A 288,358-nucleotide genomic window follows, 5' to 3' on the forward strand; every position below is an offset into this window, starting at 1 on the left:
TTGGTGTCTTGTTCACAAGTGAGGGGAGAATGGAGCGGGAGATCAACGGACAGATCAGTGCGGCTGCCCAGTAAAGGGGACGCTGTGCCTGTCCGTTGTGGTGAAGAGAGAGCTGAGCCAAAAAGCGAAGCTCTTGATTTACCGGTCGGTCTACGTTCCTACCCTCACCTATAGCCATGAACTTTGGGTCATGACTGAAAGAACAAGATCCCGGATACAAGTAGCTAAAATGAGCTTCATCCGTAGGGTTGCCAGGCACTCCCTTAGAGATAGGGTGAGGAGCTCAGCCATCCGGGAGGGGCTCGGAGTAGAGCCGCTGACATCTGGGTGTCTCCTCTGAGTCTGCTGCCCCCGTGACCGGGTCCCAGATGAAGCAGAAGATGACAAGACGTACGAGTACAAGTAAAAATTCAAGGCTAAAGGTGATCCAGTGTGACCTTTTTTTTTTGGGTGGTGACTTCTTTTTTGCCAGGCTGTGTATTTAATAAAGGACTTGGATACTGGAAAATATTAAATACTAGTTGCTGCTCAGTTGACACAATGAGGCCTGAGGGGAAATGTTATGCAATATGTGGTATTTTCAGGGTGCCTGAGGCCTTTAAAACTTCGAAAAATTGTAAATGGTAGGTTATAGCTATGAAGCAGAATGTACATTTTGTTCACTCTGACACGCTGAATCAAGTTATGATTTTAATGAACGGGTGTATGTTAGCATGGTAAACAATCAGTTCCACAGTGTTTTTGAACATATTTATAAATATCTTACAGAAGCAGATACACTGGCCCCTTATATATATATTAGAACTGGCAAATTGTTGGTTGTTGTCAGAGTTAAGCTGTGGTTTCTATTGTTATTTGAAGAAAGAGACAATGCCTTTGGCTCTGCATCAATAATGGCTCTGACGTGGGAGTATGCTTTACAGATTATCCACCATAGTGACAAGCATTTCATCCAGTACTTTAGCTTTCATCATTCCTCTCTTTTTTGAGTAAGTAATGGGTCGAAGGGGATAAAACTGTTTTCTTCCTCTTTTCTGATAGATGCTAATGCACAGTCTGTCAGTACAGAGGTGGCAAAGCCCTCAGGGAGGGTTTGCACTGAACTATTTCTTGTCTGTAAAAAGATCAGGGAGGGTAATCTCTGTCTCTGCTATCCAAGACTGCTCTTCTGTGTAAATTCACTCTTTATCCTAAATCCAGAGAGAGGAAGAGAGAGAGACAGAATAAATAGATCTCTAAGGTGAAATAAAACAGAAGTGTGTTTGCACATGGTTGGAAAATACCAAGGGTTTTGACAAAAATAATGTTTTTCAGGTGTATACTATATACTACAGTATATATATATACTATATATTTCACAGAAAATTAACCTAAATATAAATTTCATATCCTACTGAAAGTGAAGTGGAATCTTTGCAGTCATGCATGCCACTCTAGGTTAGTATATCTTTATTAGACCTGTAATGAATTAGAATTATATACACACATACGGCAACAGACACACTTTATTTATGTCTTATTATACAGCACTGGGTTAAACCCATTTAATTGCTCAACCCTTATGGGAGAGAAAATTGAAAACCAAGGTTTAATTTCGTTGGTCTCTATTTTCAGGGGATTTTGTTTCACCGTCTCTAAAGCCCTTGCACTATTACTTGTCATGTAAAAAGCAATTACAATCCTTGCAAAGATGAAATGTGTCATCAGAGAATCCATTAACAATGTCCTCAGACCTCAATATTTACAGTCACCACCCTACTTTCTGTGGCATCAGTGAGTTTTGAAGGACAATTAGAAGACATTGGACTTAACAAATCTATTGTTGTAATATAGTTCAGTTAAGATTTTTTTTATAAAGCACTGAAAAAACCATCTTGTTATTGTGTTAAAACCTGATCTCAAGAGTTTCAGATAAAAGTTGAGCTGTGGAAGAAGACAAGCTTTCTTTTTTCACTAAAGAAACTACATAGTGCTTTACTGAAGGAGAAGAGGAAGAGGCTGTTTAGTAAATCTGGAGCGCTCGTGGAAAAAACACAACAAAAAAAGGCATAAGCTTGGAGATCAAGTAGTTTTTGTACCTGCATATTACTTAAAGTATATATTTATTGTACTTTTTGTTTGCTTTTACTTATCAACCTAAATGCTTTTCAGTCGTTCTGATTAAACAAAAGTGGACTGTAATAATGGGAAACAAACCAAAGTAAATAATGTTGATAATAAAGAGAGACTTGTTCTCAGCATCATTTATAGTAAATATATCAGTTTTTCTGATAACTGGATACTATAAGATCAAAGAATAATAAAACTTCAATCAAATCTGAACTAAGTTGTTCTAGACTTTGTTATCATCTTCTATGTTATATTTATCAGCTGGTCAGTCCAGTTTTGCTTCTCTCTGCTCTACTCTACTCTCTTATTTTCTTTGTACACTGACTCAGCACTCAGAGCCCACATCTTAAATCGTAAATATTTTGCCACATCTTCAAGACAGCTGCTAGGAAAAATCAGTTCTACTATTTTTTCAAAACCCTTTTGTTTACCCTTCCAGAGCAGGCTGTTGCAGAGATATCAGTGCCTTGAAGCAGTGGGCTCAAATCTAAGACAGGTACTGATTCTTAGCAGGTGAAAATAAATATTTACAATTTACTGAGATTTACCTTTAAATATAATTATTTGACACATATTAGCATGCATTTAGCTTTTATAAAATACTTAAGCTGTGATGTCTTAATGCTTTAATAGTTATAAACATTGCATTTGGATAATCTCTGGACCACAGTCTGGAATTAGATGTTAAACTGGAATACCAATACCAATACAAAGAGTGTACTAATTTGAAAAGCATGAGTGGACTTTATAAACTTGAAAATTAATAAAGTTTATGTTAGAATTTGAAAATCATGTTCATTTTTCCGATCGGATTAATCACATTCAGATATTTTCATTTGCAAAGCTAGCTGAGAAATACACCTGTGATCTTTATATCAACTTTGGATAAGTGTGTTAATTTTGATGCAAACTGCACAAATCTTAATCATCAGCCATGCTTATAATTTGGACCAGTGTATTTCTAAATAGGAAATAATATAGTGCTACAATAAAATGAGTGTAATTTTTATTTATGACAACATGGTAACACTGTGAATATGTACTTCAAATTTCTTCGCAGTCACAGTTTCACAGTGTCATTAAACCTCATGTGTACTTTAGGATAGTAGCAAAATGCTGCTGGAATATTATTACAACATGTAAAAAGGTTCAGTTTTACTGTGCCATATACCCTCCTAGGACTTCTAAATGCTCTAAATGCCCCAGTGATTTAGTATTTTGGGGTAATCTCATAGGACCTAATTTTATTTTCTGTCAAAACAACCCAAATGCCTTTTTTCCACTGCATTTACATTACATTTTTGGTTAACACTGATGTTACCAGTTCTAAAATATATCATTCACTTTTTTTTTGTAAGTTGCTGAAATGTGTTTAGGTTTCTCACAATGCATTGCTGTGAATTGTGTTTAAACTTGGTCACGTTTGTATCTTCTCTCCAAAGAATATCATTTCATATGTGTTATGGTTTGCATAGAAGCCACATTTTAAAAGTAAGATGAGCTGCCTTCTTTATTTCTCGGAGGAAAACAGGGCTTGCCCCTAGCAGCCCTTGCAGATAAGCTAATTGTTCAGTCTAACATTCAATATGCAGAGTTCTAAAGAATTTGCAAGGTAGCTCTTGGGTTTAAAAAAGAATTCTGAGGATTGCTGCCTTTGACCTCTATGTGACCTTGCAGGGTAGTCTTTTTAAGAGAAAATGGGTCGTTGTATACTATAAAATGTCCTTTATTCACATCCAACGGCAATGATGTCATGTAGAAGCACACAATTTTGTGTAACCTTTCGATTAGAAACATCTTCTAATGTGTCGTTTTTATTTCAGTTTCTGATTTAAGTCATATTTAAACTCGGCTAGACTAGCCAAGACACCCCACCTGTCTGTATGAGTTAGTGCATACTAAATCAGGCAGAAATAGATTTCTCAGTGCCAGGGACCATGGCAGATGGGTCAGTCTGTTTTCTTGAAAAGCATATGAAGAACATGCCAAGTTATGTCACTTGTCATTACAGCATATTGTGGATTTTTCAGGTGTCTCTTCATGCCATTGTGGAAGCATGACACCTTGCAGCCGGATATCTTGAAATAAGTGTAGTTATGACAGGCACAGTCATGATACGTTGAAACTACAAATCAGTTTGTCAGCATTTCATTGTCATTCAAAACAGTCTTTTGTAACAGGAAGAAATCCTGCTCCCTCTTTTGCATCAGCACTAAATACATGCATGTCTTTTAACAGTATGCAGTGTGACAAGATAAAACCCTAATTGCACTTTTATCCTACCAGTAATAAACGATTATGAGAAGAATCGATGATATCGCAATCATTGTAATCAAGACTTCAATTCAATTCAATTGAATTCAGTTTATTTATATAGCGCCAATTCACAACACATGTTGTCTCAAGGCACTTCACAAAAGTCAGGTACATACATTCCAATTAATTCTAACCATTGAACAGTGCAGTCAGAGTTAGTTATTTATTCAAATTGGATAAAAAGTTTTTCTATCTAAGGAAACTGACTTAACCTTTACTCTACAAACTACTACAGATACAGGGAACATTTCCTCATGACTTCGAACTGAATAATTAAATCATTATCTAAGCTGTTTAAAACTTTGAAATATATTATGAGTGGGAGTGTGGCAGAGGCGCTGGGATAAAGCGTGCAAACCGTGCACGGAGGCTGCAGTCCTTGACAGAGGAGTCACAGCCCGTTGACCTTTGCTGCATGTCTTCCCCTCTCTCCACCCCATTTCCTGTCAGTCAACTTACAAAATAAAGGCCCCTAGTACCAACAGAATAAAAGAAAATGTATTATGAGTTTATCATTCCCTCAAAGGCCTACATACAGGGGATTTACTTTCTAATTCTAAATTATATTCCCTACTTTAAATTAGTAAGTAAATAGGAGGGGAAACCAAGATTATGAACCAGTCTTGATCTGTCAGCTTTTAGCACCAGAACTACAAAGTGTGCCATTCTAGCTAACTTTCAAAGAAATAGCTTGTATTTCTTTCAGGCCTTTCCCACCTACGTCTTTCTCGAATTTAGAAGTTGTTGGGTTCAGCACTAGCAATTCTGTCTACCAAAGGGTAATCTGAGATGGTCAGGCTGTACTGGTCTCTTAAGGCACATGCTTCTGAATGTCTGGGGTTCCCCACTTTGGATCGACTGTACGAAGGGAAATGCTTCTGAAGAAAATGTATGCTGAGCACACATCCAAGTGCAATCAGAGAAAAACCTGAAGCTTACACAGCTTTGCACAATCAAGTAGAACATGATGGCAATAATAAAATAGAAGGAACACAACAAGACTCTGAAAATCAGTCCTCTCTGAAAATAGAAGGGTCTTGTTCTCAATGGTCCCCCAGCTCAACTCAGCTCCGTGGCAGCATGCACCTTTAGTACCATAAAATAATTAGTATTTTCATGAACCAACAATTTCAGGGCTTTTGAGTTAAGGGGTAAATATCAGTTTCTAGCATGTACTGTATTAGAACCAAGCAGAAAACGTTTTTGTGTTTAAATAAATGGAGTAAAACTATGAAACGGTCTGAATGTTGAACTAAATCAATATCCAAACATACAACAGTTCAAATCAAATTATACAAGAATGTGGTCATAATGGGATAAAATATGTAATACTTGTCCTTATTTTATTAGTACTATTAGTATAGGTAGTAAAAGTATTATCATTGTTTCTTAGATAATCAATTTGATTATAATACAAGGAAGCATTGTTATTGCTGCAGTAGCTATTGTACGTGTCATACGAAATGTATAAGATTGACACATTTCTAAATATTCTTTGTATATATAATGTAGCATGCTAACATTAATCAATGAGCTATAAAAATTAGAACATAAAGGCGTGATAACGGTGATCCATGGAGGAGAAGGATTAAATATATTTATACTTCCCCCTACTCCTTTGAATATGTAAACCAATCTATAATGTGTACAGTTTTATGGTATACTGTTGCTAATTTGCAAATATTCAAATAAAACAATAACACAAACTATTCAATTCTGATGAACAACACAGTAAAAAGGCATGGAAAATGTAGTTTTTTTTTAATAAAATGTTTATTATTACGATAGTAATATTTTCTGTATACAAGAATGTGTAACAAAAGCCAAATAAGCAATCCATTTTAGTATTTTAAAAAATGGTAAGGCATGTCTGCTTGTATAACCATCGACTTCAGTTCCCCCAAAACACTTTAAACAGCGTGCACCAAACAGCTCCAACAAATTGTAATGTGCTCCTTAGTCATTAAATTTTGCAAGTCACAACAATACCACACTCACAGCATATATTTAGCAAAAGTGTAGCAAATGATTCACGCCAAAATGAAAAGACCTTGCATAACAAATGGTGTCCTAAACATTTAGTAAAAAATAAATGAGAAACTGTCAATCACAGTTTTCGTTTTGTTTTAGTTTTTTTTTCTTCAAATGTTCAACTAACTCAGAAGAATAATAATGATTTATTTATGGCTCATGGGTAAATTAAGTTCATCACTGCAACACCTCAAACTTTTTATTTCTGACTAGAATAGCCTTATGGCTTGCCAGGAATGATAGAAATAAACAAGGTAATAGCAAGGTAATAGCAACCATTTATTTTATAATTGTGGGAAAAGACCAGTTTTCTCAGATACAAGGACCAGACTCTTGAGAAATTCTTATCTCATTTCACATTCACAGCTGTGTTTTCAGCAACAAGAGTGAAGCCCCTGCATTATTCTCACTCATCCACAGCTCTGATGCAATCACAGCTCTAGCAGAGACTCTCTTAAGTGCTTTTAACCTTTGCTGCAGATGCTTACAGTGTTTCTGCGCTGAGAGAAAGCATGCTTGTTAAGGCTCACCAATGAGGCTAAAACAATGCTAGTATCTGATGCCAATCTGCTGCCTTTCTGCCTCATTATCAAGACTTCAGTGATTGTCCTTTGTCACTTCAGGGGCCCGACTCAGAGATACTTGCCTCAGCTGTTTTTAATACCCTAAAACTAAGTTTGTTTTTCAGATAGATTATATTACCTTGTAAATTAAACAGATCAATGTTTGTTTGATTTGACAAGCCATCAAAATATTCTAAGTAGAGTCATCTGACCCCACTGCTGTTCCTGTATGCTTGAATCTAACTTTAGGGAACACTTCTAAACTTAAAGTTCCAAAAGGGATGGGAAATTTCATATTTTTGTATTTAAATTTAATACAAATTGGCTGCAATGATGAAACAAAATAATAATTATTATTTTGCACAATATTAGCCAAACAGCCTAATAAAACAATCCTGGCCTTTTATTAGATCTTTCACAAAATACAAAAATTGACCCCCTTATATCCAAGTCAAAAAAGTCAGTATTGCACATCACAGCGGACTCAATAATTAACATGTCCCCAAGACTTTCCGATGCATGTTTCTTATCACTTTGACCACATTAAACACCATCAGATAGAATTGTTTCCTATGAAGAGTTTCAGATGGGTGGTGGGACTATTCTCCGGAACAAAGTGGAGTGCAACTTCCACCAACTTTTTTTTTTTCTGCATATAAGCTATTTTAGATTTTGGGACAGCTGTGTTTACGTGTAAAGCTTCCAGGCCCTGACATTGAAAGGGGCTTGTCAAGTCACCCCTGCACTCGTCACTGAAATTTCCATGAAATGTTCAGTCAATCAAACTGGATTCGCTGACCCTGCAGAGGCTGTACAGGATTAACAAGACCTGGAGCTGAAGGTGGCCTCCTCTTCCTCATGCTCCAATAACATAGGTGGAGCAGATGTAGATGCACCTCGACCCCATGCTTCTCATCTTTTTAGTCCTATCTGATTCTTAAATTAAGACATTAATCTACTGGTTGGAAAATATTTAAGACTGCCACTGCTCTTCATCTCTAAAAGCTGCAAATTACTACTGCGTTACTACAGTGTGTCCAATTCACAAACAACAAAAATTATAGTCACTGGCTGTCCAAAAGCAGTGACATTTTCAGAAACTTTATTAAAAATGTGCAAAAAAATTGCTTTTCTTTTGCAACACTGCTATGTGTCAGTATTAGAATTTCCAAATAGAAATCATCAAAACACGAAACAATATTTGTCAGACTAAAAAAGAGCAATGTGGCCTGCAGATTTACAAAGTGAAACAACCTTTAACCTTTAATAAACCTGCACCTCGTGTAATGGCTTGCTGTAGTGAGTGTATTAAAAATTAAAAGAAAGGATTTTACCGCTTAAATCGTTGGTTTTCTCAGTAATAAGGCTTTAGAGTCTCAGTTCTGGGTTTCCGGTTTTCTTTAACGCAGCATTTTTATAATTTTGTAACTTACAGAACTCTGTGGAAACTAAAATAAATGATAAAACACATACCCACTAGTTGGGCATACCTTGTGACTGATAAGCTTTTTGCTATCCAGTGTGCATAGTTTCTGTCATACAAAATCAGATCTCCCTACTGGTTTTTGGAATCAAAAGATGTCCACAAAACACTGCATGGAGTCATATTAACTTTTGTCCATTTTATTTCGGACTTCGAGCCAAGTTAAAATCTTTAAACTAAATAAATATATAGTTTCTATTTATGGGAGTTGTTTGTGTCACATTTTTCTCTTTGTTAAAAGTTAGGAATGTAAAATGGTATGGTGGTATGCTTTCCTTTATTTGTTAATACAGTGAAATTCATTCTGCATTTCAAGCTTTATAATACATTCCAACAGATGAGGATTTTGTCATCTTATTCCTACAAATAGCATATCAGGTATTACTTTGCTGCTTCTATCAATAAAATCTCATCACATTCCCTGTCTGGGACAGGTTAGCGACTACCGAACTAATACCACTCCGTATTGTTCTGCAGCCAAGCCTTTTTGTCATGTCTGTAGGATGTGACTTTGCACTTAAAGCAAAGCAATTTTGTACTTGTCTTAGCCATGGAAACCTGAGATATTGGAAGTGCAGCTGCCCACCTTTTCCTAATGGCATTACCATTGCGTCATATACTATTTGTAGCTTTGTTTTCATTTTATAAAACTGTAAAGCTTATAATCGCATATTAAATGTCTGTGGGATGACATTTTTTGCCTGCATTATAACACTAAAGCTGGGTGCATCCTTGCTCAAAACAAAATTAAAAAACTAGTCCATCAACTACCTAAATTACTCCAACGTTTTGGAATGTGTTGCAAGCCTGAAATGCAGGAAGGTGCATGTATATTAACAAATGACATAGATCTAAAGATACAAAATACAATCTATCTTCACACTGTCTGCAAAAGAGAGCAGGCTGTTGGGTATATGTGTAAAAACCTTTATTTTTCATTGCGTTTCCATCTTTACTTAATATCTCACATTTCTATTTTTTCTAACAATTTAGATTTTTTGCCAATTCACCAGGTTACTTTTTGCCAATTTATAAAAAAACATTCAGTAACAGTTAGGAGTAGGATTTCTAACTGTCCTTGCACTGATTTTCTTGTGGACAGTTAGACATTGGGGAGGACCTTATGTTAATCACTGCAACGTCTTTCCTCAGGCCTTGCCCTGTTGCATTTCACAATTAAGGTTTACGCATCGGTGCTTAAATCATGCCACCTTCTCCTAAATACATTTCTGTGAGGAGTGAGGTTATAGAAGTCAACTGTTGTGTAGTGGGAGCTTCCTTTGGCACTTGGGGCCTCGGTTGTGAGTCACACGAGCACACTGAGGACAGATTTTCCCTCTGGTGCTCTGTGTGAAATCAGTCGTGATGCTGGCGTAAACTTTGGGATTGATGCCTTTTCTTCATTCTCACCCCGTGCTGCCTTCGGTGTAGGGAAAAACTTGTTTGTCCCATGCTTGTCTTCATATGCTGAGGGATAAACATGACCTCTGTGAGATGCTCAAAGCAGCTGTTAATTTGTTACAGTGATGCATTTGGAGAGGTCCCTGCTGTGATAAGGGACATTTGTAATGTGGAAACAGTTTAAGTGTTCATGACCTGGCTGGTTTTAGATTGTGCAGAAACTTGTGTGAGAGAAAAGCATGACATTTTACATCATTTGTGAAACATTTTTAAACAGTTCTTCCATTGTTAATTTCATCAGCTGGCCGTCAACACTTTCTAAGGCTAACCTTTTCTGTATGACCGGGGGTCTCAGACACTGCATTTCTGGAGCACAGGTTATTTGCTCTGCACACTAAGCCTTCACAGCCTGTTAAAGGTCGAAGCCTGTAGGAGACAGACTGATGGGTATGAATAGTAACCCCAGCTCTTTGAGTTCTCAGAGCCCCCTAACCTTGACAGTCACCTTCTTTTAGAGGTGACATTGAACAGCCATGTTAAAGTACATGATCACTTGCAAAAAACTGCAAGGTTGAAGGGATGGTTGGTTTACTCTTGCTGGTCAAGGTAAAACATGCAAAATTTGGCATTGTGCATGATCATATAACTATAGGAATCCAGGGGAAAAAAATTAAGCTTTGTTGCTATATTTATCTTTACTCTTCTCTAAGGGTTAAACCCCCCCCCAAAAGTGGATATTAATGGCCCAAATAAAAGAGATTAATTCAGGTAGCTTAATAATTTTAGCAGGCATTTATAGTATAATGGCTTGATATTGTTGCTGAAACATTGTTGTAACATAAAATTGAAATAAAAAGAGTATGATATAATGATGATCTGTTTAAAGATGTACTTTTAACCTAAACCAGTAAGATTACACAACAGTACAATTATGTTAACTACATACTGTAACCCCTTAAAGAATAATACAATCAGTTTAAACAATCTGAAAATATAAATCTTTTTTATAACTATATGATGGGTGTCTCTTGCAGCTTTATAAACAGGCCAACAAAACAATCTGTGCAAAGTAGTACCCTAGGTGCAACAATGCAGCACTTTTGTAGATAGATAATCAAATGTGCAACAAGAAAGTGACTGTAAGACCAGCTTCTTCCTCAAGCCACAATGATACGACCAAAGAGGAAACCAAGTGAACCTTTCGGGCTGGATGGTCCTGTGCAAAAAAAATCTAAAACTATAGAGCTTTGAAACATAAAATAAAATCAGAATAAATAAAGAAAAGAAGAAGGAAACAATGTTTTGTCTGTTAACATCACACCCATGCATGCACACAGAAAATGTTTGTGCCTTTGTCAGAAGGAAAGAGAACTAATAACATAAAAACAGTGTGGTCTTCTTTTCACTTCATCACACAAAGGAAAAGAAACACATTTTTTCCCTTTATCCGAAAAATTACTGATAGAACCACTTAAGATAGTTTTGTTTCCTAAAAGAGAAGCATGTTTTTCAAAGTTCACTTTAGAAGGATGAGAAAACACCACATTTTCATTTTTCCAGAGATGGTAAAACCTGGTTCACTGATGGCACCGAGCATTCTTTGGGGGACAAGCAGGATTCAGCACTACACTCACTTCCAACCCTACCACATCATACTGTCAGCCATTCTTGACATGTTTTCGGGAGGTTCTACATGTCCAGTGAGGGAACAGCAGTATAATTTGCTGTAAAACATACTGTTACTTAACAGTAGAAGAGTCAATGAAGGCCACACTGTATTATCTCCATTGAGTCTGTACTGCCCAGAGTGGGAGTGTAAGGGCAGCCATCACCAGCATGGCGGAGGGTCCACAGGAGAGTGACTGGCCAGCTGCAGCAGCTGCAGCCCGTTCATCGCTTCTGTCAGCTCCAATCACGGGAGCGTCCGTTCCCACAAAAACAAACTCTGTTGTGCAGCCGTCAGAACAGCCGCTGCCACTTCCAGAGCTACTGCCCTCGTCACCTGCAGCAAAAAAATTACACTCATTTAAATGTAAACATAAAAACAATCATCAATCAAAAAAAACAAACAGTCATTAACTGTAGTTGTTTCATTTATAACCTTTTACAAGGAAAATAATGTGGTCACAAACTCAAACGTTGTCAGTCAGTCAGTCAGTCATTTTCTACCGCTTCTTCCATAGTGGGTCGCAGAGAAGCTGGTGCCTATCTCCAGCAGCCTATGGGCGTGAGGCGGGGTACACCCTGGACAGGTCGCCAGTCCATTGCAGGGCAACACACAAACAACCATGCACACACTCATTCATACACCTAAGGGCAATTTAGAGAGACCAATTAACCTAACAGGCATGTCTTTGGACTGTGGGAGGAAGCCGGAGTACCCAGTGAGAACCCACGCATGCACGGCGAGAACATGCAAACTCCATGCAGAAAGACCCCCGGCCGGGAGTCGAACACAGGACCTTCTTGCTGCAAGACCCTCAAAAGTTGTAATGATGATTTTCCATTAAAGACACACCAAGAAACGGACTCAGATGATTTATAGCATGTTAGCCCCTAAATGGAGACTGGATTTTCCTAAATTCAAAAACCAGACTGCAGGAGAGTGAGATTGTCATCACATAACAGGAAACCTGAACAGATGACAGCAAAGTTGTTCTGCTGTTTAGGCACTTTAAGTCTGTCAAAAAAATGCTGTATTTGGAAGTGTTAGCACCCTTTAGGAAGACACAGAGTTAGGGGAAGGATCTACATTCTCTAGATCAGGGGTCCTCAAACTCTGGTCCAAATCTGGACCCAGAGAGCGTTTTGTCTGGTCTGCAAAGCATTTTCTCATTTACTATGTAGATATAGACATTTTATTCCTACCGGCTGCTGCATCTGACTTTTGCATATGCGCGATGGGCAACTATGTGGCTCAGCGATATTCTGATCCACACTCCAAGCCAGCTGGTGGCAGTAATGCGCCACATTGGTGAATGCCAACTGCCAGAAAATAACAAAGAAGAAGATATGCGGGGTCCCTGAACATGGGTTGCTAGGTTACTAGCTTGGGAGCTCAGGCTTGCTGACAGTACAATGACTTGGTGGTGCACAGATGAGTGAGTAGAAGAAGATGGCTTTGTCAAAAATACATAAAGTGGACTATGAAAATCACACTTTCAAAGATGAATGGAGAGAAGCATACGCTTTCCATTTAACTTCTGTAGGGTGTAAGGCCAGTCTGCCTGACATATTTTTAATCAGTTGGACTTATAAAGAATGGAAATCTAAAGAGACATTTTAAAACCAAACATAGGAACTTCAAGGAAAGCTATCAGCCTGGGTCTGACGGTAGGACAAGGAGAATAAATGAGCGAGCTACACGGCTGATAACACAGTCTCTTACGGCACAACAGCGAGCATACGAGTGTTCACTGTGAGTACAGTGGATTTTAGGAAAACACAAAAACCCTTTCACTGACTGGGAAATGATCAAAAAGAGCATGGAAGCTGTGGCAGAAACACTTTTAGATGGAAAGGAAGGACAACTTAAGGAAAAGGTTAAGCAAATTGCCATGCCTACCACAAGCACAACAAGAGGAGCAGAACTGTCCTACTAAGATGTACAGACCCAACTAGACTGAGCCATTCAAACTGCGTTTAATAATGGTACTTAAATTGGATTGCACTTTTCTTTTCAGCAGATGATTTCATGGGCATTTAAATAATTGATTAGTAGTTAAAAAACAAAACTCTAGTGTTAATAAATGTTAAATACAAATGAAGGAAAATATTTTTGTCAGTTCATTCAAAATGTTTGGACCCCAAAGTGTTGTGATTCCCAAGTGACTGATGGAGGAAGTGGACCTCCTGCTAATTTAGTTGGGGACCCCTGCTTAAGACTATACCTATATGGTATATACACTGCTGTTGTGCAATAACCTGTGCAACAGTTTTAAAATATCAACTCCAAAATCATTCAATCTTTAATTTAAACTAGTAAAACTATTTTACAACAACTTCTTTCTCCCATAGTGGCATGAGACCATCTCTGTTCCTAATGTAAATAATTAATGACCGCCCATAACAGTAGAGCCAGATAACAATATTTTCAATGCTGTTTTTATGTCTTCTTAAATATGACACTTCTTATAATCAGAATCGGCTGACATTACCACTGGCAGATCACAGCTTGAAAACAATGAATTATTTCCCTGACCAATAGTCTTTCATTTTCATGTGACTGAGTATTCTAGTCAGTGATATTCCTTTTCCTAAAGTTTAAGAACACTGCCCAAACTGTTTCTTGTTTTTGACTCAAATTAAACAGTACATTTTATTGTTGTATAAAAATAGTTTTTAACTAACCTTAAGTTTGCATATATGTTGACAACAAAAGTAGAAAAACAGAAAATAGTGTAAAGAATTTAAGTGAATTACAAAACGGCAGCCACAAAATAAATCTAATTTGATAGTCCTTGTTCTCCAAGAAGTTATTTTTTCTGTTGCCTTGTCTGAAAAGCTGAGATACCAACAGTGTTTTCACAGGCAAATAATTTACAGAGGTGACTTGAATTCATTTATGGTGAAAAAGAAGACAAGCAAAAATTAGATTTTAAAGTGTGCAACCAACATATTTACCAACATTGATGGATTTTAATACAAGCTGATTGTTCATAGGCAGAGCCCTATGCACGGGGTGAAAACAATGTACAAACATATGCAGTGCTAGTTACTTATCTCTCCACAGAGATTTATAGATTTTTTTATTGCTCCATTCTTTGCCTACATGTGCATTTGACTTCATTTTTTTTTTACTTTAGCTGGATTCACTGCATCTGATTTCTTTCTTTACTTAATAATCACAGAAACAGTTTGTGGGATGAACTTCTTAAAAGCAAACACTGCAGAAAACCTGTCTCTGTGGAGAATGTGCTCTTATATATTATATATATATTATTTCTAGAATTGCGCCGCTCAAGGTGGCAGCAGGTTGGAGTAGCTCGGTTACTTTTGATTCTGATTTATTCTTTTTTGGGAACTATTCCTCTTGTGGTGGATACAGTTGATTTTTTTTGGACTACTGTCCACTCCGGTGTCGGATGCTGTGCAGCTTGGAGGATTTTTCTTGATACTTTCTATTTTTGGACATTTGTTATGATGCATTGCCATGGCAACGGGGTTGTTTCTTACAACCGGGAGCAGCTGATTAATATCTCAAAAGCTCAAATAATACTTCAACTACAACCCCAAATCCCTGATGAGTTGAAAAGGAGACGCCGTGGATGCAGAGCAGGAGCTAAGAGAAGAGAGAGAAGGAGGAAGTTCAAACCATCTCTTCCGTCGATTATGATGGGCAATGTGAGATCGTTGGGAAACAAGTTGGATGAACTCCAAGCCCTACAAAGGACCCAGCCAGAGTACCGGGCATGCAGTATCATGTGTTTTACTGAGACATGGCTGCAGGATCATATCCCCGACTCCAGCGTCTCTCTGCCGGGCTTTTTAACCATACGAGCAGACAGAGACTTAAAGAGGAGCGGCAAATGTAAAGGAGGTGGACTGGCAGTATTTGTGAACAACAGATGGTGTCATCCAGGACATGTTACTGTGAAGTGTCAACTCTGCAGTCCAGATATTGAACTGTGGGCAGTAAGTTTTCGTCCATATTATTTACCCAGAGAGTTCACCAGTGTTATTTTGGCAACAGTTTACGTTCCACCTTCCGCTGTTGCCGACACTGCATGTGATGCCATCAGCTCAGTTGTTGCTAAGCTACAGACACAAAACCCCAATGCTTTTGTGGCAATTTCTGGTGATTTTAACCATGCTTCACTCTCTGCTACACTTCCAACATTTCAACAGTTTGTCAGCTGCTCTACCACAGAAAACAAAACATTGGATTTGTTTTATGCAAATGTCAAGGACTCATACATCTCTACAGCAAGACCTCCGCTAGGCAAATCAGATCACAATCTTGTTTTTCTCTGCTCGAAATGCAAGCCCCTTGTTCAGAGGCAACCTGTAATAAAGAGGACTGTGAGAAAATGGTCACAGGAAGCTGAAGAAGCTCTGCAAGGTTGCTTTGAGGCTACAGACTGGGACGCACTGTGCCAGCCACATGGAGAGGACATCAATGCCATGACTGAGTGTGTAACCGACTATATAAACTTCTGTGTGGATAACATCATCCCCACCAGAACCGTGAGATGCTTCCCCAATAACAAACCTTGGATCACCAGTGACCTGAAGGACCTGCTTAACAAGAAAAAAAGAGCCTTCAGAGAGGGAGACAGAGAATTATTGAGGAGTTTACAGAAGCAACTTAAAGTCAAGATAAGAGACAGCAAGGAGGTGTACAAGAAGAAGATGGAGAGCAAGCTCCAGCAAAACAATATCAGAGATGTGTGGACAGGGATGAAGAAGATCACAGGCTTCAAGCAGAAGGATGATCAGACCGATGGACGTCTGGACAGAACCAATGAACTGAACACATTCTTCAATAGGTTCAGTTCAGAAAGAAGCTCAGCATCCTCCTCTCCTGCTCACAGCCAAACAGACATCCCACCCTCCTTTGACCCACAGGACCCACAGCTGTCCAGTAACACCTCACATTTTGTATCTTCCACCTCAGCCCTAGACCCTTCTACATGTTTGCCATCAACCATATCAGAAGATGCTGATGCTTCCTTTGCTTCCCCCTCCCACCTGTGTGTCTCAAGAAGTCAGGTGAAGAGACAACTGGAGAGACTGAATAGGAATAAGGCTGCAGGTCCAGATCATGTCAGCCCTAAAGTCCTGAAGGCCTGTGCAGAGCAGCTCTGTGGGATTCTGCAGCACCTCTTCAACCTTAGCCTGGCCCAGAAGAAGGTTCCGGTGTTGTGGAAGACCTCCTATGTTGTTCCAGTACCAAAGAAAACTCACCCATCAGTCCTCAATGACTATAGACCTGTTGCCTTGACATCTCACATCATGAAGGTCCTAGAGAGACTCCTGTTGGCCCACCTGAGTAAGCAAACAGTAAACCATCAGGACCCCCTTCAGTTTGCTTATCGCTGTGGAGTTGGAGTTGAAGATGCCATCATACACCTGCTTCAACAAACCCACTGTCATCTGGACAAAGCCAGCAGCACTGTGAGGATCATGTTCTTTGATTTCTCCAGTGCATTTAATACAATCCAACCTGATTTGCTTTGTCAGAAACTACAGAAGACTCAGGTGGAGGCCTCAACAATCTCCTGGATTAAAGACTACCTGATAAACAGACCACAGTTTGTGAGACTGAAGGGTTGTGAGTCTAACCAGGTAGTCAGCAGCACAGGAGCATCACAGGGGACTGTACTCTCACCATTCCTTTTCACTCTGTACACCTCAGACTTCCAGTACAAGACAGACTCCTGTCATCTGCAGAAATACTCGGATGATTCTGCAGTCGTGGGGTAGATCAGAGATGGACAAGAAGCTGAGTACAGGATGGTGGTGGACCGCTTTGTGGCATGGTGTGGAAACAATCATCTCATGTTGAACGTGACTAAAACAAAAGAGATGATTGTAGATTTTAAGAGAAACAGGAATAAGTCAAACACTATTTCTATCATGGGAGAAGAAGTGGAGGTGGTGGAGGAGTATAAATACCTCGGTGTTCACCTGGACAACAGACTAGAGTGGAGATGCAACTGTGAAGCCATCTACAAGAAGGGACAGAGCAGACTGTACTTCTTGAGGAAGCTTAGATCCTTTGGTGTTTGCAGCAAGATGCTGCATATCTTCTATAAGTCTGTTGTGGAAAGTGTGATCTCTTCTACCATCATCTCCTGGGGAAGCAGCATCAGAAAAGGCTGGCTCTGTTCTGGGGACTCCTCTGGAACCTCTGGAGATCATTGTGGAAAGACGGATTCTTCATAAAATGAAGAACATTATGGAGAACTCTGAGCATCCTCTTCATGAGACTGTTGTACAACAACAGTGTCTTCAGTCAGAGGCTTTTTCAGATCTGCTGTAAGACGGAGCGCTACAGGAGATCCTTCCTGCCCACAGCCATCAGCATCTACAACGGCTCTTTGAAGAAACCTACATAATATGAGCTATAACAACATTTAATTTCCCTTTGGGATTAATAAAGTATTTTTGAATTGAATTGAATATAATGATGCCATCAAGGAAAAACAATATTTAATTAAGGCTTCTATATTTCACTACTCTCCTGCATGTAAATTCAACCTTAATGTGATATATTATGAAAATTCAGCTTTTTCTTTTGTTAAAACATAGACATATCTTTGGATTTCTGAAGTCACAACATAGTCAAAAACACAAACAAACTTAGGAGTAGGACTTTGTGTAGGGTCCCTCCTAAGTTTTAGATCATCTAATTCAAGCAGAATTTTAGATTTGCAGGCTAAGTTTAAGTCACAGTCCAGTCTTCTCATTCCCTGTAAGAAATAAATTGCTGTGGAATTTGGCTTTTCTTGAACAGTTAGACATTTCTCAAAACTAATCTAAACAAAAGATACCAAATCTCCAAAAAAGGTTTGTTTTATCTTTTTACAAGAAGCTGGGAATGTTGATGTTCTTCTCTTCATGGAAAGAATCTTTAAAGGAAGCTAATGTTCAAAAATGTATTAACTGACATTGTTTACAATTAGCCTGCAGTAAGGGGTTTATTAACCACTTAAGTCCAAAGGGGTTTTGTGAAGTTTGAGCTCAAAATAACAATGGCAAGTCTAACTGAATTTTCATGAGAATTGAAATACTTAATAATTATATATTTCAAATGTGAGTGCTAATTCTGGTCTTCCTTTGCTGCTGGTTGAGTAAAACCTAGATAGATTGTGCCAAAATGTATTTGTTTGGAATCTGTGAGCCTTCTGCTTACAGCAGACATGCTGGTTGTGTGTGTAGAGGCCGTGCGGTGAACAGCTGAGACAGAGTTTTGCGGTAACGTCATTTTGTGGAGTTTGTTTATTTTCTGATTCAACTGCCCTTAATTTTAACTGTTTTTGGTGTTTGTAGAAATGGTTTATATCATCTTTTAGCCAATATTCTATTATTTCTGAGGATACCACATATCTAATGGAACTTGCAGTAAAGAAAGTAGAAGAAAACAAAAGTTAAATTCTGCCCCCAGTACTGGGGGTTGGCCTGGCTAGACATTATTCGTCAGTATTTGCATCTGCATCACAGTGTTTTAAAAACCAGTTCAACACATGACATACATACATACATAGTCATACAGACTCACATTTTGTTTGAGGCTCAGAGTATTTTTCCCATCTTGTCAGCTCTAGCAGATCCACAGAATCAAACATGATTGTTTCTGTCACGACAGCATTTGAGATGTATATCTTCATAAACCTAGGCCTGGCTGCCTATCATTTGTTGTTTCTCCACACCTGGAGCTATTTATTCTCCTAATAATGTCTGTCTTGCCTCAGTGATGCTCTGAACATCCTCTGCCGTTGGTGACAAGTTCCAACATGAATGACAATTGAGATGCTGTTTCTGTAGTTTGTGTATCTCTTAGAGTGTTTTTTGTCATGTGGTTCAAATCAAAACTAATGTGCAGTGTGAGAAGGAAATGGAACAAGGTTTTTCTATTTGTTTCCAAGCTACATATAAAAAACATTACAGAGATATTTGAGGACTTACTGGAGTCCTGGAAGTAGATGTCGTTTCCATTGTAGGCGTTCTTCAGCTTGTTGGTCATAACTCGTAGAGCCATGATCTGCTGCCGAATCAGTGTGTCTGGTCGGGTGATATCTAAAACCACTTCTGGATTGTTCACCTGGTTGGTGAGACCCTCCTTTACAACTTCAGGGAAATATCTGGAAACAGAACAAAAAAACTCACAAACATTCCAGCCAAACATTTTATTTAAAATTTAAATGTAAGCTGTTTTAAAATAGGTAAATTTGCAACATTTTCAGCAAAGATGTGAAGGAATAATGCAACAAAGTTGAAAGCACATATTTACACACACTGTATAAAAGACAGTTTATTCATGAATGTACTCAAATTAGTGTTAGGATTCTCATAATTATTTCTGTTTGCTTAATGCCAGAATAATGAACAAGAGAATGTTTTGATAATTTTGTTATGATTTCTTCAAATACTCTGATTTAAACAATGTGGAAAAGCTCAGAAAATGGTGCCATGGCTCTGTGAGATTTTTGAGACACGCTGCCTCCATGTGTAACCTCATAGAAAATAAAAAAAAAGTCAAGATATCAGGAAAAGAATTATGGACTTCAAAAAGTCTGGTTCATCCTTGGGTAAACATTTCAGATGCCTAAAGGTGACATGTTGATCTGTTCAAACAATTATACACAAGAATAAACAGCCTTGGAATTATCATCATTATCATTATGTTGTGTGGGTGGTAAGCTGCAGGAAGGACTGGTGCATGTCAAGGAAATAACATTATGTGGTAGTATTGAAACAAAATCTGTACACATCTGCCAAGAAGTTTAAGCTTGGGCACAAATGGGTCTTTTGCATGGACAATGGAACTAATCATGCAGGAAAATGTTGCCCTTAAATGGCTTAATGACAACAAAGTCAACTTTTTGGGGAGGCCTTTACAAAGCCTGGTTCTCGGTACGGTAGAACATTTCTGAGCAGAGCTGTAAATGTGTTTGTGTGTGTGTGTGTGTGTGTGCGCGTGCATGTCTGTCTAACTTTTTGTGGATTAATCTGTGATGGAACACCAACACTGTGTGGAAATTTTGCTCTGTCCACACAAGGAAAAATGGCTTATGTGGGTTAATGGTTAGGTTTAGGATTGAGATATGAATTGAGTTGAGGTTAGGTTTAGGGTAAGGGTCAGGGTTAGGCTATAGCAATGAAAAGAAGGCAGCCCACAAACCCAACTCAGTATCACCATTTCACCTTTTTACAGTAAACAGGCAAGTCTACCAAATATTAAGGAAATATCTAAATAATTTTGTTAATCCTAACTAACTTAAACAAGAAATGTTCGGTCTGATTTGTTGTAAGACAGGTAGATGTTTATTTAAGTAAACCTCTGGTTTTAACTGTATTTGTTAAAGGTTGCATCACTGTTATTCAATTAGAAAATGACACTGATCAGCAGTTGTCAAAGCCTATTAGTACTCTTGTTTTACATTGTTTTTATGTATTTGCACATTTTTCATTTGATTGTGTTGTGTCTCACTTCAACACCAGCAATAAGTTATAAAAGTAAAAATTTATTTTTTAGAAAAGTAAAAGGCTTTTGTTTTACATGTGGTTTAAACTGGCTTTAGAAAATCAGGAGAAGGCTATTGGCTGTGTCCTCAGAGTCATTTTCTGAAGGGTGCTGCAGGAATATGGAGTCAATTTTACTGGCTGGCAAGGCTCTTCATCACCAAGACAAGATCTGTGTCCACATTACTTAAACTAGAACAACATCCTAGAAAAATATGCACTGATTAAACACACAAGAAAAGCATAACTTGAATGTTGTTATTGAATTGTAACGCCTTTCTTTACTTGGAAAGCAAGGCAGATTGTTGACACTGGTCTTATTTCCTGCCTTTGTAGGACGTTTGTTATGTGGTAAAAATAATTTGTTTGCATCCTTCAGACTCAACAGAAGTAAATCAATTGCACCCACTTCTATTTATGAGCAAACTCTTGCCATAGGTGAAGGATAACATCAGTTTAGTTTTTGTTCTCTGATGAGTTTTAGTTGTCTAAGTTTTACTAACACAACTGCTCCCTCTGTACTCCTGATCCTTTGCTGCCGCTCCGGTTATTAATCAACCTGAATCCCTGGTGGGGTTTTCTGACTGGATGTTGTTTCCATTTCTCCACACACACTTTTCAAATCACTCGACTCATCTCTTGGCCTTTAATCTGTATTTTAACTAAGCAAACACCTTAAATGTCTTAAGTCAATCATAGTCTTGTTTTTTAGTTTAGCGGACGATACCTTTATGACAGAAAGGTCCAGGAATGATGACAGACTTAGTGGAATTGGACACAGATACCGCTTCTGGATTGGTTCAGCGTGCAAACACAAATCAAGTATTCAGCAAGGACAGTAAGACCAATATCTCCAATCCAAGTATCATGAAAACCCAATTATCTCAATAAGCAGAAAATGTCCAAGCACTAATTACATTAAGCCCACAGTCCACTCAAAGGTTTATTCACCCTTTATGAGAGCTTTTAACTCTGGTAAGAAAAACTTGCTTTCCTGATCCTCATTCCTTTTTTGGTGACTTAGGTAAATCAGGGCTTTTCTTTATCAAATATTACCTGTTGTTTTTTCAGAACCCTACCCCCTTTGCTTTGTATACTTTGTTAGTTTATCAAGTTGGAGGGCCTGGGCTGAGACTTTGGTTACCCATCAGGGCATTGAACAGTGGTCTTCTGTTGGTTTTACTAATGAGCTAAAGAGAGTCTTGGATCTTCCTGTTAGGGGCTGGGATGCAATCAGGTGTTTAATACTTCTCCACCAGGTCTGAAGCAGTGTGGTGAACACTCAGGAGATCAGGACTCTCGGTGTGGATTTAGGATAGAAAAAAATTAACCACTATGAACTGGTGATCCCAGACTGACCAAGTCATTAGACGTGTTTCTTTGAACTATGTAGAAAAACACAAGGAAAACAGACCAAACCCAACTCAAATATTTTGGCCCAAAGATGGCTTATGTGCCCCTAATTATTTCTGCTCTCAAGAGGTTAACTGGGAATATTCTTGAAGTTCATATTGCCATTATGTAGTAGCTGTCTTTGGGTGACCTGAGCCTCTGGTATATTTAGTTTCCAATGATTCTTTAACAAGTGCTAACAGTAGTTTCTCAGTGTGCTTTGGCTATAGGTTCTGAAATGCTTGTTTCCTGGAACTTAATTCCCTGGAAACCTTTTTATCTACTTGTGCGGAGCGTTTGTGTAGATTATGCTGAGTGTGTCCTGCTGCTGGAGTGCTCCTGTAATTTAGGGACCCATCGCAACAGTGAAGTTTCAGACTGCAAATTAAAGCAGTGAAATCATACCAACTGCGTATAATCAGATTGTTTTATAGAAACTATGATTTAAAAGCAAATTACTGTCATTCCAAACTTTGTAGAAATATGTACCTTGAACAGATTCAAAAGAAGCTGGACTAATGGTGCAGGGGGGTGGATAGGCTCCTGCAAAAGCCATGATTTTCAGCACTAAAGCATAACTGGGGTTTTTGTCACAGCAACATCACTTTATAACTTATATACAGGTCCTTCTCAAAATATTAGCATATTGTGATAAAGTTCATTATTTTCCATAATGTAATGATGAAAATTTAACATTCATATATTTTAGATTCATTGCACACTAACTGAAATATTTCAGGTCTTTTATTGTCTTAATACGGATGATTTTGGCATACAGCTCATGAAAACCCAAAATTCCTATCTCACAAAATTACCATATCATTAAAAGGGTCTCTAAACGAGCTATGAATCTAATCATCTGAATCAACGAGTTAACTCTAAACACCTGCAAAAGATTCCTGGGGCCTTTAAAACTCCCAGCCTGGTTCATCACTCAAAACCCCAATCATGGGTAAGACTGCCGACCTGACTGCTGTCCAGAAGGCCACTATTGACACCCTCAAGCAAGAGGGTAAGACACAGAAAGAAATTTCTGAACGAATAGGCTGTTCCCAGAGTGCTGTATCAAGGCACCTCAGTGGGAAGTCTGTGGGAAGGAAAAAGTGTGGCAGAAAACGCTGCACAACGAGAAGAGGTGACCGGACCCTGAGGAAGATTGTGGAGAAGGGCCGATTCCAGACCTTGGGGGACCTGCGGAAGCAGTGGACTGAGTCTGGAGTAGAAACATCCAGAGCCACCGTGCACAGGCGTGTGCAGGAAATGGGCTACAGGTGCCGCATTCACAAGTCCTGGGCTACAGAGAAGCAGCACTGGACTGTTGCTCAGTGGTCCAAAGTACTTTTTTCGGATGAAAGCAAATTCTGCATGTCATTCAGAAATCATGGTGCCAGAGTCTGGAGGAAGACTGTGGAGAAGGAAATGCCAAAATGCCAGAAGTCCAGTGTCCAGTACCCACAGTCAGTGATGGTCTGGGGTGCCGTGTCAGCTGCTGGTGTTGGTCCACTGTGTTTTATCAAGGGCAGGGTCAATGCAGCTAACTATCAGGAGATTTTGGAGCACTTCATGCTTCCATCTGCTGAAAAGCTTTATGGAGATGAAGATTTCATTTTTCAGCACGACCTGGCACCTGCTCACAGTGCCAAAACCACTGGTAAATGGTTTACTGACCATGGTATCACTGTGCTCAATTGGCCTGCCAACTCTCCTGACCTGAACCCCATAGAGAATCTGTGGGATATTGTGAAGAGAACGTTGAGAGACTCAAGACCCAACACTCTGGATGAGTTAAAGGCCGCTATCGAAGCATCCTGGGCCTCCATAAGACCTCAGCAGTGCCACAGGCTGATTGCCTCCATGCCATGCCGCATTGAAGCAGTCATTTCTGCCAAAGGATTCCCGACCAAGTATTGAGTGCATAACTGTACATGATTATTTGAAGGTTGACGTTTTTTGTATTTAAAACACTTTTCTTTTTTTGGTCGGATGAAATATGCTAATTTTGTGAGATAGGAATTTTGGGTTTTCATGAGCTGTATGCCACAATCATCCGTATTAAGACAATAAAAGACCTGAAATATTTCAGTTAGTGTGCAATGAATCTAAAATATATGTATGTTAAATTTTCATCATGACATTATGGAAAATAATTAACTTTATCACAATATGCTATTTTGAGAAGGACCTGTAGAGTCACCCAAACCTCATAGTAAGGTGTAATTGTAAACTGTAAATGAATATTGCTGCCATAGACGTCCATGTTTACTTCCCTTTGGAGGAGAGCAGAAACATAGTAGCTGTAACTGCACTCATAAGCTTAAGTTTATACTTGACACATTGAACAGGAAGGGTTTGCATGCTAATGGTAAATGGACTGAACTTATCTAGCGCCTTTCCAGTCATACAGACCACTCAAAGCGCTTTACACTAGAGCCACGTTCACCCAATCACACTCATTAACGCTCACACATTCATACACCGATACGCAGATCAGTAGGCAACTTGAGATTAAGTGCCTTGCCCAGGGGCACATCGACATATGGCAGGAGAAAGCAGGAATCAAAACCACAACCTTCTGATTGCAAGATGACTACTCTTCCTACTGAGCCACACTCGCTAATAGTGAAGCAATCTCGCTGTCCTTTCCCCTTCCCCCTGCGCTCCATTCAAAATGAACAGAATTGAAGATGCAAACATGTCTTGCACAAACAAATCACTTCATGAACAGAAGGAAGAGAGTGACAGAAAAGGAAAACATCAAACAAAACAAAGGTAAGAAAAACAAATGTGAGTCACAAAGTCAGATTGTATGCATTAACAGTGTTTAAACGTCTTATAGATTTTTTATTGTTAAAAGTCTAAAATTGTATTTAGGTACAGTTTCTATATTTAAAATGAATTGATTAATGACACAAAATCCTAGAGGGATTGTTTTAAATTGTCTTCGAACAAAAACACCATAACTTTATTATTTAAATCTCTAAAATAATTACTTTTACAAGAACATCAGTCCCTGAGCCATCATTTGATGTATTTCATAATATTTCTATGAAGATTAGCTGATCTCATTAATGTAGGGTGTAGTGGAAATCTTTTGAGGCCTCTTTATGACTCCAAATCACTCCCTGCGCAAAAAAATCTGGACCTATACACATAACCATGTTCTGGCGGAGAGGCAAAACCAGATGTTCCTGTTGATCAAATAGGTGAGAGAATTTAACTTTCCTATCTACAGATACCTTTAATGACTTCTGATATACATATCAATGCAATGCACTATATATGCAGTCAGTTGTCCTACCACAACTAATACCTTTTTATTGAAAATGATTTTTATAGAGTGGCAGGCCTGGATTCTTGGATCCCTTTGGTGCAGTTGCTTGCATGAGCTGAAACATTTTTTGTTGCCTGCTTTTTCTCCAATCTTTGCCATAATGTTATTCCCTGTCAGGCGCAACACACAGTGCAAATCTTACTTGTGTCTCGATCTTCTGAAAAAGGTTTTCTTTTTGTTTTCTGTGAGGTTTTTTACTTACCTTGCTGCTTTGTCTGTGCCCTAGATACTCTGGAACAACTTCTTTGTGTGCTTACCTGCCTGCTCACACAGCTTGAATTGAATCACATCTCACCTTCAATGTATGTTGTCAAATAAGCTCCCTATTTTTTTCAGCTTTCCAGAGCCTTCTTTAGGAAAAGTTTTAACAGGCTGATATTTCTCCCGCCCTGAGATGCAATATTAGCAGTTTAAATGGGAAAAGCAGAGAACCAGAACCTAATTAAAAAATGAGTCACACAGTCGCAATTAAAATGTATCTCTCAATTTAACACATTCCTTCGCGTTAGAATCTAAAATAGTTTCATCATGAAAAGAAGTACCTAAAGGGTAAAGGCACCAATAAATGTGTTTATGGTTGACTGGTTAGTAAGCCTTCAAAAAGACTGACTAAAATTAGACAGAGTTATAAGAGCTATTCTTTTTAACTGCATAGGGTTAACTCAGAAAAAGCTTGTGTACATAACTGGTCATGTTGGATGCACTTCACAAAAGGGAGCCTTTAACATGCTTGAAGTCCACCAAATGTTTTCCTTTCAAAAATCGATGAACTAAAAATAATGTTTCCTTATTTTACATAAGAAAATTTTGTTCACATTGAGGGAGTGGCTGCTGCAATCTTAATGTATTTTACACTTGCTATTCATGCTGAATGAGGGTTTAAGTGAGTGATTTGTTATCATATCACAGCATCTGAATAGGATTTATGTTCAGACTTTGATTAGGTCACTTGAAAACCTACATTCTGTTTTTGACCCATTTGATGGGGGACCTGCTGGTGGGCTTCAGATCTTTGGTTTGCTTAATTTATGAGTTTAAGCTCATAAACTCATGCCCGGATATATTTGTTTTTCTGGAAGAGAGCAGAATTCACGGTTCTGTCAACAGTGGCAAGTCATCCATGTCCTGAAGCAACGTTTCTCATGAATGACACCAACACCATCACATACCATCACACTACTTATTAATGTTTTTACACTTGCTAATTATGCTGTATGTGTTATTTCTTCCCCATAATTTCCTATTAAATCAGTCATTTTATTGCTTGTATACATGTGGTCATTGGTCGGTTTTTAGAGAACAGGGGAACTATTTCATAAAGAATTCCTGATGGCCTGGTTGGTGTTTCATTATCAATTTAACTACCAGATTTGGAGCAGTCTTTAATATATCACTGGCGCCACCATATATCTTTTTTTTGCACCATCTGGTGATTTTGCTACTTGGAACGGATCGAAGCGATGGAGTGATGCATGTTCCCTGCCAGCATCTCCGGTTCACTGTCAGAAAGAGCTACATTCTGACTAGACAACTGTCAGTCCCAGGGTTACTTTACAAGCTGCTCTGGTGACAAGAGGTTTTTGAAGCTCCACAATCCTTCGAGTATTAGAGCCTCAGAGATTATGCCCAAGTTCTCTATATCAGTGCTAATCATTGTAGTTTCAGAGAAACTGCCAATCTTTGAAAAGAATGTGGTTATTTTAATTCCTGGCAGGCACAATGTGATAACAGAAGAGTGGGGGAGATTTTTGTTGGAGCTGTCGACTCCTTACCTGCCCTTTGTATGACTGTTCCAGCACTGCTCCTCGTCAGATTCTGTCAGTTTGCCTTCGGCACAGATGTCATCTGGTAATTTGGACCAGAACCTCTTTGACTCCTTTAACTTCTCTTTGATGTCAATCACCTGCCATTGGCCAAAACAGTAGAGAGAAAAGATGTTGATGTACTAATCCGAATAAAAGGTGGGAATAAAGAACCACAGCATCAGCTACTTCTAATAATTAAAATTACAGATTTTACTGTGGATAGGAAAACAAAAAATGCTAATAAACAATAGTACAACTAGAGACTGTCTATCTTTTTTTTTACAAGTGTAGCTGTCATGTACCAAGTTCACAAGCCCTTCTATTCATTTATTTCATCAACAGAGAAGATGGACAACACAGTTTTATTTTGTTTTTTTTCTCCACATTCATCCATGTTCTGTTCGTCTCTGATTCATACAAGACAGATTTGAGGTTTCAAATCTGATATTTGGAATAAATGGTCACCCCCAACTGATTCCATCTGGGCTTAACAAGAAGCTTGAATGGGTGAGCAGCAAACATGAGGATAAAAAGACAGCACAATTGTCATCCAGTGAAACATGTTGTGTTTCTTTCTTGTTCTTTGTTTTCAATTTGAAAAACATTTAAGAAGACAAATACAAAACTCAAATTCTCCACTAACATTTGGAATATTGAGGAAAGTAAGAGTAAATAAATTTCACAATACAGATAAGCAAATCTGTATTATATTTGTAGAATATATATATATATATATATATTATAATCTTAAACTTGGTGTCATTATTTTTGTTTTGTGCTGTTATGATTAGGAAAGTGCTATACAAATTCTGTCACTCCATTTATAAAAAAAGGTTTATGTAAAGTTCTGCAAGAGATTTAAAAATATGTTTGAAGAGGATATTCAAGATTGAACTGTTATATAAAAGGCTTAAAATAATATTTATCTTTTAAAAACCAGATCTCAACCCTTGAAAGATAATGTGGAATGACCTCAAGTAAGGCACTGACAGAAGATGTATCTGGAATATGACTAAGATGATTTCCTTAAGAAAGAAGCTAATGTTTTCAGAGGGTTGAGTGTCTCTGATCTGCTGATAAAAAAATAGTCAAAATTTATTTTCCAGGAAGCCCTTTTTCCTTCTCTGCTGAGAATGATTAGTGTGAGTGCACTGAAAAGAATATGTTATTGCATATATTACAACTGAAATAATTTAGTTTTTCTTTATATTTGAATAAAGTTCAAAATAATAGCCATTATTAAAAGAAACACTACTTAATTTCATTGATTATGTTAAGGCTTGCGAGATATAGGACCCCAGAATGCAGACTAGTAGGCAGCATGACGGTAAGTAAAAAAGGATTTAATTAACAAAAAACTCTCTAACAAGAAGAGGCAGGAACAAAACAATAACAGGCTGGCTAGACAGGCATGGCATGGTCCAAAAAGCAAGACATGAGCATGATCTGTAAACAAGACATGATTTGAGAAATGTTTCTGTGCCGAATGACAAAACAGGTGTGTATTTATGGAGTGTAAACCAGGTGGAGCTAGGAGACAGATTAGTATGGAGCAGGTGAACCGGATAAAGATAATTAACAGAGAACACAACGTGACAGGAGCAAAACATGGCTGGAACAGAACGCAAATCCAAGGAAACAAACTAATAGAACTATAACTAGGAAAACATGAAACAAAAGCATAAACAGGAAAATAATAAACAGAAGCATGATTCAAAACTTGAGCAGTGAAAAACATATAAGGAAAAAACCTGAAACCAAAAACCAAACAACCCCAAATCATAACAGATTACATGGATCTAATAGCTCCATATAAAGTGACACATAGCATTGCTGTTAGTGCATTCTGCATTAAAAACAGCCATAAACTGAACCCTAGATAGGTGACACATTCATCCTGTGTGTCTGACTGACTCAGTATATATTGTGGTGAGAAAAACCTTTGTAGGTGGGCCTCAACCTTCTACGTAAAATTCTATTGCTTTTCGACTGTGCAATTCTCCCAGTAAATTGTTTTGGACTCAAACCAATTTCAGGTACTGAATTGTTCAAGGCTTGGTACAGCACAGACTGAAAAATATCAGTCTTACAGAATTTGCTGCCATATATATGGAAGAAAAAATAACACCAGAGTGGAGGAAATGCTGAAAGTCTGCATCCCTGATATTAAACCTCAGTGGAGTTTTAAAAGTATTCCAGCATAAACATAAACATATTCAGGGTTTATTTTTGTCTCAATAAGCACTATAGTAGAACATATGATGGAAAAACAAACTTTAGAAACCCTATTTTTTCACTTCTGTTTATACAGCCTCACTAATTAAATACTGACAAGTGAGTGACAGAAGCTACAGACTCAGCCCTCATTTCTCTCTGAGTTGATTGAAAGGCTACATGAACAGATAAAGCTTGCTCATGTGACAGGAAGAATAATCTGGTGATATACAATCTCAGTAATGATCGAATATGAACCTGGAGGTTAAAGACCAAGAAATAGTTGTAGGGGTGGATAATTTTTTTGAAGTCTGCATAAAATAGAATTTTTTGTTTATACATTTTTCTCTGGCCTTCTTGATAGGGACATTTTAACTGGTCATTCAGTGACGCATTTTTTAGTCATAATGCATGCACATCCACTATTTTATAAATGTATATTTATGTATGTGTCTGTGTAAAAAGAGATTTGCAACAATTTATGATAAAAACAGTTATCAGAATCATCAATTCCCAATGGACTCCATGAATCAGAGACATGTAACAGTTAGTGCAGAATGGGAGACTGACCGATTTGTTGGCAATAAGAGAAAACAGCAACTACCGGTTTATCTCTGTGAAGCCTGAGGTCATAACAAAAACATTGTTGTATCTTGGATAAGGCTGCATGCAGTAGTGTGCAGTTAATTCAGTAAAGCCATAGCTGAGGAGACTAAATGCCTTATATTTGTTTTTTGTATATCAGTCATTTACATGTGCTGAATGTTGTGAAAATGTTCCTGGAGAAATAAATTAGTCAGAATATTGACTAAGTCTGTTTTAAAAAAGATAACTTTCCTCTGATCTTTAGCCCATGTAGTTGAATGGTAGAAGAAAATAACAATTTGATAAAACACTGACATAACAGCCCAGATAATGTTTTGTTTACAAAAACAAAGTTTGTTTTTTGGTTGACACTATGCCCAAATTTAAATTTTTTCTTCATGTTAAGTGTCAAATTTTAAAAAACAAGAATTTCAATTCTGTTAATATTTTAGACATAATTTTAGTCTCATTTTGCACTATGAAAACAATATGAAGATGACAGTTGAAACCAGATTTTTACATACCCTAAAAAAAAAGAATTAACTCGCACCTTTTCTTTATCCTCGTCTGACATTAAATCCGACTAAACCTTTCCTCTTTGCCGTCAGTTAGGATTACTAAAGTTATATTTCTATTTACTAAATGCCAGAATTAAGAGAAATACATTTTTTTTTGTTTAAATACACCAACAACATAGTTATGTGAAGATAAAGCTGTTAATGCAGCTAAAACATCTATAACACACTGCTTCCTTGTGTGATATAACTGAAAAATAAAATTCATGCAAGAAGGTGACACGTTCATCTGTTCAAAGAATTATACTAGCACCATAGGAATGTGCAGCCATCATACTGTTTAAGAAGGAGACAGGCTATATACCCAGAGGTGAATGTGTTTTATATGTGAACTGGCGTTCTGTTTAGCTGTGACAGCTTCCATGGTGTGGGGCAATGGCTGAGCTACTGTTGCCAATAACTTCATGTCCCCTTTTATAGATGATACACTTAGCCCTGTCTTTCTGTGTTTAGCACTGTCTTTCTACTAGACAGAACAATTGACTGAGCTATTGCTGTGGCTAACTGTAAGAGCTCTCCTTTATCCTATTGAAAAACTGTCTCAGAACTTAATCGTTTATCATTATTAACATTTCTGCTATTCCATGCCGGTGTTTAGGTTTTGTTTTCACTCCATATCCTCTCAATGTGTTTTTCATGCCAAGACTCTGTACACCAATTAGCCTTATTCAGCCCACCTGGGCCATGCCTAATTGTTTCCCTGTTTCATCTGTGTGCAGCACTGCTCTCTTCAGTCTTAGCTGGACACCTACTGGAACAAGGTTGTTGATAATCTGGCATAGAGGCTATCTTTTCTTGTTCTTGTTTGTTGTGCAGATGTATAAAAATGAACGTTGCGTGAAAATGTGTGACAGCCACACAAACTTTTTCAGTTGACAGTAACAAACATCAAAGTCCTGAAACTCATTGAAATACACTGAAATATGACTCCATTCAGTTTATTAAACGCAAGGTTTTTTCATGAGTTTGAGCTTTTATGGTTTAAACTTGTGTAATGAAAATGAATCACATTTTCCCTCATACAATAATGTAACACGCCCCAAAAAAAGTATGGAAACAACCTCCATCACATGTAAATTGATTGAGTGCAGAAGTCCAGAGTAATTGCCCTGAGCTCTGCAGCGAACTGGCTCCTGTGTAACAGAGGAAAACTAGGAGGAACCATGGATTGTCGGAGCCAGTTCAAGTTCTCACTATGCTGTAATCCTTTCAATCGATGCTTTTCAGAGGGAGCTGACTGACAGGTTGGGTATTTAACAGTCAATAATCATCATTAAGCGATAACTGAGCTCAATGCAACAGCTAGATGGCGACATTTGGATTTGAGGCAGACACTGTGGAACTAAATGGGTATGAGCTGACAAATGTTTTACTTTCAGCCAGGTTTGAGTCACTGATGTCATTCAAGAAGTTGTTGACTTGGTGTCATTTACTACAAATATCGCTGATAGTGTGTAGACAAAGTCTCACTGTGACTGCCACAGCAGCATTGCCATGGTTATTTGGACACGTGCTGGGTGCCTTCTGGGTTTGCATATGTATTTAGGGGCAGGCACCAGGCAGTCTAAGATTCACATGCAGCTTTGCCCACTTCCATGCAAAGTATAAAGGAAAGGTGTGCGGTGATGTGTACACACAGTTTTATACATCTGACTTTGTGCGCCACAGGTTTCGGAATTTTTTCCCTACCACAAACTTTGAAGGCTTTGCACTCTTTTATGAATAAGGCCCCTTGACATCAACCCAGGCTCTGATTCTCAGCCACCAATTCATGCCTAATCCTCTTGTCAAGTATCCTGACATCTGTCTTCCTATGTTTGACCATTGCCTGTATATTGACCATGTATCTGGACTGGTGCTTTAGCTGTAGAATCTTTCAGTATATTGAAATCAAACAGTGTTTCTGGAGTACCTCTTCTGCCTTCATCACTGACAGTTGTCATTGTTGGCATCCTTCTACACTACTGGAATAGCACTCTACAGACTAAAAAGGACAGCTGAAACAATCCTCAGTTTCAACTTCTCCCTTCCATTTGATCAGGCTGTAACCCCAGAAAACCCTGCCAATGATTTTTAACCCTCTGACACCACTGTGCCTGCTGCATCCCTGAGCATGACCCCGTCATGCTCTGCATCAGTATGTCACAGTACATGTTGGCATTAATGGTTCTCTTAATGAACTGTAGCCCCCAGCGGCCAGCAACACTCATGCAGCCTTAAACCATGCACCCCCACCACAATGATTGACTGTTGGCAAGACACATCTGTCTTTGTACTCCTCACCTAGTTGCTGCTTGACACCACCTGACACCGTTTAAAGGTGTTTGCAATTGTCTTATAGCCTAGGTCATGTTTATGTAGAGTAACAATACATTTTTTTCAGATCCTAAGAGAGTTTCATGTCATGAGGTGCCATGAGCTTCCACTGATCAGTATGAGGGAGTGTGAGAATGAAAACACCAACTTTAACACACCTCCTCTTCATTAACACCTGGCAACCTTTAACCCCAACGAGTCACATGACACCGGAGAGGTAAGATGGCTAATTGGACACAATGAGGACATTTTAAATTAGGGCTGTACTTAGTTTTGTTGCTAGCGGTTTAAACATTAATGGCGGTGTGTTGAGTTATTTTGAGGGAATCAGCAGATTTACACTGTTATACAAACTGTACACTCACTACTAACTTTCAAATCTTCAGGGTTGTCCCATTAAAAGATATCACTAAGATGTTAGAGGTGTACTCATTTTTGTGAGACACTGTAACTACGATCAAATTGAAATGTATGTAATGCACACCGAATTTGTCTTCATGACTGCATTAAATTTGGCTAAATGCCTTTATTCTGTTTTTATTGTGAATCAGCGCTTTATAAAGAAACTGAATTGAAATGTCATTCAATAGAAATAAACAAAAACGAGAAGTGACCGTTTAGTAAACACCCTCTAAAAGCGTGGTTTTTAAAGGCCTAACTAAAGTTCGACAAAAATAAGACAAATTCGGTGTGCATTACACACTGAACGTGGTGCAGATGCGTTGCAGATGCGGTGCGGTTGTGCTGCAGAAAGCCACTCACGCTGTGCTGTGGCCGGCCAGCTCAGGCTCCGGCTGCGGAAACGGTGCTCCCGAGACCAGACGTTTACAGGTCCTTCTCAAAATATTAGCATATTGTGATAAAGTTCATTATTTTCCATAATGTAATGATGAAAATTTAACATTCATATATTTTAGATTCATTGCACACTAACTGAAATATTTCAGGTCTTTTATTGTCTTAAAACCCAAAATTCCTATCTCACAAAATTAGCATATTTCATCCGACCAATAAAAGAAAAGTGTTTTTAATACAAAAAACGTCAACCTTCAAATAATCATGTACAGTTATGCACTCAATACTTGGTCGGGAATCCTTTGGCAGAAATGACTGCTTCAATGCGGCGTGGCATGGAGGCAATCAGCCTGTGGCACTGCTGAGGTCTTATGGAGGCCCAGGATGCTTCGATAGCGGCCTTTAGCTCATCCAGAGTGTTGGGTCTTGAGTCTCTCAACGTTCTCTTCACAATATCCCACAGATTCTCTATGGGGTTCAGGTCAGGAGAGTTGGCAGGCCAATTGAGCACAGTGATACCATGGTCAGTAAACCATTTACCAGTGGTTTTGGCACTGTGAGCCGGTGCCAGGTTGTGCTGAAAAATGAAATCTTCATCTCCATAAAGCTTTTCAGCAGATGGAAGCATGAAGTGCTCCAAAATCTCCTGATAGCTAGCTGCATTGACCCTGCCCTTGATAAAACACAGTGGACCAACACCAGCAGCTGACACGGCACCCCAGACCATCACTGACTGTGGGTACTTGACACTGGACTTCTGGCATTTTGGCATTTCCTTCTCCCCAGTCTTCCTCCAGACTCTGGCACCTTGATTTCCGAATGACATGCAGAATTTGCTTTCATCCGAAAAAAGTACTTTGGACAACTGAGCAACAGTCCAGTGCTGCTTCTCTGTAGCCCAGGTCAGACGCTTCTGCCGCTGTTTCTGATTCAAAAGTTGCTTGACCTGGGTAATGCGGCACCTGTAGCCCATTTCCTGCACACGCCTGTGCACGGTGGCTCTGGATGTTTCTACTCCAGACTCAGTCCACTGCTTCCGCAGGTCCCCCAAGGTCTGGAATCGGCCCTTCTCCACAATCTTCCTCAGGGTCCGGTCACCTCTTCTCGTTGTGCAGCGTTTTCTGCCACACTTTTTCCTTCCCACAGACTTCCCACTGAGGTGCTTTGATACAGCACTCTGGGAACAGCCTATTCGTTCAGAAATTTCTTTCTGTGTCTTACCCTCTTGCTTGAGGGTGTCAATAGTGGCCTTCTGGACAGCAGTCAGGTCAGCAGTCTTACCCATGATTGGGGTTTTGTGTGATGAACCAGGCTGGGAGTTTTAAAGGCCTCAGGAATCTTTTGCAGGTGTTTAGAGTTAACTCGTTGATTCAGATGATTAGGTTCATAGCTCGTTTAGAGACCCTTTTAATGATATGCTAATTTTGTGAGATAGGAATTTTGGGTTTTCATGAGCTGTATGCCAAAATCATCCGTATTAAGACAATAAAAGACCTGAAATATTTCAGTTAGTGTGCAATGAATCTAAAATATATGAATGTTACATTTTCATCGTTACATTATGGAAAATAATGAACTTTATCACAATATGCTAATATTTTGAGAAGGACCTGTATGTGGGTTGACATACTTTCTGGGAGTTCACGCGAGAGCTACCCCCAAACATTTAGCAAGTCTCTCATAAACAAAGCCCGTATTTGGCCATATTTTGACCCTGTGTCACCGGTTATGAAGTAATGTTCATGTTTCGGAGCATGCAGGCAAAACAAGAGAGGAAAATCCCTGTCTGCTCCTTTCTGTTGCTATCCCTCTAAATGAGTAAAAACATCTATTGATTTCATTTTCTATGGCAAAACACTATCTGTGCGCATAACTATCCCTTTTCATTCTCAAATAGCGCCTTGTTCCCTCGTTTTTCTGTTTATTGTTGTTTTGTTCACACTAGTCAAGTTAGCGTATTTTAGTGGGTTGATTTTATTATGGAATTCACCGGAACTCTTTCCTGTCTGGCTTCCTGTTAGCTGGTAAAATTGCAGAAGCTGCTGCGGCGTCCGGCCAAACTTTCTTCTTGCGTTCAGTGTGAGCCCGGTAGACTGCTCTGTTGAAAGGTTTACAATAGGGTGAAAAGCAAGCTGCTGATCATGAATTAAGAGATATTGTGAGGAAATATGCCACCAGCATTCTAACAACGCATTAAGCTATTAAGTCACTTGTTTAACAACATCATAATATGTTCCTTTAAATACTTACAAATGCTTTAAGGCCATGTCTGTTTTGTTCTTCTATTCACTTCTTAGAGTTTTTTGTTCGGCATTTCTTAGTATTTACCTGTTTAAAATCCTGTTGTCCCATTGCTTTACTAATTAATTAGTCTGATCTGCCATTGCAATATTTTGTTCATCTGATTTTCATTTTTCCACTCACAGCTATTAGTCAACACCCTTTTCTACATGAAGGGTCCTTTACAGAAGGTCCTTTACAGAAGGGTCCTTTTTACAGAATCCGAGCAAGGATTTTAAAATAAGATCAGAGTTTTTTTATATAGAACATTCAATAACTAATTTTCTTTAAGTGTTCTACAAAGAGTAATGCAAAAAAATAGAAACAATATTGAATGATTAACACAAAACGAAACACTAGAAAGAAAATGAGATGAATACTTTGTCACAGTAAAAGTCTACATGTCTTGCTCAGCGGGAATCCAAAACTAATAGGGAGGTTTTTGCTGCAGTAAAAAGTATTCACGCCTTTACATTTCTAACGTATATAAAATTTAATTATTAAACCTTTTTAATACCAGATGAAGACAAATAAATAATACAATTTTCAAAAAATAAATCCATTTATTAATGGGAAACGTTATCCAAACCAGCGTGGCTCTATGTGAAAAACTAATTACCCTCTATATTAAAAACTTAGTTGTGCCACAATCAAAGTTACCTCATTGTTTAACAAGGGGGGCGGGGGCTACTTTTAACATACTTTTAACAACGTTAAACCTTGTGTTCCTTTTAGTCAACTGTAGGTATAATATTGATTTTGTTTTTACTATCCAGTCAACAGTGTGTGAGAGGACCTGTGCCATTTTCAGTCACTACAGAAGCTGCTGCAGCTGCTTGAAAAGTTTAAACTAATTAGAGACAATTGCCAAGACAGAATCATTTTTCATACAAGCAATAATAATCAAATCAATGATTAAAATTTAGTCTTGCTAACTCTTATTCTTAGCACAACCTACTACTGATTTAATAAATAAACCTGTTTTTAATTGTAATTTTCACCTTGTAAATCCAATAAAAAACTTTTTAATTTTCTTCACAAATAATCAACAAGTGGTTTCTTTGTGGCACAACATGAAACCATCTGAATGTAAAAATATCCTGATAACTATCCTTAAAAACGCACCCTCCTGTGGACCAAACAAAACGTGTGTTGTTGCTGCAGCAATCATGCTGATGTCAGAAGCATTGCAACACAATAACCAGAGATATCTGCACTTATAAAGTATTGGGACAGTGATTGGACATTTTTTATTCCAGAAACAGAATAATACAAAGTGTATTATATTATCTTTCTGATTAATGAAAATTCTTAAGTTGTGACATAATATATGTATTGCTACAGGTAAGTACATATGTACACAATGTTTTGTTAACAGGTATGGAATGAAAGTACAAAGAGAGAATATGGCAATCTTTACGTACAAAATAGTGGTAGACACAGTCTTTTACAGAACATCCTGGGTTTCCAACTGTGAAAAAGACTTTTACATGTCCGGATTCTTCTGCATGTTTTATTGCAATGTATGGTAGCTGCAGTTGTATAGTGTAACTGCACAATCCCTAAACTGATCCTGACAACCAAGAGAAAGTAATCTGATAAACAACAATCTGATTTTGCCTGATCATATGGGCACTAGCAAGCATCTAAACACAATCCTGATTACAAATACAAACCTATAAATATCTGGGCTCAAGTGAACATGAACAGCAACATGCATGCAGAACCGTCTTCATGTCCTTGTTAGAGGTTTTTAAAGGAGCATTTATACAGTAAAGCCTCAGGTCTTAACATGAAATGAAAGGGCCTGTAATAACAGGATGCCACTGCAGGAGGCTGCCCTCACATTTGATGTGGTAATCCTATTACAGAGGAACCAAAGCTGGTTAGTTTTAACACACAGTGGTGTGGCTCTGACTCATCATAGCCCAAAGCAACCTGGCAGTGACAACAACATATGGATCGGGTCAAGATGTAGCTGGAGATTTTGCTCAGGTTTTTAATGTGAAACTAACACTGTCACATTGGACCTGATTTCATGCAGAATGGGTAAAAGAAGGAAAATTATAATTTGAATCCCAACACACATAGAATATTTTGGACATTATTTGTATAAACATCATAGTCTATATTACAAGGCACAGTGCACGTCCATTATAAACAAAACATGTATATTTAATCTGATATTAACATACAACCCACAGAGGCACACTCTATACTATTGGCAGATTGGTATCTAACATGAGTGTCTAGATCACAATATTTCTAGCAAAACACTTACTGCTTTCACCACATCTGCACTGCTACAGAAGACCTGCAATAAGATGTCCCTGGACCAAACCATCACACCAAAAGCAACAATTTATACAGGGTTAAAGGTCAGTGAATACAAACATGTTTTTAAAATATCGAATACAGAAGAGGTCCAAATGTGTAGTGGGAGTTTATTTCACAGTTTTGTAGCAGCTGAAGTGGATCATTTAATTTTATTCTCACTTTTAGTGAGTACTGAATAAAAAATAAATATTTAGTATCTCTCCAGTGTTAGGTACCCTATGATGACCTCTGTAGTGAACTGAAACATCTGGATTTCACATATCGAAACGGTGAAGAATTTTCTTTATTTTTCCAGGTGCCTTCCCACTGGTTGTATCCTCACCACAAAATACACAAACAATCAGAACCCAGTCAAATTGCAGTATATTTGCAAAACCTCTTGTGTGTGAAGACATTCATGATATTGCTGGTACTCACAACACATATTTTTCTATATAAGCGCCCTGATGTTATACCCAGGACTCCAAGAAGCTACCACTAGGATGACAAACCACCACAGCAGCTATATGAAAGTTTCATACATTCTCAAAACATTCAGGGAACCTGCTCATTATCAAGCATAATAATGAGCCCTCTGCATACTTCATACGCCCCAGAAGACTTCACAAGTCATCGTACGGTGATTGGTGTGTAACTCTGAGGCTGCTGAACCACATTATGTTATAAATGAAGTGTGTGCAATTTGGATCTGATCTGATGTAATGCTAATTAATTATTATATATAGTATATTTATACAAACAGTTGATTCCAATCAGGTCTGAATAAAGCCAGAGGGCTACAACATTAATCCTACCTAATTAGGCAGACTTAATTGGTGGCTGACTGTTCTAAATGTTAAAGCTTTTCATATTTTGTTACCTTTCGCAGTTGGAAGAATCTAATGGAGTGTTGCCTAATTTACAGGGAATATGTCTGAACCTTCCGTCACATTTGCATCTGTAAGATTGTGGTGTCTACGGGTGTGAAGTCACACTCTTTAAATCTTTGAAAATAATCTGATGACTAAAAGTCTATTGGTATGAACTGCTTTTGCTTTTTGAGACAGAATATAGTTCTTGTTATATAAGAGTTTTGCAAGCTTAAGCAACTACAGAGTTATCTAAAGACACACATCTATACATTTACATCTATGCCATGTTTTCCAAAATAAGTTGATTTTCTCATAGGACAAAAAGAAAAGGTTCCTGGACTTATATTCTTCTTCCCATTATGACTATAAATAACAAGTCAAACCTGTATTAGGGAGATCAGCATTAATTGATCCTCAAACAGAAGTGATATGAGGATACCTCTACTTCTATTCACTATAAATCAGCAGTTTAATAAAAACTCAATCTTATTGAAATAAACAATACTACAACAATTCATTCTTTAATCAGTCCTATTGGTTAAATTATTCAGTGTGTATTAAAAGATAAGCTGATTAAGCTAATCCCACAATGGCCTTTGAAATACAAATTGTTCTTTCAGGGACATTTAGGATAAAAATCATCTTCTAATTAAAACTAAGAATGTGCCTCCACCTTTCCAGCACTATACGTCACATAAACCTGGAGGAAAATAATCACAATGATAATTTAAAAACATTAATGTTAGGAACTAGAGACAACAACCCAAGGACAATAGTGAATTTATTTTTTTTCCAATAGACTATCTTATTTTCTTTCTTTGTATGGCCTAAATGAAAGTTTGCACTTGCCAAGCAATTTATTCTAATCTCCCTCATCCTTAGCTAGCTGTTTTTAGAAGTGTAAAGTAGTTGTTGAGCCTTTAGAGGATGCAGCAAGTAGGGCAAACTCCAGCAAAGCATGTTAATGTGGGTCCAGTAATCTTAATTAGGACTTTCAAAGTTCAGACCCACCTGCTACAGCTAAACACTTGATCATTGTGATCTAACCACATTACATGCAGAGGTCTGTTTGTGTTGAACATTTCACTCAGCATATCAAGTGTTTTACCACTAAATAATAATCAGGACTATGAGTAAGTACTGCTGTTTCTATCAATATGTATACAGTTGCCTCGGTGCTGTGCTTTAACCAGAGTCTAAGCAGAGCTGCAACCCACTGAAGCAAAGTGTTTTTGATCTCGACTTATTTATGTGGTAACAGCGACCATTCTCAGCCTGAGGACATACATGGGCCATTAGAAAGCCCTGTCTTAATTAATTTGAAAAGCAGTAAAATTCTCAATGTTTGAGATAAGGAACAAAAGTAAAATAAGGTTAAACACACAAATGCACAGAAGACAAAACAATAAAAAAAAGCACCATTTGGATTAAATCAAATGACACTGAAGAGCAGCAGCATTTAAAGTCAAAATAAGAACTGTGTGAGACGCTCATGACTAGGGATGTACAAAATTGATGCTGTTGAATACTGCAGCGGTGAAAGAGTATCACTGGTGATAGATGCATGTCTTTTTCTCCTCTATTAGTAGAATGCTTCTAACACTCATGGTGACCTTTACTGTTTGAATGTTCAAATAGAAATAATTTGTTTCCACATTTTAGATGGAGCAATAAATTGGCTTCTTTAATACCTGTTATGAGGAGATATATAAATATATATCTATGTATATATGTATATATAAATATGTAACTACAGTATCTTTTTTTTTTTAAACGATATTTTGTAAATGCTCTTTGACATGAAGGGCCAGGTCTTCTTAAAAATGCTGCATATTCTTCTAATTTTTACATCAGTTGAAGTTTTTGCAGTCCTTTTACTAGGACTGCTGGCACCTATTGCTAGGCTGCAGTTCTGTCAAATTTTTCTTTGTTTGTAATAATTCCTTGTTTAGTCATACATGTTCAGTATTTTAATGGAAATGTAGGTCCATGCAATTACAAAACACAATATACAACCACCTTTAAGGTTATGAGCTTAGCTTAGCTTAAAAGGTATTTAAAACATTTACAGACACCCCCACATTCAACCTAATTAATAATGCATTTAATTAAGAACATAAGTCATGCCAAATTAAATAGAGCAACAAGTGTATAAGCGTGAGGTGTTAGGTAATTTAGTGACTAAAAGGGATAGGCTATTATGTTAGAACATGCCAGTTTGTGTTTGCTGCCTCTTGTTGGAAAATACTGGCAATTAGTGGTGGAGCTCAAGGGACTGAAGGCCCAGTAAACACTTAACACAAAATAAATATAATTTTTGTATCTGTTTTTCTCATAGCTCATAAAGAGTACAAAGTAAATATTTAAAAGCTGTTTATAAATGAAAACTACAAGAACCATTAAAAAATATACAAGGTTTTAAGATAACACATTTCACTTTAGATAGTGCTCAAATAGGTAGGTGTAGGCTGAGTATTCATTCTATAATTATTAATTTATATAGTATTTTATTTTTCCTTAACATGTACAATTTGTTTTTCTTTTACAATGTGACATAATGATAAAGTGGTTGTCGTTTATAAGAATTAATTAGTTTTTACTTTATATGATGTAAAGTTACCTTTTCAAGAATCAGTGATATTCACAAGTGATGTGTTGAAAATAATAAAATAGTTTGATCCTAATCACTAACGTATTCTCTAATTAGCTATGCCAGACACACAGAGGGCAAAGGTAATAACTGCACAGAGATAGCTCTAATAGCTGAGGAGACTAGAACTCTCCGGCCATGACATCAAGAATATTAAAATGTTTTGCCGATGGATTTGCAGAAGTGAAGAGGGGATAGAGAGGCCAGGCCTGCTGTTGTTGTGCTATGGCAGAAGGAATAGCCCAGCTGCCCATTTATATTTCGTCAGAAAGGGCACTTACCACAAAGCTGTGGCTGAGTTGTGTGGAGGTGGAAAATAAAATCTCTGGTTAGTATAAACTGCTTCCTGGTAACAAGATTCAGTACGACGTATAAGATAAACAGTTGCCACTAATATCTCTACAGTTGTTCTCTTAAACATTTATTCAGTATGTAAATAATCAATCATCTTTATTTTAAAAAGAGGCCTTTATATTAAGTTAAATAATTGCCTCAATGGTTGGATTGTTTGCTGTGAGACTCTTGATGTTGAAATCGAAGTTGTGAACCTATTATTGTTTCATTGTTTCCTTGTTGTCCAAGGCAGAAACAAGCTGGTTAGGGTCCCTGGGGGCCCAAACAGCACTTAAGATTCACATAGAAGAGGTTAAAAAATTTAACAAGCTGTAAACTTCCAAGAAAAATCTTCATAGTTTGTGTATATCTGCTGTTTGTGATAAATTTGGAGTCACATTTCATGGGTTGTTTTAGGTGTTAGTTTTAGTTGATGCTTGTAAACACAACATTAAAGCCTCTTGGGGAATGCAAATTTATTAGTTGTACTGTTTTACTGGTAAAGTTTGTTTAAAAAAGTGAAACCGTTAAAAAAAATCAATGTCTCAGACTTCTGCATACCTGTTAATTTCCTGTTTGGATTGACTGAACTTTAAAATACGCAGTGTACAAAACTTTTAAATCATTGATGTTCCTTCTAAATTAATAACGCTGTTTGCCTTCTGTTATTGTACTCATGTAAAAGCTAACCTGCTCTGATCAGCCTGGTTAACATAGTGTGCTATGAGTAGTATTAAAATGTTTATTTCTTATTTCAGGTTTTTGCGCAAACTAATATTTTTTTTCTAAAAATATATAGAAATGTTGCTTAAAATGTTCTTTGGAATCGGTCATTGAAAAGTTATAAACCTTAGAAAATAGAAAGGTGTCTGTGCATTTCATAATATTTTAATAATTTACAGATTCATTTAACCACCGAATAACTTTTTATTTTATCAAAGTGCCTTGCAAAAGTGTTCATACCTATCCACCTTTCCCCACAAACATTATTGGGATTTTATTGATAAGATCAGCAAAACATAATGCATAATTGTGCAATAAAAAGAAATGGATGTGGGGTTTTCAATGTTTTTAATAAATCTAAAAACAGTGGCATGCGTTTACTTTTAGGCTCATCTACTCTGATACCCCTAAATAGGTTTCATTACAACCAATCATCTTTAAAAAAGTGTCCAGCAGTTTATAATTTGCTCTCAGCATAAACACAGCCGTTCTGTAAAGACCTCAGAGGTTTAATAGGAAACTCTAGTGAACAGACAGTCTCATAAAGACCAAGTAAGATGGGCTGTATAGAAATGCACACCACACTTTTCAGATTTTTTTATGGTAAAAACTGAAAACCATGCATTATTTTTGTCCAGGTTCACAATTATAGACTAAGTTGTGTTGGTCTTACAAATAAAATCCAAATAAAATACATTGAGGTTTGTGGTTGTAACTTGTGAAATTTGAAAAAAGAATTATGCAAATATGCATGGTATGCATTTTTGCAATGTGGATAGCACATGGTATGTGGTATCAGGTTTGCACACTTCTAACGGCATCCATTATCTCAGCTCATTCTGCAGATCAAACATTTTAATAGAACTATTTCACATGTGCTCCTTTTACCCATCTTTATGGGTCCGTTACAATCAAATCTATTCATTCTTAATCTTCTGATTCAAAGACAAACTGTGTAAAAAGCAGCGATGGTTATTGCCAGACCTGAACATTCCCTGATTTAAACATTTAAGTGAAGGAAATAAAAGAGTATACTTAGATGATTCTTCATCCTTTGTTAAGCAATTTAAACTTCTGAGCTCAGGAAGCAATATATAGTTACCGAGCAAAAGTAATATTGAACACATCGCTCCAAACGGTCAATTGAATTCTTTGTCAGTTGATTAGCTAGCTATATTACAAGTTGTGTAATTGCAAACGGTTAAAAAAAAAAAGGTATTATGCCTGGGTAAATATAAATGAAATGATGGTGGTACGGTAGAGGTTGGTAGGTGGTTTGCTAAACTGTAAGTTGGCTCCCAAAATCAAATCCTGCTTTGGGCTTCACTCACCTTTCTTATCTAACAAAGAAAATAAGAGTATATTAAGAAGCAACCAATGTCAAAATTGTCATATATAGGTAGGTATGTTGGTTCATAATTGGTCATGTGAGGTAAATTGTTTTGTGATATTTCAGTCAAGTGCCACCTAAAACTACAAGCATCGTGTAAGCAAGCGTAGTGATGCAGATCTTAGTACAATGACACAGCAACAGATTTCCCTGTATGTAATTCAAAATTTCATTGTTTTTCCTGATCACATCTTCACTTAATTACACAATTAGCAGAGGCTCTGTACCCATAATGAAATGCTCAACACATCTGTTACTTCTAGCAACGGGGAGCAGGTATACTTAAGCATGCAGTTCACAATGTATCTTCATAACAACAGCTTCGCCAAATAACCTTCAAGATTTCTAGAGCATTGTGTGTTTGTGTGCACTTGTTATCTCTGTAATTACATTTGCTTTGCAGTCACAAACAGGACTGCACATATTAATCTAAACAATTTTAGGTATTAACTGAGGAGAACACATGCCGTTATAAACCCCCATTTATGGTAAATATCAATTAGAAAGGGAAGAACATTATTTTGTAGCAAGCCCTCAACAGAATGTGTCTGTCTGAATGCATTAAAACCTGACACAGTATGGTTCCTATTTGTACAGTAAAGAAATGTACAAGTGCTACAAAATAATATGACACCACTTACTGGAACATTTCTTAAAAAAATATAACTAAACAAAATAACACTGTGTTTTATAAATGAATAACCCTAAAACAAAAATACATTAAATAATATGGAAACTTTCAATTTCCTTCATTTTGCAGTGATTTTTAAAATATTTTGTTTATTGGTAATAAACACAATTCTAAACATGATATCAAATGACAACATTTGTGCATGCGCTAAAACTATCCCTTTTTCCAAAGACATATAAAACGGGTGGAACATCCAGATCATTGTTACACGATGTATTATCTGAAAATCTTCCAGCTGAAGAATACTTTTTAAAAACCAAACTAAACTTGAGTTCTGCTGCTATAAAGTAAAAAAAAATAACCTCAAATGAGACAGACATTGAGCAGTTTTAGAACAGCACATTCATGTTAAACAAAGCGTGTCCTGGCTAATGTAAGCACAGATGGAAGTTTCATACATAGCTGGTTTTGTGTCCCATCCCAAGGGTAAACATAGCATTTGAGAGTGGAAAACCTCACAAACAGATGCTCCTCTAAAAGGTAAAGTTACTAAAACAACTTTAATGAATAAATTAGTTTAAATGGGCTAATATGGTTTTGTCTTGACCTCTTAAAGTGAAGCAGCTTACATTATTAAGAATTAAACTGTTATGGCTTGCGAGATATAGGACCCCAGAATGCAGACGAGCAGGGAGCGTGATGGTAAGTGCAAAAGGTTTAATAATAAAAACTCACTCACAGCAGGAGGCAGGAACAAAACAACAAACGGGCAGGTGAGACAGGCATGGCATGATCAAAAAACAAGACTTGGTTTGAGAATGTTTCCGCAATGACTAACTGAACAGGTGTGTATATATGGAGTGAAAACCAGGTGGAGCAAGGAGACATATTAACTTGGAGCAGGTGAACCGAATAAATTTAATTGACAGACAGAACAAAACATGGCTGCGGCAAAAACAGAGACTCTAATATACAAACAAAACCAAACAAAACAGAAACAAAAACAAAGTTCCGGCGGGCGACCAGGAGGTCGTCCCGAGCAGGCACAGAGTTCAGGCGGGCGACCAGGAGGTTGTCCCGAGCAGGCACAGAGTTCCGGCGGGCGACCAGGAGGTCGTCCCCAGCAGGCACAGAGTTCCGGCGGGCGATCAGGAGGTTGTCCCGAGCAGGCACAGAGTTCCGGCGGGCGACCAGGAGGTTGTCCCCAGCAGCCACAGAGTTCAGGTGGGCACCCAGACCTGCACCACAAGTTCTGGGCAGTCGTCAGCGAAGCCGGGGAGACCTGCGACAAAGACTTGGAGGCCGACAGAAGCGTAGAGACCGTGGCGGCTTGCGACGGGAACCTGCAGGTTGGTCAGGAGGCCGACTGAGCAGAGTAGAGGACCCCCCAGAAACTCTGTGGAACTCCAGAGGCTGAAGCGGAGCCTGGCGAACCCTCAGAGGCTGAAGCAGAGCCTGGCGAACCCTCAGAGGCTGAAGCAGAGCCTGGCGAACCACTCATCGCAGGGTTCAGAAGCCAGAACGAGGACCAGTTCTTCACTGAACCCCCGCAGACTAGGAACAGGAGCTGAGGTGTCGCCGAGACCCTCAGTGGCGTGCGCAGGGGCTGAGGCGTCAGCCGGACCCTCAGTGGTGTGAGCAGAGGCTGAGGCGTCGCCGAGACCCTCAGTGGCATGAGCAGCGGCTGAGGCGTTGCCGAGACACTCAGTGGCATGAGCAGAGGCGTCGCCGAGACACTCAGTGGCGTGAGCAGCAGCTGAGGCGTTGCCGAGACACTCAGTGGCGTGAGCAGCGGCTGAGGCGTTGCCAAGACACTCAGTGGCGTGAGCAGCGGCATCGCCGAGACACTCAGTGGCGTGAGCAGCGGGTGAGGTGTTGCCGAGACACTCAGTGGTGTGAGCAGCGGCTGAGGCATTGCCGAGACACTCAGTGGTGTGCGCAGCGGCTGAGGCGTTGCCAAGACACTCAGTGGCGTGCGCAGCGGCTGAGGCTTCGTCGAGACACTCAGTGGCGTGGGCAAAAGCTGAGGCGTTAGCCGGACCCTCAGTAGTGTGAGCAGAGCCATCGCCGGGGCCCCCGATGACTTGAGCCGAGTCGTCCCTCTTAAGACGTCCTCTGCGCCGTGTGGAGGGGGTTGAGGCTGATTTAGGGTCAGGCGTCATCCCAATCTGTGGTGTGTCAGGCTGAAGACCTGGCTGTGGACCTGACGTGGGCTGCTCTGCAGCAGCGCTCTGTGGACTTGGCGTGGGCTGCTCTGCTCCCTGGAGTCCTGGTGTGGGCTGCTCTGCAGCAGCAGCAGCTCCCTGGAGTCCTGGCATGGAAGGAGGTGGACGGCAGTAAAACTGCCTTACTGCAGTCTCATAGTCCCTCTCCATCTGCCTGATCCTCTTCTTCAGGTCCGGAGAGGAATACATGAGACTGGTCCTCCTAAAGCTCTTGATCTGTCGTGCGTAGAACCTTAGCCACTCCTCCAGTTCATCGGGCAAAGACTCAGTGCTGTGGGCTGCAGCGAGCGAAGATGGCATGGGCGGAGCTGCAGCGAGCCTGGCAGACAGTGCTGTGGCAGGCGAAGATGCGGGCTTACTTGCCGCAGCCCTCACGTCGCCTGGCAGGGAAACCACCTCCTCGGCAGCCGAACCACAGGAAGGCGCTCCACGCCGACGTTTCTTGCGGCGGGAGGAGGTCGAAGACTTCACTGCCGGACCAGAGTGCGCAGCCAGGAGAGAAGGCGGAGAACGGCGCTGAACCGCCTCACACTCCATCTGCTCCAGCAGCAGGGGAGAGGGTAGAATCTCCAGGTCGGTCAGCAGATTCCTCATCGCCTCCTCCTTCTGCCGTTCAACCCAGCGATCCAAGGCGTCTGCCTTTTGTTTCTTCGCGAGGTCCATGGTTGACGGAAACATTCTGTTATGGCTTGCGAGATATAGGACCCCAGAATGCAGACGAGCAGGCAGCGTGATGGTAAGTGCAAAAGGTTTAATAACAAAAACTCACCCACAGCAGGAGGCAGGAACAAAACAACAAACGGGCAGGCAAGACAGACATGGCATGATCAAAAAACAAGACTTGGTTTGAGAATGTTTCCGCAATGACTAACTGAACAGGTGTGTATATATGGAGTGAAAACCAGGTGGAGCAAGGAGACAGATTAACTTGGAGCAGGTGAACCGAATAAACTTAATTGACAGACAGAACAAAATGTGGCTGCGACAAAAACAGAGACTCTAATATACAAACAAAACCAAACTTGACAAAACATGAACAAGACTAAAACATGACCAGAAAAATAATAAACAGACGCATGATTCAAAATCTAAGAAGAAGAATAATAAATAATAATAACAAAAGAACAAGTCAATACCTTAACTGTGAAAAACATAAGAAAAAACCCGAAACCAAAAACCAAACAACCCCAAATCATAACATATGAAGTCTTTCCGAGAGCAGCTAACCGAAAGGCAAAGAGCAGCTAACCGAAAGGCAAATAATTTAAATGGAACTTCTATTGACTGACCTTAGCAAAGAAATTGGAATCAAAAGAACAGAATGAAAAGCAATTTCATTCAATAAAATTCTTCGTTACCTTTGTGTCTGAACCACTCACCATGAGTGAGCAGCATTTGAAGCAAAGGGACCAATCTGTACCTAACCATTGTAAAGTCTGAAAGAACAGACAAGAAGCACTAAGTTAGAGTTTGGAAAGGTTGCTATTGGTTCCCATAAAAACAGAAACATCATAGATGATAGTATTGACCATGATGTGTTGAGCATTATGCACGTTGGGCCATCTTTATTCAAACAGTACTGGTTATATTTACGTTACTATGTCATAGGTTGACACTGAAACTGCGACACACTGAAAACAAAAACACACAAAACAGACGGCTCTACATTCTTGACTAATTGTAGGTTGTTGTGGGAGATGTATTTGGCTCTCCACCTGATACTGTTAAAAAAATTTAAATTAAAATTAAGTAATCCAGTGATAAATGTCATTTATTTTTACAGGGATGATTCAGAGCAAAGTAGAAACCTGCTTCCAGCAATAATCAGGTGAACCAACAAACATCAAAACAACTGAAATGAGTAAACATGCTATTTAAAAAATATGCTAAATTTGTTCTAACCCAAATAATAACCTTTGCTTAAAACTCTTGGTATCATGACAAATATAAGTGCTTCAAAAGAGAAAATGAATGAAACTATGCCCATTCAGCCTATTAGAAATATTAATGCCCAGGTACCAGATGTTTCCAATTTTTAAAGGAATGGTTGGAGAGACCTGAATATTAGAAGAGATACGGAAGGCCTTTGATGTGTTCCAATTGGTAGTCTGAAAATGATGAAAATCTATTTATTAGGATTATTGTTGCTGTAAAAGACAGGTTTCCATTTTCCAGAAAAGGCAATTTTTGGGATTCCATTATCTGTTTGAATTCCCTAAATATTTTTGCTTTGATGATTTGCAGCCACCAGTGTTTCAATGAATATAGCGAACAGTGAGGGGCGGGAGTTGACCACCCTATCTGGTGCCCCTGTCAGAGCCATTTCTAAGGCTTTAGGGCTTCAGGGAACCACTGAGAGGATTCACATGAGCAGGAATTACTCAGTGCGAGTGCATCGACAACTCATCCAGGAGGTCACAAACGATAAATCATCAATGCTTCAAAATTACCTAGTCAAAATCGGAATTTAAATCTGACTGTACTGCTGTGGCAAAACCGTTAATATTAACAATGAAATTAAACAGAATTACAACAATTTTGCACAGAAGACAGGCCAGGATTCCTACACATGGATGTAAAAGACTCCCAGAAATCACAAAGGCTTAATGGCAGCTGTTGCCACCAGGGCTGGCACAACCAGTTATTTGGTTTAGGCGGCAATAACGTTTTTAAATAGGACCAGGTGGGTTTGAATAGCTTGTTTCCACTAATGAATAGAACCATAATTTGATAAGTGAGTTTTTATTTGATACTTAATTTTTTCTTATGATCTGAAAAAAATTAGGTGACAAAAAAGCAAAAACAAAAGAAACCTATAAGGGGGCAAATACTTGTTTATAGGATTGTAGCTAACAATTTGCCTAAAATTTACACCTTTCAAAAATATTCAAGTATTGGGATTGTTTAAATTCCAATAGAAAATGGGATCCTTTAAGTCCTGCAGTTTCTAGGTCACATCGAAATCAGCAGCACACCAGCTAAAAGAATGGCAGATTGAACCAGTGTCTGAAATGGGGGATTTGAATTACATAAAGCACAGCTAAGGCAGATTTTTAAAAGTAGCAAAATCTCCAAGGGAGGGGGGGGACATGAATGGTCACTTTACTATTATGCTCCCAGCAATTGGGTTAGCTTACTTTAGGCACAATGTGTCTGCATTTTGAGATTTACTGCTTTGAATAATGTGCTAAATAGGATTTTCCTAAATACATTTTACTCTGGTTCAGCTTGTTTTACCTATCTGGGAGAGCTTAACGAGCAATGTCCCAAAGAGCTAAATTAAGGTAAACACCTTCTACCTTTAGCAGAGTGATAACCACACCATGTCATGGAAAACATAGGAGTGCTAAACAGTCTGATAATGAGCAGAGAGGCTGAGGCCAAGGCAGATTCCAGTTCATGCTGGGTTTTTTGGCAGCTTTTAAAGTGAAGCCTTTTAGAGAATGAAGTAACCCATTTTAGAGGACTGGTCACAACTAAATTTAGCTCTAGATGGGAAAATTAGTGCGGTGTAGAGTAAAATAGTAAAACTCATTTAAATCCGAAAGTGGAATAAAGATTAATGTTAGTTAGGATTAGATGAGTGTTCTTCAAAAAAATATTGGAAGTGGTTCAATATAGAATCTTTGTTGTAGCTCTACAAAATATTAGATCACAAGAAAGCCAGTGCTATTTGATAGATCATAAAGATTTGCTAATTATTTGAATTTACCCCAGACCAGCATAGTAAACATGCTTTAGGGCACTATAATGCTCTGCTGGCTGTTGTGTTAACAGCACAATGTTTGCTGTCCCGTGCTCCTTTTTACATGACATATGATGTAAACAACTGCACTCTCTATAAAATGAAATACTGCAATAAAAATACTGTAAATTAGATCTTTTAATGTTTTTTCTTATTGCAAAAAAGGAAGTTTTATCTTACCTTCCTTAGAGTTTTAAGCTTTTGTCTTCATATGGGCTGTAGTTACACCACCATCCAAAATTCTTGGCACTCTCAGTAAATAAGTGTACAAAAGCCTAAAATACATGTTTTTAAGACTTGGCAACCTAACATGATTCTCATTACTACAGTTCTCCAACAGTGAGCTCTGGAGATTTTTCTTACTCCTCTCATCATCATCCTCACTGTCTGTGTTGGCAAGATAAACTTGGGTCCTCGTCCTTGGTCATTTGTCACATTTCCAGTTGTTTTAAACTTTTTAATTATAGCTTTGATTGTAGATACATTTGAAGTCAGATGCTTTTTTTTTTGTACGCGCACTGTACAAAAAAAACAAAAAAACACAAAAAACTATATAATCTTTTTTCCTCATTGTCTTACATTAAATCAGACTACACCTTTACAGTTTTAGATCAGTTAGGAAGACAACATTGTTTTGACTTGCTGAATGGTGAAATAATGAGACAAATGAATTTTACTTTTATCTTTTTATCATTTTACAAGTTTTGTTTTTATAATTAAGGCATAATTTGACTAACATTTTCTTAATATTTGTTAGAACAGAGTTTTTGTATGTACAATTTGGGTCAAACAATTTGGGGATTTTCTTGGGCAAGTTTCTTGCAATAGTTTGCTGGGATTTTGGACCATTCCTCCTGACAGAACTGGTGTAACCGAGTAAGGTTTGTTGGCTGCATTGCTAACACACACCTTTAGAGGCCTGCCTACCAATTTTGTGTAAGATTGATATCAGGGCTTTGTCTACTCAAAAACATTGATTTTGTTGTCCTTGAAACACTTTGGGACTCATTCGGTGTATGCTTTAGTGTCCATGTGGAAAACCCATTTGTGGCAAAGCGTAAACTTTGTAGTTGATGTCTTAAGATGCTACTTCAATATTTTTACTGTGTTCCTCTATTTTTGAAGTGCACCAGTGACTCCTGCAGCAAAACCCCCACACAACATGATGCTGCCAACCCTTTACATCACAGCTGGCATCCTGTTCTCAGGATTGCAAGCTTCTCCCTTTTCATTCGAACATTACAATGGTCATTATGGCCAAACACTTCAGATCTGGTTTGATCACACCACCCAACATGTCTTGAAAAATCAAGTTTTTTTTGTTGTCGCTGTACGCATGTTCAAACTACAATCTGGCTTTTTGTGTTAGAGTTGGAGTAATATCTACTACCTCTCTGAGTGGCTCTTCAGCCCATACAGGGCTTGTTTCACTGTGAATGACACTCTTACTAGTTTCAGACAGCAGTCTTTTCCTTTTTATTCTGGAGTTGATACACCTATTTGCACCAAAACATGTTCACTTCTGGGACTTAGAACCCGTTTCTTTCATAACAGTATGATTGCTAGACATTCCAATGGTGTTTTTACTTGTAGATACTTGTTTGAAAGATCAAATGGTACAGTCAGGCATGTGGAAATTGTTTTCAAAAATGAACCAGCCAAAATTGTTTAAAGGCATGATAATCTTGGTGTATGTCAACCTCTGACTTTGAAAAAAGTGAAAAGAAAATCAACAAACAATCTCTCTCGTTTAATTCTGTCATTCAAGAAAGATAAATCTTTCTTAAATCTTAAATCATCTTTTGTCAGTGAGACTAAAGGTGTCTTAATATTGTTAATGTAACTATTTTGGGTAACTATATGGGCAAGTTTAGGTGACTAGCTTTTATCTTCATTTCATTTCGTAAAGATCAACACATGGCTTTACTTGAATCACATGGTTTCTTGTCTGTCTCATTTTGAGGGGTGGCTAAGAAGAATGCACGTCTGTATCTTTCTCATCAAACATTCTTAAACACTCTGATAACTTAAAATCTGAAGTATGTGTTAAAACTGCTTTAGTTACATTTGTTTTACAGGAAATGTTAGAGACCCAAAAGGTGTGGCTCAATGGATTTTGTTAAACATTATATTAAACAAAATATTTTCATAACATAAGGGATTTTGTAAGAATTTTGTTTAGTAAGATTATAACCCTGCAATTACAGATGGATTTATTTTAAAGCTTCTTTAGCAGGGGAGCTTATAAGTGTGGATGGCATCATTTATATAACAAAATGTTAGTGATGGACATTTCACAGCTAGTTTGCCTGTGTTTGCCGGGAGTTTAAAACCAAGTTCACAGGTCAGACATTTCATGTGATAAGCTGCCTCTAATGTTCTGCGGACCTCAAATCAGACAAAAAGATTTTGTTTCATCTCAGCTGGAGTGTATGTTGTCAAAATGAAGAAAATGTTGATTTGTCAGATAAAATCATGCAGCACTCTGGCCTTGCAGTGAAAGAGGTCCCACAGCACGGAGCAGCAAAGGCCTGGAACAGCTCACACATAAACCAAGCAGAGAAGCCGGAAATTACTAACAACAAGACATTACCACGGTTTTGTATTTTAGGAGTGTATTTCCCTGCAGCATGCATCATACTGTGCATATTTCCCCAAGCAGCTGTCCAACACAACAGGTGTCTAGCTCTATTATTTCCTCTTTAGTGGCTCACTGACAGATTACAAGCAAGCCATTCATTCTTCCAAGTTCCTTTTTTTTCTGTTTTGTTTTTATGAGAAACTGGAGCTTTGGATTCTATAGCAACAACACTCATGATGATTATTAGTGCTCCATATATTGTCTGTGGTGCATAATATGTTGTGTGTATTGATAACTGCATAAACATAAAAGTATTGGAGCACCAAAGAGGATTTTTTGAGAGAAGACAGACAATGGTTCAAGGCTTAGGAGATCTTAATCCTTGAAGCTAAAGACATGTGAGTGAAAGTATAAAAAATGTGGAATGGGAGTAGTAATGATGACTACAAGATACAAGCTGATATAGAACATAATGGATTTAGAACATGACACCTTCCTTTGCAATTTCAGCCTGAATACTTTAATCATGGTCATTCAAAGAAAGTTTTCATGACAAGTAAGCATGGCTGATTGCACATTAGTCACCGTCACAAATTTATCTGTTTTGAGACACCAAATTACCTCTCGATGGATCTTTTCATTGCCCCCTATTTAGCCATAAAAGGTACTAGACAAACCAGCTGACACCATTCCGTTACAATAAACCCGCTTCTGAAGGCATAAAATGAAGCGCTTCAAAAACAAAGCCCTAAAAATACAATGTGTTTAATGCCACCAAAAGATATCATAATTGTCAATTTATAACAGTGATTTTGTGAATTCTTCTCTTAAGTGCCCATCATTATAACAACAAAGCTTGCGTGAGATCCATTTTCAATTTCTGACTCCCAGTTTTCTCCCAGTGGCAAATCTATTAATCTATATATTTCCCTCTGCATAGCCTTATTCATGAGGAGAAAAGATCCATTAAATGCTACCTTATTAACTTTGTAAATGGTTCCATATTTCTAACATTGAACCACCTGCTATATCTGAACGTGTAGATTTCCACAGAACTCTTAAATTAAACAGTATATTGCATGGAGTAATGGTAAAAAAGATAGTAAACCCTATTTGATTAGTTGATTGCAGGTATTCCCTAACTATCTAGGATTTGTAAAGTAGTGATTTTTGGTGATGTGTCAAAATTGTGCCAGCATGTGAGGCTCGCTGTCAGTCAGACGATCCTCTTTTTGATTGCTTCTGTTTTATTTTCATCATCTGCTGGCATGATGTTTCTGCTATTCTGGTATATGATCTCCAAGCTCTTTTACATATTGGATCCTATCATAAGTCTATTTTGCAGCGGAAAACTGATGATAAATCCTCACAACCACTCTTTTACGATAAACCTGAATCACATACCTGACATTTCTACATAAATAATAAGTGTCTCAGTGGATTGGGAAAAGAGGTGGGATGCTCCTCTCTTTGCTGGATTTTACCTATTGTCCCTTTATTGGTAGTATGCCAATCTCACCTGCCAGTGACTACTCCTCCAACGCTGCATGGAACTCTGCAACCTTTGAACCCTAAGTTGGGCCTCTAAGACAGATGTGATGGTTTGCTCCGCTCTTATTAACACTAGATCTCTAGCAAACAAAACTTTGCGGGACCTGGATTTTAGGTGTCTGACGGATATGAAGCTCAACTGAGGTCACCCCCTTCTGCAAACTTCTTGCTCAGGACTGTGGATTTATCAGCTCTCATCAGACTGCCGGAAAAAGTGGAGGAGTCGCTCTGGTGTTTCGGTCCAGATTCCTGTCAGCAGCTTCCAGCGGACTGCTTTCACAGCTTCGACAAGCAACATGAGTACATTACTCTCATGTTGTCCTTCCTGCAAAGGCTGCCTGTACATCTCAAGATTTAAAGATTTTACAATTAGTTATTTCCAATGGTCAGGCACCTCCTTATCTAAAAGAACTTTTACACAAGCACGTTCCCAGAAGAAGTTTGAGGTCAGAACTCCTGCTGTTACATGTTCCCAGGACTCGTCTTGTGACTCGAGGAGACAGAGCTTTTTTTGTTGTTGTTCCTAAGCTCTGGAACAATCTTCCTTGATGGCAAATACCTTAAATGATATTAAATCATCTGTAAAAACCCATGTTTTTAAAGATATTTTTTTGGCACTAATGGCCTTTATTTTTATTTTGTGACAGTAGGCAGACAGGAAAGACGGGCAGAGAGAGGGGGAGACATTCGGCAAATGTCGCCAGGTCCGGGACTCGAACCCGGGATGGCCGCTTCGAGGACGGTAGCCTCCGTATATGGTCGCGCGCTTAACTCCTACAGCATCAGCCCTTAAAAACTCATGTTTTTAGCGTGGCTTTTAATTTCATTTGAGCAGAAATATCAGGCTGTTTCTATCAGTCTTTCATTTTCTTTTACTTACTGTTTATTACTGATATTAGCTGTTCTTTTCTTCATGTTTTTACTTTGCTTTATTGTGTCTTATTTGTATTTTTTTTAATGTTTTTTGTTTTCTTTTAAATGTATGGATCTGGTTATTTTAGGTGTGTAAAGTGCTCTATAAATAAAAGTTGATTGATTAATTGATTTTTTTCCTAGCTTCATCTTTGTTTAACAAATAATAACATGGTGGAACTTTTATATTTTTCTACACCTGAGGTTAGATTTAGATAATTTTACAAACTAGTAAAAGTCAGATCATTTACACATTAACACCCTAAAGTACAAAAACTGTGTACTTCCTTTGTACCTGCAGTTTTAGTGAGAAGCCAAGCTACAAAGAATATTTTGCAAATTCTTTGTTCACACAATTAAGAAAACAGTTTAGTAAATCTCAACAGCACGGACGCCCCATGGCTGTTACTGCTGCTAAAACATCAGCCCAGCATGCCAAGTATATTAAATTACCATGCCAATGTGATAAACAGTTTCAGCATTTGTTCTTTTCCCCTCGCTCATCTGCTCAAATCATTAAAAAAACAAAAGTGCACTGAAAAGATTTGCATTATATGCCACAGTTCCATTAAAGCTGTAACTGGATGCGTTTTGTGGCATGACTCATAGACTCTGCAACTTTGGCTGTGTTACCACTGATCATATTTGACACTTGTGTCAGCAATTGTAATGGAGAGAATTATTTCTCTATGACTTATGACTCTGGCCTAAAGACAATTACATATGGGACCAGTGTTGTCAATATCATTTCAGACACTTAGGATGATCAGCTATGAGACACTTTTCATGCATTTGAATTAATTGTGATTTTTAAATCTCTTTAGCACTCACAATATATTGTTTTTACAAAAACAAATCCCTAGGGCACTGAACTATACCTAGATGGTGTGTATCAACATTACATTACTGTGAGTAATTAGAGCCACCAATCATTTATTTAACCTCTTTTTTCACTCCGAGAAAAATGTTTCTTGCTTTTTTTTTGCTAGATCACTTCCCGGTCCTGGCCCTCTGCAAAAACAAAGTTAAATGGAGTGTGGAAAAAGGCCTGGCCACTGCTAATGACTAATTTGCTTTCTTTCCAACTGCATCCCCATTTCAACTGTGCTTAACAGGAAACAATCCATTAAGAATGTCTCAAATATTTAGAAAATGTTCAAACAAATCAATGATTAAATCCGTTTAGGACATCCATTACAATTCTTTTCAGTGAGCATTTGTGTAATACAGAAACAAACAATAATGTCCTGTGAGCAACATAGCCTTAAGTGACAGAAAGACAGATCTTGTTCCATCACACACCTCTGTTTATTATTAGCAGAATAAATTACACAAATATAAGATTTAGATCCAGTACAGTTCTTGTCATGCTCTTAAAATCATTTGAACTCTGAACACATAATGCATTGTGTACAAAATCTACAAAAATAAATCTACAAAAATAACCATATTTGGACTTTTATACTGGGAGCAAAGTCATACGCCATCAAAGTTATATACCATCAAAGTCATTTACCGATTAGAAAGTAAGTGGGTCCATCACACCTTTCCCACTTCATATTTTGAATTATGGCTCATCAAGATCCTATACCACAGATGGCTAATTTATGTATATTTGTGAATAGATAAAATTGAGTTATAGTGTAATAGAGGTTGATTTAAAGAACTTAAAGAACAGTTTATGAATTGAGTCCTGAAACAGCCCTTCACTTCAATAAAGTATAAAGACTAGCAGGAGGCATTAATTATTAAGAATACAAAATAGCCATGCATGCGTGGGTTCTCACCGGGTACTCCGGCTTCCTCCCACAGTCCAAAGACATGCCTGTTAGGTTAATTGGTCACTCTAAATTGCCCTTAGGTGTATGAATGAGTGTGTGCGTGGTTGTTTGTGTGTTGCCCTGCGATGGACTGGCGACCTGTCCAGGGTGTACCCTGCCTCTCGCCCATAGACTGCTGGAGATAGGCACCAACTCCCCCGCGACCCACTATGGAATTAGCGGTAGAAAATGACTGACTGACTGACTGACACAATAGCCAAGGGCCGGAGGGGGTCTGGTTTAGGGACCAGAGGATTTTGTCTCTTCTTTTTGCAGATGACGTGGTCCTGCTGGCCCCCTCTAGCCAAGACCTACAGCATGCACTGGGGCGGTTCGCAGCCAAGTGTGAAGCGGCTGGGATGAAGATCAGCTCCTCCAAGTCCGAGGCCATGGTTCTCAACCGGAAAAGGGTGGCTTGTCCTCTTCAGGTTGGAGGGGAGTTCCTGCCTCAAGTGGAGGAGTTTAAGTATCTCGGGGTCTTGTTCACAAGTGAGGGAAGAATGGAGCGGGATATCGACAGACGGATTGTTGCGGCTGCCACAGTAATGGGGGCGCTGTGCCGGTCCGTTGTGGTGAAGAGAGAGCTGAGCCGAAAAGCGAAGCTCTTGATTTACCGGTCGGTCTACGTTCCTACCCTCACCTATGGCCATGAACTTTGGGTCATGACCGAAAGAACGAGATCCCGGATACAAGTGGCTAAAATGAGCTTCATCCATAGGGATCTATATCGGATGCCTCCTGGACGCCTTCCTCGGGAGGTGTTCCAGGCACGTCCCACCGGGAGGAGGCCCAGGATACAGGAGGGACTATGTCTCTTGGCTGGCCTGGGAACGCCTTGGGCTCCCCCTGGAGGAGCTGGAGGAGGTGTCTGGGGAGAGGGACATCTGGGCGTCTCTGCTGAGTCTGCTGACCCCGCGACCCAGTCCCGGATAAAGCGGAAGACAACGAGTACGAGTACAAAATAATGTCACTAACAGTAGCAACTCTGAAAAGCATAGTCACTTAGAAAAATACAGAAATATAAACACCAAATCCTAGAAAACAAAGGTTGCCATTCTGTCCTGCCTCAACATTCTTACTCAGTTTAATTGATAGATAAACAATATTTTAATGCAAGTGAAAAATTTGCTTGTACTACATGAAAACATTATGCAGTTGTAGACACACAACGAAAGAGCAAAATAAACAGGTTTTTATCAAACATGCAATATATTATATTTTACATTGTTTTACAATAATGCTACCAATAGCCTATTGCGTTAAGATCTTTAAGAACATTTTTCCTTTTTTTTAAGAAAAATCCCATTACTTATAATGATTATTGGTCAATTAGTACATTAAGGTAGTCAGCTGACCTTATTCTTTGTCCTCATAATGTATTTTTAATGTTTGTGTGGCACTAGTGGCCCCCACTCATCAGCAGCCATATTATTCTGCTGCGAAAATTCAATGCAATTATTCCATGAAAAAACAGCTAAAACCTACGTTTGCTATAGTATTCATATTCAAAAACATTGGTTGATTCTTTATCATTTTTAGCCAAAAAATTAAGAACCATTGTGGAAGGTTAAAAAAAAAACTCCAGAGTTGCAGATTGCAGGCCCCTGGTCTAGGGGAACTTATTAGTTTTGGACCCTCATTTGTAGTGCAAAAAAACTTTTTCACAGTGCTTTACTTTGAGTTTATTCATTCAGGAAACTTCTGAAGATTTTATCTTATTACCTGAGATTTTTATACATATTTGACAAATAAGTTATTCTACATAGGTTTCGGTAAAAAGAAATCCTGACTGTACTAATTGTCATTTTGAAGTAGTGGTGTTTTTTGTCAAAGAAAGTTATATCGTTTAGTGTGTTACCATCTAAAGGTTTTACTAGAGCACCATGATACTGTAAATGAAAAGCAAATGTCATGCAGACATCATCCCGCTTTTTTCATCTGCTTTTGTTTTTAGCCAAGCTTGTAACCGATTATTAAGATGGTGAAAGGTATTTTTTGTAACACCTCTGTCTAGTCTTTGTGACATTTTTCTTATTTTCAAATTATTAGTATTAAAATTAGTCAGTGAACCAGTTCCCTCATTAAATTATATTATTGGTTTTTAGAAGAGGAGATGACGACTTGGTCCTTTGCACTATTTGCTTTATTAATTTTATTTTCATTCAAAAAGAGAGAAAAATATCTTGGAGCCGGGTGTTTTGTAGCTACATAGCTTTATAAATTCAACAAAAGCTGGGAAAGTTTGTAAATTTAAAATACAAGCAAAACAAAGGAAGTTGCAGCTTATCTAAACCAACTGGTAAAGAAAGTTGCACTGAGCCAACATATCAAATAGATCAATAGAGAAATATGAACTTTTTAAAACTCCATTTGTTTACTTTGAAAAAAACTGATTTGAAAAGCCAAGAAAAACCCGTTTACATCCCCCTGAAGATTTAAAACAAGCCACACAACTTCATGCAAAAACAGCAGAGAATGTTGTCTCAGATCATAACAGCTGTTACACATGCTCGCCCCAGAGCAAAATCACAAACAAATGCAACAAAATAGTCTGCCTTCTTTGCTGGAATGTTATAGGGTGGCTACTGTAAATTACTGTGTTCATACCTGAAGTACAAGCAAAATATTTACATTCGATCTGCTTCTCTAATAATGGAGGTAACACTGACCGAAACCTAAATGGACTGAACCACTAGTCTGTCAGTCTAAAAAATCTAAATATCTCATGAGCAAAATGAATACTCATGGGTTAAACAAGTTACAACCACCAATGCTGAACATAAAAAGGTGGAGTGCACTGGGCTGGTTGATTAAAACACAAGAGTGATGACTTTGTGAAATCAAGAAGAGGAATGGAATGCTTACACTGTGTTGCATTGTCTTCCAGACAGCCCTCTGGGAGCAGCAGAGAAATGAAGAAGAAAGAGATTTAATTGGACATTGGAGAAACAGAGAGACTGAGAGCGAGAATTGGAGCAAAAGAATGTCCATTAGTTAGTGAAGCAAAAAGTTAAATGATAAATGGTACTGCTGAAATATTCTATTCACCAGCCTATGAGATTTAGCACCTCGGACCATTTGATTCACAATGACTTCCAGTGAGGCACTGTGAAATCTTTTTAAAATCTTCTACTTTCAGATTAAAGCATAAATCAAGACTTGCATACAAGCCTTTGACTGAAATAGTTTAAAATGACAAGATTTCATGTTTATTTCAATCAAATGAGCTTGGCAGAAAATTTCTAATTAATATTACATGTAGGCGTGTGTTACAGATAGACTAGCTTATCATTGTTCTGCTTTACCTGTCAGATGAATATATATTTCTTACATCTCTGACATTTACACAAGGTATAGAACTATAGTAGACAAGTCTTACTCTGGGCAAACCAGTGGTTCACAGAGAAAAACTCAAATATTTGACAAGCAGAAGTATAAGTGCATGTAGTAATGCATTATTAAACGTAGTGAAAGTGGTGGAATTTTCCTAAAAGCCCTTTCACCTTTCACCTTCTTTTTGATTTTTTTGTCTTGAAGCAAATAAGAGGATTTGGTTGCACTTCTTAAGCCAGGGCTGTAAAGATATGACTAGTTCCAGAATAATATTCTCAAGGATCTGGCCATATTTTACACATATATTTTGTCTATGTCATGTATTTATTCCTTGGAGCTTAATAGTAAAGACTGCTGATAAAGACTTGCACACTAAACTCTGCAGCATTTAATCGCTTGTGTGATCCTGCATAATTTCCTTTTAATCCTTTTGAACAGTTTATGCAGAAGTAGAGTAACAACTGTACCTTCTAGTCAAAGGGACGATAATGTTTTTAATAGATGGATTTCCCAGTTAGGATTGGGGATTATGTAAAGAAGCATTTATTGCACGGATGGTTCAAGGGACACATTCATGACGTAAAGTGAGATGCATGGCTGACTAATATCCTGTTAACATCCCTCCATGTTGCCTACTTATTGCTCTTTGACAAATTAAATCTCTTTCAGTGGAACACAATGCTTGAATACGGTATGTCACTCTTTTTATTCATATATTTGGTTTGATTGCTAAATTAAATCTATAAAACTAATTCTCCTAACATCTAAAACATAATGCAGTGCAAATGACTATATGACTTGTTATTTGTTTTTTTCAGATTTGTTATCACATTTGTAGTGAATGTTTTGTGTCTTCTGCCAAAAGCAAAACAATGGACATTCTAGTTTAAGGCATACCCTGTTTTTGGAATTAGATACATACACTAACAGTCAAATGTTTGGACATACCTTGGTCATTCAATGGCTTTTCCTTATTTTTATTGTTTTCTACATTGGGATACATAGGGAAGACGTGAAAATTATAAAGCAAAGTATATAGAATTACGTAACAAACAAAAGCATTGTGAATTAATTGAATTCACAGCTCTATTGTGGTTTTACTACTGGAAGTGAGTATAATATATAAAAAAAAACAATTTTTCTTTACTCAGAGCAGCAGTGATGGAAGTCACCCAGCACCCAGGAGCTCCATGAACTCCATGAACATCCCTCTAGTTTTTCTGGCCTTTGGACTCACATATCCCAGTAAGTTGACCTTAAGCGCAGCATGCCTTCACCAAGTTTGCCTCTGCCAATGTTATGTCTTAAAAAAAAGAAACCTGTCCTCTGAAAAGCTCTGAAAATCAGTTCAATTGTCAAAATATGTGAGAATGAAATATTCAGCAATATTTGCTGGTTCAACCCAGATTCCTTTGCTAATTTTTTTTATATGTTAAATATTATAGCCTTTATATTTCTTTACAATTTCATATTATGCATTTTAGTATCATTATCAGATTATTTTAGATTCCCACATTTCCAACCACTGTTTATTATGTTGAAGTTTCTATTTTGTCATACCAGTCTATCCAGGCTTGTTCCGGCTGCTGTGGTAGGTCTCTGTTCGGGGGTAAAGGGTCTGAAGCGACTATTGAACACATCTGAGATGCCCCGTGCAGACCTGCCTATTGCTGAAGGCTTTGGTTGACCACACCCTTGAAAAACCTAAAATTGAACAAAGAGAAACACTGTTGTCATAGAGAAGGGGCTGCCAGTGTGAAAAAGACAAAGCTAGCTGTTAGTGTCTGAAAACTAAACATTGCTCAATTAATGGCACATCTCAATATAATTATGAAATATAATTACTATTTCACAACATTGCTAAACAAGTTAAATGGTGCATAAGTGCTCAACTAAGCCAGACATGTTTCTTGGCAGAATAAACATTTGTATTTATTTCACAAAGGTTGTTGAATATCTGTCGAAAACATCCAAAGTTGCTCTTCCAGCACAATTTGTGGTTGAGACATAAAACAAAACAAGCACCGGTGTTTATCAGTTGTCAAAGTTATTCTTTAAAGGAAGTTTCATGTAGGTTGAGAGGCCGAAATAAACACTAGCCGTTTTACTATTCTCCTTTAAGGGGAATAAAATTATAATTTTTTTTTTCATGAATGGATAAATAAAAAGAATAAAACGTATAAATAGAGAAAATGACCCTCCAACATGAAAGGTTACTTTGACTTTGAAACCCCATATGTCTGGTGCACGTGATTTTTCCTTTGACTGAGTATAAAACAGAAAAAAGGGATAAAGCTGAGACATTTGTAAAAAAATATAGCAATTGTTCATACATATTTAAAAAGATTACCGGTAACCTAAGGAATACAACCAATTTCACCGCTAAAGAACCCAAAACACTGGATTTAAAGTAAGACATTTTTAAACTTTACAAAATACAAACTAATGCCAAAAATATGTCAGAGCTATACCTAAACCAGTTTGTGGCCCTGATAAGGTTTTATTGTTATAAGAGTCTGTTTTCAGATGCCTTGCTCCATATTACCAGTTTTTAGCACTCCTCTAATTTGTCTGCTGGTCAAGTATTTGTTTCTATGTACTGTGTGGTAATCATGACAGGAGAATGTCTTTGTCCAATGTTTTTAGAGTCTTCAATATACTTATATTTCCTGTGTGCTGTGCCCCCATTCTGGCAAAGTAATTTAAAGAAGGGTTATGCAGCAGTGAAGTAATTACTATGCAATTTAGTGTGGTATGTTTAGAAAAACTCAGGGCAAGATTTCATACTGAAAAAAGCTGTAATTTCAGAGCAATCTGTGGGCCAAACAAAACCTCAAGTGGCCAGGAGGACAGGGACAATGAGTAAAATTGTACATTTAAAGCCCTCTTGATACAGGAAAAGACAGGCCAATGAATCCACATTGACCTTTGTCACAACTTCTGAAGATGGACCAGAATTTATGAAATAATTTGAAGTGGAAGGGAAGTGTGATAATGTCATTTTGTGGCTGTTACTTTTTAAAAATTTCGAAAGACTAATTATCAGAATGAACTCTAAATATGATGATAATTGACAAAAAAATTTGCCTTCTACATTAAACAGTCTTTTTTTTATTTATATATATTTTTTTCTAACCGTGTCCGGTCCGGCAGAGTAGCGCTCAGAATTGTTTTCTGAGTGCCAAGAAAACTAACGCTTTAAAGCTCTGCTTGATATTTATAAAATAAACTTTATTAGAAACTGCTTTGGGATTATTTCAATCGTTACGGACACAGAGACAGAAATGAAAAGGAAAAAATTAAGACGCACGAAAGAGAGAGATGGGGGAAAAAGGAAAAGAAGGAGAAAAGAAAGAAGGATGAACAGAATACAAGATAACACCCTGCTTGCTTCTATACCTGCAGAAACGTTCATATTAACAGCTTTTTTACCAAAAATTGCACGGTACTTATGAATGGTAGATGTATTTAGTGGTGAATGTGGCTCAATATAAGACATTTATGTATCTGTTAACACCTGAATGTAATCACCTGTGGGTCCGAGTGTGACCGTGCTTGTGTATACAAGGTTTCTCCATAAAAATATGCTATAGTGAGTGTGAGGAGCCACAGACCTGCCCCCCTGGACTTGGGACAGATACGGAGGAGATCAGAGCCACAGACATCCAAAGGCCCCCCAGAGCACGGGAACCCCAGGAGAACCACCACCAGGACTACCACAAGCCCCCCAGAGAAGAGCAGGGAAGAGTCCCAGGGGAACCACCCAGCAGCCGCGGTGCAGAAGCCCCAGGGAGCTGCAGCGACGACCCCACAGGCCCTGCCGGCAGCCATCTATGCCTGTGCAGATCCAGCCATGGACCCAGAGACCCGAGACCCCGGGACATATTACTCTCCAAGCCGAGGCACGACAGAGACCAGGGGTCTAGGCTCCAGCAAGCAGCCACCAGGAGTAAGCCAGCACACACTAAAGCACCCAGCCCCGACACCGAGAACCACAAATACACCAGCGGGCAGAGACACCAACCACCGGCAGGTAGTGTTGCAGGGAGAAAATAGGCCCCAAATTTAATGGGGCGTCTAAACTGATCCAGGAAAGGAGGCAGTCCAAGACCCTACCTGACACAGAAAACAGGCACACACAGTAGCAATCACACATTCCCACCCTCATGCGTACACATAAACACTCACACCCACGCACCCAAGGTAAAGACAAACAACAATGGACGTCGTACACTCACTCACACTCTATACATACTCAATACTCCCAGTACTCCCAGGTCCAGGTGCCAATACCCCACAGGGGCAACCAGCCCCCGGACCCAGGAGGTGGTACCTTTCCCTCCAGGGGTGGAGACAGGCAGACCGCCAAAGCGCCTGAACCTGGGCTGGGCTAACCTGGGCTGGTGCCCGAACCTGAGCAATCCCGGCCCGGACCCTGACCCCCTGCCCTGACCCCAACAACCCCCATCCTCTTCCAGAGAGGGGGCCATGTACAAAAGAGGGATCTACATTGTCCAAACTACCCCGCCAACCAGAGTCGCCACTGGATGAAATGGTCCCAACCCCCCAATGGATTCCGATTTTAACCCCATGAGCCTCCCCTACCAATGAACCCCTACATGAATTTCGCCACAGGGCCAACCCCAACCAGGACACAGATATCAAACTCATGCTCCCAAATCCAAATGCCATGAATCCCTTCCCCACACCACAGGGACACACCCCCACAGGTGAGGTTCATCACCGGAAAGCCAACAAAGCCACACCCACACAGGTGTGGGTTGGGCAACCTCCACACACAGCCCCGCTCCAAGCACCCCCACCGCTCAGCCAGATCCAAATGCCGGTGACCACCCACACGCTGCACCCCCTCCACGCCACCATCTGGCCCGCCGCCTCGATTCAACCCCCCCTGAACCCCAACCCCAGCCCAGATCCCGACCAGAAGGCCCGCTCCCTCTCCCGGCCTCCAACCCCAGACATCAAACAGCAAACGAGTGTGTGAAAAGACCCTAAAACTACCTCCGCCTGCTCAAATGTGGTGTTGATGCGTGTTGTTGTAGTGTGCATTTAATAAGAAAAACAGGTGAGGAAGAGGGTCTGCCACCCCCTCACGCCCACCACCACCCAGAACCCTCAATGTCTACATGCAACTTAACCCTTAGAGATGAGCGCAGGCACCAGAGGTTAGGTTATTAAAATACACTCCCTCTTGATCCAATTGAGCGCGCCCACCCCCAAGGCCCTACATGTGAATGTCATGAAAATGTTATAAGTGAGAGTGTCTAAGTTGCACATTAAACAGCTTAATCTGCCACTACATTGATTGAGGACATTAACAGAACAGAACAGATGTGAATGTGATGCAAAAGTGAACACTAAATGTAAAAAGAACAAACAGCTTATTGTGAAAATCTTGGGCAGCTCATTAAAGGTGTTCCATCATTCTTTACTATAACAAGATAACTGGGATATAAAGTATTATTCAATTACACTCTCCAACTACTTCATTACGCACACCTTGCTGGTATCCCTTTTTGCCTCCAGTACTGCCTGAATTGTGCCTTAGACTCAAAACCATGTCAGATAACAATCCTCAAAGATTTTGGCCCATATTAACACAAAAGCATCACCCAAGTTGTTGCAGTTTTGCTGTAGGATGTTTGCTGTACATCCATGATTTTTTATTCCACCATATCCCAAAGGTCTTTTATTGGTTTAACTGTGGAGTACAGTGCAGTACAGTGAACTCATTGCCATGTTCAAGAAACCAATTTGTGATGGTTTGAGCTTTGTGACATAGTGCATTATTCTGCTGAAAAAGTTGTACACTGAGGTTATCAAGGGATGGACATGGCCGGCAACAAGCTTCTGTTGGACTGTGATGTTTAAATAATGTTGGTTAGTACTAACCCAAGGACCCAAAGTGTTGCTAGAAAATGTCCCACACAACATTATGCCATAACCATTTTGAAACGCTGAGACATGACAGGATGGATATATGCTTTCATGGTGTTCATCCAAAATTCTGACTAACAATTTAATGTGTGTTGCAATCTAGACTCATCTGACCAGGCAAAGTTTTTCCATCCATTATTTTTTCAATTTTGGGGAACCTGTGCAAACTGTAGCTTTAGTTTCCTGTTCTTAGCAATTCACTCATATTAAAAGGAGTGGCGCCTCGTGTGGTATTCTGCTGCTGTTATTCAGAGATGATATTCCTTGATTGTAACAACTGGTTATTTGAGCTACTGTTGCCTTTCCATTATTTCAGTCTTCCTGTTCCCCTATGACCTTCACCATCAATGCATTTTGTACCACATAACTGTTGCTTTCTGGATATTTCCCTTTATTGGACTATTGTCTGTTAAGCAGAGAGGTGGTTATGTATGATCACCCCTGTAGACAAGCAGTTCTTGAAATACTCTTGCACCAACATCCATGCCACATTCAAAGTTACATAAATAACCTATATTTCTTCTTCCTTCTGACAGTTAGAACTTTAGCAAGCTGTTTTTACCATGAGTTGATTCCTAAATTCAATGAGTTGGGCTATGTGATTTGGTAGTTCACTTTTTGTATTACCAACCAATTTAACAGGTGTACCTAACAAAGTGACTGGTGTGTATATTGCTGTCATAGGGAAATTTAAATAAAATCATATAATCCAGTCATGCACAATTTATTTAGTTGCACTTAGAGTTTGGCACTGGACATGGTAAGTTACATATTATTGTATTTTAACACCAGCGAGTGCATTAAAAGTAATTAATTCTAAATAACTGAATAAAAATAGGCGTATCAGAAACCAGGTACAGGGCGTTTCAGGATACAGTACCTTTGCTGACACTTGCATGCTGTTGTCCTGCATCGTCATAATGGCCTCAGAGATCTTTATATCAATTGGCTCTATAACTGCTTCAATGTTGAAAGGACCCACCAGTCTGTCTGCTACGAGCAACATGGCATCTGTCAAAGAACATAGAACACGTCAATTGTGAGATATTACAAGATTTCCAGAAAATATACAGCTTCTTTTCTATACAAGCCAGATTGTTTATATTATCTTGGCACTACAACAATACTGCCAGATGTTGGTTTTATCATCTGTCTATTGTTCTGAAGAGTACAAAGAATCCCACCTTACCAATGAGTCTTGACAGCCAACAATTATAAAGATGAGTGGGAACATGCCAGTACCTTCACAACAGTACTCACAGAGCAAGAACGAGGTATGGAGATAGAGCAAGTTCAAAACAATACGTACAACAATGAGCTCAAATTCAGTTTAATTTACAATTGTATACATTTACAAAAAAAGAAGAAAAACTTTAAATGAAGAAAGCAGCAATTTAATCTGCACACGTTAATGAGTGCAGCTGCACAGAAAATAACTAAACAGCTTCATTCATCCATCTCATAAATACTGCTTAAAAACAACAGGCAGAGTTATGGATGTAAAACAGCGGCAAAAATATTTAGAAATAATTTTTTATGTATTATTTAGTTTTTCAATAAAATTGAAATATTGTTTTTATTAAATACAGAATAGAATTATTAATATAGCAACTACAAACGGTGAGACTGTGAGTCTTATCTACAAACATCGTTAAAGCTCCATCAAACTCTACCATATCTGAGCAGTATAGGTGGGAGGGTTGCGACTTCAATGTATCTCAATGCAGTGACATTTACAGAAATCTGGGGCAATCAAGAGAAGCACATTTAGCCCAAACGGGCACCAAAACACATGTATCTTAAAAAAAGCCTGGAAGTATTTAAAAATCAAAGAAAATGCCTAAGAAACCACAAAAGACTACTAAGTTGTTGCGACAAGAAAGAAAAAGAAAGAAAGACAGAAAGAAAGATAGATAGAAAATTATTGTTTAAGCCAAGTTTTGGGTGGTTCTCTTCTCATCTTGCTCGAGGTACAGTTTAAATGGTTAAATGAAGACCATCGTCTTTATTCTCAAGGCTTCTGCTTAGTGTATAATTTCTGTTAGGCAGCCAGAGCTCTGAGTCATTGCTTCACAGTCTCCAGCTCCTCATGGATGGACTGTTTGTTGTATTTCTCAGGGAGTTCTGTTTGGCTTTTTCTAACCCAACTTAAAATTGAGTACGAAAAGTTTGGCCTTTTTTGTACATTTGACAAATGAAATCACAGAGGTTTGTTAGCTAGAACTGAATAAAGATTTAAATTGTAAAACAGTTCTAAGACTGTCCTGACCAGCCAAGGTTAAGAAAATTTTTTGGGGTCCTGCCCTTATGCCAATTTTTTAGAGTAGCTTTCATGAGAGCAAGGAAACAAAGTTGCCCATCCTTCAGTTGCAATTGACAGGCAAGGATATTAAGCTCAAAAGCTGGAGTGAGATGCGTGATTGACAGCAAAATCAATACCGAGGAGAAAACTCTAGCTAAAGCAAAATGCACTAGAAGGTAGGGATTTTAAGGGGCAATGTTTAATCTATAACGCTAAAACTGGATTAAATAAGTTAATATGTAAATGTTTCTGTTGAGATATTTAATAGCTATGCTGCAATGCAGCTTCACAATGAAAAAGTAAATAAGTAGATATTTCAAAGTTAAAACTTGCTAAGCTGTCACATATTTCTACTCTTTCAGTAAAAATCTACAATAAAGGTAAACAAAAAACTGGGAAGCAGACATTTAGGATATAACAAATTAACAGGATTTACAACATTTTGTCTGTGAATTGCTAGTAAATTGTACACAATATTAACATAATATTTGTTTAGACATCAATAGATGTTAAAGTGCAAAGCTCATATCCCAAATTTGTCAGGTTCAGTGTAGCGGAGGATCCCGGAATGCAGACGAGCAGGAACCATAGGTGGTGAGTAAATGATTTAATAAATGCCCCGTGCGGGCACAGAGTTCAGGAAGGAGTCAGCACCCGCAACGTAGAGACCTGGGCTGAGCAGGAGTCTGAGCCGCCGTCGATGAAGACGTGGAGGTCAATCACCATTGATCCTCACAGAAACGGTGCTAGACAAACTCTGAGGCTGAAGCAGAGCCTGGCGAACCCTCACAGGCTGAAGCAGAGCCTGGCAACCCTCGGAGGCAGAAGCAGAGCATGGCAAACCCTCGGAGGCTGAAGCAGAGCTTATGAGACCAGGAACAGGACTAGACCACAATTCGTTTTCAAACCCTTCGTCACTGGTTTCAGAGGCCAGGACAAGGACAAGTTTCTCCTCGAACCGCACAGGAAGAGGATCAGGCGGTGGTTTGTGGTCTATAAGCCCTTGAGACCAGGAGCTGGAGCTCTCAATGGCAGAAGCAGGACCTGAGGCGTCGTGTCGCCCCCTAGTGGCAGGAGAAGGACCTGAGGCATCACTGAGACCATCAGTGGCACGAGCAGGACCTGAGGCATCTGGCTGACCTCTAGAAGTATCTCAGGAGCTCAGAGAGGAAGCCACACAAAAAAAAACCAAGAAGGAGCAGGAGATGAGGCATCGGCCGGACCTCCGATGACTGGAGCCGAGGCGGCGGCCACACCCCCGATGACTGGAGCCCAAGCGTCCCTCTTACGACGTCCTCTGTGGTGTGTGGAGGGGATTGAGGCAGATATGGGCTGAACTGCAGCAGCGCTCTGGAGACCTGACATGGGCTAAACTGCAGCTTTGCTCTGGAAACATGGCGTGGGTTGAGCTAAAGCACTTCTCTGGAGACATAACGGGGGCTGAGCTGCAGCAAGCCTGGGAGTAAGCACTGTGGCAGACAAAAACGCAGGAATACTCGCTGCAGCCTTCACGTCAGCAGGCATGGGAACCACCTCCTCACCGGCAGAAAGACCGGAAGTTGTTCCATGCCGCCGTTTCTTGCGGCGGGAGGAAGACGTTGGCTTAGCTGTCGGATCAGGGTGCGCAACCAGGGCAGCAGGCGGAGAATGCCGGAGCAGAGGAAGAAGAAGGGAAGGGCCCTCTCAGCTCTCACGGCGCTGAACTGCCTCACGCTCCATCTACTCCAGCAGTAGTGGAGGGGGCAGTACCTCCAGATCAGCCGGCAGATGTCCAATCGCCTCCTCCATCTGCTGCTTAACCCAGCGATCCTGGCGCTGTCCTGCCTTCCGTCCGTGAGGTCCATGTTTGGTGGAAACATTCTGTCAGGTTTGGTGTAGCGGAGGACCTCGGAATGCAGACGAGCAGGAAGCATAGGTGGTGAGTAGTGATATTACTTCTAACACTGAGGCTTCAAAGCACGCTTCAAACTTGACAGCGTAGATATGGTGAAGCAGTGGGCCGGAGCTTGCTTCATGTGACGTCACCGATCACGTGTGAACCACTTCACTGCTTCATTCAGACCGAGTCAGCTGACTGCTTCGAGTTGACTGGCGGAGTTTCAAACAACTGGCGCGATTCAGTGTATTTAAGATGGCTCAAGCCCCGGTTCACATCCCCGTTCTACACGTATTATACGTTACAAACAGCTCTCGTTTTTGGATATTCTGAATTTTGGTGTCATGGAGCAACCAGAAGCGTTCCCAAGTGTGGGAATATTTCAATTTGGTGCCAACTAATAAGGTAAGGTACATTCAAAGTGTTTATCAGAAAGCCTATAGCCTATACTATGCAGTAGTGTTACAGTCAGGGGATCATGTTATGCAAGAGGTGCGGTAACGGGTTGTTATCTTGGTTTTACAGGTGCAGTGTTTGCTTTGCCCACACCTGCTGACGTATAATAATAATAATAATATAATAAGTCATCAATGCTGAGGCATTATAGAGCCAAACATGAGAACACTCAGCCTCGTGCCACCAATCAAGGTCAGCATAACATAGATATACATGCAGAATTAGAAAGAATGACAGTTAAATATTTGTAAGTTAAAATGAAGTTACTTGTCTTTATTATTTTCTTTCTTTATTGTTTTTAGGATCCAGGAAGCAAGAGCTTGATGAAGCTCTTGTGGACTTCATAGTGAAGGACTCCCAGCCTTTCACTGTATCCAAACCTAGACCACCCAGCCAAACAGTTCCTTGTCACACCAGCCTCCTCTGTTCCCTGTGAAAAAGTATTTTCCAAAGCTGGATAAATTGTCTTTAAAAAAAACCCGTTTGAGCCCTTCTACTGTGCAGAAATTACTTTTCTTGAATAAAAACAGCTGAGGTAACACAAGCACCCTCTTTATTACACCAAGCACAATGTCCAAATACACTCAGTACATCGAGCACACTCCCAAAGGAAATATCAGAATCAGCTTTATTGCCAGGTTCGTATATACAGGTCCTTCTCAAAATATTAGCATATTGTGATAAAGTTCATTATTTTCCATAATGTCATGATGAAAATTTAACATTCATATATTTTAGATTCATTGCACACTAACTGAAATATTTCAGGTCCTTTATTGTCTTAATACGGATGATTGTGGCATACAGCTCATGAAAACCCAAAATTCCTATCTCACAAAATTAGCATATTTCATCCGACCAATAAAAGAAAAGTGTTTTTAATACAAAAAACGTCAACCTTCAAATAATCATGTACAGTTATGACTCAATACTTGGTCGGGAATCCTTTGGCAGAAATGACTGCTTCAATGCGGCGTGGCATGGAGGCAATCACCCTGTGGCACTGCTGAGGTCTTATGGAGGCCCAGGATGCTTCAATAGCGGCCTTTAGCTCATCCAGAGTGTTGGGTCTTGAGTCTCTCAACGTTCTCTTCACAATATCCCACAGATTCTCTATGGGGTTCAGGTCAGGAGAGTTGGCAGGCCAATTGAGCACAGTGATACCATGGTCAGTAAACAATTTACCAGTGGTTTTGGCACTGTGAGCAAGTGCCAGGTCGTGCTGAAAAATGAAATCTTCATCTCCATAAAGCTTTTCAGCAGATGGAAGCATGAAGTGCTCCAAAATCTCCTGATAGCTAGCTGCATTGACCCTGCCCTTGATAAAACACAGTGGACCAACACCAGCAGCTGACACGGCACCCCAGACCATCACTGACTGTGGGTACTTGACACTGGACTTCTGGCATTTTGGCATTTCCTTCTCCCCAGTCTTCCTCCAGACTCTGGCACCTTTATTTCCGAATGACATGCAGAATTTGCTTTCATCCAAAAAAAGTACTTTGGGCCACTGAGCAACAGTCCAGTGCTGCTTCTCTGTAGCCCAGGTCAGGCGCTTCTGCCGCTGTTTCTGGTTCAAAAGTGGCTTGACCTGGGGAATGTGGCACCTGTAGCCCATTTCCTGCACACGCCTGTGCACGGTGGCTCCGGATGTTTCTACTCCAGACTCAGTCCACTGCTTCCGCAGGTCCCCCAAGGTCTGGAATCGGCCCTTCTCCACAATCTTCCTCAAGGTCCGGTCACCTCTTCTCGTTGTGCAGCGTTTTCTGCCACTCTTTTTCCTTCCCACAGACTTCCCACTGAGGTGCCTTGATACAGCACTCTGGGAACAGCCTATTCGTTCAGAAATTTCTTTCTGTGTCTTACCCTCTTACTTGAGGGTGTCAATAGTGGCCTTCTGGACAGCAGTCAGGTCGGCAGGTGTTTAGAGTTAACTCGTTGATTCAGATGATTAGGTTCATAGCTCGTTTAGAGACCCTTTTAATGATATGCTAATTTTGTGAGATAGGAATTTTGAGTTTTCATGAGATGTATGCCAAAATCATCCGTATTAAGACAATAAAAGACCTGAAATATTTCAGTTAGTGTGCAATGAATCTAAAATATATGAATGTTAAATTTTCATCATGACATTATGGAAAATAATGAACTTTATCACAATATGCTAATATTTTGAGAAGGACCTGTACAACAAACAAGGAATTTGACTCTGGTACACTTTGCTCTCTGGGTTTCCATTTTTGTTTTTCCTTTATAAGATATATTCTGCATATATCTTTATGTCCTTAAATACATATATACAATGTACTCATATACAAAGTGGAATTACGACTTTGGTACTCTATTAAATGTTCATCAGAGAAACAGCCTGGGGGAAGAAACTGTCTCTGTGGCGGCTGCTTTTAGTAAACAGTGCTCTGTATCGACGGCCTGAGGGTAAAACTCTGAACAGTTTATGTGCAGGGTGTGCGGGGTCTGCAGAGATTTTTGCAGCTCTTTTCCTGACCCTAGACCTGTACAAGTCTTGGATGGATAAGAATGACAAATCAAAAATTTTCACTTCATTTATTTATTTATTTTTTAGTCATTTATTTAAAATGGGACAGTGGAATTTCATAAAACAAATGACAATTCAAGTTTAAGAAGCCAGAATTTGCCTAATGGCTATTTTTCATCTGTAATCCCCTACAGTTCACATTGTTTTTAAATTGTTATTTTTTCACGAGTTAATTACTCAGAATCTTTAATGGGTTACTAAAAACACATATGTACAACACGCATATATACATGCATAAGTGCTATTATTTACACAAGAGGTGCATCACATTTGCAGGGCTTCATTTGGTGCAACAATCACTACTGCCAGTAAATGTCACCCAAGGGAATTGAATGAACCTTCGGGTAGTGAACCACTTTATGAAACAATGGTTCAAATGATTCTATGCTTCAAAAAGCCTCATTTTGACATCACTAGTGGTGAGTAATTGATTTAATAAATAAAACTCACTTCAGCAGGTGGTGGCAAAAACAGGCATGGACAGGCAGGCAAGACAGGCTTAGCATGAGCGAAGGACATGACATGAATAGAGATGATGTTTCCGTGAAGAATGAACAGTATGAAGGTAAATATTAATGGCAAGACACAGGTGAAAAACAAAACTGATTAACATAGTGCAGGTGGGCCAAATGAAGCTGATTGCTTAACAGAGACAAAGAGTGAAAACAAAGCATAGCAGGAACTAAATACTGCCCGGACATAATCAAACCTAAGAAACACCAATAACAGAACATAATCCAGAAAGCAATATGAACAGAATACAACAATCAGAAGAAACCAAAACATAGCACCACCTCTAAAACAATAAACAGAAGCAGGTTCTAAAAGTCAACTGTGGGAAATATAAGAGGAAAAACCAAACACCCCCAAATCATAACAGAATTAGGGTTTTGGTCTAAGTAATTAGGTTTTATGTACTCTGGGGGAACTCTTTAGGAGGGTAAATGCCATATACTAAACAGAGACAGGAGACTAATGCCTGAAAGATGCTGTAAATTATGTAATTTGATAACAAAAAAATTGCAGTCATTCATATTTTTTATGTTAATTTTCCTGATGTGCAACATATGTCTACAAATACTCTATTTGGTTCAGCTTTTTCAGATTTTGCAAAGTTTAATTTTCTACTTTGACTCAGATGTACTGATTGACTATTAGGTTTGGTAGTCTGTGTGCTTTAGGAACATATCAAGCTAAAAGATAATCTCTTTATAGGTCATAAACAGCATCTGAAATCTGGGAGAATAATCTTTTATGAGCTGGAAGAATAATGCAAAGAGTGTTAAAAACTTTTATAATCATGTTGTTATCATGATGCTAAAATCTGTTGACAAAAGTCTTATTCTACATGCCTCTGGGTTAAAATATCTTCTTATTTGCTAAATTACCATCCATTTAGTGTTATATATAACCACAAAAACATTGTCAAGAACCATCTGGCATTTTATACTTTTAGCAAACCTAACTGAAGCTTTAATTTCATGTCAGATATAAATAAACATTCAATTTAGTTTTTTAACCCCACATACTTCTCCGTATGTTTGTTTCTGTGAGTCAGGCTAATTCTTTTAAAGTGTACCCGTGGGCAAAGCCAAAGATAGACCCACTGATTTGCTCTGCCTGTGCTTTTGAATAGCGATCGTGTTTGTTTACGTTTGAGTCTCAAATGCACCTTGATGCTTGGTTAAACTTTTATCAGAAGCTTGCTGGAGGTCACTACAGGGGGCCGGCACAAATCCTCCAAGGTCTTTAGCTGCCTGCGTTTAGCAGAGCAGGACTCTAATGCTTTTGGAATAAAGGCCATTGTGGATTTCATAGAGAGTAAAGGGAAAATTGGCAGCAATTCTGGTCCTCTTTCCAAAAATGACTCAGAGACCTAAATGATATTCACAGTGGGGTTCTGACAACCTATTTTTCATATATCTTTAATGAATATTTGATGGATTGCAAGTATGAGTTTGTCATTTGAAGGGCTTTGAGGGAGGATTTCCAGTGGTTTTTATTTCCTGAATGCTACAATGCTTGAATGCTATGCTGCTGCATAGATTCCAACAGAGTCTGTTAAGGCAAACTGACAAAGTAAGATTACAAACAGAGGGACCCATTGATTAAACTTAAAATGACACGAAGCACAGAAATCTGAGCATCCTGGCTTATTAGATGTCTGTTGGTGTAATCTATTTCTGTGACTGGTCAACTGAACTTTAGTGCCAGGTTTTGAGGCAGTGTCCGTTGTGCCCATCCTTCTAGCCTGACAAATTACAGCTTTTCATTACTGTCAAAACCATTTATGGATCTCTTTTAGCCTCTCATGAGCTAGCATTTTTAACATAATTCCTGCATGTTCATATCTTCTGAGCTACGAAGTAGTTAGTTTACAGCCATTGAGTTATGAAATCTTGTCACTCTGTTCAATCGGAGTCTTATTTTTTAAATAATATAATTTTTTGCATACTACTAAATAAAACTAATAAAGCTTATAACCACTGTGTATTTACTAATGTATTTAATAAGATATAATGTAAAGAAGGGTTCCCATAATAAGACTGAGAGAACTGGAGCATAGTGTTCCCAGTGATCTAAGGATTGTATGAATGTTGTGGAGGTTGTTCTTTTTTGTAACTTGAATAACATGAATGATATGAGTAACTTGAATTGATGCACTATTTCCCTACAATGTGTACATGACATTTAGGCTACAATAAAACCTTCAACTTTTTTAACATTTGGCACCTAGTGTAGTCATCTGCTGGTCTAGCAGATGTGTTACAGCAGCAGACCATATGGGGTGCGACTCCTGTCAGCTAAGAACAAGAGAGAACAATTCACACAGGCTCGCTAAAAATATATATTATATTTATTATATTATAACAGATTGGACAATATTGTCTGGTTTGATAAGTTTTAATTTAAGATGTGATATTTGGATGGTAGGGTCCCAATTTGGCATAAAATACATGAATGCATGAATTCAACCTGTATTGTGTCAAAGGTTTAGACTGGTGCTACTAGTATATTTGGTGTAGGGAATATTTTACAGGCACACTTTTTGTCACTATTAGTACCATCTAAACATTGTAAAAAGAGGCCTTCTCTCACAATATTTTGTGTATTTGTGAGGCAAACCAGAGGCAGGATACCGCAAGAACTGACTGAGAGCAAGTAAGAGGATGTTAATGCTGCTATCTGGATACTTGAGTGGGTTTGTGAGTCACAATACTGGGGGACTGAGCTGACTGAGCAGCTGACCTTCTGAGCCATCTTCTGCTGACATAGATTAGTACAAGTGAGATGACCATTTTGCAGGAATTTAGCAGAGAAATTAATTTTTCCTGCTATCTTTATGTTAAAAGATTTATTATTATGTTATTTAATCCCTTTTTTAATGCTTGCTAATGAAAACATACAGCATGCTGTCTACCAGAACAACGTTGGTATTCAGAGCATACACCTAAACTCTGTCCCTTATAACTGTAAATCTAACAGGAATAATCTGATGATTATTATGATCTACAATTACAATTAATTGATATTATGATCTAATGATTATGGTTCTTTGTTTCTTGTAAAATGACTTGATCAAGCAATTGTAAGCAAATTTACTAGGATAACCTAGCTTTTTCCCTTTCTAATGTGGCTCTCTTGACCCATTGTCCTTTCCTACTTAAGGTTCATTTTATTGGCAACATGACAGACTGTTAAAGTCTAATAAGTATGTTTATAGCATGGATTTGAGGGGCATCTTTGAGCTAAAACTGGACTCAACACTGGAAGGGGAGGGGTGCGTCATCATCAGGAGATGTGGCGTATTGGTTCATGTATGTTCACACTAGTCTTTTCTGTTCCCACAAAACTTGGCAGCACAACAATTTGAAATATTTCCAACAAAACAAATAAAGGAAAGTAAAACATGTTTTGTATGGATGGTAATGAAAAAAATCCCTCCATACATCTTACTGTGCTGACAACATAAGTTTTTTCTTCACATGCCACTTGTAAGATATTGTCAGGATGACCATTTTCATCATCATATTCAAAGTGTGATAAAAATGTTTTTAATATGGTGCATTTTGTTGTTATGTAGTTAAATAAATAGCTGGGAGAAGACCTTTTAACATCACAGCCTACTTCAGTATTGTTGCTGACCATGTAAATGCTTTCATTACCACACATTACCACACCCTGCCTCAAATGGCCCTTTTCCACTGGTCCCTACTCTGCTCGGGTCAGCTCTACTCTACATGGTTTGGTTCATTTTACATTATGATTGAGTACCATCTTAATGTGGCTAGGATCATCAGTAACAAGGCGGCCCCACCGTCGGAAAAAGGCACAGGATTTCTAGTGGCACAAAGACAACAGCCATAGACTGCTGCTCAGTCTATGGCTGTTGTCAGACTCAGAGTGAATAAAGAGAGCCAGTGAAGACTGGGTGGCAAGATGAAGCACTCTGGATAACTAGAGGAGAGAAAGGGAAGGCATGGAGTGGTAAAACTGAAGGGTACAAGCTAGAGGATGTGTGAGGATAGACTAACGCTACCTAATGCTTGCTTGCCATAGTAGTCAAATACACAATAAGTCCAGCATACAACGATTTTACGGTTGAAGATATTAGTTATTATAATATGTTAGCTGTGCCTAGTGAGGCTGTCCCCTACCCAATCCATGACAGATAGTCTGCTGACATCGCATTTTCAGCACGACTCAGCACAGCTGGAACTGCATCCAACCAGGTACTAAAAATAGTAACGGTTCCATGTAACCGTCACTAATGGAAAAGCCTAAAAAGTGAGTAGAGCCGTGCCAAACCACGCTGAGTAGGGACTAGTGAAAAAGGGCCATAACAAGGCATCCCTTAGCTCTGGAAGCCATTCTTCCTTTTCTCACATTTTGACAAGTAAGGTGTGAATCGGGAACCTAAGGACTCTGCTCTGCACACCTTTAGCATCTCAGCTGGAATCTCATCTGACTCAGGTGCCTTGTTGTTCTTTAGACCTCTGTCTGTATGCCCACTTTAGCAATCTAAACAAAAGAGAACATGCAAGCTTTACTAAGGAACACTTGTACAGTTCCTATTCAAACCAGAGACCAATTTGTTGTGATGCTAAAGTGTTACCTATCAGATCACTTTGTAGTCAAACAGTCAAACACACTGAACTCTCTACCAACATGTTTAGATCCTATCCTCTTCTCTCTTGAACAGCTATCCTCAAAACACTCAAAGGGCTAACTGTGAGAAACAAGTTATTCATTTATTAAATGTCAGCTTTACTCCAAACATACAAAAAAAAAAAAAAACAAAGAACAATCCTAAGACAATCCTAAGTACAAACTGAATTTCTAAACTGACCAATTCTTGCTCAAACTCTGTATTCCATTTTGCTTAAAGAATTTAACTCCTTTTGTTTTTATTCATTGCACTTATACCAAATTATTTTGGATGTGATGCACAGTACAGTAGTGATCACTAAATATTACTCTGCCAAAAAGAAGTATATTAATCCAGAGGATTAATATAACAAATGAGCTCTCTAGCTTTTTACCACTTCAAAACACAGCATTTTTAAAAAACTGACTATGGACAAAATTTGTTTTGACCTATCTTAACTCCAGTTCATATTTCTCTGACATGTACTCACTGAGGCATATTAAAGTTTTTTATGATCTATGACCAAGATAAAATTATATTTTGATGGATAGTGAAGAGGAAAGCTCCCTTTGGACTTTTGGTCCCCTGATTGTAAGAATCTGTTTACTGAGACAATCGTGTTAACAATGATCTCTCTTCAGGTTCACTGGATGTCACTGGCATCACTCTTAGTTTCAATATTGTAAATTATCTGACTGCTTTATACCACATAAGCCTGGCTGACCCGAGGAAAAATAAAACAAAACACACATATGCAAACACATTTCATTGTACTGGATTGTGCATGACTGGTCTGGAGTCAAAGGGAAGACAAAAATGTCAAGTTAAGTGTGTAAATTCAATTCAAAAATGGTCCAGTCAGGCTTAAAGGGTGATCACATTCATCATGTGGGACCCAGTTTTAAGATTTATAGATGAATCCCAGCCCCTGGTATGTGACACAAGTAGGCTTTTTCTTTATTTCTAGTTACTTATACTTACTTCTTCAAGGTAAAGCAAACCAAGAAGGTCGTTTTCATCTTTAACAGCTTAGTTTTAAATGAAGCAGTGATTTGATTTTGAGGTAATTTGGGAATTTGTATTCTCTAATATATTTCGGTGATCATTTATCATTTTGGGCACTGTGGCAGTTAGCCTTATGGTGCTGATCTGCAGCAGCTGAGGGATAATTCATCTGTACTTTAAATGATGACGACAGTGCAGAAAAATTGCTGCCCAGTGCCCATAAATAAAAGTCTGGACAATAATTTAAAGTTGATGAAAATGGAAAGAATAACTTTCACCATCTGTCAGCGCAAAGGGGAAAAAGATCTCCATAAAAACACTGTGTTCAACACGAGAAGTTCATGCCTCTTTTCACAAATTGCCAGAGACAAATGTGTACTTCAAAGTCAATTGTGCTGTGTTTTCCTCATGCGGAAATTGATCATGACATATGTCAAGTACTATAAAACAGTGGTTGAAGTTAAGTTGTTTTTCTCCACATAAAAATAAACAAGAATCTGCAGTTTTAATTAAACAAAATTGAAAAATGAGGTGCTCTTAGTGTTTTAACACAGTTTTTGAGATGCTTAAACTAAATAACACAAACACCGACAAATAGTGAGATACTAAATGGGCACAATGAGACACTTAACGCAACATAATGTGCTTCAGGTAGTATGTAGCAGCAACTTCAGAAAAATCTGTACTTGGACTGGAGCTCACATAGATCAGTAAGTTCACTCAACACTAAGCCAAGCACCATTAAAAACACCATGGGGATGTGAAATTCAGCTTATTTAAAAGTCGTTTAGTGTTGAACGGTACTTGAAGAACAATTTAGGGAGTCAAGAATAATCTTGAACTCAACACCAACAAAAAAAACTGTTAATTCCAACAAGTAAAGAATCACTAGTTGAACTTTTCTTGGCTGCAACTGAATTCCAAGTTTCTTTTAATGCTGACCTGCCGAAACCTATAGCTGCAGATGTTTATTATAAAAACTGTAAAACATATAACAGAAATAAAGTGCTACAAACTCCTTGATAGCGGTAGTAGTTTTTAATCCAACACAAATAAGCATAATTAATTATTGATGCGTCAAAGCATGTATCTCTTACCAATATATGATTTTTATTCAATTCCAAAAAGGGTATTTTGAGGGATTTACCCCCTCCCTAACAGGTGCTGTTTTTTTTTGTACTTCTAATATTCTTATTTAGTTGGTAAATGTATTGCTTTGTTGGGAGGAAGTTATTTGCTTTATTTAATATTTTGTTTTAATCATTATCTCTTCTCTTTGAGGTCACTTGGTCTTGTGTTGCCATGGAAGCGTGCCCATGAGCAGTGCTGACAAGGACCTGGTGTTTTCAATCAGCCTCACTGGGAAAATCCATTGTTTGAGAGAGAGGGGAGATGTTTTCTGGATTTTGATTGGGCCCAGATTGTTTTAGTTTTGAAGTTGTTAGTTGTAATTATGTAAATATTTTTCTAGGAGTATAGTTTAGTACAAATGTTTTTCTATCTGGAAATGTAATTGTTGACTCCACCCCTTAATTAGTCCAGGTAGGAGCCAATGCTTTAAACGCCAGGTGTGTTAGATCAGGGGAGAGGCTCTCCGTCCTGTTGTTGGAATGTATGTCATGCTGTGAACTGGAATGAGATGTTTGAAGAACGGCATAAAAAAAAAAAAAGTCAGAGCTCCACAATTGCTGGATTCTGTCTGATTTTTTTTCATCGCAAACCAACAGGTATCATGGGAAATAGCCGATCACTGATCAGAGCTCATCAACTCAAATTTGTCTGATTCCAATCTTTAGCCAAGTGTTTGGTGTTACTCACGAAACACTTATATTGGCATGAGGTCATTATTGTTCAAAAATAAAATAAATACCTTCTATGGGAAAAAAAAGAAAATTCCATGATAAGCATAAATAAAAGTTCAGACAGTAACATAGGTAGCTACTTTAATGTCTCTGATATACATTTGCTCACAGAAACAGCTGAAAACTCCAGATAGCAGAATCTGCAGAATTTAGTGTAAATAAAATCTCTGTAATGATTATGTAGCAGACAAGTTTCACAGAAAAAGTCTCGGGGACACACCAACCACTTACACTTAATCCACAATACTATTTGTTTTAATAAATAAGTTAAATATAGGTCAGTAAGTAAATGACACCTTCCACAAGGAGGTTAAACCAAAAACATTATGGCTAAAGAAGCTGGTTATTCACTGACTGCTGTATCCCACCATAATCAATGAAAAGTTGAGTGGAAGGAAACAATTATGTAGAAAAAGGTGCACATGGATCAGAGATAACCGCAAAAGAGTTTGGAGTAGATTCACAAGGCATGGACTGTGGTTGGAGTCAGTGCTTTAAGAGCCACCACATACTGATGCACAATATGTGCTACAAATTTCACATTCCTTGTGTTAATCCACAACTGAAAAAAGAGCACAAAGGAGCAGCAGAAATGGACTGCTACTCAGTGGTCAATACTATTCTTTTCAGATGAAAGTTAATTTTGCATTGTATTTGTTAACCAAGGTCCCAGAGTACGAACGAAGCACGGAGAGCCCCAGGATCCAGGTTGCTTGAGGATAAGTGTAAAGTTTCCACAGTCGGTGGTGATTTCGGAAGACATGTCATCTGCTTATGTTGGTTCAAGTCCAAAGTTACAACAGCTCCCTCTTCTGACAAGCCTTATGTAGAGGTACCATTTGTTTTCCAGCAGGACCTTGGCAACGTGGCAAAGTACCTACTTTATTAATCATGATGCTACACTCCTTGATTGGTCTCTAAACTGGCCTGCTGTAACCCCCAAAGAGAATCTATAAAGTATTGTCAAGATGAAGATGAGAGACACCAGACCCAATAATGCAGACGTGCTGAAACCCCCCATTAAAGCAAACTAGGCTTTCTTAACACCACAGCAGCTTTAGGCAGATTATCTCCATGTCATGCTGCATTGAATAAATAATTCATGCAAAATCAGTGCATGCAAATTTTGAGTGCAAATGCATAGAGATATGTTTCCATTCCACTTATTAATTAGTCTGAAGTATTATACTAAACGAACTAAACTAAATTTGGAGTTTTTATTAGCTGTAAGCTACAATCATCAAATTTAAAACAATAAATGACTTAATAATAGATGTATGTGAAATTAATATGAGTTAAACGTTTTTATTGAATAAATAAAATAAATTAACTTTTCCATGATGTTAACATTTATTGAGGTGCACACCAAATATTTTGAGTGAAAACTGCAACATTGTTTTAAGAAAGTTAATAAAACAGGCCGGTGAACACCAGCTCAGAAACCTCAAACAGAACTATTGCATTTTTGTTTTAAATCTGAAGATTATAGTATCCTTGTGTCAGCAAGAAGACACTGAGCCACAGTACCTGCTGGGGGATATATATACCTTGTCTGTTTTTTTGCTATTTTGACAAGCTGAGAGAAAAAAAATACACAAAACCGACTGCTCAGTGATTATATCATCTAAAGTAAATGCAACAGTAAGGCTCTTTGATATGTACCCTGCCCTGCTGTCACTTTTATTTCTTCTTGTTTGCCTAACATATCCCTAGCACATAAACGCTTGTGAGCAGCTGCTTAGAAATCACATGTGCCTGAAATAAGAACAAAGATATGTTTTTTTATTATATTTTCTTATTATTCTAGCTGTGTTAGAGGGTGATAGCTTGACAAACATCAAATAACAGAAACCAGCTGATTATTTTAAAGCATTCTTTACTGTATGAATGTTCCTGAGAGACTAACAGGGATAAAGCCCTGGATTAATTTTTGCCCCTACAGATGACAAAGCCTACTGACCTTTCTTTCAAGGACCCAAAACATGAAAACAGGCATAAATTAGGGCAAACATGAAATATGTCAAACACATCATATGGTTGCAATACAACCACATTATGAGAAAGCTCCAAATTAGGCCATTTATGTTAGTGGTTAGTCTGACTAGCACAAACATTAAACATTTGTATTTTTATATGCCTTAGAGTATTTTAATAAAAATCATCTAAAACTCATAAGGACACATTCTGTTAGACAAAAATAAAATTCTCTGCACATTTTTAGAACTTTGCCACCAGATTTCACTGAGATATGGCTTGAATAACCCCTTGCATCACTGGTTAGAGAAGTCTTTCCAAGTTTGTAGAATTGGACAGAATGCTGGATCCAATTCCACATACTGCCTCCTCCTAGTTGTTGGGCTCTACTTCTGCATTTGGGTTAAAGCCAAAATGTACCCACATTGCTACTGTGGAGTCTGGCTTTACAAGAAATTACTAAAAGATTGCCTCAAGATAAACAGTTGGTGGCCCAAATTTGCACTTGGGTGAAATCAGTGAGAGGATAACATTAAAATAGATACAATCAAATTCTAAATTGCTACAAATCCCCTGGAAACAGAGGAGAAAGTCCATTTTTATTAGCTTTATGCAGCTGTTACAGATAAATAAAAATAGGACAAATTGCTCAAGTGCAGATAAATTACTGCACTCAGACTATTATGTAAAAAAATTCTTTTCTGCACATTTCTAAAGTTGAATTTTTTCACAAGATAAAAATGTGCTTTCTTCAGGTTTTTCAATCAGTTCTGAAGATATCTAAGAAAACGTAGCACATGCTGATATTTCACTAACCTGAATATTTCAATACAACTTAAACAGTTCTCTCTTGAACTACCAAAACTATTATGCTAAGAGACACCAAGTTTCCAGTAATATATTAATACCTTTTGTAGTGTGAATCAACAGCTGAAGTCTCCCCATCCACCTATTATATCTGTCTTTGGGGAGTTTTTTCACACACTCAACTGTAGCTGCAGCACCATCAAATAATTCTCTATTGGATTTTTCTTTTCACTTCTGCTAGATTGCAGATGTATACGACTGTATTACTTTAACTCACATAAAAAACTGTGTGAATTGATCCACATGAACTCTTCTCTGCTTGTCTATCTTTCCTGTGCTTGTCAGTCTTCTAGTTCTATGGTGTTCAAACTCACTAGAGGTACTTGGGTTACCTTTAGTGGTACTCAAATATTTACAAAGTAGATCAGAAACAAATTAGCTATAATGTACAGCTAATAAAACCAGTCTACTCAAAGAGGAGAAGAAAATTAAAAAAAAGGGATTAGTGACCAGGATATTAGTATAGTTTTGGTATTTTTTTTTGTATCTAAGAGATAAATTATCCACACCTGATAAACAACAGATCCCTCCTAACTGTATTTCTTTAAAACAAGCTTTGTTGGTCTTTTTCTTCTTCTGCTAATGATCTTACCCTTTGTTATCTTTATCTGACTAAGGTTATTATTGTCCCTCCCGGCAAGCACAGGTCATGCCTTCACAAGAATCTGGGCTGCCCTTGGATATCTGCAGAGATCCCTTGCGTACTTAGTGGGCTGGTAGACCGGACTAGGCTATATTATCTAGGCCTTAGTACGGCAGCTGTCATTTTAAATATTTTAAACACAAAGCAGACCTATTTGATTTTGAGGTTGATGAGGAACATCTGACATTCCCCCATACAATTCAAACTTCAGCAGCGGCATCTGGTTAATTTTATCACGTTGGAGCTTGGAAAATTATAGCTCAAACATTCACAAAAATGGATAGATTTTTTTTTTTTGTGATGTGACAGAACTCATTAAAGACACTTGTTTAAGCATTGAAGAAGCACTTTTGTAAATTAATAAAATTCAAACCAAAAATCTAACAAAGGCAAAATCTAGTGTGTTCCTGAGATAACATTAGATAAAAATAAAAATAAAAACACATAAATAATCAGCAATCGTGGTAGCACAGCATAATTTGACCAGTGAGAGCTTTAATGCTCGGGATTTGGAAAGCATCTTTTCAGATTCTGTACAGCCAGGATGAATAAGAAGAAAATGATATTCATTCTTGATGATGCCTAAGAAATGGAGATCACTTCCACTCGGCTGACTCATCCAGTATTTAGCTCACTGACAGGCAAAAATCCACTTACAAGCCTCTTTGTTCCTGACATGTCTGCTACAGAGACCATCATGCTTAGTGTTTAGTAATTTTGAGTGCCTGGGTCCATTAAATGCCCATGGTTTAGCAATGAGATGCAATATTTTTTATCTCAACAAATCATAAAACACTGGAAATCTCAGTTTAGTAAAAGCAAGTGAATGTTAAGAGATTTTAAATAATAAAAGTGGAGATTTTTATGTGTCAGAGAGAAGGCAAGGACACCATACATCTCAAGTGATCCACTGTGAAGGAAAGCTGAATGTGAACAAACTTTCTTGCGAGATCTGTCTGTTATTTTAGCAAAACAACTGACATGGTGTTGATCTTTATAATCTCAGTGGTATCACTTCTTCGAGGGTGAAAATACTCATGGGCTGGGGAATTGTGTGGAGCTTCAGTTACATGAGAACTCAATCCACCCAATTAAAAAGAAATGAGTAAATAAAATCAATGAGGATCACTTACACTGTGGTGTCAAAAGACTCAACAGAGGTCACCACAAGCCTAAATCTTAATTAGCAGAAATAATTTGTTCACGTAGGGCATGAGTCTTGAAAACTGTGTAGCATCAATGTGTGGTTTTAAAAGAATACAATTTCATTTAATACTGAATGTGTATTATAACTGGCAATACATTTTAGAGCATCATTGTGTAGAAATGCTGATAAAAAAATTTAAGGTAAACTCTACCTGGGATCCGATATTTAGACAGAAAAAAAATATCCTAAATGGACAGGTGGGAGAAAAAAAACATTTCCTAAAAAGAGCTGGTTTTTACACATTAACAGTGAAAGTAACGCATTTCAACATGGACACACAATCACACATCACACTTTTGTAATAGATAACACCTGAAAACTACACTTTTTAAAATGTTTCAACCAAGGTAGACATCCCTCACTGAAACAAAAACCCTTGGCTACCCTATATCAATTATGTTTTATGTCATGACAGTACTTATATTGCAGTTGTTTGTTCTAAACACGTGAGGGAAGAGTAAAAGGAAGATTTTTTAATTCTGGATACGAAGGAGTCAGCTTCCCAAAAAAGCTGCTAGGTGACGGAAAGATGCAGTGGAAGCAGTGTTGACAGGCTTGTGAATAAGTCTTTAATGAAGAGAGTATAGAATGTACTGAACAGGAGAAATGAAAGGATGATTAAATACATAAATAAATTAATTTATTTTGACAAAATTTGTGAGTAAAAAGACTATGTTTTAATTGTCTGTAAGCCAAAAATAACTGTCAGCTTTTTTTCATTACCACATAACAACAAATTTCATTTTCTCATTATAACAAAAAAATCACTTGGAGGGGGGGCTTAACAAGATGACCATGGTGTAAAAAATCCCTTCATTCAGTTTAATTGACAGATAAATATTTACTCCCCTTTGTATAATGAGATATTATCTCATTATTTTAAAACAACCACAAACAAAATATTTATAGTGGGAGCATCCATCCATCCATCCATCCATCCGCAACACTCTGCAGCTCATTTCAAAAGGCGTTCTCAGGCCAGAAGGGATCACTAGTCCCTCCAAGTTGGACTTGCCCGAAAGATGTCCAAAGAGCCCGAAGTACCTCAAACCTTTTGATGTTGAAGAGCAGCTGACCCCATCTTTCAGGTGAAGTTCAGCAGCCCTATGAAGGAAGCCATTTGTAATCCATATACAGGTCCTTCTCAAAATATTAGCATATTGTGATAAAGTTAATTATTTTCCATAATGTAAAGATGAAAATGTAACATTCATATATTTTAGATTCATTGCATACTAACTGAAATATTTCAGGCCTTTTATTGTCTTAATACGGATGATTTTGGCATACAGCTCATGAAAACCCAAAATTCCTATCTCACAAAATTAGCATATCATTAAAAGGGTCTCTAAACGAGCTATGAACCTAATCATCTGAATCAACGAGTTAACTCTAAACACCTGCAAAAGATTCATGAGGCCTTTAAAACTCCCAGCCTGGTTCATCACTCAAAACCCCAATCATGGGTAAGACTGCTGACCTGACTGCTGTCCAGAAGGCCACCATTGACACCCTCAAGCAAGAGGGTAAGACACAGAAAGAAATTTCTGAATGAATAGGCTGTTCCCAGAGTGCTGTATCAAGGCACCTCAGTGGGAAGTCTGTGGGAAGGAAAAAGTGTGGCAGAAAACGCTGCACAACGAGAAGAGGTGACCGGACCCTGAGGAAGATTGTGGAGAAGGGCCGATTCCAGACCTTGGGGGACCTGCGGAAGCAGTGGACTGAGTCTGGAGTAGAAACATCCAGAGCCACCGTGCACAGGCGTGTGCAGGAAATGGGCTACAGGTGCCGCATTTCCCAGGTCAAGCCACTTTTGAACCAGAAACAGCGGCAGAAGCGCCTGACCTGGGCTACAGAGAAGCAGCACTGGACTGTTGCTCAGTGGTCCAAAGTACTTTTTTCAGATGAAAGCAAATTCTGCATGTCATTCAGAAATCAAGGTGCCAGAGTCTGGAGGAAGACTGGGGAGAAGGAAATGCCAAAATGCCAGAAGTCCAGTGTCAAGTACCCACAGTCAGTGATGGTCTGGGGTGCCGTGTCAGCTGTTGGTGTTGGTCCACTGTGTTTTATCAAGGGCAGGGTCAACGCAGCTAGCTATCAGGAGATCTTGGAGCACTTCATGCTTCCATCTGCTGAAAAGCTTTATGGAGATGAAGATTTCATTTTTCAGCATGACCTGGCACCTGCTCACAATGCCAAAACCACTGGTAAATGGTTTACTGACCATGGTATCACTGTGTTCAATTGGCCTGCCAACTCTCCTGACCTGAACCCCATAGATAATCTGTGGGATATTGTGAAGAGAACGTTGAGAGACTCAAGACCCAACACTCTGGATGAGCTAAAGGCCGCTATCGAAGCATCCTGGGCCTCCATAAGACCTCAGCAGTGCCACAGGCTGATTGCCTCCATGCCACGCCGCATTGAAGCAGTCATTTCTGCCAAAGGATTCCCGACCAAGTATTGAGTGCATAACCGTACATGATTATTTGAAGGTTGACATTTTTTGTATTAAAAACACTTTTCTTTTATTGGTCGGATGAAATATGCTAATTTTGTGAGATAGGAATTTTGGGTTTTCATGAGCTGTATGCCACAATCATCCGTATTAAGACAATAAAAGACCTGAAATATTTCAGTTAGTGTGCAATGAATCTAAAATATATGAATGTTAAATTTTCATCATTACATTATGGAAAATAATTAACTTTATCACAATATAGGACCTGTATTTCCCATTTGAGCAGAGAAATTCTGAGCAATTGGAACATTTTAACAGATTTGTAGGTGGCCAACATTGCATTTAGATTATGATGTTACACTGATGTCATTTGCCTGTCAAACGTAGTGTTGATCATGATGTAAGCCTGAAAAAGTAGAGTACTGTTTGACTAACAACACGAGTCCTCTTTCTCTGTCTCTCTAAGGGCATTTTAACTAGGTGCTGACAAGAAAAATGATAATGATGTGTCTGTCATGAAGCAGTACTAGGTAAATTTGTCATGATGGCAGATGAATGATTGCCTGGTATCGTCCTGTGGCCAAAGCATGAATTCCCCTCCTGAATATTTTAACACCCACCCACACACACATACTCAAAGTCGGGGGAGCTAAAATCACTCAACGCTACTTCAAGTAGGTAACTCACACCTTTCTCAGGTTTTCCTTCACCGTTCATTGACACTGTGTCTTTTATTCAGCCTAGAAGGCATGAAGTCATTACAGTAACCTTTACATAGCGTAAATTACCCCACACTGACTGTTCTTTTAAATGTATTGCATTGATGCTATAATCATTCTTCTTTTTAAGAATAGCTTTATATATAAGGTACTCCGAAGGCCTTTACTACTTCACTGTTACAGAGATGTCATGAATAAGGAAACCTCTTACCTTATATTTAGTTAATGATTATAAATGCTACAGCTTTAAATATTGATATTAAAATGTTTATGCCATTACTTTTGTGCATGTGGTTTTTTTTAATGTTATTTTGAACCAGTTAGGGACTCCTATATAATTGGGATGGAACGTCAGACCTTTGTTGATTGGTATAACACCTAATCTATTCTAAATTTGCTCTAGCACTGAATATGTTGAATGCTGTGGTCTGCATCCAGATCTGTTCTTTTCAACGTGTTGTGCAATGGGAGATTGGATTTGTGCTGCACTGAGCTGCGTGCAGCACAAGGGCGAACATAAGGTGCATGCACACTGTGCTGAACTTTGAATAATTTTGACTTGGCGCAGCACTCTGTGACAACACCTTGACACATCTAATCACGGAGAATCACACACACACAAACATTTGGAGGTTGTGTATTTGTGTACACTAGGCATGATGTGCTATGAGAGTCTGGTATGATAACTAACCTACAGCAAAAATACAAAAGTTTTCAAGAATTCTGCCAATTAAAATAAAACTTTACATATTTTAAAACACAACATCTAATTGTTTAATTTAAAACAGACATGTCAACACAATTTCTGCTGCTGCTACAATTATGCTGCCTGCTGATGTAATATAATTATAATTTATGTTTTCTGAAACTTATTTTGATTTGGATGGACATATGCTCAGAAAAGTGAAGAGTTAATTGTCTTAAAATCAGCCAAACTTTTTTTGCTCATTTGCTCATGACTGATTTGATAACAGTCAGCTATAAATAATCTGAAAATCAAGTTTGAAATAATGTTTCAATCTGAATTTTATGGTAATTTGTAAGTTTTTTTAAAACTGATTTTCAGGATATTGGAAGAGCAAAATAAACACCAACTAAATGTATTCATGCTTTATTGCTCGGAATATTCTTTCTTTTTTCTGGTGTTCTGCTTTTTAAAAAAAATTTTGGGGGGCCTAAAAAGCTGATGTTTTCCATGGTTAATTAACCAACTAAACACATTGGCAGAATGATTTGCAGCTTGATGTCAAAATATTGTGTTTTGTTTTACTTATTTAATAGTTTTAATGTACCATTAATCAATTTAAATTTAAATTTTTTAATGTCATTTAACACCTTTGTTAATATTTAAACAGAGAAATGATTAATGACGCAACTGACAAAAGTTGTTTCATTAAAGCTTTCACAAAAGGTAACACAAAAAATATAAAATAAAACAGACATGGATAGACATCAAACATCATCCAGATTAAAATCATTTACCAATTGATATTATCTCTAAAATTTTTGGTTAAAGCGACAGTTACAGTATATTTGTCTCCCTGCTGCCCTTACCACCATTTCTATTGGTGAAACCAATAAATATTTTTGCTTTCCGGTTTCAGCACTTTGGTCTTCTGTCCGGCTGTAAAAATACCTCTCCACCACAACAAGATGCATCATGGTGATCTTGCAAATACATATTTAGTGTTTAGCTTTGTTTATTTCAATGAACCTGAGAGTTAAGATGCATTTATCAGAATAAAAACAGATTACCTGTTTGCTCTTGCATGGCTGATGTTTTTTTGCTTCAACAAGAGGTAAGGTTTGGGGGAATTGCTCTCATTATCTTTGAATGAAAAATCCAAAATCCTCTGTGTGATCAGCATAGAGAAGTTAGTTTATATTTTCAAGAATTTCAGTTCAATTCCTATCAACAGAACTGCCAAATTGATGCCTTCTTTGCCTTAAGTATAGACCTGAAAGTGGTCACGCCATAAAAGGGAACTCCTGAACTAGCCCAAAACAAGCCGGAATTCTCCTAACTCTGGACATTAAAAAACCAACAACTTTTAGCAGCTCCAAGTTCCAATCCTTATCGGTAAATGGGCTGCCTGGGCTTTTAAGAAATTGGTTGACAGAAACATTCTCCATTCAGTTCTGCAGCTGGGGAACCCAAGCTACTTCCTCCATATCTTTTGAGTCTCGCTGCAACCAGTAACAAACTTGGATGTGATTTGTGAGAGTGCACTCTGCACCTCACCCCAGCACAGCACACACTACAGGTCCTTCTCAAAAAATTAGCATATTGTGATAAAGTTCATTATTTTCCATAATGTCATGATGAAAATTTAACATTCATATATTTTAGATTAATTGCACACTAACTGAAATATTTCAGGTCTTTTATTGTCTTAATACGGATGATTTTGGCATAAAGCTCATGAAAACCCAAAATTCCTATCTCACAAAATTAGCATATCATTAAAAGGGTCTCTAAACGAGCTATGAACCTAATCATCTGAATCAACGAGTTAACTCTAAACACCTGCAAAAGATTCCTGAGGCCTTTAAAACTCCCAGTCTGGTTCATCACTCAAAACCCCAATCATGGGTAAGACTGCCGACCTGACTGCTGTCCAGAAGGCCACTATTGACACCCTCAAGCAAGAGGGTAAGACACAGAAAGAAATTTCTGAACGAATAGGCTGTTCCCAGAGTGCTGTATCAAGGCACCTCAGTGGGAAGTCTGTGGGAAGGAAAAAGTGTGGCAGAAAACGCTGCACAACGAGAAGAGGTGACCGGACCCTGAGGAAGATTGTGGAGAAGGGCCGATTCCAGACCTTGGGGGACCTGCGGAAGCAGTGGACTGAGTCTGGAGTAGAAACATCCAGAGCCACCGTGCACAGGCGTGTGCAGGAAATGGGCTACAGGTGCCGCATTCCCCAGACCTGGGCTACAGAGAAGCAGCACTGGACTGTTGCTCAGTGGTCCAAAGTACTTTTTTTGGATGAAAGCAAATTCTGCATGTCATTCGGAAATCAAGGTGCCAGAGTCTGGAGGAAGACTGGGGAGAAGGAAATGCCAAAATGCCAGAAGTCCAGTGTCAAGTACCCACAGTCAGTGATGGTCTGGGGTGCCGTGTCAGCTGCTGGTGTTGGTCCACTGTGTTTTATCAAGGGCAGGGTCAATGCAGCTAGCTATCAGGAGATTTTGGAGCACTTCATGCTTCCATCTGCTGAAAAGCTTTATGGAGATGAAGATTTCATTTTTCAGCACGACCTGGCACCTGCTCACAGTGCCAAAACCACTGGTAAATGGTTTACTGACCATGGTATCACTGTGCTCAATTGGCCTGCCAACTCTCCTGACCTGAACCCCATAGAGAATCTGTGGGATATGGTGAAGAGAACGTTGAGAGACTCAAGACCCAACACTCTGGATGAGCTAAAGGCCGCTATCAAAGCATCCTGGGCCTCCATAAGACCTCAGCAGTGTCACAGGCTGATTGCCTCCATGCCACGCCGCATTGAAGCAGTAATTTCTGCCAAAGGATTCCCGACCAAGTATTGAGTGCATAACTGTACATGATTATTTGAAGGTAAACGTTTTTTGTATTAAAAACACTTTTCTTTTATTGGTCGGATGAACTATGCTAATTTTGTGAGATAGGAATTTTGGGTTTTCATGAGCTGTATGCCACAATCATCCGTATTAAGACAATGAATCTAAAATATATGAATATTAAATTTTCATCATTACATTATAGAAAATAATGAACTTCATCACAATATGCTAATTTTTTGAGAAGGACCTGTACATCTTGTGTTAGACCAACATTAGGCTTCACTCTGGTAATGATAGAGTATTTGATGCATTGGAAATCCTTGAAAGAAACACTGTTTTCTTTATTTAGCAGTATGTCAAAGCGACATCGACCACCACACTCTTACGCCTGACCTTCTAGGTCTAAGCTGTAGGAGAAAATACCTTGGTTGCTTAAAACAAATGCTTGCAAGGTCAACAGTATAACCAGAATTTATTTCCATTCTCACACAGTTAAAAATCTGGCTAACCAACCATTTTCATTCATTTTTATCCTTGGTTGGTATCTACGTACAATATTTGTTATTGGATGCAAACTCAAGTTGATATAACATGGTGCAAATTCAAAACTTCTGACAAATAATTAGGGCTGCCACAGCCAGTAATTGTTTTTTCAGTTAATTTATCAACTTCTTAATTATTGACTATTAAAAACAAGATTTCTTTCCGTTTTTTACTTTTTACAAAATGTTTTCATATTTTACATCCCACAAAATGAAATATAAAATAGTTTTGCACTTCAAAGTATGAATTATATGTTTAAAGGTCCACTTCCTGAGTCATAAATAAAAATAATATTTAGCTCCTATTATTTATATATTTACAAATGACAAGTGCCCGTTTTCCAGAATGTCAAATATGATAAAACTGAAAACACGGGTAGACCTAGCAGCCAGACAACTTGTGTAACTTCTGAGAGAGCATGAAAGGGCTTAAAAAACTAATAAATTAGAGTTCACCAGCAGCCCCCAGGTCAATCTCTGCTGCTCTCCTGTGCTCTGCTGCTAAGGTTCATAATGAAACTTACACAACGTCAAGACCTCTGTTTATCATTTCTTAATCTTAAGTACTTTTATCATTTAGACTGCTTTGTGCTTAGAAAACGCTAAGGGCGTTTCTACCCCCAGCTTATTCTGTAGTAATCAGACAATCCATCCGCTTCAGATATTTTGATGCAGTAGCACCGACAGAGTCAGCCAATGACTGGAGCTGAGCTCCTGACAAAATTGAAGGTAAAAACATAAGCACTGCAGGGATAGGACTCTGCACAAATAGAACATTGGAGGAGAAGTTTTGTAATCTTCGTTAATAATTTCGACAAAAAAAATAGATGTTGATGGATTTTCATATGTATGAATCAGCAGCACTCCAAATGATTGCACATTAGTAAAGAATTCATATTTAAAATGTTCCTATTGATACAGGGTTACAAAAAAATACATTAATAGATCTCAACATTTCAAAATTTAAAAGTAAGACCAGAGTTTTTGAAACAATATTAACACATGAAGTCAAGAAAAACTTGGACAGCATTTTTACTTTCTTTGTCGGTATTATGGCATACCTGCATTTGTATCAGTCCCTATAGGAAGAGAACCGAACTAAGGCAGGCATGCTTCCTATTTTGCTTACGTTCTGTAACTTAGATTACCACTGCCAATCATTACACAGCAATTTAATTCAAAGTAAAGTAGTGTTAACAAGTCAGCTTGTTACATTTTGTTAGTTTCAAAGAAGGATTTGTCTTTTTCCTGGATTCTTTACAGTAACTACAGCAGACACTTCCACTTAACAGAGAGCAGACATTGAAATCCAATGGCTTTATTGACTACAGTTTCAGTTATTTTAATAAACCAGCAGGTATAAAAACAGGGGTTTTGGTCCAGCTCTCCCTTTTGTGGTTAAACTGTCACAGTGCAGTGTTCAACAAAGACATTTTAAAATAAAAATAGATATACGTGCCTGACATTGATAGATTAGTATTTAAAGTGCATAAGTTATATGCACCTTGCTGGGTGTTCTAAATGTTATTGGACCATGCTTCATTATGTGTGAGCAAATAAATAAGCATTAGATTGCTTATTGAAGGTCTCTTTTTTTGGCATTATTGGCATTTTTGGCAGTATTACGTAGTACTAAATATAGGGCGGTTTATTACGGTACTTACATTGGCAAAGTTAAACTGAGTTTGGCACTCCCTTGCACTAATTCTGGCAAATTTCCAGCTTTGAAGGCATGAATGTATATCATTGTCTGATGTCTTTTCTTCCTGTTGAGTACTTTCTAACAATGTAAGCACCTCATTGACAAAATGCAGAAATAGTAGTTGCAGCAGCAGCAGTAGTAATGGTAGTAGCAGTTGGTACTAGTGGTACTAGTAACAAAAGTAATTAGAGTACTACTCTTTACTGTTTGTAAAGAGTAGTACTAGTACTACTCTTTACAAACAACAAACAGCCACCCAGTCATGCTGTTATCATACCATTCAGTTTATCATTTGAGATGCACATTTAAATCCATCCAATAGGTACCTTCTCTGCATGCTAAATCCATTCTGCATTTATTTCAGCGTTTCTACATTGTGCAAAACAAATTACAACAAGTTAGGTCAAAATACATTTTTCAATAATATTTTTCAAGCTTTAATTACATTTTCATCTTTTACTTGCTTCTTTGAATGTTTTAAAATAAGCAATCACTTTAATGGCTAAACATAACCGAAACAGAGTTACTAAAGCAAAAAACAGGAGCAGGAACCATGTGGTACTTATCCCTTCAACTACTTGGATTTTTCAACAAAACAGTTGGTCATGAATCTCTCTCTCGGTATTAATAGCTATAAACAGCATATTAATCTGGAAAGAAGGCACCTGTATACCCATTTCTATATGATACTATGACTATCAGCTGAATTTTTAAATATATCATTGAGACAAGGTGGAATAGTTTGCCTTGCCAATCAGTGTGTTCTGATATTGTCAGCCTCAGATATTGTAAATAAATAAATATGAAGAGAAAAACATGTCTCTGTTGCACATTCGACTTTGTCCTGATGATGTCATCTCTGCAAAGTGACAGCTATGTCACAAGACAGCACAACTGCAGCACAATTTTGTTTCACAAAAGGTAGGTGATCCATGATTCATGGAAATAATTTCATTACGAAATGACAGGTAAATGTGCATCAAAAACAGCTGTGGGAATCCTTTCCCGTAGTTTCAATCAGCAAAGTTGCAACTCTGACCTTCAAGCATTTACCCAAAATAAGAATGTTACTAACAGGGCTCCAGTTGCACCATTCCTAACAAGATAACTTACAATAGCTGAATCTAATTCCACACCTAGAAGAACATGTGAAAATGTTTAGTTATATCCACATCTTGACTCTAGAATGTCACATCACCTTCTGCTCTCACCTGTTTAAGTCACCTCTCTCAATTTAAATTGGCTTCACTGTTTTCTTCATTCTCTGTCAGATTGAGCTGGTATCATGTCATAGCAACCTGTTCTCTGCCAGTTTTGTGCACAGCGCACTTTTCTCCCTTCCATTGGATTTATGTTTTAAGTTTGCAGTTGGACTTCTGGATATCCTGTCCTGGAAGAACTCTTGATGTTGCCTTTCTGTACCAAAAGCATTTTGGTTCAATCATATGGTAGCCTACTTACTGGGTGTTTATTTCAATGTTAGGTCCCTCTCCACATTGGACTGTTATTATTCAGTTATTTTCAAAGTACAGATTCTGATCCAGGTATGGACTGAACAGCAAGTCAACATGTTTATTTAAGCATTAACCGAGGGTCATGTGGGAGAGATCTGAGAATACCACAGCACGTTACTATAAGTTCAAACCAAAAAGCTTAGTTTATGAAGCAGGAGAATAGCTTTTTCATTGAGTTCTGTAAATTTTGTTCACATCTTATTAATTGAAACCACAAAGAAAACATGATGAGAGCCAAAATATCAGAAACTCCTAGTGCTGAGATTATTAGCCAATGGAGATGTGTACTTACTGAATTTCTATTTTTGACTGGCTAAATGAGACAAGTCAGATAGATCTTTAGAAATCAAGGACAAAGCTGTGAGTGTTCTAGGAAGTGTTGTTAGAACATTAAAGCAGCTTTCTAAAACTCAGTTGGCCCATGGTGGAGTAGAGAAGACTGTTCTGGAGACAGTTGCCCAGGGAGCAAAATATTGATAGTTGTCAAAAAGAAAGAAAGATCACTGTTGGTAGATGATCCACTGTAGGTAGAACACATTAGACCAATTATATTTTAAGTTAGATAATGTTCTTACAGTGTAAAACTAAAATTTAACAACAGAAAAATTGCAGTAAGGAAAAAAAAAATAATTGGAAACTAATTCTGTTGGGTTTACAGTTTAGGCAACCGTTGCAGGCAGACAGTGACATTTTTCACACCAGACTGCAATGTATTCTCTGGGTATCTGTGCGATTTGCTTCAGCTGCTTTGATGTTACACTTCAAGTTCAGTTTATGTATATTGTTCATTATTAAGTGTAAAGAAAGACTCTTTATTTGTTGAAGTTACATTAGAAAATTGATGTTCTACCCTAGAAAATTGATGTTCACTGTCATTTATTGTCAAAACTTACAATAGATGAGACTCAAACAATAGTAGTAATAAAGTGGAATATCTTGAAAATAAGCAAATTTTATAAAATATATATAATTTGCTTATCACTAGTTGCTCATTGACCTGTAATCGTATGTAGACATTTAATTATAATTTTTCTTTTTTAACATGTTGAAATCATGCAACAAAACAGTTAGGTCATACACTTCTTAAGATGTAAATAGGGGTAAAAAATTGCATTGAATTGTATTACTTGTGTTATATTTCAAAATGAAAAAAAAAAAGAAGAAACAACGTTCTCTTCATCATTATCTATATTGACATTTAAGCAAAAGCATTGTCCTTTGGTAGACGATTACAGGAGGTCTTAATAAAAAATAAAGTTTTGTATATTATAAAATCTTCAATATGTGATGATTTAAGAGATGACATTGATAGACAGTGTACATGCTGGATCCATAAATTTCTATAATGCAAAGATGTGCTTCAGTGGTAAGAACTGACCTGTGATGCATTTGGAGGTTGTCTGTGAAAGGGAAATCAATAACCCTTCTGAGCCGTGTTGTAAGCAAATCGAAATTCTTTAGCAACTGGTAATGAATAGAAAATGTCAACTCACAACAAAATCTTGTTATTTAGGGTAAAAGTAAATATTCTCCAAACTTCACATTTAAATCTGTGATGCATTTGACAACCTATTATTCAGTAAATGGCAAAAACCCACCATAAAAAAACATTCAAAATGAATAAAAAACATTTTTTTCTGTATCTCTAGGGTATTTTGGCAACACCATCATTCAATTGCAATAACAGCTTTTCCTATTACTGTCAGGCACATCCTCCCTTTGTTACAATAGATTTGCTTCTTCAACACCAAACAAGACACTAACTTTTTAACACATGTCATAAAGCTGTGAGACATCTCATTCTGTCCACAAGGATCCGTGTTGTTCTGAGACTTCAGACTTGCCATTGAGGAGAACAAACGGTGAGTGATCTAACGGCTTTTCAAACGACAGACCCTGTCACAAAGCAGCCAAAAGCTTAGAAGTGTACTTCACTTGACACACAGTCTTTAGGGATATGGTTGCCCCATTTAAAAAAAAAAAAGGCATGGGTGTGGGTGGGAGGATGAGATTGGGGTACATAACAAATAAAGCACTGGTCTACAAAGGATCCAGAGGGAGCACTCTATGTGCATCCCTGCTATCCATTTAACGGGAGGGCTTACAGCAGCCAGCTACTTACAACTGAAGCGAAGTGCTATATTACTCACCAAGCTCAGCTTGAAATGCTATAGAAAATGTGTTTGCCTAGGATCTGCTCTCCTTTATCAATCCCAAACAGCAGGGACCACAGCTTTAAACACCATGCCAGGGTTTCAGCAATAGCAAACAACATTTCAGGCAGGAAAAAAAAAGAAAATGTTTGCACAAATAAGATTTCAGTTTTGTCTCTGCAAATCCTCTAAACCTGAATTCAACAGAGCACATTCTCCCAATTCCCTCCATGACTCCGGATACAGACAAAGAAACATGCACACTTTAAAATAAAAGCTCAGGTTTGCAAACAAAGAAACAGAAAATTACAAAATGAAGAAACAGAGAAACAGGCAGAAGTGCAATTAATTTGAATCTTACCAATGAACAAGTTCCATTCAGCATCCAAATCTGCCTGGTTTGCGAGACAGCCCCTCATAACGTTGTAACAATAACTATGACAGGGTTTCAGCCCAGGCATGCCACGGCAGTATGGACAGTACAGCATCTGGGTCAATGCTCTGACGCAAGCTGGCACTACGTTCACCTGCAAAGCAAACACAAGCTCTTTGTTAGGACTCATTCAATCATTTTAGGATACTTGCTGTCAACAAAACTGAGCAGGTGTAAAATGGAACCTAATAAAGTACATTTAAAGCCCCAAGAAGGAAATAATAAGTTTGGATAGTTTGGATTTCAGCTTTTGTGAAATATCCTCACACTTTAACAGTGGATATTTCAAAGCTTGAAAAGTGACAACCTACAAGGTAAACTCTATGACAATACTAGTTAGATAACTCTGTCTGTCTCAATACTTCGTGGAAGCTGTGCCTCTTGTTGTCGGTCCCAGTCACTGCATCAGCTTTAGTGAAAGTGACAGGATTCTCACATCTGCTTCCTGTTAGAAGAGGAGATGCACAACAGAGAGTGCCTCTGATAATTGGCCTGTCATCCTCTGTATTCATGCTTGACTTTAGATTTTGTCCAACACACTTTAAAGACTGCTGGTGTGTGTGTGTGTGTGTGTGTGTGTGTGTGTGTGTGTGTGTGTGTGTGTGTGTGTGCAGGCCAGAACGGGGCTCGGTCAATGAAAGACCATGCAGATATCCTCTATATGTGTAGAGTTGGTAAAACGTTTTGGCCAGTAACATATTTTTTCTTTTCTTTTCTTTTCTATTTTTTTTTTTTTTTCAGATCTTCAAACAAATGTTTGCATCGGACAAAGATCCATCCATCCATTTCCTGTACCCACTTATCCTTGCAAGGTCGCAGGGGGTCTGGTCTTTGTTGGCCAATGATTGTTGATTGTCATTGGCCAAGAGGCAGGTTAAACTCTAGACAGGTCGCCAGTCGATCACGAGGCAACATACATACACACAGGACAGACAACCATGCACACATACATTCATCACAAAGGGCAATTTAGAATAACCTATTAACCTAAGAGTTACAATTTTGGACTGTGTGAGAAAGCTGAAGTACCCAGATATTGATACATCTCTTTCTTCTTGTCTAAGCATGGGCAGTGATCTTAGTCAAGGCAAGAAAGGTCTGCAGTGCTACAGATGTTGCTGTGGGTTTTTATTGTGACCTCCTGGATCACAGTAATTTTGGTACTTCGGCCACTCCTGGGGAAGATACTTGAATTTTGTTTAGATCTAACCAAGATGTTTTGGTTTTTGAGATCTATAAGTCTACGCATGTTGTCATACAGGTTATGTTTAAGTATATTTTTTGGCTATACAGGTCTGGTACTAGGTGTGACTGGTTCATAGATTAACAACTGGCACCATTTATTTTTCACATTGGGCCATGATGATTTAGATAGCTTTTATTCATTGGTTAAATGTCACAGGAATCAATTGAAAACTGCTTTTTGTATTTACTCATGTATTATACCTTCTCTTTTTTGATCACCTAAAACATTTAAATGTGACAATGAAGCAAAAATAAAAGAAATCTGCTGGAAACACAATAGGAAATATGTTTGCCTAGGATCTGCTCTCCTTTATCAATCCCAAACAGCAGGGACCAGCAGGGACCCCCTAACAGATTTCTGGTTGCCCCTCTGGTAAATTCTTCATATGGCACTGTAACAAATAATATTCTTGGAGCACAGCCAAAACAAATGTTTGATCCAAGGGAAGTAATTTTTAAAAGATCAGGTCAAATCATGTGTATATTTATATGTAACACTGTCAATGAAGACTGGATACTGCATCCATTTCATTTAACAAAACACAATTCAGTATATGTATACCTACTTTATCTTGTGATGTCCTATATTATTTACATATATCCTCCAACTTCCTATCTAAAATATATCTATTTAGAAATGTTTTTTTTATACTTTAAAAAAAAAAAGATATTTATGTTTGTAGTGTGCTTGATCTCTCTATCCAAGCAGTTCCACAAAGTCACTCCACAGCTTAAAATGCACATACTTTAGTTGGTGTTAATAGAATGAAAAACAAAAGATGCAAACACAAACAGCACAAAGCATGGTCATAAAACTACAGCAGAAATAAAAGAAGAAAAACAGAAAGATAAAAGTGAACTGAAACCCACATTAGTGCTTTTTTGTAGCTCCATGGCAACATCTGAGGCTCTGCATCCAATCTCATTCTTCCATTCTCTCTGTTTTTAACATTTCACTTTGTCTGATTTTATTAATGCAATGACCAGACTGCCTGCGTCCACATATGTTTGCCTGATAGGAGGGAAAAAAACGTGTGGGATGAGATAAGATAAGACAGACACAGAGAGAAATATAAAGAAAAGGGAGAAGCGCTTCTTGGCACCGAGGAACGGGGATCAACTGAAGCATCTTTTAACATTTGCAATCTGTCACTGACATCACGCAGTGTCTTGTATGAAGGCCATTAACCTTAGCTGCTTGTTGTCAATCCCATCAACGCATATTATCTACTGGTTTGTGTTCTTGTAAATGGTTCATATTTCCCTGGGAGCACAGTTAACATATGGGTTATTTTCACAAACATGTTTTCTTTGATTGAACTTACATACCAATCACCCAGTCATTAAACAGGTTTCAGAGATATGTAGTTTTACATCAATGAAATCATATGATAACCAGTTTAAAATGGTTGCATTATAGCTGGTTTCAGTGAATACCAAAAAGATAACCAGACAATAAAATGCAATCAATAATTCAGATGGAAAGTTGCCAGTTCTAAGAGCTCCATCAATTATTTCCTATCAGAATAAACTACTGTAAATTATGGAATAAAAAACTATGTTTAGTATGCACTTCCAAATGAGGGGTTAAAAGTTTTCACAATTAGAGCAACAACATTTGATGTAAAGTAATAACCTTTGAAAAGCAGTTACAAAGTTCGTTACAAATGTAATAGTATTGATGATCTGTACGGTTAAAAATTAAACTGTTCTCAAATGTTGTTCTACAGAACATAAGTCCAATTAGTCATGTGGATGTTATCTGGAAATATGTTGGACTGGGTTTACTGCATGGAGTTTTTTGCCTCACAATCAGTTTTCTCCCTTACACAACTTACTAATTTGTTTTGATTTGTTCTGATTCCACAACACATGAACATTGTTTTTTATTACCTTTGCCCAATTTTTCACACCTAAGTTTCATTCTGTTGATCATTTATGTTTCCTCTTTTATCGTTAATAGGGCTTGTGTTTGCATTTGTATGTGTTCTCATATACATGTACTTTGAATTTACGTTTCCTGGACTACTTGGCTTGCAGAATGTTTGATTATCAAACTTCCAATTTTAATCCATTTGCCTGGATCCTTCCTTTCTGAACTTCAGACATGCAAATGAGCAAAAGAAAACTTGCTCGGGGTACAGTTGAACAAATAGCTATTCTAAGACATATTGCTCATATCAAAACTTGTGGCACAGCCTCATTAAACAGCAAAACAACATTAAATTCTCCAAAGGCCTGAATATACACTCACTGGCCACTTTATTAGGTACACCTGTCCAACTGCTCGTTAACGCACATTTCTAATCAGCCAATCACATGGCAGCAACTCAATGCATTTAGGCATGTAGACATGGTCAAGACCATCTCCTGCAGTTCAAACCGAGCATCAGGATGGGGAAGAAAGCTGATTTAAATGACTTTGAACGAGGCATGGTTGTTGGTGCCAGACGGGCTGGTGTGAGTATTTCAGAAACTGCTGATCTACTGGGATTTTCACTCACTACCATCTCTAGGGTTTAAAGAGAAGGGTCCAAAAAAGAGAAAATATCCAGTGAGCGGCAGTTTTGTGGGCACAAATGCCTTGTTGATGCCAGAGGTCAGAGGAGAATGGCCAGACTGGTTCGAGGTGATAGAAAGGCAACAGAAACTCAAATAACCTCTTGTTACAACCAAGACATACCGAAGAGCATCTCTGAACGCACAACACGTCAAACCTTGAGGCGGATGGACTACAGCAGCAGAAGACCACACCGGGTCCCACTCCTGTCAGCTAAGAACAGGAAACTGAGGCTACAATTCGCACAGGCTCACCAAAATTGGACAATAGAAGATTGGAAAAACATTGCCTGGTCTGATGAGTCTCGATTTCTGCTGCAACATTCAGATGGTAGGGTCAGAATTTGGCGTCAACAACATGAAAGCATGGATCCATCCTGCCCTGTATCAACGGTTCAAGCTGGTGGTGTAATGGTGTGGGGGATATTTTCTTGGCACACTTTGGGCCCTTTAGTACTAACTGAGCATCGTGTCAACGCCACAGCCTACCTGAGTATTGTTGTTGACCATGTCCATACCTTTCTGACCACAGTGTACCCATCTTCTGATGGTTACTTCCAGCAGGATAACGCGCCATGTCATAAAGCATGAATCCTCTCAGACTGGTTTCTTGAACATGACAATGAGTTCACTGTACTCAAATGGCCTCCATAGTCACCAGATCTCATTCCAATAAAGCACCTTTGGGATGTGGTGGAACGGGAGATTCACATCATGGATGTGCAGGCGACAAATCTGCAGCATCTGTGTGATGATATCATGTCAATATGGACCAAACTCTCTAAGGAATGCTTCCAGTAGCTTGTTGAATCTATGCCATGAAGGATTAAAGCAGTTCTGAAGGCAAAGGGGGGTCCAACCCGGTACCAGCAGAGTGTACCTAATAAAGTGGCCGGTGAGTGCGAGTGGGAGACCTGGCAATATATAAGGCTCAACTTTGGCTCCAGCAACTGGAAGTTAACTGTTTCATTATGAAGTGTGACCTGGATTTACCCAGAGAAAGTGAACTTGGAGCAAACATCAACGCTGCACCAGTGTTGCAATTAGTTAGATAATACAAGTAATACAAAACACAGAAACATTGAAAAATTATTAAAAATAAATATTTAGTCAAATATTTGGCAAAAAATATGCCATAAAATACAGTGGTAATTAATGCTACTAATCTTGGTTAACTTTTAAAATTCACTGTTAATTCATTACTATTTCATGCTAATGATATGAACTGATATATTAATCAAAACATAAAACAAACCTCTACCACACAACATAGCAGACGAAAAATTAGAGGTGAAATTTGAAACATCCATAGAAAATGGGTTATTCGCTACAAAATGTCCACAAGCGGACAATTCAATACAGCTTTAGGTTTAAGCTGTATAGTGGCACCTCAACCTTTCACTGTCATTGAATAGTTATAATTTAATTTCTAGATATTCCGATTCGCAGCCTGTATGTAGAAAAAGAAAATGGACAAAGCAAACAGAAAGCAGACAGGCTGTAGAGAAAGCCAAAGACACTGCCAACAATCAAGAAAAAAACAAACACCAAGAAAACAGAGAGACAGACTCAGATTAAGCAGACGGAGAGAGGAAAAAATGACAAGACGCTCACAGACAAACAGAAGGAACAGGCAGGTGCTGTCGCCACATTTGGAGAGACCAACAGAAGCAAATGCGTGCCAATCAGTGTGTTTGCTTTGGAGAAAACAAATTTCTAAGAGTTTAAACTTCCAAATGCACACTCCAAGGTTTGTTTTAGAATAATTTTAATCTGCATTTTAGAAAATTATTAAAGTGAACAATGCTGAGTTTCTTACAGAACTTTTACAGTGATCTTCAGAGACAATCCACTTATCTTTAGATCTCAGTCGGTGTCTTTTTTCGAAGGTAATCTTCAGAAATATATATCACTCAAATAATCCAATGTTTTCCATCTATCCATAAATTCACTGGGACTACACAGTTCATAATTATTAAAATTCTGTCACCATCCTTATGCATCTCCAGCAATCTCTTTATTCCCATTCTATTTCAATGACTAAGCAAGTGCAGGTTAAAATATAATCTAATTTAAATTTCTAATTTAAATTTCTGTTAAACGAAACTAACAAAAAAAGTTAAATGTTCCTTATTTAGGTTAAAACCAAAATTTTACAAGAGAGGAGGGAAAACTGTGAAGGTGTTAGCTAGACAAGTTAAAAAGAAGGACCTGTCTAATACTATCCCTGCCCTTAAATTATGCCCTTATATTACAGAACATTATATATTGATTCCAAAAAAAGATTGGGATTGTTCGGACCCATCAAATTATAGGCCAATCGGCTTGGTGAACCTGGACTGTGAGATACGAACTAAGGTGCCGGCCCTATTCTTATAACAACTCTCTCCCAGCATTATACATCAAATTCAGGCAGGTTTTATGAAAAACTGTTCTTCCTCTGACAACATTAGAAAACTGTTGCACTTTGTCTCAGCCTGTTAAAAGATGAGCCAGTTGTTGTCATCTCTGTTGATGGGGAAAAGGCATTCGATGAAGCTAAATAAGGCTTTCTTTTCTCAGCTTTATCAAGCTTTGTATTTGGACCACATTTTACTAAATTAATTAAAATACAGTAAAGGGAAAAAAGGGTGCAGTCATAACCAATGGCATTATTTCACCTCATTTTCGGTTTATCACGCAGGACCTATCAGGGATGGTCTCTCAGGCCTTGTTCAGCATTTTCATAGACACTTTAACAATAAGCATTGGGGAAATAAGAACATTAAAGGGTTACATAGGGGTCAACAGGGACACAAACAGCCTATTTACATTCTTTACATTTCTTTACATTTTAGCCTTTATCACTCATCCATTTACATCCTTAACGAATCTGATGAAACTATGCTGTCCTATTCAAGGATTTTAGGTCATATAATAAATCGGACCAAGTCTGAGGCCACATCATTTTCTCCTCCTTGTTATCCACATATTGTAGAAAAAACTTAAATGAGGTGGACACCTAAAGATATAAAATATCTGGGGCTTAGACTTAGTCAGGATTTGGAAGCATTACCTTTACTAAACTTTAACCTGATGTCAAAAATTAAAACAAATTTTAAAGTGGGAGAAGGTTAAACTAATATTGAGGGGCAAGATTAATATCAAAATGTTTACAGCCCCTCAGTTTAACTCTTTGGTCGTGATGCTTCCCATTCCAATTCCCCTAGACATCTTTCAAAGTTATGACAATTTGTTCAAACATTTCTTGCAGGGAGATAAAAGAGAGGGAATCTAAGCATGGGCAAGTATAGTTTAACACTAAAACTGATATTTGTTCACTGTTTGACCGAAACACATATTCTGTCAAAAGATTGATACAACAAACCCAGTTTTTATTCACTCATGTAAGGTTTGATCAAAGGTACATAAAATGTTAAAGCTTGCACATCAGGGACAGAAATATGCGTCTCTCTGGAATGACCCCACTGTTTTGGGATGCAGTGGCACTCACGTGTTATACGGACCATTGGTGATTGGTATAAAGATGGAGTATATATGTCCTACTAGGATTTAACTCGTCTGTTTAAATTTCAAGACGCAGCAAATTTTTGGAAATCTTTACAGATGAGACATTGTGTGACCTAATTTAAAGACACTGAAGAGGATGATATTTTAGATTATATTAGGATGCCATGGGATTGCCACATGACTCCTCAGTTTTAGCTCTCAGTTTTTGTCAAATTACAGTTTGAATGGTGAATCATTAAACATTACATTTTTGGCAGAGAAATTTGAGAATAGAGCACACAAATGAAAAAAAGGTTGGATATCCTATCAGAGAGTGGTAAGCATGTGAAGGTGGCCAGAAATAAACTTATCCAGTATAAGATGATACATCATATGATGATCATACTTCTACCACACTGCACAGAATAAAACTGATGAAAGTTTGTGTTGGAATGTGAAAACGAGGTGGGAACATATTTGTATTGATTTTGGGAATGCTTTGGTTACACCTTTTTAGACCAAAATCTTAGAGGTCTTGAGTGCCTGGTCCAGCCCAGAAGTCTCTCAGAGTCACGGATTGTGTTTATTTGGGAGACAGGTCTCATATGCTAACATTTCAAGAGGAGTGTTTTGAGTTGTTATGTTTGGTCTTGTGACAACTTCCAGGATAATCTTAAGACACTGGAAGACCACTAAGTGTCCTGAGTTAAATGACTGGATGAATCAAAGGCGAACACAGGCTCTTATGAGGCCATGATCAGCTACCTGGATGGGAGCAGAGACAGTGACTGGAACAGTTTGTGGGACTCACTAAAAACTGTAGTGAGTTTGCTGCACCAGCCTTTATGATGTTGTTTTTTTTGTTGTTGTTTTTCAAATTCAAATGCCCTGAAAAATCAATGAAAACTTTAAGTACAAAAACAAATAAAATAATTTCATTAAGTGTTTAAAAAGTAATAAACTTATCATCTGAATATAATTTACCAAATATGGCAAAAACTACAACGTGCAATTCAATATAAAATTCAGTAGTTTGTTTCATTCTGACTTTTACTATAAATCTTCAGATTTATTTAAGAACAAATGTATTCATTGAAAATTATTTCTCAGATTAGCCTTGACATTTTAAATAGCTTTTTTAGAAAGCCATTAGAAGTAACATGCACACCAAATAAAATATGGTATTAACTTGGGAGTTGTACATGCTTTCTAAACTTCCAGTGTGCTGGGCTAAAAAATACACAAAATTAGTCAAGGACTACCCTTAAGCTTTTCCCAGTTAACAAATAGATTAAAGGTGGAGCTTTCTAATACCTTTATCTTCAAGTTATTATTATTTTTTTTATTTCACAAACTGTGCCCAACAGTCACTGGTAGCTATGAATAAAGGGTAATCTCATAATCTTGTTAGCACCTATTTAACGTCTGGTAGAGGGAATTTTGCCCAGCAGCCTGAAGAAAGCCCTCACAACCAAGACGCTACAGATCCACAGATTAAGATGCAAATCTACTCATCTAATGCTTGAGTGATGTGATAACTGCACAGTGTTAGGTTTACCCTGATCAACAGAATCTGCATTTGGCTGCCTAAAAAAAAGAAAACAATTCAAATTATTTCAGTGTCACTTTTGTGCAAAGTTATCTATGAAGTAAAATGTCTTTAGAAGCAGAAATTACAACAACTGTGTTTAAGTATTTTTATTATTTTATTATTCAAAAGATTCAGTTTGGATTTTTTTCTATGATTTAAAGTATTGCACAATAACAAGTATATAGCCTTGCAAAAGTTAACAGCTTTCATTCGCCATTTTACAGTACCTAAGAAAAGGAGATTTTCCCAACTTGAGGGGAACCATGTGTGGCATGACGTTTTGGTGTTTTGAATATATGACACACAGTACTGCATAGGTAACCATACAAATGCAACATACAGGAACAATGCCAATACAAATTAAGACTCATTGTATTGGCTGTAAAAGATTAAACTCAGTTAAATTAGTCATCAAAACTAGCAACTATGCAAATGCCAAATTATTCATACACTTTGAACGTTTTTACATTTTGTCATTTAAGACCACAGACATTCAAAACCAAAAACATTTAAGTGTCATATATTGGGATTTTATGTAAAAGACCAAAACACAAATGAGTACTTATCTAAAAGGTGGAATTAAAAATAAATCAGAAAATGTGGCATGTCTTTGTTTTTAACCCCCTTCATTCTGGCCACCTACATAAAATCCAATATAATCAGCTGTATTCAGATGTCACCTAAACAACATCCACTAATGTCATTTACATCAGTGAACATTATTGTCATGACCAAGAACCACACCAGAAAAAGCAGCTACGGTCAAATTATGAAGTGATATCATAAACTTTTAACAACTCACAGAGAAGTGTTCAATTCATCATTTAGAAATGGATAAAGCATGGCACAACCGCACACCTACCAAGACAGGGTCCCCCCTGGTCAGCAAGCGGAGCATTAATCAAAAAAGTAGGAAAAAAGAGGAGCTGCAAAGATCTACAGTTCAGGTGGGTGAATCTGTGCACAGGAATTACTTGTTGTGTACAACAGAAATCAGGGACCATTTGCACAAAGAATCTTAGGACTAAAAGTAGCTCCTAGTGACGTCATTCTAAGAAAAATCTTAGAATTTCTCAAATTCTTGTATGGTGAGATTTTGAACCAAATCCTCCTTCCATCAGTGAGAGCATTGAAGATGGAAAGTGGCTGGGTCTTCCAGCATGACAATGATCCCAAACATAAAGCTCGGGCAATGAAGCAGTGGCTCCGTGAAAAGCATTTCAAGTTCCTGGAGTGCCCTAGCCAGTCTCCAGACCTCAACCCCATAGACAATTTGTGGAGGGAGTTGAAAGTCTGTGTTGCCCAGTGACAGCCCGAAAACATCATTGCTCTAGAGGAGATCTGCATGGAGGAATGGACCAAAATACCAGTTACAGTGTGTGCAAACCTGTTGAAGACTTACAGGAAATGTTTGACCTCTGTCATTGCCAACAAAGGTTTTGTTGCAAAGTATTGAGTTGAACTTTTGTTATTGACCAAATATTTGTTTTCCACCATAATTTACAAATAAATTATAAAAAATCCTACAATGTGATTTCCTGGATTTTGTTTCTCATTTTCTCTCTCATAGTTGAAGCGTACCTATGATGAAAATTACAGACATCTCATCTTTCTAAGTAAGAGAACTCAGTGAATGACTAAATACTTTTTGGCCCCACTATAGATGCTTTCCATCCAAATGAACTAAGCCTAAGTTATTTTGTATAGAAGAAATGGAAACAATATGGGCCTTTAGATGTGCAAATTTTGCACGGACATACTCCACAAGACCTGCAGGTGTAATCCCACTGAAAGGTGGTTTTACACAGTACTGACTCATGTGACAAATGTTGATCTTGCCTTTTAGTTTCTTTCTAATCTTGTCAACCATTTTCCTTTTCCTTCACAATTGTTCATTAAATAAAATACATTGAAGATTGTGCTTGTAGCATTACAAAATGTGATACAATTCAAGGGCTACTAATGTGTTTTCAAGGCACTGTGAGAAAGCAAGCAAGGTAAAGCGTACCCAGAGATCTGTTCTTTCATATAAAATAACTTAAGGAAGGTTCAATATTTGAAGCAGCCATCAACTAGTTTAGATCACATCTCTTAGTTGGTTGCTCTCAGAATTTACATGATACAGAATTTTTCCATGGGGATGTCAAAGACAACCAAATAATTTGTGAAAAGTAAAATGCTCTGTGTCTTTATAAAAGCCAACTCCAGAATACACTGTTGGATGGTATCACCTTGTCTCTCAGACAAGGTGTTGTCATGCACATTCGGTGTGAACTCCCTTTAGGCGCAACAGAGTGGGAAGAGCACATAGATGGGAAATTGCTTTGTGCCACCAAGTAATGAAGTTGTGAGAAATGACAATGACTTTGTAAGTTACCAAGGCCAATCAGGGGAGACAGTGGCAGGACATTGAGTCTGTTGTTAAAGAATTGTCTCAATAGTTCGTTCATAATTATTGTGACAAGTTGCACTGCATTGCACTGATTGAACAAGTGTGTGAAACTGTATTACTACCCCAACATCTGCAGTCCATTCCACAGCCATTAGTGTCAATGGCACTATGAGGAATCTGTCACTGTGCAAATAAGACTACCATCTCCACAAGAAACATGTGTCTGGTTTACAAACTACTAAATACAACTTGACTAAGGTCTTAAAAAGGTTGAAGTGTCTGTGTGCGTGTGTGTGTGTGTGTGTGTGTGTGTGTGTGTGCGTGGACCTGTCTGTTTGCGTGTGTTCCTGCCAAGAGAGAAAGGAAAAATGCTTTTAACCAACAAAGAGAGGTAATTTTTGGTAAGTGAAGAAATTTTCCTGGTCCTCACTTTTTTTCATGCTGGTTTTGGGTTGGTGGTTAGGTTTACGACTAAGGTATGAATTGAGTTCAGGTTAGGGTTATAGTTAGGAAAGTACTGGTAATGGTTAGGTTTAGGGTTAAGGTCAGGGATAGGCCATAGAAATAAATGAAAAATGAATAGAAGTCAATGCAAAGTCCTCATAAAGATAGACATATAAAGAAGTATGTGTTGGAATGAAAGCTTTTTGACACAAAACATTGTCAAAAAGGTCCAAATATATATATATATATATATATATATATATATATATTTATATATATCACAAAGGCGACTTGACCCAAACTAAGTTTTTTTAAACACAGTGATGCCTTTCTCCAAAGGGTGCCAGAGCAGAAATGCTCCTGCGGGTTTTTGTGGAAAGTGCTAACAGACGACTGACACTGTTTACTCTGCTGAAATGAAAGCCGGTATGTGATAGGTGCTATCACTTTGTTTATCTGTTGGCAAGTGTGAATTTAATAAAACTTGGTGAAGTGCTGGGGCATATGCAACAAAACAACACACTGCAGTTAGGTGTGGATTGAAATCCCTTTCTTTAAAATTGTGAAATTTACTCTGAATTCTAGTGCTGAACAACCATTATATTAACCATTCAAACTGTGTATGGAGGAATTTCAGCGTCATATGTGTACACAAAATGCAAAACATACTATATGTAACTGTAACAATTTCAGATTTTTTCTGATACTTAGCTGCTTGTTTTGGTCAAAGTCAGTTACAATAATCCCCCTTTTATCATACATTGTATGGGTGTATGGTCATATTCACACTCCTTTTGGGAATTTTCAGATTTTGGTGTGTAAAAATGAGGGTATGCTAAAATCCAACACCAGCTATCAAAATCGTGTATGGCTGTGCACAAGTTTAAATTATTATGGACGTGGTGCAGCAGAATGCAGGACAATATAATTAAGTAAGTTATTTTGTTTAATGAATGACTTTGGAGATTACATAGAATGCTTGGAAATAAAAAATAAAATAAAAATTGGCTTGTAAAATAAGACATTTTTTAAAACTGTGACTGAACTCAGGATTTCTCAGGAGGATGGCTGTTGTACTTTTGAACTGTGTGTTTGATAAACTATTGACCATTTCACAGAACATTAAATAGCCCCTCGCAAGATCATGGCCAGCATCTAAGGAGAATTAAACAGTCTGCACTTCATCTCTCTTGTGTGTAATTGTGCACACGAGCCGAGGGTTTTCTAAATCGAACAGATTGATCAGTGGCTATTATGTTGATTTTCTCTCCCAAGGTAAGTCATAATAGAGTTATGCCAAAATATAAAACCCTATTTATATCAGGAAACCCTGATGCTCCAAGTGCTCTTCAAATTGGAATATCTGGACAGCTATAAACTTTCACCAGGAAAGGAAAGTAAACATTAAGAGACAGGCCACTTTGCAGTGCTGCATCAGGTTTCCAAAGTAGAAAATGGGTGTGCCTTGGACAAACTGGAGGAATGTGAGATAAAGTGTGTGACATCATTTGGATCTGTACATTCGGGCTCAGTTTATTGCTTTGTGGCTTAATGCACCGATATGGATCTGAAGGCTCTCATAGACATAAGACGTAATCCAGCACATCATAAATCTGACTGTTAAATACTTATTTTTTGCAAGTATGCCATTAAAACAAGATATTACACAACATTTCCAGAGACTATATTTAGGTGAAAAGCTTTGTTTCAGGTTTTCTGTTTGTCTTAGTGTACCAACAATCCTCAACTGTGGTGCTGTCACATCAACATCAGAAAAAAATCTCTAAATTTTGCTTTTGTCTTTTGCACAGTCATGTCACAGATTCTGTTGGGGAGGCAACTGAAACTATGAATTATTAGGGATCTTAATAATTTATGATTGAATCTAGCTGCCACCTTTATCAACACCTGCTTCTTGGACACACGGTGTCATGAGTCAGAGATGGAAGTTGCCCTTTCATAATTTTTATTCCCAGATATAAACCAGTTTTTGATAAATTAGGGTCTAATTTAATAACTATCATATCCGTATTGATGGAATAATGCATAATGCAAATTTGCAGAGGGAAAAGGCAGATAATAAATTCCAAAATCATAGTCATACTCAAACACAGGGCAGTGGATGCAATGCACGTCACCTGACATAATACACAGTCAGTATATTTTGACTAAGCATGCCCCTTTCAGTGCTTCTCTGCGAACCTTGGTGTGCCTCAGCTCAGCATCTTAAATGTAAGACGCAGCCTGGACAATTCCTGAGAGGCCACACTAAAATCCGCTGCTGTCAAATCAATGAATGTCTGAGACTGACAGATTAATCCACATGTGAGCAGCTGTTCCTCAATAAAATAACACAGTGGTTTTTGGCAGGCCCCTGTGACCCCCACCAGTCAACTCAAGTGTGTATTTGCACGGGTTCAGGGACAGCCCGTTGATCTACCCTGGCATGCACCTTGTTATGTAGTGGGTCTGGAGCATGGGTTGGGACTGTTTCTTTAATTCAGCAAGACAAGTGCAAACACATTAAAAGCCAAACACACGCTGTACTATGACTAGGCACCAGAAGCCTGCCATCTTCTCTGGTGGGTCACAGGACTGTCATATACTGTATTGTTATCCATCTTCTGTGGTGTCTCCTGGACTAAAAGCGTAGCACTCACCCTATGTTCATCTGACTCTAAAGGTCTGCAGCCCAGCCTGAATGTCAGCGGCAAGCACGTCTCTCATGGTTGCCAAGAGAAATCAGGACAAATGTCACAACACCAGCACTGACAGCTTCTTCTAAGTGGTTGTTAAATAAAGATGTGCCATACACTTTAAATCAAGGTGCAAAAAAATAATTCATCAGAGTGGAGTAGGAGGTTTCAGTCAGGTGATCTGACATATTTTCACAAGTGGATAAGTCAAATGGGAAATAAATACTTTCATGTTATATTTTCCTCAATTTCAGACAATTTCCTCTCTTTTTTTCTCTGGTTCAAAATGTCCTCCCACTCAGTATCAAGCTGAGTGAATCTGTAACTTTCTGAGTTTTCGGTTTGAAACTGACTCTAGCAAATACCATATATTGGAGTATGGAGCACATTTTGTCTTTTATTATCATTTCATATTATTTTCTTCAATTCCAGACCACATGCTGTCTTTCATTTTTCCAGAACATCCTGCAGTTCACCACAGATCAAAATCTTTTAATTAAAAAGGACATCTTTGGCGCAGCACATTTCCCGATGACGTGCCAACCTTTTTGAGCCAGTTGCCATCTGCCATCACAGCAATGTGGCTGAGGCCTTATCCCCTGCAAGCTGTGTGAGCTGTGAGCCAATGAGAGGGAAGTAGGCAGTCAAAGAAAGAAAGAAAGAAAGAAAGACAGAAAGAAAGAAAGAAAGAAAGAAAGAAAGAAAAGGAAGAAAGAAAGAAAGAAAGATTTTGATTCAATAACACATTTATTTTTCAAAGAATATTCAGTAAAACGCCAACATTTTCATTCTTCAGTAAAACACCAACGTTTTCACAATCACATAAACACAAAGTTAAAAATTAACTGTCCATCAACCACAGAACACACAATATTGTTATAACACCACTGAGAGAAAAACTCAGTCAAATTATTCATCATTGAAAAAAATAAAAACTCTGCTTTAACTCTATATTTAACCATCAAAGTCAACATTGTGTCAACTTTTTCCTCTGGAACATTGTTCATCTTATTTCTTCTACTAATATAAATTGAAAATTGTGCTTGTCCTATCAAAAAATTTAACAGTTTCCACTTGATAGCTTCTTTTTTTGTATAGCCTACACCAAAAATAAAACCACTTTAGACCAATTAACTCCACATTTTTTAAACACATTTTTCAACAAATTAAACAAAGGCGCAAGTCGCTCACATTCAAGAAACATGAAGAATAGTTTCTATTTCTTGACAAAAAGGACATAGTTCCGTTGCATCTTTTTTAATCTTAGACACAAAACTATTAACACTCACTGCCCCATGTAAAATCCTCCACTGTAGATCACCTACCCTTTTACTCAGGGGTGGTATATAAAAGACCCTCCATACAGGCTTCTGATTTTCTTCAACTCTTAATCTCTCCCTCCAAACAGTATCAGTCCTTCCATTCAACTGTCTTTTATTCAACCCTTTAACAGACATTTTATACAATAATTTTCCAGTTAACATATAAAAATCAAAATCTTTTTGAGTGTTCAAAAAAGGACCCATCACTTCTGTAAAATCAATATTTAATCCTATTTCTGGAAAAGGATCTGTAGTATCAGGAATTTCTTTCCCATTAAAATAATCTATCAACATCTGCTTTTCATCCAATGTTAAATTTGCAGCCCAGACGTCTAAGACTGTCCGCATGATACGAACTGATTTTAACCCAATCAAAGAAGCTGTTGCCTCTGTATTTTGAAATCTTGGTCCAGCCACCTCCACAATTTGTCTCAATTTCAGAACTTTTTTTTTTCAAGCAATCTTCTTGTCAACCCAACTCCAGCTCCATCCTGTATATCCAACCGTGCTCTGAAAATTAAAGGTTCTTCTAGAAGCCAGAAAACATCCTCCTCCCTTCCCAACAGATATTTCTGAATAAACTGTAATCTAAAAGCTGCAGTTCTGCTCTCTAGATGAACCAATCCCTGTCCACCTTCCACTTTAGGCAAGAAGAGCACAGCCTGGAATATCCAATGTTTATTATCCCAAAAAAAATTAATCATACAAGATTGAATCCTTTGGAGTAGGTCAGAAGGTGGCTCCAAACATGCTAACTTATGCCACAATAAAGAAGCAACTAGATTATTTATAACAAGCACTCTTCCTCTGTAAGACATTTGCGGCAACAACCATTTCCACTTTCCTAACCTTCCTTCCACTTTCTCAAACATTCCTTCCCAGTTCTTTTTTTCTGTGTCCTCATCCCCCAAGTATACCCCGAGATATTTCAAACCTCCTCTTTTCCATTTTAAACCTCCAGGGAGTTTAAGAAGCCCTGTAAGCCAACCTCCCATGGCTAGAGCCTCACTCTTAGCCCAGTTAACACGTGCAGCTGAAAATTTACAAAATAAATCAACAATTTTCCCCAACTTAGTCACTTCTTCCTGACTTTTTACAATAACAATGACATCATCAGCATATGCAGATAAAATAAATGACACATCAAACCCCAGTAAAGTTAAACCATCAATATGTGATCTAATATTCTTTAACATTGGTTCAATTGAAAGAGCATACAACATTCCAGACAAAGAACAACCTTGTCGAACACCTCTTGTAACCTTGAAAGGTTTACACAAGCAGCCATTAACTTTCAATACACACTCAATGTTTTCATACAGAACCATAATCTTGGCAATAAATTCAGGGCCGAGACCAAACCGAGACCAAGTCCAAAACCTTCCAGAGGTAACGGTGCTCAACCCTGTCAAAAGCATTTTCCTGGTCCAAAGAAATCAAACCAGCATTACAACCAAATGAACCAGAGACCTCCAAAAAATCTCTAATAAGTGATATATTATCAAGCATAGACCTGCCAGGCACACAGTAAGTTTGTGTTCGATGGACAATCTGATCAATCACCCTTTTCAATCTGTTTGCCAGCACTTTTGACAACAGTTTGTAGTCTGTACACAACAGAGAGACTGGTCGCCAGTTTTTAATGTCCTGAAGATCACCTTTCTTTGGTAGCAATGTGAGAACTGCTCTCCTGCAGCTCTGAGGAAGAAGTCCTTCAGCAAAGCTCTCCTCAAAAACCTCCATGATGTCGATGCAGAGGTCCGACCAGAAAGCCCTGTAAAATTCACTTGGAAGTCCATCAACGCCAGGTGCTTTCCCTCCTTCCATACTTTGCAGTGTAGCATGAACCTCATCCAGAGCTAAAGGCTCTCCCAACTCCTTGGTGAACTCCACAGAAACTCTCAGAAGACCACTGCAGAAATGATCAAAACGTTCTTCATCCTCAGCATATTCAGAGCTATATAGATCAGCATAAAATTCTGCTGCTCTCCGCCTGATGTCCCCACCTTCATTCAAAAGTACCTCGGCAGCCGATTTTAAACCATGCAAGAACTTGCTCTGTCCTTTTTTTTTTTTCAATGAGAAGAAAAACTTTGTACATCAAAACAACCTTCTGGAATCTACACCGTGTCCTTGAGCCCAGCAAATCAGCCAAAGCAACTTTTTTGGACTTGAGGTTTTCTAAACAACCTCGATCTCCTGTGGATTGTGCAGAAACCTGCAGCTCCACTATTTCAGTCTCCAGGTCTCTTATAGATTTGGTTAAATCAGATGAAACATTGACAGTGTACTGTTGACAGAATTCTTGAATTTCAGTTTTACCACGATCCCACCACTGCCTTATAGATATAAACTCCTCTTTTCTAGATCTGTGAATTCTCCAGAAAAAACTAAATGCCTTCTTAAAATTAACATCTAATAATAGTGTTAAAATGCCAATAAGCAGACATGTTTAAGATTGGCAATAAAAACATTACAAGAAACCAAAGCATGGTCAGAAAAACTAACAGGATGAATATTACACTCTTGGAAAATACCAAGATTATGTCTAAAACTGTATATTCTATCTAACCTAGCTGCAGAAAAAGAATTACCTGTCCTCCTGGCCCATATATATTGTCTTTCTTGAATTTGTAATTCTCTCCATACATCAGCTAATGAAAATGCATCTATTAAGTGCTTTAAGCAACTTTTTGAAGCTGGATGAGGTTCAAAATGATTCCTATCCAATTTATCATTTTCTGTACAGTTAAAATCCCCACCCAAAAAAAGAAAACTTTCAGCATCACATTTGCATAAAACATCTTCGAGTTTATGTAAGAAAAGAACCCTCTCCCATCCTGTATTTGGAGCATATACATTAACAAATACAATATTAAAACACTCATACTTTGCTTTCACCACCATTAGTCTACCTTTTACCACCTCCTCAACCTCACATGACTCTGGTAAAAAAATATTTTGAAAAAAGAAGTGCTACTCCACCGCTGGTTTGATTTAAATGACTCAAAATAACTTCACCCTCCCATTCTCTCCTCCAGTCTATTTCATTTAAATAATCACTGTGTGTTTCTTGAATCATCAACACATTCAGATGTTTTAGATTCATTAATTCAAACACACTGATTCTCTTCCTCACATCTCTGGCTCCATTCAGATTTAAGGTGGAAACTCTGAAGTGGCTCATTCCCAAAGATGTAAGGATTAACACACAAAACAAAAGACAAAAAACTATCAATCCTCAGACTCCTCACCATTATTAAGTTCTTGTTTAAGTTTTCCAATCAGTTTTTTTAACCGGTAAACTTCTTTGTCAGTATAGTCCCCTTTTCTTTTATTATTCAACTGAGATCTCACATACAGAAGAAAAAGTTTCTTGTCAGAAAAAAAATCTTCTACTTTAACATTTTTCATATTCTTTGTAACATTCAAAAAACGTTTAACATTTTGTACATCATAACCTTTCCTCTGTTCACTGGGCACAAAAGATTTACAGGATGAACTGGCCAAACTATCTTCATTCCAACGTTCATCTTCCCCTTCTTCATCCATATTACTTTCTAATTCCAGACACTTTCCTGAATTTTCCAATTCTGTCATTTCTGACTTCATTTTCAGTTTGAGAGTTAATAACACACTCAGTTTTTTTCCTTTTTGCAGAAAACTCAATTTCATCTTCCTCCAGTATTTGACTGTTTCCCATATCCTCTACATCGTCTGTGTTCGTTTTCTTTTGTTGAGACTTTAGTAAACACTGACTCTGCTCTTCCACAAAGTTATCCTCTTGATTTCCCTGCGAAGCTAACACCGTCTGACTGTGAATCTGCACAACTTGTTCTTCTTCCTCTCCCTCAAAACTATTTTCATTTACTTGTTTTTCTGTCTGAGCGGGATTCTCAGACATTGTTCCATCTGTTTCATTTGTCTCTGGTCTCTCTGCATCTTTGTCTTCAGTTTGTTTCGGCGTCTTTTCGCCTCCCTCATCTCCCCTTTGCTCCGCATTATTATTGGGAAGATTTTTTCCGGGACATACTCGAACTAAATGACCAACTTCCCCGCAACCAAAACACACCAAAGTGCCCGAAGTCACATAAATGGCATAATCAAATTCCTCCACTCGCACATTGAACACTAAATTAAGGTCTTCATTCTTTTTATTCAGAATCATAAGGACCTGTCTTTTATGTGAAACAACATGCTTTAACAGCGGTGACTTGCAACCCGAAGGCAGCTTTCTGATCGGGGAAATCATTTTCCCGTGCCGTGACAATTCTCTCACCAGCAGTTCATCAGTGATGAACGGAGGAATATTTGCAATTAGCAAATACTCTTTTATTTGAAACTGACAAAAACACATCATTTAAAACAATACCCTTTTCAATTACTTTGTTTGCCTTCTCCACACTATCAACAAAAATAACCACTGCACTGTTCATCCGAGCAGAAGATTTAATGCTGCTACAACCAACAACTTCTCCCACCGCCAAACTACACTCCTCCACTGTAGTGCTGGGACAACTAGGTATGATTTTAAAACCATGTTGCCTCGTAAGCTTTGTAAACTCCATTCCCGGCGTTTTGCAAACAACTAGCAAAACGCCGGTTCCTACTTACTGAAAAATAATCAGTAACTCTTAAATCAACTTCACCAACACAATTCAATCAAAGACAAATACTCAAAAAGACGCATTAAAGATAGAAAAAGCACAGTTAGAAGTTCTCAATCTCTCAGTCCACTCACCACACGCTCCACCACCAACACCCAGCATGCAGCGAGAAAGAGAGAAAGAAAGAAAAAGAGAAAGAAAGAAAGAAAGAAAGAGTGTGAGCAGGTCCCAAGTCCTGCTAGGCTCTAAAATGTCTTGGTAGACAGCAGAGTTAAGTTTGGATGACAGTTGACACTACAAACCACAGTGGACCCACACCTGCAGATGACATGGGTCTCCAAATCATCACCGATTGTGGAAATTTCACACTGGACCTAAAGCAAGTATGATTCTGTGGCTCTCTACTTTTCTTCCAGACTCAGGGACCTTGATTCTCAAATGAAATGCAGATTTTGCTTTGATCTTTACTTTTACCTAAAAAGGGGATTTCAGAAGACTGAGAAGACAATTTTTACTTCAGGCCAGATAAGATGCTTCTGATGCTGTCTTTGGTTCTAGAGTATCTCAACAGAAGGACCAGAGGATCTAGCTAATGTCCTTAATACTTCTGTGTGCCGTGGCTCTTAAAGCATTGACTCCAATCACATTCCACAGGTTAGGAATCTTTCCTAAACTCTTGGAGCAGGGCAAAGCTCCATAATCCTCTCAAGGCAATGGATATCTCTGTTGTTTGTGCACCTTTTTGTACCAAGCTTGTTCCGTTCACTCATTTGCATGAATATGGGTACTGCACTCTGTACTCAGGCTTACCTTCTTGTGGAGGGTGTTGGACAAGTGTCATGAAAAACCCTTTTTTAATAGCCAGATGTATTACTTTAATTAAATGTAGGGTTTACCATTAGCTGTAAGCCATGATAATCACAAAAGATATAAACATACATATATACATTACAGGGGAGTGGTAGCCCAGTGATTAGAGCAGAGTCTTTGCGCTCTGGGTAGGCTGAGAGTACCCTGGATCCAATCCCACAGACTGCCAGTCTGTATCCATGAGCAAGACCCTTAGCCCCAAAATACTCCCCAGGGACTGCAACCACCCTCAATTCCCTAAGGGCTGAGTAAAATGCAAGGGACAAGTTTCCTTGAAATCTACCATTGGAATGACAACTAAAGGTATTATTATTCATATCTATATTGCATTACTTTTCTATAATATTTGCTGAGGTGCACCTGTAAATTATTATAGTTATAATGTGTTTGTAAAGACTGTTGACACCAGGGAATACTGATAAAATGAAAGAGTTTGTCTATCAAGAGCATTTTAGGAATCACATTGTTAGTGAAGTTTACTGCACTGTGCAGGGCTTACTTCCTATACCAGTCATTGAAAAAGAGCTGAGGAAGATATGTGTGCACATCCTGCTCCGTCTGCTTCTGCAGTCAGTGAACAGAACACAATGATGATTTCACTGCTGCTAGGAAGCAGGGGTTGAGTAGGCCAATATTTGTTTGCAGTGTTGCTGGGGGTGTATCAAAGCGTACCACTCATTTAATGTGATTCAAGCACAGTGTGCAACTCAAAAAGATACCTGTTGAAGCTGCCAGTCAAGCAAAAAATGAAATATTTGTTTCCATACAAAAGCCATCAAAAAGCAACTGCGAAGCTTCTCATAGTTCCTGTAAAATTCTTATAAACTGCAGTGGGAAGGCAGATGTCTACAGAAAAGGAAAACAAGTCAAATGCCTGCAGAGTAAATTGTGTTCCACTCAAAAAAGTGAACCAGGACAGTTGTCCACTTTATGTAAACAGTTCATGTCCAGTTAACACATAAAAATGTCAGTCAGTCAGTCATTTTCTACCGCTTATTCCATAGTGGGTCGCGGGGGAGCTGGTGCTTATCTCCAGCAGTCTATGGGCGAGAGGCAGGGTACACCCTGGACAGGTCGCCAGTCCATCGCAGGGCAACACACAAACAACCAAGCACAAACTCATTCATACACCTGTGGGCAATTTAGAGTGACCAATTAACCTAACTGTCATGTCTTTGGACTGTGGGAGGAAGCCGGAGTACCCGGTGAGAACCCACGCATGCACGGGGAGAACATGCAAACTCCATACAGAAAGACCCCCAGCCGGGAATCGAACCCAGGACCTTCTTGCTGCAAGGCAACAGTGCTACATAAAAATGTGTTTGTTGGATTAAATTGGTTTATTCTAGTAAACATAACATCATAAGGTAAGATTAAATCCTAATTGTTGGCTTCAACTAACAAAATACAATTATGTGGAACATGTTTCATAAATCTTTATGAGTAAATTAATGTATTCATGAGTTTAGCTCACATTTCTGAACTGGACAATGACATTTTTTAAGCAGCATTAAGAAAATGCACCTCGATACGACATTTAACAGCATACAGTAAATTAAAGATTTACAATGGTTTGTAGGTGCAAATTTAGGTTATTTCATAGAGAATAAGTCATAACATTTTCCCTCAAAGCCAATGCTGAGTGTCTGCTGAGTGCTGTGTGCACATGCAGGCAGCAGAGATGCAGTTTAGCTGTGTGAGGACCTATTTTGGTAAATACCTAAATCGATATTAACTGAGGTCATACATTTTAACTCTTAAAACTATCATGTTTAACTGAGTAGTTTCTTGCAGATAGATTTTATTTCTCTTGTTTATGGGCGGGACATGGACAAAATGAGTTGAGAAGCTGCAGCTTTGAACTCTTCTCTCCGACGACCCTGTAGATAAGTGGGCAAAAAATCAACACAGATATGTTCAAATTAAATACTTGAATGTTTTGTCTGCTAGTGTGAGAAACATCATGGTGGACTGACTTCCTTAGGACCAAAATTATGTACAGGCAACTGGAATTTATTTAGATTTTATGAGTAAGTGTGTTTATCCCCTGGTCAAATAAAATTTGTTGTATTCATCTGTTCAGTGTTAGTTAAAACTAACAGTTAAAACAAATAAAAGTGACCGCAGTTACAAATGTTTAGACTACAACTGTAACTGCGGTGACCTTTATTTTTTTTTAAACTGGAGCACTTTTCAGTCAATATATCAGCTTTTATTTTTGTTGATAAATGTAATAAAATATGTGAATGAGACCAGCTATTTTGAGAATTCAGTCATTATAAAATAAAGTTTATGTGAGCAAAGAAAACAGGAGAGAATAAGGATGCTAGGCGATAGCAAAATCAATAAGCTAAGTGTAAATGTAAGGGATGTCCTGACTTATTTTCTTAATTGTATTTAAGACAAAATATAATAATAATTTAAAAAAATTGTTAAAACTGTGAACGTAGTTCAAAATATTTAAGTGATGAACTGTGAACATGAATCAGTGCATTTTTATAGTTGGCTGAACTGAATTCACAAATAGTTGTTGTTAAAGCTGAACTGGCACAACACTCGGTATACAACACCAGTGGTTTACTGTCAGATATTTAGTAGCAAGAAAATTTCATGACTAGACTAGACGGTGGGATCCTATCATGGTACCACACTGGAGTGAACCGAGCTCCTGAGAGTGACCAATTCTTTCACAAGTGATTGTGGAAGCTGTCTGCATCTCTAGGCGCAGGATTTAATACACATGTGCCTATGGATACAATGGAACACCTTTGGCAATATAGTGTATGTACAATGCAATTCACAAACAGTAGTGATTCATTAAATCAATCAAAGTGAAACAAATACATATTTAATTTAAAAGTTTACCTAAAATTTAGTTTAAGAGTGGATTGCTATAATTAAAAAATGAAGCACAAACACATGCACATTACTGTACGCGCTACAATCCTAGCAATTGTTTCATAAAAAGCAACAGGAAACATCAACGAGAACGGTGGAAACCACACAAACTTGATGATGATGTCTCTCACGTGTCAACAAAGTGATCTGTCAACACAACATGCATAGGTAAATGTGTAAAAATTAGAAATTGCCTTGAAGCTTAATCTGAAATTGTCTGACAGTTTGTGCTTGAAATGAGTGTATAATGAGATCAACGTTGCACCATAAGCTGTCAGGGAAAACAAATCCCTCTGTGCAAAATATTCCTCTCGCCTCCATCATCATGACTAAACATGCACAAAAGACTAGGCTGGCTTCCCATGTGTATGGAGAGTGAGTGATAAGTGTTCTAAATGCCTGAACTTTAAATCGTTCAAATGGTCCAAATCCCTGCAATCTACTCTGAGCAGGTCCTAATGTGGCTGGACTGTGTTTTAAGTACATGCAGGATAAAACTCTTAATGGTCATCATAAACTGTAAGCCAGAGAGATTCTCCTCTTAATCCAGGATCGAGGTTCAGGAAACTGTTCAGTGCAAGATGAGTGAAATCTCATTTTGTGGAGGGATATCTCTCCTATTTTGGCTTTAATGTGTGCAGAGCTGTCTACTAGCACTAATTATGCATCGCTCATCATTGTCAGTGCATCGTTCTGCCCCAAAGTAATGTGAAAAATTGAAACGACAGATGGTTAAAAGCAGCCATTTCATGGTAGAAAACCGAACATTTTGAGTTGTATCGTAGTGAAGAACTCAGATACTTGGAATTGAACCTTAACAATGGCTTTTTAGGTTCAAACAAATTGGGTGATGTGATGTGTGCAACAGATCACATCAGTACATATACTGTATGTCAGATAGAAGCAAATACAGCCTGCCTTTTTGTAGTCTGTTCTTCATTTCCGGTGTCTTGGGGTAACGGTAATTTCACTCTCAACTTTTAGAATAAAATCAAAAGTAAATGTAAATTATTCAAATTTAATTAGAATACCATAGCTATGCTTTCTGATATTACATTTAGAAAAAGTTAATTTAGGACTGAAAAATCATTTTAATGTATAAAATATTGAATGCTAAAAACATCCCATCAACCTTCCATGATGATAAATACTCTGAAAAAGTAATTTAAGTAAAAGTAAATGACGGTATGTGTCACCTCCACATAAAAGCAACAAGGCAATATTTCTCCACTGTCTTGGTAAACTGGGCGATGAGTTCCTTCTCATGTAAGTCAGTAAGTAAGTCAAAGTTATTTATATAGCACCTTTAACAGATCAAAAACCACAAAGTGGTTTACAATAAATACAAGCATAAAAAACACAGTTGATAAAAACATAAAAGAAAACATCAAAAAACATACATGTAATATCATACATCATAAAAGTAGTTAAAAGCCATTCTGAATAAATGAGTCTCTAACTGCTTCTTGTAAGAATCAAGAGAAATAAGAGAGAGGCAGAGTATTCAACAATCTGGAGGCCAGCTCTAGGACTTATCCTCTCTGGTCTTAAAATGTGTTCATGGGACCATTAACAGCCTTTGAATGGAATATCTCAGTGGCAGTAATTAAAAGATTTACTTCCACTTTCTTTTGCAAATACATGTCAATGGTGTTCTTTTACATAACAGTGAGCTAACTAGCACCTAAACCTTGAAAGCTTTTAAACCCAAAAACAATAAAACAGACTCAAAGAGTCAAGATTCTGAAGCTTATTTTGAAGCCTACTAACACTTCTGGTAAACATGCATAAAAGCTTAAAACAAATTAATTTCAGCATATTCCAACACTAAATGAAAGAACAAAAATTCAGCCATTAATTTTAGTACATTCATTCAGTTTAGTAGCAAAGGCTACATTTTCATTTAAATAATAATGCTATCTGAAAGAGTCAATAATGACAATCACAGGTTCTCAGGGCCTTATGACAAAAAAAATGGGCCCATAGCATCACAGACCCTTCACCCTACTTCATAGTGGGTATGAGGTGCTTTTTTTCAATTTATTCATCCTATGTTTTCCACCCAGGAGCATTTATTTTGCAGAAAGGATAAATCTTAGTCTCATCTAACCAGCGCACAGTTTCAGTTGTAACCCCAGTCACATTTAGATCACTCTACAGGTTTACATATGGGCTGGAGGCACAGAAAATACTTTTTTCTGGCATACCTCACAAACAACTGATCAATATCTAAATGCCATTTAACTGTGGTTACAAATATGTTATGACCCCAAGATGCCTCTAACAGTAAGCTTCGGAGATTTTTTATTTTTACCTCCCTTACCATCCTTATTGTGCTTGTTGTCAAGATAAACATGAGTCTGTATGTAGTCCTGTTTCACAGTTACAGTTGATTTAAACATTGTAATTATGGCTTTGACAGCAGGTATGGACACATTTAAGGGAGTAACTATTTTCATTCAGAAATTTCCTGAGGAAGATAAATACTTATCTGCCTTACCTAAAATGTTTGTGTTGTCTTTCCAATTTTGAATGGACCTTTGTGTAGCATTATATTTGCACTATGGGAAGTTTCTGGACACTGATGAACTTAAGAAACTTTGTTTTATTTTGAAAAGTACCTTGGCCAATGCAAGGCATTGTTGGAAGTTGCTATATAAATATAGTTTGATTGATTGAGAAAGTAATATTTTAATAAAAAATAATTGATTTAGTTTACATTGATTCTTAGAAGAACCAATACTTGTGAAGCCAGTTATGCCTTTAAATTACTATAGGTAACAGGGGGTTTCCTTCCCTCCACTTAATGTACTCAAATTAGAATTTTGTTTTTTCTTATTTCTTTAGTGGGATATTATGCTACTGGAGTAAAAGAATAATTTATGCAAGGCTCTTTACAGATCTTTACATTGGGGCAACTAACTGAAACGAGCTGTATAATCTATTGGGTTTGTTAGGCCTGTCATTAAAATATCACATCAACATTTATCTTTTAGACAACTTTTCATACAAAAGCTTATGAAAAAATTTATTTGTCAGAGTATATAAGCCAATATAGCATGTTTGCATAATTTTAAATAGGTTTTATAGTAATCACACCCTGACATTACTGCTTACTTAAGTGATGTAATCCTGTAATGTAAAGAATTAAACAAGCCAACGCTCTAAATGTTGTCAGTTAATCTACTCCTTCCTATATTCATAGAGGTGGTACAGGGAATCTGTCTCTGCAACAGCAAATATTCTTATTCATTTTTCAATAGACATTGATTCATTGGTACCAGTTTATTATTTAAATACTTAAATTAAAAGCAACTACAATGCAATGAATAAGAAAGATTATTTCAATTATGTGTATAGGAGTGATGTAATTTACTCCCTACAATCCAACATAATGTGTAATCAAATTAACTACTGTATAATAATAGTTTCCATAAGTCTATGAAACACAGCAAAATATTATTGCCTTTAAATCGAAATTTGAAATACTTTACTGGTCTTTCAACCAAGAACTTTGAAATGTCATGTGCTTCACCGACAATGACAGGGCAAAGACTGGCTCTGTGGTAAGGGGGATTATTTCATATCAGCCAATTTCTCATGTTGAGTTTGCTGGATGTCCACCTGCCTGACAGTCTCCTACAGTACCACACTGCTTCCTGGCAGCACCTAATAATTGATGAAAAGGCACTTGATCCAGAATGGCAGTGGCTTTTTGTTGTAGATAGGTGGTGAGTGTGGAGGTGCCCAGTTTAATTAATTTTTTGAATTTTTATGTCATTGAAGTTGAGAGTAATACTAGTGAGACAAAAGAACATTGAAGTTGACTAAATTTGAGAGATACTTTATGGCACAGGTTTAGTAAGAATCAAAAAGCCTTTTAACTTCACATTAACAAGCCAAATAATACATCTCTAAATAGGAATGGACATTTGACGTTGTGGTGTTCAAACACAACAGCATCATAAACTGACCACTATCAAACTCAAGCCCTTTTTGTGTTTATAGGTGGCTTAAATCACATAGAAATTGGTGTACAATATGCAGTGTACGGATGATTTCTCTGTAAGGCCTGTGGAATGTTTTACTTTGTATTATGCTGGTTGTAAAATTGAGACTTTAAATGTTCATGTTTTTTATACTTTTATGCAGTCATGTGTATTAAATTCTGCTACCAAGTAATTTGGTCTCAAATTTAGTCCACTTTTTCAGCTTATAAAAAATCTGTTTGTCTTCAGCTTGAACATTTTTCCACCAACAATAAACTAAGGCTATACTCACGCAGCAGGCAAATGCGGCCAAAATCCGAAATTTTTGCCCAAATGTGACTCATATCCAACTTTTTCATTGCGGTCCGAATGGCCCAATTCCATCCTTTTCACCACCCCAAACGTTTTAATAATGCCAGTGTTACTAAATCGGGTACGAATTTGATAGCTTTCAAAGTGTCCAAGTCAGAATGGTCATGTCACATTTTATCTGACCTTTATGGCCATTGTTAATAGTTGTGCTCTCTCTCTCTTTTTTTTTATTTTTTTACCTTTTTTCATCTTCTGTGTCTCAGGCTTAATAATAACACAGAAACACCGACATCCATTATTACTTCTGTAAACAGTTTGCTGCTGTGTGACGTCTACATTCTCCATCTGCCCATGCGGGTTGCTTGGGGGTCGTGAACCGATCAGACTGAAGTCTGATGGCAGGCGCATTTAATTAGTAGTTTGAACGACCATAAAAATAAAAATAAATCCGATTTCAGCAAAAAAAATTGGAATTAAGCATCATGACCTAAGCCTAAATTCTTCACCAAATTTTGTTCATCATATTTACCTTTTTGTACTCTCACTCTTGCTTGTAGTTTTATCAATTATGCTCTTCTCCTATTTTATTCCCCCTTTTGAATTGAAATAATAGAGCCAAGAGGTAGTCAAAAATGCATCTTATCACTACTGATGATTGAAGCTTTAAAACTTAATGTTTAACTTTGCAGAAAAATACTGTTTTATGTGAGCCCTGAGTCCCTGAGGCATGGACTCTATCAGACTTCTAAAGGTGTCCTGTGGTATTTGGCAACAAGTTAGCAGTAGACTCGTTAAGTCCTGTAAGTTGCAAGGTGGAGACTCCATAGATTGGACTTGTTTGATCATCACATCCACAGATCTTCAATTAAGCTGAGATCTGGTGAATTTGGAAGCCAATTTAACATCTTAAACATGTTGATGTGATGTGTTATCTTCTTAAAAGAGACCACAGCCATCTGGGAATAGTGCTTCTGCCCAGAGTGGTCTGCAGCTGTGCAGCCCCGTGTGCAACAAGCTGCAGTGCTTTATTTTATTACTTCAGCAACTTGAATGACAGTAATTTGTTGCTGGATGATCTTCAATTAACCCTGTCACCCCTGTTCTTCATTAGTTGCAACAACTGAATACCATACAAGACCTCTAGTTTTGATTATTTTCCCACCCAGTCATCTAGCCATCACAATTTGGCCTGTTGTGAATGCTACTGATATCCTCATGCTTGTCTACTTTTCCAGCCTCTAAAACATCAAATGTGAAGATAAAATAGTCCCTTTGCTTCATGAAATATGTCACCCATTGACAGGTGCCATGATTAAAAGACTTTCAGTGATATGTTATGGTCAGTATGTTAAGGCTAATTGGTGTATATACTATTAGCAGCTGAAGACAAAATATAATTATCAAGGATTTTAAAACAATGACTATTTTGGGGAAATAAATCTCATTGGATATGCACTTTCATCTCTTTTTTACAAAGCTTTGCTCTCTGAAGGCGATTCTAGGGTTTTGTAGGGAAAATTAGGTGGAAACAATCTTACATATAGAAAATTGCCACCCACAGCTGAAGATCTAAAGCTTTCAAAAAATTTCATTTTAAACTATTGTTTAGATTAAAGCTAATTTTAAAGTACTGTGACATAAAGAGCAAAGAAGAGGGAGAAAAGTAAGTTGGGGACAGAGAGAAGAAATGGATAGTCCCACGTCTGCTCTTTGTGCTATGCAACAGTAAAAGATCATTTAAATAGTTCAGTGTCTTTGTAAAACAAGACTCTATTGTATTTTTGTTAACAACACTTACAACAGCTGAAAACAACTTCCTGCTAATTATAAAGAGCTTGTGCAATCATATTTTAACACTATCCACTTTAGCTTGTAGCATAGATGATTTTCTGTATATTTATATGGTATTTTTCTATATTAAAAGAAAACAACTACAGTACTACAAGTATTTGGGTTGACAACACTGGACTATCTTTAAGGAAGCAAAAAACAATGTATTTTTAGTTGTCCCACAGCTGGTTTTGCAGGGAATTTGCTGGATTTTAAGCGATTAAGATCAGATCTCAAGAAGCCTTTATTTAAAATTGTCCGTTTAAACCTTTATGTAGAAAACGGACTTAAGCATTAAAATATAATACAGAGCCACATGAGTGCAAACAAATTCAATCAAAAAACAATCGGAAAACATCGCAGAAGAGAACAGCATAAGATCTTCAACAGCGAAAACACCCAAAAAACGTTTAACGTAGTAATGAGATGTAAATTTTTCCTCACCTTGGCGACCCTGTTGGCAACCTCACGACCCACCATTAGTCCTTGGACAAACGTCCGTGCAGCAATGAATGCTCTGGTGACCTGAGCCTTTAGTTTCCTCGGCACATCTCCAAAGGGCTTTAGCTCATCTGTGTATTTGGTGACACACTCCAGGTAGTCGTCTGTGAAGTGATACTGGGAGTTAAGCAACTGGAACATGCGTTCCAGGAGCCTGGACCAGAAGTCATTCAACATCTCCTCCAAGTTGACGTTGCCCCCTGTGTAATAGCGCTTTAGTTCAGTGAATAGGTCCTGGAACACCTCAGAGTTCTGCATATACAGCTTCCCGTATGTCTTTGTGAACATACTGTTGAGAGATTTTTCAGAGTTGTCCAGCAGCTCCAAGAAAAACTCTAAATGGATAAAGGGTTTGGGAAAGGAGGGTAGAGACGAAAAAGGCATTTAGCTCATTAATCAGTTATTTACATTACCTGTTTATCTGACAAACTTAAAAACAGGAGCATGAGTGGAGTTCAGTAAAACTACTTTCCTTACCTATTATTTCACTTAATGGCACATTTTATGATCCTGTCTGCATCTACACTAGCAATATAAGCAGCCAAATATAGGTACTTGATTATGTGAAAGTCAGTGCAGGGCATTAATAATTTAATAGTAGAAATAATGGGCCACAAGAACCATGAATGATTAATGTAAAGGTTCTGATTGCACACTGTAACAAAATATTCATAAGTTTTGGATGCAGACACGAGTATACATTATCATCCTGGGCACCCACCATTGCTCCCAGATGCAATAGTTTTGCTTTGAAACACTTTTATTTGCCCACATAGGCTGTTAGCCAGTGAACTTATAATTGAATATTGCAAAACTGGGACTTTATTTGCTTTGAATGGCTTGAAAAAGCCCATCTGCTTTATTTGGGTTGGGTAATTTTGAGTTTGTTCAATATTGTTCGCTAAAACAGTCTTGAGAACATATTGTTGCTCCTAAAAGAGACCACTACAATCATAGACTACTATTCCCATGCAGGGTTTGTAACAGTGTTATTGTAGAGTCAAGTCGACTGAGGAAAGATTTCCAGTACAATTATATTGCTAGCTTTCTTAGTAAAGCAATATCAGGTGACAACTGGGGCTGGGTCAGATTCATGCTTTTGTCTAGTTCAGTCTTGTCTTTTGACAGGCACATTGAAATTTGTTTAAATTCACTTTAATTGTATGAGAAAGTCTTCTGTCTTTGTCACTTGTGTCAGTCTTCTTAAAATACTGTAAGAAAGATCTAATTGAAACAATGAGACTGACATAATCAATTCTGGCAAATGATATCTTAGCTCTTTCAACAAATGATTAAAATCAGTATAAGCAGCACAGGTAAACTGAAAACCAAGACTCGAGACACAACACATTTTCTTTATGATTATGTTGACCCAAGGCTTAACTGATAAAAAAAACAGCAAAAAAAGAGAAATTCATAAAGAAAAATTGTATTTGTCTGCATTTAACATTCTCATTTAACATATTTCTCAGGTGTTGCTTGTATATACAACCAAGAAAAAGTCTTTTAACAAACCTCAGCTAAACAAATGTATCCAGGTATGTTCCTATTAGTTGAACCAATGTGCCTTAGCTGTTTTTTTCTGTGGAGGGAGTTGGTGTAAATGTGACACATGTATAAAAGAAAATCAGGACCCAGGATTTCCCTGCTGTACATAACTGAAAGCATCCAACTTGCCCTAACATGTCCTCTCTCCATATTGCATGCAGGTGCAATTGACCTTGCCATCACCATGTTGTTACAGAAACGAGATTCCTCCGGCCATTTTACCTTGTTTTCCTTTTTATATCTGAAACTAATCTAGTTGTGGGCGCTTTAAACAAGTAAACAAAAAAGCAGGTCAGTAGAGGGCATCTTGAGTCTATTGTTACATCATCTCAACTAAAGGTGATGCACCGTGTGTTTTTACAGCCTTCTATCACAATCAGTATGATTCAGCAAATAACTACATTAGGTCTTCTGTTGAGCTTTAGAACAATTGCACAACCTTCACTCCTCCTTACCAGCACTACCCAGGTCCTAAAGAATTAGGCAACACCTGGTTCAAACTATAAACTTGTTTTTTAAAAGGGAATTCGGATCATTTATCCTAAATGACTTGAGACATCATTAAAACATCCGACATTAAAATGCTCAGGAGTGACAATACAATTCCAACACTAACAGAAATTTCAACATTTTCTTTCACGTCTGCCTTAGTTGCTTTCGTCCATGTGAGCACTTGCTCTCTTGAGTATTAAATCAGCCAACAAAGAGAAAAATTGAAATGAAAAAAGGGAGAATTAACAGGGGAGTTTCACTGAAGCCTGGCTAATAGGATCCTAAGCACAACGCTGTAAATGTTGGGAAGATCATAGCACATTTCTCCAAGCACAAATGTCAAACATTCCCCCACCCCTCCTTGTAAACAAACATGCTGCAAATGTTTCACGTGCCGAGCTTGCTAATATACCATCAGAGGAACTCTTTTCCTGGCTGCTTGGCTGACATTTCTTTGCTCTGTAAATAATAGGAGTCTTGACCTAAAATGTTGGTCATGTCTTGTTCAGTAAACATATTTTCCTGCATGATTAAAACCGTAAAAAAAAACACTTTAAGTTTAGGTTATTTCTTAATAATTAAAGCTGGGCCATGCTGTATTTAATTAGAACAAAATTAAACATTTCAAGTTCAATTAAGGTAAAGTGCAATTAAATAAAAGCAATCAACAATTAGCAATCATAATAAAGTTCTTCCCAAATCAAAATCCTTATAAAAACTTCATCATGCTGAACAAAAACAGAAAACATTGAAAAGTTTCCAGCATGTAATTCTGTCATGCATTTATAATGCTATGGACCCATTTGTGTCTTTAAGAAAGTGAATTAACTAACAATATGTATGGTAAAACTGGTATTCACTGTGTGCACTACCTGACTAAATGTGGGAAAAGCACAAGTGCACCAGATTGTTTGAGGAAGAGCATGTTTAAATGACCCACAGACCACCCCAAAACGAATAAGCCGAATAACACTCTGCAAGTTGTGTACACTAGAAAATACTAGAAATATTTTAGCTCTTTAACTGCTCCTGTCATGTTCAACAAAGTCCTAAACACCAAGAGTGATTGTCTAAATATCAAGGGTGAAACAAAAGTCTGAAAAAAAAACTAGATATTTTTTGCACACCATGGTTCTGCATGCTAATTTGACAAAAGACTTCCATTCACATTGCTATACAAATATAATAAAATTATTATATGAAACATTCCTTTTGATCACATTTTTATTTGTCACCTTCTCTCTTTTCTTTTAGCTGAAATGGCAGAGCATGTCCCACACCTACAACAGCAAAAGGACCATTCCCCAGTGATTCATTCTACTTTCTTTGCAGCTGAATGACCTGCTATTACACCAACATTAGTTTAAATATTAAGAGCCTGCAGGGCCTTTTTCATTCCATTTTTTCAATTAGATCTGAATCAAGGACATGTAAGCCCCTGTGTATTGGGAAGCTTCAATTCTTTCCTTGTTACCATTTAGACGGCTCTAAAGATAGACAGGGAACAAGGTGTCTGAAAACCTCATTGGCTCTACATGCTACATGTGTAATGTAACAAACTGTAAAGTACAAGGAGTTTTTTGTTACTTTATAGACAATGCAGAATTGTAGAAAACAATAAAAGTTGCACTCATCTTCTTCAATTTGTATACAGTTATATTAATAAATTAGAATATTATTGAAGGGTTGATTTCACTAACTGAGTACTCTAAGTAAAATACATTATATCAATTAATTCCACACAAACTGATGTTTTCAAGCCTTTATTTTTGTGAATTACGATGATTTTCTGCTTGCAGTTAATGAAAACAACATTTAAGGTTAGACTATTACATCAGACCAATAAAAAAATACATTTTAAATACAGAATCATGGGCTTAATATAGAATATGTATATAACCTGCATAATGGTTGTTATTTTCAAAGGGTGCTTTTAATCTGACAAACGAGCCTTGGCTGAACCCATATTCAGAACCCATATTCTAATTTATTGAATATGACTGCACATGCTATCATTCTGCAAAGACTTTTAAAGTCTTCTTCATTCTATTGACTGCTTTAACAGCCTAATCCTAAGATTATAATGCTAAAGTGGCAAAGACAACCTAATATTGAAAAGATTTCTTCTAAAATTATAAATCAGCACTAGCATTTTGAATTATTGTGGACACTCAATAATTCAAGGTTGCACCTAACTGGCACCCTTGTCTCTGCAAATGTTTGGTCATTTTCTTTTTTTCTTTTTGTTGTTTGATTTCAAGGCTTTTTACCAGGAAAACAGACAATCAGCATAGTTTCAAATAGCAGCAAAAGCTTGCCAACTCATGCACAGTAGTCCGCTTTCTATGGGCCAAAATACATATTTTGCGAGGGAATTATCATTGAGAAGTATTGACCTTGGATAACATTCAGCTGCTCAGCCTTCTGGGTGTTAATAGTTGGAAATATGTCAATACAGGGCCTAATGCTCCCTGACAATACATTAGAAATCCCCCCCTGCCCCAAAAAAATCTCCTGAGTAAATAAGGTTGTATAAATAAAAGCTGGAAAATACTGTGATTTAAAAACACTTTTAGCAACTTAGAGTCTGCGAAAGAAGAGTGTCTTTGTTAAGCTGCCTTTAAGGTCATATCATAAGAAAATGTGTGGAAAAAACCTAGCTAGCAATCCACTTCCAGTTCATTCAAACAGACAAAATGAAGAGCACATACCAGTCATGTCAGTCAAAGATTTACACAGCTTGCACAGTAAAATAGAGGCATTTTAATTTATGCAATGGCTCAACATATGTTTTATACCAAAATCAATAAAAAGCATATAATGTCAGCATACAATGAATTAAAAAAAGTTTTCTGATGTTAAAATTAGACCATGGTAAAACATAAATAAATAATTGCCCACTCTTACTTGCAAAGACAAGAGTAGACAAGGAGAGTAAATGGCAAAAAACATGTATTTGTGTATACATTAGTATACATTAAGTGCTCTAAATGCATGAGATTATGAGGACATCCCTTGTCCACAGCCCTCTTGAGGTGAATTTTCTGTCAGATTTATTTTTAAAAAGCTAGGCCTATCCAAAGTTTGCATTTTCTTCTGGTGAAGCCTGTTGTTGATTAGGTTCTATGCCTGGACTCACAGTGATTCTAAGATATAAAATCCATCTTCATCTTTAGCTTGTTAAATCATTCATAAAGACAGACAGACAGACAGACAGACTCATTGATACTGCAATGATTATTGCAATTTCTTACATTTTCCTCTAAAAAAATCAAATTCTGAAAACTTGATTTTTCATAAACATCTAAATAAGACCGAACAGTGTCAGTATGTGAATCAGAACAACAACCTTTTATTTCCATTAAATTGATATGTATTGTATTTAAATGTCTTTCTTTAAAAAAAAAAATGTTTTTCTTTCAGTTTTGTTACCACATAAATGTCACTGTACTGATCCTTCTTATCAGTTATAATCATCATGACATAAAAGGTTTCACAAAAGGAGTCTTCACGTAAGTTGTAATCATTATTGAGGTTGGACCTCGTTATTTTCCTGTTGCATAAAAAATACTCTATACACAGTGTATTTATACCCTTGAAGTATTTCTGAGCGTGAAGAATCCATCTTCTCTGGAATCTGTGCAAAGTGCTCCTTTGATATCTGTCCTAATTACTGTAAATAATTATTATGATTAATAAAGGTGACCTTTCTGTTGCACTGATAATAACACAATATCCACAAAAGAAAAAAATGCCCTCACCAATTAATTTTACTTCACCCTCTTTGAAAAGGCAGTTGTTCATTTCTTCTAGCCTAAAGCAATGGAAACTCTCATTGCAAGTATGGGTAATTAAGAGCAATTTTCAATTAATGGTCCAAGAGTCTTGAATGTCCTGCGGGTAGTTACTTTATCAAGTAAATAAAATTACATTTTATAAATAATGTGCTGGTAAATGTATGTTTTTTTAGTTTTTTTTTTAAAGAAGTCAAATAGATGTTTAGCTGTAGATACAAAAAGTAAAAGACACAGTGCTTCCCTGAAATAAATAACATGTATTAATGATTTTAAAATTATTTATCACCATTTTTAAAAATAAGTTCTGTTTTTTACTATAAATGGGGTTTAGTTTTGTACACATCTGAAATATTTTAACCAGCAATTTTACCGAGTTGAACATGAGGGAACTTGTGGACAAGTATGGTTTTAAACTGATGTGATGTTTCTAATGGCAATTTTTACAATCCAGAAAATAACAGTTTGGTTAAATGCATGTAATAAAAACCAAGGACAAAACACAGCTGTAAATGTCATAGGATACTAACAGCAGCCTCCTATCCAGGTTTATACCATCTTCTCCATCCATCTTAATGTTCTCCTAGTTTAGATTTTGTAGATAGCTTTACAGTAGTTGTTTCTTACATCAGAAGAGTCGTCTGATATTGACCCTCTGTCAACCATTACTTTTGCCGTTTGTGCAAGTGCATCACGTTTTTTATTTATTTACTTTTTTGTTTGTGATTACATAAAATACCTGCAAAAGTCTGAAAGACAGGAAGTGAACAGAGAAAGACAAGGCAAAGCTCTGAACCGAAAAGCCGCAACAAAAAGATCATTCTTTGTATATTATGCAAAATATTTATACAAAACAGAGGGCAATGAGCCAACAGCACATGAGCCAGTAAGCCAAACATATGATATCTATGAATTACAAAGTAATTATTTGGCAAACCCATCCACTTTTCAGCTATTGTGGCATTTCAGTACCTCTGTATACTGTACATTGCAAACTTAACCAGAGAATAAGCAGAGAAAGCATACTGACCTTCAGGGACTTTGTCTTTCTGAATAATTCTGAGACTGTCATTGTACATTAATATTGGAAACCTACTGGTACCATAAATCATACTTTCACTTTAAAGGTGGACCAGTATATTGTAATGTATTAATATCAAATCTCACCAGTGCTCTAAAACTGGGCTGTCATTTATATTTCAGATTTGGTCAAAAGGAGTCACATTTCATCCACTGATAGGTGTAGGCTTTTCTAGACTGTTCAACCTAGCTATTGGGTTATTTGTAAAAAAAAAAAATATACAGTATCTGTTATGATTTGGGGTTGTTTGGTTTTTGGTTTCTGGTTTTTCTTATGTTTTTCACAGTTAAGGTTTTGACTCGTTCTGTTGTTATTATTCTTCTTAGATTTTGAATCATGTTTGTGTTATTTTCCTGGTAATGCTTTAGTTGTGTCGTCTTGTTCATGTTCTGTCAATTAAGTGTATTCGGTTCACCTGTCCAAGTTAATCTGTCTCCTTGCTCCACCTGGTTTTCACTCCATATATGAACTCCTGTTCAGTTATTCATCGCGGAAACAGTTCTCATGCTCAAGTCTTGTTTTTTGATCATGCCATGCCTGTCTTGCCTGCCCTTTTGTTTTGTTCCTGCCTCCTGTAGTGAGTGAGTTTTTTGTTATTAAATCTTTTGCACTTACCGTCATGCTGCCTTCTGGGGTCCTATTTCTCACAAACCATAACAGAATGTTCCCGCCAACCACGGACACGCTGAAGGCAGACGCCTTGGATCGCTGGGTTGAACGGCAGAAGGAGGAGGCGATGAGGAATCTTCCGACCGACATGGAGGTTCTACCCTCTCCACTGCTGCTGGAGCAGATGGAGCGTGAGGCGGTTCAGCGCCGTTCTCCCTCTGCTCCCCTGGCTGCGCACTCTGGTCCGGCAGTGAAGTCTTCAGCCTCCTCCCGCCGCAAGAAACGTTGGCGTGGAGCACCTTCCTGTGGTTCGGCTGGTGAGGAGGCGGTTTCCCAACCAGCCTACGTGAGGGCAGCGGCAAGTAAGCCCGCATCTTCGCCTGCCACAGCACTGTCTGCCAGGCTCGCTGCAGCTCCGCCCATGCCATCTTCGCTCCCTCCAGCTCGGTGTTCTGAGGCAATACCTGACGAGCTGGAGCAGCGGTTAAGGTTTTTTGCAGCCTCATGTATTCCTCTCCGGAGCTGATGGAGAGAATCAGGCAGGTGGAGAGGGACTATGAGACTGCACTAAGGCTGATTTACTGCCGCCCACCTTTGCACACATCAAGTCTCCAAAGTGCTGCTGCTGCAGAGCAGTCCACGCCAGGACTCCAGGGAGCTGCTGCTGCTGCAGAGCAGCCCACGCCAGGACTCCAGGGAGCTGTTGCTGCTGCAGAGCAGCCCACGTCAGGACTCTAGGGAGCTGTTGCTGCTGCAGAGCAGCCCACGTCAGGACTCCAGGGAGCTGTTGCTGCTGCAGAGCAGCCCACGTCAGGACTCCAGGGAGCTGCTGCTGCTGCAGAGCAGCCCACGCCAGGACTCCAGGGAGCTGTTGCTGCTGCAGAGCAGCCCACGTCAGGACTCCAGTTATGACTTCTGTTATGATTTGGGGCTGTTTGGTTTTTGGTTTTTCTTATGTTTTTCACAGTTAAGGTTTTGACTCGTTCTTTTGTTATTATTCTTCTTAGATTTTGAATCACGTTTCTGTTATTTTCCTGGTCATGCTTTAGTTTTGTCGTCTTGTTCATGTTCTGCCAATTACGTTTATTCGGTTCACAAGTCCAAGTTAATCTGTCTCCTTGCTCCACCTGGTTTTCACTCCATATATACACTCCTGTTCAGTTGGTCATCGCGGAAACAGTTCTCATGCTCAAGTCTTGTTTTTTGATCATGCCATGCCTGTCTTGCCTGCCCTTTTGTTTTGTTCCTGCCTCCTGTAGTGAGTGAGTTTTTTGTTATTAAATCTTTTGCACTTACCGTCATGCTGACTTCTGGTCTGCATTCTGGGGTCCTATATCTCACAAACCATAACAGTATCATCTTGAGTATTGAAACTTCTGGTCAACCACACACAAATGTAACATGTTTTGTTTTTCCTAAAATAAAATGTTGCAGATTAATTTCTCATGTCAGGTTGAAATGTCATCTTCTGCATCTCTGCCCCTTATGTACTGTCGATCTAAATCCTGCTCTTCTGCTTTTTCATTTTTCACAAAATATCCCCTACAATATTTACTATGATTCAAGATAAAGCAACAACAAGCAATTTTATCAATGTATTCGTTCTAATTAGGCATGGGCCATTTATTGCTATTAAAACATCCCATAATTTTAAAGCATTGTGATTTCATAACCACTTCGACCTTCTACCAGACCCAGAGGTTTATTGTCCTTTTAATGAGATGCATGAAAAAGTGCCTGGTGTCTTCTCTGATTATATTGTTACAGAAATGCTGAGTGGTGCCTTCCCCACCTGTTGCTGTGCATCAACAATCAACTGGCTGAAAAAAAGTACTCTATATGACATAGTATATTAAGTTCAGTGTATTATATTCTGTAATAAGCGTTAGTGGAAAACTACTACTTTAGGATTCAACATTTTGCTTTAGTCTGTGTTAAAACTATAAAACAAAAAAGAAAATACATTTTATAGATCACGTATTACACTTGTAAAGTATTAATCAATATATTGTTTTTGCAGCAGTATTCTGAATTGTCAGTCAGTCAGTCATTTTCTACCGCTTATTCCATAGTGGGTCACGGGGAAGCTGGTGCCTATCTCCAGCAGTCTATGGGCAAGAGGCAAGGTACACCCGGACAGGTCGCCAGTCCATCACAGGGCAACACACAAACAACCATGCAGACACTCATTCATACACCTAAGGGCAATTTAGAGAGACCAATAAACCTAACAGGATATAATTACTTCTATTAAAAAAAAAAAACGCAACTATTGTGAATTGTTGCGTTCTTTTTTAAATAGAAGTAATTATATCCTGTTATACATTTGTTTTAATTCTTGTTTTAATACAGTGAAATTAAAGTATTGTTGATCAAGGTTATAATACTGTGAGAATCTGGACCAAATCTACACCTAGTTCTGATATTTCCTTCTAGGGCAAACCAATGAACTCACCCAAAACCATCAATACTAATAAACACTAAGGCTTTGTTTTTTGTTTCCTAAGATTCATTTTGTATTTAGACCATGTTTCTGTATTGCATAACTATTTCTTATTTGATACATTCATGTTCTTAAACTCTTTAAGTGTAAACTATGTTCTCAAGTCGAGGAAATTGGATATGCAAATTATACCTGCTTGCACCCTTCTTATTACCACAAGACATTTCTGTAATCAAAGATAAACCTTTTATTTATTCAGCAAGTCCATGGAGAGTGATTAAATGGTGTTTCTGACATTACAGAACAAGTTTGTAAGACATAGCAGCAAGTGATGTAAATTGTTTTTTCAAACAGACTTAAATTTGTTGTTTTTTCTGCTTTCTTATATGAAAGCAACATCAGCATAGGTGAGACAGAAAAATCACTGGTTATAATAAGTTCAAGGCAACTGCTTCAAGATGTTAAGATATAAAGGAATAGAAAGAGTCTAATTATTCTTTTTATTTGAACAGTGTGCAATATTCTTGCATGATTTGTTTAAAATGCATAAACATCTGTTTTCATTTGTGTCTCTGTTGGTGCTGATGATTCACAATCATCAATTAAAGAAAGACGTGACAGTAGGGACCTAATTATGACATAAATTAACATATCCTAATGAGGCAGGATGCGGAAGAAGGTATTAGTCAGTGGAGAACACCACTATCTATAATTAAAAGGACCACCATGGTCCTGATGAAAGAAACAAAAAACAAGAACTATAAAAGCAGGTTCCAGAATTCATACAGTCTGGCAGAAACATCTGACAGGAGATCAGAAAGGTGGCAAATATCCATTAAAACAGCAGTGCAGAGGGAAATTAAGACAATATGAGACAAAAAAAACAACATAAAACACAAAAATTAAGCATGTGTTTTTGTTTATCCCTGGTGTCTTTCTAATTGTAAACAGTAATATCACAGCCAGAACTGAAACTTTTCACCAGCAGATTGCCTTAAGGGAATAAAGCCTGAAGGCTGAAAGAAAGTAAGTTGGCTGTGTGACCGTCTCTGTTCACCCACAAGCTGTGGCTCATATGCAAATGTAATATGTTCACACATTTAACCAAGTTCTCCAAGAAAAACCTGAACAATGATTGTTGCACTCACTAGTTGTTTCATGAGACTGCATTATTTGTAATGCTATAAGCAGGTATCTAATAAAATAAATTACTGTACTTTATTTACCCAGTAGTAACTGGGTAAATACTCTACTAAATACATTAAACCAAAAATCATATATGAAAAAAATGAAACATTTAAAGAAGCTGTAGTATTAGGATTGCTAAATTGGGTAACATACATTTTATTTTATACAAACAGGAATTTACATAAGTCATGAAAAACGTTCTAAGCAAAAAATATGGAAAATTATAATTGGTGTGTGGACTGGCATAAATACCATATGCCTATTTTAAAAGAATGAAATTTCAACTTATGGTTATTTTTTATTTAATTATCAGCATAAAAATTAGATAATGGTGATAACATAGGCCCTGCACTTAATGTGAAAGTTGTTTTGCTTACTCAGGCAATAAAACTGATATTTCATTATTGTATTTATAATAACATTAAAATAATGCATTTTAACATGCTTTACCTGCTCAACAAAAATATTCTTTATGTCAAAGTAAAAATGAAAGTGCATAGATTTAGTGCAAATATTTGCTTTTAAGGCCCAAAAATCTATTCAAGGGATGATGTCCAGTTGTTGAATAACAGATCTAGTTACAAAGTACAACTTAAATTTGTATTAATTGCTGAATTTATGTTAACCACACATTCACAAAACCGGTGGACTGGGGGTTTTAGTTTTGCATGTGATATTATTATGAAAAACAGCAATACTTACATAACATTTGATGTCATGCACTTGTGATGTTTAGTGATTGCATTTAGGATCATTTCCAACCGTTTAAATCCACCTGTCAGCACTAAGTTATAGAAGATAAACACAAGAAGGTGCATTGTGCAATAGTTAATTAGTTATAATGAGAATCTGGAACATTGTGTCTCTACTACCCCATAAAAAATACAAATACAACATAATTATTCTAATTTAAAATCACATGTGATTATTCATTAATTTCATTATCTGCCTATGACAGTCAGCTCTTCTTTGGTTTTTAGACAGTATTCTTAAAACGTAATTATTTGTTTTGTCTTTCAGCATCATTCAATCCCCAGAAAGATCCAAAAAGGACAAAGGAGTACATTCATGAAAATTTCTTTTGGGAGTTAAGTCTGAAGGGAAATGGTGTACTGGATTTATCGAAAGAGAGAAAAACATTCCAACATAACCAACTCACGTTCACTGCAGAGTCACCTTTGTACACTTTTTTAAAACAATGTAGGGTCGCATAGACTGCTGCTCGTTCACTGAAATAGTTCTCTTTATAGGAATTGTACTAACAGGAGCCTTGTGTTGTTTTACACAGAATATTTTGAGTTCATTGTGAAGTCACATTTCTGTTTTACAGTAAACTGTGTGTACCTTTTTGAGAGTCTGTGATCGCTTTATCTTCTGTCCATGTGTTCAGTTTTTCTGCAGCTAAAAGCGCCTAACAGTATTTTTGAGTGGTGTGTTACTTTGACATGTCCGACCTGCCCAAACATTCCAGTAGATCCTGCACTCTACTCAGTCGCAGCTGTATTTTTGACGGCAGTGACTTTTCTCTAATCTTTCTGCCAAAATGCTTTAGAATCAGTGTGGACGTGGCACTCCATGTTTGTTAAAATCTGCATTATCTGCAGACATCATTATCTTTTGCACCAGAAAAGAAAACGGATTGATATTGATTAAAATGGATGCCAGCTTTTGCATGATTGTTCATCAATCATAATCAAATTCACTTTATACTATGAATAAGAGCAACCACATGAGTGAATAAATGAATACCATAGGCCTTGATCCCCAGGTAATATGGTCCGCATTGATGACAAAGCATTTTCGCAGAACCTGTGTGCAGCGAGAGAGAGAGAGCACAGAGCTGGCGACCAGGTGGCAAACCCCCTTCCTGACACATGCATGATGCATATCACACTTAGGCTGACAGCATCAATAAACAGGACTCATAATTAAAGCCCACTGCTGTTGGATTTAGAAGAGCAGGAGGCCAGTCTTTCAGAGAACATCAATCACACTGTGACAGCTCCTTTAAAACATCTTTAAAATTAAAGTTGCAGCAGCCACAGCCTTTTACAAAAAAACCACAAAAAAAAAAAACAATTGTTTTCTGACAGCTAAGTGACTCTACCCTGAAGTCTATGTGTAAAGGTTAGAGGTAGGACTTCTTTTATTCCAAGAGCTGACAGACCAAATAGAGGTAGGCTGTTCTCTGTCCTCAAAGAAACATCCCTGCTGTAGCTGTTCACGACACTCTCTGATTGCAGCTGAGAGCGTGGGTCACATATTTGCTTAGAATAACAGACACAAAGAAGCACAACCAGCTTGTCAAAACAAAAACTGTTCTTGATTCAGCTTTTTTTTTTTTTACATTTGACAAAGCTGAATAATATCCTAACTCACCATGAGGTTCTGCACTCAGAAAAGGAGAAAAGGCTCTTTTTTATATATTTGGATGTTGGTTTAAAGTCAGTATGTGCACAGTGAATTAGAATAAAAGAAAGTTATCACACACAACGTTATATATCGGACACGGAATTTCAATTACTGACCTATTTTCACAGAAAGCCATTTACATGCAGTCATTTCTATGTAACTATTAAAGCCTGAACCTTCATTTCCTGAATCTATTATTCATCTGAATGTAAAAGCAAGTAGAAGAAAAATATTTACCTATTGAGATGACAAATCATTAAAATTCACCAGGAGGATGGTCTGCTTTGTTGTGCCTTTTGATAGATGCAAATGAGCCACATAAACAAAATAATAGCTACTCAATGTTAAAGAGGCTTCCTGAAGGCAGCTAATGATGGGCAAGTTTAACAACGTGTACTGTATTTTGTCTCCATGTGGTCCTGTTTCTACCTCGACAAGGTCGCAAATAATTTATACAGTAAATTACTACATATAAAACTTATTCCTACACAAACTAAGAATTCATCACTTGCTACATCCCAATGAAAGGTTGCAGAAAAGTCCAGATGGATAGTTTTGACCCAGAACCTTTATGTGTCTGTTAGAAAGCTGAGACGAACAGGGATTCAAATTTTCAGCATTACAGCAAGTCCAAGCAAAGTGGGCACATGTCGCCTAGTCAAGATGTGGAATGGTGACACAATCCCTCTAAAGACACTGTATTCAGAATTTGAATCAAACGTTTAAACAATGGATGAAAAAAATATTTAACGACTCAATCACTTATAAAACCACAACTGTTGCATTTTGTTTTTTTGTACGTTTCCCTCTAACAGATTTTTGTTTTTTAGTTGAACTGTATCCGATACATGGTAGAACATACTAAATTATAGGTGGGAAAAGGTTTTAAAATGATCTATTATGGTCTAATTTTTTTAAATCACAAACAAAATTTAACTGTGGTGTGTAGACTGTTTGAATCCATTGTATGTCAGAAATGTATTATTACCACAGTATCAGTGTGGGTGATACCACTATTAATATCGCAAAGGACAGCTTGATGTGCAATACATATTAAGTAATTATATAAGTATAATATGTTGCTGTTTTATAAACTACTGATATAATTGGTGAGGCTGTTGTTTCAAGACAGAAATAAACACTGTATGCTTAAGGTTATATTTATAGCAAACTATGCTATTGCATGCCATGTGTTTTGCTGATATTGTGCAGCCGTAGTTTATATGTGTTGTTAAAACTCCACTGTAAATGTTTTGCTTTCATGATTTAGTAAGTATGAGCTGTAACAAACATATTTATCAAACTAACCAAAAGTAACAAAGATTCTAAAGATTTAATTGGCTGTAACTGCAGTGCAGTGGTTTTCTCTTTACTAATATACTGTAAGCTCTATTTCACTGTAGCTCAGAGAAGAGGAAAATCAATAATGATTATTTTAAAATACACATGCTTAGAGGAAAACTAAATATTTGAAAGTGTGGCAATTAGTAATTTGGCCCCAGATCAAAAAATGCTCACTGTTCCATACTTTGCTGGTGTTTATCTGTTTTGTGAATAAATATTTTCTAATATGTGTATGGTTTTTACCTTGGACACCTTGGCTTTCTTCCAGAGCTTAAAAACATGTGTTCTAGGTCAATTAGAGATGCTATACTGACCTCAGCAGTGAGTGTGCATGGTGTTTTGTCTCTGTTAGGTCATTGTTTTCCTGGTGATAGACTGGGAACCTGTCCAAGGTTTACCCAGCCTTTTACCACAGGACAGCTTGGACAGGTTCCCCGCGACGTCACCTTTAGCAGGATGAAGTGTGTATAGAAATTGAATGAGTGATCCTTTCATGTTACTGTCTAAATGTCATATGAATACATCATACAATTACATTAACTGACAGGAAAACAGGAAATAGACAGCGGAAATTAATGTTAGTGAAACACTTCTGTTTCCATAACCCTACCTCCTCCTCATGTTTGATAAAATCCAGTCAGGTATCTATGTTAAATTTGTAATGAAAAAGAGGCAGAAAATTGACCCCATTCTACCCGTTAGATGGTAAGAATGTGAGGAAGAAGACAAAAAGAAAAACTAAATCATTTAAAAAAAAGAGATATGAGGGATCGCCTCAAGTGCAGATAAAACAGGGAAATTATAGGTGGAAATTTGTGGAATGCTGGTGTGACAAGAATGTAGTTGCACTTTAAATAAATAATGAGAATAAATTATAGGTGAGGACTGATGCCAAAGGGATGGCTCAAGCATAAGAATGATAGAAAACAGAGACTAGAAAGAAGGAAGAAGTCTTTCTTTCATAAGCAGACTTTCCCTTCTTCCAGAGTTTTATTTAGATTAAGTTATCTAGGAGGTTCTATAACTTTTATGTTTAAATTAGGAAGAACCACAACAACACAAAACTACTAAATTATTTCACCTGATACACACGTGTAAAGCCAAATTTTACATTGCACTCTGTAAATGTGTCTTTTCTGTCATTCTGCCAATGAACAGTTCATCGTGGCCCACATCCCACCACTGTCATTGTCTGTCACCGTCTTTCAAAAAGAGGATTCACAAACCCAACAAGAATTGTTAAGTAGGAAGAACAGAAAATCCAAAACACAGAATGTTAAAAGGGAAAAACACTGAAGGCTTTCCTGTGTGGTCTGTTTGTCTGAATACATCCTTTATCTGCATCTATATGAGCAGTTTTTTTAAAGAGAAAGGCAATCTTCTCCCACAAACATTACTCCTGCCACACATCTGTGACCTGCGTGAACAAAAGCAGAAAATGTTACTTGGGCCTCTCATTGTTCATTTCAAGCATAAAAAAATGCAGATCGATGGACGTGAAGGCGAGCTTGAATCTGCTTTCATATCATCTAGCATTCAGGCGTCCAACAGATATTATTGTTGTTTATTCTTTTATTCCTCCACAAAAGAGAAATCTTGTTAAAATTGCTTTCACCCTTGGCAGTAAACCCAGGTTGCCAAATACTTGAACCTTGTAACTCTTAGACAAGGACATTTGTTTCCTCCTGGGGAGAACCATTGTATGAGGGTGAGCCCTGTTTATTTATAGGTAAAAATAGAAACTGATCAAATACGTAACAATTGAGCTAGAAATTACTGTTGATGTATGTTTTGCAATATTAGAAATTATTCCCTTTTGTACTGGATGCAGCATAATTACAAGGCAAAAATCTTATCAGAAATGTACGCCTTAATCCCTACTGTACATTGTGTGCAGCTTTTGAAATCAGTTGAAAAGCTTTGCTTTGATGCACCAACATGAAATATAGACTGATAATCTCACAACCCCTTTAAAAAGTATACAGTGATGCATGAAAATATTTACCCCCATTCAGATGTTTTCTGTTTTAGCTTTTCTGTCACACTTAAGTGCTTCAGATCAACAAACTAGTTTCAACACCAGACATAGATGACAAAATCAAACCCCAAAAGGCTGATTTTAGATTTTACTATCCTTTGTTAGGGGAAAAAAAAGCAATCCAACAAGTAATGTTAAAGTCGACCTTTTAAAGCTCTGTGCAACCTTTGGAGGTAGTTACAAACCCGCTGATTTATGATTTATGAGGGATTTATTTATGATTTAACAGCTACATGCTAGCAATATTTCTAGCAAGAAGAAGTGTTTCCCCCTATTCTTATATGTAAGGAGGCACTGATACAAGAGTAATACGTTTAAGTAGATAATGGATTATTTAGAATAAAAGTAGTGTTGTGATTATCCATCCATCCAACCATCCATCCATCCATTGTCTTCCGCTTATCCAGGCTCGGGTCGCGAGGGCAGCAGCCTAGGCAGAGAGACACAGACTTCCCTCTCCCCAGCCAGCTCGTCTGGGGGAATCCCAAGGCGTTCCCAGGTCAGCTGAGAAACATAGTCCCTCCAGTGTGTACTGGGTTTTCCTCTGAGCCTCCTCCCAGTGGGACGTGCCCAGAACACCTCAACAGGGAGGCGTCCAGGAGGCATCCTAACCAGATGCTCGAGCCACCTCAACTGGCTTCTCTCGACGTGGAGAAGCAGCAGCTCTACTCTGAGTCCCTCCCGGATGACCGAGCTTCTCACCCTATCTCTAAGGGAGAGCCCAGACACCCTGTGGAGGAAACTCATTTTGGCCGCTTGTATCCGTGATCTTGTTCTTTCGGTCATGACCATTGATGAGGGTGGGAACGTAGATCGACCGGGAAATCGACAGCTTCACTTTTTCACTGAGCTCTCTCTTCACCACAAAAGACCGGTACAGCGCCCGCATCACTGCTGTCGCAGCACCAATCTGTCTCTCGATCTCTCGCTCCATTTTCCCCTCATTAGTGAACAAGACCCCAAGATACTTGAACTCCTCCACTTGAGGCAGGACCTCCCCCCGATCTGGAGAAGGCACTCTACCCTTTTCCGGCTCAAGACTATGGCCTCAGACTTGGAGGCACTGATTCTCATCCCAGCTGCTTCACACTCGGCTGCGAACTGCTCCAGTGAGAGCTGTAGATCACGAGCTGATAAAGCCAATAGGTCCACATCATCCGCAAAAAGCAGAGACACAATCCTACGGCCACCAAAACGGATCCCCTCAACACCTTGGCTGCGCCTAGAAATTCTGTCCATAAAAGTTATGAACCGAATTGGTGACAAAGGGCAACCTTGGCGGAGTCTAACCCTCACCGGAAACGAGTCCAACTTACTGCCGGCAATGTGGACCAAGCTCTGACACCAGTCGTACAGGGACCTAACAGCCTATATCAAAGGGTCTGGTACCCCATACTCCCGGAGTACCCCCCACAAGATTCCCCGAGGCACACGGTCGAACGCCTTCTCCAAGACCATAAAGCACATGTAGACTGGTTGGGCGAACTCCCATGAACCCTCCAGGACCCTGCTGAGGGTGTTGAGCTGGTCCAGTGTTCCACGGCCAGGACGAAAACCACACTGCTCTTCCTGAATTCGAGGTTTGATTTATGATTTATGAGGGATTTATTTATGATTTAACAGCTACATGCTAGTAATATTTCTAGCAAGAAGAAGTGTTTCCCCCTATTCTTACATGTAAGGAAGCGCTGATACGAAAGTAATAAGTTTAAGTAGATAATGGATTATTTAGAATAAAAGTAGTGTTGTGATTATTGATATGAATATATTATTTAATATTAAAAATAAATATTTTAATATATTATTAAACAATAATTCGGTCTGTTAAGGTTTGTGAATGCCAGCCCAATAAGGCAGTGGTATTGGGGCAACATTGAAAGGGATGAGCCAAGCTCTGGCGTTATTGAACAGTAAAACTCTGTACACACAAAGAATTAACTCACACAATTTCTGAAACTGCAAGAATTTATTAACAAAAATAAGTCAACTCAAAGTCAAACATATTTCAGTCAACAAACTCTTTACTATGCTAAAACAACCCAACTAAACTACCAAGCAAAATTAGGGAATAAGGAAGACTGATAGGCTATGTACAATATAAAGAAATGAATCCAAGATGGTTGACAACCATGACCAAAAGAGTGATGCAATATTTATGTTTGAGAACCAAGGTTTATCTTGAAGAATCTGGAAATTAAGTTAAGTTAGTCTTGACACTAACTTAACTTAGACAATAATTGGTATACATTCAAATAACCATTACAATTCAAGATCAGATAAAACATTATTTTAATAAAATAACATTTTAAAACCAACCTTCTGGACGATTAATTCTCAACGGTGTTTAATTAGCTCCCTTTGTTTATTAAAATAATATTTAAAGAAATAGTATTAAGTAAATATTATTTTGAATAAGAACCAAACCTTTTTGAATACATGGGTCTTAATGGTGTTTAATTAGCTCCCTTTATTAAAATTATATTTAAGGAAATGGAGTTTAGACAAAAATTCAACTTGGAAGACTCACCTCTACTTCTGGAGTCTTTGTCTCAGCTCCAACCAAACAGCTTCTGGTCCGCATTTCTCTACAGCCAATCAAATCTCAAGGCTTTGCTTTAAAATACCTTCATACGCAGAATCTCCTGCTCTTCAGCTGAGCTTCGACCCTCCTCCATCCCATCTCCACCAATCAGGCTTCAAGCTACTTCCGACTCCCTTATCTCCTCAGGCCTCCACTCCACCACCAGTATCAGGATCCCAGGGGGAAGTCTTCTCTAATTCTAACCGTAAGATGTTCATGCAAGCTCATGTCATTATCAGCATCCATGTCTTCCACCGAGGTTCGAGTGCCAAAAGAAAACAAACATCAGCTAATAAACTTCTGTAATTGCCATCTCTGTGTTTCTCTCCCCTGTAAGTCTTTTCAGGTTGAAATATTTTTTCCTAGATTGGAAACTAACAACCTTTCTGGGTAAATGATCCTTAGCTGACTCATAAAGTGGGCGTGTTAGCCATTAGCGGTTGAAGCTAACAAAAGAAGCTTATATATGGGGTAAGAACGCTGTCAAAAATAATGTGTATGTAAAGACGGAAATGTGTGCATATTAGTCAATAGTTGTGCATAAGTAAAATCCAAAAGAGGTATTGAATATTTTCTCTGTAAGAATACAAAATAAAATGTTACACCTTCAAGAAATTACAAACACAAAGATGACGGACCAAGAGCACATGTTAACGAAATTAAGACATATATAAACTTTTTAACATTACCTGGCTTTGTACCGTAGTTTCTTGGTCCGTTCTTTTGGCGCTAGTGCTGCTGCTTCTTCTTCTTCTTCTGCTGGCGGTTCGCAACAAATTCAGAGGTGCATAGTGCCACCTACTGTACATCAATGTATAACTCCACCCACTATATTCTATGTTTTAGTTTTGCATTTCATAAAAATAAGAACAATGCTTTATTTATCATATTCTTGATTTCCTCCCTATCTCCCCTCTGTTCCTAATATTCCTTTTAGACTGAATTACCTCCCATTCCGGCACTACGTTTACTGGCGGTGAGGAGTGTGACAGCGCATGCGCAACGCAAATCGACTAACTATGCTCCACTAACCAGCCTGAGATCATGTGACATCAAGTCGCTGATGTAAATTTGTATTCTCAAAGAAAAGAAATTGTATTCACAAACTGTTATAGCATATTGTATTCATAAAGAATAAATCACAACTGTAAACTTGAACTTTGTGTTTGTAATTTCTTGAAGCTGTAACATTTTATTTTGTATTCTTACAGAGAAAATATACAATACCTCTTTTGGATTTTACTTATGCACAACTATTGACTAATATGCACACATTTCCGTCTTTACATACACATTGTTTTTGACAGCGTTCTTACCCCATACTTATAGCTGGTTAGCTGGTAGCTCTCGCTACCTGGACGTGCATGCAGGAAGGCGTGCGATGCGATCCCAGCCATCTCTTGCTGGCCATGGGGGAAATCCGCTTTGATTAGGGCTGCTTTTGGAGGCCTCACACTTGTCTCATTACACCCTTTATAAGAATGAATGCCGGATACTTGAACAGCAAATCATTACTTATCTTTGTTGCATATGATCACGTGATCGTATGACACGCAGATACAGTTTGAAGAGTTATGTCTACTTTCCAGCAAGGAGACATAAGCGTGCCTCTCCTGTCCGGTTGCCATCTGGAATCCGCATGGAAAAGGGTCTGTTCAGTGGAACGTGGGGTTTTTCTTCAAACAGTGACGTCACAGGAAGTCCGCTGTTACTCCTTCTGTTCCTGGCTGTACTGCAAGTAGGTTACTGTGATTTATTTTGAAAATTCCAGAAAAGATCAAACTGGCCTTTAAATGTTGTAACCCATGGCTGGACCCAACAGTAGATATTGAAGAAAATAGAAAATTAAGCATAAAAATAACAGAAATTTAATATATTTTTCTGTTTCACATCAACTAACATGCAGGTATTTTTTTAACTCAACACTTCAATTAAAAAACAAATAAATTGTGTTTAGTACAATACTCAACATTTTAAGACAAATGTTTGTAAGAAAAAAAAAACAATAATAAAGTGGATAAAACATTACATTTTTTTTTTACATTGAGTCACTACATGTACTTACATGAGAAGGAAAGGTATGTGTTCAAAGTGGACCTTTAGGGATAAAGCTTCCTCAAAAATCACAAAGTAACTGTGAAAACTTTGAGGAGTTCTTGTCATTATCTCAAAGCACTAAAATAATTGCTCTTGAGGAAATTAATTACCTTTGTGCACTGTTGCACTCTGTATGGAAAGTGATTTAGTTAATGAAAGCTGAAGTACCATCATCTTCCATCGTTCATCATCTTTCAGGCTAATAAAGTCAGAAAAATTTATGAGTAACATCAATTGCTCACAGCACACCTTGATTGAGCACGAAAATGAGCAAAAGCTTTGTTGGGATGAACATGTGGAAGAACAAAAAGGAAAATACCCCTGCAGGTATCCCTGTTTAAGAAACACAGTGCAACTGAATTATATAATTGTTCCAGCAGTGCACATACTTTGGTGTATGTGTGGAAAACACCACAGCGGAAATTAATAATTTTACAAGAACCTTCAGTGACAGCTAATTAGAATCAGAATCAGCTTTATCCACAAAATTTGTGCACACAAACTAGTAATTTGCCTTCACTTCCACTTTGATCTTAGTGAATACTTTTTTGTCCAAATTTATAAGAAAATAAAAATACTTTTGTAAATATGTATATATAGAGTGTTTTTACAAAAGAGAAAGACATGGCTGAAATTTGTGCAAATATGCATGGTATCCATCTGAGCACTCTGACAGAGTTCATCACAGCGACAGTCTGGTGAAATAAACTTTCTCAGAGGCGCCTGTTTTTTGCAAATAGCGCTGTGTAGCATTGACCCGAAGGCAAAAGTCTAAACAGGCTGTGTGCAGGATGTTTGAGGTCTGCAGAGACATTTGCAGCCCTTTTCCTGACCTTAGAGCTGTACAAGTTCTGGATGGAGGGAAGGTCAGCCCCGATGATCCTATCTGCAGACCTAATTGTTCGTTGCATTCTGGCCCTGTCCTATTTTGACCAGCAGCTCTTTGTTGTATTGTACAACAAGGTTGTATTTCTTGAGTTGCCGCAGAAAGTAGAGTCTCTCCTGGGTCATCTTACAGTGTCTGCATGTGAGGACCATCTCAGGTCCCGAGGCAGAGTGGTTCCTAGGAACCAGAAGTGATCCACAGCAAACACAGTGTTGTATTTTTTCACAATACAAATAATGAGATAAGATTATGAAGCCTAAGACAAATCACATTATCACGAGAAGCTGCCAAAGCAGTTAAGATTACACTTTTAGTTTTTCTTAAAAGCTTCAGTTGAACCCCATGATTAAATGTTAGTAACCATCATGAGATCATGAGAAAAGTTAAGACCAATCCCCAACATATATTAGCATGTTTATTTATGAGCCGCAGCTACTTTAAATTGCTGAACATATTTCATACCAAGTTACCCTTTATTAAAGGCATATTCAATAGGGAGGAGCCATATCCATTTTTTGCATACTGTTAATTCTGTCTTAAAAAATATTAGGGTATACGGTGATACCATCTGTCTACACAGGCTTGCGATGTATCATCTGTACTTAATTTTAGGATATTTTGTGATTTTCTAATAGATTTCTAACACACAACTGATGTTTTTGTTTCCCAAAATGTTATCTAAATAATAAACACTAAAACAAAAGGTTTTAAACAGGATGTTAATGTTACAGAACCAACACCTCACCTCTAAAGGTTGGTTTTGTTGGAAATAACTTATGGCTTATGGCAACTTACTCAGTTTGAGCAGTTGATACAACAGGATAGAAAACTTTCAATAGGAAGAACTGATCCAATCATGTGCTTCCAGCACAGGCCAAGGACAGTCATATTTGTATAATCGCTGTGAATAACAGAATCTCTATAATCTCTATCCATAATGGCTTTTTAGATCTTTATTCAACAAATAAAATAAACCAGTAAAATAAAACACAGAAAAAAGCCATGCACTGGAGCAAACTGTGATGCCATTATGGGAGACTGATTGTTAACATCAGTCACTCTAAAAAACTCAAGGTGTTGTGTACAACATAATAGTACTACATAGTATGAAGCAGGCAGCAGAAGAAGATTTTATAGAAAAAATTACTTCTTCAGACAGAAAACAAATGTAGCAGCAAACAACCAACAGCAAATATGCAGCCATTTTTCAAATCGCAGTTTGGATACCCCAGCATACCTAAACACCAGCTAACTGCCCAACCCTAATTCACAACTTCGTCACTGAACAGTCAAAGCACAAACAATTTCTCAATGAAGAAAATGTCAGACAACTGTCTTTACGTTGTTTTTACCGTTTCTTCAAATGGGGAGCTTTTAATAAATTTTATCCAGCGTAGGGAGGCTTTTAAACAAATACCTTTTTGTCTAAATGAACTGAGTCACAGGTGGTGTACCCACACCCACTGAAGATTGATCCTACTATGTGTTGTGAACAGGGTCCATCAGCCTCCGGCTTAAGAATGGAGGGGTGAAATCCCTCACTTTCAGTGAATATTGTGTCTAGAATCAGGGGGGAAATAAAAGGTGAGATATAGCCAAGGTGCCTACAGGCTAGGTGCAACTGCCAGGCATAAACTAATTAGCAGGAGCTGCTGAAATGGAGAACATTAGAGAAGCTGAAGTTAGTAATAGCCCAGTATAGCATCAAGTATATGGCCCATTCAGCATGACTGATTCTGTCTGGCAGAAAACAGGTCCTTTACTTGGGTTTAGGTGAGGACATAATATCAGCATTATAACTATTATAATGCTGATATAATGAGGCTGAAATAGGACATGTGCACAAAGGGTAGATCTTTCACCACTAAGGATGACTTGTGTTTCAAAAATAGTCCATACCCCATTGTAGAAAACAAGAATCTCCAAACAAAGCATTAAATAGATGTTTAATGTTCAGAAAAATAATTGCACCATTTCTAGCTTTGCCAGGCATTTAGTAAATGACATAACCTGCATTTCCTTTGTTTTCAAAAATCTGTGAAGTAAATCCTTTCCCCTGATGTTGCAGCATAACACAAGCAGCTAACGCCTTTATTCTCTATCTATTCATGGCAATGTTTGCAAATTATCTTTAAAGCCACACCCACAAGTGTTCAAAATTAGTTTCTGCACCAAAAAACATATGCGACATCTGACCTTGCCTTTCTGTTATTGTAGGAATTCTTTAGCTAATTGGATGGCAATAACTCCCCTGTCATAGCATTATGCTTATGGTATTTTTTGAAACAAGTTTAAAAAAGCATGTTATGACTAAGTTGATCAGGTTAAAAATTCTATTTAATCAGAAGACTTTAGGTAAAGTATAATAAAAGCAAAAACATATTAAGCTAAATCATCTTTGGCACTCAACAGATGCACACACTGTTTAGCTCTTACTATAATTTGAGTCAGCTGCACATTTCCTCAGTTTACGTTATTTTAATGAGGCATACTGCAACGGTGCATTGCAAGAATTCTGTAAATCATATCCACATCAAAACAATAGTTTCTTACACTTTTGCTTTGTCTGTTTAATTAGGGGATTGATTGAAACACATACATAGTGGTGCTGTTATTAGGTTTTAGGGTATCACTTGGCCAGCTTACAGCAGAACTGATGGACCCTGGTGAAAAGAGAAAGACAGGGAAATTTCCATCTCACAGTCCTCAGATATTAAGAAATGGGGTCACCATGAATTCGGCTTATGTTGCAGCCACGATAAGCGGTGGTCGAATTTTCTGTATATTAAAGAAAAGCACTTCAGTGCTTTCATTCTTATCTCCTCAACCACAGAATCTATTGTGCCATCCTTTATGAAAGGAAAGAGGAGCATGGCATCCCACTGTGCTTTGTGGCAACAGTGTGCGAAGCAGCACTCTATTATGGTCACAAAATCAAACATTGTATTTCTGTGAAGACAAATTAGGAAAGATTAGCTACTTTTTTATTCCAAACCTTTGCCAAGAAATTTTTATTTTCATTAAGGTGTCTATGATTTCTTTGCAGATGAAAAAAACACAATAGGATTTTGCAACAGCATAGAGCTTCTATCCCAACAAATGAAAAATAGAGCTGCATCATACTATAATGTGAGAACTTTATTGTACTAGTCATACACTTTTATGTTTGTACAACATATTCTTGTTATCAAAATATAAATTAAACCTTTGCACGATATCTCTACAATATACATAGTCATTAGATTTATTTTTACTTTTGTATTAATATGACAAAAAACATTTAATGTTCATACCATATAACATTTATGTAAGTACTTGATCATATATTGTAAGAAAATGTCAGACACATCTTGTTAGAACAATAGATGTCACTTTGTCCAAGCTGGTCAATAACAGCAAAATCTTATTTCAAATTTTATTCTAACTGTTGGATACTTTTAGTTTCCTTTACCCACATTTTTACTTGAACGTTTTCTTCAATGTTTTTTTTTTTCACATTGATTATTAGTGTTTTACTCTGACCATCAAGTTATATTTTTATTGTTATGCTTTATATTAACCCTGACAATATCAACATCTGAGAGAGAAAATAATCATAACTGCAAAATTACACTAAAATCACAGTTAATGTACCTTTACACTAACCATACACTAGATTTCATGGGCTTTCAACACAGCAATGAGCAGATTGGGAAATTAAATGCAGAAATGAAGGAACCCAGGTGTTGAGTAAGAGTGGGCAGCATAATTTTAACTATGAACATTTATTTATGTAGTTATTTGAGATCTTCTCAGTCAGTTGCCCAGCTGCAACATCCCAGCTTTCTCAAGTAACATTTATCTTCTGTATACCATCATATATTAATAAAAAACTAATTATATAAATTAAACAAACACAAATTTGTAAAATCTGCTGAAAGTATTCATTCTATAATTAATGCAATTTTATTCAGATTATGAATAATGCTGTATTGAAATTAATGCTGTATCATCCCTGAGCTTTCTTCAGATTTATATTTAAGTCTAGCTTTATTTCAAAAGGAGATCTTGATCGACCTTTTCAGAGGACCAAGCTGAATTTTGAGTCATATTCAAAGAAGACCGTTGGCACAAAGTTTAATGTGATGAAAGAATCCAAAAGGCCAAATCATGTTTAAGTGGCATTTTGATGACATTTCTTTGGCCTGTTTAACCTTTGGTGAGTTAAATTTTTCTTGTGCATTACATCTCATCCATCCAGACCCATTTCTCATTCCTTTAAATACAGAACACAGTTTTTATGTCTCATAACCAATCTCTGTACAGGGCCTCTGATAAAACAAAAGATAACGACATCAAAAACACATCAATACAACAGCTAAAAAGTGGGAATGAAAGTAGACTTTGTAACTGTTGATTTAGGAAGTTTGGAGACAAACAAGAATGTGTTTTTCCTAAAAAAACACACACACACACAAACTTACAATAGAATTAATAAGAAAATGTAGAATCAAGAAATATATCTTTTTTTTTTTTCTTTAGGCCAAGACATTGAAAAAAAAAAACTTGTTTGGGAGAACTTTGACATATACAGCACCTTCAGCTATTGTTGGCACCCTGGTTAAGATCTGTAAAAATCTTGTGGCCCACAATAGTTATACTCATTCCATCTTAAGACGAGAAATATGAACAAAGAACAAAAACAAAAAGAAAAAAAAAAACAGAAGCCAGCTGATAACACAAACAAAAGTTGCAGAAGAGTGATTATGTTATATACTGAACATTTTTTTTCTTTCACAAAATCACTGCTAATCACCCAACCCAACAATTCCTAAATAAATACATTTGTAATGCATGACTTTCTCCTTGTCCAGGGCATAAATATGATCCCGAGACAGAACTCAATTTGTCTTAGCCGCTCTTCGAAAGTCAGGAATGCGAAATGAGAAAAAGCTTCTCGACCAAACTATCCTATATCATCTTGGGTTCACAAAGCCTCCACAAGAACATTTATTTCAGGGATTTTGTACAGATCTTTTCCAGGGGAACCAAAAACTGTGCAGTGTGTTGTACTTAAGAGAAAAAAAGGCATTATTATTTCCTATGAAAATGATTTCCTCTGAACATCATAGATGTTTATGACCTGGAATATGATTAAACATTTTATCAGCTTGGTGAGTTGAAGACTACCCAATGATGCTCTTTATATATAATTTTCTTTTTAGAAAGTGAGCTATTATCACAAACCAAGTAAAAGTGTTGTACACATGCAAAGCAAATTCAAATAAAAATGTACGGCAGATAAAACAATATTAAAATTCATGATGCATTAATTTTAAAATCAAGTTTGATCAATTAATGCTTACATAGAATGTATCTTGCACTATCCATTTCAACACATAAATATATCTATGTTAAAGACAATTTTACATCCAACTTTTGATTTAAGTTTAATTTAAAATTCATATCCCATCCGAATGAAGACTCCAGTCTCATGTTTCAAACAGGTAAACAGTTCATCAGTCAGATTCTATTATCAAAAGCCGAAGGAAATAAAAATTATTTTAGTCTTGATTTAACCAACAGAGTCTGCAAATCTCAGTTTTTCAGGAAGTTTATTTCAGAGCTGAAGAGGATAACAACTAAATGCTGACTCACATTGTTTAGTTTTGGTCCTAGGAACACTGAATTAGCAGACGCCCAGACGTCCCTCTCTCCAGACACCTCCTCCAGCTCCTCCAGGGGGAGCCCAAGGCGTTCCCAGGCCAGCCGAGAGACATAGTCCCTCCAGCGTGTCCTGGGCCGTGTCCTGGGCTTCCTCCCGGTGGGACGTGCCTGGAACACCTCCCGAGGAAGGCGTCCAGGAGGCATCCGGTATAGATGCCCGAGCCACCTCAACGGGCTCCTCTCGATGTGGAGGAGCAGCAGCTCTACTCCGAGCCCCTCCCAGATGGCCGAGCTCCTCACCCTATCTCTAAGGGAGTGCCCGGCCACCCTACGGAGGAAGCTCATTTCAGCCGCTTGTATCCGGGATCTCGTTCTTTCGGTCATGACCCAAAGTTCATGGCCATAGGTGAGGGTAGGAACGTAGACCGACCGGTAAATTGAGAGCTTTGCTTTTCGGCTCAGCTCTCTCTTCACCACAACGGACAGGCACAGTGCCACCATTACTGTGGCAGCCGCACCGATCCGTCTGTCGATCTCCCGCTCCATTCTTCCCTCACTCGTGAACAAGACCCCGAGATACTTAAACTCCTCCACTTGAGGCAGGAACTCCCCTCCAACCTGAAGAGGACAAGCCACCCTTTTCCGGTCGAGTACCATGGCCTCGGACTTGGAGGAGCTGATCCTCATCCCAGCCGCTTCACACTCGGCTGCGAACCGCCACAGCGCATGCTTTAGGTCTTGGCTAGAGGGGGCCAGCAGGACCACGTCATCCGCAAAAAGAAGAGACGAAATCCATTGGTCCCCAAACCAGACCCCCTCCGGCCCTTGGCTGCGTCTAGAAATCATGTCCATAAAAGTTATGAACAGGACCGGTGACAAAGGGCAGCCCTGCCGGAGTCCAACATGCACCGGGAACCGGTCCGACTTAGTGCCGGCAATGCGGACCAAACTCCTGCTCCGCTCGTACAGGGACCGGATGGCCCCTAATAAAGGGCCCCCGATTCCATACTCCTGGAGCACACCCCACAGGGCATCACAAGGGACACAGTCGAATGCCTTCTCTAGGTCCACAAAACACATGTGAACCGGTTGGGCAAACTCCCATGAACCCTCGAGCACCCTGTAGAGGGTATAGAGCTGGTCCAGTGTTCCACGGCTGGGACGAAAACCACACTGTTCCTACTGAAGCCGAGGTTCGACTATCGGCCGGACTCTCCTCTCCAATACCCTGGCGTAGGCCTTACCAGGGAGGCTGAGGAGTGTCATCCCCCTGTAGTTATGAAGGGGGACCGGAGGGTGTGTAATCTAATCTACTGAACAAAATGCATCCATCAATTTTTGTGTCCTGTTTTAACAGGAAAGCCTGTATTTTGTGACACGTGTAAAGGATAGTAGCAAATTCGGATTTGAATCCAGACATCACTTGTTTACATGCTCTGTGGTCTTGATCAGGATCTTATGCTGATTTGGTAAGGCGTAATGCATCACTTCCTGTTTTCACTGTTGCACAGGTTGTATCTGTCTGGTGCTTTATACACTCTCTTTGATCTTTTAGGCACTGTGACATTTCTGACTTATTCTAACACAAGCAAGATAAGAAGAACACATATTCTACATTGCTGCACTATACTTTTAGGAACTCTCTGTGTTTCACACCGTTTTTCTTGGCGTGGTAAGGTGTCACTAGCTTAGCATTAACTTCAGTACTACTATGGCTACCTGTTCTGTCTCTCCTGTTGTTTCTCCATCTTTCTGAGTCTTCTCCTCTCCCCTGCTCTATGTGACAGATGCTTAGCTACTTCTCTGCCTCCTTTAGTGATACTGTTACCTGTAATAAATGTGGTTTAGACATTAATAGCAGAGATAAGGTTATATTCTGTTTGGGTCATATTTTTCAGTCTATTGGTTTTCTCTGTCCTCTATGACATTTTTTGAACAGCTACATCACAATATTTGCTGCAAAACACACGGTCAAGGACTTCCAACTTACCAATTCGTGTATCCGCCATTTTTATTTCCTCACTGAGATTTATAGTCCAAACTCAAATATACTGACACTGCAAGAGGATAAGTCTAAACATTCCTTTGTTGTATTAACCCACACAATTAATTATGCCATACCCTAGCATCAGAACCTCTTCAAAGTGCCTGTTTAATTTTTTTTCATGGAAATACCTATTTCCCCCATTTCAAGGACAAGTGCCTTAACCACGGACACAGCAAAGCGGTGAGCTGCAAGTAAACATGAAATAATTGTGTTAATATAACGTCCTGGCCATTGTTTTAAATGCAGTAGCATCGTGCCTTCTGTTTATGTTAGTGCTGAGTGCTGCTTTTAGCTCCTTGAGGTCTAAACCGTACTGCATGTTTTGAATAGTATTATAACATTCACAGTTTTTTATTCTTTTTCCGGTTTTGCCTTGTTTCTGCAGCACTAGATAATCGATAATAAATAATAATAAATCAGTGTTGTCAAACTACAAACATGGCCGAATGGTTGAAAGTGAATCACTCTTTGGCCTGGAGGGAGGCAGGGTGTGAAGTGCCTCAATAGCATTTAAAGAGGCCGCACCATAACAATTGCTCTCAGACGCACCTCAGAACAGGGGTAAAAGAGGGGCCTGTGGAGCTACAATAACAAGGAATTTAGACCAAAGCATTGCAGTTCCACTTTATATAGACCACAACTGATTTAAGTGTGTAAAGGAAGGGTTTAAAAGCATGATATGTCCCATTTAACACAGAAAGTATTCTTGGATCAGTGCTTCTGTTTTGGTGTATTTGCTCTGTCTAAGACAGCAAGTTGCAGGTGATGAACTGTTTCTGTCCACAATACATTATTCAGTTTGTTGAACTCATTCAGATGCCGTGATGATCCTGGAGGCACAGCAGACATCACCAGGTTATAAGTGGTGGATGAGCCAGATAATGTGGGTTTTTCTCTGAATTCTGTCTGTGAAGTCATTGCAGGATTTGTTAAATAAGAGTTCAGGATGTGCAGAAGGGTTTGTCAGCATTGCAAAGGTATTATCATTAAAGCATTGTTTTGAGCTCTATTTCTCTTGGAAATACCATAGATGTTCATTTTAAATAGCACACTGTAATGGTCAAAATAGCAACATAAATCACAAACACATTAGTAATGTCTAGACTTCTAGAAATAAACAGATCCAGTGCTTGTCCCATGGTAGGCGTAGTACCTCTTTACATGTATAAGTCGAAAGCCATCTAGAATACTAAAAAGCTCTGTTGCATATTGACCTATTACATTGTATATTACATTGTATAGTTTAAATATAACAATCACCAGGAGTTTCAACAAAGCCTTACCAAAAATGTTTGTGTGCCACAAACGGAAACACGTTTGATCCAAAAACATAAAGTTGAATGTTTTATTTGAAAACATTATACATTTTTTTGCTCCATTAGGTGAGACAGACTCCCATGACAGAATGCGTTGAAAAATAAATAAAACAGAAACAGCAGATAAGAAACATCAGAATATTTCTCTTTGACAGCCCATTACAATCAAAACTGTCATATTTATCATTTGATTAGGTGTGGTTGTTTTGACATTGTTGGACTGATTATATTATTAGTTTGTGGGACTAAAAGATCTAGTTACATTTGAACGGTGCCTATGACGTTCTTGAGAATATTACAAAATCTATAGTAGATTGTTCTTAAAAAAGTTATTTATTTATTTGTAAAATAATTTTGAAAAAAACACTATTTGACTTCAACCAAACAACATAAACATGAAAGGCTTCACAGCTGTTAGAGGCACCAAATAAAATATTAAACATTTTAAATGATTCTCTGCATCAGTGATTGTCTGCATGCTCCAGCAGTGACTTTGTATCCCTTCACCAGATAAAGAGCTTTAACTTGGCTCAAGCAAGTGGTACAAAACATTCCCAGCAGCTAGTTGGCTTGCCTTCATAGTTAATGAGGCTTGAAGTGTTTCAGGAATAAAAAAGTCAGAGTACTTTTTCACACATCGGTTTTGCGACTTAAAATGGATGATGTTTTGTAGTGCAAGGTCGTACTTGAACTTTAGTGTGCATATTTAGGTTTTGAAATAAATGCTGAGGGGCAGAAACATGATGCCAAGAGAAATCTAAGATACATTTTTAATATTAATAAAGGGAGTTCCTCACCTCTTGGTTGATGATGCTCAGAATCTCCTATTTAGTATGCAAAACTGTCCTAGTATAAGTGGATATAGAAAAATAGTATAGGTTTGTAAAAAAGTGACACATACTGTACAGAATATTGGTTCAAAGCAGCTAGTAAGTGGAGTACATGAATATCTTGTTCATTTAGTTTAAAGTTGGAAGAGCAGTGGGTGTCATACATAGATGTGGTAAAAGCAGCCACCAAAATTTCAATTTCCATAATAAGACACATACTAAACACTGATGAACCTTGTTGAGTCCAGCCATGGATTACATTTAAAGGCAAGTTTGATCTTTTCTGGAATTTTCAAAATGAATCACAGTAACCTACTCCTAACTCAGCCCAGAAACAGAAGGATAGCGACTTCCCGTTATGTCACCGTTTGAATAAAAACCCACTTTCCAACAAACAGACCTCTTCCACACAGGTCCCCAGCGGAGCTGGAAGGAGAGACAGCTAACATCTCTTGCTGGCAAGCAGACATAACTCTTCAAACTGGATCCAGAGTGACTACGATCACATGCAACAAAGAAAAGTAATGATTTGCTGTTCCACTATACGGCATTTATTCATATGAAGAATATAATAAGACAAGTTGACTTGGCTTTTCTTCTGTGGCCTCCAGAAGCAGCCCTAATCGAAACGGATTTCACCATGGCCTGGAAAAGAAAGCAGGGACTGCATCGCACGCCTTCCTGCATGCACATCCAGTAGCCACTCAAGGAGCCAAATGTGCCTTTGTCGTACAGTGGGCTGGGCCAGCTAAAAGCCCTTCCCCACAGCTACGGAGGTTAGCTACAAGTTAACCCTTTGTTTTACCCACACGTAGATGTTTTGTCAACGCCCAGGACAACTTCTCCTCACCATGGTTCACGTAACAGATAGTGTTTGTGTTGGAGTTAAATAATCTAAATATTGTTCATTTAATGACGTTTGTTTTTGTTTATGTTGAGAAACTCATCTAATGATGTGTTCTGTGTTGTGTTTTTAAAGTTAAGACAACTGTATTTAAAGGGTGTTTTTTAAACACAGAAGATTGGCCATAACGCACTGTCCACGCTTATGCATTTTAACCCCTTTATTAGTGGTATTTTAAAGGTATGTGTTTGTTTCTGGTAACCAGCTGTAAGCTTCTTTTGTTAGCTCCAACCGGAAAAAGGCTAAGAACACGTGCTCGCCCACTTTATGAGTCAGCTAAAGATCATTTACCCAGAAAGGTTGTTAGTTTTCAATCTAGGAAGTAATATTTCCTTAAATAATATTTTATTAAACATGATAACTAATGAAATACCATTAAGACCCATTTATCCAAAAGGTTTGGTTCTTATTCAAAATAATATTTCCATAAATATTATTTTAATATATAAAGGCAGCTAATTAAACACCATTAAAACCAATTTATCCAGAAAGGTTTGGTTCTTATTAAACACTGTTGAGAATAAATCATCCTGAAGGTTGGTTTTAATCAGAAAATCATTCTTTAGAATGTTATTTGATTAAAATTATGTTTTATCTGATCTTGCATTGTGAATGGTTGTTTGAATGTATACCAATTATTGTCTAAGTTAGTTCCAAGACTAACTTAACTTCATTTCCAGATTCTTCAAGATAATCCTTGGTTCTCAAATATAAACATTGCATGGTAATGTATCACTCTTTAGTCTTCCTTAGTCCCTAATTTTGCTTTGTAGATTAGTTGGGTTGTTTTAGCATAGTAAATAGTTTGTTGATTGAAATATGCTTGACTTTGAATTGAGTTATTTTTGTTAATACATTTTTGTAGTTTAAGTAGTTTAAGTTTTTTATGAATTCATTCGGTGCGTACAGAGTTTTGCTGTTCAATAATGCCAGAGCTTGGCTCATCCCTTTCAATTTTGTCCTAATACCACCGCCTTATTGGGCTGGTATTCACAGGACAACCCTTAACAGACCGAATTATTATTTAATAAAATATTAAAGTATTAATATAAAATATAAAATAATATATTTATAATCATAATCACAACAACTTCATACCTAAATTCTAAGATGTAAACCCCCACTGACCCAAAAGCACAAGAAAGGTTTTGTCCACTTTGCTAAAAACTATATAAATAAGTCATAGTGGTTTTAGCATTCTGTTCTATGGAGTGATGAATCAAAACTGGGACATGTCTGGCCTATGGGTCAGCACCATGTTTGGAGGTGGAAGAATGAAGCATATGATAAAAGAAATGAATGCCTATGGTGGTGCCTCAGTAACGCTCTGGGGGTTGTTTGCTTTCTGTGGCTCTGGAAACCTGCAGTGCTGAAGGGCAAGATAAATTTGATCAAGTATAAGCAGATCCTGTAAGACAATGGAATGCCATCTGTTCTTGGGCATCATTGGATCTTCAAACAAGACAATGATCTCAATCATAGTATTTCAAAGTCCACCAAAAGTTGATTTCACAAGAACAAATGGAAGACACTAGAGTAGCAGTCACAGTCATCTGACTTGAAACTTATTAAAAACATATGTCAGAATTTGAAAAAAGCAGTTGCAGGATGCCCACCCAAGAATACTAATGAAATGGAGGATTTGGCGCATCAGGAATGTTTTCTGAAGCTGTTGTTTGGCTAAGATTCACGTTTGCAGCAGGTCATAACATTTGAAACATTTTATTTTGAGAAACTACTTGTAATATAAGTTGTGTTGAGTTATTTTTATTGTTCTTGTACAGCTGCAATATCTACAACCTAATTTGTAGTTGTGGTTGAATAACCTCAGACGGAACTGTGTAATAAAACATATAATAAAAATAGTGGTAGTTTTGTGCTAGAATGCATTGATTCTCCTAAATTCAGCATCTGTGTCAGACTTCCTTTTTATATATTCCAAAATGTCTGCAATTACTAACAGCATTGTATCAAATGGTGAGAAAGTTACAATGCAAGATTGACAAAATGTCTAAGGCTAATTTCTCTCCAGTTAAAGAGGAAGAAAAGATATATCAGACGTACTTCTGCCTTGAGCCTATAGAAACACTATTGTTTCACACAAAAAGAAGGTTAAGGCTGTAAGAGGACATGAAAAAATTCCAGCAATTCCAATAAAAGCTCTGCATGGCTATTTCTAGAATTGTGGCGCTCAGTGTGGCAGCATATTGGAGTAGGACATAATGACCACTTTCACGCTCTTCGCTACATTCTCACACTACTCTCCAATTTTGCATTATTTTGTCACGGTTCTGTCACGGTTTACTTGGAATTGGACCCCACAATGCAGACGAGCAGGCAGCGTGATGGTCAGTGAAGAAAAGGTTTAATTACAAAAACTCACACTCAGCAGGAGGCAGGAACAAAACAAACAGGCAGTCAAGACAGGCATGGCATGATCAAAAGAACAAGACATGAGCATGAGAGTGAAAGATGTTTCAGCGAAGACTAACAGAACAGGTGTGAATATATGGCGTGAAAACCAGGTGGAGTAAGGAGACAGAGTTCAGGCAGGCGACCAGGAGGTCATCCCGAGCAGGCACAGAGTTCAGGCGGGCGACCAGGAGGTCATCCCGAGCAGGCACAGAGTTCAGGCGGGCGACCAGGAGGTCGTTCCGAGAAGGCACAGAGTTCAGGCGGGCGACCAGGAGGTCGTCCCAAGCAGGCACAGAGTTCAGGCGGGCAACCACGCCTGCACCAAAGACGTGGAGGCCGACTGAGCAGAGTAGAGGACTTCCCAGACACTCTGTGGAACTCCAGAGGCGTGGAGCTTGGCGAACCCTCAGAGGCTGAAGCAGAGCCTGGCGAACCCTCAGCTCTGGGTTCAAAAGCCAGAACGAGGACAAAACGTTCCTTAAACTCCTGCAGACTAGGAACAGGAGCTGAGGCGTCGACCGGACCCTCCGTGATGTGAGCAGGAGCTGAGGCGTCGACCGGACCCTCAGTGACGTGTGCAGGAGCTGAGGCGTCGGCCGACCCTTAGTGACGTGAGCAGGAGCTGAGGCGTCGACCAGACCCTCAGTGACGTGAGCCGGAACTGAGGCGTCGACCGGACCCTCAGTGACGTGAGCAGGAGCTGAGGCATCGGCCTGACCCTCAGTGACGTGAGCAGGAGCCGAGGCGTCGGTCGGACCCTCAGTGACGTGAGCAGGAGCTGAGGCGTCGGCCGACCCTTAGTGACGTGAGCAGGAGCTGAGGCGTCGACCAGACCCTCAGTGACGTGAGCCGGAACTGAGGCGTCGACCGGACCCTCAGTGACGTGAGCAGGAGCTGAGGCATCGGCCTGACCCTCAGTGACGTGAGCAGGAGTCTTCTGCGTCGTGTGGAGGGGGTTGAGGCTGACTTAGGGTCAGGCTGAGGGTTTGGTGTGTCTGGCCTGGAGTCAGGCTGTGGTGTGTCAGGCTGAGGTTGTGGTGTGTCAGGCTGTGGACCTGACGTGGGCTGCTCTGCAGCAGCTCCCTGGAGTCCTGACGTGGGCTGCCCTGCAGCAGCTTCCTGGAGACTTGACGTGGGCTGCTCTGCAGCAGCGCCCTGGAGACTTGACGTGGGCTGCTCTGCAGCAGCGCCCTGGAGACTTGACGTGGGCGATGAAGGATGGCAGTAAAACAGCCTTACTGCCGCTTCATACTCCATCTCGATCTGCCTTATCCTCTCCATCAGCTCAGGAGAGGAATACAGGAGACCAGTTGTCCTGAGGATCTTTATTTGGCTTGCAGTGAACCTCAAGCGCTGCTCCAGCTCGGAATGTGTTGCCCCAGAACACCGGGCTGGAGTGAGCGCAGACATGGGCGGAGGTGCAGCAAGCCTGGGAGACAGTGCTATGGCAGACGAAGATGCGGGCTTACTTGCTGCAGCCCTCACGTCAGCTGGCAGGGAAACCACCTCCTCGCCAGGCGACCGGCTGGGAATCCCTGCATGACGGTGATTCTTGCAGTGGGAGGAAGATGACGGCTTTGTTGCCGATACGGAAGCAGGTGGGGAACGTCGGAGCTGAGGCGGAGGGACAGAACAGCCCTCCCGAACTCTCTGGCGCTGGGCCGCCTCACGCTCCATCTGTTCCAGCAGCAGTGGAGACGGCAGAACCTCCAAATCAGTCGGCAGAAGTCTCATCGCCTCCTTCATCTGCTGCTTAAACCAGCGATCCCTGGCGCTCTCCTGCCTACTGTCGGCAAGGTCCATGTTTGGCGGAAACATACTGTCACGGTTCTGTCACGGTTTACTTGGAATTGGACCCCACAATGCAGACGAGCAGGCAGCGTGATGGTCAATGAAGAAAAAGTTTAATTACAAAAGCTCACACTCAGCAGGAGGCAGGAACAAAACAAACAGGCAGTCAAGACAGGCATGGCATGATCAAAAGAACAAGACTTGGTTTGAAAACAAGACATGAGCATGAGAGTGAAAGATGTTTCCGCGAAGACTAACAGAACAGGTGTGAATATATGGCGTGAAAACCAGGTGGAGTAAGGAGACAGATTAACTTGAAGCAGGTGAACTGAATAAACTTAATTAACAGAACAAAACATGACTGGAGCAAAACAGAGACTCTTGAACACAAACTAGAAAAACATGAAGCAAAAGCATAACCAGATCCGAAAACCAAACTTGACAAAACATGAACAAGACGACAAAACAAAAGCATGACCAGGAAAATAAACAGAAACATGATTCAAAACTTGAACAGTGAAAAACATAAGGAAAAACCCTGAAACCAAAAACCAAACAACCCTACATCATGAAATATTTGCTGTTATTTCAGCTTTTAACTTTGTTCTCTCTCTTTTCTCTTCCTAGAAGCTACACCTGGGCTGACTCCGTGTCTACCTGTGACACCTTTCTGGAGAAGGGCATCGTCCAAGCTTCTGCTGGCAACAACTTAATGCTCACCCTCTACCAATGATCCACATGGCCCTGTCTTTCAGTGTTTATCCCTTTCTCTCTCCTAGACATGGAAATTGACTGAGCTTTTCCTGTGACTAACTCTATGTGCTCTCTTTCAGACTAACCTTGAAAACTGGCTCAGAGTTTATCTGTTCTTTCTTTCTAGGTGAAACAACTAAAGGAGCTACATCCATTAACATTTACTTTTCCTTCCCATAGAAAGGACTCCTGGATCAGTGCTTCTTTGTTCTCTTTGTGTCTCTGCTCTGTTCTCTCAAACCCCCAGTCGGTCGTGGCAGATGGTCGCTCACACTGAGCCTGGTTCTGCTGGAGGTTTCTTCCTGTTAAAAGGGAGTTTTTCCTCTCCACTGTTGCTACATGCATGCTCAGTATGAGGGATTGCTGCAAAGTCAATACCAGTGACTGTCCACTGTCTCTACATGCTCATCTGGGAGGAGGGAATGCTGCAAGTCACTGACTAGATGCAATCTGCTGGGTTTCCTTAGACAGAAAAACCTTTTATCCAATTTCAATAAATAACTGAATCTGACTGCACTGTTCAATGATTAGGATTAATTGGAATGTATGTACCTGACCTTTATGAAATGCCTTGAGACGACATGTGTTGTGAATTGGCGATATTTAAATAAACCGAATTGAATTTTATTTGTGGTTGAAGATTGCATTTGTTTTTTTTTTGGATTATTGTTCCCTGTAGTGTTGCATACGGTGCAGCTGGAAGGACTTGCTGATACATTTTTACCTTTGGACATTTGTTATGATGCAAACAATAGAAACAAGGTGTTTTTTGCAACCAGGAGCAGTTGATTAACATCTGAAAAGTTCAAACACTACTTCAACTACAACTCCAAACCCCTGATCAGTTGAAAAAGAGACACTGTGGATATAGAGCCAGAGCTAATAGAAGAGAGAGAAGGAGGAAGTTCAAACCATCTCTTCCTTCGATTATGATGGGCAATGTGAAATTATTGAGAAACAAGTTGGATGAACTCCAAGCCCATACAAGGACCCAGCCAGAGTGTCAGGAATGCAGTATTATGTGTTTCACTGAGACATGGCTACACAATCATATCCCCGATGAGCGGAAGAGATTTAAAGAGGAGCGGCAAACACAAAGGAGGTGGATTAGCAAAAGTACTTTTTTCGGATGAAAGCAAATTCTGCAGGTCATTCGGAAATCAAGGTGCCAGAGTCTGGAGGAAGACTGGGGAGAAGGAAATGCCAAAATGCCACAAGTCCAGTGTCAAGTACCCACTGTCAGTGATGGTCTGGGGTGCCGTGTCAGCTGCTGGTGTTGGTCCACTGTGTTTTATCAAGGGCAGGGTCAATGCAGCTAGCTATCAGGAGATTTTGGAGCACTTCATGCTTCCATCTGCTGAAAAGCTTTATGGAGATGAAGATTTCATTTTTCAGCACGACCTGGCACCTACTCACAGTGCCAAAACCACTGGTAAATGGTTTACTGACATTACCCCGGATACCGTGGCTCTTGATACATCACAAAGACTTGCTGTCTTGGTCACAGATGTGCCAGCAAGACGTGCACCAACAATTTGTCCTCTTTTGAACTCTGGTATGTCACCCATAATGTTGTGTACATTTCAATATTTTGAGCAAAACTGTGCTCTTACCCTGCTAATTGAACCTTCACACTCTGCTCTTACTGGTGCAATGTGCAATCAATGAAGACTGGCTACCAGGCAGGTCCAATTTAGCCATGAAACCTCCCACACTAAAATGACAGGTGTTTCAGTTTCATTGTCCAACCCCTGTAGATATGACAATCTCTGACATCCCTGTTAGTAACTGTTTGTTTGGATCCAGATACTAGGAAAAAGTAAAGGGGTGTTTTTACTCCCATTACCACACCTGGGTAAACTCAGCTGTTCTGAAGTTTTGTTATGGATTTTCTGCTTTAATATGAGTTAGTTAGGAGGAGCTGGAAATCTGGTGAGAATCCTATCTGGATGCTGCCTGTGAAATGTTGACATTCCCTACTGTGAGGAGGCTTCGCAGGAGATGTACAACTCATGGAAAATATTTTTTCTCACCCTTTTCTTGTGAACACCTCGATTTCAAATAAAAATGTCTTTTGTTTAACATAATTATTTGCTTTACAAATTTTTTTTTTAAATTCAGGGTTACTTGCATTTATTCGGTACAATAAGTTAATTCTATTTGAAAAGAATGTATACCTTTGCTCAGGGCCTCTTCCATTATCTGACTCAGAGTTCAGATTTGGAAAGTACTGAAAAAGTCAATTAGCAAGGCTGAGGAATTCTAAGTGATTCTCGCTCTTGGATGATACTCACAGCCCTTGAATAGCAAGAAGCAAATTGGCTGCACACACCATTACATTACTATGACCCTGTGGATAAGCAGCTTTGTCTCAACCTGGCTGTTGGAGTGCCTCTCTGCATGAAAGCTTCCCTGAGGAGCTTTGTCAGACTAATCCATCCTGTGGAGCGTTTCCGTACCTAACAGAGAACACAGAGGTTCATGAAGGGATAAAAAGAGCATTGTTCATTTCTGCCCATGTCACTGTCTTCCCAAACTGACACTTTCGTCCAGGGAAGACCAAGGGCAAGACAATGACTGGACACTACATAGCTCTGGTCAATCATAGCTCATCCTCACACATACTCCAGCTGTCTGAGAATATTCCACTGGCAATATGCAGTCTCAGAAATTTTTATGTATGGCATGATGGAGTGTGCACCTGAAAGCATAAAGCATGTGCAAGAGTGAAATTTAATGAGGCAACTAAATCAGCAATTCTAAAAATATTTGAGAGGATGTACACAAAAAATATAAATTTAAGCCAAACTTCTATCTACGTTTTTCTGTTTGCTCCATACTTTACTAGACAAGGTCACTAGAAAAGATTTGCATGAAAATATTTTGGTTGTGGACAAGTTATATGACTGTTGATTTTGAACTGCAATTCATAATCCGAGCTGCTATACTATAGTGTTTCTTAAAAAAAATAAAAATAAATGAATGTCTTTGGAACATGTTATTAGTTAGTGCACAAGTTTAACTGTGCTTTAACACTATTGCACAGTTAAAATTTGCTGCTGTTGTTTGGGCTGTATAACTCTTTCAAGTACATAAATACAATATTTATGTTGCAATAGTTGTTATTGTGTTGTTGTTTGAAGTCTTAGAAGCACTTTCATGTCTTCTCAGTAAACCTTGCACACCTATACATACATATATTTATATCGACATATTAAAATGTAGACATTTGTTTTAAATGCCTATATATGACCTATTTGTTATATTATCAGTTCTGTAATGTTCTTCATACAGACAGGATTGTTAAAAAACTCTAATAAACAATACAATTGTACCTAAAGAAGTATTTGCTTTTCTTGTATTATAACATCGCACTTGGCTCGCAGTCCTCTGATTTTCCTTTTGGCTCTTTTAGGGAAAAAGTTTGGGGACCTCTGGTATGAACATTAAACATGAGGAAAAATCTAAAAGACTTTCACTAGCAATCAAAAAAACATTTTAGTTAAATGTTTAACAGGGATATTTAGAAAGTTTAATCAGCAATGCAAGACCATCACTGCTTTCCTTTCTGCACTCCTTAAGTGAACTCACCCTTGCCGCATTCGTTCGAAAGGCTTGACATGCCAATTACTCACTGTCACATCTCAAGTGAATGCTAAACTAAAATTATGCCAACCTCACGGTCACCATCTTCAGTCATTTTTAAATGATGCATAGAAATCGAAAGAAGAAGAAACGTTGCCGATCTATGAGAGAAGCGTATCAGCACCGTTGCAGGAGAAGGGTAATATTTTTCATCTGCCTCCACAGACAGCATGATCTCAGCTGTAGGCTGAGCAAACTTAATATCTAGAGGATGGAATTTTTTGTAACTGAGTTTTCAGTGTGTGTGTTTCAATATCTGACACAAAGTTTAAATTCAATGAATATATGAAAAAGAAGAATCATATTGCAGCAGGCCAGTAGATTTCCTACTTATTTTTGCTACAACAGCTTGTGGAAAGAAATGCCTCTCACAGCCTCTCCTTGAGACTCACCAGTGGGACAGAGTTAACAGCATTCAGGCCATGCAGAGCCATCCATCCTGAAGTACAGAAGTGACACCAGGCTGCAGCCTGTGCCAGATGATGGAGCCTGCCACCAACGCTCTGAGCACTGCTGGCCAGACCCCTTTCCCGAGCCCTCAGAGAATTGCAGTCTTCCCGACATTCACTTAGTATAACACAGGGACACCAAAACAGAGGTTATTTATTTATGAACTCTTCCAGGAACTACATGTACTCATGGTTTTAGATTTCATTAGTGATGGACATCTAGCTGTCAAAGAGGTTTCATCTGCTGGGGTTAAATCAATGGTGTCACTGCCCTGTCCTCATCAGCACCCTAGCCTCTGTGTAATTTAGTGTCATCTCTTGTGTAATGAAGGTCTTGTACCATCAGAAGGTTATCAAGTCCTGCAATGTCCTTTGTGTATTGTACATTTGTGTCATGTCCTCTATAATATGTCCTCTGCTTTAAAGTATACTGCTACAAGCCAAAATGTCAGGGCCACAGTCTCTGCTCTTTTTTTACATTTTTCTCTTTTAAGGTTTTATCCATATTAAAAGGTCTAGGATATTTTACGGTGCAAAATCATGAGAGAAACAGTTATCTTGTTTTTAACACAATCATAAAGCACCCTCTACAGTCTTCTGTTCTGAATGTTATGCAAGAGAAAAGTAATAAAACCATTAATGTTTTCTCTTAATATACATTTCCAATTGGGCTCTTCCAATTAAAGTCACACCTGATATTGGCAAAAATCTTAGGCAATTCACACATCTGAACAAAACAAAACAAATATATCCTTACATTAAGTCATGTGCAAGAAAATGGAATGAAACATGAAATAATTGTTGAACACAAGAAGATACAGAAGTGTAAAACGGCATGAAAAGTTGTCTCATTAATAAGGTATCACACAAGAAGCATACCAAGATGGGAATCAGCAAATGTATCTCTCAAGCCTTTTGCAATCTTTCTGTTGCTACTTATACTGATGGCATTGGTTACAGATATATTTCTTAATTTTTGAAAGTCTGAGGAAGCACCATTTAAGTCATAATCAGGAAGTCATTTTAAACCAGTCACAATCAGGTGCTTCTCACAAGATTCAAGGAATTTCACAAGAGACAAAAGTATGCTCAGAAGAGTTTTTAGAAGAGCCAATGAGTACTTGAGACAGCTTTTGAAAGACCTGTAATAAAAAGGTACAGTTTTTATCAGGAAAACAAGAAGTAATCCACTCACGGTATGTTTGATGGAAAAATGTTAAAGCTCATCGCCCCTGGAACAGTATACCAACAGGAAAGTTTTGAGATAAGTTGAAAAAAGGATAAATGGCGAAATTTACTCAGACATTCTCGATAAGAATCTGAGGATAAAACAAGGCAAAGGAAAACACACAGCAAAGAAAACCTTCAGCTGATTTTAGAGAAAGAAAATAAGTCTACCAACTGAAAATCTGTGAAAAGAACTGAAGATCAGAGTGCATAGAAGAGGCCCCCAAAACCTTAAAGATGGTTTGTGTGAAAGAAGGGGTCAGAATCACACCTGAACAATGCATGGAATGATTTTGTTCATACAGGAAATGTCATAAAGCTGTCATGACCAACAAAGGCTTTTCTACTAAGTATCGAATGCATTTTAGTAAGTGCTTTTAATACTTTGTCCATGTGTTTCCAATTTATTACACATACCTTATTGATTCATTTATTTTGATTGATTTATTTTGGTGGATAATTTAGATTGTTATCATCATCCGGCGTGAATTATGTGTCAACAGCCCCATTACAGATATATTTATAGAGAAAAACATTGACTTTTAATACTTAAATAGCACGGTGTTTATCAGACAGCTTATATGTAATAAATGCAATCAAGTGACTTTAAAATAAACACTTGGAAGAAGTACTAAAAAAAATCAATACTACGTAATGAGAACTCTAGAATAAATCTTATGCAGTCCAAATGTTTGTAAACTTGTTTTGCTGGCGCTATCTAAATTTATTAAGTTCTTTCAGTGTATTTTCATTTTAGAATCCAGCTGGCCACAAGAGGCTTCCAGAGTGCACTCTGTAAATGGGGCCAAACCTCATCAGAACTTGCTCTATGTATGGAATGTAACCTCCTTATTTAATTTATTCATTCTATAAATTAATAATGTGGCTATTATATTATGCACAAAAGATAATGGGAATTAAAGATCAGTCCACCAAAGCACTAGCTCAGTTGGCAACAGTGGAGCTTCTGTAGAGTAATTAAATGTGTCCAATCTATCACTCCAGCACATGGAAAACACACAGAATTTGTTAGTTTTAGGATATTAATGATGAACTCTTAAAGTTTTAGGTTGAACAATTATTCACTTTTCTTTTGGAACACAATGCATGTAATTATAAAACTATGTGTGATGAGTTTTATAAGTTCAGTGCTGGAGAGGAGCAAGTGTACTGTAATGAGGACCTTTGAGATCCTCTTTCAAAGTAACCATTTGATGTCAGCTATGAATTGTGGGCATTTTCAAAATTTCACTTGGTAAGTTCTTCAATGAACGTCAAACATGAATAATAAATGTAAAGAATGAAGTTTGTGATACCAGGGAAATTTAGCAGATAACCAGATACTTTGTATACGGCACACAGTACTGGCCAAACAGACGTTTGGGTACATATTGTCAAAAATCAAAACATCACACATTTTTGCAGTGTTTGTTGTCTATTAGCCAGAAGAATCTGTTGACTTAAATGTGATGAATAAACAGTCTTGCCTTCATTTAACATTAAATGAGCAAGTTAAAAACCTACACTGCTTCAACCAAAATATAAAAGTGTGACATAAAGTAGTTCCCTTTGAATCAGAATAAAAGCGTGCATCAGTCTATTTAAACTAGGCTTTCATCTTCATGGGAAAGTGGTAAATATGTCAAAACATTAGTGTTTTTCTAAGCAGAAATCTTTTTTATGTTAAAAGCTTTATTCAAAAGGTGTATTTGATTTAAAAACATGTTCACTGTTGCTATGATCTCTAATGTTTAATTTCCTCAACTGACCTACACTCCATCTTTAAATCTGACAAGAAAAAAATGTGCATGGCAACTAACATTTAATAATAATATCAGCTTTTGTTTGAATGATTCACTGTTGTTATTTACTCAAAAACTAACAAAACTACATTTCAAACCTACTGGGTTAAACAAAACATAAAAATTGTTTTTACGGACAAAATAAAAAGTTCCAGAACAAAATTGGCTTAGAATCTCTAAAAGTGCCAAAGAGATTGAAGAAAGGTGGCCAATAATTATTTATCATTTAAAATAGTAAGTATCAACATGCTGGTCTCCAGATCCCAGTTTTCCCCTCTTGTGTATAATGAGGTTGATTATGAAGTGCAGCATCGAGTGTGACTCGACGCTCTCTGCTTTCTCATCAAAGCTTTGTTTTTCCACTTCTTAAAAGAGGCCACAGTATCATGCAGAGGACCAATGTGTTGATTAGAGAAAGTTAATTATTTTAGTTTACATTTTATGCATAATATATTGAAGTGATACGTAGTACAATTGACTTCAATTATTCAAGAACTGAGTTATAGCTCTGTCAGGCTCTGTCATATAAAAAATTAATCTTTTACCTCCACCAACAATCCGGAAACATTTATTTTCATGTTGAACAAAACACAAAAAACGGCGTCAAAACTAAGTGAGCGTTCTAACTTTATAGTGTTTCCAGGCTCACACAGTTCAATAAGGGCTTTGAAACAGCAGAAAAGACAGATTAGAGAGAATGGGGTGTTGTGTTTGAGTTGGTCTTGGGCTGGATCTGGTGTGAATAAGTGATTTTTGAAGGGAAAGGGGGACACTGCAGCTTTTAGTGTTGAGCTCCATAGAGGCAGGATCAAAAAAGTAAAAAAGTCTGTCAACCAAGACAGCTGTTCAACTCAGACTTCAGTCACCCAACCATGCACGCTAATCTCTAACTGAAGTCTAGAGAGGGGAAATAAAAGGCACTGACCAAACTGAATTTAATGAGTATATACCGTTCAAGAAGAGCAAACAACAAATGTTAAAGTAATAGAAGAGATGCAGATGGGACTAAATTATTTCCAATTTTTTTTCACTTACTAAACTTTCTGATGTCAATCAATACTTTCCAGGCACCAACTGGATGTAAGGTAAAGTGATGACATTTAACATTTTGTGAACATTCCAACATGACCGATGTGTATGCCCTAAAGCATCTAAACCTAAGAGTAACAGATAAAGAAAATATTGTATTTTACTGTAGGAAAAAAATATTCCATATTCAGCATCCAATTATTGTCCATATCTGCTTATTCCTAGTCAGGGTCAAAGGCGGTTATAATAATAAAGTTATAGTAATACAAAAAACTGCATAAAATGATGCTAAAGAGAAAGTAAGGCATTGAGCGAGACAACGCTAACTAGTCAGTCTTGAAATAAGTAAAGAAAGTCTGTAACTGTGTTGTAACTTTAAGCAAAACAGGCAAAATGACTTTACCTTAGGTGAAAGCATTGTTTTTATTCAAATAAATGAATTTACAATTTAAATGAAGTGGGGTGAAGTGTGTGGGGAAGGCTCTTCTCAAAAACAGCATAATCTAAAAGGAAAATTCATTGTATGAGTAAATGTTATATGTAACATATTTTCAACATTAATAACATTTGCATGGGGCTCTTTTTGACACTGACAAGCTTGTCTTCAGCAAATGTGTGCACAGTTTCTGCTCTGGTGTGATCTTGCTAATACTCACTCACTCCTCAGAAAGGGAAAGGTTGTTTTTGACAATCAAGATTGTGACAACTCACACAGTTGAAACCAGATGCTTACATACACTGTACCACTGGCAGACATTAAATCCGACTGAACCTGTTTCATGTTAATTAGGATTACCAACACTTTTTCAATTGGCTAAATGCCAAAAAATGATGGCTTTGTCAGCTTCTAATAGTAATTAACGGAAGGCCACATGTGAATATATTTTAGGGCACACCTCAAACACACTGATGCCTTGGTGCAAAACGTGGGTATCAACCCCAGAACATAAGCAAAAGACCCGTGAAGATCCTGGCTAAAGCTTGTAAGACAGTGTCATTTTTTTCACAGGGAATGAGTCTTGAACCAACATGGGCTGAAAGTCCACTCAGACAGGAAAAAGCCCAAAAAGCAACATAAGAAAACATGATTACATTTGAAATCTCACTAAGAGAAAAGGCCTTCATTTTTGAAGACATGGCCCATGGTCTGATTCATTGCATTCAGAGAAAAAAGGGGAAGGGTGCAAACCTCAGAACACCATCTCAACTGTGAATTATGGAGGTGGCATCATCATGTTGAGGGTGTTTCCCCATTTGAAGGGACTGGTGAAGGAACTTCTCAGGACGTCAGAACGTCTTCCAAATGGACAATAACCCAAATCATACCACCAAATTAGTTAGTGGCCAATGGACTTGAGTGGCCATTACAAAGTTCTGTTTTGACCCCAGCCATGGGTTACAACATTAAAGGCCTGTAGGAACTTTCCTGGAACTTTCAAAATAAATCTCATTAACCTACTTCCAGCACAGCCAGGAACAGGAGTAACAGCGGACTTCCCATGACGTCACTGTCTGAATTAAATCCCACTTTGCAACAAACAGATCTCTTCCACGCAGGTCCCCAGCAGAACAAGAAGGAGAGACACAGCGCACTAATGTCTCTTTGCAGGCAAATAGACATAACTCTTCAAACTGGATCCAGAAGTGTCATACGATCACGCGATCATATGCACTAAGTTAAGTAGGAATGAATTGCTGTTTGTGTATCCGGTATTCATTCATGAACGGGGTAATTAAGGTACAAGCGTGGCTTGACTTTACTTTCTGAGGTCAACGGAAGCAAACTGTGTTCCAGAGAGTTCCCAGCAGAGACCCTGTCTCTACGACGCCGAGTGGAGCAGTTTTCCCGGTCTGAAGGAAGGATAACGGGACTGCAGCACTGTGCCTACAGCAGTAACGTGCAGTTCAGCCGGCCCGGCAGAACGAGCTACGGCCCACCCCACAGCTACGGAGGTTAGCTACAAGTTAACCCTTTGTTGACTGTGGATTCTTTCCTCAACTTCGTCACCCTGGACAACTTCTCCTCAGCACGGTTCACGTAAGAAGTAGTGTTTGGGCAGAGAATAGTATCTTAGAATAAAATAATCTAAACATTTTCGTTTTATGACGTTTGGTTTTGTTTGTCTTGAAAACTCAGCTATCTAGTGCTAGGAGATTAGCTGCTCAGAGCAGGTGCTCAGTTTATGTGTTCTGTGTTTGTGTTTTTAAAGTTAAGACAAACTTTATTTAAAGGGTGATTTTAAACACAGACAATCAGCCATAACGCGCCGTCCAACCTTATGCATTTTAACCCTTTTATTAATGGTATTTTAAAGGTATGTGTTTCATTCTGATGATAAGCTACAAGTTTCTTTTGTCAGCCCCAACCGCTAACAGCTAAGAACACGTGCTTGCCTACTTTGAGTCAGCTAAAGATCATTTATCCAAAAAGGTTGTTAGTTTTCAATATAGGAAATAATATTTCCCTAAATATTATTTTACTAAACTTGATAACTAAGTAAACATCATTAAGACCCATTTATCCAGAAAGATTTGGTTCCTATTCAAAATAATATTTCCTTAAATATTAATTTACTATTTCCTTAATAATATTTCTTTAAATTTTATTTCAATAAATAAAGACAGCTAATTAAAGTTAGCTAATTAGCTAAGTATTATGTCCCGTCTTGTTTTTTAGAGTACGTTGCTGCTAGCAAGCTGATAAATCAAAAGTTCTAGTAGCACTTAACAATGTTTGTTGTGCTAAACTGAAGCCTCACATGGTCTCTAAACAAGCAGGATCGGTTTAAATTTTAGTTTTCAGTGTCACATAAGGTGCTAATTTATTGCAACTCTGAACCTTTAATGGTAATTTGAACTGCACAACTAGGCTTCTCCAAAGCAGGGTCCTCACCAAAAATGGGAGGAGAGGAAATGTCCACTGACAAGTTAATTCTGGGAGGATGACATTTTGGGACTCAAGAAAAAGAACATGAGAAGCAAAAGATTGTTGAAGAATCTGTTTGCTTTGATCTGACTGTTGTGAAGCATCTTATAATAGAGGAGCAAGCCGAAATTCCTATGCTTGAAATAAGTGGGTTCCCTGATGATTTTGAGAGCTCTGAACCAGAAGTGTTTTTGTCCTGATTAGGAGATAGTTGAGACCAAATGTGTCTGCCTGCAACACTCATTAAACTATGCTTGATACAACAATCAGAGACCAGTTGGCAAAAAAGTTTTTCTGTATGAGGTAGGCTTTTCTTGTGCAGCACAGAATGTAAAAACACTGTTTTGCCACTCTGATGGCATGTTTTATGTTGCCTCTGTGCACTTTCTGAGTCATCTCCTCAGACCTAAAAGGAGCATCCTTTGCTTTCAGCACAGCATGCAACTGCCTTTTATCCAAAGCTTTCTCTGAGATGATAGACATACTCCATGCACTTTAGGATGTATGCTGCCACAGACGCTGAGCAAGTCATCCAAATTCATGCATTGGTTGATGTAGTTACCTTAACCATATCCAAATCAGTGCACTTTCAGTAGTCCTGTAATGTTAACACAGCTACTTCAATCTAAGCTCTCAGCTGGCCACAGTGTTTTTTCTCTGATAAGCAGGGTCCTGTATGCAGGAATTACCATCACATAAAAGTTGTCTAAGAAGCTAAGACAGCAACAAGAGGTTGCCTTTAAAACCTTCTTTATACTTAAGTATGCTAAATCCAGTGTGTTCAGGCTGCAATTTCTACCAAATCTTCCCAATATTATAACCAAATTACCAAAGACAACTCAAAGAGAAAAAGTTGTCTGGTAACAGTTAAGGTGTATAAAGCATGTCTGCTTTTAAAAAAAAGTCTTTAATTGGTGTAAATCTGCAAATTTCAATGTAAAATAAATTAAACATTAAATTTATACTGCAATTTGCTATCCAATGAATGGAGTTGAAAATTATGCCTTGACTGAGCATTGGGACGTTTTCTATCATTGTTCAGGCATGGCAATTACTATTTTACATATAATCGCTGTCAGAAAAAAACCTTGTACCTCCAAAACGTTTCAGGAAATAAAGAAAAGTTTTTTATCTCCAATTTATCAATTCATACTGTTTGATCAAAGCCACATACTGTTTTTGAAATTACATTTCTCAGTGAAACAACAGACAGGGTTCAAGGGGGATGATTAGAGTTGATCTTCAAAAGAAATCCAAAATAAATTAAAATAGAGATACAAGGTTTTGCCCAAAATAGTTGATATGGGATATAACTCTTGCCAGTGTCCACTGCTTTGTCTTTCTCTTACACACACGCACACACACATACAGGGTGGAAATATTTATTGCAATTCTAAAATATAATTCAGATGACTCTATGGCTCTTTATGGGACACCTATGCAAGTAAATATACTTTAGGAAATAAAATTGAAAAATTAGCTGAGGGTTTAGCCTATAATCATCAGAGTCCACTGAGTGTAGAAGTGCAGTTCTGCAAAGTTATTTTTCTCCCTGCACTATTTGTGGTATTTGTATGAAAGAACTCTTGAGTGTCCTTGGTTGAGCATAAGGGTTGCTGAAAGATGGGGTAAAAGGGCCCTCAGCCAGATGATTGGACGTTCAGAATATCTGAGCCTTAATTCTAGTGTGCAACATTCATTTATGGCTTCAAGATTGCTCAATAATGCATCAGAACCCACAGGCCTTTAGAGAAAGCAGCCAGTAATCAAAAAGTAAGTTAAGGTTTTCATAATAGGGGCCTATAAATAACTTTGGACAGAAATGGGGGCATGTAAAATGTATAAGCGATGATTCAAACCCCATGAGGTGGCTTAATGTAATAAGAAAGCATGTGATGTTAAGAGAAGTAGTAATTTGATCATATATGGAAGATGATTTTGCATGACAGTTTATGAGTGAATATTAAATGTGGTGAAAAACAATATCAACATTGTTCTAATAGTTCAATCTCCAAAGTTGTTCCAGTACTATTGAAAAGCACAGCATATGTCAAAGTATTTAAAACAGCTCAAACAGTCCAGCAACTTTTGTGTAAACTATAGGAATCAATGTGGCTTCTACTGAAGTGAAGCTAGTTTTTTAAAATCTATATAGTCACAATACAGGAAAATTATAATGTTCACATAAAGCTGGGTTAGAGGCAAAGTATATGCAGGGAGGATCAACAGCTTGTTAGGGCTTGCGAGATAGAGGACCCCGGAATGCAGACTAGTAGGCAGCATGACGGTAAGTGCTAAAGATTTAATAACAAAAAACTCACTCACTAGGAGGCAGAAACGAAAACAATAAACGCACAGGCAAAACTGACATGGGCAGCCTGGCAAGACAGGATTGACGTGAACAGCAGGACATGAGCATGAATTTAAAATGTTTCCGCGATGAATAACTGAACAGGTGCGTATTTATGGAGCGTGACCAGGTGAAACAAGAAGACAGATTAATAGGTGCAGGTGATCCAAAAAAAACTTAATTGACAGAAGAACAAGACGTGGCTGGAGCAAAACAGAGACTCTTGAACACAAACTAACAGAAACTAGAAAAACATGAAACAAAAGCATAACCAGATCCGAAAACCAAACTTGTCAAAACATGAACAAGACGACAAAACTAAAGCATGACCAGAAAAACAAACAGAAACATGATTCAAAAATCTAACAAGAATAATAATAATAATAAACAGAAGAACAATTCAAAACCTTAACTGTGAAAAACATAAAGAAAAAACCCGAAACCAAAAAACCAAACAAACTCAAATCATAACACAGCTAGTCAAATACACAAGCACAAACAAACAAAACGATCTATACATCCATTTCCTGCTGCAGTTTGGTAATGTTAAAGTTTTAGAGTGGCCCTGACAGAGTCCTGACCTGAATCTGATAGAGAATTGTAGGAAGAGTTTGAGTGCTGTAATGCTTCTAAAACGTTTCAAATTACTATTGAAAAGAGTACAAATATTATTTTTATTGCAAATTCCACTAAAATGTAAATAAAAAGATTTGTTTTTTATGAAAACTGTTTTACATTGTTTTATTATCTTAAGACAAATGCCTGTCTCAATACCAATCGGAAACAAACTTCTTAGTTGAATGAAAATAATTTTAAATTTAAATCTGCCAGTGTATGAATAATTTTGGGTTACCACATGTCCTTTAAAATATGGAATCTCCCCATATTTCAGAAATAAACTGTGTCCTTTTTAAACCAATACAGGAAGGAGTCTGTATATCCAAGCTGTCTTGCTCATTAGTGAATTTTTGTTAAAAAATCTGGATGGCCTGCTCTTAAATCCACAGCTGTAAGCAAGTATAGGCAGTGTGGAAATTCAGGTGTAAGGGAAAATGAGTTAAAAGCTTTCAGTAACACAGATTATGTCCTGAATGTTTTTGTGGTGCATGTGGCTTTGCAGGCGGGCAGCACTACACTCCAGGTGAACAACAACATGAATTTGTGGTTAATTAAACATTCCGTTTGCATGATTATCTGTCCTTTGTGTCTCTGTGTTGTAAAGAGCTGGTGACCAGTCCACCTCTCGCCTCATTAACCACGGTAGGTAGGCACCAGACCCCCTGAAAACATGCAGGGATGAAATAGCTGGATGGAGGGACTTTATTGAACCTAGTATTTCAATTATATTAAACAATCAAAAGTGACACTTGGCACTTGGTGGGTCAGCTCAAATAGAAGCAATTTTAGCTGAAACCCAGGTATGGATCTCTTTTTTCAGCTTGTTTTGCAACCCTAGTTATGGCATTCATTTCGTCCAAATGTTACAGTACCAACACAAACACTTTTTGGGATTTAGTTTGCCATGTTTGAAAGTCTTGAAATGGTAAAAACATAAAACCCAATAATTTTCAAAGTTACAAAGGACTATTTTCAAATTTTATTCAAAATCTATCTTTAGTCATCCCTTCAGCAGAGTTAGAAAATTAAACCAAATAATGAAATAATTGTCAATCAATCTACCAGCCTAAAAACAGAGTTGTTCCTGGGATACTCGTCCAGATATTTCCAACCTGTCAGATGGATCATTTAATAGTCGGCAGTGACACTTTTCAAGTACATCATCCTTGATGTTGTTTGGCCAATAAAACATTGATTTCTCTTTTGCCAGCCTGCTTTTTCTCTGGTCCAAGTAGGCAGTTTTCCACTTTAAACACATGAGGTGGAAAATAAAAGATTTTATATCAATGAGTGAGCCAAAGCGAGTGTAAATTCAAGAATTGATCCAAGCTTTGTTAGCAGCTGTTCTCTGCAAATGAATTTCCTGCTTTTTTTGTTTAGAAATTACAGAATCCCTTCAGAGAGAAAGAGAAATTAACAACGCAATTTTTTAATTTATTGCATGCGTTAAAGGTTGTAATTTGGTTTTCTAGTTCTTTTTTTAGTATTATTTTACTGTAAAAAATCCAGCATATGATGTTTTTTTAACATTACTGAAGAGAACAGGAAAAATTTGTAAGTGAAATAATCAAGAATTTTAAATAACAGGATATTTATAATGTCCATTAAGAAAAGTCTCTGAAACTTGCACAAATTAAAGAATATAATCCACAATATCGTTCGTTCGTTCGTTCGTCGTCTTCCGCTTATCCAGGACCGGGTCGCGGGGGCAGCAGACTCAGCAGAGACGCCCAGACGTCCCTCTCTCCAGACACCTCCTCCAGCTCCTCCAGGGGGAGCCCAAGGCGTTCCCAGGCCAGCCGAGAGACATAGTCCCTCCAGCATGTCCTGGGCCGTCCCCTGGGCCTCCTCCCGGTGGGACGTGCCTGGAACACCTCCCGAGGAAGGCGTCCAGGAGGCATCCGGTATAGATGCCCGAGCCACCTCAACTGGCTCCTCTCAATGTGGAGGAGCAGCGGCTCTACTCCGAGCTCCTCCCGGATGGCCGAGCTCCTCACCCTATCTCTAAGGGAGTGCCCGGCCACCCTACGGAGGAAGCTCATTTCAGCCGCTTGTATCCGTGATCTCGTTCTTTCGGTCATGACCCAAAGTTCATGGCCATAGGTGAGGGTAGGAACGTAGACCGACCAGTAAATTGAGAGCTTTGCTTTTCGGCTCAGCTCTCTCTTCACCACAATGGACCGGCACAGCGCCCCCATTACTGTGGCAGCTGCACCGATCCGTCTGTTGATCTCCCGCTCCATTCTTCCCTCACTCGTGAACAAGACCCCGAGATACTTAAACTCCTCCACTTGAGGCAGGAACTCCCCTCCAACCTGAAGAGGACAAGCCACCCTTTTCCGGTCGAGTACCATGGCCTCGGACTTGGAGGAGCTGATCCTCATCCCAGCCGCTTCACACTCGGCTGCGAACCGCCACAGCGCATGCTGTAGGTCTTGGCTAGAGGGGGCCAGCAGGACCACATCATCCGCAAAAAGAAGAGACGAAATCCACTGGTCCCCAAACCAGACCCCCTCCGGCTCTTGGCTGCGTCTAGAAATCCTGTCCATAAAAGTTATGAACAGGACCGGCGACAAAGGGCAGCCCTGCCGGAGTCCAACATGCACTGGGAACAGGTCCGACTTAGTGCCGGCAATGCAGACCAAACTCGTGCTCCGCTCGTACAGGGACCGGATGGCCCCTAATAAATTGCCCCCGATTCCATACTCCTGGAGCACCCCCCACAGGGCATCACGAGGGACACAGTCGAATGCCTTCTCCAGGTCCACAAAACACATGTGAACCGGTTGGGCAAACTCCCATGAACCCTCGAGCACCTTGTAGAGGGTATAGAGCTGGTCCAGTGTTCCACGGCTGGGACGAAAACCACACTGTTCCTCCTGAAGCCGAGGTTCGACTATCGGTCGGACTCTCCTCTCCAATACCCTGGCGTAGGCCTTACCAGGGAGGCTGAGGAGTGTGATCCCCCTGTAGTTGGAACACACCCTCCGGTCCCCCTTCTTATAAAGGGGGACCACCACCCCAGTCTGCCAGTCCAGAGGCACTGTCCCCGACCGCCACGCAATGTTGAAGAGGCGTGTCAACCATGACAGCCCTACAACATCCAGAGACTTGAGGTACTCAGGGCGGATCTCATCCACCCCCGAAGCCTTGCCACCGCGGAGCTTTTTAACCACCTCTGTGACTTCAGCCTGGGTGATGAAAGAGTCCAACCCCGAGTCCCCAGCCTCTGTTTCCACCACGGAATGCGTGATGGCAGGATTGAGGAGATCCTCGAAGTACTCCTTCCACCGCCCGATAATGTCCTCAGTCGAGGTCAGCAGTCTCCCGCCCCCACTATAAACAGTGTTGGCAAAGCACTGCTTCCCCCTCCTGAGACGCCGGACGGTTTGCCAGAATCGCTTCGAGGCCAACCGGTAGTCCTTCTCCATGGCCTCACTGAACTCTTCCCAGGCCCGTGTTTTTGCCTCTGCCACAACCCGGGCCGCAGCACGCTTGGCCTCACGGTACCCGTCAGCCGCCTCAGGAGTCCCACAAGCCAACCACAGCCGATAGGACTCCTTCTTCAGCTTAACAGCATCCCTTACTGCCGGTGTCCACCACCGGGTTCTGGGATTGCCGCCACGACAGGCACCGCAGACCTTACGGCCGCAGCTATGGGCAGCAGCATCGACAATAGATGCAGAGAACATGGTCCACTTGGACTCTATGTCTCCAACATCCCCCGGGATCTGGTCGAAGCTCTCCCGGAGGTGGGAGTTGAATACATCCCTGGCCGAGGGCTCCGCCAGGCTTTCCCAGCAGACCCTCACTATGCGCTTGGGCCAGCCGAGTCTGTCCGGCTTTCTCCTCCTCCAGCGGATCCAACTCACCACCAGGTGATGATCAGTGGACAGCTCAGCCCCTCTCTTCACCCGAGTGTCCAAAACATGCAGCCGAAGGTCTGATGATACGACAACAAAGTCGATCATCGACCTCCTGCCTAGGGTGTCCTGGTGCCAAGTGCACTGATGGACACCCTTATGTTTGAACATGGTGTTCGTTATGGACAATCCGTGACTAGCACAGAAGTCCAATAACAAAACACCACTCGGATTCAGATCGGGGAGGCCATTCCTCCCGATCACGCCTCTCCAGGTGTCACTGTCGTTCCCCACGTGGGCGTTGAAGTCCCCCAGCAGAATAATGGAGTCCCCGGGAGGGGCACTATCCAGCACCCCTGACAGGGACGCCAAGAAGGCAGGGTACTCTGCACTACCACTCGGCCTGTAGGCTGAAATGATAGTCAGAGACCTCTCCCCAACCCGAAGGCGCAGGGATACAACCCTCTCATCCACTGGGGTAAACCCCAACACGAGACGGCTGAGCTGGGGGGCAACAAGCAAGCCCACACCAGCCCGCCGCCTCTCCCCGTGGGCCACTCCAGAGTAGAAGAGAGTCCAACCCCTCTCAAGGAGATGGGTTCCAGAGCCCACGCTGTGCGTGGAGGCGAGCCCGACTATTTCTAGTCGATATCTCTCGACCTCCCGCACAAGCTCAGACTCCTTCCCCCCCAGCGAGGTGACATTCCACGTCCCTAGAGCCAGCCTAAGCATCCGGGGATCGGGCCGTTGAGGTCTCCACCTTCGTCCACCACCCAATCCTCTTTGCACCGGTCCCTCACGGTTCCCCCTGCAGGTGGTGGGCCCACTGGGGGATGGCCTCGCGTCTCTCGTTCGGTCCCGCGAGGAGCAACCCGGCCACCAGGCGCTCTCCGACGAGTCCCGACCCCAGGCCTGGCTCCAGGGTGGGACCCCGGCTCCGCCGTACCGGGCGACGTCACGTGCCTCGATATTGTGTTCTTCATGAGGGGTTCTTGAACCATTCTTTGTCTGACCCATCACCTAGAACCTGTTTGCCATGGGAGACCCTACCAGGGGCATTTAGGCCCCAGACAACATAGCCTCTAGGATCATTTGAGCACTCAAACCCCTCCACCACGTTAAGGTGACGGTTCATTAGTATATATTTACTAATTTATTAAGTTGCAGCATATGAGTTCTAGCAAGAGTTAGGGACTATTCCAAGTTGTACATTTAAAGAACACTGTCTTTAAAACATATGTAATGACAACATTATATACATATCTTCTTGTTTCTTTTCTATTGTTTCTCCTTCATCAACCTAGTCTGATCCTGGTTAAAAATATTTAAGCTCGTATGGGAATGTCCTTGAGCAGGTGGACAAAAGACATGCTTGAGAAACTGAGCAAGAATGTAAACAAGAAATTGCAGAGGCCTCTTTCGTCAAGATAATGTGCCCTGCCACACAAGGAAAACATAAAAAAAATTAGTTAGGAAAGTTTACTTTGTGTCAAAAATCTTAAAGCCTCAATGAAATTCTGCAATTGTGCTGGACAACCAAATTTGATCCGTGGAGTCCCTACCACAGAACTTACAGGACTTTTGGGATTTGCTATTGACAGCTTTCTGTGAGTTACAAGCAAATGCAGTATTTAACTTAATTCATCAGTTCGACATTGAAAGCAAGAAGGGGACCTACTCAATGATATTATGACAGGTGGTCATAATGTTATGGTTACTTTGTATTTATAGCCCACATTGTCCTTTATCACTCATCAAATCATTAAAACATAACTCTTATGATACTGTGCTACACACTCAACGTGCCTAACATTTATCGTTGTAATGTTTTTACATCTGTAGATTCCTCTGCTCTTCGTCGGCTTCGTGTCTGCAGTCTCTGTGTGCTTAGTCACTGCATGGCAATGCCCAGTGATTACTAGGAGTCTCACACTAAGCCTCATCTATCTGCCTGGCTGCCTGCTAATCTGCCTGACCGCCCTGCTTATTCTCCCACAATCTCCTGGATTCAAGTACACACCGGTTCAGGCTACACTGTCTGGTATTCTGTTCACACACTGACTGGTCAGAGCCACTCACTCATATCCACTTATCAGCTGCTGACCTTCGATTTTATTTATTTTTTTCATCCAGCATCTATCTCAACTCACTGATTCCAGATTTGACTTTTATTAAACCTGGTTACAGTTTTACTGGTTTTGTGTTTTTCAGAGGCACACCTTCTGTTCAGAGCACTAATTTAACATCGGAAAAAATTATTTATCCATATTTGCATTGTTGCAATGTGGATATATTTATATTAGTTATTTTAAGACAGGATGACACATACTGTATGCTTTTATTCTCCTTTTTTAGAATATTTGTGCATCATAAAACCACATTTGTTGAAAAACCCCAAATGCCCTGCAGCAAAGAGGTTTAAAACAGATCAATATATAAATAACAAATAGCATTAATAATAAATCAGATATGTACAGGGGACTGGGATTATCTTTTATAAACTTTAGATGCTAAACAAATAAAAACATCTTCACTTACCGTCAAACTTTTTATGCCTGGAGATGAATGTTGTTCGTATGTTGTGGCTGCTGTCTTCAACCATAATCTCAAATTCCTGCTTGCTTTGCTGGCTGACTTTGTCCTCCATCTCAGATGTGCAGCAGGTGTAACCCTTAGGACAGACACGAAGGTGCTCACCTGAACGGGACAGAGACATGAAGCACCGTTTTTACACTGCCACAGGATTTGGATTTTTCAAAAGGCTGCACTAAGTCTTTGATTAAAAATCTCCGGTGATTTTAGGGACTCTCATCACTGAAGCTATCAAAGACAGACAGACTGTAACAAATGGAAAAGGATGATGTTTACTGGTGAAACAGAAAGTATTTTATATATACCAGTGCCTATCCCAAATACAGCACCTTTCATCACCATTATATCATCGCAACAGGGGATAGAAAGTACAGTATTAGTCAAGTTGGGTCAGTCTTATGTATGCAGTGCAGAAAAACAAATTAGCCTAAGGCATGCAGCAAGATAGCGCCTGGCACAGCTTCAAACTATGACATCAGCCAGACGATCTTAGATAATGGTTGCATTAGAGCATTTCTGCTTACTCGGGGCCATAAGAAGATACAAACAAATCACTAATATATTATGTCATGACTAGCAACAAATGCCTATTTACTCAGCCATCAGATACCAAACAATAATAGCATTTGTTTGGAGTCATCTTTCTGTAAAAACCTTATAAAGAACAAAAGTACCATCTCTGGTGTAAAATACTTGACTTTTCAGCTGTTAGCTGCTGTAACATGTTTACCAGATAGTTGCAAATGGTATTGATGGATAATATTGAGTAAGTATTTTAAAGAGGATTGATTAGTTGAAAACAGTGCAGATGTGACAGTTGATAGCAAAGAGAGTCACCAAATGGTTGCTTCACAGGGATTTGAAGGACTGATCTCTTAATGACCAGAGGAGAATTTTACTGTAAGCTAGGAATAGATGAAAAATAAATCAATTTTAAAATTGTTAGAAGATATAAAGTTGAGAGGGGTATAAATGTCAGTGGCAATGTTACAGTCGCTTTTAATAAATTGTTAATTTGTTACTGGTTAATACACCTTTAAGCAGAAGTCTAAATTAGCTACATTATTTGAAAGCATAAATAGACACTAAGAATACCTGAAACGTTTTGAATTGTTCATTATTAATAAGAATTTAAAAAAAAAAGCTAGTGGTATTTGACCATGTGTCTATTTTTCTATTCATTTTTTATAAATATTAAAATCTCCAACATTAACACTTTGCCAAAAAACAACAACGCTGCATTGATCCTGTATTCACACATTCACGTATCTCTCATTCAGTTAGATAAATAATAGCAACAATACGCTAAAGTAAATGTTTTAGGATGTCTGAATGTCTCTCAAGCATCAAATTAAATTTATGCTGAAGGAGTTCACATAACAGATTAATACCAAACCAAAGACATTCTACAGCATAACAAAAACGATTGTACATCTTAATTCACCAGTTTCAGTGAGGTCACAGTAAGCATTTTTTCAGAAAACGTTCCAACCTTTTATAGCCTTTAAAAGGATAATGAAAAAGGTTACTTAATGCAGCTGAAAGAATAATAATTTATCAGATGACAGACAATATTGGTAACACTGAGCATCGTCTTCACAATGCAGCAGCTCAACAAGTGTCTTCAGTTAGAGGCCTTTTTAGATCTGGTGCAACACAGGCCACTGCAGGAAATCTTTCCAGCCCACTGCCATTACTATCTGTATTAACTCTTTAAATAAACTTAATAAGAACCAATAGGGAAGTCATAGAATTTTTAATTTCTCCTTTTTATAATTGAAGTGCTACTGAATTGAACGTTATCAGTGTCTTTTCAACACACGCCTGATTAGTTTTTAAGGAAGTCTTAGAAGAATTTTACAAATTTAAGGCAACATCGAAATCCTGAAGTTAAGCACATAATAGAAAGCAGTCTCTTCTGATCTGGGAGGCACCTGGCTGCACATCAGCCCAGGGTTTTGTTATTATCACAACCAGTGTTTGTCATAATGAGGTTTTGTGATGGACCAATGTGCAAAGAAGAACTCCTGAAGCTCGAGGTTTGCAAGTAAGACGAGCTTTTAATGTTCATGGTAGGACACAGACAGGGAAGGACTTGGAAGGAGGGCAAGAACCAAAAACAAAACAACCTGACCAGGGTGGGCGGAGGGGGCCTCGGAAGGAGGGCAAGAGTTCAGGCGGAGGGCAACAATGGAGCAGACGATTTGGAGGCCGGCGATGAAGGGGCGGGCAATCAGGAGGTCGGTGACGAAGGTGCAGGCAATCAGGAGGTATAGCGACGTATGAGCAGGCAATCAGGAGGCCGGCGACGTAGGGGCAGGCCACCGGGAGGCCGGTGACGAAGGAGCTAACGGTCTGGAGGCCGGCGATGGAGGAGCTGGAGATCCGGAGGCCAGCGGCGGGACCAGGAGAACCCACGGTGGAGCTCAGAGGCGCGGAACGGAAACCACTGGAACCCAGGCGAGCAGTGCAGAGACCGCTGGGACCTTGAGCGAGGCCGTGGAGATCTGCGGTGGAGCCGCCGAGGCACAGCAGGCGGAGAAGGTGCATCCTTACACCCCTCAGGGACAGGAACAAGAAACGGAGACAGCTCATCCACGAACTCCTCCGGAACAGGAACCAGGGATGGAGGCATTTCGTCCTCGGAGCCCTACAGGACAGGACCGCGAACAGGAGCAGGAAATGGAGGCAGACCACGAGCCCCTCACACACAGGAACAGAGTGTGAGGGCGGCTCGGCTTGGGACCCCTCCAGAACAGGACAAGGAACAGGATTAGGAGTTGGGGGCAGCGGCAATCTCTTATCAGGAGCAAAGCCATGACCTGAAAAATCGCCTCTAGCTTCGGTCTAGAGGTGAGCGGAGGAGAAGCGACGATTTCACCCAGGGCCCTTTTCGATGGTGTGGTGACTCAAAGGATCTTGTAGGTTGCCTGCTATTTCCAACCTCCTCCATGGTGAGCTGGGAGAGGTCACAAGGTGAGAAAACAACTTTACGAGAACCACACCCCTTTTGAATTCCCTCTCAATACTTCTCGCTTGGTCCAGTGGGCTGGTTCCTTCTGTCATAATGGGGTTTTGTGAAGGACCAATGTGCAGAAAAGAACTCTGAAGTTTGAGGTTTGCAGGTAAGACGAGTCTTTAAGGTTCATGGTAGGACACAGATAGGGTAGCAACCGTGCACACAAAACAAACATAAGGAACCAGCAGGGAACAATGTAAACAAAAGGGCTTAAATATAGAACTGAACAGCAGGGGGAACAAATGACACATGAGACCAGAAAATCAGGGAAAACACTGAACAGGTGTGGGCTTGGGGTCCTGGGAAACAGAAGATAAAGGACTAGACCAAGTAAATAAACAAAAACTAAAACTCAAGAACTCAAGAACACAAGCTGACATGACAGTGTTATCATGTAGATCTTGGTGGATGAACAAAGGCAGCCTGTTATGTTGCCTTTGTGCTGACTCAGACTTTTACACTGTCTATGTAATTCTAAAGTTTAGGTGAATAGCGGTCTTGCTACGAAGAAGATGGACAGCGATAGTGAAGCCAAAGTTATTTCTTGACGTTTATTTGAGAAAAAGCACAATAACTGACATATCGACATCATTTTATAAATATATATATATATATATATATATATATATATATATATATATATATATATATATATATATATATATATGGACTGGCGACCTGTCCAGGGTGTACCCCGCCTCTCGCCCATAGACTGCTGGAGATAGGCACCAGCTTCTATACTTGAGGACTACAAACACAGGTTATTATAACATCAATGTATCCGGCCTACTGGATTGAATCTGGATCGAATCTAAAATTAATACAGTTAATCAAGCAATTAGAACACTGTCTTGAGATTTCCTTATTGTGGAGCAAAACTGCCCTGGCACATGTAGAAAACAATCTGCTCCATACAGTAATCCAGAAACACCGAACCAGGACACGTTACAAAATAAATAAATAAACAAATAACTGAGGAGCAGAGAGCAATGTAGATGCGCCAGATAGGAGTAAGAGTTGTTTCATATTTATGTGGAACTTGGGCTATAAATCTCTCGGCTTTATATCTCAACGAGGCCTCTCTCTGCTTTTCCTAATGTAATCTGACATTTGGCGATGGTTTTTGAGTTAGGCTAGGTAACACGTTTATTTCGATTTTCTTTAAATAATTTGACATTTTTAACACATTTTACTAGGTGACATAGTTGAGCCTGATATATTCATGCACATTAACATGCAATGTGTGTAGTACGATTGCATGCCTGACCCCAGGTCTCACTGCATGTCAATGATGCACCTCAGAGAAGAATCTAGTCTACTGGTTTTTGAGCTTCATATTCAAACATATTAGTCTACTTTGTGGATAGATGCATTTTTATTACACTTAATTTTTGCCATAAAGGGAATCCATTTTCTATGAAAATACAAAACAAAATCATCTACATAATGATGTAAGAAAACCAAATGTGTCATAGAGGTGGATGTGTGGAGGACCTTAAATACAGGCAAGAGGTGGATGCAAAAATAAAGATATTTAATAAATCAGACAAAAATCTACAAAAACAAAGTCCAAAAACAAAACAAACCAGAAACATGGGAGGGAAGGTGACGGAGCAAAGCATAGTTGAGCAGATGAACCAGTATTGACTGAAGAACCAAAGGGGAATATATAGAGGAGAACTGATCAGTGGAATGAGAAACAGTTTAAACTAATTAGAAGAGTGGAAAACCAGAGAGCAAACATGGAGGGACTCATATACAATGAATGGCAGAACGGTAACTAAACACTGAGACCAGAAAGAGAACACAACTAGACATGAGAAAGACACAAACCCAACATAAAAAGTAAGTGAGCCAGCTTCAAGCTTTGAAATTGTTATTACCATCAGTGGAAAAAAAAAAAAAGTACTGTTTGAAGTTGTATCTCTGAGCACCTAACTGTGCAAAAGGAGTTTTTTAGAGGTGCGAAACCTGAGAACAAAGCGACAAGCCAATATTAAATATATATATATATATACACTGTAAGTTCTGTCAACAGCATCTCTACAAATTGCTTACAAAGAGATCCTCCATTAAGCCGATTCTCTGAAAATTAATTGTATGGTATCTTTGACTTATTACACATGCATTAAAATACAGCATGATGTCAATCTGTGACAGTTGCTCTGCATGGTTCACATACTCTGCAACTGAGAATCTCAGGCATTATTAAGGAATATAAATAAATATAAGGAATATAAATAAAAAAGTCTGGCCAGAAGCCACATGAAAGATTTGAGTTTTTCCACATCAACCTACTAACAAACGAAAAGAGAGATGAAACGAGTGTGACTGTTCCAGTAGGGAATTGTTGTGGAGGACAGTGAGACTGGGACTTTTTTTCAGGTATCCTTCAACAGCAAACTGCTGCTTTAAGTCACAGGCACTAAGGTGCTTTGCATTCTTGTACAGTAAGTCATAGATGAAGGAGCTATATATGGATAATGAAGCAGGGAAGCTGAGGGATGTACGTGCTGGCACTAGCTAATGTACCTAATCCATAATCAGACCTGAGGGAGGCACCAAGCTCCAGTAATGAGGTGCACCATCAACAGTTCAACCTAAACACTTTTCTCCAGAGTGATGCCAAAGCCTTCAAGTGGAACTTTATAAAACGTAAAAAAGCTGATTTGCAACTGTTGTTTTGTCCTCTGTGCTCCTTTCAGGCTTTTAGACATTTTTGCTAATTGACAGTGTAGTTCAGTTAATGCAAAAGCATCTTTCCACTCTCAAACATGACTGCCAACATGTGAAGCATCACTGTGTGAAAATCATTCAAACTGTGATCATTGTGTCAAAATGCCTACAGAGAAAAACGACAATCTCTAAAATGCAAATTGTGATTTAAGTGAAACATACAGATGCAACCTAATATTTTCTCACCATCACCTCATTCACAGATTAGTCAACAACCTTGCACTTTTTCCTGTAATTTACTTAAGATATATTTTTCATAAAATTACAGCAAACACATTATTGAAATACCTGTGGTGCAATATGCTAGATCTCCCCTTCTATTCAAAGGATGGGTGTCAATTGATTATTAATGCAGACTATAAATCACCTTTAACTAGCATACTTGGGAAACATCAAAGAAAACATGTCATTATAGCTGTAAAGTATGCTTTACAGAGTCTGAATATGTAGCACTTGAAAAAGCTGTCCAAGTAGGTAGGAGCTTGGCACAGGGGTAGGTCTATGCTTTAGTGTCATTATGATGGTTACAGTAAGTGAAGGAAAACCACAGCTGTGTGCTACAGTTTGAGATCCCGAGAGTTTGAAGGTAAGTTTCTTTCAGTTTTAGTTTTTCTGAGATGCAATAAATTGGCTTAACTTGTTGAAGTTGGTGGAATACCACTGTTGGCCACTGAAGGTTCGCAAAAGAAAGAAAATCGATAAAAGGCAGAGCTGTCCTTAAGTGTGAAAGACAGGTGAAGGGAATTGGTAGTGCTTTTAGCTTTCATAGGCTGTGCACCTCTCTTTTCACCTCAGTTTTGTTTTCATATAAACACCTAATTTGACTTCTACCATTTACTGTCACATAAGCAAACTGAACTGCATTTTTAAGATCTTTTGACTGAGTTGGACGCATGTAATCCCTTATTATTTTTGTCTGCAATTCTGCCTATTTTTTCATAAACCAGATACCAGTCTAAACAGCAGATTCTAAATAATAATACATATAGTACAGCTGATATGTTCCTGTCTTGTTTTACATTATTACTTTGCATAAGACAGGGAATATGATACCATGCAACACTGCACAGATGCAAGAACACTTTGGACAAACGTTTTAAAAGATAACATTACATTGACAAGAACAACTGTAAGTGTCTGACAGAAAACCAAAGGTATTTGTAAAACCCAGATGATGTCATGACTTTGTAAGCTTCTGATAGATTAATTCACAACATCTGAGTTAGATGGAGGCACACCTGTAGATGTCTTTTAAGGCATACCTCAAACACACTGCTTCCTTGTGTGATATCTTGAAAAAAAATGTATAAATCTGACAACATATCTGAAATAGAATTGTGAACCTCCACAATGATTCACCCCTACATAGTTTTCCGTTTTTCAGTTTTCAAATAAATATCTGTAAGAATTAACAGCATGGGACTGTCAATGCACCATCTGTTCAGAAAGGTGGCAGGTTCTGTGTCCCAAAGATGAACGCATTTCGGTGTAAAATGTGCAAATCAACCTGAGAGAATAAGTAAAAGTCCCGGTGGTCTGATTAATCAAATATTGAAGTGTTTCACTATCTTTATGTTTGGAGGAGAAAGGGGGAGAGATCTGTTGAGTAGACCATCCCACCTATGAAGTATGGCAGGTGGCAACATCATGTTATGTGGGTGTTTTGCAGCAGCAGGGATTGGTGCTCATCGTTAAACTAAAGGCATCACGTTGATTATGTGGAAATATTGAAGTAACATCTCAAAACATCAGCCGGGAATTAATTTGTGCCCAAATTTTTATCTTCCAAGTAGATAATTGTCCTATGCATTTGGTGAAATCTGCCTAAATGTGGCTTGAGGACATCAAATTAAAATCATTTAAAGTGCCATATATAATTGGCAGAAAGGTATTTGAGAGCATAGTGTACTACAATTTCAGATCTCAGGCAGGTTATGTGTGATAATACAGTGCATGTAACCTATGCTATTGCACCGCCATTTCCAAAATCCTAGCCAAATCCCAACCACTGTCATATTTGTGGTGGTTCTGTTCAACTTATCCTGTGTGCCATAGAAAGAAGTATCTTCATCATAATTTAATCCCCTCAGTAAAACCAGAATAAAGCCATACAGCCACAAATCCCATTATTAAACATTAAACCATTAAACCATTAAAACACTGTAACAAAAAACTTTATTCCATTCAGGTGGACAGCGCGTGCCGAGACCCTAAATGCTCCTTACAACACAAGGAGGTGTCATGCAGGGTTTTTGTCACTTTTCTTCAACTTTCACAACAACAGAATCCAAGTGACTATTTTTAAGGCTTCATCAAGACTAGTTTAAAAAAAAATTATGTGGTGATTGAACTTCCAACAAGAATAGGCGGTTTATACTGCCGAGCTCCTGCATATGCTCATCGGCATTAGGACAACTGTATAAAAGAGTCATAACAACTTGGTAATGTCTTGAGTATTGTTTCACATAATTTAGTTTTGAAAAGCATACTGATTAAGTATGCTTAAACAGTATGCTATCTAAAACAACCACGATAAGGACAATGTAAATATAATTAATAAAAAATTCATTTAGCGTAATTAGTGATTTTGTTTGGGAGAGAGAAAACATCCACCCACATCCATATTTCATTAACCTACTGACATAATCACAAAATTATAGGTCACCAGGCTCATGAACACACATATACAGAATACATTGTTTATTCAAGGTTCATCCAGTTTATAAGCAAATAGTTATGTAAACAATGTGGAATTGCACAGTTAAATGCTGTCATATTTAACATTCACCAGCTTACTAATGTGGCATTCTGCCCTTGCAGCTGCAGCGAGCACAGATGCCAGAACGCACTGCTGCTCAGCTTTCCGAACAAGCTGATCAGAGACTTAAATGTATGCAATTACAGTCTGGAAGATAATTTAGGATATATGCTAATGCTCTTGGGAGATTTTCCATTAAAATGTGGCATTAGCCTAAATGTATTGCAATCAAAGGAAAATGAGAGATATGTTTTAGGTTGCAGATGCAATCATTGTTTTGTTAGTTTCTATTATGTACAGATGCGTTTGGCTTCCCTGATCACAACATAAACATTCTCCAAAGGATGATTGAAAAGAAATGTTCTAATTATATAAAGTCCCTGACTAGTTTGTCTTTTCATACACCAGCTGATGATTTGTCAAAGAAAGATGGTGAAGCATGTTTGTTTGACATAGACAGTCAGCCATGCTAATAGACTTCATCCCCAAAACAAAAATCTTATTGAATGTGTTGTAATTGTTACTTTAAGATGCTGATATTTGAAATATGTATTTAAAAAAACTGAAAATGTATTACTGTATTACTGTACAAATAGAGCTGACTATATTTAGATTGCAAATGGGGATAATCTTTAACATACAGTATGATTATGCAGAGATTAGAGAACTAACTTAATTTATATGCTGTGTCTTACACTCAGTGTTTTTGGCATCAGTTCCCTTTGGCATCATATTTCATGGTAATAAAGACACATAAGTTTTGAGTGTTTGAGTCTGTTTTTGAGTTTGTGTCTAATGGGCAGAGAAAAAAAAACCAATCATACAGTTCGTACTCTTTCCAGCAGTGTTAAAAAAAAACAACAAAAAAAACTTGGCAGCAAAAATAAAAACAGTCCAAGCATCCAGGTTTTGCTAAAGCTCAAAACGCTAAAATAAGTTGTACTGAGTTCCTGGTTAAATAGTAACACAAGAACATTATAAATCAGAACAGTTAAAACAAAAATATCAGTTAGATTTTTTTTTTTGTATTTAAGCAGTGTTTAATGCACATAAGCTGCACAGTGGTGCAGTTGGTAGCACTGTTGCCTTACAGCAAGAATATCCTTGGTTTGAATCTTGGGGTCTTTCTTTCTGCGTGAAGTTTGCATGTTCTCCCTGTGCATGCATGGGTTTTCTTCGGGTACTCCCACAGTCAAAAAACATGACACATGTCATGTTGGGTTAATTGGTCTCTATAAATTGCCCTTAGGTATGGGTGTGTGCATTCATGATTGTTTGTCTTGTATGTCTCCGGGATGGACTTCCGAGCTGTTCAGGGGGCACCCTGCCTCTCGCCCAATGTCAAGCAAAAGCACCGGCCCCGCATGGGTATAGACAATGGCTGGCTGGATGGCTGGCTGGCTGGCTGGCTGGATGGCTGGATGGCTGGATGGATGGAGGGATGGATGGATGGATGGATGGATTGATTATTGATTATTATTGTAAGTTTTAAGAATTTCCATCCCATTTATAATAAAATACGCTTCAGCTCTACACAACACAAAAAAATATAAACAGAATAACAAGATTAAACACACAGTTAAAATCTGCTATAAACCATAAAATATTATGAAACCTATTGGTATTTGGAGGGGATCTAACAAATTTGGGTATTCTCTCACAATGTCTTCTGCCTGTGGAGTTGAGAGGAGAGGCGATGACATACATGATTAAAAGTTGTTCTCGAGATGATAAAGTTCTGACTTGGTCTCTGTTAAGTTGTTAACATCCCTGCCCCATCATTCCTGGCTGTGTTTCCGCATCCAAACAGTTTGTTGTGCTGATTTGACAGTCAGATCTCCCTAAAACGGAGAATTTCACTCTCCTTTTATTCACGTGTTTCCCAAACAGCACCTGCTGACAATAAATGTGTTCTGTTGTGCACTTAAACTTTTTTACCTATTTCTCCGTGTTTACTGTTGTGCTGTAATGTGAACGACCACAAAACAAAAAAAAAAAAACAGATTTCTGAAAAAAATCGGATATAAGCATTAGGACCTGCAGTGTGAACGTGGCCTTAATGCTGGCAATGTGGACCAAACTCCTGCTCCACTTGTGAAGAGACCGGATGGCCCCTAATAAAAGACCCCCAAAGTTGACACTCTTGGAGCGACCCCACAGGGCACCACAAGGGAAAAGGTCAAATGCCATCTCCAAGTTCACAAAACACATGTGAGCCAGTTGGGCAAACTCCCATAAACCCTCGAGCACCCCATAGTGGGTGCAGATCTGGTCCAGTGTCCCAACGGCCGGGACGAAGACCACACTGCTCCTCCTGAAATCAAGGTTCGACTATCAGCCGGAGTTGGACACGTTCATCACCCAGGCTGAAGTCACTGAAGTGGTCAAAAAGCTCCATGGTGCTAAGGCCTCGGGGGTGGGTGAGATCTGCCCTGAGTACTTTAAATCTCTGGATGTTGAGGGGCCGTCGTGGCAGACATGCCTCGGGGATAATGCCTTTGGACTGGCAGACTGGGGTGGTGGTCCCCGTTCACAATAAGGGGGACCGGAGGGTGTGTTCAAACTACAGGGGAATCACACTCCCCAGCCCCCCATGGTGTTTCTCTCTTTTGATAAATACAAAAGTGAAAGAAAATGTCTGCATATTTATTCAGGCTCACTCATAACAACTTGCCTTAAGTCTGATCAAGATTTCTGGGGCTGAAGCACTAGATGTAATATTTCTCAGATATATTAAGCTGAGAATATGTCATGCAAACTCCCAGCAGTCATAAGAGGCGTAGTATACCTTGAACAGGTTGGCGGTCGATCACAGCAGTGTCAAAGAGACTAACAGCCATGCAGTCTCACACTTACTCATTTCAAATGATAGTCTTGCTGTGAAGAGACAGTTCTAACCAACGCACTATTCTGCACATCTCATTGACCTTCCACTTTAGTTTTTCCTGATTTCAATTAAAATACAAGATTTCATACAGTTCATCTACTTAAATTACATTACTTACTTATTGCAGACAGATTTTATGAGCTATATCCAGACTGTGAAGGTCAGAAACAGGAAATATGTTGGAGTTGCACAAAGTATGAGTTTCAAACAAATTCTTCTATTATCTGAAGTTTGGATGTATTGTGCTCCTCAAGGACAACACAATTCAGTGGCAAGAAATTCAGAAGGCATGACGAACCAGAATTATGAGTATCATACAAAGCAACAGTATTGAAAAATACCTAAGGTTAAAGTGAAGACCAATATAATCTAAAGACTCAAATTAAACTCTACAATAGCAGTCCCTTCATATGAAAGGTGATTGAGTACTGAGTTTTTTTAATTTCATTTTCATCTCTATTACTATAAACACATGTTACAGGAAATGTGAAAGCAGCTGAGGGAAATGAGGGAGAGCTATGCCCATGGAGGGTCCAGTGCCAGAATAACTCCCACAAGCATTCATTAGTCTACCTGGCCAAAGGGCAAACTGCATATGGGCTTCGCAATCTGGTACAATGTTTAACCACTCTTGCCAGCATTTATAAAGTAAGGACAGTCTCACCAGAGCTGCATGCCAAAACAAGTTAGCAGAGCTAGAAGTTAAAACAGAAAAATGCTTTCCTCAAAATATACTGAAAAAACATAAAGCAATTTAGAAATGTAGAAAAAGAATTTCATCATTACAGATTGTAGATGTGCTATTGTATACTGCACAAGAAAGTTTTATTTCGGATTTGTTCCTTTGACGCCCCCACCCAAAAAAGTACAAAAAGTATAGTAAACTGTTAAAGTGCTTTTTGGCTGAAAAGCTGCTTCTGCTTTGTTTCTATGTTGTTTCATCTGCTGACGCACATAATAGGGGTTTTTGCACCACAACAGACCAAAGCTCTGCACTTGGGAGTTACCCTCCTGAATGAATCATATTTAGTATCATTGATCTACCAACACCTTCCTGCACTGTCCTCATTCAGAAATGCCTCTGGAATATTGCTTTTTAAAAGGAGTTACAACCCTGTTCCCACAAAGCCCTAACAGTACAGCAACTTAACTGCCTTCAGATGAGGCCACACACCTAAAACAGATGTATGTTCATTATGATTCAATTCTCCAGTAGAGTTTACTAGTTCCAGCTCTCCTACGATATCCATAATTCAATTTAATTATAAGTCAGTGTTTCTATATATCTATCACTTTGAATGCCTAGAGGAGAATTACTTTTGAGCAAGCACATACATGTGGCTAAATTATTATTAAAAACCACTTTCCATTTAAGAACATCTAAATGTCTTAACAAAAAATGTTTTAATGTATACAAAATATTGATTTACCAAAAACACTTATTATTTTAAAAAAAATTTGTTTTTTAGGTAAACCATAGCATAGTAACATACAGGTCCTTCTCAAAATATTAGCATATTGTGATAAAGTTCATTATTTTCCATAATGTCATGATGAAAATTTAACATTCATATATTTTAGATTCATTGCACACTAACTGAAATATTTCAGGTCTTTTATTGTCTTAATACGGATGATTTTGGCATACAGCTCATGAAAACCCAAAATTCCTATCTCACAAAATTAGCATATTTCATCCGACCAATAAAAGAAAAGTGTTTTTAATACAAAAAACGTCAACCTTCAAATAATCATGTACAGTTATGCACTCAATACTTGGTCGGGAATCCTTTTGCAGAAATGACTGCTTCAATGCGGCGTGGCATGGAGGCAATCAGCCTGTGGCACTGCTGAGGTCTTATGGAGGCCCAGGATGCTTCGATAGCGGCCTTTAGCTCATCCAGAGTGTTGGGTCTTGAGTCTCTCAACATTCTCTTCACAATATCCCACAGATTCTCTATGGGGTTCAGGTCAGGAGAGTTGGCAGGCCAATTGAGCACAGTGATACCATGGTCAGTAAACCATTTACCAGTGGTTTTGGCACTGTGAGCAGGTGCCAGGTCGTGCTGAAAAATGAAATCTTCATCTCCATAAAGCTTTTCAGCAGATGGAAACATGAAGTGCTCCAAAATCTCCTGATAGCTAGCTGCATTGACCCTGCCCTTGATAAAATACAGTGGACCAACACCAGCAGCTGACACGGCGCCCCAGACCATCACTGACTGTGGGTACTTGACACTGGACTTCTGGCATTTTGGCATTTCCTTCTCCCCAGTCTTCCTCCAGACTCTGGCACCTTGATTTCCGAATGACATGCAGAATTTGTTTTCATCCGAAAAAAGTACTTTGGACCACTGAGTAACAGTCCAGTGCTGCTTCTCTGTAGCCCAGGTCAGGCACTTCTGCCGCTGTTTCTGGTTCAAAAGTGGCTTGACCTGGGGAATGCGGCACCTGTAGCCCATTTCCTGCACGCGCCTGTGCACGGTGGCTCTGGATGTTTCTACTCCAGACTCAGTCCACTGCTTCCGCAGGTCCCCCAAGGTCTGGAATCGGCCCTTCTCCACAATCTTCCTCAGGGTCCGGTCACCTCTTCTCGTTGTGCAGCGTTTTCTGCCACACTTTTTCCTTCCCACAGACTTCCCACTGAGGTGCCTTGATACAGCACTCTGTGAACAGCCTATTCGTTCAGAAATTTCTTTCTGTGTCTTACCCTCTTGCTTGAGGGTGTCAATAGTGGCCTTCTGGACAGCAGTCAGGTCGGCAGTCTTACCCATGATTGGGGTTTTGAGTGATGAACCAGGCTGGGAGTTTTAAAGGCCTCAGGAATCTTTTGCAGGTGTTTAGAGTTAACTCGTTGATTCAGATGATTAGGTTCATAGCTCGTTTAGAGACCCTTTTAATGATATGCTAATTTTGTGAGATAGAAATTTTGGGTTTTCATGAGCTGTATGCCAAAATCATCCGTATTAAGACAATAAAAGACCTGAAATATTTCAGTTAGTGTGCAATGAATCTAAAATATATGAATGTTAAATTTTCATCATTACATTATGGAAAATAATGAACTTTATCACAATATGCTAATATTTTGAGAAGGACCTGTGCTTTATGTCAAAGGCTTTGTTTTGATGCAGTGGCAGAGCAAAACAGATAGTTTGTTCTACATGAAAAAAGTGAGTACAACTGATAATCAGTATTTTTTCAGCCACAGGTAAAAGGAAAGTTTAAAAACTCTTTAACTACCTACATTAGCATTTTAAATCATGCTTTAAAGTAAGCAATCGGGCCAAATTTAGAACTTTGTTGAATCAGTGATGAAAATACATTTTGTATAATGTTCTGTATTTCTAAGAGTCAGTCTAAATCTGTTTATGGAGGATAAATGATAAAGCCTCAATTCTTGGGACTTTATAGCTATCTCTCAACATGGCACATATGAGGTAAAGTGGTTCCATTTGTATGTTATTCTTAGTGATATGTATAGTGGCAGCAAAAAGACAGGTCAGACTATATTATTAATATTTTTAATGTGCATTTAATGAACCTACCACAACCAGAAAAACATCATAAACAAAAAAGAAAATAATTTCATAAAAATCTGACTCACAAAAGCGGTATCTATACCTTGGTGATATAACAAATTTGAGGGGCAGCTTCACCCTGACCCATGCAACATCAGGGAACACAACCAGCCAACTTGTCCGTCAAACATTTAACAATGTATTGCCAACCTTGCTCTCCAAATTAGGAGGAACCACAGAAATCACCATATGTTGAATTCTTTAGAGACACAGTATAAGCTCTGATCCTTGAAACAGCTACACCGCCACTCAATAATGACATTAATGCTAAGATAAAGAACATTGTGAGTAAAGGTTGAGCTTAATTTGCCATTACATGTTGGTTCTGTGGCTAATCGTTAACGTACATTATGTGCAGTATAAAAATCATTATCCATTAAAAGTTGGCAGATTTTTAAATGAAAACAGACCAAAAACTTAAATGACATTTAATAATTTATACCAAAATATGTGCACTTATTAAATAAATTGGGGATCCAGCCATTAAAAAAAAAACTATTTTCTACTATTCTTAGTAGGACAGGGGTTGGTGCTAGCCCTCATTGCAGTTTGCATGAAATCCATCACAGTCATGAATTACAATAATAATCAGGGTACAAATGCATTTATGCATGCTACTGAAAACCCGCATATAATATCTATCCATCTATTGTCTATACCCACATATCCACATGGAGCTGCTGGTGCCTGTCTCCAGCAGTAATTGGGCGAGAGGTGGCATATACCCTGGGCAGGTTACAGGCCCATCACAGTGCAACACAAAGACACACAGGACAAACGACCATGCACTCATGGTTCATACCTAAGGGCAATATTAAGAAATTGTCTTAACAAACAGTTGAGCAAATGATGCAGCAACAAAATTAAAGAAAAGTATAAAAACTATAACCACAAAAAAACTTTATTTGGTAGAATTCAACTCAGTCATGAGTGCACGTTAGGTGATTTTTAGTGAAGATATCAATTTAGAGAGACCAATTAACATAACAAGCCTTTTTTTTTTGATAGCAGGAGGAAGTCGCAATATCCGAAGGGAACCCACACCTGCACTGCGAAGAACATGCAAACTCCATGCAGAAAGACCCCATGCCGGGATTCAAACCCAGGACCTTCTTGCTGCAAGGCCACATGTAAGATATAATCTGTATTAATTAATACATCCAATATAGATGAGAGCCCCTTTCCTTCACTGACTGCAATAAAGATGTTCTCATCCTGCAGATGTAGTTGAAAAACTTTATGTTGAAATGTTCTAAATGGCATGAGCCTGATATCAGTTTTCAAAGAGAATGCAAAAAAAAAAATATCCCAAATATCCTATAAAAAACTGCAAATTATACTAGGTTGAATGAATGAATAAAACGAGAAAAGTGATATCTGTAGACTAACCACCTGCCTGCAGTGAATGCACTGCTCACTTTTTGACAAAGCACCCCTCCAGACAGATGGCCTCTGCTGGAGATGTTGATGGTCTAGCAAGCCAACTCACTGTAGGACCATACCTTTTTCAAGTAGAAGACATGAATGCACATTCATAACCTAGATGCTCAGTAATCTGACTGTTCTAGTAATCTAAAACAAAAATCACAGTGTCAGTTCACTGATCCATTGAAAGGTCTATGGCAGCTACTTTTGAGTACTACAAAATACACTATCTATAGCAAAAATGAGGACTATACAGAACAACCTGAGCTCAACTACAAGACCAAAGTAGAACATTTCTGCAAATGATAACCTGAGACAGAGCAGGTGATTTTTTCCTTTCCTGCCCTCTCCTTATACTAAATGGTTTGAGTCAAGTTCAGCACACTGAGCAGTAATTGCCAAAAGTCTGCCTGAGCTCCATGTTCCTTTTAAAGGTTGACACCTCTATCTTTGAGATCTATTGATTCAGGCAGGGCTTAGGCAGTCTCCCACATCTAGGCCATGACTGTCCTCTCTTTGTTTGGGCTGAAACATGTTTAAGGCTCCTTTCATTCAGCTGACGTAACATAGATTAGAGGGCAAGAAAGGAGCTCAATCACACTCACAAATAAATTAAAGGCTGTCGAATGATGAAGAGCTCATGAATACGATGTACTGTTTCATGAAAAGTGAAAAAAAAAATTAAAATTCTGTAAACTTTTTCCAGGAAACAAATGCTCACATCATCCCTGACAAGAGTGTAATATCCCAGATATGTTTAAATCAGCAAGGTTGTTGCAATCTAAAGGAACATAATTTCTCTTTTAAACATATTTAAAATGTAAAGAAAAATGTAGGATAAATATTTTCATTCATATACAGTACTGTCCAAACGTTTTAGGCAGGTGTGAAAACATGCTCTAAATAAAAAATGCTTTCAGAAATATAAATGATGATTGTTTATTTTTATCAATTTACCAAATGCTAAAAAACATACAGCCAAAGTCATTAAGAACTATCTTCAGCGTAAAGAAGAACAAGACTTACTGGAAGTGATGGTGTGCCCCCCACAAAGCCCTGATCTCAACATCATGGAGTGTGTTTTGGATTACATGAAGAGACAGAAGGATGTGAGAAAGCCTACATCCAGAAGATCTGTGGTTAGTTCTCCAAGATGTTTGAAACAACCTACCAGCCGAGTTCCTTCAAAAACTGTGTGCAAGTGTGGCTAGAAGAATTGATGCTGTTTAGGAAGGCAAAGGGTGGTCACATCAAATATTTATTTCATTGAGATTTCTCTTTTGGTCATTCACTGCATTTTGTTGATTAATGGAAATAAATGATTAAAACTTCAATTTTTTAAAGCATTCTTTGTTTACAACATTTTTTCACACCTGCCTAAAACTTACAAAAAATACATATAAATAAAAATACAAAAAATTAGAAAACGTATGAGTAATGCACATCTACAATTATGTCAACATATGATTTTCATCTTGTTTTTTAGTGTGAAGTTATAGATATATTTCTGAAGTTATATCCTCTATTGAGAAGGGTTCTAGATAACAATGATTATATGTGCAATTCATAAATAGAAAACATTTAAAAATGAGTTAATATAATGCAACTTCATTTTTTATGTCATTTTTGAAAGAGCAGAACTGAATGCAATTAATTCATAGTCAAGAAAATACTGAAACAGCAGCATTCTTCACTTAAAAGTGACATAAAAATGGATCTGTAGGACAGTGGGTGCAGCCAGTTAGTATGCATTTGTCTGTAAAATTAAGTGTAATTCATAAACAGTTTTTCTTTATGGCCTATTAAACCTAGAAGGCATATTAATGAGAGTTTTGTAGCTGCTATACATCAACACATAAAAACATATGCTGTAGTGAGTTTCTATAAACAAGTTTGGGCATCCTGTTGAAGGTGTTATTACTTGTCAACAGAAATCCACAAGCTGGAAGTAAACCCAATTTACTATGTTAAATCACATCTGTCTGCATGTTGAAGTGGGGGAAAAAAGGCATCAAGCTCGATTGATCTTACTGCTGCTCCGCCATCTGGATCTCCCTCCATCACCCAAATCACCCTCTTTCAACTATTTCCACTGGGGCATGAGACCTAAATTGAATATGTCCAAACAAGATGACACAGATAATTCCCACAATTGCTCCCACCATATGTTGTCTTGGTTGGAGGATGGTGTGGAGGAGGCTAAAAGAGTTCCTAACTTTCAAACAACTTCCAAAGTTGGAAAAAATATTTGACAGTAACGTGTAGATAAATACTGCATAAGGTTCACAGAGAGGTGTTAAGCAGACATTTCAGCCCTATTGCGCTGAAAGCAATCAGACAGTGCTTCAAGTTCATAATTTCATGGTGTTTTTTTACCATCTCATGTCAGCTCTGTCCCTTTTTAGCCTTATGAACATGCTTGCAATGTGACAGCAGTGTAGGTGTTATTAAATTATTTTTTTATTATCTTTTGCTTACAGTAGTTTAAACTGATAGCATGGCTAACACATAAGATGACAAAAAGATAATTACATTGACACTATGTTTAAAATGTCTCACATTAATTATGAATTTGTTATTTGTGCCAAAGCCATATAATAATACAACACCAGAATGCAAAATTAATTTTCCCTCTTTTTTTTAAATCAATTTTCTATCCATCTACATCCGAACACGCTTTCCAATACCAATAACCCGGGCTGAAATAATTTCCATTTTGCAAAATGACAAATCCATACAAGCTGGGTTCTGTTCTATAAGGGCGGTTTGTTTAAATGAAAAGCTATCTCTGGATTGAAAATATATAAAAATAAACACGAATGTACAACTTGTTATGAACCTGAGACTTGATTCATGTGTCAAGAGAAAAGCTTTGCTGTGAATCCCAAGATCTCCACAGTTCCTACATGCGAAAAGCATGAAAAAAGTGGATCTGACAACCAAATACAGCTAATTTTCAAATGGAAAAGACATTTAACTATCACAAAACACAAATGATGGAGAGTATTAAATGCTAAAAACGAAATCACGAAAGACCCTTTTCGTCTGCAATGAGGTACAGGAGAGAAAAATAAATGACCAGTCCTATGAAAAAGCAGTTCCCCACTTACAGATTTCTACTCCTTATGCTTTTTTTATGCTTTTATGTCCCATCTGAATGTTTCAAATCATTAAATACAACTTAGGGGTGGCACAGGGGTATAGAGAGCAACCTATGTATGGAGGTTACAGTCCCTGAGGCATGGGTTTGAGTCCCTGCCTATTGACCTCTTCTGCGTGTATTCCCCTCCCTCTCTCCACCCCATTTTCTGTCAGTTAACTTTCAAAATAAAAGGCGACCAGTGCAACAAAATAATAAAACAAATATATATATATATATATATATATATATATATATATATTTTTTTTTTTTTTTTTTTTTTTTTTTTATGAAATACATCTTAATATCAAACAAGTGTCAGTAATTAAAAACAGCAGCCTGGTCCAAAGACTGATTACTGCCTAATAGCCTAGAAAGAACTAATTAGACAATACAAAGTGGGCTAAAAGATCTCAAAAAGCAACCAAATATGTCCATGGCTAAAGAAAGTCAAAAACAGATGAGAAACATAATCATAGATATCTACCAGTCTGGAAAGAATTAGAAACATAGATCAGTGGTGAACCTTCCCAGGAGAGGCTGGCTTATCAAAATTACTCCAAGAGCATATCAGCTACTTACCATGGGGATCACAGAAAAGCAGAACTACATCTAGAGCACTGCAGGTCTCAAATTACTTGGTTAAGATTTAACATTAAGGAACATACTAGGGCATAGATGGCATCTATTGTGGAATACCAAGGCTAAAACCACAGCTGACCAAAAAGAAACCAACATACACATTTTCCAAAATATATGTTGTTGATCAACAAGACATTTGCAAAAATATTCTGTAGGTTGATAGGACAAAAGCGTAAATTTTTGGAAATTGTGTGTCCCTGTACATATGGGATAAAACAAAAGGAGCATCTAAAGAGGAACTAAACCCCAAATCAACTTTTTTTGGCAGACAAACTAGTAACTGGGCCTTAAGTGTGCTATCTTTATGTTACTCTGCTATTTTTTTTAAATTTCATGTAAACTTGTTTAATTTTGCGATAGTTGTCCTAAAACCATCTTAATGCTGCCCTCTTTGGGTTGAACAGTGGCCATCTCACTCAGACACACGGCTCGTAGCGAGTCAGGAGCTGGAATTGCTCCTTCACTGCCTCGGTAGCACCAGCTTCGGGCATTGCCGAGTCAGCGCCTTGAGCCAGCTGATAGGGCTCAGGCCCACAGGGCTCCTTAAAGCTTCTCTTTGACCTCTGGTGATGAGGGGGTTGAAAAATTCTCCACCTCAAATGATCTATCTATGGCAAAACTACCAGCGTTGCTCTGCTCACTCTGTCTCTTTCACTATACCAAATTGAGCTAGCTGCCACTCTCCCTCGTCCAGCTGACTGCTTAACCCCCTCTGCTCATCCCCACATGGGAAATATTTTGCATGGGATTTAGTTCCGCTAAAATAACATCTGACCAACTGGGGTAGTGTTGCTGTACTGGTTTGGTGCTGCTCAGGATCAGGATCTAGAGGACTTGCTGTAATTTATGGAACGAATTCAGCTTTTTATCAGAAAATTGTGAGCTAAAATGTAATCAGGTCGTGACCATAAGCTCAAGTACACATTACGTCGCATGTAGCAATACAATGAACAGAGGTATACAACCAAGTCTGCCTCTGAATGGCTTAAATAAATAATAATTTAACTTTTAAAGTGGTCTGAGAAAAGTCTGGACCCAAATGCGATAGAGATGCTGCAGCATGCAGCCATTTATTCTTAAAAAACCTCTAATGTTAATCTGAATTAAAACAATTTTGCAATAATGATTTGGCCAAAATTTGTCCAGAGATACTAATTATCCAAAAAGCTTGATGTCAGTTGTCACCAATAAAAGAATCACAACCAGTTTGTTTAGTTTGTAATAACTTCTCATATAGGGCCAGATTGGTTGGATAGCTTTTTTATCCTTAATAAATAAAATTATAAATTGAAAGTTGCACCATGTCTGTTATCTTGTCATCTTTGTTTGAAATGAAAAAAAAAAATGTAATACTGTACATTTATGTACAAAAAAAAAACAGAGCTTTACAGCATTGTAAAGCTTGAAAAGCATTGATTTAGACCGGCACAGTCACTTTGCATCTGTGTTGCTTAAATGACTTACAAATTACTTTAAGTGTTAACTATGCGCAGTGACGTTACACTAAAGTCTGGTCATAGTGGGTTTGATTTCATCAACTTGTAGCTGATTCCCTGCTTCAACACGCCTGAATCAAATGAACGGATCATTAAAAGGCCTCTGCAGGACTTTATGGCAAGCTGGGAGGGTAATTGATTCAATTCATTTGCTTCAGGTGTGTTGGAGCAGGAACACACCTGCTCCGGACCAGAATCTGACAGCTCAGATCTATCTTTGTGGGGTTTAACTTTGGCAAAGGAGAACAGAAAGTGATTAGGATATTATTTACAAATTATTAATACATGACCAAAGCCAACTCTTTTTCCCACCTACTGGACTAATAAATAGATAGAGAGAATTATTTTATGAATTACTGCTGTAAATTAAAGTCTACTGATATGTACAGTTAATAATACTGCCGTTACTTGGTGAAAACCTGCTGTGTTTGTTTATTAGTGGAAAATCTGAAAAGAAAAAGATAAATAACATCTGCTGTGAAAAAATAACAAAACCCATTTCTCTTCACCATCATTTATGAAGAATCAGAGTGGACAGCGTTAATTCCTAAAGTAGGCAGTTATCTAAGAATGTGGACTTAGTAGATTATTTAAAAAAATATTTTTATATATTTATCCACCTCATGCCAGTAACACATCATGCTTTGCCTGGATTATGTGTGCAACACCTAGACCAGCATTCCTGCATGAAAATAAATGGTCTTTCACAAAACAAATACAGATAAAACATCAACTTTTACACTTTAAATGGGAGAATAGAATCATAGCTGCACATTCATCTTAATGCAACACATCCTTGGACTTGGGTTCTATTGTCATTGTTTGGATCATGCCGACTCTCCAGTCTCACAGCTGCAATGTTAAGGAGGAAAAAAAAAAAAAAAAAATGTTATTTGATATTGATCTGGCATTTGCTATGCTGTTAAATCTGCTCAGAAGACATTTAGTGTTTATTGCAAGGAAAAATTTTCTGTTTTAGTTCGTGGTCAGGGATGAAAGACTGAGATGACATGGACTGGTTAGTTCTTACCTATCATGTAACTAGAGGTCAGGAATGATCACAGTACAGTTTCAAATTAAAAGTCTAGTACCTGTTGCAAACTTAAAAAATTAATAAAAAAAAAGGTAATAAAACAGTAAAAACTAATTAAAATTATAATAAAAAAACTATCATAAACTAAACACTGCTTAACAAATCCTTACGAGTTGCAGAACGTTATGGATTAACAATGACACTTTCTCAAATAGCAATACAGCGCATCTGGAAAGTGTTCACAAAGCTGCACATTTAGTTATGTTACAACTTTATTACAAATGGTATCAAATTCCTAAACTTTCTATGCACAATACCCAATTATGACACTGTGAACAAAAAGTTTTTTTAGAGATTGTTGCAAATTTAGAATATATAGAAAACTAAGAAATCACATTTACTTAAGTATTCACAGCCTTTGCTTGTTAAATTGCTTATCCACCTTTGGCAGCAATTACAGCCTAAAGACTTTTTGAATATGATGCCACAAGAAGAATGGGTGAAACTACCTAAAAATAGCAGACCTATTTTTAGGTAGTTTCACCCATTCTTCATTGCAGTACCTCTCAAGCTCCATCAGGTTAGATGGGAGGTGTCCGTGCACAGCCATTTCCAGATCTCTCCAGAGATGTTCAATCTGATTCAAGTCTGAACTCTGGCTTGGCCAATCCATGACATTCACAGAGTGATTCGGAAGCCACGCCTTGGAGATCTTGTCTGTGTGCTTTAGATCATTGTCCTCCTAAAAAATGAACCGTCGCCCCGATCTGAGGTTAAGAGCGCTCTGGAGCAGGTTTTCATTCAGGATGTTTCTGTACATTGCTGCATTCATTTTCCCCTCTATCCTGACAAGTCTGCCAGTTTCTGCTGCTGAAAAACATCCCAATAGCATGATGCTGCCACCACCATGCTTCGCTGCAGGGATGGTGTTGGCCTGGTGATGAGCCTGGTTTCCTCCAAACATGACGCCTGGCATTCACACCAAAGAGTTCAATCTTTGTGTCATCAGACCAGAGAATTTTGTTTCTCATCATCTGAGAGTCCTTCAGGTGCCTTTTTTGCAAACTCCAGATAGGCTGCCATGTACCTTTTATTAAGGAGTGGTTTTTATCTGGCCACTCTACCACACAGAGCTGATTGGTGGATTGCTACAGAGATCGCTGTCCTTCTGAAAGGTTTTTCTCTTTCCACAGAGTAACACTGGAGCGCCTACAGAGCGACCATGGAGATCTTGGTCACCTCCATGACTAAGGCTCTTCTCCCCCAATCACTCAGTTTAGACAGCCTGTCAGCTCTAGAAACAGTCCTGGTGGTTCCAAACTGCTTCCATTTATGAATAATGGAGGGCACTGTGCTCAATTGGGACCTAAAGAGAAGCAGAGGTTTTTCTGTATCCTTCCCCATATTGGTGCCTCAAGACAATCCTGTCTCGGAGATCCACCAACAATTCCTTTGACTGCTTGCTGTTTGCGCTCTGACATGCATTGTCAACTGTGGGACCCTATATAGACAGGTTTGTGCCTTTCTCAATCATGTCCAATCAACTGAATTTACCACAGGTGGACTTCATTTAAGCTGTAGAAACATCTCATGGATGATTAGTGGAAACATAATGCACCTCAGCTCAATTTTGAGCTGTGAATACTTACATAAATGTGGTTTCTTAGTTTTAAATTTATGATAAATTTGCAACAATCTTAAACAAACTTCCACATTGTCATAATGGGGTATTGTGTGTAGAATTTGAGGAAAGAGATTAATTTAATACCATTTGGAACAAGGCTGTGACATAAGTAAAGCAGCACTGTGAATACTTTCCAGATGCACTTTATTTTGATGTACAAATCCCACTTGCAGTGCTGTTTCAAAGCATGCTTGTATTGTCTGTCTAACTGAATTTTAAAACCTACCTATCTTTACCATAGTTGTTGGCGTTTTATGTTTTTCAATAAATCATTCAAATTTTTTATTGCCCATCACTACACGTAACTGTGTATTTTGTCAATTTTGTTTTATTTTTATTAAATTAATATCTGAGCTCCTCTCAGTAGTGCAGCTAATCTTTACCAGAAGCCTAAACGTCTTCTCTGGTAGTCAATCATAGCCCAACCACAACTTAGGTAAGGATATTACTCTGTGGGCTTGCTTTAGAAATGGTGAAAGGAGCCGACATGCAGGGTTTTAAGTGGTTGCTTCAAATTTAGCTTCTTCATCCACATTCGTTTAGATTACTAATTTGTTGGGAACTGATGGAAATGAACCACCAGTTACAGGAGAAATCCTGTTTCACATTGAGTGCATCTTCAACAAATACTTGTTGAGCCATAAATTAAGCTTTTTGCGATTTTAAATTTGAAAAGTGCAACACATATTGGAGCTTTACAGTGATAGGTCAGTAAGAGTGTAATTATCGAAACAGACAAAAATTAGGAATTTAACTGAAATGTTAACCAGTTACCAGAAAAATCAATAAAAAATACAGCTCGCTCCATATAACTGGCCATTAAAGTAAACTGTTTTATGGCAACTTCCTCTATCTTACTGGAATTTACAAACCCAATCAGTCCTACTTCAAGGCTGCTTAGAAATAGGGGAGATATTTAGCAAGGTAAGTCACAGGTAAAGATTAGGAAAGAACCCAGAAAATACTGCTTAAAGCATTTTAACCTGGAACGACTCACATAATGGAGAAACAACGAGATGACGGTTAGAGAGTTTATTAATGAAAGTTTATTTCTTCGGCGCTCGGACCCCGGAGGAAGACGTAAACGCTGAGGATGAAGTGGGTTTGAATAAACATCTTATGATTATGATTAGGTACGTCTTCCCCCCTGGGGTCCAATCCTGGTGGTGGCACAGACCTTGGTATATGTGGAAGGAGTTGGGAGCCTATGGTGGAGAAGGGGTGGAAGAGGGTCGAACATCAGCAGAAGAGCAGTGTCTTCCATACAGAAGGTCATTCAAAGTGATGCCCTGGGAGATGATTGGTCAAGGAGAAGTGCAAACTTGCCATTGATTGGAGCAGCCATTGAGGAGCGATTGGACGCGACGGGGGTGGTGAGTCTTGCATGTTGAATTTTCGTTTAAACTACATATGATAAAAAGGAAGTGCTCAGTCTGATTTCAATCACTGTTTAAAGTGCCTTTCAAGAGGTGTTCATACAACTTCAACTTTTAAACATTTTGTCACATTACATGACAAACTTTAGCGTAATTTGCCGGGACAACAGTAGTGCAAATTTGTTAACCGGCAGGCAATCGAAATGTGTTTTAAAAATTTTTTTTTTTTAAATCTGCAAATTGTGGCATGCATTTGTATTGACCCCTCTTTTATCTGATGGCTCAAAATAAAATCCTGGGCAACCAATGGCCTTCAAAAGTTCCTTAATTGGTAAATAGACTGCCCCTTTGTGTAATTTATTCTCAATATACAATATGGTGGTTTGTTGAAGGCCTCAGAGGTTTGTCAGAAAACAGTAGTTAATAAACAGCACCATGGAGACCAAGGAACAAACCAGGCAGGTCAGTGATAATGTTGTGGAGCACTGTAAATTAAAATGTAAACGTCTTCATTTACAAAAGTTGTGTTGCTCTATCATGTAAAATGCTAATAAAATCAATTTACGTTTCTGGCTGTAACGGAGCAAAATGTGAATTTTCCAAAGCAATGTATGATTCTCAACAGATCAGACAAACAGAGAAGCAAACATACTGAAAAAGGAAGAAAATCGAGACAAAGACAGAGAAGGAAAAGCAAAAGAGAAACAACAACACACATTTTAATACTAAATCACTGAAGACATTTTTTAAAGATGTCCTAATTTGATCTGAAACATAGAAACATTTTGACAAATTTGTATCAGTCATTAAATAAATATATCTTTTATTGTTTAAGGTCACATTATCAATTGATATTCCTTAGTTTTAGTGTAGCACTACTGCATCAATACATCTGCTGTGTCTCGCCTTCTGTATTTAATTTAAAAACAGCCACTTCCGATGTCTGCAATCTGAGCACTTTGAGAGGTGGGTCGTGACAGACCTTCATTTCCTACTACAAATTTGAACAGACATCTGAAGTACAAACTCTGGCAGAATATGGCAAGTTCACTCATGTAACTGAAACACAACACTGAAGGTGTTTTCTGCTTTGCAGCAAAGAAGGGACATTTCTTTCCCAATCCATACTGAAAAACTACTACTCTAACATATTCTATAATATGTCTTTATGTTTTAATGTAACCAAACACCCAACTAGGGACAGGCATTGCAAATTAGTTTAGACCATAAATGTGTAGAGAATGAGTTAAGTCTCAAAACGTGGCTCAATAAAAATAAAATAAACTGAAAACAGCTGCAGTAATCTTCAGTAAGACCTGAAAAAGAAATGAGAAATGAGGTTTCTTCAGCACAGTGATAAAATATAAATAATTGCAAAGAGGACTATTGAATCCATTGTTCGCAATTACCACTTTAAAACTGCACTGAAATATAAGATATCACTTTTTTTTAGGGTTCTTGAAGCAGGTAATTGAGAAGCTACTACTCTTCTCCCAGCCTATCATCACAGAAAATGTAGCCAATAGTGACAAGAATTGAAATAGATTTTAACTACTTTTGGTGTTTTGTTTGTAAGTATGTACCATAGAAAAAAATCCGGTTAGACAAAGTAAAGTGGAACTTCTAAATACCAACACACCTAATTACAAATATTTTGCTATGTGAATTGAGCATGAATGTCCAAAAACACAATTTTCTTTCTGCACATGAATGTGCACAATGGCCATGCTAAGAGCACACGTTACTGTGCTGCTCAACTATTGCAAAAAAGATTGTGTACAATGTATGAAAAACTGCAGCCCAGAAATCACCCAAACACACCTGCTGTCTTGCGCATCATAACTCTGTACCATAACAATGTTGTAACACTTTTCCTGACATTATGAAACAGAAGCACAGGTCAATGGACACAATGAAGCCAGACATATGGAAGAAAAGAAATGAACAAAGGAAGAAAGGACAAAGACAAGGATTGGAGGTAAGACACAAGGAAGAAAGGAAGGAAGGACAGAAAAGGGGTATGACACAAGGATAGATGGACTAAGGGAGGTAAAGAAAGACAACTAGGGACAGAAGTGAGGGCATAATCAAGAAAGAATAGAAAAAAGGGGGGAAGAATAGGGAAAGGAGGGAAAGGAGGACTCATGGAAGAAATAAAAAGAAAGACAGAGGACACAAGGAAGGAAGGAAGGAGGGCTCAACATTTAGACAATTGGTTGGGGGGCGATAACGTTTAGAAATAGAAATAATATATTACTATTATTTTGTGTTCATACTTGTCTAAACCTGAAAAATACTAAAACCAAACCCCATACCTTTCCAGCCTTCATAGGAACCCTTTCTGATTTATCTTATTATAACAATGTTATGATAACAGGATTAATTATCTATTATGCTGTAAATGACAGTGTGTTGTGCACATTTGGAATAATGAATGCTTACATTTAATATGATGTCTGCTGCCAATCCATTTCACTCACAAATTATAGTAATTGTGGATCATCAATAAAAAGATGTAATCACTTTGAAGTCAAACTTAATCCTTAAAACAGTATAAATATGCAGTACTGTAATTGTTCTGGAAAAAGATAAACATCCAATAAATGTTTTATTATGTGGGTATGCTGTTCTGTTGATAGTTTTCTGGAATGAATAGGTTCCAGGAAATAGCCGCAGCCTCACCACATATTTCAGTTGGATATAATTTAGAAAGAGACAAAGATTCATAGTTTTCCTCTGTCAGGTAGTCAAGCTTGTAGTCTATGTTTCCCTTGATTGACTTTAACTTGTGTCTAGTAATTGAGATCCCCAAAATGAATAGGTCATGAGTCAGAACTTGGGGGGAGGGGCAAAGCTTTAAACTCACAGTGAGTTTGAAGCTTTGCATCCATGCCTTGGATTCATTGTGCTAATTGGTGCATGACTCAGTCCTAAACACAACAGCTGGTGGTCTGAAGAGCCCTAGGTAGAGCCCCAGGGTGTGAGATGACCAGCCTACTCATTTACCGTCATCTTACACAGGGGACAGGAAACAGCAGGGTTCTGGGAGCAAGAGATGTGGCTGGCTTCTTTTCAGATTCTCGCACCGTGCAGCAGCCAAAGAACAATTTGCCAAGAACTATCACATCACCACATGTTTCATTTGACACAGAGAAATGAAAGGATCCAAAAGATGTAAACACCAGAGAAACACTCTTCAAGCCAATGATAGGCTTTCTGAAATATTTACACCTCTGCTGAAACAGTCCTTAAATTACTGAAATTAATGCTGAATTTATTTGTTCTCTAGCTTCATCAAATTTTCTGAACAGGTTTTCATGCTGGTCCTTTCCTGACATTTAGGTTATGCTGCGTGAGTATGTCAGATTTGTCATGAGGGAAAAGCTCCCTGGAGATGCATCACCCTAGTGAGCCGAGATATATTTTCTCGCAACATTGTTCTACATTCTCACAAAAAGGGTGATTCAAATGATCTGTTGATTCCCCCCACTATGTATCTTTAGTTCCACATGAATCCTTGTATAATTTCCTAAACCTTTTGAATGCAAAATGCCTCATTACAAGCGCATTTCACCCCAAAAGCCAGTATTTATTGCCATTACACTTGGAGATTGCACCTATGCAGGGATACTACAAGGCTCTGTCATAAAATTGTCCATTACTTTGAACCACACATTTTTTTTTTTCTATTTTCTGTTTGCACCAGCTAAAAAAGGTTTCTTTTTGTAAAGCCTATTATGAAACTACCTTCTAAATTCCTCTCTCTGGTATTGCCAAAGCTTTAGTACAGGTCCTTCTCAAAATATTAGCATATTGTGATAAAGTTCATTATTTTCCATAATGTAATGATGAAAATTTAACATTCATATATTTTAGATTCATTGCACACTAACTGAAATATTTCAGGTCTTTTGTTGTCTTAATACGGATGATTTTGGCATACAGCTCATGAAAACCCAAAATTTCTATCTCACAAAATTAGCATATCATTAAAAGGGTCTCTAAACGAGCTATGAACCTAATCATCTGAATCAACGAGTTAACTCTAAACACCTGCAAAAGATTCCTGAGGCCTTTAAAACTCCCAGCCTGGTTCATCACTCAAAACCCCAATCATGGGTAAGACTGCCGACCTGACTGCTGTCCAGAAGGCCACTATTGACACCCTCAAGCAAGAGGGTAAGACACAGAAAGAAATTTCTGAATGAATAGGCTGTTTCCAGAGTGCTGTATCAAGGCACCTCAGTGGGAAGTCTGTGGGAAGGAAAAAGTGTGGCAGAAAACGCTGCCCAACGAGAAGAGGTGACCGGACCCTGAGGAAGATTGTGGAGAAGGGCCGATTCCAGACCTTGGGGGACCTGCGGAAGCAGTGGACTGAGTCTGGAGTAGAAACATCCAGAGCCACCGTGCACAGGCGCGTGCAGGAAATGGGCTACAGGTGCCGCATTCCCCAGGTCAAGCCACTTTTGAACCAGAAACAGCGGCAGAAGCGCCTGACCTGGGCTACAGAGAAGCAGCACTGGACTGTTACTCAGTGGTCCAAAGTACTTTTTTCGGATGAAAGCAAATTCTGCATGTCATTCGGAAATCAAGGTGCCAGAGTCTGGAGGAAGACTGGGGAGAAGGAAATGCCAAAAGTCCAGTGTCAAGTAACCACAGTCAGTGATGGTCTGGGGTGCCGTGTCAGCTGCTGGTGTTGGTCCACTGTATTTTATCAAGGGCAGGGTCAATGCAGCTAGCTATCAGGAGATTTTGGAGCACTTCATGCTTCCATCTGCTGAAAAGCTTTATGGAGATGAAGATTTAATTTTTTAGCACGACCTGGCACCTGCTCACAGTGCTAAAACCACTGGTAAATGGTTTACTGACCATGGTATCACTGTGCTCAATTGGCCTGCCAACTCTCCTGACCTGAACCCCATAGAGAATCTGTGGGATATTGTGAAGAGAACGTTGAGAGACTCAAGACCCAACACTCTGGATGAGCTAAAGGCCGCTATCGAAGCATTCTGGGCCTCCATACAACCTCAGCAGTGCCACAGGCTGATTGCCTCCATGCCACGCCGCATTGAAGCAGTCATTTCTGCAAAAGGATTCCCGACCAAGTATTGAGTGCATAACTGTACATGATTATTTGAAGGTTGACGTTTTTTTGTATTAAAAACACTTTTCTTTTATTGGTCGGATGAAATATGCTAATTTTGTGAGATAGGAATTTTGGGTTTTCATGAGCTGTATGCCAAAATCATCCGTATTAAGACAATAAAAGACCTGAAATATTTCAGTTAGTGTGCAATGAATCTAAAATATATGAATGTTAAATTTTCATCATGACATTATGGAAAATAATGAACTTTATCACAATATGCTAATATTTTGAGAAGGACCTGTATGTATTTTTAGCAGAAATTTATTAACACAAATTATGAAAATCTGTATTTGTTTGCATCACAGTTTAGAAAGTAAGAAAGGAAGAAGTGTACAAACAGAGGTTAAACCAAAATGAGCTAACAAGTACTACATCAGGCATACCTTTGAGATGTTGTTATATTCCCTATGAGATTTCCTTGCCAAGCCTGTTATTTTATGTTGCGAATAAAGCCCACAAGTGTGACACAGGGTTAAGATCAGCATTAGCATTAACATAAAAATTGTAACAATCTCCAATTACTTTCTCAACATCAAAGCCACTGAAAAGATCACACTAAACTGGGTCATGATCTTCTATAATTGGCCCAAATTTCCTAATTCATAACTTTCCCAGCATGGTTCCCTTGCATACCTTGTACTGGCTAACAGCTCCTGCTATCTAAAAATACAATTTAGTTAAATAGGCTGAAGTTTTACAGAACTGCCATGGTAATTTTATTTTCTTTGTTGCTTGATGAACAACAGCCATCTATTCACCTGAGTGATCTATTCAGAGAGTTTGATCGCCATTGTTAAACCTGAACAATTCTGCAGAACTGAAATAAGTGATCTTGTATATTTGGTTAGAACATACAGCCATAAAATTAGAAGGCCTTTTTCTTAGTGTTTTGTAAATGTTACGGTAAATTATGAAATAGTTTTTTGGTCATAGTTAATAAAATATATAGAACTACACAAAAGCAGCCTTGCTTTTTAATCATTCAGCTGTAGAGTGAATCACACCATGAAAAAGAAGCATAAGACAGAAAATATGCAAAAATGTAATATACAGACTCTTAGAGCTAAGATATTTGTTCACATCATACCAGACTTACTGGGACAGAAGGTTCGCACGAATGTGAACTCTGAACGGTCATTAGAGAAATAAACACATTTCTATCATTCCCCATATGACAAGGCAACCTCACAGAATCAACAGATTTTCTCTAGATAACATCAAGCTGCACAAAGCCCAAGACATAAACAAGAACCCATGGTCATTTACTGATAAATGTTTATATTATGAGAAAGAATACGCCTAGAGAGATGAAGCCGTGTATTTATTAAATGTAAAAACAAATACTGTCTCTGTTGTTGTGAATAGTTTTTGTGTCAACAGTCGGTTTGAAAACTCCCAAACTTCAGCTTTAAATCTGCATTCACTACATCTTGGAGGACAGAAGTTAAAACTCTTGCTTTTACTTTTTCCTTTGATGCTGATTGGGAATTAGCTTTAGTTATTATAAAGTCCTCTTAGGAAACAGTTAAGCAAATAATAAAATTGTACCTAGGTATTTATCAGTTCTTTTATATCTAGAACGTAAAATGTGACTTACTGTACTCTTGGCGATTTTTATGTAGTTTCTAGAACAAAATAAATAAATGTTTGTTGCCTATATAAGCAACAGTTCGTAATGTTAGCTTCTAACTTGACAATATCCCATAGATTCTCCCTGGAACTTGGTTCAGTTCAGTCTGCTAGCCAGTCAAGCAGAATGAAACCATTTAAACCAAATATTTCTACTTATGGAAGCATGGCCAGATGCCAATTCCTACTGGAAAATTAAATGAACAACTCCTTAAAGCTTCTTAGCAGACGGAAGCATGAAGTGATCTTAAACTTCCGGGTAGGATGGGCTTTCATTAGCTATTTAATGAAATAGGCAAAAATAAACACAAGCAATTTACTTTGTGTGGAATGAATCCACATTATACAGTAGTTTTATTCTTTGATTTAAAACACTGCAATAAATTCTGATGGTATTCCAGCTTATTAAATGCACCTGTAACTCCACACCTGTAAAACTGGATTCTATAAATGTTTTACAGTCACAAGTAAAAATGCACATATTTTTGATACAAAACCTTTTTGGCATTTGGTCCAAAGAATGTAAAAGACATAATAGTTCAATTTGATGCTCACTGAAAATTTAGTTTACTACTCATTGGTTCCCTTAAGATGCAAATTAGCAAATAATGTTGTACCAGAATATTTTGCCACTGTTGTACAGCTGGACTGTTACACCTGACTTACAGTTGGCATTTTTTTCATTTCTGTTTTTGGATGAATAAAATAAAACTTTAGGAGGATCCCAGGATCCAGCATGGTCAAATGAAACTTTTAAACACTGGTAAAATGTTGCATATAAGGGCAACACTTCTTAAGTTTGCTTCTAAAACATGAACAAAGCCCATGAGGAATGAGCCAATAGTTAAGCCTAGGGCTATGGAGACTGTATGGAGGAGTTGCTTGTTCAAGTCTTCAGTGACTTGCTGCTGTATTACTTCAGGATTGCCATCTGTATTGCCACAGTTACCTGTAGGCAAGAATTGTGATTAAATTATTGCCCAAAGATAAATCTGTACAATCTGTGTATGGCCACATTAAAGGTAAGGTTAGAGTAATTAACTAAGATTATCACTGGTACTCAAATTTAAATTTGTGGCAATCAGATCTAAATTTGCTGTTTGAGTCGGTGCTCATCATGGTGGCTTACTCCACTGGCTTTTAAATTAGATTTAAATAGAAGCTTAATCAAAATGGCAGGTATTTAAAAATTGAAAAAAAATAACATTTGGTTTGGATTTTTACCTTTTATAGGTTTTTCATTGTTTTCTTTGACCTACTGATTTCAACATGAATGGCAGGAAGATAAGAGACAGTTGCATGTGTGATTCTGAATGCAGTAGACCTATAGCGCTAACTTTGTGATAGACCTTTGTTTCGTATGATCCCGCTCAGCTACTAACGACAGTGGTTCTTTTCTCTGAGCCAACCCTAATTTGGTGTTAGGAAAGGAATTTTGTGGTGCAACATCCAGAGCCTGTGGTGGTGGAAAGACAAATAACTTTAGGTTTCAGCACCAGTTTAGTACTAGAACCAGCTTGTTGAAAGAGTATTTCTGAGTCTTGCCACAGATTCTCTATTGGATTTAGGTCCGGACTTTGAGCCATTCCATAATGTGAATATGCTTTGATTTAAACTATTCGATTTTAGCTCTTACTGTATGTTTTCTTTCAGGACTGCCTTGCATTTAGCTTGATTCATCTTTTCCAGTCAACTCTGACCCATTCCATACCTCTACAACTGGTTGACAAAACATCCCTATAATTATTTTTCCAAAAAAGTCATTTCAGTTTCCAAATTGAATGCTTTTTCTTTGCAGAAAAGGGGATACTGCTGAAGTATTTCAAAAAATGGAAACTGTCCATGTTTCTTTAACTCAACAACTGTACCATTGTCAAGTCTGTGATTGCAGTGACATCACTGGTGTCAACATTTGTTGACAGCATCTGATGTTGCCATGCCACTTGTGTCAAACTATGTTTATTTATACTTTAATGCTTGTTTACTTGCAAGTCACTTGGGGCTGAATTATTTAGCAAATCACCTCAGCCGTGTGTATTTATCTGTGTCTGAAAAACAAAATTAAAAAGTCCCCAGTGTGGAATTCACTAGCATCCTTGACACCTTGACATATATACCCAGGTGGGTTTTCCCAGGGCACTCAGTGGCTCTTTTCTCTCAGAGCCCTATTGTTGCTGTCAGGCTTGGGACTTCTATTCAGAGACCTTCCTCTTGAGGCAACAGGCTCTTTGGGCAAAAAACAGACCACAAGAATCAACACAACAGGGTGCACTGGTTCTCTATATAGAGTAAACAGTGGTGGGAAAGCTAAAAGCATTAACCTGCGTAAAAGGGGAAGTATTGCTGTTTGTTCAGTGAAAATGTTTTTTAAGGTTTTCCATCAAACTCAAAAGGCCAGCACTACATTAGCTTGAAGCAAAACCCTATGGTAACCCCGAATGATTGCCAACAATTTCCCAGTATGAACGATTATATGACACTGTGACCATGACCACCTTTAACAACATTTCTGCGACATCCAGGGATAGGAAAATCCTGGAGTAGAATCTTTCTCTGCTAGAGGTGTCAGGGTTTGACATTTTGGACTCTGTTTGGCTTTGTGTTTTGCTTTTTAGTTGGATATCTTATTCTTTGGCCTTAACAGTTTTGTTGTTTAGATGTTGTTTGTATTTGTTTCAGCTGTTCCTTCTGTCTCCCTGCCTCCTTGTCACACCTGTTCCCTGTTTCTTTGATTACCTGCCCTTTGATATCCGTCAGTATATTAGTTGGTTTTGTGTCATTGTTTGTTGCTGGTTCCTGTTCGTCACAACCCCATTCCCTACCATGACTGTGCTTTGTTTATGCTTCGCTTGGAAACCGATGCTACGTTTTGCCATGAGTACTTGCAATGTTTTGTAAGTTTTGGATCTTTGAGAATAAACAAAAAAATCACTAAGATGCTGCTGCCAAGCTCTTGTCTGCACTTTGGTCCGATCCAAAACCCCACCTTGACAAGAAGAGTGTAACTGATCTTTTCTTCCAGTGGGTGTTTTTCTTCTTTCGATACAGGCACAGAAAAGCATTTTCACATGCTTTATATATAAACGATAGCAATCTTTTCAAGCAGAAAAAACACCAACTCAGATTGTTAATCCCTTATGTTTAGATGGATTATATTGTATACTATCTATTTCCTTGTATTCTCAAAGTCCTCTCACCTCACAACACTGCATACGTCTGAAGCATGATGTCAACACATAATCAGTCAAGGATGCTTCAATTTACCCCAATGCTCCCTATCAGTAGGAAAGTTTGTTTATTTCACTGTTTTTTCCTCTGCTCTCTCTCTCCTCTAATCCCCAAACACAGACTCACATCCATCCTTTAACTTTTTTATTTTCTAGTTCCTCTCAACGCTTGACAGAGTAGAGATTCTTAATCCCCCCTCTATTACTGATTTAGGCCAGTAGTTGATTGAAAACTGGAAAAATTGCTGCACCAGTCTCCTTCGCTATCCGGGGGCTTTTCACACTACTTAAAAACCACCATACATGGTGCCGAGGAGGGTTCTTCGATGCCTGGAGACCGTGCATTTCAGGCATGAATGCCTGCAGAGGGTAAACAAATTCTACAGACCAGGACAACTGTCAGACATTCTCTTTGACTGAAATCCGAAGAGAACCACAGGAGGATTCCCATTAAAACTCATTTGAATGCACCATGCACACAATCTGTCTCTCACAATGAAAAAACAAAGTACTTTTGTCATTTTCTATCACAACAGTGTTGCAAAGCAAAAAAGGGAGGACTTGCAAAGTGAGGCTAAACAACCACAGGGACATGTACACACAGACGCACATTCACATTCGCACAAAGCCTAATCTCCCTCACATCTTATTAACTGTTCTCTCTGAAGATGTATACAGGCTGCCGAGAGACTTGCTTCCAATTTGGCAAAGCCAAGAGCAAAGCTTAATGGGCTTTGAAGAAAAAGAAAAACGCCTGTTGGAAATGTTATATGGACATTTGCAGGGCGAGGTCTTTCACAATAGTATTCAGACTCACTAAAGCTCTAATGTCACACTATTATTTAATGGTTACATCTGGAATCTGTTGCTAAATTTGGTTTGCAAACTTGCCCTGATATAAAGCAGTAATAAATTACCAGAACATAAAGAATGATAATTACATGGTTTTATTATGGAACACAGAAATGTGATGACACCAGATTAACTATGATTCCCATGTTCCTAGGCTATTTGCAGTTACTATTGTTTTGACACGAGGGTCTGTACAATCTATAAAAGTGCAAACCAAAATCTTGTTTTATTGTTATAAAGCTAAGTGTTGTAAAATTATTTACTTTAAAGACTACAATTATTTAGGAATCTAACAATTTGATTGTTTACATTGTGCTTCATGCAGGGACTTGAAAAGGTTTTTCACATCAGTATGGAGGACAACCTGCAAACCAGCACATGCAGGTCATTGAGGAAAACACACACAAAGTCGAAGCATTAGTGATTCACATGAGAAAAAAAAGCTGTATTTTTTGGCAACTAATAACTGTTCTGATAAGAGAAATCAAATAAGGCTGCTCTGGAATAAACCCCAACGGTAGTTGTTATTCTTGAGGAGGGAAATATAAAGCTCAGACAACACACTATTAGTAGCTGCAGCACATCAAGACATTTTATTTGAAGGCTGTGGAAAAGAGCCGAATCCACCCATGAGTCTCCCAGCTGTTCTGTGTGTAAGTAGATGTTGATATTAACAGCAAAGCCTCGGAGAAAGAGCACTGTGGCAGAAGCCTGAATGAAGCATTCAGAAGCAGCTATGTTTCTGAACAAAGAGCTGGCAATCACACTGTATTGTGTGCGTGACAATGAAACTAAAGTCCCTCACACAGGAACGGAGGGTGGCAGAGGGTGATCTACGCAGGTGACACACCATCCTGCTGGGGGTACATCAGCAGCACGGAAAGTCATGAACCTGGTGGAATTTAATAAAGTTGTTTAACTGTGAGTTTTATAAATGTTTTGGTTTTTACAGAATTTTCCAACATACAGCGCTATATTTCAGCAGCACAGCTTTATCACTGTTTTTGGAATTACCTATCAGACTTTTTTTCGGAGCGCTTTTGCAGACAGAGAACTAAAACTTAGATTACTGGGCTGCCACTATCTGTAGTCAGTAAAAAAGCTAAAAAACTTACTATGACCTCAGCTAAAATAGACACCACCATGAGTGCCTGAAGGTGTTAGAAAATGGAGAAGCAAAGATGGGTAAGATATATAATTTCTCAGTCCTTGGTTCTATAGTGAGTTTTTTTTTTTTTTCAATGGTAAATTCTTAATCGATTTTTGATCAATAAGAGTTATGCATCACTGTTATAAAACTTGTTCGAAGCTTTTTCGAAGTCAGTTTCTTTAGGTTTCCGTTCCTTGGCTGTATATTGTATTATTTAGGAATCAGACTGTGCTGCATGGAATAAATTGGACTGAACCGCTTATTGGCAGAAGATGGTGGGACTAGAATTTAGCATCTTTTCCAAATATTTGATTTTTAGTTTGTTAGGTTAAAAGAAGAAAATGATCAAAATCTCAAAAACAGTTGGGGAGACAAAAACAGAAGTTTTTTCCTCCGCTTTTAAAAATAGGGGTAGCAGTTGGTCCATCACTTGCATCATCAGTAAAGCACCTGACCTCTGTCAAACTCAGACAAAGCCTATTAAATTAACTATTATCTCTATCACTAATCAGCAGTATACGACGGTAAGTTGCTGTACTCAGCAGTGGGCTGACTGACGTGAAGTTTTCTGCTCTGACCCTTTCATAGTGTTTTACATTTTTGGGTAACTCCCTCCAGAGAGAGCCATTCACACTGTTTTGACAGCAGCTGTGAAAATGACAGAGTGCATGTTAAGAATTTAATGAATAGAAGATAAGTGAACTTATTTGCAAAATTTTTCTCGTTAATATTGCATTAAAAGTTTCCTCTTTCATGTTTAAAACAAACTCAAGGTTATTTGCGTTTGTTGCCTAACAATGAAGCTAGGCTGGTAAAATGATTAGCCTATACCAAGATAAGCTAAAAACCACATTTCCAGAAGCATAAAACCTGTAAGTTTTAGGAACAGCAGTGGCATGACACAGCAAAGGATGAAGGGAAGAGGGCTAAATCATTGCACGTCTGTATTAGCCTATCTAATTAGAAATAATTGAAAGCTTTTTGCTTAAGTCCACATCTTACTTGTATTTGTGCAAAGGCTATTTAAGATTGTAAATTGACAAAGTCTTTCAAAGAAAACATGAAAACAATTTGGTCACAACCTTTGCATACATCTTGAGCCTGAATTTAGCCAACAGACCTAATATGCTGAAATTCCAAGCAGATGATGAATGTCAGGCAAGATTAAATAATACTCAAAGCTTTTCATAATCAGTTATTGAAACTTCACAATCACTTACAAGAAATGAGAAATGTCTGGCATGCTCTGAAATTCTTTCTGAGATATATGACCAGGTTCTGTATGGGAATCGCCTGCAAAACATCGTGAGGTCAAATCCTGGACACATCAGATGAATTTAACTTTTTAAGGGCTGTCAAACTAAACAATAACAGCTGCACAAAAGTCCACCTTGGCATCAGAATGCATCAAGGAAATCAAAGACGACTGAATTAAATTTTCAAATACATACCAGATATTCGCCAGGGAGAAAATGCTTGGCAACAAAATTACAGTTGTGTAAAATGGCATGCAAAGTAATGCTTTATAATATTCCCGACATCTGTGGAAATCAGGCTGCAATCACTTTGCAATGGGGAGTTGAGCGAAAGCCATTATTTAGGTCTTTATCAAGACATTATAATGTCAAACACAAATCATAAAAAGAATACGTCAAGACAGTAAAACATGTAGCCTACCAGAAAAACAAATGTTTTTCCCCCTTTAGTTACTTTACTATTGCATCATGCAACAGTCTACACATTAAATATCCTCATCACTTATCATTTTATTTGGGTATCCTGCTGCTGATGAGATAGAAATTACTCCTGGAGTGGTTCCTACCTTACTGCTGGAAGTATTTGCAAACATTTACTATTTTCTGTTGTTCATTTAGTTTCCTTATCATTAATACAGCCAGAGTAGCAAAGAAACCAGATTCTCATCACAGTCCAACCACTTTGAGATCGAATAAGGCGGCGCTGGCAATTACCAGCTCTGTGTCTCTTTTTTACTGTGAGCGGCAATAGAAAAGGATTAGATTCAGGTCTCTTCTCCCCTTCAATTTCCTCTCACGATGCGTGCGTATCTTTACTGGCCAATATCTTTTCTTGCTTTGACCATAAATGTGATTACCGACACGCAAGAGATAATAAAATCCCCTCTATATCTCTGCCGCACCATGGAGCATGAATTAAAAACTGATCCGTAGAGCCTTGAGGAGTAACCAAATGAAAAGGAACTCAACAAAAGCAAAAAACAAAAAGTCCTTCACGTTGAGGGCATACAGCCCCCTGCTGGTAAATATTATTTGCTTTTAAGCCAAATCCAATACAAGAACCTCTGTGATGTTCTGTTGAATGTGAGCAACAGGTATGCTGCCACTTCCCGAAAAACAAATCTGTTTTTTTACGTTTTTCACCGGTGTTTACCAAAAAACAAAAAAACAACACGAAATCTGGGTAACTGCAATAGATGAGTACGGATGTGAAGATAATGCATCGCTTTATATAAATGGAATCACCTAATAGCAAAGTTTAAATGTGTGCAGGCTTAATTGCCTTTTGGTTATTTTTTTTGTTTGTTTTGTTTGTTTGTTTCTCGGCTATTTCTGATGTAATCTGGGCTTCTTACATCTAAAAAAATAACGCAAATCCTTGCGGTTTTAGCTGATTTGTCTGTACGATTTATTTTTCAGTTAAGAAGAAACATTTCTAAATCTTCTAATCACCTCAGGTCTTTCCTAGATGCTAAATCCATTTTTAAACGCCAGCTTGACAGAGAATCAATGGAATTCAGCCTGCCGTGATTTATCACTGACTGGTCAGAAAACTGTGCGGTTAATGGTTTTTTAAATAGCAAGGAAATCCTCAACTATAAGAAGCTCTATAGCTCATCTATAAGGGCAGGGATTGCTCTGGATCTGTAACACTTTGCAGCATCTTTCGCTTCATTTAAACGCAAACGCTCAAACAATAAACTCATCCTTATTTGTTTGAATCTTATAAAGAAAGATAATAGTTTACATACACGGAGGTGTGAGGAAGACACACAGCTCTTCATCAAATTGTTGAATCTGAGAGGGGAGACATGACACGTGGTTGTTGTGGGCCAAACGCACCGTTGATGTGTCAGTGTCGCCTACCTGATATTTCCTGATGAGGTACATGGAGGAGGCTGAATCCTTTAGCGCTATAAGCTTGTCTAACCTCGCTACAGCTCCGCGCTTTGCTTTCTCCAGCAGATGACAGGGACAGCACCGACAGAGTACATAAGGCGACCTGCAGTTTCCACATCGCACACATCAGTGAAATCCTTAGGAGAAAAAAAAAATGTTTCGGCAAGAAATGTGAGCTCCGTTGGAATCAAAGAAATCCAAAGGTTTTATTTGAGGATTTTTAGAAATGAGCACGATATCAGATGTTGATTTGAAAAAAAAGCTCCTCACTTTAGATACTGATGCGTCCGCCTCATCTTCCCTTCGAAAAGAGAAAAGAAGTCTAGACTACTCCGTGAAGGCGAGAGGATCCTGGTAAAGATGCAACCTGCTGGTGCTCTGAGTGCCAACAACTTCTCTCTCGCACAGCTGTCCTGTCTTTATGACAGCGAGAGGGAGGCAAAATGCATCGGAGACGCGCGCTGCACGGCGAGCAGAGCGCACAAGGGCAGGGCAAAACGCGGAGTGGAGTGGCTCGACTTCAACAGCTCGCGTCCAGTGGCGAGCACCGTCCTCTCCGTTTATGCATCCCTGGTCACGCACATTGCTGCACCTTAAAGGTGAAAAACATGTTGGGATTGCTGTGGGTGGAAGGACACGTTGAGCAGACACACGAGTTTTGATGTTAGCAAGTCCAGTGATTCGCATAACCCCTGCTTACCGCTCCGTGTCATGTAACGAAACTTATTGATGGGAGTAATTTAATTTGTGCGCACACACGAACATACACAGCCACCCCACACATACAGTTTGATTATTTTCTGGGGACTTTAACTCTCTTCTTACGAACCCGTCAGTGCAGACAGAATGTGGCTTGGGTATATGGAAAACTGAAGCTGTCTTGGAAAACGGGACAGGAGCAATATGGCTCTCCACCCAGAGCAGCGTGGCCCTGAACACCATTAGTGCTTGAAAAAGTTTCAAATTCATGTTTGCATTTCCAGGCAGCGGAGAATGTTGCCTCTCACTCTTGTGCACCATGTAAGTAATTTAAGACATTATGGCTTTCAATCAAAAGTGCCAGCAAAGGTTCCCAGGTCAGGAATCGAATGTCAAGGTCTCATAGGCTCTGTATATTCGACGTGTGCTCTACCTCTACACCACACATCTCGACCCTCATGTCATAACTGTATGCCACATTTGGTGATCTTTAGTGTATACTCCAAAGTACTTGGACCTCTCGAACCTAAACTGGATTGTTCTACACAGAACAGAAATTATTTAAATATAATCTGAGATTGATAAAATCTTTCTTCTATATGTGAAAACACTAAACAGAGCCGTATTCATGTTTTGATGTAAAAAAGGGCCACCTTACATTGAGAAAAATATGAAAAGTGGATATTGTTAGGTCATCTGTAAAATTATTTTTGTCAAGCATCAAAAATATATATATGTTTTAGTTTTTAATGTTTCTGATAACTTACATAAGTGAAATATCTTGTTTTTAGCAGAATGGTGTTGGTTATGTGGGGGGACTGCAGTGGCCAAGAGTACAGAAGGAAAGGCAAGTTTATTCATAAGGCAATTCAAAGTCCTTTAGAGGAAACAGAAGTAAAGACAATACAATACCAAAACCCATTAAGCTTTGCTTAAAATGAGAGCCTAAAAGCATTTCATAAAAAGAAACAAATATTAAAATGCTAATTTAATCTTAAATCTCACCGTTTAATCACTCATCAGTGATTGGACAAACAGTTAATTAATGAGACTTGAAAGCTGCAGTAAATAATAATGTTTTCAATCTCTTGGCATTGTAAGGGATCCCGAGCTTATAATTAGCTTCATCGTGGCTACCCTGCACAGATATTCTTATATTCTGTTTTGCGAAACAGCTAAACAGGGTCTTGGACTTCCGGCTGACCAATTTGCGTATCCGCCATTTTTATGTCTTGCCGCAATTTTGTAGGGCAGGCTCAAGTATGCAGACGCTGCAAGTAGATCCAAATGTTCAGTTGTAGGGTGTATTAACCCACACATTTCATTAAACCGTCCCCCAGCATCAGAACCTCTTCAAAGTGCCTGGTTTGATTTTATTTTTAGTATTGTGATGAAACAGTTCATCACCTGCAACTTGCTGTCAACGAGCACACAACACTAACATTAGCGGAAGGCACGATGCTACTGCTATCAAAACAATGGCTAGGACGTCATATCAACACACAATAAATTAATTTATGGTGTATTTATTTTAGGCATGAATTTATTGTGTGTTGATATGACTTCCTGACCATTGTTTTGATGGTAGTAGCATCATGCGTTCTGCTTATGTTAGTGCTGTCTGCTCCCTTTTAGCTCCTTTGAAGACATAACCATACTTCATGTTTTGAATAGTATTACATAAACTGTTTTGCATTATTTTTGGCGTTTTTGTTTTGTTTTTGCGATGGTTATAGTATCTCTGTAATCAAACCATAAAATATGGGGAGGAATGGAATGCTCTTTGATCTGGAAGGGGCGGGGTGTGAAGGGCCTCAATAGCCTTTTTAGACACCGCGTCAAAACAATTTGCTCTCAGATGTACCCTAACACAAGTAAAAGAGGGGCCTGTGGAGCTACAATAACAAGGAATTCAGACCAAAGCATTGCAGTTCCACGTTATATAGAAGACAATTGAACGATTTAAGTGTGAAAAAGAGGGATTTAAAAGCATATGTCCCCTTTAACACACTTCTCTGCAGCTTCTGTACTGTTACCCACCGCTTATCCCCATGAGTCTTGCCCAGGGCCAAAATCAAACGGATTAAAAACTGATGGAGCAAATCATAAAAATCGCATAAGGATAAATACAATTTCAACTGAACTGAAAAATAAAAAAAGTTATGGTCCAGAGAGGTTAGGTTCAATAAATATGGTTTATTGAACCTAACCTCTCTCTTCAAAGACTTTGTTAGTTGATGACTGGATTTGCAGTAATCTGATTTATTTTTTCTCACAGAAACCTGGCTGCAGCAGGAGGATTATGTTAGTATAAATGAGTCAACTCCTAATCAGTCAAAGTTTCAGATTCCTCAAAATACTGGGCAAGGGAGAGGAGTAGCAACTCCTTTTAGTCAGATTTGTTGATTAATCCTAGGCTAATTAATGGCTGCAATTCTTTTTAATATTGAACCCTTAGTTTTCCTCATCCAAATTGCAAAGCACAAAACCCCCTTTGTTTTTTTTTTTTATATCATCTACCAGACACTTACTCTCAGTTGTTAGATCAATTGTTAGATTTCTAATATGATTTAGTGTTAAATACTAAGGTCACAAGAGTGGGGGATTTTACCATTCATGCTGACACTGAAAATGTAGCCTTTAATACTATCTTAGATTCCATTGGCTTTGCTCAAAACATCAGCAGACCTACTCACTCCTGACTTCATACTTTGAACTTTTTGCTGACATATGGATTGAGTCTGAACAAATAACAGTATTTCCTCATAACCCTGTCTTGTCTGACCCTTTTAAAAAACATTTGAATTTAGTTTATCTGAACACTCAGCCCCTAAAAGAACATTTCATTATAGTAGATCTTTATCAAGGAATCCTGTAATAACTTTTAAAGAATCTGTTCCATTTAGAATTTCCTCAGTATCACAGAGAAACAGCAGAGGGCAGCAATTTAATTTACACCCTTTCACAAATTGATTCTCTTGTTCATAGTTTTAGTTCCTCATTGCATGAGGCATTAGACAATATAGCCCCCTTGAAAATGAAGGTGCTGCATACTTTAAAGCACAACGTCGGGAAATTGGAGTAATAATCATGCTCTACACAGCTAGAAGAGTCCTCAATTAATCTGGAAAAATAGTCTACTAAATAGACTACTAAAGACCCTTTGGCAAGCATGGGATAAATTTCCGCTAATATGTTGATGATACTCAGCTATATTTATCCATAAATCATACTGAATCCAATCAGTTATGTGGACCACAGGCATGTCTTGAAGATAAAAACCAGGATGACTTTTTATAATCTGCTTTTAATTTTGAACAAGACAGAAGTTGTCATCTTTGGACCAGCATCTTTGAAAAATAAACTGTTTAGTCTATCACTTCATCTGGATAGCATTAAATTTAATTCTGGTAGGATTTTCTTCTTTCACCTTCAGAATGTTGCCAAAATTAGAAATATCCTGTCCAGGACTGACGCTAAAAAACTAGTCCATGCATCTGCCACTTCAGTGCTGGACTATTGTAATTCTTTACTATAAGGATGTCCACCCGTTAAAAGCCTTCAGCTTATCCAAAATGCAGCAGCAAGACTTCTGATGAAAATAAAGAGAGTTATTTTTTCTCCAGTTTTAGCTTCACTTCATTGGCTCCCTGTTAAAACCAGAATAGGATTTAAAATTCTACTTCTCACATATAAAGCCCTTGATAATCAAGTTCCATCGTACATCAGAGATCTGATTGTTTCATACGTTCCTTACAAGAACTTTGTGCTCAAACAGCAGGTTTACTGGTGGATATTAGATTTTCTAAAAGTAGAATGGGATGCAGAAACCCTCTCAACTTTACAGACTAGGTTAAAATCTATCCTTTTTCATAGAACTTATAGCTTTAGTTAGCAACAATATCTCTGTAAATATGCAGCTATAGGTATAGGCTGCTGGAGAACAAACTTACCACTATTACTCACTCTGCTATATTCTCCCACATTCTTCCCTTAAATTTTGCCTTATTTGTTGTTATTTCAACTTTTAACTTCATGCTCTCTCTGTTTTTTCTCTTCACAAAAGCTACATCTGGACTGTCATTATGTTTATCTGTGACACCTTACTGGGGGGAGTGTTGGCTGGGCAACCCTGTATCTCTCCAAGACATAGCTATTGGCTGAGGTTTACTGTGACTAACTGTATGTGCTCTCTTTCATCCTATAGACTTGAAAACTGGCTCAGAGCTTATCTGCTTAGCTGTGTTTCTCTCCTAGATGAAGCCACTAAATGAGCTACTACTGCCATTAACATTTTTCCCTGTTCAACATGGATAGTACTATTGGAGTACTTTTCTGTTATTTTGTGTGTATTCTCTTATCAAACCCCTAGTCATAACAAGGATCAATTGAAATGTATGTACTTGACTTGGGATCTGTGGGATTTGATCAAATTGTTTTTCATTTATTTTGACTGCCTTGAGACAATGTGTCATGAATTGGCACTACATAATTAAACAGAATTAAAATGAATTGAATCAAAGGAACCAACAGTTTCTGTACATATAAGGTTTTCAGGGAGTTTATTCCAGTGCTGAGGTACATACAAACTAAATGCTGCCTCCCCTTGTTTAGCTCTGAGTAAGTAGGTCTCTGATGACCTGAGGGGTCTACATGGTTTTGTACTTGCAACTGAGAAATGTATTTCAGCCCAGGACCATTCAGTACTTTAGAAATCAATAGCAGAATATTAACATCTATCTTTTTACAAACATAGCACCAGTGCAGGGATTTAAAAACTAGTATGATATGGTTGATTTTCTGGTGTTGGTAAGGACCCTTGTAAGATCATTTTAGATGAGTGTTACGACCCCACTCGGTCTAGGGGTAGGGGGAAGTAAACATTCAAACCAGGTGTTGTTGGTTTAATGAAAGAAAGAGTAATTTATTTCTTTTTAGTTCAGTTTCCGTTATTTTTAACAAAACAAACAAAAGGAGGATACTTAAAGTACAAACCGTTTGAAAATAAAAAGGGGTAAAACCCAAAATACACAATAACCATAAATTTAACAAAATACACAACCATCAGTAATTTAACTAAAAATAATCCCCCAAAAGGAGGGACAAACTAATTCAACAGTTTCCTAAATCAAAAACGTCCCTGCTAACAAAAAGCAAACAAACAAATCAAGACAAAGCCCAATCAACTTTAAAGAGACTCCTTTGAGCCAAGATGGAGTCATCAAGCAGGTGAGCACACAAAAATAACCAAGCTTCCCAACGAGCAGGTAAGCATACAACAATAACCAAGCTTCAAAATTTTACAACACCAAAGTCAGAAGTGGCGAGCTGTTCTGTCCAAATACCAGCTGCCTTTAGTGGCAGGTGCAGAGAGTTTATATAATGTAGTCCCTTCTTGATTGGCGGCGAATTCAGAAGAACCAGGAAATGAATAGTCCAACATGAACTCCCGGAGACGTCCAGCAGGAGGAGTGCAGAGCACGCAGGGAGATCAGAGTCCGTCAGGAACAGCGAAGAAGAGGGTATCCAGCGAAGAAGAAATCCGATCCTATCAGAAACAGCGGTACCGATAGCACGGAGGAAAACGGTGCTTTTCAGCGACATCGGCTGGCCAGTCTGTTGATGAAGGTACAAAACAAACACACATACGGCCACCAGCCGTAACACCCCCCCCCCTAAAAATGTGAAACAAAATGTCCATCCCTTCACTTACATTTTAATAACAAACTCTTGTTTTCATAACTCCTGTCTTGATAAAGCATCAGCCAAGATGTTTGCTGAACCCTTCTTGTATCTGATGTTCAGATTAAAGTCTTGAATGATTAAAGCCCAACGCATGAGTCTTTGATTATGGTTGTACATACGTGCTAGGAAGACAAGTGGGTTATGGTCAGTGTAGACCACAATTGGAGAAGGACAGGATCCAAGGTATACCTCAAAGTGTTGTAAAGCCAAAAGCAAAGCCAAGGCTTCCTTCTCAATGATGGAATAGTTAAGCTGGCTTCTGTTAAACTTCCTAGAAAAATAACAAATGGGATGATCAGCTCCATTTTTACCTTCCTGTAGGAGGACAGCACCAGCTCCCACTGCACTCGCATCAACCTCAAGTTTAAAGGGCCTTTCTGTATCTGGAGCAGAGAGTACAGGAGCATGACATAACAGAGATTTAATGCTATCAAAAGCATGTTGACATTCTGGGGTCCATACAAAGTTGACTTTTGGACTTAATAGACCAGTCAGAGGATGAACAATAGTGGAAAAGTTGCGACAGAAATTCCTATAATAACTTGCCATACCAAGAAAACGGCGTAAAGCCTTTCTAGTGCAAGGCACAGGGAACGAAGTAATGGCAGAAACTTTTTCTTTTAAAGGTCGCACTTGCCCTTGGCCTACCTGTCTACCAAGATAGGTCACTGTGGCTTTCCAAAATGTTTTCCTGAGCGGAAGTGTCAGAGTTCAAAAGTTTCTCTTTCAGAATTTTTAGTGGACTGCGAAGAGTATGACCAAACACTAGTTCTGCAGGGCTAAATCTTAATGATTCCTGAGTGGATTCTCTAGCTGCAAACAGTACAAAAGGGATACCTTCATCCCAGCTTTTCTTATTCTCAAGGCAGTATTTCTTCAGCATAGACTTTAAAGTCTGATGCCAACGTTCTAAAGCTCCCTGAGATTGAGGATGATATGCACTAGAAACAGCATGTTTAATGTCTAGTTCTTTAAGAACCTGTCTAAAGAGTTTCGATTTGAAATTTGTACCTTGATCTGTCTGTACAGTTCTTGGAAGACCAAATGTAGAAAAGAATCTGGTCATGGCATTAATGATTGAACTAGCAGTGATTTTACGGAGAGGAATGGCTTCAGGGTAGCGAGTGGAAGCGCACATTAAGGTAAGTAAAAACTGATTACCAGATTTGGTTCGTGGTAAAGGACCCACACAATCCATAAGGATGCGTTCAAATGGTTCTTTCACTGCAGGAATTGGATGGAGCGGAGCATTTGGTATGGTCTGGTTAGGCTTTCCAGCCATCTGACATATGTGGCAACTGCGGCAGAATTTAACCACATCTGTTTTTAATCCAGGCCAGTAAAAGTGTTTCAAAATCAGTTGGTATGTCTTTGAAACACCCAAGTGTCCTGACCATTTACTTTCATGTGCTAATGATAAAATATTCTTTCGATAACTGGAAGGAACCACAATCTGTAAAACTATGTTCCAATCAGCACCAGGAAGCAGAACAGGACACCATCTACGCATTAAAATTCCATCATCCAGAAAGAAAGATACACCTTCATCCTTGGCCGTATCAGGACCTACTACACCTTCAAAATAGGGTTTTAACGTTGGATCCGACCTCTGAGAAGTGCGCAGGTGAGCACGAGTGATTGGGAAAGCACTATCAGGGGTCTGTAATGCATCCCCACCAGTCAAATCCGGAATTGCAGAAGCCTCTGTAACAGAGTCAGATTCTCCACCACCTGAGAACACTGACATAAACAAACTGTCAGACAAATCCACATCATCACTTTTAGCCTTTTTCTTATGTTTTTGTGCACGAGTTAGTACACCAGTTGGGTTCACTTTGGGTGATGACTTGTTATCTCTAGTTCCCAAGTTTTGTGGTACATCCAAAACCTCTAATGCAGGAGTTACCTTACCGCCAGCAATATCATTACCTAACAGTAATGCGACACCTTTGATAGGTAGTGCTGGGCAGACAGCAATAGGAAAAATTCCTGAGATTATTTTGGAGTTTAAATGTACCAGATGTACAGGCCGAGGAACATAACCCATTTCTACGCCCTGTAGAATTGCACTATATCCACATGATGACTGTTCAGAAAACGGTAATGTGTCAGCTAAAATAATGGACTGAGAACCTCCAGTATCACGCAGAATGCGAATAGAACACTGATCTTCAGGCTGTCCAGTGAGTGAAACTAGTGCATCTGACAGAAAAGGGTTGAAGCAGGGATCAGGTGTGCAGTCAACTTCAGCTCTTACAATGTTTGGTTTTCTCTTAATGAGTCCTACACCTTTCGGTTGGGACTGAACAGAGGTTTGTGTTTTCCGTTTTAAAGCTAAACAGTTAGCAATGACATGCCCTGTTTTATGACAATAAAAACACTCTCTGTTTTCCTTCAATTGTATGGGCTTGACTGTGTCACACGTCTTAACAACAGAAGTTTTGTTCGGATTGGACTGAAAAATTGTTTTGTGGGTAAGCACATACTCATCAGCAAGGACAGCAGCAGCAGACAAAGACTCTACTTTTTGTTCATTTAAATGCATGGAAATGCGTTCAGGCAAACAGATCTTAAACTCCTCTAACAAAATTAGCTCTTTTAAGCTGAGAAAGTTTGAGACTTTACAAGAAGAACACCATCTGTCAAAAAGAGTTCCCTTTTCCCTAGCGAACTCAACATAAGTTTGACTGGGATTTTTCTTAAAAGACCTAAATTTTTGTCGGTAAGCCTCGGGGACAAGTTCATAGGCTTTTAAGATGGCAGCCTTTACCTTTTCAAAATCTAGGGTGTCTGCAAGAGGGAGAGTTGCAACAACCTCTTGAGCTTTTCCATACAGTTTGCATTGCAACAGAAGTGACCAGGCTTCAGGAGGCCACTGCAAAGCTTGTGCTATTTTTTCAAAAGCTGAGAAGTAACAATCTACTTCCGCTTCTCGGAATTCAGGCACTAGAGCAACATACTTGGTAATATCGAAAGGTCTAATTTCAGGTGAAGTAGTGGAATAACCAACAGAAGAGGAGTTTACTGCAAAAGCAGGAACATTAATTCTAGTCTGAGATTCAAGCTCTAACTGACGTATTTTTATGGCAGTGTCTGCTTCTATTTCCAACCTTTTCATTTCTAGTTGGAACTGCCTTTGCTGTGCCTTCTCTTGGGCCTCAAGGTGCAGTCTAGCGAGTCGGACTTTAATCCGAGCATCAGCCTTTGACCCAGCCGAACTACTGGCGTCAGAGAGAGAATTAAACCGAGGGAGTGTGTAAGGAGTCTTAATCCCCACACCCACCTCAGCATCCACATCTGGAGAGACTGCTGGAGGTTTTCCCAAAACCTTCTTACCACCTTCATCAGAAGAAAGGGCCTCGGACTGAGCTACAGCAGCAGAAGTCAAAGCAGGTTGAGCCACAGAACTCGCAGATATCTCAGAACATACAAGAACTCCTAGTTCTACCAATTTCTCCACTACAAGATTCCTTAGTTCCTTCTTAAGGAGTTGTTTAGAATAATAAATGCAGAAATGTGCTGCAATTTGTGCCAAATCATCCTTTCGACATGACTCTATTAGTTCAACAGAGGGACTTTCCAAAAACTGTTTTAAGTTAAACTGTGCCATACTAAAGTTTTGCACAAGTGACAACAGGGGCCTACCAAGACCTTGTCACTTTCTGAACTGACAAAGCTAAAGTTTACACTTTCAATCACAGGATTCATTTAAAGAGATCCCGGACGAGCCCCCATTAAATGTTACGACCCCACTCGGTCTAGGGGTAGGGGGAAGTAAACATTCAAACCAGGTGTTGTTGGTTTAATGAAAGAAAGAGTAATTTATTTCTTTTTAGTTCAGTTTCCGTTATTTTTAACAAAACAAACAAAAGGAGGATACTTAAAGTACAAACCGTTTGAAAATAAAAAGGGGTAAAACCCAAAATACACAATAACCATAAATTTAACAAAATACACAACCATCAGTAATTTAACTAAAAATAATCCCCCAAAGGAGGGACAAACTAATTCAACAGTTTCCTAAATCAAAAACGTCCCTGCTAACAAAAAGCAAACAAACAAATCAAGACAAAGCCCAATCAACTTTAAAGAGACTCCTTTGAGCCAAGATGGAGTCATCAAGCAGGTGAGCACACAAAAATAACCAAGCTTCCCAACGAGCAGGTAAGCATACAACAATAACCAAGCTTCAAAATTTTACAACACCAAAGTCAGAAGTGGCGAGCTGTTCTGTCCAAATACCAGCTGCCTTTAGTGGCAGGTGCAGAGAGTTTATATAATGTAGTCCCTTCTTGATTGGCGGCGAATTCAGAAGAACCAGGAAATGAATAGTCCAACATGAACTCCCGGAGACGTCCAGCAGGAGGAGTGCAGAGCACGCAGGGAGATCAGAGTCCGTCAGGAACAGCGAAGAAGAGGGTATCCAGCGAAGAAGAAATCCGATCCTATCAGAAACAGCGGTACCGATAGCACGGAGGAAAACGGTGCTTTTCAGCGACATCGGCTGGCCAGTCTGTTGATGAAGGTACAAAACAAACACACATACGGCCACCAGCCGTAACAATGAGCTTCAGCTGCCAGCTCATTTTTTACAGACACATTAAAAGACACAACAAAAATCTAAGGTACCGAAAATACAAGCATGCACCCATTTTTCTGTGTCCTGTTTTCACAGGAAACCCCTTGTTCAGGCAATATTTTTAACATGATTGTAAGCTGATTTAGTAACATATATTATGTGATTGTAATAATTTAGGTCTAAGTCCAAAACAGCACCAAGGTTTTTTTGCATGCCGTGTGGACTTTAGCACATTTAAGTCTAATTTAGCACTGCTCTCCATCCCAGCATGTTTGGCACCAAAAACAATGACTTCTGCCTTTTCTTCTCAAAAGGCCCAGCTCCCCTGTAGAAGTATCCATGTAAGAAGTGCCAGTGCTCATTACACATTTTTTTCTGAAGCCAAAATAAAAAATCTAGGTCACCAATATATAATTCTTCTCATATCAGGGGTGAATTGGCTTAAAAGTACTTTCCAGAGACCGGCTCAAAAATCCAACAATTTATTTTGTTCAGTCATAAACATTTAATAACTTACCAGATGTATTTGCTTACATTTTCCACAATGCTGCACTTGTGTTCCAACAACAAAAGTACTACAAGTGCAGACGCACACGCCATTTAATCATTTAAAAGTACTCCCAGACCACATTGTAGAATTCCCCTTCCTTCTCTGAGAATTTCTAACTGTTATCCCAGCATATGAATCATTTTAACTGATTTGAGGGTCCAATCCCCGACATCAAACTTTGATGAAGGTGGTTTAACCTGATTTAACTTCACTGACCACATGTGTCTGGCAGCATGTCATGCTCTGTGGATCAAAGTGATGCTCGGTTAATTCTGACAGTAATGGAACATTGTAAGAGACATACATGAAGTTTTGGTTTTGTAATGCACAGAATCCAATACCAACAGTGCCTTGCAAAAGTATTTATTCCAACTGAACTTCTCCGCATTTTGTCACATTACAACCACAAAGACATGGCTGTCCACTTAAAGAGGCAAGGAAGGCATCAATCAGAAAAGCAACCAGGAGGCCCATGTTAAACTTAGACAGGCTATAGAGATGCACAGCTCTGCTGGGAAAGTATGTCACTAGTACAACTTGTAGTTGTGCACTCCATAATTTTGACAATAAGAAGAATGCCAATGAGAAAGCCACTGTTGAAAGAAAGTTCAATTTGCAGTTTGCCAGAATCCCTGGAGGAAAATGCTCTGGTCAGATAGCACCAAAATAGTACTTTTTGGCCTACATGCAAAATGCTATTTTGTGAAAATCTAATTGCACATCTAAGTGCAATTTGTTCTGAACACACCATCCCCAAAGTGAAAATACAGGGCAACCTGTCCATCACATGAAATCCCAATGAAGTTCATTGAAGTACAGTTGTAATGTGACCAAATGTAGAAAAGTTTAAGGGATATAAATACATTTGCGATGTACCTTACATCTTGCAGCATGCCACAGTAGAAGGATTTTTGGCTATATAACATAACTTTGCTAAAAGTTACAATAGGCCTTGGTCATACTCCACATAGAATCTAACACATATTATCTAGACTGCATTCCCTATTCTGTATAAACTATCTTGCAGTGTGTTTTTATGGTTTTGGAAGTTATAGTGCTGGCTTATTATAGACAACTTTAAAATGCAGTGTAAGTGCAATAAACTTATTCAAGGTAGAGAGCTTTAAAGGGAACATCTGGCAAGGAGAGCTGCATTTGGCAGTGGAAATTTAAAGACCTAAGATATTGAGGGAATTATAGCATTGTGATTTCTTACAGGGTGATACAATATAACATTTTGCACCAGCTAAGACTGATAGATATGGCACTTTTCTATTCAGTTTGTGGACGAATAAGGCCACTCTCCACACTGCAGCAGTTTTCTGCTATATAAAAATGTATCTATCTCTATTTGAAAAATCTGGACATTAGGAATTTTGGAACCTTTCAGAGGTTTTATTGTATTTTAGTGACACAACAACAGGCACTCAGCACATACAATGCCTTGCAAAAGTATTCATATCACATAACGTTTCACATTTTGTTACATTACAGCCATGTGGCATGTGCCATGTGTATTTTATTTAGATTTTATTAAATGGAATAATACAAAATATTGCAAACTTTCAAAGTAAAAGCAAAATATTATATGCATGTGTTTTATTTGTTTTATAAATAAAACACAAAAATCTGAAGTGTGACATGTTTGTTTTTTTATGTTTATAAATAAAAACCCATGCAACCAAATGTCTTTAGAGGCCACCTTATTTGTTAACAAAGGCAGCCAGGTGAATGCAGCAATTTTGTAAGGTGGGAGAAGAAGAAGCCAAAAGACCCAAAATAACACTGGAGGAGCAGCAGAGATCTACAACTCAGATGGAATAAACCGTTGACAGGACAATTATTAGATGTGTGTTCCATAAATCTTCACTTTGTAAATAATTATCACAAACACTGGAATTGTGAAACAAAACCAATAGAAATCCTGGAGCATTTTACCACAAGTCATATGGGGGAAATAGGAAAAATTGAGGAAGGCACCCTTTGACAAAACCAAAATTTAACTTTCTGGCCTATCATTTTAAACTCTTTGCATCATATGAAACCCTTCTGAAAGCTAAACAGGAACACGGTGGGGACAGGGTCATGCCAGGTGATGCTTTTCTTTATTAGGAATTGGGAGGCTGATATGAGTTGTAAGTTAGATAAATGGAGCTAAATGTAGGGGGAATTTGGAAGAAACCTAACAAACCTAAGCAAAACTATATACGAAGATAAATAAGAACAAACAAAAGAAACCATAAAGAAACCCTAACTATAAAAGTAAACAGACCTAAACCAACACTGACTGAACTAATTGAGAAGTAAGCAGAGAAAGCGAGGTATAATAAATGTAAACAAAACGTAAACAACTAAAGCTAACCTATAAGGAGGGACTGGAGAATAGAGATAAACGAGGGGAACTAAGCTGGAGAACTATGATAACAATAATACTAATAATAATAATCAAAATCATCAAGAGAAAACTATACGAAGTAATAAGAATGCCACCACTACAGAAACTAACAGCGAGGGGAAGAAAACAACAAACACTGGAGGCAGGAGAGAGAACAAAACTAACATCAAATTAACAGGAGGAATAAACAAATAAAACTACTAAGGCCAAAGAATAAAGATAAGCAACTGAAAAGCAAAACAAACACCAAACCAGAGTCCAAAATGTCGAACCCTGACAATTACAGGCTTTCAGAAGACTTTAAATGAGAGCAAAGGTCCACCTTTAAATTGCTTTTACTGTTTTTACAACTGTTATTGTCTTAATCTATCATATTTATTAAATTAGAGTTTATCCCCCAGGCCTCTCAGACTCCTTAGGTCTTCTGGGAAGGGTCTACCACCTAAACTAAGAACTAAACCTCATGGTGAGGCATATTTTCTTATCATTGCCCTGCCCTGTAGAGCAAAAACCTAAACTGTTGATGTTTTAAAAGAAAGCTAATGATTGATTTATTCTATTTGGCTTTTAGTTTAGATTTAAAATTAAAATCTACTATATGTAAGATTGTCATATTTGTGCTATATATATTTTAACTTGTTTGTAAAGGCCTCTGAACAGCATAAAGTTTTGCCTGAAAGCCTTTTCTTTGCCTTTTGCAACTACCTTAACATCTGTTGTGCAGTTTAAATCAATTAATTCCACACAACCTACTAGCTACACATCTATCATTGAAGAGAGTTCTCAGAAGACTTGTTTCAAGGTTTCAAGCTGTTTCAAATCCATTACTTAAGCCTATCCATGAAAGACCTCCAAATTTATCTGTGTATAAGCAATGACCCTTTGAGAAACATAATGCTTCTATCATTTGCTATCTCTGTGTAAGTGGTGCTGGCAAAGTGCTTTTGTACAACCCTGAACTTTAAAAGCGATTGAACAACTTTGTTGTGTGCAGTAGTGTTTATTTGTTTCTAAACTCCGATTAGTTGATAACTGTGATGATATCAAACACATTAAGCACCAGAGAAATTGCATTAGGTTTTCTCACGAATGCTGCTTCCCGTTGATGTTGCTGTTGATTCATGTGTCTGATGCCCTTTGATATGGTACTGTAATACAATCTGGTGTAATTCAAATACAGACGAGACAATTTTTTCCAGCAAGCTATGTTTTGTTTTGTGCCATTAGTTGTTTGTAGAAACAATAATAACCTTGCATTATTTGGACTTGTGAGGGAGACTGTTTCCTTGCTGGGGAAATTTGTATTTACTTACACTTAGCTGCTTTCCCATCATATTTGCAATACTTACTGAGCATGTTAGACAGACCTTTTAGGGTTGATATAATTCCTTGAAATTTTATGAAATATTTAGTATATAGAAATATGTAATTTGAAATATGGATAATGCATGTTAAATCTATAATGAAATGCAAGGCTTATTGAAATCTATGCTAAGAATAATAACACATCTAGGGGTCTTTTTTGCAAAGCCTTAAAACTCCTATCTGTTGTTCTTAGGTCATTTAATTGCACGGCAGCTTCAGCGACCACGGCATAATCTTCTTAAGCTTAGCTTTCTCAGCAGAAATTGCCCTGTATTATGCAATGCAGATTCCCCTAATGCTAAACAGCACTGTTGATCCATAATAATACAACTTTAAGAAGAATGTCTTGAAAGCATTAAATTTATCATGCCCCTTGCTATATTTTGCAGTTACAAAACAAGTAGGCAATCACACCCTCTGAATAAACAAAGGAGGCTGAGTTATGTAACATTTGCTTTACTGAATATTGGTAAATTCACAGTCAAAACAACTGAATGCTGTAAACTCTTTATGCCTGTTTTTGAATGCTTTCTTCACAAAGCGTTATTTCGATGTTAAATTAGCAAATTTGGTTCTACTACTTACAGTATGCTTGTGTATATGATTTTAATTTTAAACAGAGACATTAGGTATTGGATAGGGGTGTCCCTGTAATGTATTTATGAACTAAAGCTTGTGGAAATGTTCAGAAGCCTTTCAATATAATACTTTGCCATAGCCATTCAGACAGTTTTGCAATGCAAAGCAGCCTCTTTTTGCTGCTGCATTAAAAAAAACAACAAAAAAAAAAACAATTCATATCTGTGAGTAAACAATCTTTAACATCCCAAAAGCTTAAAATGATGTATTTGAAGTTCCAAGCAGGGTTCTCGCCTCCCCTGTTGCATCTGTAAAGGTCAGAGGAATATCTAGCATCTATGGGACGTTCTGATGCATGACTTTTTTTTCCTTTCTTATTATTCTAGGCTTCACAGAGAAGGAAAGGCCAACCTTGTCATTGGAAAAGGAGATACACGAATAAATGTATTCAGGTGAGACCAAATAAAGCCGGTTGAAGATGGCCCAGGACTGAAACTTGATCCCCTGTTGGCATTTCTCTCATTGATGAGGAATAAGTAGTTTGACTGATGTTTGTGGTCGTTTGTTGTTTTTTATCTAATATTCTGTTTTTCTTTTGCAAAGAATTAAAGTTTTGAGCATTAAACCTCTAATAGATCTCTCAAAACATTCATGCTCTAAAATTTCTTTGATGGTTTTTAAACTGATTAAGATCAGATTAAAATAAACCGAGTAACAATATTTTGCTTGTTTTTTCATTGTGACCTAAATTTGGCCACAAGTTGCTCTGAACAGCATGAGAGAGCCTATCGTAGCTTTCTATTGATGGGTTGCACTCCAGATTGGTCACCCATTCATCACAAGGTTGACACACCCAGTCTCCTACCCACAGATGCACACAGTCATTTCAGTGACTAAGGTAGCTTTTGCTAGTACGGGCTTGGACACCTTTTGACCTCCAAAGCAGTCCTAATTCTTTGTTGAATAGATTCAGCAAGGTGTCAGAACAATTTACATTCTGTTCCATATTTACATGATATCACCATGTCATTGCTACAGAGTTGGCTGTGCATTTATTATGAGACTGTCCTGTTTCATCACATCCCAAAGGTGTTGGGATTAAGATTAAGATCTAGTGACCGTGGAGCCCATTGGAAGAGATGATATTCTGCATACCTGTGTTATAACAAGTCATTATTTGAGCTTCTGCTGCCTTTCAATCATCCCAAACCTGTCTTCCCCTTCTCCTCTGACCTCTGACGTCAACAAGGCATTTCCAATAACACAACTGCCACTCCCTATTTTGTTTTTTGTTTTTTTTCAGACCATTTTCTGTAAGCCTGACACATGGTTGTGTGTGAAAATCACAGTAGACCTTGCACCAACAACTATGCCACATTCAGTCACTTAAGTTCCCTTTTATCCCCTTTTTGTTGCTCTCTTTGCAATTCAATTAGCCCTCTTCATTATGTTAGCAGATATGGTTACCCGTATGCAATAAATGAATGCAATAAAAACACACATACACACAAATGAATTCTGAATATGTATGTATTTTCTTGTTCATAAAGTCCTTACTTGTACAGTTAAATATGGGTTGTAATTTCAGATCTTAAAATAGGATGAGTTTTTTTAAATGTTCAAGGAAATGTAATTGCTTTCAAAGGTAAAATAGTTCAAATGAAATAAGTTTCCTCATCAGTGATTAGCTAAAATGTAGGTGAGATGATTACCTTTTTCCTTTGCTGCCTGTCATTTTCACTCTGTTCTAAAGTTATTGTCTCTTCCTGTCTGTTAAATAAAGGCCACTTGTACAACAGTAAATCTTGGAAAAGATCATTTTTACTTGTTCATGTTGAATATGCACGTGTTGAACTTTCACAAACAGGCCAAGACAAAGTTAAGTGGAAGTTAAAAATGTGTTTGTTTCAAAGAATGGTGTGCCTAACAAGCAGCACAGCTATAAAAGACAAAATAAAAACTTGTCAAGATGACAATTCTCATGTGGAAGGTTTTTTTCAGAAAGCGGAGGGCTGAATAACAAGATGACAGTGCCTTAAAGGCTGAAGAAAATGAATATGAGGTATGATTGAAAGCATAAAGGAAAAAGTAAGGTTAAAAAAGCCACACTTGTCACATTAATGACAGCAGCAACATGTCATTTACTGCCATCCTTTCTTTAAATAGACTACCTGGGTTACATTTTGTATTTAAATAAAACAGATTTGACTTGTAAAGCTTTGTTGTACTTGTAAGGTAAGGTCCTTTAGAATTGCATTAAACAAAATCACACTTCTTGGATTCACTCATTTGTTTTATGTACTAGCTCAAACCAAATATATTTTCTCAATGGGTTTTCACACTAGTTTTAATTAGGACAAACATTTTGCATCTATAATTCAGGAAACAAAAAAAGTGATATTCATTCTCAATTTCCCATTTTTTCTGGGTAATAATGATGAGTAAAGGGAAAATAAAACTTTACATCTCAATATGATATCCCAGAAAAATGGATCTTTCACATCTTCCTATTCAAAATTTCATCACTTAATTATTTTGGCCAGTCAGAAAGGATTTTAAGGGCTAGAATAGATTTAGATAAACACAAGACCAGAAATGAATGTCAACAGAAATCAGTTAAAGCCTGACAAAGTTACACAGTGTTAAGTTGATGGAATAGCTGACATGGTGAAGATATTTGTCAGTAGCTAATATCCTTTTTCATCTGTGATGGTTCAGCTCAAATGCTTACAGATGATAGAAAGCAATTTATAAGAATGTTACGATTGCTGTAGGTCATAACATTCTTTTTGTTTTTAGTCTGAATGTTTTCAAGAGACTCTGCCCCTAATAGAGACCACTGAAACTGGTGAATCTGCATACTGGGATCAAAACAGCCTTCTTCTTGGATATTCTTCTATGCACCCCCCTACTTAAACACACTGGCAGACTATGGTAAGTTGAGGTGGGTTGCTAAACCTGACTTGCCCTGTATCATATCAACTAAATGGATATTATTTATTAATCGTATTTTTTTATGTTCATTAAGTTTATCACTGAGCCATGATGTTCAGTACGGTATATGCATCTAAAGCCAATTTTCCCTGCTGAGCAATTAACCTTGGCTTATTGCTCCTGTTGTGTGTATGTGTCAAAGTAGTATGTGCCAGATGAGAGAAAAACATGTTTAGTAATTATATACAAGTGAGAATAACTTGATCTCAACATTTGACTGCCATAGTTTAATCAGACCACTGAAATATCAGTGCTCCATTATATGAAGTAGTTCTATCAAGGCCTACCTGAAATTATGTTTTTACAAAAACTCTCAAGAAATATTGCCCATGGCCACAACTTATTTTTCTAAATCAGGATAATTAAAATATTGACTAAGGAAAAGCAAGTTATTTAGAAAATGCAGCTAAAAGTAAAACATTGTATGTCGAAAATAAAGTAACCATTTTTAGTTTAAGCTTCCATTCAAAAAGGATCAACTTCTCAGATGAGACAGTCAGAAAGATAAGTAGATTGATGTTAACCACTACACTACCTGTCCTAGAGAAACTAAATTCATAATTGGTTTAAGCAAATTTTGCTCTCCAAGATCTGTGTTTATGGATGTGACTTGCAAAAGTTGATGAAATGGCAAACCTGCAAAAAATATACAATAGGCTAATTCACAGCTGAATACTGTAATTTATCAGTGGACAGGGCAATCACTTTTCTACAGGGAGTTTTGCAAGAAGTCTTTTTGTTTCTGGTTCTGTGGCATTGAAATTATGTATTCATCTTCAAGAAGCTCTGTGATAATTTTTTCATAACAGAAAAAAAATGCAAATGGCCTTTTTAAGCAACTGGAGAATTCAGCGAAACATGCATATTGAGTCCTCTGGGTTTTGATCAAACAAGGGGACATCTCCTTATGACACATTCAATATGACTCAAAACAACCTGAAAATTGCAAATAATTCTCCACAGACCATTCATTAAAATACGTTATTTTTTAGGAATTATTTCATATTTGCAGATTTATGCTTTCAGCCTTAATTTAATTGCTACCAGTAACTTACAAACCTGTGAATGCATTACTTTTTGCTACTCTTCTTAGATTGTCATTTTGGGATAATCCATCCTTTGTCTATAGCTGCTAATCCATACAGAGTCAAGGTGGGTCTTTAGGTGAGAGGAAGGGTGTCTTGGTCCAAATGTTATTGGATTGTGGAAGTAAGCCTGAGTACCAAGAGAGAACCGATGCATGTACTCGGCGAACATCCAACTCAATGCAGAAAGACCACAGGCCAGGATTAGAACCCAGGACCTTCTTGCTGCAAGGCCACATAACATGATATTTATCTATGCATCCATCCATTTTCTATATCCTCTGCTTCTGTACAGAGGGAGCTGGTGCCTGTCTCCAGTGGTCTACGGGCAAGAGGTGGGGTATTTTACCTTTGGTTTAAATGACAGTGGGTTATTATTCTGATCTATTGTGCATGTAATTTCTTATAATTTTTGGTCACTTTTTGGTGCTATATGAATTAACTGACCAGAAAATTAGAGAATATAAATGTGATTTTAGAGATACAGATATGATGTAAAGGGGAGTTACATGAAATCTTAATTTGCTTCAGTCTACAGCAGGGGTGTCCAATATGGTCCTCGATGGCTGGTGTCTTTCATGTTTTAGATATTTCCCTGCTTCAACACTTATTTCCATTGATGGCTGATTAACCACCTTTTGCTGAACTGTAATTATCTGAATCCGGTGTGTTAAAGTGGGGAAAAAACATCTAAAACGTGCAGGAGATTGGCCATTGTGGACTGTCTTTGGACACACCTGGTCTACAATCACAAGAACATTTGGGAATTATGTTACTGGACAACAAGTCAAATAACAAATCTCTTTCTTACATTGTCTTTTTATCTTTTATGGAACCCTGCAATAGTTAGAAGCACTATTGTGCGAAGGGGGCAGGAGGAGGGGTCAATTGTAGAGGAGGGGCCAGAACCTGACCCTTTCAGTTAGCAAAGCATGTCTTATTTAATTTCAAAATATGCCTGTTAATGAAGAAAACTGTAGGCCTGGTATTTAAGTTATATTAAACCTTATTTATTTGTTTTCTTCCTAACTGTCCTTGCAATAGACGTTAAATCTTGACACAACGTTTAACCTTTTGAGTTCATTAAGCTGCTCTAGTAAAGTATAAAAAGCTCGGTGCTACAGACAGACAAGCTACAGAGGAAAATAGCTTTAGTCTGTCCCTCCACTCTGGGTCTGACAGCCAGTCCATCACTTTGATATAAAGAAACGGGACCACGTCAGTCACCTGAAGAACACACCTCAAGCCCCAGGTACAGACAGACCTCTCTCATCTCTATGTCCTTTGCTGTAATGGCACTAACAAACTCGGCAGTTTCTGTCAGAGATATATTAGGTATCTTTGCTGTTGGTTATACTGTAGTTAGGTTAGGTTAGGTTATGACTCATAGGTAGATAGGAGACTGGTAAACATTAATGGCTTCATAGTTTCGGAAGTTGCTCTAGATTGACGTTACTATCAGGCGCGTTCGAACAAACTGCACACAAAAATAAAAAACTTTAATAAAACCTGAGATGCATGTCAAATAGACCAATATATATTTTAATTATGTAAATAAATATATTTTTATTCTAAATTATTAGTACTTATTTCGTGAATATATTTATTTCCCAGTCATATGCTGAAGACATCATGACATCATTTTCTCTCACCGCCTTACAAATCAAAATCACTCAGAGGTGCTAACACTACTGTAGAAATGTAATTCCATTTTCTACCAAATGGTGGCAGGAGGTCCAAAAACCAGTCAGTATTTGGTGTGACCACCATTTGCCTCACACGGTGCCACACATCTTCTTCAAATAGGGTTCATCAGGTTGTTTATTGTGGCCTGTGGGATGTTGGTTCATTCCTCATCAATGGCTGTGCAAAGCTGCTGGATATTCGCAGGAATTAGAACATGCTGTCGTATACACTGATCCAGAGCATCCCAAACATGTTCAATGTGTGACATGTCCAGTGGGTATGCTGGCCAGGCCATGCAAGAACTGGGATGCTTTCAGCTTCCAGGAATTGTGTTCAGATCCCTGCAACATAGGGCAGTGCTTTATCATGCTGCAACATGAGGTAATGGTCGTGAATGAATGGCACAACAAAGGGCCTCAGGTATCTCTGTGCATTCAAAATGTAATCAAAATAACCCCCCCCCCCCCCCCGGGATTTTTCACCAAACTCTGCGGGATACTCCGCCGAAAGCGTGCTGGCGCGCTGGTAAAGCTCCGCCAAAGAGGACTACGAACACCACTGCCTTCAATCCATCTGGCAAATGTCTGCTCTCTAAGTAACAAGATGGACGAGCTGCTTCTTCTCACCTGTAAAAACACGGACCTCCGCGGATCAGCGGTTCTCTGCTTCACCGAGACATGGCTGAGTGAAAACCTTCCACAGGAGCTACTGGTCATCTTCTACACTGCCATCATTCAGTCTGTCCTGTCTTCATCCATCTCAGTGTGGTTTGGTTCATCCACCAAACAGGACAGGTCCAGACAGCAACGAATAATCAGGTCTACAGAGAGAATAATCAGGACTGACCTTCCCTCCATCCAGGATTTATACAGGTCAAGGGTCTGGAAAATAGCTGGAAAAATCTCTGCAGACCCCACACGCCCTGTACATAAACTGTTTAGAGTACTACCCTCAGGCCGTCATTACAGAGCACTGTTTACCAAAACCACAAGCCACAGAGACAGTTTCTTCCCCCAGGCTGTTTCTCTGATGAACATTTAATAGAGTACCAAACAACCTCATACTGAAGTTGCAAATCCACCTTTGTGTATGTGTATATTGTATATATGTACAGGGGTTGGACAATGAAACTGAAACACCTGGTTTTAGACCACAATAATTTATTAGTATGGTGTAGGGTCTCCTTTTGCGGCCAATACAGCGTCAATTCGTCTTGGGAATGACATATACCAGTCCTGCACAGTGGTCAGAGGGATTTTAAGCCATTCTTCTTGCAGGACAGTGGCCAGGTCACTACGTGATACTGGTGGAGGAAAAGGTTTCCTGACTCGCTCCTCCAAAACACCCCAAAGTGGCTCAATAATATTTAGATCTGGTGACTGTGCTGGCCATGGGAGTTGTTCAACTTCACTTTCATGTTCATCAAACCAATCTTTCACCAGTCTTGCTGTGTGTATTTGTTCATTGTCATACTGATACACGGCACCACCGTCAGGATACAATGTTTGAACCATCGGATGCACATGGTCCTCAAGAATGGTTCGGTAGTCCTTGGCAGTGACGCGCCCATCTAGCACAAGTATTGGGCCAAGGGAATGCCAAGATATGGCAGCCCAAACCATCACCGATCCATCCCAATGCTTCACTCTGGGCATGCAACAGTCTGGGTGGTACGCTTCTTTGGGGCTTCTCCACACCGTAACTCTCTCGGATGTGGGGAAAACAGTAAAGGTGGACTCATCAGAGAACAATACATGTTTCACATTGTCCACAACCCAAGATTTGCGCTCCTTGCACCATTGTAACCGATGTCTGGCATCGGCATGAGTGACCAAAGGTTTAGCTATAGCAACCCGGCCGTGTATATTGACCCTGTGGAGCTCCCGACGGACAGTTCTGGTGGAAACAGGAGAGTTGAGGTGCACATTTAATTCTGTCGTGATTTGGGCAGCCATGGTTTTATGTTTATTGGATACAATCCGGGTCAGCATCCGAACATCCCTTTCAGACAGCTTCCTCTTGCGTCCACTGTTAATCCTGTTGGATGTGGTTTGTCCTTCTTGGTGGTATGCTGACATTACCCTGGATACCGTGGCTCTTGATGCATCACAAAGACTTGCTGTCTTGGTCACAGATGCGCCAGCAAGACGTGCACCAACAATTTGTCCTCTTTTGAACTCTGGTATGTCACCCATAATGTTGTGTGCATTTCAATGTTTTGAGTAAAACTGTGCTCTTACCCTGCTAATTGAACCATCACACTCTGCTCTTACTGGTGCAATGTGCAATCAATGTAGACTGGCTACCAGGCTGGTCCAATTTAGCCATGAAACCTCCCACACTAAAATGACAGGTGTTTCAGTTTCATTGTCCAACCCCTGTATTTATGGACATGAGGATATATGCAGAATATATCTTATAACACAAAAAAACAAAAAAGAAACCCAGAGGGCAAAGTGTACCGGAGTCAAATTCCTTGTTTGTTGTATGTACGAACTTGGCAATAAAGCTGATTCTGATATATAATTTGATGTGTGTTCATTCACAGTTTTGTTGTCTTTGGTGAGAATCTACAATGTAAATAGTCATGAAAAGAGACACATTAAGTGACAAACTGTATCTAAAGTTTTTGACTGGTAGTATATTTCCAATTTAATTTAAATGATTGCATATAACAATTTACAACAGCAATTTAATGTTCAACCAATAGTATTACCGTATCAAAATATTACCAGAAATTGCATCACACCTCATCAAAGTAGAGATCTTTGTCCATGCTTTTGCCTACTAGATCACATTTCCCTCAGGTCCTTTCAGTTTGTGTTGTGTTGAATATTGCCAAAGGCAAGGATAGAAGTCAACAGTGCGCTTTAAAGATTTTATACAATGGCTCCACATTTTACCCCGACATATTCCTGTTTTCCATCTTTAAATTATTCAAACATATGTCAAAGGAAGTGAGTTTTTGCTTAATTAAAGCTTTGTTACTGTGCAGTACAGTGATCTGCATTATGATACAGCCAAAAGAGAGTTCATAAAACCTGACATTACCCATGGACTCATTCATCTGTGTGACAGGTTAACAAGGACAGATGGCGTCTTTGGGCGTATGTGTTATTGGTAAATTGGGTTCTTGCCTTAAGACTTAACTAACTCTAATAATATTGTATCTAAAGTCCCTTGAACCTATTAAATTGATGTCACAGTGTGTCGATCTAAAACATTCAATTCAATTCAATTCAGTTTTATTTATACAGCGCCAATTCACAACGCATGTTGTCTCAAGGCACTTCACAACAGTCAGGTACATACATTCCAATTAATCCTAACCATTGAACAGTGCAGTCGGAGTTAACTTTTTATTCAAATTAGATAAAAACATATGCTCTTCTGCTCTAAATCTATTTCCCATATGATTGCTTCAAATTTATTTATCACAGCCTTGATAGTAAAGATAAGAATTTTTAACAGGTTGTAGGAGTTCTTGTTTTATTGTACCAGTTTTTGAATGTCTTTCACTGTGAACCTTATGAAGAACAATGATTGAAGAGCGTATATTATTCCCCCAAAGTGACAAAATAAGACACTGATGAAATTGGATGGAATTCAAAACAAATAATTCACTTCTTTACAGCAAATAACATGCATATAAACTATACCCATAAGGTATCATTTAGGACATTTTTTAATGGATGTTAAGGGGTTAAGACTTTGGATTGTATTGTGGTTTCATTTTAATTGTGTCATTTTAGAAGAACAATCTCAAAGGTGATTTTTACAAAAGATAAATCATTAAACATTGTGAACATGCAAAAGCTGGTCAACAATTAGTAAAGAACTGAAAAGAATTACGATAATGCCAATAGAGAATTTTCAATGAGTTATTTTGAATTTTCAACATGGCTCATGGTAGAGGTTTATTAAAATGTAAATAAAAACAGAAAATTATTATTTTCAGAATTTTGACTTTCACATTGTTCTGTTCTCTTTTGAGAGATAAAATGAAAATGGTTTTAAAGTACTTTCAAAATCTGCCAGGATTATGCATAACTTTAAATAACTGTGTTCTGAGGAGGCTCATTTGTCACATTTGTCAGTTTGTTTGATAATTAATTGAATATCACTGTGGATGTTATATTATATTGTCATGTAACACTAAAATGTAACCTGAATATTGTGAGAATCGAGAATTAAGTGACTAACAGTATTTCACAGCCTGTTTCCATCTCACTCTCTATGGAGACCAACACTTCTGGAGGGCATAGAATTTGCCTTCCGGCAGGAAGTGTTGGTCTTAAACACCTCCACCTCACTTGATCAAATTTCTGCTTCAGCACTTGTCAGTCATGTTGATGAGCTATCATCTCTGAAACAGCAGACACTCTGAGATTTCTGGCATCTGCAAAGCTCATAACAGGCACTGAAGTGGTAAGTAATTACTCTGTGTTCATCTCTTCACTGCAATCAACAGTATTTAATCACTGCTGGTGCATTTGTTTAGCTTATTAGGTTTTTAGAACTTTGCTTATTACTTTTAGTTTGCTATGCCTGACCAATGGCTTTCACTATTTAACATGTACTGTCAGTACATGTACAGTTTTTCATCATGCCACCACAGTTTAACATCCTGTAGAAAATGTTTTATTTATTTATATTATATGATTTATAATAAATGCAATCCACAGTTATGCAAAATTTAGTTTTTTGATTTAGATTTAGATTTGAGTTATTGTATTTGGAAATTAAACTAGAACCATTACCCAATCACACTTTGCTGTTGTGAAAATGTGTTATGTTTTAAAACACTCGTACTCGTAGTCTTCCGCTTATCCGGGACCGGGTCGTGGGGGCAGCAGACTCAGCAGAGACACCCTGACGTCCCTCTCCCAGACACCTCCTCCAGCTCCTCCGGGGGGAGCCCAAGGCGTTCACAGGCCAGCCGAGAGACATAGTCCCTCCAGCGTGTCCTGGGCCGTCCCCTAGGCCTCCTCCCGGTGGGACGTGCCTGGAACACCTCCCGAGGAAGGCATCCAGGAGGCATCCAGTATAGATGCCCGAGCCACCTCAACTGGCACCTCTCGATGTGGAGGAGCGGCGGCTCTACTCCGAGCCACTCCTGGATGGCCGAGCTCCTCACCCTATCTCTAAGGTCCGACATAGTGCCGGCAATGCGAACCAAACTCCTACTCTGCTTGTACAGAGATCGGATGGCCCCTAATAAAGGGCCCCCAACTCCATACTCCTTGAGCAACCCCCACAGGGCATCACAAGGGACACAGTCGAATGCTTTCTCCAGGTCCACAAAACACATGTAGACCGGTTGGGCAAACTCCCATGAACCCTCGTGTGCCCTGTAGAGGGTATAGAGCTGGTCCAGTGTTCCACGGCCGGGACGAAAACCACACTGCTCCTCCTGAAGCAGAGGTTCGACTATCGGCCAGACTCTCCTCTCCGATACACTGGCGTAGGCCTTACCAGGGAGGCTGAAGAGTGTGATCCCCCTGTAGTTGGAACACACCCCTGTAGTTGGAACACACCCTCTGGTCACCCTTCTTATGACAGCCCCACAACATCCAGAGACTTGAGGTACTCAGGGCGGATCTCATCCACACCCGAAGCCCTGCCACCGCGGAGCTTTTTAACCACCTCGGTGACTTCAGCCCGGGTGATGAAAGAGTCCAACCCCGAGTCCCCAGCCTCTGTTTCCACCAGGGAATGCATGATGACAGGATTGAGGAGATCCTTGAAGTACTCCTTCCATTGCCCGATAATGTCCCCAGTTGAGGTCAGCAGCCTCCCACCCCTACTCTAAACAGTGTTGGCGGAGCACTGCTTCCCCCTCCTGAGGCGACGGACGGTTTGCCAGAATTGCTTCGAGGCCAACCGGTAGTCCTTCTCCATGGCCTCACCGAACTCCTCCCAGGCCCGGGTTTTTGCCTCTGCCACAGCCCGGGCCGCAGCACGCTTGGCCTCACGGTACGGCCTCCGGTCGGCCGCCTCAGGAGTCCCACAAGCCAACAACAGCCAATAGGACTCCTTCTTCAGGTTGACAGTGTCCCTTACTGCCGGTGTCCACCACCGGGTTCGGGGATTACTGGCGCGACAGGCACCACAGACCTTACGGCCGCAGCTACGGGCAGCAGCATCGACAATAGATGCGGAGAACATGGTCCACTCGGACTCTATGTCTCCAACATCCCCCGGAATCTGGTCAAACTCTCCCAGAGGTGGGAGTTGAATACATCCCTGGCCAAGGGCTCCGCCAGACGTTCTCAGTGGACCCTTACTATGCGCTTGGGCCTGCCAAGTCTGTCCGGCTTTCTCTTTGCACCGGTCCCTCACAGTTCCCCCTGCAGGTGGTGGGCCCACTGGGGGATGTCCTCGCGTCTCTCGTTCGGGCTTGGCCCGGCCAGGTCTCGCGAGGAGCAACCCAGCCACCAGGCGCTCTCCAACGAGTTCTGACCCTAGGCCTGGCTCCAAGGTGAGACCCCGGCTCCACCGTACCGGGCGACGTCACGTGCCTCAATTTAATCGTCGTCATGAGGGGTTCTTGAACCACTCTTTGTCTGACCTTTCACCTAGAGCCTGTTTGCCATGGGAGACCCTACCAGTGGCATTTAAGTCCCAGACCACATAGCCTCTAGGATCATTCGAGCACTCAAACCCCTCCACCACGTTAAGGTGGCGGTTCAAGGAGGGTGTTTTAAAACACATTTTATAATAAACCACTGCTGAAATAAATAAATAAATGTTTACAGTCATAAGAGAATTTAAGTACACCCTTTCATCAAACTTTTTGACAGGTGGGTGGGACTTCCGGTGAGGGTGGGATTTCCGGTTGGCGCCATGTGGACGCCATGTGGGTGCCATGTGGGCAGGAGGTCACGTGGTCAAGCAGGTGGTGTGTCCAAGGGGGCGTAACCGTGGATGCTGATTGCTTGTCATCATTAGGGGCGATACCTTAAATGAGTCAATTAAAACACAGGGGTGTGTTTGTTATAAATAGAACAAGACAAATATGGTATTATCGGAAACTGTTTGGCATCAGCACCAATTAAAAATAGAGGGGGTGTGTTTGTAAGCATCGTTAAACCTTGAATAACCCAATGAAAACAATAGGGCGTGCTTTAGTGTTTACTTTAAATACAGAGATAAAACTCTGCACTTTACATGCAGCATTTGTTGGAAAAAAGAACACCCATTCAACAATGGCTAGAGTTAAGAGAGTTTATCGTCAAGCGGAGGAGAAACGCAACGCGTGCCAAGATGATGATGATGAACAAGCAACTGCATCATATACTTCCTCAACAGAGATACCTATCGGAATTCCCGTCATGACATACTCTACCGATGATGAGGATCCAACATCAACTTCAACAACCATGGTTGAAAATCAGACCTCGGGTCGGCCAAGAGGTATGTCAGTTCTGTGCGAAACCCAAGTGACCGTCTACCAGTATTCATCCCGTGAATTGAATGCTCCTAAGAAATCAACATACTACATCTGCAAGGTACAAAGACCCCCGTTCGACACTCTGCAGGAAGAATGGTCTTTGGAGCCATATGGCCTGGTTGGCAGCTGGGGTTATATTTTCATGTATGAAATAGGAGAGCTTTGCCTGTATCAATTGGATCAAGATGAGGTATTTAATGGATCACTGGCTCTGTGTACTCTCACCCACAGCGACTGGGCTGTGTTAAGGCTTGCAATCCCGCACCTTAATGATAGCCCTGAAACAGTCTCAAGGCAGGAGAGGGAGGAAGAAGAAGAAGAAAATGAACTGTCTCCTCGACCTGTAAAACGGGCGAGAATGTTTCATATACCATCCGATGTTGAAATAGCTGAGAGATAACCTTTCTTTAGCGCAGTGTGGGGGTCAAAAACCACAGCAAATGGCCGCTGGTCTTTTCGGGCAAGCAGACACAGGAACAACCGGACGAGTCCCTCAGATCTGTTTGTGTTGGAGGCTTTCAATCAGGACTGCGGCGTATTCAAGACAATGCTGGCTCTGCCGTTTGAAGCTTGGGCAGAGAAGATGAGTGAAATTGGACATCGTCTTTCCGACATTTTCCACAAGTCACGAAGTTGGATCGATGTCATGTCAGTGAAAAAAACGCTGACGTTTCCTGTTTTACGTTTAGAACGAACCCTCTTCTGAGGACACGCCCCTTCCTATGATATATATACGGGGGGATAACTGCATGCTCACAGACACTGAGAATCGTATCATGAGAATGAGTGGACCGACACCATACAGGGATCTCTACAACCACCGAGCAGAGATCCACTTCTCTCCTGAGCACGATGAAAGCTTCAACATTGGACCATATCATCCGCCTTCCCCTGACCTCTTCTCACCATCCACCTCAACATCCTCATTCTCAGAGAACCACTTCAGTCCTGCATCACCTACAGGATACAACATGAAATATCTACCGCTTTCTCCAGACCTCTGCTCACCATCACCGCTATTCATGGCTGAGTCTGTAGACGCGAATGTCCTGCCTGAAGACATGAAGGTGGTCGTGGAGGAGGAGGTAGCCACCGGCTACTCACCCTCTACCGAAGCCCCTACACAAACCCTGGAACCGATGGAGGACCCTCTGCCTTCAGCAGAGGGTGAGAGTAACCAGGAGGACGAAATTGACGGTTGGTTCTCAACCACCCTCATCAATACGGTGAAAACAGCGATACTTAATTTATTCAACATAACCTCTTTGAAAAATCTCAGAGAAACCTGCTATGGATTTATAACGAACCACCCGAGCCAGCGTCAACACCATTGCCTGGAGGTACTGGGGGAGGATTATTACCAAGTCAACTTTCAACGCATCGTACAACGACTCGTAACCCCCAAACTCGTTCCTGCTATTCAGAATCTTCTGGTACTTCGACGCATACAAGCGGATGACTTCAGAGTGAAGACAATTGCCAAGACGGTTTTATATGACAGTTCCAAGCCGATCTCTGTGACATGCAAGCTCTGGCCATGGAAAATGATGGTTATAATTATTTATCAACAGTCATTGACATCTTTTCAAAAAGGGCGTATGTACGAGTTTTGAAGAGGAAAACAGCCGCTGAGGTGGTAAAGGCATTTGAATCAGTTTTTACAGAAAGTCAGATCCCCAAAAAACTTCAGACTGATGCCGGTAAAGAATTTTTTAACAAGAAATTTAAGATTTTAATGGAGAAACACGGTATTGAACATTTTGCCACAGCGAGTGAAGCAAAAGCTTCAGTGGTCGAGAGATTTAACCGCACATTAAAAACAAGGATGTGGAGATATTTTACAGCTAACAATACCCGGCGGTACGTCGATGTACTGCAAAACCTAGCTGGAAGCTACAACCATTCCTACCACTCCAGCATTAAAATGAGCCCTATGGAAGTGACCCCAGAAAATGCCTTTCAAGTGTTTCAGAATCTGTATGATGTCAAGTCCAACAGATATTGCAAGGACTCAGTGACAACGTTTAAACAAGGGGATCTTGTCAGAATATCCAAGGTCCGTGGAGTGTTTGACAAAAAATACGAACAGAGTTTTACGGATGAAGTGTTTACAGTGTATGAGCGGATACCCCGTTCTCCTCCTGTATACAAACTCAAAGATTTGGATGGAGAACCTATCGAGGGTTCCTTTTATGCTCAGGAACTTCAAAAAGTAAAAATATTTAACGACAAGATGTATCAAGTGGAAAAAATATTAAAACGACGTACGGTCAAGGGAGTCAAACAGCTTTTTGTAAGCTGGAAAAACTGGCCTGAGAAATTCAACAGTTGGATCAAGTTTGATGAACTTCGAAACGTATAAAAAATGTTTGCACTAAACCTCACAGTTGACACAGCATCATGAACCGTCAGGTAGAGGATGATGGCTTTTACGTTACTCTTCCATCTAATGCTAGCATGGAAGTGTTTAAAAATAATACCAGTTCAAGTTTCCGTGTAAATTTAGCTCAACATATTGATTTAGAAGGCCAATGGATGGTTGCATTAGCCGAGATTTCATATCCTCATACATGGCATAATTTACCGGATTATGATGCCTACTTTAAATGGAGGAAGGTTGGTGATGTGGAGATCAATACACAAAGGATCAGAAGTGGCTACTATAACAGCGTTATTCAACTCGAGACAGAGATGGAAATGTTTTTCAAAAAATTTAAATTGGGTTTACGCATTAAATTCAGCAAAGTTCAAAAGAGATTTGCATTTCAAGCAAACAGTCCGTATGAAATACGCTTCTTCAGCACTCTAGCTTTAATATGATGGGCGTGAAACCAGGGGAATGGATTCATGTTTCTGAACCAAAACTGGCTCCTTTTCCGGCGGATATAAAGGCTGGTTTCTATCACCTATACTGTTACAGCGACGTGGTCAGCCCACAAATAGTAGGCGACACTTTTGCACCTTTACTGCGGACCATCAAAGTACAAGGCAAATTCAGTGATATGATTACTCAGACGTTTAACCCCGCCCACTACCTTCCAGTCTCCAGAAGACATATTGAAAATATCAATATAGAAATTAAATCGGACCAAAACGTTCCTGTAAATTTTGTCTATGGAAAGACCGTCATAAGACTACACTTCAGACCGGTGATATCACAACGTAGCCTGAGATAAATTTTATTTGTATAAACTATTCCAGAGATATGTATATAACCTCTAAGATTGATTGGTTATCATTCATATTATGCTGGTCATTCAACACTGCATCAAGCAGGCAAGAGAGAACATGGCACAGCTAAGTCTGAGACGTGATCCAAATCGCTTTGTACATTACTATGTAAGTCAATCAGGCGGTAATCTGCCAGGGTTTTATGGGGCCCCGGTCATGTACGGACGCGGAATTGGATCATTATTTTCAAAATTATTCTGCTTCGTATCCCCTCTGGTTAAAAAAGAATTTGCAATTGCAAAACCCCATCTTAAAACGGCTGCATCAAATATCGCTTTGGATGTCATCGGTAGAGCCGTGAGTAAAATGAGTGGTTCTACACACACCGACGGTCAAGAAGGTTCAAGAATTATGGTTTTATCCAAAAGACCCAGAACAAGACCCCCTGGTGATCGTTTAAGGACGGTTAAAAAACAACGACAAATGCGAAAAAGGAGATCAGTCGCAGCTGACAAACGAAGAGGAAGGAAGTCATCCGCAAGTTTTGATATATTTAAATAATGGCTCTTTTACATAACAAATCATCAGAGTGCACGCTGGCAGAGTTGGACTTATTTTCTGCCCCGATGACGCAGCTATCGATCGAAGATAAAATTTACACCGAGATCCAGCCTTTGTCAGCAATCACTGATGGAGGGCCAATCGAGTTTTTCATTCCGGGAGACGGAGAAAAGTATCTGGATCTCAACGATACGCTGTTGCATCTCAGAGTGAAAATTACTAACTAGAATGGAACAAACCTGCCAGATGATGCACCTGTAGGGCTCATCAACTACCCGTTAAACACCATCTTCAGTCAGTGTGACGTCACTCTCGGAGATCGAATGATTTCACAATCCAGCGCTACACATCCATATAGAGCCATGACTGAGACATTGTTAAACTTTTCTGAGGATTCTTTAAAAACCCAGTTTAGCTCTGGTCTTTTTTATAAAGACACTGCAGGTGCTCTGAACTCTATTGTTACAACTAACGGCCCTAACCAAGGTCTTAACAGCAGAGCAGGCTTTACGGCAAATTCCAGGGAGGTACATCTCCTAGGCCCCCTGCATGCAGACATATTTTTCTGCGAGAGACTTCTTTTAAACTCTGTTGACCTTAAAAATAAACTTACAAGAGCCAACGATGCCTTTTGTCTCATGGCAGCAAGAGACTCCACTTACAAACTCAGGATATTAGGAGCATCTCTTTTTATCAAAAAAGTTACTGTCTCTCCAGCTGTACGACTGGGGCACGCTTCAGCTTTAATGAAGGCAAATGCTCTGTATCCACTTTCACGTGTGAATGTAAAAACATATTCCATCCCTGAAAATTCAAGGGTATGCAACCAAGAGAATCTTTTCTTAGGCGTCTTTCCCAAGTATGTGGTGATTGCGTTACTGGATCATGATGCTTTTACAGGAACACGCAATCTCAATCCGTTTGACTTTAATCATTTTGATATGGAATATTTAGCTTTGTGTAAGGATGGCAGACAAATTCCTGCTAAAGCCTTCCAGCCCAATTTTAACCAAGGTCATTCAGTGAGAGAGTATTACAACTTGTTTACGGCTACTGGACGACATCTAAAAGATCTTCCACTGAGTATAACACGTCAGGAATTTAATCAAGGATACTCTCTATTCACATTTAATCTTAACCCGGGTGAGGACACAGATGCTCTATCTCCAGTTTCCAGTGGGAATTTAAGATTGGAAATGCGCTTCAGAAACCCGTTGCCTCATACCACCACGCTGATCATCTACGCTTGTTATGACTCTATTTTAGAGATTGATTCAAAGAGGCGTGTGCTGGTGGATTATTATTAATCTAATCAGGCATGAATAATTATGAAATTGAGAGCCTGATGCGTCATCTGCTGGGAGATTTGTTTTGCGGTGTGTGGCCGTGCGACCAGCTGCCGCTGCTAGCTGACAAATTCCCAGAGCCGGCCTACTTTATTGTGAACACACATCCTTCACACATGCCGGGAGAACACTGGTTAGCTCTGACTTTGGATGAGAATGGTCAATCCAGCTTTTTTGACTCTTATGGATTCTCTCCGGATTTCGAGTTCTACCCGTCAAGCATCGTAACATTTTTAGAAGACAGATCCTCAAAAATATTGTATCATAATAATCAGCTTCAAAACACTCTGTCCACTGTGTGCGGTCACCATTGCATTTTTTATCTATGTCATAGAGCGTGCGGATTATCAATGCAGCAAGTGTTGTCGAAATACACCGGAGATGTGATTAAGAATGATTGAATGGCATCTAACTTTGTGAAAAAATATCAGAAATGTGTCGTTAATCAAAGTTGTACATTTTATACTCACGGAACATGCTCTTTGGAGATATTTATGGATTGTTATGGAATTTAAATTGTCTTATTTTTTTTTTCATTGTTTTTTTTTTTTTTTTTTCTTCTTATGATTTAATATTTGTGTAATGATATCATATGTTAGTGTGTGAAGTAGAGAACGAAGTTAGACTTGAAAAATATAATCAATAAATATTTTATTGAATAAAAGAAATAGGCTACATGTTTCATTTTCTTATAACGGTTTATGGTGAAAATGTAATCCATCGGGGTGGTAGTGTCGTCTTACGAAGAGACCTTTTTGATCTCCCATCAGCATTTTTTGGATCTTCCAGCTCAGATCTCAACCAGTAGGGAGAATGAGTTATCTGCCTTCTTCTTCTTTTTCTTCTCTGCTTAACGCTGGGGGGTGTACCCCCATTTTCAATCGATGTACCCTCTGTTTTGAAACGTCTATATTCTTCACGAGCATAAGGGTTAATGACTGAAGATATAGGGATGTTTACTTCTGACATGGAGTGTAGAAAATCAGACCATCCTCGGGTTTGTGATGCTCCAGATTTTTTAAACGGAAGCATGAGATTTTTCAACAAATCAATCATGTGGGACCCTTTCATAACATTTCCTTTAAATACAAATTCACCTCGCGAAGTCCAACTCTCACTTCTTTCAGATAATTTCTTCAAAATGTACTCGGCATTTTTACGGTTGTGTTTAGGAAGGCTTTTCAGTACTTCCGTAAGAACCTGATCCTTAGGGGCCTCGTCCTGCCCTGGGCCTTGTTTTTCTTGGGACCGCTCATGTTCAGGAACCTCTATGTCACGCTGCAGCGTTAAACTGACCCGCTGTTTTTCTTCTTTGACACCTTGCTTAAGTAAAGTCAGATACCTCTGGAGAAGAGCATCGTATCTCTTGATTTTTTCATAAGAAGTCAAACCCGGCTTGTTTAATATCGCTCTCATTTCAGCATCCAAATTCTCCTCCGCCGTCTGTCTGATGGACGTGTCTGACTGGGTCAGACGCTTGAATTGATGAGGTGAAATGAGAAACATCTTCTGCGATGTTCTGAGAGACATTATCTCCTGATGATTCCACCCACTAGATCACCGATCAAGGGTGCAAGAGCCGTTAAGATGGGGAGAATAAAACCACCTCGTTGCTTTTTGAGAGCCAACTGTTTAGTTTTTATCCCGGTTCTTTTATCACCCAACAATCTGATGATATTTCTTTGTTTCTTCAATTGTCGGTGTTGAGAGGGTGATAGTTTAATGTTACCTTTTAGGATATTCAGTGCAATCTCGCACAGAGCCTGAATAAAGTCGGGAGAGCAGTGTGCGAGAATATCTTTACGTTTCTGTGGACAGGCCTGGTACAAAGCTCTGAATAATGGTAAATTCCTTTTTATACGCGCAGACATGATGAGTTACTTTGTTCTGGGTACGTACACAGCAGGCCACTGCTGAGGAAGTATCCCCGTTCTCAGTCTGAAATGTTCTGGGCAGGTAGGCGTAAAATCGATGATTAAATATCCATGAGCTTCTCTCGTTGCGTCTTCAAAACTCTCCAAGAAGAGACCCTTTTGAGATGGAAACATTTGGCGGGCTAGTCTATTCAGCTGCAGCTTATCTCTCGGGTTCTTAAACAACACCATATAATTACAGTTCAAACTAATAGTGCGACTGAACTTTCCCTGATGAAAAACATTCTGAGTCAACATCATAACACTCATATTACGATGGTGACGAAACTGGATAAAGACCTTCATCACGTTTTCATCATCTGAGGCTTGAGCTATAACATTGTCTAGAATAATCAGATGATTCTGATCAGGAGGAAACAGGTTTTCATCTTCAAAAGAATGAGGCAATCCTTCCACAAAGGTAATTTTTTTATTCATCTTCTGCAATTCAGCATACATGGGTTGAAAAGATGTGTAAATCCATGCAATATTTTCTGGAACAATATCCATGACATGATTACAGTTTTGTAAAATACTTTTTACAAAGAAAGTTTTCCCGCAGCCGCTGGGTCCAACTATCATACATGAGAAAGGTGCTCTAAATCTAGGATCAAAATCAATCTCCTGTAAATCCATGTGACTTTTTATTTTATTTCTTCTTCAACTCTAATAACCGAAAGGCAGAGTTGTCCCATCAGAAAAAAGACGTCTCTTATCATACACCAGTCGAAACGTTTTAAGAAATGTCGCGTTTGTCAAACTGAATCTCTTTTTATCCCTCCTGATCGTGTGTTGAGGGATTTCAATGACACCCTCACTTGACCTCTGTAAGTAGCCCTCGACCAGCCCTTTGATGCTGTCAAAATTGACCCTCTCGCTGCATTCATGCGTCTGAGTGATGCCTTTAGCACGTATCATTACATTTTTACGGTTTTTGGTCTGGTATGCATAACTCCTGGGTCCTGTTGATGCAAACTCCGAAATGCTGTCACCATCTAACTCGTCAGTAAGATCACCCAAATAATTCCCCAATTCCAGAGGAGTTTCACCACTTTTTGTCACATAAATCAAACTGTCCGTGTCAATATAAATCAATCTGTCCTGTAACTTCTCCATGCTGCTGAGAAGGGACCTGACTGGTTATTTATTTCAGCGCATGTGCGGCAGAGAGTGAACACAAGTTTACCTTGGGATGTTCTGTAAGGTAAAACAGGGAACAACAGGTTACGTGGTGGGTAGACCACAGCTTTGATTATACCGAAGTAGCTGCTGGGGTCATCAAAATCTTTGTAAATGATGGTGGGGTGTCCGAGGGGAAAAACGCAGTTGGCGTTTACATAAGGGTACAGAGATGTGTAATCCACATAGTGTACAGTTTCATCCGGTTCCGCTGTGTACCTCAACTTCATAGGACAGGTGCGTCCACCATACAGAGCATCCCGGGGTGATAGCGGTTTGGGTGCATTAACTTTCTCAAGAAAGCTGATCACCCCTGGGTCTGATTTTTTCATTTCAATCCACTCATGCTCCCATATGACTTCGAGACGTACACAGTTTGTAACACCTTGCTTCTCTCAACAGTGGCTGCGTAAAACTGTTCAAATGCGACCCCTCTCAACGGACACTTGTCATGAGGCATGTAACACTTTTTACAGCCGTGGAAAAAACAGCCGTAAAATTCAAACGCAACTTTGACACCGTTAATCTCTGCATACCCATCCATTGAATATGGCCCGATTTTCTTTTCACCCCTATTTAATGCATGCTTGATAAATATGGCTCTGCTGTCTGCAATCCAGCCGAGCCATTGAATGGACGCGCTGGAGAACGTTTTACTGCTACGTCTGTAGTCCAGAGGTGATGGAATGGCTAAGGTTTGAGGAGGAAGGAAATTGGTTACAAAAACCTTCATGCAGGCTGATGCTATTGTGATACTTTTAAACGGATCCACACTTGTCTCCTTAAAGAACTCGTCTCTGAATTTTAAGCATCCTTGAAAAAGAATTTCAACGTCATTTTTACAATAACGAATAACTTCTTTCTTAAAGTCAAAGACCTCTTTGCTCGCTTCTCTGTACCAGCTGCTAAACACCTGTTGTTCTTGAAGACTCATGCGTTCTACAGCGTAGCAGGATGGAGGAGGAAAAGGCCCCACATACTGGAGACGTTGTTCAGAGAAAAACAGGTGGGGAAAAAAACCCTTGCTTTGATCGGTAAAGCCTAACGCTTTCGGCATGGCGCTAAGCTTTATGCACATAAATGACAGGCTATCAATGTATTTTAACCTGTAATCAGGGTCGGTTAAACAGAGAAGTTTACTTCCTACCATGACGAGATGAGGTTTAATCCCTAACTGCAGCATTGCATTGAGGATCAGGTAACCATCGTACCCCCGCGCATTGTGCGCTATTAAGGTGAAGCCTCTGTACTTCGGCCTCCTGAAATGCAGGATAAATTTTTGGGTGCAATTCAGTCCATAAGCGTACCATTCATCACCTTTCAACGTTTTAGCACAGACCAGAAAGGGGGTATGCACGCCGCTCTCATTGACGAGGCATTCGAAATCATAAAAAATCAGTTTATCATCAAGCTGAATAATTGCACTGCAAGGCTGAATGTAACACTTATGATCATCGCATGTAATGTCTAGGCTGGGGGGTACATTTTCACCGCAAATACTGCATTTTACATTACACACGTGTGGTTTATTCGGTTTACTGATTGGAATAACGTATATCCGTTTGCATACTTTACACAGTTTTACCAACTCACAGTCACTCATAGGTCTGTCAGCACTATTTCTGATGCGCGGTTCCCTGTGTCTGCTGAAACATGAGGAATTACGACAGATTCTTTGACAGCCTGCACAGCTTACAGGATTGCTAATCTCTTGCATACATGTATATGTTCGACACACTGGACAATAACCTTCACAATGGTGTGTGTTTGCATTCTCATAGTTGGCGTAACAGTAATTACAAAATTATCTGCACCCCATAAAACCTTTGAGATTTTTTATCCCATAGTAATGACCTTGAAATAACAGCAAAAACAGAGGGTTTGAACGATCAGGGAAACTGGTCTCAAATTTACACAGAGCAGTAGAGCCCGTGGTTCTGTGAAACACTAAAATTTTTCTCTTCAGAATGGTTTCAAATTTACCAATATCACTAAAAGTAACTGCTGTTTGCTCGTCGAGGCCTGCCTGATGCTGCCATCTCCTCCCCAGTTCTACAGCACGGTGATCCGTGAGCTCAGGATCAGAGACGTGTGCGAGGCTGATTGCAAAACATAACTGATTACCGGTATTGTTTATAATATACAAATGACGCATTTTCTTATTAAACAGTTCACAGTCTAACGTTCCTGCAGCTTTACGCTTAGAACCTCCTACTGGGTCATTAACAACCTGAAGAACAAATTCCATGTTATTATCTACAGGTATATTTGCATTCGATTGTACTAAATCGTCGAGGAAGTTTTCAAAAGCAGGCAGGATCATATTTCCATCATTTGGAACAGTAAATGTGATGTGACGATTGAGATTTTCCCCCACTAATTCCAGCTGCACAACGTCGTTACGTCTGGTTAACGATCTCGCAGCATCGGCTAATTCAATGATAATACGCATGATGTCTGTATAGAATGCTGCTAAATCTGGAACATTACTTGGACAGGGCGGCGGTATGGTAAAAGGTCTCCTTATTTCATGGTTATTAAAATGTTCACGTTCAACCACGGCTGGAGGGTTTCGTCCTATTTGATCAGAACTAACTGCTACGTCTGTATTGAAATGACCCCCGTGCTGATCTGCGGCGTGTGACGTAGAAGGATTCTGATGACTGTCAGGTGGATCATTTTGCTCAATGCTGAGTGGATACAATGCTCTATTTAAATCTTCAAAAGCCTGATTGATTACGTTTAAAACGTCACCGTGCTGATCTTCATTTATTACATTTTCACTGTTAGCAGGAGATGCATTTAAAACGATGCTATCTGCTACTTCTGCATTAATGGGAATTTCGTTAAGTTCATTAACTAAATTTCTTATTTCATCCAGGGCAAGTCTGATTCGGTTATCCATTTCTGTGAACATAAAAAAAATAAAATAAAATAAAACTAACCTACAGAAAAAAACAAAAAAACAAAAACAAAACACAGTGATCAGTTCAGTTTAAAATCACCTTGATGTCACCAAAATGCTTCTTTAACAGAATCTGACATGCTGCCAGAAGCGTTAACGATGAGGCCTTATTACGAAGATCCCGTGAGGCTGTAGAGACTGTCTTCCTGCGTTGTCCGTTTCTGTATCCAATCTGTCCTACCATCAACGTTACCTCTGTAAGGAGAATGAACAAAAAATTAATAAATAAAAATATGTATATATATATATATATATTGAAATAATCACATTAAAGCTGAAAAAAAAAAGGGGAATTCAAATTAATTCAGTATGTATGAATTAAAACGTACCGTTCATTAAACCACTCACTAGCGTTGCTCTGCTTTGTAGCGCAGAGAGTCGCTCTCTTTTGGCCGGGGTTAAATATTCTGTAAAAACAGAAGACAATAAAAGTTATCTTACGCTGCGCAGCACAGCGTTCATAAATAAAACGAAAAATAGTTTTTAAAATACACAAGTTTTTTTTTTTTATCTTACTCCGATTCTTTGCGGTAAAACCTCCAGATTTCACTTCTTGTTGAACTGAAACGGTGCCTCTCTGCTGAAAGCTGTCTTGATCTTTGAAAAGCGACCTTCTGGTGGGCGGATTCAATGTGGCATCTTTGGATGTATCTGTAAACAGGTTTATATGACATTTTATTGAACTATGCTTAAAATACACATATATATATATATATATATATATATATATATATTGTTTTTATTTAATTTTAATTTTTTTTCTACCCTGCTGCTGCTGCTGCTGCTCGACAGCTGTGTCTTCCACAGAGCTCTCAGTCGAATCTGTAAACAGTTTTATCTGAGGTTTAAAATACATTCACTCTCAAAGAAAAATAGTTAGTTCTTAGGACTTACTTTCTGGTGGTGCCGGTAACTTATCCGGTGTGTCTTCAGGGGAAATTATGATAATTGACGGAGGAGTATTCAAAGAATTAGTTTTAATTTCTGTGTTAGAAGAAAGTTCAGTTGTGGTTGGGGTTTTTTCTTGTTTGGAAATAATTCGCCTTCTCAATTTTGACTGTCGATTCCAGCCGCTGAACCCTCCAACTTGATCATTCGGGTTTACCTCTCTCATCAAATCTATAAATTGAAACATTGTCAAGGGTTAACTATAATATATATATGTATATATATATAATATTTTATTGCATTTAACATTTACTTACCATAATCTGATTGTGTCAAGATGAAATCATCAAGGTCATCAGCGGTGGGTTCTATGACAAAGAAACAAATATATATATATATATATAAACAATATATATAAACAAAATTAGAGAACATTCACATGCATTTAATGATTTCTTAAAGATGAATACTTACTTACTTACTTACGTTTAAAGATGTCATTGTGCTTTTGTGAATTATTATCAGAAGTAGATTCCACAATTTCTGGGTTTCCTGAAATATTTACCGACATTTTTTCTTGTCAGTACTGGTATTTTCAATGTAACAAGTGTTATGGTTCAAAGACATTCAGCATTTGAAGACCCTGACACTGAGGTTAGCCAATGAAACAGAGCCCCCGGACAACATTTACACACAGTATTTATACCAGAACATGACAGTGTTATCTCAACTGCAAAGACTATGTTTTTAAGACCAAAACCCTTTCTTGAGTTCAAAGGTGATATGGTTATCTAAGGAACAGACCTAACTGCCCTTCCTGACATCGCCCCTAACAGTTGGATATAGTATAACTGTAACCCCCCCCCCCCCCCCCCCCCCCCCTGAATAACCTTTTACTCTAAGATGAAAAAGTAAATGTTTTAGAAAAGCTACAGGTAACTAAAATTATCATTCCTTTTTTTTTTTCCTAAAATGGAGTCTCTCATGATTCAAAAACAAACACATCATTGCTAGTCAATTTGTAACTTGGAAACAGTATACTGAAGTTCTTTTTTTTTTTCTGTTAATCTCATATTCGTCTTACCTCTTTCAGCTGCTTTTCCAGTATGTTGACGCAGAAGCTGAAGGTTTTTTCTCGTTCCATCGATGTAGTGAAGCACAATCTTTTAATTTACTCTTTAGGTCTTTTCTATTTTGAACTGATTTAGACTGGCTCATATATTCAACAAATAGGTCCTGCTGTAAAAGCAAAATGAACTTACAATTTCTGTCAGGTTACACAGTTCATTTATTAGGATTTTATTAGGTCAACATTAAGTTGATTATACCTTTAAAATATAGAAGGATGCATGTCTTTTTTTGTTTTGTTTTTAGATGTATTAACGCCTGAAAAAACATACAGATTATTAATAACACCCTTAAACACACCCCTGTGTTTTAATTGACTCATTTAAGGTATCGCCCCTAATGACGACAAGCAATCAGCATCCACGGCTACGCCCCCTTGGACACACCACCTGCTTGACCACGTGACCTCCTGCCCACATGGCACCCACATGGTGCCAACCGGAAATCCCACCCTCACCGGAAGTCCCACCCACCTGTCAAAAAGTTTGATGAAAGGGTGTACTTAAATTCTCTCTGTCATATTAGCAGCTCAATATGAGAACAATATATAGCTGTGGAATGTTGTTAAGATCTAAGAAATTGGCTTAATGAAGGAAACCCCTTAACATTTTTGTTATTTAGATAATTTCTTAGTTTTTAATTTTCTCTCAACTTAAATATGGCCATTAATCATCTCAATAGATCTTTTATTATTAGGGGTGACTGTGGCTCAACTATTACTTAGTTTCCATGACCATCTTCCTTGTTTTAAATTTATTTTTGTTGCTGTTTGTGATTATTTTTATTTCCATCAAGGCAGGTCTCTCTCCTGATGTCTCCCAGCTATAGGGGAGTTATTTTCTGTTTCATGACTGATAGTGCATGCACAAGACACAGTGGTTTCTCTGTCTAAGAAACAGTTTTAAAAAAAGTGTTGTTAAATAGATACGACTGGAACAACTTTCACTGAAATGGACTGATGAGGATTGAACTGATTGGATTGGGCAGTACGAGGTTGGACTGGATTGCACTGGATTGGAGCGGGTTGAATTGGACTTGATTGAACTGGCTGCTATGTAATTAGAACTGAATTTAACTTATTTACTTTTTTTTGTAAAGTTGTTCTGTGGTTGGATGTGACCTGAATGAATGCTATAGAAAATTATCATTTGAATTGAATATGTAGAGCACAGAGTGGTTGCCATCATTACTGTTAATTTGCACTCAACACACAGTATCATGTAAAAACTAGCAGGCAAGAGAAGTATATAAGAGCCTTTAGCCAGCATATTTCACTGTAGGCTACAATTAGAGGTATACTTGAAAATGTACCTGCTAAAACAAGGGTTGTGTTTTAATTCTAATTTTAATAGATACAATGCTGATTTATATTAAACAATTCAAATGTTTTCTTGGATAGGACAGTGCAGGATTGAAACCAATGTAGCAGAAGTGTTGATGTGTTTTTATTATACACATTTTTTGTGCTTGTCAAAACCATGCATTTTGGGGCTGTCAGTTTTTCTAGAAATGTAAGCAATCCTAATGTCTTGCTTCAAGCAGTACTAATACCAGTAATCAAAACCTACTGACATTAAATCAAGTCGACATCAACCAAAACAATTTATCACATTTCATGAGGCTCCTTCTGGAGCCACAAAAGGCTTTATAACTCTATTTTCATTAAACAGAACAACCCCCTAGAGACATCTAAACAGACTTTGAAGTGTAAAATTAAGGAGTTTTCCTACAAATGAGTCAAACAGTATTCAGGTCAATTGCAGCTGAATCAAAGTATTTTTGCCATTAGTTTACTCTGCAAATGTACACATTTATCTTTACATTATTTCAAATGTCACCTAAAAGAATCACCTGTATTTTAGATTCTGGTATTGTCAACATAAGGAAAGTATAAATAGTTTTTGGATTAGTTTTTTTTTTTACACCCTGCCTAGTTACTCTTCCCTCAATCACTTGAAACAGGAACTGGGTGATTGTTAATTTCCTCTTTGCCATTTTGTACTTTTTCAGGTTGCAGTCTTTGCTGTGATTTTAGCAAAACATTGTCTGTCATTAGGGGCTGAGAAATATTGGTTTGATCAGAGTTGACTGAACAGGATCAAAACAGCAATTAATAAAAATAGGGTCTTAAAGAAAATCTTCAGAAAATAACATACAAACAAATGAGATTGCACGTGAGATCTGAATTTTAAAAAAATCATTAATCCTTGTAAATAACTGATATTTTCAACATTTAGGCATGTGGAAATAAAATAGTTTGTTTGAAGGTACAAAACTGAAGTACAAAATGACAAAATGGCACCAAGTGTGTATAGAATCATCTGTGTGAAGTTGACTAACCCTTTAAATGTTTTAAATCTAACAGAAAAGGTCCTTTTTTATATTGACACCAATGTTGTTTGATTTAGGTCATGATGAGGGGTTTGTTGACTTTTGGTGACCTGTTATGATGACCTGTTTTTGCAGCACAAACTAGCACTACCCCACTTTGTCTGGCCAAAAGACTTCTGTTTTTTTTTTCAATCTGAGACGACTAACCAGGACCTCCGCAGAACCTCACTTCAAGAAAATCCAAACACATGATGTAGGATGCAACACTTTGATGCATCAATGAATATTTCATATTGTGGTAGGCGGCTATTCTAGGTCTAAGTGATCTATTGCAATCTTAGGTCAAGGTTGGCATGTCTAATCTAATCACTGCCTGTCAACAGTGAATTGACGCTATTCTGACATAACCTTTTTTATGATGTGTGGAAATGACTTTTAACATGCATACTGGGATTTAAAGTTTAAGATAGCCTGCAGAGCATATTGATTATGTCCTCACATCTTTAAGCATTAACAACAGCAAGCACTTCAGGTCAAATTTGATTCTATTTAGAGAAAGGTCTTGTATTTTTTTTCTTTGAAACTTTGTTGATGCTACTTTGGAAGAGTTATCAGGCAGTGGTTGTGCTGCTGGATATTTGTTACACAATTGCAGAAATAAGTTACAAAAGTAAATAAAACTGTGTAAGATGTACTGGATTTTAAACTAAAGTGTCACTTTAGATTGTTTTTGGCACCAAATACGTTGATAGTTTGTGTCATGGACCCATTTTATTGCACTGTGGCTATGACAACAAAATGACAAGTTGTGATATTTTTTTGATGAACTAACTGGATTTCAAAACAGGGCTTCACCATAGTGTGGTGGTTAGTACTGCTGCCTTAAAACAAGATGGTCCCAGGTTTGATTCCTGGCCTGGGCAATTTCTGCATGGAGTTTGCATGTTCTCCCCATGCATGCATGGGTTCTCTCTGGGTACTCTGGTTTCCCCCCAAATTCCAAAAACATGACTGTTAGGTTATTTGGTCTCTCTAAATTGCCCTTAGGTAAAGTGTGTGTGCATGTTAGTTTTCCCTGTGACGGACTGGCAACTTGTTTGGGGTGTGCACTGCCTTGTGCCTTGTGACTGCTGAGGTTAGGCACTGGCCCCCCTTGCAAGGATAAACAGATATAGACAACAGATGGATGAAATAATGTCTTGGTCACACCTTTGCATGACTGTGACATGGTCTTGTATTGAAATCAACACTTAAAATCACATGGCATGCACTTGTACAGCTGAACTGAACTCTAACATTTAGATTTTATTTGTGGCTGGGTTTTTTTACAATAAAAATGTTTCTGCAATGTGTATCTGCTCAACTAACGATTGACGCATAATATCTTTTTATATTTTTTATTTAAGTATTTTTAATATCTCCTTCATATAGACATAGTTTAAGGAAAACTCATGGGTTACAGTATCTAAAAATACAGACATCACACAGCAGGGGAATATCAGGTTAGTTGCTATGTTTAGTTTACCGCTACAGACACATTCTCTTTATATCTTTGATATAAACGAGTAAAATAGATCAATAAATTAATAAGTGGACAGTCATTTTTGTGAGATACGATACCCATGACTAATAGCATCTATTTCTAAATGAAAAGCCTGAAGTTATCTGTCTGCAAACACTGAGCTTTGCCTCCTCTTCACAGGTAATTGGGCATATTTATCTTAAACATCCATGAATTATAAATGTCTGATTAATTATTCACCTCCCTGCTTGCTGTACTAATGTGAACAAAGTGACCTTATTCTTCATCTTCCTACAGTATACCTTACGTTTCAGTTATGACATTGCAATCTACTCTGTCTGAAGTTTGCTTTGATTTAAAATGATACATTCAAACTCCTACATATAAAGTATTTCTAAGCTTAGTTACAACCCTCTAATGCACTTGTGTTACAAAGACAAAATAGCCTTTCTTTGCTTCCTTTTTATTTGTTTGTTAAGGCATAGTTTAGGTTGAATGAGAATAATAATTTATGTCCTGTGTTCTTTTCTTTTTCCCTGAATAGTTTCATTCATCCATGCATCCATTAAGCTGAAAGGCACAATGAAAAACAACCAGTAGAATGTTTTTTCTTCTTAGTTGCTCTTGGGTAAATCATATATCTAAAGGTTTTGATTGGTTGCTCTGTCTATCTTGAGGTCTACACATTAGATTGTTTTGATACAAATTCAAACTGAAAATAAAACTGTAGATCATTAATTGGTTGTAACAAAAGATAAATTGAATTTCTAACAATTATCACTTTTGCAGACCACAAGGCATGGATGATAAAGCACTTTTTCTCCCTGCTGTGCTCTGAGTATGAGTCATGATCAACCATGTGCTGACTTCTCGTGCGGAGCTATTGATCCAACGTCAGAATCACCTTCAGGCCACCCGCTCAAGGCCTCATTAGCAAGGGTTTATTAGAGCTATTACAATGCTAAGCAGAGGAAGCTAATGGTGAATGGGAAGAATATGTATTTTCCTGGAGTTTCTTGCCACACTAAAGTCCTTATCCTAAATAAATGAATAAATCAAGAGAAGACAATTTTTAGAGATTAAATTGCTGCTGAGATTCAATAAAGGAATTAAGAGTGGGATAGTAAACAATGATTACTAAAATCCACAATGAAATAAACATACTAGATTTTGGTGAGATCTGAATTTCAAGTAAGAAGTTTGAATTCAGAACAATAAAATTGAGAAACATGAGGCTTAAAACATGACAATATTGTCTTTAGTAAAAGCTGTGTTACTATAGGTTACTTTATAAAAATTCTACTGCTGATCTGATTAATTTATGGACACAATCAGCCAAATCAGTAGCTATTTTTACAGAATTTCAAAAGATTGGTCAGTTGCCAAAATATTTGAAACAAAAAACAGAAAACTTCCTGTCGTAATTACAAGTCAGCATATTATGGACTGGTCTTGGAGTTCAAATAGAAAAAAAATTAAGTGAAACACTACTGTAGACTGGACACAAAAATGTTGTGACAATTATCTCATAAGGTGAAATTAAATTTATATATACATATTTGAAACAGATGAGGCCAGGAGGTGGTATTCATTATAGTTACCCAAGCAACTGACACAGATAGAGGTTTAAAGGTTGTTGACCAAGACTAGTAAAGGTTCTCCAGGCTGCTAACAAGCATTTGACAATATCCCTGATCACCTTAAAGCTTAATTAGGAACCCTATAAAATAAATCAATGAAGGATTGAATGAAAAATGACAGATAGAACTCATGTCTCAAACATAATACTCCTCCTATAAAAATTAGCATACTTAAGCCAAACCATGCATAATATCATGCCCAAAGGATCTGAAAAGTTTCAATGCCTAATATGTCTAAGGTACAGAAATCAGTCACCAGTGAGATTTCAGAGATTTCTCAAGGCTTACTGTATTTTTACGTATCCAGAGGCCGTGTTAAACTCACTGGGGTTGAAAGCCTCTGGGACGGACCATCAAGCACTTGAGACTTGACTTTTAATTAGCTGAATTAGTATTTCAGATATTTCTTTGGAAGGGATGAAAGTTGTGTTCCGTTCCAGAGACAAAGAAGACAATTTGGACTGCTACCAGCAAAAAGCTCTAATACCTGCCACTGTGATAGTGTGGGTTGTGTCAGTGCCCTCAGCAAAGGTAATTTACACTTCTGTAATAGTGGTGTTAATGCAAATTATAGAGCTCCCAAGAAGACATCTTCCCTATAGAAATGTCTTTTCTGCACTTATTCAAAATGCACAGCAGTGCAAGACTAGACAATTCGACTAGTTTGCCAGCAATTCTCACCTGCCCCCAACAGAAAATACGTGGAGAATTAAAACAAGAATAAAGGTGTGATAAGAACTCTGCTGTCACTGTTGTCAACTTTAGATGTGTTTGCTGTTGGAATACAAAAAATTAACACTAATCAGTTTATCGCTTTGTTTCCACAGTGCTACAAAAACACCTTTAGAATGTGTTGAGAAGGATGTTGCAACATTGCAGAAACTATTGGATATACATTTTTATAGAATTTATTTTTAGCTTTAAAATATAGGAACAAATAGAATATACTGACGAGAAAACATGCAGGGTTCATCATTTCTTCAATTAAGTTAGGTTAAATTATGGTTAACTTCTAATTTCTAAAGATTTTATTATTTCGCAAGTTTGTCTTAATTACAAAATTTGCACATCTGTGGAAAAAATAACTTGCTAAGAAACAAAATTTTAGATGAATTTAGTATCACTTGTCTGTATTATTTGTCTGCTTCTAATAGGACCTTCAGCCTAATTTTATTCAAAATTATTGACAATGTTTATATTATTGTTGTTTCAGATTATTTTTAGCCTCTCTATAATTAACATGTATTCTCTCTAAAACAAAGCAAAGTACATCTTTTAGCACACAATTGGAGAAATAAATTAAATTGATTGAAATAAAAAAGAAATTAGAGCAAGCAAAATATAGGAAATACAGACTTTTCCTAATGAAAGCTAAATGTCCTATTTTTATTGACTGCCATATTTTACAATTCACAAAAGGCAAAATCCGAATTATCTCCTAATTTTAATACAAATGGTATATTTGGAAGGAGTTGGGAGCCTATGGTGGAGAAGGGGTGGAGGAGGGTCGAAGCTCAGCAGAAGAGCGGTGTCTTCCATGCAGAAGGTCTTTAAAAGCGATGCCCTGGGAGATGATTGGCCGAGGAGAAGTGCGAACCTGCCATTTATTGGAGCAGCCAGTGAGGAGTGATTGGAGGTGACGGGGGTGTTGAGTCTTCCATGTTGAATTTTCGTTTAAACTCCATTTGTCAAAATAGGACTTAGGCAATTATGCTATGAGGGTAACATTATTTTATAAAAAGGTAGGGGCAGCAAGTGCCCACACTGTGGCATAAAGCAAGGCTGTGATTTTGGCACAGACAACTTTTTATTCAAAAACTGCTTTTGTTTCATTTCCTCCAAAACTGCTCAACAAAAGGTGGTACTGCCGGAACTTTTTCCAGGGGATTGTTTAAATAAAATTTTTCAAAATATCATTAAAAACAAAAAAAAATTAAATATATTCATAAAAACATATAAATAACTATAAGGGCATAAATGAACACTTAATATATATTTTAAACTAAAACCTTTTCTCTTTATTTTGTATTAACTTTTTATGTCTACTTTTTCAATTTATGTATTTATTCAGTTTTTGAATATCATTCCCAACTTAAATTTATTTAAATTTATTCACTATTACTATTTACTGAGTTATTAATTTTTGTAGCATCACTGCACATACACTACCAGTCGAAAGTTTTAGAATGCCTTTCTCATTTAATGGTTTTCTTTATGTTCATGACTATTTCCATTGTACGTAGATTCTCACCAAAAGCATCAAAACAGTGAATGAACACATGTGGAATTATGTAGCAAACAAAAAATTGTAAGAGAACTTAAATATACTATATTTTAAATTCCTTAAAGTAGCGCCCTTTTCTGTGATGACTGAAATATTAACCTCTGGCCATCTCTGCATGAACCTCTGGGAAGTTCTGGAAAACCTTTTTAGGTGACAACCTCATGAAGCTCAGGGAGAGAATACCAAGAAAGCAAAGCAGTAATCAAAGCAAAGGGTGGCTATTTGGTAATAATCTAAAATATAATAGTGTCTAGAGTTATTTAACACTTTTATTTCTCTATAATTCCAGGTGTGTTCATTCATAGTTTTGTTGCTTTTAGTCACAATCTACAATTTAAATAGTTCCATTAAGTGAGAAAGTGTTTCTAAAACTTTTGACCAGTAGTGTATGGTCTTAAGACATTTTCCTGTATTCCAATTGACTCGACATAGGGAAATCAAGCTTGTCCTCAAATATTCTGACATACTAACTTAGAACGAAAATAAATGCATGCAATTAAAAAAAAGGCATCAGTCATATTCATGATTTACAGAATACAGACAACAACAAATAAGACTTACAAATATGTGACTTATACTTGTGATTAAGTAGTACAACCAGCCAAGACCAGTAGAGGATATATTATTAATATGCTGTTGAAAATGTTTTTCAAGGTTGTAAATTCTCTTTAAAGTGTTCAGTTAAAAACCCCATTCCTATATTAGAAAGAGAATCAGAAACATAGATTAGAAAGTAGTAAATTATGGAGGGGAGGCTGTTCTCCACTTAATGTTGAACAGGCAATTCCTGCAACTGTCATAAATCCTCAGCTGTCCTGGATGCCATCCAAGTTGACTTCATACCCGCAGCACTTCCTGAAACCTTCTCCTGTGGCAAACAGCTGGTAGAAATTCATCATTTTCTATAGCTTTGTTTTCCAATGCCTGCTGTTTCCTACTTTCCTCTATTAGCCTCCATTGCACCAAACATTTACTTTAAGGACTATTTATGAAGAATAATAAAATATTTTTCCAAGGTCCCTCTGGTGCAACACTTTCTTGTAATGCCAACACGTTGTGTAGTTATGACGCTGTTTAAAATTTAAAAACAAAATTTGTATGTATATCTATGTAAATGAATATGCATATAAAATACTTACAACTTACATAGTGAATTTAAGAATGTCTGACATCAGTGAAATGCATTTTGTTTTAGTATATGATTATTAAACTTTTTAATAGCACAAAGTAAAATCATAATATCAACATGCTGAGGTTATGGTGATGACAATGATGCTGTGATGTAATCTTAATTAAAGAAAAGAGCATGGGTTTTAGGTAAGTCAAGATGTAGAACAATCTGGGCACTGAAAAGGTGTTTATTCAGTCCTAATCAGTTACATTTTCACACAAATTCCCTAACTGATAGGCTTATAGACAACAAATGTTTAAAAAGCTTTAGACTAAAGCCATGTGTGACAAAATGTTTGTCATTTGTGCAAGTTTTTTAAATCCTTCGGCAGACGACCATAGCTATACATAGACCCAGAATTATTTGTGTCAACTTTGAGTTTGCATGCAATCATCACATATGCACCAATAGAAGCTTTACCCAAACTGCAAATTAAACCATTGACAGACTAGGAGTGACAACAAGGACAATTGTTTTCAAGAAATATTGTATGTCGAGATTGCCACAATCTAAATTTGGACAAGTTATCTCCTATGGACTACAAGGACTACAAAAATCACATCAACTTTCAGGTGAGAAATCAAAGTCTTTCCATTTTCTTTTTTTTTAAATAAACATTTGCAAAATAGGCACAAAATCCCCACCCATAGGCTGGATTGTAAATCAGAAACTCCTGAAACACTGTGGGACAGCTGAACCAAAGAATGAATGTATTCTGAAATGGTATATATAACATGTTCCCAAGGTCCCAACGACTTGCACTTTGGGATATTGTAAAATATTTTCAGCCTTATGGAAGTACAGTATGAATATAAGGTGGATAGGACTTGTATTATATAAATAAATGGAAAAGAGCAGCATGACTTGTTCAGGCAATTCCTTACCACATGAAACCATGCCTGAATAAATCCCTGAACAAGTAAGAAACCAGGGTGGCAGCATGTAAAACCATAGGTGATGGCAGATAAGCATCAGTGGTCAGCAGTGGCTTCATCATACACCGTTGAAACAGTAAGATTACAGTGCAAAGCAAAGCGTCAGTGGCTGATAAGTTATTCATGTTACATGTCTTTTTGTTTAGATTGATCAAATGAGCCTAGTAAAGTATTATTTGTGCTTGCACAAACACATGGGAAGATTACTTTAACTAAATTTTTCAACACCAGCATGATGCCATATATAGCAAAATACATATGGCCTCCAATATTTAAAAGCTGAATAAGTATTCTCTACATAAATGGCATTCCTTTATTTAATTATAAAGTATTTTTAAACAGTTAAAAATACTTTTAATTGAATCAAGGGGACAACCTTCTGGCTCCAGGGGTACCTGTTCCTGGGAGTCTATAGCGTGTATAGGGAGTGCGAGTGAGTGACATCCATGCTTGTGTGTATGTACATTGGGTATGCGGGTGTGAGTGTTGTGTGTATATGCATGAGGGTGGGAAATTGTGATTGTGACTGTGTGTGCCTGTTTTGCAGTCAGGTTGGGTCTTGGGCTGACCCCTCTCCTAGATCATCTTAGACCCCCATCAAGTATGCCTATCCCCCCCCCGTCACACTCCCTGGCAGTGGCTGGTGTCTCTGCCTGCCGTTGCGTTGGTGGTTCTCTATGTCCAGGGCTGGGTGCTGGGTCCAGGTGGTGGTCCTCTCTGGGTTCCCATGCTCTATGGCTCCTTCGGATGTCTGTGCCTCCTTACGTCCACTATTGAATATTCTCATGGAGAAACCCTATATACAAAAGCACTCTCACACATACACCAACAGGTGTTTGGATTTAGGTGTTTACAGATACACTCTATATTGAGTTGCAGTTGCCACTAAATACATGCTATATTAATTAGCACCGTGTACTTTTTTAGTAATGTTGTTGTTTTTATATATGCATTTATGCAGGTGTAGAAGCAGACTATTAGGGAGTTATCCTGTATTCACTTTATCCTTTTTCTCTCCTCTATTCTAATCTCCTTCTCTCCCTTTTAACTTTTTGCCCCACTTCTCTCCCTTTCTTTTGTGTTTTTCCCCCATTTGTTTCTGTCTTCATGTTCAAAACATTTCAAACAATCCCAAAGCAAAGGCTGTGTAAACTATATTAGTAACATTTATCCTTAGCAAATTCAGATCTGTCACCAAGAATCAAATAATCTGAAAAATAAAAGCATGAATATAAGACCAAATCACATATTAAATGTTTGTCTTTTAATGGGTGCACATTCAATTATTGCTTTGAATAATTCTCTTTTGAAAATATCAAATACCTGCTGCAAGATTCTTCATTTGAAAGGTTATCTTCTGAATTTCCTAAAACTGCAAACATGCATAAAGATGTTTAGCAGATGAAAGGTAATATTTCAACCGTTGACATATTTAGTTGGTTACAAAAGCAAACCGATGCAATCTGTTGGGTGGAAGTTCTTTTAAGAAAATTAATGTATTCTAAATCTTAAGAAGCAACTATTTTTCTCTGGCTTATGGGAGTCTTGCACATTGAAGTGTAATTACAGGCAGCGTTTCTTTTCATACAAACCTTCTGTAAATATATGAGCTGTTGACAGGAAAAAGGACCAAACAACCCTGCTATTTTAGTACAAACCATCCTCAGGTTTATCCAGTTCTCCAGTTTGTTACTAGAGTTTCAGCAGGCTTTCTGCTCATTGACAGTTTTCCTCCAGAGAGCAGGCCAATATGTATGAGCCACTGCTAAGGGATCAGAGTGTGGCCTGAAATTAACTGGATATTGATTTAGTGCAAAGCAGTTCCCATGACAGCTATTTGAAGGTAGAACTCAGAGATAGTTCAATAGCATATTGCTCTGAATTCAGACCGGAGCGTTGGAGTTTGTTCATTTGGTCATATTGACCCAGGGGACTCTGGCTAGCTTAGAAGCTTTCTACAAACAGCAAGGCCTTCAAACTCACCATCCTAGCCACTAATACAGGAACTCACACTATGCTGTCCTCTCTATATTTTGTGCCATATTTGCATATTTATGTGATGGATGGGTGGAAGATTAAAATACTGAAATGCAGTCAGACAGTAGCTGCAGTGCATCGCTGTTTTCTCTATTTGGCTAAGACATTGAGAATTTTTTTTTTTTCTTTTGCAGATAATTATTGTGGTTAAAACAATGCAGGAGGAAATACTGACAAAAGCAGTTTCTGTTTCATGTAGTCTTGCAATTTGCAGATTTAATAAATTTAGTACTAGCAAAGGTCATATAAAAATATCAGAATAAAACAACTTTTCTGACCTGTGAAACTTCATACTTTCTAACAACCATAAACTGTGGTCACTTCAATGGCCTGGGTGTTGCTGTCTTTGGATTAATGTAACAAACCCTGAGGTACCCTATACCTTGTCCCTCAGTGTTGCGTTTTTCTCTTCCTTGAAGCCAAGACTTGGTTCATAATCCTGAGAGAAGTTTTCCTAACAGAGACCACCATTCATTGTGGGACTGAAAATCTCTCCCACATTACCTGTGCAGCCAGATCTTTGGGCAAAGTAAGAGTGCTCACTCAATCCCTTACTGTGTTCACAGCATTGAGCTACAAATCCATTCAGCAAGTTCCCATTAGGAACATTCGTTTTGTCAACAAACCAAACCTGTTTCTGCAATTTTTTTGTTAATACTTTGCTGGCTCTATCTTCTGCTGGTCCAGCATAATTGCTACAAAAGTCTGATTGTGGTTAATTAGTACTTTCAAGACTTGTAGGTTTGTTACGCACCAAAAATTACATAGACTTTAAATTTTCCACATAAATGCAACCAGTTGTAAAGATAACATACAATAATCATGCCATTGAAGGCTGCTTTAGGACGATAAACAGCACATTTGTTTAAATATTTTACATACAAGCACTACTGACAATATTACCATTTCATTGGTCTACAGGTGACCACAGTGATGATTCTGATTTAGTCGCACCATCCCATGATTTGTGAAATAAAGATTGTTCACTTCTGTACAGTGTAAGCTGATATCATGCCTCTCTAAATATATTCTATTCATAGTGTAAAATTAGCACAATGAAACATATATGTCAAAACTGTCTGCAAATCAAGGTAATTGGGCTGTTGCTGAGTCGGTATCATGGATGAGTTGTGCAGTGACAGCAGCCATTAACTTGTGTACAGAGGGCACCAAGTTCTCTGTGAGCCTCCAGGGAAAAATGTCAGAGCCTTTTAGTGGAAGAAGAGAGCAGTGATGGAGCACCCCACCCTCATGTATCTCCCACTCAATGAGCAGCTAGACCACTTAAAGAATGCCAATGATTGGCAGCCCCAAATCTGCAAATCTACAAACAGCTTATTGCACCACTGAAATGTTTAAATAATAAATGCCAAGCAAAGGGAATGCAGCAATGTCTAGCTACTGCACACTTCATTGATGTTATTAAAAATTCTGTTGTCATTGCTATTATAGAGAGATTTGTTATGGATCTGTGTTTTCCTTTTTGTGTGGTTGCCCCCCTTTTGTTTGTGGCTGTTAAAATAAAGTGGCAAAATGAACGGCAACAGTTTCACTGAGAGTAACAATACAAAATGGCAAGAACTTAAACGAAACTACATAAATTTCACAACAAGGCAAGGCAGTGAATGCTTTCAAGCTCCTGAATTTTTAATTGCCATAAAAGTGAAAGCTACTTGAAACATTTTGTTCCATTTACCCTGTAAAAAGTCCCAAATGTCGGAGTGTTTCTAGGAATCGGGTATAAGTGTCGTGAAAACTGTTTCTCAAACAACAGATAATGCTTCGCAGACAAAGAGCCTGGTTTCATTCACCATTTTGCAGCAGCAACAGTTTACAGCAAATGCTCTATATTTTGACATTTTCCTTTTTCACAAAACTGTGATTTTTTTTCTCATCTTAACTATTTTGTTGCTACTTACTACTGTAAGAAGCAGCTCATTTATTCCAAAAAGTTAAAAAGAAACTAGGTTCCAGCAATAGATGGGATCGCTGAACAATATGAGAGTGGTTTATACCATACAGCATTCACCTAAACATAATGCAGAAGTTACAGTAAGCATGGGGTAGTTCCCTCATATCGGATTGAGGTTTTTGTCACTTTGTTTATGCATGCTGTCCAAATGCATTGTGCCATCCTCAACATGCTATTATATGCTTCAAATTCTGCTTATCAATTAATTTCTCAGTTGGACAATGGAAGATAATAGCTCACAAACTTGGTATAATGAAGTGTTTGTGTGAATCAAGGTTGCTCTAGCAGTTATGAAAATTGAAAAGGTCTTCAATTGCAAACAAAGGAAAGTGAAGGGGTGCAGTTCAGGTATATGTAGAAATCATCAATTAATAATTTGGCAAGTGAATGAAAAAGTAAAATCTATAATTACAACTGTACAAGTTCACATGTCATAATTTAACATTGAGGAAGATTCTCAACTGCGAAACAAGGCTAAGGCAAGTTTATTTATTTAGTACATTTCAGTACAATTTAAATTGCTGTGCACAAAAAAAAGAAAAAGAGACATAATAGGAAAATTGCATTACAGTGGCATAAAGGTAATTAAATAATTAACGAATACAAATAATTTAGAAGAATACAAATTAATAATTAAAATATGTTGATAATAAAAAAGATCAATGATAAAAATGAATAAGAAAATGAAAGGAAAGTTGGACTGAAAACCTTAATAATGTTTAGATGGCCCAGTCAAAGGCCACTCTAAACAAAAAGTTTTTGATCTTGATTTGAAGCAACTTAGGGTTTCAGCGCTTTTACAGTTTTCTGGGAGTTTATTCCAGATTAGTGGAGCATAAGAACTAAAAGCTGCTTCTCCGTGTTTGGTTTTGGTTTTTCAATAACCTTACTGATGAAGGGGAGGTTTGAGAAAGGCCTGTAGTTCTGCAGTAGCAGCTTGTCCAAGTTGTTAGTTAACCTGTCGACTGTGGCAAATAAGACACAAGCATTATTAATGTTTTTGCTGATGATCTCAGAGAAGAAAGATTCTCTCGCATTTTTTAGTTGTAATTTATGGAGTCTCTCTTTGTAGATGTTATATTGCCACCTGCGTTTAGCTTTTCAACACTCCCTTTTTCATGTACAGTCCCTTGCGAAAGTATTCGGCCCGCTTGAACATTTCAACCTCTTGCCACATTTCAGGCTTCAAACATAAAGATATAAAATTCTAATTTTTTGTGAAGAATCAACAACAAGTGGGACACAATCGTGAAGTGGAGTAAAATTTATTGGATGTGTCAAACTCTTTTAACAAATAAAAAACTGAAAAGTGGGGCTTGCAATATTATTCGGCCCCCTTGCGTTAATGCTTTGTAGCGCCACCCTTTGCTGCAATTACAACTGCAAGTCGCTTGG

At 38.5% G+C, this 288,358-nt stretch overlaps 1 protein-coding gene across 3 annotated transcripts; it reads right to left on the bottom strand.

The window, feature by feature from the left end:
* Positions 1–6,179: 6,179 nt before the first annotated feature.
* On the bottom strand, positions 6,180–231,399 carry gpc6a (glypican 6a). 3 transcript variants are annotated; one of them, XM_047363179.1, is made up of 11 exons: positions 230,758–231,399; positions 230,643–230,688; positions 189,799–189,957; positions 131,080–131,471; positions 100,320–100,485; positions 68,304–68,434; positions 63,026–63,169; positions 60,998–61,027; positions 27,586–27,716; positions 19,534–19,709; positions 6,180–11,905 (listed from the first exon to the last, which is right to left on the bottom strand). In XM_047363179.1, exons 1-11 carry the CDS (start codon positions 230,779–230,781, stop codon positions 11,682–11,684), a joined length of 1,623 nt encoding a protein of 540 aa, XP_047219135.1. In that variant the 5' UTR covers positions 230,782–231,399; the 3' UTR covers positions 6,180–11,681. The 3 variants fall into 3 exon arrangements, with proteins under 3 accessions (XP_047219135.1, XP_047219133.1, XP_047219134.1); XM_047363177.1 differs by lacking the exon at positions 230,643–230,688 and having other exon boundaries at positions 230,758–230,927; positions 231,061–231,398; XM_047363178.1 differs by lacking the exons at positions 60,998–61,027; positions 230,643–230,688 and having other exon boundaries at positions 230,758–230,927; positions 231,061–231,398.
* Between the last annotated feature and the right edge of the window lie 56,959 nt (positions 231,400–288,358).

This window comes from Girardinichthys multiradiatus, chromosome 4 (genome assembly GCF_021462225.1).
Source record: "Girardinichthys multiradiatus isolate DD_20200921_A chromosome 4, DD_fGirMul_XY1, whole genome shotgun sequence".
Lineage (NCBI taxonomy): Eukaryota > Metazoa > Chordata > Actinopteri > Cyprinodontiformes > Goodeidae > Girardinichthys > Girardinichthys multiradiatus.

Excerpts from the sequence above, each read along its gene's own strand:
- gpc6a (XM_047363177.1), bottom strand. The coding sequence starts at position 231,086 with ATGAGGCGGACGCATCAGTATCTAAA. Across the intron at positions 100,486-131,079 it reads TTGCCAACAGGGTCGCCAAG|GTGAACGTAGTGCCAGCTTG; the intron begins GTGAGGAAAAAT and ends TTTGCTTTGCAG. Across the intron at positions 63,170-68,303 it reads GCATGCAAGTGTCAGCAAAG|GTTTTTCAAGGGTGTGGTCA; the intron begins GTACTGTATCCT and ends GTTCAATTTTAG.